At 40.0% G+C, this 251,088-nt stretch overlaps 2 protein-coding genes, 1 non-coding gene and 1 pseudogene across 4 annotated transcripts; 2 read left to right on the top strand and 2 right to left on the bottom strand.

Moving 5' to 3' along the window:
• Positions 1–10,150: 10,150 nt before the first annotated feature.
• Positions 10,151–25,306, bottom strand: RGS20 (regulator of G protein signaling 20). Its single transcript, XM_035011153.1, has 4 exons — positions 24,221–25,306; positions 16,808–16,894; positions 13,706–13,940; positions 10,151–10,505 (listed from the first exon to the last, which is right to left on the bottom strand). Exons 1-4 carry the CDS (start codon positions 24,364–24,366, stop codon positions 10,317–10,319), a joined length of 657 nt encoding a protein of 218 aa, XP_034867044.1. The 5' UTR covers positions 24,367–25,306; the 3' UTR covers positions 10,151–10,316.
• A 71,670-nt stretch (positions 25,307–96,976) lies between these two features.
• On the top strand, positions 96,977–235,232 carry ATP6V1H (ATPase H+ transporting V1 subunit H). 2 transcript variants are annotated; one of them, XM_035011152.1, is made up of 14 exons: positions 96,977–97,294; positions 98,626–98,781; positions 109,993–110,095; positions 111,084–111,173; positions 123,383–123,496; positions 126,229–126,333; positions 129,646–129,699; positions 142,628–142,725; positions 152,567–152,759; positions 173,318–173,496; positions 176,105–176,230; positions 184,313–184,414; positions 201,904–202,017; positions 234,869–235,232. In XM_035011152.1, exons 2-14 carry the CDS (start codon positions 98,669–98,671, stop codon positions 234,927–234,929), a joined length of 1,452 nt encoding a protein of 483 aa, XP_034867043.1. In that variant the 5' UTR covers positions 96,977–97,294; positions 98,626–98,668; the 3' UTR covers positions 234,930–235,232. The 2 variants fall into 2 exon arrangements, with proteins under 2 accessions (XP_034867043.1, XP_034867042.1); XM_035011151.1 differs by lacking the exon at positions 234,869–235,232 and having other exon boundaries at positions 96,982–97,294; positions 201,904–202,507.
• LOC118015348 lies at positions 113,710–114,161 on the bottom strand (annotated as a pseudogene).
• Positions 147,307–147,410, top strand: LOC118015458. Its single transcript, XR_004680629.1, has one exon. It is a non-coding gene; the product is annotated as a U6 spliceosomal RNA (small nuclear RNA).
• Positions 235,233–251,088: the final 15,856 nt, after the last annotated feature.

Raw genomic sequence — 251,088 nt, 5'->3', positions numbered from 1 at the left:
TTCTCTTTTCCTGGACTCCTGGTGAGGGAGGCAGGAGTGGTTCTCAGTAGAGCATCAAGCACATCCTGTGTGTGCACATAACATTAATATGAGAGACCACATAGTCTTAGTAGTGAAAAATACCAGCCAGTTGTCAACTAATGGGAAATAAAAATAACTGTGTTAAATGAATATACGTATATGATTATACATTAAATGAATATACAGAAGAATTAAATGAGACATATGTAGTGGGAATTAATTAAGAACCATCCTGGGAAAGCAGAAAATAACGATCTTGGTTTTCTAGCTCAGAGGTGATGAGCACTGGCTTACAAGTTTTGCTAAGGCATGGCAAAACTTCTGAAATACTTTTTTTTAAAGATTTATTTAGTAGAGAGAGAGAGAGTGAGTGGGGGGCGCACAGGGGGAGAATCCTCAAGCAGACTCCCCACTGAGCGCAGAGCCCGATGCGGGGCTTGATCCCACGACCCATGAGATCATGATCTGAGCTGAAACCAAGAGTCGGACACTTAACTGACTGAGCCATCCAGGCACTCCTGAAGTATTTATATATACCCAAACATATGGAGAATAACTTTAAAGTATTAACAAGATACCAAGAGAAATAACAGGCTATACTTTGAAGTTTTATAGGTACACAGTGATTGTTCTTAGAGGTCAAAGTGTAATTCAGGGATTTGAATTGAATTTACTTCTCAAAATAAAAACTGCAATTAGAGTGTTGTGGTTTAAAGAGTTTTAATCAGCAATTACTCTTCTCCCTCCAGCCCCACTCACACACACACACATTTAGCTATAGAAAATTAGCCATTTAAGAAGAGTTGAATATTCCACTGGGAAATATGATGTTAATAGTCACTGACATAAAAGTCACATATTTTCGTCAGTTTCAAAAATAAGAAAAGTACCAACATTGAAGATGCTGCTTCACAGTAAACAGAACAGAATTACTGATTGACAAGTTCCTAGGCAGTAATGGAAGAATTATGTTGCAGGAAGGTTAAGTTAACTGAAGTCAGTCAAAAGTAGTAAGAGTCGTGTATTGGAAGAATCTCATCGTGGCTTTACTAGATAACCAATAGCTGTAACTTAGTAAAGATGGAGTCGGTAAGTTTTTATGGGAAACTTATTCACTGCTGTATTTTTAACACCTACAAGCATACTTGTCACATAGTAGATACTCATGAGGTAGTTTTTCCTGGTTATCTTTGTGTTTGTGCATTACATTTGTTCTTGACCATATAGGAGCTGAGATGTAAAGAATATTCCACGTGTTGAGGACCAGCAGAAGCAGGATAGATAACTACTGGTTGTCAATGTTTTATTTTATTTATTTTTAAAGATTTTATTTATTTGACAGAGAAAGAGTGAGAGAGGGAACACAAGCAGGGGAAGTGGGAGAGGGAGAAGCAGGCTCCCCACAGAGCAGGGAGCCCGATGCGGGGCTTGATCCCAGGACCCTGGGATCATGACCTGAACCAAAGACAGACGCTTAATGACTGAGCCACCCAGGCGCCCCAGGTTGTCAATGTTTTAGACTCCTAACCTTAAAGGAAGAAATGTAATGAGCTAGAGTCTTGGGAGATCTCTTTGACACCTTAATTCTGCAAAGTGAAGCAACAGTTTTATTTATTTTTTTTAAGATTTTATTTATTTATTTGACAGAAACACAGCGAGAGAGGGAACACAAGCAGGGGGAGTGGGAGAGGGAGAAGCAGGTTTCCTGCGGAGCAGGGAGCCCGATGCGGGGCTCGACCCCAGGACCCTGGGACCATGACCCGGGCCGAAGGCAGACGCCCAACGATTGAGCCACCCAGGTGCCCCAGCAACAGTTTTATTATTAACTGAAAAAAGGTTTTTTGTTTTTTGTTTTTCTTTTTCCCTCCAAATGGACCTGTGTACTCTTATACTTGTTTACCCAACTGGTGGATGGAAAATGAAAGCACAGATGACTACCTCAAATGACTTGTTCCGATTCCTCTCCCTAGGTGCCATAAAAAGAGCTTATTATTACTATTTTTTTCCCTTAATGCATGACTGCAAAGATAGCAACATTTCATATGTGACCTGCCATATAATCCAGCTAAATTAGCCCAAGTGTTTCCAAAATTGGAGGACTGAGCTGTTTTGAAATAAAAGTTTTTTTAATTTTTATTTATTTATTTATTTATTTTAAAGATTTTATTTATTTATTTGAGACAGAATGAGAGAGAGAGAGCACATGAGAGGGGGGAGGGTCAGAGGGAGAAGCAGGCTCCCTGCCAAGCAGGGAGCCCGATGCGGGACTCGATCCAGGGACTCCAGGATCATGACCTGAGCCGAAAGCAGTCGCTTAACCAACTGAGCCACCCAGGCGCCCTAAAAGTTTTTTTTAAACTCTTAAATATGGTTTACAGTATGTATCCAAATTATTTTTGTAATAATTCCATTTGAAAGTATAGCTGATGTACAATACAAAAGCAAAAACCATGAGAGCATTGACCGGAATGGCTTAGCTCTACCTTTCGTCTTTTTGGCAGTCATTTCCAAACATCTTGTCAGATTCATTTAGGGGATGCCTTCTCACTTCTGTATGACCTTGGGGGTCTGTCACTGACTGTCCCACTCCATATCATGCCCCTTCCCTGGGATTGCTCTCTGAAAGATGAGAAACACTGTCTCTACCGGAATAGCTAAATTAGCAGGAGGCTGCATCTGGGCCTTGCTGTACCATTTTTTTTTTTTTTAATACTTTATTTATTTGACACAGAGAGAGAGACAGCGAGAGAGGGGATACAAGCAGGGGGAGTGGGAGAGAGAGAAGCAGGCTTCCCGCCGAGCAGGGAGCCTGATGTGGGGCTCGATCCCAGAACCCTGGGATCATGACCTGAGCTGAAGGCAGACGCTTAACGACTGAGCCACCCAGGTGCCACCCCTTGCTGTACCATTTTGCCGACAATTTGCGGAATCCCTCTGTGTGTGAAGCAGCCAAAGGCGGTAGAAATGGAGAGAAGGTCTGGATCCGATCTTGCTGCAGCTGGGACTACTCTGGACTTCCTGCTTATGACAGCCAATCCGTTTCCTTTGTGTTTAAGCTAGTTTGAGATAGACTCCTGTAACAAACAGCTGAAAAAAAATTTTTAAATCCTAAATTGTTTTGGATGAATATTTGAACTGGGTAAATGTAAAATGATTCTAAATAAAAGTACTGCTATCAGAATATCAAAACCTTTGAGAGTACTACTAAGATTTCCAAGATATTGCAGAAGTAGCATAAGTGATCTAGAAGGGCAATTAAAGTCACAGGTTCTTTATCAGCCTGATTTATCTCAGGATTGTTTCGCTAATCTGTCCATTATTTCTCTTCTTAATGATTGCAGTCCTAGTCCTGTTTTAAAATTGATCAGAACATGTCCATAAGACCAAATGCTCAAGCCTCTCCCTGTTAAAAACTTTATTTATTTATTTATAATTTCTTTGGGGGGGGTGGGAGGGTCAAAGAGAGAGGGAGAGAGAATTATCTTAAGCAGGCTCCATGCCCGTTATGGAACCCGACGCAGGGCTTGATCTCATGACCCTGAGATCATGACCTGAGCGAAAATCAAGAGTCGGACACCTAACTGACTGAGCTGCCCAGGTATCCCACTCCTCATTAAATACTTAAAAATTTGAAATATAATGGACATATAATATTGTATTAATTTTAGGTGTACAACATAATGACTCAATATATATATATTTTGCAAAATGATTGTCACAATAAGTAGTTAATATCTCTCACCACACATAATTACAGTATTTTTTTTCTTCTGATGAGAACTTTTAAGATCTTAACAACTTTCCAAATATACAATACAGCATTGGTAACTATAGTCACCATACTGTTAATTTTTAAAATTTTTATGCTTAAGTAGATAATTCTCTTTTACTCAGACTTCTCATTCTTAGGCTAATCAAGTTTTAACTTTTCCTTTTCTTATAGTTAATATTTTGATTATTTGCTTTTCCAGTGTATTCCACTGGGACAGTTAATTCAAGTCGATAGTTTATAATGCCAAGGCCACAACTTCATCTCCCATGAAATTAAGTTGACATTACTCAGGAAAAATCCTGTTTGGTGACTGTTGTACTTTAGATGACTCAAAACAGAAGTTTTTGCTTATGCACCTGCCAGGAAAGAAAGCTTAGATGGTTTAGCTCCAAATTCAGTAACCAGTGGAGAAAAAAAAAAACCTGACTTGTCTAAGACAGTAGTAGTATTTTTATATATGAAGGCTGATTTTTATTTTTTTAAAAAAATTTTTTATGAAGGCTGATTTTTAATAAATGTTTGTCATGTTATGTTTAATAAAAACTCCAGAGCCTTCATGAGTTATCAGGGCAGAGGAGATAGGTCAAGGCTACTTTTAACTACCACCTATGAAACTGGTTTTATTACCTTTGTCTTTTAGGTCAAAATCATGAACTAAAGAAAATGATCTCCCTGGCTCTGTAATTTTCTCTATGTCTCTGTGTTTGTGTGTACGGGCTCATACTAGGCTTTCTAGTCCTCTTTCCTAGGGAATCGGCATTGCATAGTGGTTAAGAGCTGTGAGACTTGGAACAAGGAACTTAACCTCTGTAAAGGGGAACACCATCCTACCTTAGAATTGTGAGTAAGAAGGGCCAAACAATAATTTGTAAATACCTTGAAACAGTACCCAGCTAGGTCAATGAGGGAATTTTTTTAGGATGGCCATTTAAAAAAAAAAAAAATATATATATATATATATTTTTTTTTAAAGATTTTATTTAGTTGAAAGAGAGCACATGAGAGGGGGAAGGGTCAGAGGGAGAAGCAGACTCCCTGCCGAGCAGGGAGCCCGATGCGGGACTCGATCCCGGGACTCCAGGATCATGACCTGAGCCGAAGGCAGTCGCTTAACCAACTGAGCCACCCAGGCGCCCAAAAAAAATATATTTTTTCATTAAGTAGTCTCTGTGCCCAGCATGGAACTCGAACTCATGACCCCAAGATCAGGAGTTGAATGCTCCACTGACTGAGACAGCCAGGTGCCTCTCAAATGGCCATAATGTTAACATAAATAGGCACACATACATATCCTACAATTTGTTTTTTTCCTTTAACAGTTGACCTGAGAACACTCCTTGTGAGTGCATATAGATGTATGGGATTCATTTTCACCAGAGAGGGGCGCCTGGGTGGCTCAGTCGTTAAGCGTCTGCCTTTGGCTCAGGTCCTGATCCCAGGACCCTGGGATCGAGCCCCACATCGGGCTCCCTGCTCTGCGGGGAAGCCTGCTTCTCCCTCTCCTACTCCCCCTGCTTGTTTTCCTTCTCTCGCTGTGTCTCTCTCTGTCAAATAAATAAAATCTTTAAAAAAAAAAACAACAACATTTTCACCAGAGAGCAGTCTATGCGCATATATAACATTTCCTTTAAAGACTGTTTCCCTGTAGGTAGTTTTTGTTTTGATGTTTTGTAGGATAGATTCTTAAAAGTTTAGCTGGCTAGCTAATGGATATGTACATTCAGAATAATAGATATTGCCAGATAGCTTTCCAAAAAGTCAAACTAGTTTACCAGGATATAACAGATATAAACAGGATATAAAGGCCCATTTCTTGACACTTTTGCTAATACTAGATATTATCAAACCTTTTGGTTTGGGCAAATCTAGGGAGCAAATAGTAACCAGTATCCTCTCATTTTAATTCAAGTTCGTATGATTATCTTTTTGTATTTATTATGCTCATCTTTGTTTATAGCCAGTTGATCTTCTGTTAATTGTTTTTATTGTCTTTCCTTTTTAGTCTATAGAGTTGTTAGTTTGTAGGCACTCCTAATGCATGCTGCATAGTAATTTTTAGTGTGTTTTATAGCCTGATATTTGTGTTTTAATTGTTTTTATGTTGTCTTTGTGGCACAGAATTTAAATTTTTTTCATATAATCCAGTCTATTAGTATTTTATAGTTTCTGGGTTTTATGTTTTGCTTAGGAAGACCTTTTCCATCTGAAGTTATAAAAATATTGCCTACGTTTTCTTCCAATATTCTTACAATGTTCTCTTTTTTAAAAGCTTTTAAATGGTTTGGAACTTATATTTGTTTATATATCCATTTTTTTTTTTCCCCAAAAGGAGCGCCGTCCATCCCAACAAAATAAGCTTTTCAAAGTTTACTTAAGAATTCTTAAAAACCTTAGAATTGCATTGAATTTGTAGGATCCTTTTGGGGCTGCTTCAGGATTCTTTCATATACGTAGAAGTCACTAGCGATTTACCCACTGGACTGATATGTAGTGGTAGTGAGCTCTATAGCCACGTGGGCTGTAATGATCTCTTTCTGAGATGTGACATATTGTGAAACAAATTTTGAATGGAATTTTTGTTCCATAATTACATCTATATATTTATATAATGAGGGATGAGGTATATTTTCAATGACTCTGGAGCTTATAGTCTAATGGGAAAGACAGGTATGTCAATATAATTTGTAAACTCAGATGATAAGTATTCTACTGGAAAATCCTGGAATACCTGAGAATGGCACCCAGTGCAATGGAAGTATGAATCAGGAGGTCAGGTAAGATTTCTTGGAGGCAGTGATGTGTGAGGTAAATCTTATAGGAATGACAGGAGTTCGCTGAGTGAAGGGTGACATTGTAGAGAGGGGTAGGGGTAGCAGAAAGTATGAACAGTATGAGCAGTATGAAAGGATGAATATATACTTGTCTATATATATTCTAGAGTCTAAACCCTGTGTGGGGTTGGCTAGGAAGCCAGTAGCCTGACTATGTATCCCATACCAAGAATTTGGTATTTGTACTCTGGGCAGTCAGGAATTACTGAAGATTCTAAGGAGCGGATGGAGGGTGACGAGCAGATTTGCGGTGAGAAAGGTCACCTTGTGGCATTTTGAAAGGTGGATTTGAAATGCTGAGATGGGGGCAGGGAGACCAGTTAGGAGGCTCTTGGCAATGATACTGGCAGGTGTGAGGTAATGGGGATCAGAAGGAAAGACACATGAGAAATATTTCAGAGTTAAGATCAGCAGGGCTCGGTGACTGTGTCTGCAAGGAGAAAGAAGGGAGAAGTTAGCACCTAGAGAAGAGCTTAGGTGACTGGCTGAGTGATTGGGGACTTAGGCAGGGGTGGGGCTTGGAGGGAAGGGGGCAGTGGGATGACAAGTCAGAATTTAGATGAATCCCACTCCTCTATGGGATATGCAAGGGGAGATGTCGACCTGGCAGCTGATTATGAAAAGCGACAGGAAGTGTACCCCAGGTCCTGATCTGGGAGCCATGAGCGTGTTGGCTCCATCCCAGGACCCCGAGATCATGACCTGAGCCAAAGGCAGACACTTAACTGGCTGAGCCACCCAGGCGCCCCTAAAGATTTCATTTTTAAATAATCTCTCCACCCAACACGTGGCTCAAACGCACACCCCTGAGATCACGAATAGCATACCCTGCTGACTGAGCCAGCCAGGTGCCCCCATGTGCGTTAGTTTGAATCTGCACAGCAAGCCAGCAGTCTCTCCTTGGCTGTCCTGCCCGCCACTCCCTTTCACTGTACTCTCTGAACTTCTGCCTCCTTTGGGGGGACAAATCTGCACAGCAATGCTAGGGATAAGGTACCATTATTATCCCCGTTTGTATAGACGAGGAAATAGGCCCACGAAGACTACGTACCCACCATCAGGCCGTGAGCAGGAGTCAGTCTGGCTCCACAGCCCAAACCCTTAGCTGCTGTGCCCCACTGGCTGGGAAGGGAGCGGAGGGAGAGGAGGAGGACACGGAGAACAGCGAGAGCAGCATGGAAGACAAGGAAGTGGTGTTTCCGGTGAGGCAGGGTCAGTGTCAGGGAGCTGGGCCTTCAACCCTGAACACGGTGGTGTCAGGCTTGGGCTCGTGGAGACCCCGCCATGGGGGGTGGGTGCGCTGCCGAGGTTCAAGGAGTGCCTGCGGAGATGAGCAAATAGAGACAGCAGGAGTGCCGAGTCTGCTGAGAGAGGAAGGGGAGTCAGCAATTCATGTGACACAGGCTTGTTTTTAGTTGGGGAATCCGAGGATGCACATGGTATGGGAAAAACCCAAGGTGAAGTTGAGGACACAGGAGCGTGGGGGTATAGAGGGAACGGAGTTCCAGGTAAGAGCGTTTAACTGACCACTATGTGCCCCCGACACGTTCATTTGCTGCCATATCCCCACTTTCTTACCAGAACCGAGAAGGCAAATCCTTCTAAATTTTCTTTGGAAACTCTTTGTTTCTTGGTCCATTGATGCCAGGATTTACCTTCAGCTCTTTTCATGCTAGAACTCGCCTGGCAATCTTACTCATCTGTGCTGGAAAAATCCCAAATACTCCAGCCTAAAATCTTGGCCACCCAGGTCCCTCCGTCCAACTGAGGTCTTGACATCTTCTGTCTTACAGACACTTCATACGCTGCATGTCTGCAACTAGACTCATCTGGGGTTGCTTCAATTACAAATGCCTTCCCTACACCCCCACCCCCCACCGCCCCCCACCCCCACCCCCTGTCACACCCTCTGCCAAAATCCATAGCCCCTCAAGACTTCTCTGGCTCAGTTCCTCCCTGTTACAGTACTTGCTAAGTATACTGTAGCAGCCATGGACACCTGTCATCCTTACTTAAATGTAAACCAGAGGGCAGAGTTTATAACCTCAATCACAATTATGTCCTCTGTCTAGTGAAAAAATGAGCTGTAGACTATGGCATTAAAAGCACATGTAAGGGGTTGATGCCTTGAAAAGGAGGAAAGAGCACATTATTCCCTGGGACTGGACTGATGGAGGTGAGAACAGATGCCCATCCAGACATATTTGTAGTTTACATGGGAAGATGAAGCTGGTGGGGACCCATTTTCACCATAAAGTAGGAAGTAAGATGTTTCACTGAGAATGAGGGCAAGGGGCTTAGTCTGGGGCTTGAAGAGAGTAATGAAGTAATCGTCAGGCCAGGTGAGGGTAACCAGGAGGAAAGAGGGCCCCCTCCCAATAGGGTGAAGCCTGCTGTGGACCCCTTGCATGTAATTTCTAACCCACTACTCAAACCGTTCCAGATTTTGGATGTCTTTCCCATTCACTGCAGTGATGGGTTTCTTCAGGATGACTCAGGGATACAAACCACTAGTTTTACCTGGAAGTTGTTAAAGTTATTCCATTTGCCTACAATTAAAAATAGTGGGATCTAGGGACGCCTGGGTGGCTTAGTCGGTTGGGCGTCTGCCTTCGGCTCTGGTCATGATCCTGGGGTTCTGGGATTGAGTCCCACATCAGGCTCATTGCTTGCGGGGAGCCTGCTTCTCCCTCTGCCTGTGCGTGTGTTCTCTTTCTTTCTCTCTGACGAATGAATAAAATCTTTAAAAAAAAATAGTGGGATCTAAAATCAGAATCCTAGTCTGGGAGCTAAAATGATACCTTGCATATCTCCCTACTTACTTCATCTTATAGTCCCCAATATTTAACATGTGGAATAAAAATGGAGCTAAAACTCTTGTGCTTTATTTTTTTAGACTGAAAATGCCTGTATTTCTTTGAATAATAAAAATGGAAATATGCTCATTTCAAAGTTCTGTTACGAACGCGACTAAGTTGTGAATTAAAAATTCATTCTTTAGGTTGGCAGATTCTGATAATAAAATCATGCTAACTTTTCAACAAAAGAATTTTCTAAACACTACTTCTCTTACCAAACAGGTGCGACCGATCCACTTAAGAGCACAGGACTTTCATTAACCGTTACAGACACACGTGCACATACATACACGGATTCTAAGATAAAAGTGAAATTCCATTTTTATGAGTAGTGGTGACACATCTTTATAAAATGGGAATTTGGGTCCTGTGGTGGCACTGAGAAGCAAAATACTCAAAACAGCTGGACGGAAGGAAGGAGTAGCTAAGAAACACTTGAACGCCTTTTCCTTGGGAGGAGAGTCATCAGATAACTGCACTCATGCAAAACAAAGGCGGTCTGGTTGGCTCCAGAGGACGTGCACGCCCCAGGCAGTAGAGAGTCTTCTAGAGTGTCCTTTGCCATTGACAACATGCTGCGGTGACCGTAAATGTAAATATCCTATCTTTTTCTAAGATAGCCATACCCCGTTTTTTTTTTTCAAAAGTATCACTACAGGTGGCCACTGTTTACACTGTGAATATATAGTCTTCTGTAAAAGCAAGCATCTGTTTATTAAAACAGCCCAAGTATTACTCTAGCAGAAGGTACTACTACCTCTAAGTTCCCTGTACTAGATGTAGTCCATCAGTTTTTTTATTATTTTATTAATAATAAATATATTTGATAACATCCTATGCTTCAACCGATTTCTCAGCTAAGGACTGAAGCAGATCTTTGTAGAGGGCAGAGTTCATGAACCGGGGATAGGAGTCTCTGTGCATTAAGGTATAGATCTGGAGTTGTGCATCATCAAATATGTGTTGGGATGGCTCCACCATGTTCCTGTTGATGACTTCTCTTACTCGGGAGTCCAAGCTGACCTGTCAGTAGACACATAAGAGTGGTATTAGACATACTTCTCTTTGGAAATCCACCCTCAACGCACCATGGCTTGTTCTGTTTTTTAAAAATCCCAAACCAAACAGAGTCATCCAAAAATCTAAATCGCTGAAAAAGAAACTGAACACATAATGAGCAGGGAGTTCTCAAATTTCAGCAGTGTCAGAAGGCCCTGGAATGGGCGCCTGGGTGGCTCAGTCGTTAAGCGTCTGCCTTCGGCTCAGGTCATGATCTCAGGGTCCTGGGATCGAGCCCCACATCGGGCTCCCTGCTTGGCAGGAAGCCTGCTTCTCCCTCTCCCACCCCCCTGCTTGTGTTCCTGCTCTCGCTATCTCTCTCTGTGTCAAATAAATAAAATCTTTAAAAAAAAAAAAAAAAGAAGGCCCTGGAATGCCTGTTGAACAGATTGCTGGCCCCCACCTGCAGAGTTTCCTACTCAGTGGGTCTGGGGAGGGGCCTGAAAATGTGTATTTGTCACAAGTTCTGGGTAGCGCTGGTGGGGATCACACTGCTTTAGAAAACCACAACATTGTTTTCCCTCTTTAAAGTGATTGTACTGTGTCCTTTGAAGAAAAAAGTAGCGTGCACAGACTTACCCCTTGCTAATTTCCTAATAGCATTAGGGCTAAACCCTAGAGGTCCCAGGCTGTAGCCAGCTAGAACACAGTCGCAGATTTCTGGGAATGAGCGTCAGGTTGGCTGGTGAGCGGACGCTAACTGTGGCGCCGTGGAAGAGTTAAGAGCACAGGGCCCGTGTTTTTCTTTTTTTTTTATTCTTATGTTAATCCCCATACATTACATCATTAGTTTTAGATGTAGTGTTCCATGATTCATTGTTTGTGCATAACACCCAGTGCTCCATGCGGAATGTCAGGGCCCGTGTTTAAGTCCCAGCTATGTCACTGCTTAGTTGTGGGGCTTGGGGCAAAAAGTAAGCTGCACCCTAATGAACTCCTCCATAAAGGGGATAATGGAGATGGTAGTTGGTGGGGATTTAATGAGAATTAATTTAAGGTCCTTGGAGTTCATTAAGTTCCTTAAGAAGAAGTTGGGTTTTTTTTTCTCTGATGCTTTGCTCATCCTAGAAAAGGCTGTCTCAGACCAGAGCAAGCTCCTGGGCTCAGACTCTCCCCGTAGGATGCCAGATAAACAAGACTACAGGCTGCAGAGATGCACACATAGACATCTTCTCTTCTGTGCGAAGAACCTTAGCCGGACCAGCTCGGCCCCAGGAGGCCATGACAGTGTTGATGCTCTACGACGCACACACTCTTCTTTCGTATAAACCTGAAAATAGGACTAGCTAGATCAGTAAATATTGACTTCAGTGATCTATCTTTCCAGATGCATACACCCACTTTCCTCCTGGAAAGCCCCTTGTGCCCACACACAGGTAATTCAATACAGTTGACCTTGAACAACATGCTTTTGTATTGCATGGGTCCATTTATAGCGGATTTTTTTTTTTTTTTTTGATAAATACTGTAAGTGCATTTTTCTCTTACGATTTCTGAGTAAACATTCTTTTCTGTAACTTTATTGTAAGAATACAGTACAGAATACATATACAAAGCACGTGTTAATTGACGGTTGATGTTGTCAGTAAGGCTTCTGGTCAAGAGTAAGCTCTTTTTTTTTTTTTTTTAAGATTTTATTTATTTTTTGACAGAGACACAGTGAGAGAGGGAACACAAGCAGGGGGAGTGGGAGAGGGAGAAGCAGGCTTCCCGCTGAGCAGGGAGCCCGATGCGGGGCTCGATCCCAGGACTCTGGGATCATGACCTGAGCCGAAGGCAGACGCTTAACGACTGAGCCACCCACCCAGGCGCCTCAACAGTAAGCTCTTAGTAGTTAAGTTTTCGGGGAGTCAAAGTTATTAGTAGACTATCGACTGTGTGGGGTCAGTGCCCACAACCCCGTGCTGTTCAAAGGCTAACTCTACATTCAACACAGATTGCATCTCCAGATCTCTTTCTTGTGTAGCTTGTGAAGGAAGAGAACTATTTATGTCCATCCAATTCCAAGTCCTTCTCATCCTTCCTTTTCCCTCTGGCTCTGTAGTCAGTCACAAAGTCTCGGGGACCCTGCCTCTTTAACCCCTCTCAGGTCTCTCCACCTCGTCCCTCTTCTCTGCCAAGCCCATTGGGGAGGTCACTCACCATTTCCTGCTGGATTGGTTCACTGGCCTCCTAACTGGTCTCCTGCCTCCTGAGTGCCCCTCAAAATCACCCCACTGGTTGGTCAGAGGGCTTTTTCTAAAGTACAAACCCCATTCTGGCTCTCCAACTTCAGACCTGGCACTGACTTGGCCATGCACTCAGGGTAAGTCCAAAGTTTAAACTTAGGAGGTCTTTATGATCTGCTTCCATGAATAACCCTGGTCTACCTTACTATTCCACTCAAGAATGTAAAGAATTTGGAATTCTACTTGGAATTTAAAGAAAGAAGGAGCTAGGGTTGCCTGGATGGCGCAGTCAGTTGAGCTTCTGACTCTTGGTTTTGGCTCAGGTCATGATCTCAGGGTCGTGAGATCGAGCCCCGTGTCGGGCTCCATGCTTAGCAGGGAGTCTGCTGGAGATTCTCTCTCTCTCTCTCCCTCTGCCCCTCCCCCCACTCACTCGCACCATTGCTCTCACATAAATAAATCTCCAAAAAATGTAAGAAAATCACCCTGACCCCATAGATTTTAGATTTGAAGGAACAAAAACTGGGGGATGGAAGCTTGACTGATGTCCCCCGACAGTCTCTCTGCTCTAAGGGAAGGACAACCCAGGTAAAACCTCTGTGTCATATTAGCGAGGCTATTTCTATTCAAATAAAAATACCTGTAAAAAATATTGGTGCTCAGAATAAAAGGATAATTTTGTTTAAAGAAATGCTTACAGGGTATAATGTTTTTAAACAGTGTTTACAATAAAATGCATAGACTCCCCCTTCTGGAGAATCTGGTGAAAGTCAGGAATACTTTCTCCAGAAAGAGGCACAAAAGCTTTCACAGATTTCAGGGGCCACTGAGAGCCCGCTTGTGGGACCACGATCCCTGGCATCTGGATACTACGAGTGCGGGCGGAGTGGTCATCTCTGTTTTGGAATAGCTGTCACTGTGCCTGGGTGACCCAACACTGACAGGGTTCACTTTACCAATGGCCTCCCGGGAGGAAGCCCCTTGTGGGGTACGTACCTCTTTAGGAGAAAGAATAGAAATGTAGTCTTCATAGATTATCCTTGCTTTCTCTTCAATGATGGTTTTATTAGCTTCTTTTTTCAGTTCCTCACATGCCATCCAGAAAAGCATATTTTCTTCACTGAATTCTGTCCGGAGGAATTCCCGGAAAGCATTCCTTCCCGCTGGAGTAAGCATTACCTTGTCGAAGGACTGAGCCCAGGCGTTGACCTCCTCCAGAGTGGGACTTGGGCTGAGTGGAGACGGAAAGGAAGGGGCGAGAGGGAGCTAGGTTATCGGTAGTTACTTTGCATTTCCTCACTAGAAACAAACCTTTTTCCCTTCTGAGGATGAAAATGTGCACCTCGGCCCTTTTAGGAAGGGAGAGGGCTGTGCTCATTTCCATCGGCCTTTGGCAAAAACACACGAGTGGGATCCCTTCAGGTTGTTTAGCTGGAGTGCATGGCTGCTGGCCAAATGCTCGCAGGCCGATCTCTAGAAGAACTGCCAAGAGCGTACTTGTTCACATCTCAATGAGTCCTGGCAAAGCTTACAACTGTAACAGTGAAGAAAAATCCCAGAAGCATCTGACCAAGATTTCCCAGTCACTTGTGACAGAAGTACGTCAGACCTCAGCATACCACCTTCCAGAGCAGCCACACGGCTGTGTCTCTTTTCGTGGTTTTTTAAAACTTGAAAGAGAATTTTAGAGAGAAAGGGGAAAGATTATGTTATATAACTGCAAGCTATAAAGGGTGATAATAAACACACACTATAGTTCAGCACTCACCGTGAGAACCAGCTGGTCACCACCAGCCGCACCTACCGCGGTCCCATGGCCGCACCCTGCTCTCCTGACTCCCCCACCCTGAGGGACTGCTAGGCTTGACTTTGGACTCACCCTGGTTTAGTTTATTTTTACTTATATTGTAATTATATTGAGGTCAGAAAGCTTCGTCTGTTCAACAATGATCGCTATTAAATGATTTCCTTCCCCCTACCTTTCTTTTCATTGTTTTTATGTAGGTAGATATCCCTGAAGAATATCTATCCTTCAGTGTTTTTTTTTTCTTCACTTTTAAAATGGCTGACTCCATGTTGTCTTCTGCCACTTGCTTTCATCACCCAACACTGTCTAAGATTCGCCAACGTGGCTGTATGTGGCCAGAGTTCCTGAGCACGCAGGATTTATCTCCAACTCTCCATTCTTGTACTGTCCTCATCTGGTTTTGGTATCCCTACTGAATTGATTTCTGAGACGTTTCGGTAGTTATACACGACCTATATAACCTTGGAATGATTAATTCCAGAATTGCTTTGTGGAACCAAACTGTAAAATCCATTGGATCTAGTGTTTATTTTGTAGGAGGGTGTTGTGAGTTGAATAATGTCCCCCCAAAAGATATGCTGATGTCCTAACTCTAGTACCTCAGAATGTGACTAGATTTGGAAATAGAGTCTTTGTAGATTTAACTAAGTTAAGATGAGGTGATTAAGATGAGCCCTGATCCAGCAGGACTGATATTCTTTTTTTTTTAAGATTTTATTTATTTATTTGACACAGAGAGATAGTGAGAGAGGGAACACAAGCAGGGCGAGTGGGAGAGGGACAAACAGACTCCCCGCTGAGCAGGGAGCCCAATGCGGGGCTCGATCCCAGGACCCTGAGATCATGACCTGAGCAGAAGGCAGAAGCTTAACGAATGAGCCACCCAGGCGCCCCTAGGACTGATAATCTTATACAAAGGGGAATCTGGGGGGCACCTGAGTGGCTCAGTCGGTTAAGCGTCTGCCGTGGGCTCAGGTCATGATCCCGGGGTGCCCAAGGTCCCACTGGCAGGATGGTTAGCGTCAGGCCTCAATGAGGCGTTCTCGTTTTAGATACTAGAGCCTCAAAGCTTTAGTACAGAATACAATATACCGGAATATATAAGATAAAAGCCATTTTTAAAAAATTTTATTTATTTTTTTTAGTAATCTCTACACCCAACATAGGGCTTGAACTCACAACCTTGAGATCAAGAGTTGCATGCTCTTCCAATTGAGCCAGCCAGGTGCCTCAAGATAAAAGCTATTTAAAAAATATTTTTTTTAATTTTTAATTTTATTTGAGATTTATTTATTTGAGAGAGAAAGAAAGAGTGAGCCACAAGTTAGGGGAGGAGCAGAGGGAGAAGCAGACTCCCCACCATGACCTGAGCCTAAGGCAGACGCTTAACCCACTGAGCCACCTAGATGCCCCTTGATAAAAGCTATTTTTAAACAAGCTCAGAAATTGTGGAAGATTTTTTAAAAGTTTTTATTTTTTTTAGAAATCTCTACACCCAACATGGGGCTTGAACTCATGACCCTGAGGATCAAGAGTCTCATGCTCCTCCAATGGAGCATGCCAGGCGTCCCAAATTGTGGAAGATTTTAATATGCTTCCCAGACTTTGAAAAATCTGGGTAAGGATCAATAAGATAAAGAATGAAAAAGAAACACTTAAGTAACCTTTTCGGCTACTTGTTTTTTTCCCCTCAAAAATTAGCAGTTTAATACAAGGCCTATTTGAACAATGTTTTTAGGATATTTGTCCAGTATCTGTAATTATATAGATATAATACCAAGAAAAGATATTAGAATAGGTAAGTGAAAGTAAGCCAACTGATAATACAGGAACAAAAAGAGATTAATTTTAAAATCTGACATTATGGAAAGCAATTTATGTGTTTTCTTCCCAACTTTTTTTTCCAAAAATACTTAAATTAAGACAATACTACATTAGCTAGAGTATATAGTTAAGAAAAAAAATGGACTTTTAAAACTTTCTGAAAACCAAACATGTATGTTTTATTATGGTCTTTTATTTTAAAAAGTCTATCATACGAAAATAGGATAACACCATATTTTGTCAGGAAGCATCAATTTATGTTTGTGATTAGCAGGGATGAAATTAATAATGAGACTAATTTTTCTCCCTGTCACACAGTGAACTCTACAGAGTGGAAAGGGGGTGCCACATTATGATTTGATATTATTAAACTGCACTGCAGTTAGAGAAACTGTTACAATGATGAAAAATCAAAACAATAAGGCTGGCATTTCTGTCAATTTAGTGAGCTAAACAACGAGATTTACCTTTCTTCACAGGTTGGAAGCTCTTCTCGTCTGAGTTCATGGGAGGGCCTCCTGGGTCTCTGTTCTTTTTGGTTTCTAACAGTAAGACTGCATGAAACAAAACATTTATATGTCAGTTGAGATCATTCTGCATCAAGGAATATTTTAAAGGGAACTCCAGCTTACCAAGTAGAATTTCTTTCTTTTCTTGAAAAACATTGACCCTGACTGGTTTTCTTAAGGAAACCAAAATTAGGGGCGCCTGGGTGGCTCAGTTGGTTAAGCATCTGCCTTGAGCTCAGGTCATGATCTCGGGGTCCTGGGATGGAGCCCCACTGGGCTGCCTACTCAGCGGGGAGCCTGCTTCTCCCTCTCTCTCTGCCTCTGCCCCCAACTCGTGCTCACTCACTCTCAAATAAATAAAAGTATCTTAAAAAGAAAACTAAAAGTATGATGCTAAAATATTAGCAAAACAAATTATAATATTGTGGTCTACACTAGTTGAGGGAGAGTTTACATTTAGATTAATAGTTTTTTTTTTTTTTAAGATTTTATTTATTTGACAGAGAGAGCGGGAGAGCACAAGCAGGGGGTGTGGCAGGCAGAGGGAGAAGCAGGCTCCCCCCTGAGCAGGGAGCCCGACGCAGGGCTCGATCCCAGCGTCCTGGGATCATGACCTGAGCTGAAGGCAGACGCTTAACCATCTGAGCCACCCAGGTGCCCTAAGTTATTTGCACTTTTTGGCTATTACAATTCTGCAGTGCATGTTCATGTACAGGTTTTGTCTGTGGATGTTTGTTTTTATTTCTCTTGGGTAGACACTTAGGAGTGGAAATGCCTTCCTATGGTAACTCTATTTTTAACATTTTGAGGAAGTCGCAAACTGTTTTCCAAAGCAGCCACACCGTTTTATACTCCTACCAGCGATGCTGGAGGGACTCACGTTTCTCCACATCCTTGCCAACACTTGTTAGTGTCTGTCTTTTTTATTCTCACCATCTCGGGGGGTAGGAAGTACTACCTCATTGTGGTTTTGACTTGCATTTTGCTAATGGCTGATGAGATGGAGTATTTTTTCATGTATTTATTAGCTCTTTGTATGTCTTCTTTGGAGACCTGTCTACTCAGATATTTCGCCTACTTTATTTTTTATTTAATGATTTTTATTTATTTGACAGAGAGAGCGAGCACAAGCACAAGCAGTGGGAGCGGTAGGCAGAGTGAAGGAGAAGCAGGCTCCGTGGGACCATGACCTGAGCCGAAAGCAGATGCTTAACCGACAGAGCCACCCAGGTGCCCCCCTACTTTTACTTTTTAATTTGACTTATTTTATTTTTATTTAAATATCTTTTTAAAAAATTTTTTAAAGATTTTATTTGAGAGAAAGAGAGAGACAGAGATAGCAAGAGAGAACACAGGCAGGGAGGAGAGGGAGAAGCAGGTTCTCCACTGAGCAGGGAGCCCAATGCGGGACTCTACCCCAGGACCCTGGGATCATGACCTGCGCCAAAGGCAGACGCTTAACGACTGAGCCACCCAGGTGCCCCTAAATGTGTGTGTGTTTTTTTAAAGATATATCTATTTATTTTAGAGAGAGAGAGTGGGGGCGGGGGACAGAGGGAGAGGGAGAGAGGATCTTAAGCAGACTCCCTGCTGAGCGCAGAGCCCAACTTGGGGCTCGATCTCACAACCCTGAGATCATGACCTGAGCCAGAATCAAGAGTTGGATCCTCCACTGACTAAGCCACCCAGGCGTCCCTCTTTGGCCTACTTATAAATTGGTTTGTCTTTTTATTTTTGAATTGTAAGAGTTCTTTATATTCTGAAGGCTATTCTTTTTTTACACTAATTCTGTATCTTTCTTCCTATTGAATTATTTTGTTTGCATTAGTTTAGCAACCATTCTCTTGGGATTTCCAGGTATACTCTCATATCTTCTGCAGATAGGGAGAGTCTTAACACTTCTCTTCTGATTCTTAGGCCTCACATTGTTTTCTCTTGTCCAACTGCATCAACTGATAGCTAAAATACAATGTTAGACAGGAGGGGAAAGCACAGACATCCTTGCCTTGTTCTTGCTTTCAGGAGGAATGCTTTTAGTTCCCCACTGATTTCAAAATGGATTTTTTATATTGGTTATTTGAGTTTGCTTTATCTATTGCTCCTGTACTCTTCTATTTCTTTTATTATAGCTTTCCTTTCCACTCTTTCCACCATTTTAGAAGAGTAATTCAGCCTAGTTTTATAGCACGTTTGCTTTATGGATTTTCATAATTGTGCGTGTGTGCAGCTCTGTTTTTCGTTAATGCAAAGTCATTAGAAATGCAGGAACTCTTCTGACTTGTTGCTTTCATGATGCCAGTTTCAGTAAATAATGGTTTCTTGAAACAAAAATAACTTAAGAGGCATCTGGAGGGTGTTCTCGCTGCAGGAGCATTAATACTGCCTGACTTCTTAGGCTTCTTTTGTAAGCAGAAAACATCAGTACACAATGGGTAAGAAAAATCAAAGAGAAAAAGAAAGGATGAATTTGACACAAGATTCTAAGAGAACTGGAAATTACATTGTGAATTAAATAATACAATCTTTATTTAAGCTTTGACATTTTTCCATGTCTTATTTTTTAAAAGTAAGAATATTTCTCAGTGAGGTAATGTGTTCTTAAAAAAGTGAAAAATATATTTTGTGTCAATTTTTTAACCTGAGTGTATTGTTATTGTTATAGTAGAACAAGAAAAGGTTGCTGGAAGCTAAAATAGTTGCTCATCATGTTTAAGAGCTAGTCAGTAAAAGGAGCCCCATGGTTAGACATATTTTGGTAAATTTTTGAGCTACAAAGAGGAAAAAGTTCTTCAATCTTTTACAAAGGAAAAAAAGTTTATTTTTAAGAAATTCAGCATCAGCATGACTTCTTTGATAAAACAAAATGCCAGAAGACCATGAAGCAGAATTTTGAGAAAGATAATACAAGGGCTTAGAAAACATATTTCCTTTTTCTTTTCTTAAAAATTGCCTCTACTATGTATTATTGACACGGATAAGTCTCAAAAGCATACTGAGAAAAAAAATCAAAGAAGTTAAACATTGAAACAGTTAAAGTTTGCTGTGTACCTTTTCTTTTTTTTAAAGATTTTATTTATTTATTCATGAGAGACAGACAGAGAGACAGAAAGAGAGGCAGAGGGAGAAGTAGGCTCACTGCGGAGCAAGGAGCCCAAGCGAGACTCGATCCCAGGACCCTTGGGATGATGACCTGAGCTGAAAGCAGACGCTTAACCGACTGAACCACCCAGGTGCCCTGTGTATCTTTTTTTTTTTTTTTTTTAAGATTTTATTTATTTGAGACAGAGGGACGGGGAGGGGGAGAAGGGAGAGAGAATTCCAAGCAGACTCCACGCTGAGCATGGAGCCCGACTTGGGGCTTGATCCCACAATCCTGAGATCATGACCGGAACCCAAATCAACAGTTAGATGCTTCACCAACTGAGCCACCCAAGTGCCCCACATTTTTTTTTCCCTCCAGCACATGCATTTAAATGCTGTGTGGTACTGCATTGTATAACTACACTGCAATATATTTATCCATTCTCTGTTCATGAACTTTAGAGATATTTCAATTTTTCTCAATCAGATTAATGCTTCAATGAATCCTCTCATACAGGTCTCTTTTTGCCTATGTGCAAGAGGTTTTTTTAGGGTAGAGTATTATATTTAGAAGGCTATATATTTAGCTTTCACATATCCGATCCTTGTTGGTAGGAGCACAAGTGGATTATGTTTTGTTTCATTTCATTTGTTTATTTTTCTTTTGGTTATTATATTCTTATAAGTTCTTTTTTATATGTTCTAGGTTTATGTTCTTTGTTTGCTAAATGCCTTGTAACTATCTTCTCCCAGTATGTTCTATCTGTTCATTTTACTTCTGATCTTTTGTTAAACACATTTTAAAAAGTTTTATTCAGATATAATTTGCACACCATAAACTCACAAATTAAATGGTACAAGTCAACGGTTTTAGTTTATTCATACAACTGTGCAACCATCACCATGATTTTAGAACAGTTTATCACTGCAAAATGAAACTGTACACATCTGCACCCATTTCCCCTAGGCCCAGGGAACTGCTGCTAATCTACTTTCTGTCTCTGTGAATTTATCTGTTCTAGACATTTCACATAAATGGAATCATACAGTATATGTTCTTTGGTGTCTGTCTCCTTTCACTTAGCATCATCTTTTTTTTTTTTTTTTAAAGATTTTTTTTATTTATTTGTTTGAGACAGAGAGAATGAGAGACAGAGAGCATGAGAGGGAGGAGGGTCAGAGGGAGAAGCAGACTCCCTGCCGGGCAGGGAGCCCGATGCGGGACTTGATCCCGGGACTCCAGGATCATGACCTGAGCCGAAGGCAGTCGCCCAACCAACTGAGCCACCCAGGCGCCCAGCATCATCTTTTCAAAGTTCATCTATGTTTTAGCAGTTTCAATACTTCACACCTTTTATGGTCAAATCATATTCCACTGTATGGATATACCACATTTTGTTTTTCCATTCATTAGCTGATAGACATTTGGGTTGCTTCTACTTTTTGGCTAGTATTAATCACACTGCTATACATATTCATGTATAAGTCTTTATGTAGAATATGTTTCTATCTCTCGTTAGACACATTTTTATATTTTAATGTAGTCAGATTTATGGATCTTTTTAAAAAGTAGTTCTTCCCAATACCAAGATCAGAAAGATATATCCTGTATTTTATTCTTGGCTACCCACATTTAGGGCTTTAAACCATCTGGAATTGATCTTGTTTTTTTTTGGTTTTTTTGGGGTTTTTTTTGTAGGGAGAGATTGGGTTTTGCATGAGCTGCAATATAGGAATAGAAGTATTTTTGTGGATTTGGATACCAGGTAGGGTGACCAATTTTCCTGGTTTGCCCGGAACTCATGGGCTTTCTGGGGCATAGGACTTTTCAGTGCTAAAACCAAGACAGTCCCAGGCAGCTGGGATGAGCTGGTCACCCTAATACCAAGTATCTTGGTATTTATAAAATAGTTCATTCTCTTTTGTTAAAATCACTTTTGTCCTATATTGATAGTTCTCTATATTTCTTTCTTTCTTTTTTTTAGTTCTCTATATTTTACTGTCTTCCATCGATGTGGAAACTGTCTGTTATACTTCTAAGTAATCAAGAATACCATTAATTTGGAAAGAAAATGTAATTTTTTTTCCTAAGGAAGTCTGAAGTTACCTCATTTGTCTACCATGAACATGAGATTATTTGCTTACAATGTTGGATTCTTTTTTAAATTAAATATGTTTTATATTTGATCAGTTTGTGTCCATGATTGTTACTTGCTTCCCATGACGTGTCCTCTGGGTTCACTTTTTCTTCCTGAAGTACACCCTTTCTTGTTCTTTTAGGGTAGGTCTGAAGACCGTTAGCTCTCTTGGCCTTTGTATGTCTGAAAATGTCTTGTTTTACCCCCCACTCTTGAATTATAGTTTGACTAAGTTTTCCATTACTTTTCTCCAGTTCTTTGAAGACATTTCTCTATTGTATTCTTTTAATTGAAGCACGATGAACATACAGTGTTGTATGAGTTTCAGTGTACAATGTAACAATTCAACACTGTTTCTCATTGCTCTATTGTCTGTTAAGTACACACACAGTATGTGCTGCAGGAGTGTTGGCTATGATGATGATGATGTCTAAGCACAGCTCCGTCATTTATTCACCCTAGCTGGTGCCAAGAGAAGGAGCCTGCTCTGGAAACGGCAGCCACCATCTGCTATGCTCACTCACACCGTGAGTGCTGTACATTGTTCAGGCCACCATCTCGGCCTCCTGTGTCCCTCTGAGGCAACAGAGAAGGGAGGGGGACGGGGTCAACAGGAGTCTCCCCGCACCAGGATATCTCTGCCCAACTCTCACACAATCATCTCTAATTACCTCACTGAAACTGATGAGTGGAGTGAAAGACTGGAAGAGGGGCTGAAATGAAACCCCGTCACCGCTGGGGAGTATCCTCCCGGTCTAGGGAGGGTCCTGGACACCCACGTGTGTATGGTGTGCAAACATGGGCCTCTCCTCCGGTTTCCTGCCGAGTCCTTTAGATGCCTACTCGGGGCTGAAGCCTTGCGGGAGCGCCAGACTGCTTGGCTCCCACGTCCCTCATATTCCCACTTTCCGTCTGGGGTTTTGCTTTGAACAGGCCAAGCACCCACCATCATGACTCCAGCAGGCCTCAGAGTGTGGTATTGCTGGACCCCATCCACCGGATGGGGACTTCTTGGAAGTTAACACTAGCTCAAATCAAGCAAGAGACCAAATTTTCCTGGACATTTAATATCAGCCTCCACCTGCTTCGCCCCAATTCTAACAGTCCCGCCACTGTTTTTGATAGCTGTGCTATCACTTGGTCATGTTCTCTTCTGGGGAGTGAGGGCTTGGTCCAACTTGTGGTCAAGACTACATAAACATACAATAATTTAGTTGCCTAAAGTTAGGCACACATTTAGTGGGCATAAGCACTTCTTGTAGCCAAGATTTCAGAAATGCCACTTAACGTTCCTATGATTTCTAGGTGTAAACTCTATACAATTTCTCCAGACCTTTGACAGTGACTCAAATGGTCAAGGATACTTTCCATTCAAGTTGTGTATCTCTCTTTTGAAGCAAAGATTGTGTATCTTACTGTACCAGTAAGTTAGCCTACATTTTTATATTCTTCTGTTAAGCATATATTTTGACATTTCTCTTTATGAAAACATGACATTCATGAAAGAAAAGCAGAAGATAAAATCCAGGCACCCTCTACTTAACCTTAACCTTTAAGACCCACCTTAAATTCTAACTCCTCTACAAAGCCTTTATTACCAAGTAGACTGCCTTGAGTTCACTCCTTTCTAACCATCTAGTTATTGTTTCTGCCCAAATATTAATATTTGATCACCAGCGGCCTTAGACTATTCTTTAGTTGTTTAACACACTAACCTGATTTCAGGGATTTGAATAGAAATCCCTTGAGCTGGAATACAGAGCCCCTTTGTGTGTGTGTGTGTGTGTGTGTGTGTGTGTTTGTTGTCCTTCAGATCCCAAATCAGTGTCAGGCATATAGTAGTTGTTTAAAAACATGTATGGGGGCACCTGGGTGGCTCAGTCAGTTAAGCGTCCAACTGGTGCTTTCAGCTCAGGTCATGATCTCAGGGTCGTGAGTCTGAGCCCCACATTGGACTCCACACTTAGTATGGAGTCTGCTTGAGATTCTCTCTCCCTCTCCCTCTGCCCCTCCCACTCGTGCTCGCTCCCTCTCTCAAATAAATATTAAAAAAAAACACCAAAAATGCCTAGAGAGTTAATCATAAGCTGGCACTACTCAGGGACACGCATGTGCCCGTCAGGAGGGCAAGACGGAAAAGGCCCGACCTTACCAGGAACAGCTGCAGCAGCAGCACCAGCAGAAGCAGCAGGTGTTGGACCCGCGGTCCCCCGCCCCGGGCTGGTCTGGCGTGGAGTCCGTGGTCTCCTGGGCTGCAGGCATCTGCCGTTTCCGCATCTCCGTCCACTCAGATCGCATGGGCTGCAACCGTGCAAGCAAAAGGGGGGCCAGTTACCACCACACAAGGCCAAAGAGTCAGTTGTCTGGACCGCTGAACAGATGCAATTATGACTCTCTCCAGGTCATTTCTGAGAATTCTGGCAAAATTTGGTGCTTATCATCCCTTTCTAGAGCCAACGTTTCCTGTCTAGCATCTGCCAATCACTGTGAATAAAAGGACGAATGGCGGAGTCCCTGCTCTAAGGCGCTTCCAGGTCAGGAGAGGACTCAGACAAACACTGACATCACCTATGGGAAGCCATGGCGGTGACAGCTACGATGAGGGCATTTTGCAGGCCTGATGTCCCCTCTGGGCTGAACTGCCAGGGAGCAGTCCCGGGTGACAGTTGAGTTAGGGATGCCCACAAGGCATGATTGTGTGAGCACTGTGGGCCAGAGCATACATGTGGGAGGAAGCCAGGCCAGCATGGCAGGCATGTTAACAAGGCAGTAAGAGGAAACGTCCCAAGAGGGAGGACAGAAGTCCTGGGAGGCCGTCGGGTTCTGAGACCCCACTAACTAACAGGTCCAAGTCTTAACTAGCTGTGAAACCTTGAAGAAGTTATGCCGCTCCAATATGTGCAAAGCACCCAGACCCCCACCTGCTACTTAGTGTTGCTCAATTATTCCCAGGAAGCAAGGGAGGGCTGGGGACCCTGGCCTGCTCTGACCTGTCCTGCCATCTGCAGAGACAGTCCCCTTGGCCTGTCCCAGTGGACCGCAAGCCATTGCAAACAAGGTCTACGCCCTTCAACCTCCCCTTTTTCTGAAGACCATGAGAATGGCTAAAGGAGAGAAGCATAAAAGCAACGTAAGAACAAGAAATTGCCGAGTGCACTTTTCTATTTGATGCTGTGATTCAAATGTCGATGAAGTAAAAGCAAAAAATACCAAAGCTACATTAAAGAACCTTTAATAGGACTTTGGGATTAAATTCTGGATGTGTTCTTCTATTCCAGCAGTAGATTTAGCTCTTCCTACTATTACCAATTCTTATATTCTATTGGACTTTTTGAAAGATTTTATTTGTCAGAGGGAGAGATAGCACGAGCAGGGGCGGGGGTGGGGGGGAGCGGCAGGCAGAGGGAGAAGCAGGCTCCTTGTTGAGCAGGGAGCCCGATGCGGGAGTTGATCCCAGGACCCTAGGATCATGACCTGAGCCGAAGGCAGACATGTAACTGACTGAGCCACCCAGGTGCCCCTGGACTTTGTTTTAATGATTATAGTTTTAGTATATGTTTTTATATTGGGTAGGTGAAGTTCTCTTCACAAGTTTAAAAAAGAATTGTTTTTGGCTGTTCATGTCTGTTTTCTCCTCCAGTTAAATTTTGGAATCAGCTTTTCTAGGTCCAGAAATACCATGCTGGGATTTCGGGTAGGACCACATTGAATTTATATGTCTGTTTATGAGAAATGACATCCGTTTGAGTACCTGCCAAATCAGGATGAATCCTCTGGAGTAGCCCTTTATCCAGGATGTAGCTCCAAGAGTGCAAGAGAGATGCAGTCAAGTGTTTAGCGTCCTTTCCTCCACAGCCGGAACAACGCTCACAACTCCCGTCCACAGTGCCCAGCCGGAGCAGTCCAGGATGCCCGCACTGAGGCGGCTCACTTGTTCAAAGGGTGGAGACAGACATCTGTCCAGCTCACGTCGTGGGGAGACAAGCCCCCTTTAATGCCCCTAGGGTGGAAACCTGGGGCTCCTCCAGGCATCTGCGCCATTGCAGCAGAGACACGATGGTTTCCCTTCATTCAGGACACTGAGGGGCAAGGATGAGCCAGCACAGCCTCCAAACAAAGGTGCCGGGAGCAGGAGATGCCCCAAGCAATTATTTTCTACGAGCTACTGATGCAACTGGTCTCTTTAACAAGAAAAAAAATCCCAATAGCTTCCCAGAAGGAAGGACTGTGACGTGGTAACATCTGCGGGTTTCAAGGGACTACTTTTCCAACATCTTTGCAACATTGGGTCTTCCCAATCAGTACATGAAATACGTGTTCATTGAGAGCCTCTCTTCGGTAGATTTTGAAGACTTTCCTCAAACAGGTCCTGCACATTTTTGATAGGTTTATTTCTGAGTATTTTATGGATCCGTTTTTGCATTGTAAATACTTCCCCACTTCAAGTTTCTAAGTAGTTATTTTGGTGCATAGGAAGGCTAAGGGTACTCTATCTGGCCTCCCCGCTGACTTCTCTCGTTAATTCTAGTAGTCTTTCTACTGATCCTCTTGGGTTTTCTAGGCGGATGATCATATGGTCTATAAATAGTCACACTTGTCGGTTTACTTTCTGTACCTTTCCAAGTCCAAGATGCTTCCTTGCCTTGGTCTTATTTCATTGGCCAGGAAGATCTGTAAGTACTGAAAAGTAGCAGTACTTGTAGGTACCTTTGACTTCTTCATGACTTTAATGAGAAGACTGATGGCACTTTGCCCATATGTGTAATGTGTGCTGGAGGTTTCTGGAAGAAGACAGTTTTACGGAGTTAAGCATATTTTCTTCTATTAGTTACATAGTACAAAATAAGTTGTGCCTGCTTATCTTATTATTTATTTATTTTACTAAGAGATAGTGTGAGTGGGGGGGGAGGGGCAAGAGGAGCAGGAGAAAGACTCTCAAGCTGACTCGAGCTCAGCGTGGCGTCCACTGCGGGGCTCAATCCCAGGACACTGAGATCATGACCTGAGCGAAACCAAGAGTCAGCTGCCCAACTGACTGAGCCACCCAGGCGCCACCTGCCCCCTCCTGCGTATCTTATTAGTTAACACATTTTATTTGCTTGTACACACCTCATGTTTGTAAATCCTGGGAAGACTTAATGATTTAGTGAGCAAACTCCTCTGAGAGAACATCGTAGGGCTGCTCATGACTAAAGACAGCCTTCAGAAATCAAAGGCAAATGACATCCAAGTCTCTTCTTACACATTTTAAAACAGCTCTATTAAGGTGGAACAAACATACAGTCTGCACATACTGTTTAGAGGGCATAATTTGATAAGTTTTGGCACGCACAGACCTGTGAAACTACCACTACAATCATGACCGCATTATCCACCGCAAGCGTCCTCACACCCCTGAGGACTCCCTCCCACAGGCCCCCCTCATCCGCTCCTGCCTGTTCTCAACAATCACTGATCTACTTTCTCCCACCATCTGTTAATTTGCATTTTTTAAGGATTTTATACAAACGGAATCTTCTTTGGCTGGCTTCCTTTACTCAGCCTGATTACTTCACGATGGTTATGTATATCAATCATTCATTCCTTTTTTAAAAATTTCTGAGTATTCCATTGTCTAGATGTACACAATTTGCTTATCCATGCACCTATTGCAGGCCTTACACCTTACTGATGGTTCCTGAAAGGATTATATATATATATAAGGCATTGTCTTCTTTTGAACACGGAAGTCTTTTATCAGACAAGATGAGAGGTGCACGTGACTGACATTGTATTAAAATTTACAGCACTGTATACAGTTGTAATGTTTCTAGTTTGTTCTTCCACATTGAATAATGCTGGATGATTATGTTCTTTTCATATTTCTTGGACTAGTCATGGTTGTTAAGTATTTTCCTCACTTACAATTCTTCCTTTCTTTTCTCAGTGTTCCATGTTTCAGTTCATCTTCATAGAGTTTCAACTCAGCTTCATAATCTATTTAATTTTTCCTCTAACATTAGAATTTCTTGTATGGTTTCTTGGAAACCTGACACGTGGTTCAGTAACGCTGACATCTTCAATCATTTAGAACTTTGGATAAACAAGAAATGTATGCTATTCCTATAAAATCTCCGAGCAACCTATCTCCTCTCAGTGCTAAAATCTCTAAATGAATAACAATGGTTTTCACTCAATTACTAGGTGCTGGAATGTTCAGTGGAGGGTAGTTAGTCTTGATGATTTATGCCCTGCTGAGCCATGGTGGAATAGGAAAGTGTGAGAAAAGGCAAAAAGTGATAATAAAATCTGAATATTAAATATTAGCAAAATATTGATATTGTTGGATTGTGTCATTAACACATGGACTTTGTTATACCTTCCTCTCTACAAAAAAAAATTTTTTTGATAGCAAGGATGCAAGCTGGGGGGAGGGAGAGGGAGAGAGAATCTTAAGCCCAACCCTGGGCTCCATCTCACAACCCTGAAATCATGACCTGAGCTGAAATCAAGAGTTAGATGTTTAACTGATTGAGCCACCCAGGCGTCCCCTTCCTCTGTACACTTAAGTATGTTTGAAAATTTTCTTTAAGTTTTTAAAATGTTAAATTCTATCAGTTAAAAAATCTATTGAGAATATGAATCTATTAAGAATATGAATTTTCCCCTTTGAATAGTGAATGAAGTAAATGAGATTAATGAATGTCTTGATTTTGAATCAACTTTACCTTACTAAGTAAACTCTTCTTGGGTCTAAAAGATGGTTATTCTTTTATTATACCGCTGAGATTGATAAGGAGTTTTAAAAAACCAATCAATCTTTTTTTAAGATTAAAGACTTAATTAATTTATGTGCACGAGGTTGGGGGGGGAGGGGCAGGGAAGGAGAAGGAGGGAGAGAATCTGAAGCAGACTCCATGGCGCCGACGTGGGGCTTGATCTCATGACCCGGAGATCACGACTTGAGCAGAAACCAAGAGCTGGATGCCCAACTGACTAAGCCACCCAGGCACCCCTATCTATCTTTATTAGGAAATTATTTTTGTCTGTCGTGAAGATTTGCAGAATTTGCCGGTAAAATTACTGAAATCTCTCAAGAGTGGCTTGTTGACTATATTTTCAGTTTCTTCTTTCATTTGTTTTTTCATTTTCTTCCTTTCTTTGAGTCAATATATTTTTCATCTCCTGTAAAAAATCCATCCATTTCATCTAGTTTGCAAATTTACTGAAACTCATTATTAATAGTCATCTTACCACTGTCAGAATGCGATGCTTTAAGTTACTGCCTGCTTGTTTGAAAGACAAAAGTGTAATTGCTTCTGGGAGAGTTGTATATTTAGGGTCATAAAATATTTGTAGAGACTTAATTTTTCAACGTGATAGCTGATTAATATGAGGCCTAAAAACATGTATTATAAAGACTTTATTTATTTGTCAGAGAGAGAGCAAGTGCACAAGCAGGGGGAGCTGCAGAGGGAGGGGGAGAAGCAGATTCCCTGCTGAGCAAGGAGCCCGATGTGGGGCTTAATTCCAGGACCCTGGGATCATGACCTGAGCCGAAGGCAGACGCTTAACCGACTGAGCCACCCAGGCGTCCCTAAAAACATATACTGAATGAATGCTACCTATTTACAAGATTTTTTAAATATACCATTGGTATGTATTAGCTTAGCTAGTCCTTTCAGACACTGGCATATGATCTGATTAGCCGAACTAGCTTCATGTATCTTTTTTCCTTTGCCTTTACTGTATCTGTGGGAGAACTCTGTACACATTTCATTTCCATTAATTCTCTCTAAATACCATGGAGTTAGTGCTCCTTTATCTTTGCTATTGTTTTCCTCTTTAGGCATGTATATGGCATGGACTGCTGGGCATCATTTCAGTGCGTGTTGGGATGTCACAGGCATAATGCCCCAGTGACTGCCTGCCTTTGTTTGAGAAGTTCTATGAATACAAAACCAATGTCAGTGACCTCAGAGGCTTTATTCTATAATTTATGGCATTTAAAGAGCAGCCTGAGGAAATGGGAATAATCTAGGTTGACAATTTATTAAATAGTCAGATTTTAACCAAAAGATAATTCTACTCAAACATGGCTTTTCCCAATTCCTAGGAACCTGGCATTTAAGAGAATTCTTTCAAAGTTCAAGCAAAAGCCAAGGCAAACTCTTACTCTTGATCATACGCTTTTAGTAATTTGGAATCAAAAGTAGTATCTTGTTAGAAAAAAATATAACCTGACCTTAATTAGCACAGAAAAGTTATTTCTGGTAAACTTAAACTTGGTGCTTGGATGATCATCAACAGCTGTTTATTTTCATTATAGTTTCCAACTTCTGAAAACAGTCATTTTTGAATTACACATTGGGAATATGATGACACATCAACTACTGTATGAAAAAAAACCTTCCTTCTTAAGGCCTAAGACCTGTTAGAATCATAGACAAGGGTACAGACTCATAGACAAGATGCCAATGAAGGAGAACCAAGAACCTTAGAGGGCATAAATTCAGAACCATCCTCAGCAATTCTTAGAAGATGATCCTACCATCAGGGGACAGTTCAGGGCCCTGAAAGTTAAACCAATGTATAAGGAAACTAGAGAGGCCAACTTCCCATGAAGGCAACCCAAATTTCAACTCCATCTATACAGCCTCTGAGTTCCTTTTTCTTTAACACACCTTGGCTTTCGAAGTATTTTCCCATTGGGCAGTTCTCCATTGTGGATCATGAGTGTATGAAAATTAATAAAGGGAAACCTCACTAAAATGGAGTCGGGAGACCAGAAGGAGGAGCTCTCACCCCTTACCAGTTGATGTCAGTTACAGGAAGAATTGCCAATTACACACTCCAACTGAAGAATCCCCAACAGGAAAGCATCATCAATTACAGGCCACAACAGGAAAAGATACACATTGCATCTCCTCCAAGAAATCAACTACCCCAGCAACCCAGCCAATGAGAAACCCTCATCACCCTGACTGAACTCTTGCTTTTCTCAAATGGACATTTTTTTCCAAAACAGCCCCTCCCTTAGCTTCCTCCTTCTCCATACAACAACATTCCTGTCCTTTGTTGGGGACTAGCCTACAGTTTTTTTTGCCATGGCTTGCCTGTCCTAAATTGTAATTCTCTGCTATTCTTGAATAAACCTGTTTTTGCTGGTAAAATAACTTATTTTTATCACTGTAAATTTCATGAACTTCTGTTTTCATTTCCATTATTCTTTATTTATCTAACTTTCTCGAAAACTACTTTGTTAGCTTTCTCCCTCACCTCTGGCACTAAATTCTTAGTTGATTTATTTTCCATCATTGCTGTTTTCTCATTAATGCATTTTGGGCTACACATTTTAATCCAATTACTGCTTTGATCATAACTATGAGTTCTGATATGTGGCACTACTGTTTAATCCAAAGAACTCAGATCAAATGTAAGCTCAGATTTCTTTTTATCCAAGGTTTTTCAGAAGTTTATTTTTAACTTCTTGACTAGCCTGTCATTAGCTTATATATATTTTTGCACTGATTAGAAAATGTGGCCCCTATGACTTTCCCACTTTTGAATATATTGAGATTTGGGGGTAACTTTCAAGGTTTAAAAGGATGTAGCTTTGCTTACCTTTAGTTTTATGTTTTCCAGAATGTCGTATAAATGAAATCCTACAGTAGGTAGCCACCTCTAGAATTTTCCATTCATTTTCTGGGATCATGATGTCATTGGAATGCAAGAACCCATTAGCCTGGTCACTTGCCTCACAGTGGAATCATTACCTCCCGGACCAGTGGGGTCTCTCTGATTCTTTAAATATTTTGGAAAGATTCTTTAAATTGTAATACAGATAAGAAGGCTGTCGACACATTTAAAACATCAAATGTTTCACAAGAAAGATGGTTTATGAGTGGGAGGAATTGTTATGCAGCCCTCTCATCTGAGATAAGGAAGAGTGGGAATGGGGTGGGCACAGAGCACAGGACATCTTGCATCCTCACTACCCAGGAGCTCAGTCATTCCCACACCTTCCTTACCAGATGTTGCAGAAGTAACCGATTTGTGTTTTGCCCTTCCTCGGCTTTCACAATGAAGGAGTTACAAATGAAGTCCAGCCGGGGTGGGAGGTGAAGGCCGAAAACTATTTCTGGTACTCTGTAGCTTTAGCAACTCCAAATATACCGACTCTCTAGGCTGACTACAAATTGAGCGTGAGACCCTGAGCGTGAAGCTTCCTCTTGCACTACAATGGCGCACGCAAATTGTCCCTTCTTTCCCGTCATGCCCTGTAGCTCTCTCACCCTGTTCAAATGATTGGGTCTGTACCAGGAACAATGCTCCCTTCCTCGGAGCCACTTCTGTTCATCTGCCTTGCACTGCTTGCTGACCTCTCACTGCCAGTGGCGCCGAGCCCCCATCAAAAGAGCGGTGGTGATACTCCAGGAATATTCTCTGTGCTGCAGCCTCAAGAGACGCTCTCGTTTCCTTGTTCTGCAGTAACACTGCTGAGTATTTCACAGCATTTCTCCTAATTTTACCCTGATTTGGATCTTCCTGCCATTTAAGTTTCCCCAGCCTGGAAAAGCTTTTTCTAACATTATTTTGCCCTGGATGCACGATGAGTTTTCACAGATGCCACCTGCAGGTCTATATTCTACATTCTCCTCCACACTGCCACAGGGCAAGCACACCCAGGGTGTGCTCAGCAGCCACGTGGCAGACGGCTGAGTGTGAGCCTCCTGTAGGTGCTGCACACGTTTGTTCTTCAAGTTGGGCGCTCACTGGCCCGGGGCAGTGGAGGAAGCTAGGATCCAGGTCCCTCTCAGAGGGCGCCTAACTTCCGAAGAACTGGAAGAATTCAAGTGACCAGGCTGGGGAAATGGAAGTGTTCAAAGTCCTTACACAAGTTAGAGGGAGGTGCAAATTGGGTGTGATCAGCACTGGGCTTCCAGGACCTGAAGGGGGTTGCTTCTGAGGGTGTTTGGCTTTGAGGCTGGTTAACCCACAGGACGTCTCTCTCATTCAAGAATCTATGCCATGAAGCTTGAAAAACAGACCAACTGAAATCAGCAGGGCCCATCCCTTCACTCCTGAACGCTCCCTGGGTTCAGCTACTTAGTCTGAAGACACCAACATGTGAACGAAGCTTTCTCTGAGTCACAGAGTCCAAGCGTTAATACCAGATCACCTGATGCTAATTAAGTCACAACCAAGCCCACTGCCTGCCCAAGGCTTCCGCCTGTTACTCTTAGCTGCTGGGAAATAAGCTGAACCCAGGTCAACAGTGATGTTTCCATTTTGTTTAGCTGGATCCTGAAATAAAACCATTTCAAGTTTGAGGGAATGTTGGCACATTACCCTGTGGTACAGTCACCACCAGAAAGAAGTCCAACTCACTCCAGCTCATGAAATATTAATGAGGAACTGGAAGTTACTTGCACTGACTTCTACATAGTCAAATGGACCAAAACTCCAATCAGAGCTGTATCTTCCACTTTATGTGACACAGAGAGCTAACAGTTCTTAGGAGCTCATGGGTTAGTGGGAGATCTTAGCTCTTCCTCTGTGCAAAACTATGAGTCTTCAAAAATTTTTGTCTTTTTATTGTCTGAATAATTTGGGGGCTATTTTAAGAAAAAGCTAGTTCATTGTTCTAGGAGGGGAAGTCAACTGAAAGCTTACTAATAACAATAGACATTTTAGAGTTAGAATTACTTCCAGATGGATGCTTACACATGTCCTCACCTCTTAAAAAAATACGTATGTTACCATCTGTTTTGCAGTGTCTCTGAATGGAAATCTTTACTCTCCTGTTTAAATAGCTGCCACCAAGTTTAAGACTATAATAGTAATGTCTTTCTCTTCTTTTCTGCTGTTATTAAATGGATGTATTGTATAACTCAACTTTTATGATGGCTGATGGGAAATATTAGAAATAATAAGAGTATGATCTGAAGGGAATTAATCAATTATGCATGTTTTAACTTGTTTTCTTAATATCAACCAACAATTAAAGAACATTTTGCGAGTACTGACTGAAATCTTTATCCCGGGCTTTCCTTATCCCAAGAGACCACGGGGAATTTCTCAAGGAGAATGGAAATGGGTGCATTCCCAATGATAACCTAGGTCAGGGGCACCTTTGTAAGTACTAACTGCGTATTAAAATCTTTTGTCTGTGGGGCTGCTTTAGGAAATCTTCAGATCATGAAGGAATGTGTCAGGCAGTCATTAACGGTTTGCTTGAGAATTTCTGCCAGCTTTTTTACTGTTTCTCAGCAAGGAACAGGCTCTCTCACAGGAATATATGAGTGAATTGCTGCAAATTACAGAATTTAGCTTTTTCATTTTCATGGCAATCCATAACCTAACTATTAAAACAGGGAATGGCACACACATACCCCCAGAAGAGATACAATAATGAAGAAAATGCCAAGTGTGGTGATCATATGGCGCAACCTACATTGTTGATGGGAGTTCACACTGGTACGACCCTTTGGAACACTCACACAATCCACGAAAGCTGACCATATGCACACCCTCTGACCCAGCCATTTCAGTCCCTAGTATCCACTCCCCAGAGAGGTTGCACCAAAAGCATGCATTAGGATATTCTTGGATGTACTACACATAATCGCCTAAAACTACTCAAATGTTCCTCAACAGTAGAATGGATAAATTGTGGTATATTCATACAACGGACTATGATTCAGCAATGACTGATCTACAATTACCTCAAGATGTGGACGAATCTCACCAACAACGTTGAGTAAGAGAAGCCAGGCAAAACAGACTACCTACCGCATGGCTCCATTAAAAGAAAAATACAAGCCCTGGCAAAACCGTTGTCCACTGTTAGGAGTCAGAGCAGCGCTTCACCTCAGTGAGGAGGTTTCTGGGAACCTATAATGTACTGCTGCCATGGTGCGGGTGTGGGTGCGGGTTACAGGGCTGTGCTGAGGTGGTGAAGACGGATGAAATCCTATGTGCCCTTTTCTGTTTGTATGGCGTGGTCTTAAAGAAAGCTAAAATGAAGACAAGGCAGGCTAGAGACATGATAATGACAGACGGGTGGAAGAGAGGTTTCTAATTATCTGGATGACTGTCACCTGCCAGGGCATCTGACGTCATGAGCCTTCCAGGGACCATGAGGCAGGGGAACAACGCGCCTGGGAAGATTTGGCAGCACCAACAACCTGCACGCCAGCCTCCACGTGCTGGCTTGCCTCCTCTCTCCTCTTCCAGCGCCCCTTTTTGGTTTACTCTTACTGCAAGGTGTTTGCCTTGTGCTTTCAATGTTTTTGACCCTTCTGTCAGAGGGCCAGAAAGCATTATGGAGGAGGAACTTTTCAAAATGTGTAATGGTGATTGAGATGGTGTCCATTTCATACAGAAATCCTACCAAGTTCTTGGCATTAATCTGGAGCCCAATAAGCACAATCACGGCCTTGCGAAAGATTTTTGTGTGCTCTGGCATTGTTGGATATTGTCCACAAGACACTGGGAAATGGTGGCAGGGATATGCTCTTCACATCCTTCCTGGGTGCTTCGTTTCACCGTTTCTCAAATGTGGAAAATATGCCGAGTCTTTGATGATGTTGCAGGAGGATCAGGCAAAGAATGACCTGATTAGGGGGGCGCCTGGGTGGCTCAGTGGGTTAAGCGTCTGCCTTCAGCTCAGGTCATGATCCCAGGGTCCTAGGATCAAGCCCCACGTGGGGCTCCCTGCTCAGCAGGGAGCCTGCTTCTCCCTCTGCCTGCTGCTCCCCCTGCTTGTGCTCTCTCTCTCTCAAATAAATAAATAGAATCTTAAAAAAAAAAAAAAAAGAATGACCGGATTATAAATCTAGGGAAAAAGATTAAAAATATGACCACGTTGTTTGTTTTCAAAGGGTTTTCCTGCTCAACTGGTCACACATGTGTTGAGCTCCAGCCGAAGCAGTCTGTGTTGCAGGTGGGGGGTGGGTGGGGGAGCTGCGGGGTGAGCCTGCCTGTCTCTGCCAAGGGCTTATGTTCTAGGCAGAGAAGCACAAAACCATGACAACAAATAGGTGAGATGCTAAAATCGTTGATACCCTATAGCATGATGAGGGGTTGTGGCCAGGGAGGGTCTCTGAGCAGGGGACACCTGAAGTGAGACCAACGATGTGGAGGCGGGTGCATACAAATGTTGAGGGGGGGATGTTTCTAAGAAGGAACTGCAAATACAAATGATACTGGCCCGTCCCCGGAACATGCAGGAAGGGTGGTGAATGATGGAAGGGATGGAGGGCGCTGAGGACACATGAGTCAGGGAGATGAGAATGGGCTGGAGGCCTCAGAGACCAGAGAATTTCTGGAGGGGAGCACCAGAGTGAGCCAATGGATGGGTCACAGGCATGGGTTTCAGGACGAGGTTTCTGAGGAGGTGCAGTGGGTCATGGCTGACCCCACGGATGGTCACATGAGTGAGGGCAGAGGTGTGGGAGGGGAAAAGCCTTCTGGAACTGAGAAATCAAGAAGCTGAGAGACCAGAGGGGAGCACAGATCATTTACAGGGATGTTGAAGAAACAGGGAATGAAGACAGGGCCAATGCTGGAGAGGAGATGATGCCCACGTGCTAGAGTCTTCTACCTGAGGGCAGGGGCCAGAGGGTGAGCAGATGACGGAAAGGAGCAGAAGCAGAGGTTCACTCTAAGGACATGCATTTGAAAGAAGTATTTTCTTTTTTTTTAGTTGTGGTAAATTTACATAACATAAAATTTATCATTTTAACCATTTTTAAGGGTACAGTTCAGTGACGCTAAACACACTCACACTGCTCTCCAATCATCACTACCATCTGTCTCCAGAACGTTTTCATCTCCAACTGAAACTCTGAATTCATGAAACACCAACTTCCCATCCCCACCTCCCCCCAGCCCCTGACAACCACCATTCATTCTACTTTGTCTCTAAAATTATGAGTCGTCTAGGTACCTTGAATAAGTGGGACCATACAGTATTTGTCGTTTCACGTCTGATTTATTTCACGTAGCATCATGTCTTCAAGGTTCATTCATTTTGTAGCTCGTGTCGGAACTTAAGAGTAGGGTGTTGGAGGGAAGAATGTTTTGGAAGTGGCCACAGAGACACCCACCTAACTTCTAAGAATGGAACTAAGTGGTAGAACTTCAGTGGAAAAACGTCTGCAATTACCAGGGCCATGGGGGAAAGTGCTGTCTTCCGAGAGTAGCCAGATTTCAGTGAGAGAAGGAAGGGATGGTGAGACACTTATGAAAAACTGGGGCATTCATTCTGCTGGCAGACTGAGTTCCAGAGAGCACTGTGGGCAGGAGGCAGAGGGGCGTGTGATGGAGCCAGATCACGGAGGTGCGCATCCCTGTATTGACCAGGATCAGAAGCCAAGTGGGAATATCAGGTTTATTTGGAGAAGTCCTGCAAGTCTTGGGCTGGCACTTAAAGAATAATCATTGAACAATAATGAGCAATTGAGGGGCGCCTGGGTGGCTCAGTCGGTTAAACATCTGCCTTCGGTTCAGGTCATGATCCCAGGGTCCTGGGTTGGAGTCCCACATCGGGCTCCCTGCTCAGTGGGGAGTCTGATTCTCCCTCTGTGCTCCCCCCCACCCTTTCAAATAAATAAAATCTTAAAGAATAAATTAATAAAAAAATAATGGGCAATTGATCCAGAATTTCTACAATGGTGTGTGGCGACCTGTGTCATGTAGGGAAGAGATCACGGGGCTTCAAGTTAGAGGGTCTACTTCTACTCTGACCTTTGCCATTCGTGTGACGTGGACCAAACTACTTCATCCTCCTAAGCCTCCACCTCCTCATCCAGATATCAGCCACCTGGAGACCGGCTGAAAGTCGTAAATGAGAGAATGCCTGTGAGAGGTCTCTGAAAACTAGTTAAGTGCTACTCTAATGCCGTTATTATTATTAGTTGAACTTAGTACTCACTGATGATATGTCATGTAGAAGACAGAATGACAAATATGGGAAGTCCTTAAATTGTGTGTGTATATGTGTTTTTGTTTTTTTTTTTAAAGTAGGCTCCACGCTGGGCATGGAGCCCAACCCCGGTGGAGCCTGAACTTTCGACCTTTGATCAAGACCTGAGCTGAGATCAAGAGTCAGACGCCCAACCAACTGTGCCACCCAGGTGTTCCTAAATTGTGTGTTTTTAAAAAAGGATTTTATTTATTTATTTTCAGAGAGAGAGCATGAGCAGGGGGAGGGGTAGGAGGAAGGAGGTGGATGGGGAGGGGCAGAAGGAGAAGGAGAAGCAGACTCCCTACTGAGCAGGGAGCTCCACTTGGGACTCGATCCCAGGACCCTGAGACCATGACCTGGGCTGAAGGCCAATGCTCAACCGACTGAGCCACCCAGGTGCCCCCCCCCAAATTGTGTTTTAAGATCATAAGCAAATCCATCTTATACCTTTGTATCTATATTTAGCAGAGAGTGAAACAGCAGGGTCCCCACTTATCCACCCTCAGACATCTGGCCCCTGGACCATTCACAAACCTAGAAGAAACCTAAAATGCCTCCTCCTGCTTGCAAGTGGTAACAAAATAGCTGAGAAGAGGAAGAATGGGGAGACCTTCAAAGAGGAGTGTCGTTGTGTTAGCTTGCCAACCAGAGCTAAGGAGCTTTTGCACATTCACCGGGGAAGCCTGGGGAGAAAACCTGCTTGAGCCCTGGGCAGGAAGAGGTCCGAATCCAGCCCTGACTTTTCCACTGTCAGGCTTTGTGACTTCAGCAATGGGCCACCTTCCCAGGCCTCAGTTTTCCTGTCTGCCAATTGAAGGATGATCACTAGCTTTTCTTCTTATTCTAAGATGCTATTAGACAGGTGAAGCATGCAAACATTGCTGAGTGAAAAAAGCCAGATATAAAAGGCCACATACTGTAGGGCTCCTTTTACATGAAATATCTAAAAGAGGCGAAGCTGTAGAAATAGAAGGTAGGTCAGTGGTTGCTAGGGGCTGCAGGACACAGGGGCTTGGTGGGTGACAGCTGGGGGTGTTGGGTTTCTTCTCAATGATGAAATCATCTAATGTTCTAAAATGGATTATGGTGATTGCTACACACTCTGAATATATTAAAAGCCATTGAACTGTACACTTTAAATGGGTGAATTGTATGGTATTGTAAATTATCTTCCAATAAAATATTATTAAAATGCTGTTACTTTATATAGACTTGTCACCTGAAATGAATGTAACACTGTGTCAACTACAATTAAAGCAATTTTTTTTAGATGCCATTTTTCAATTTACTTTAAAGGCAGCATGTCCAAAAGAGCAGGGATACTGGTTGTAAGCTCAGCTCTGGCCCTAACGGGGTGACTCTACATAAGTCATTCGCCCGTGCTGGGCTTCTGGTGGCGGAGTCTTTCCCACTTGCTGTTTCGACAAGTTAACGGTCACTGGGCATGGTATTTAACTGGGCATTGTTAATTATGTTAGGTATGACAAAGGAATTCCATGACTTAGAGCCAAGACACATGAGGACAAGGAAAGAAAAATACGGAGGGAAGAAGAATAGGGAGAGAGAACGCGGGGCGGGGAGGAGCAGGTGTGCTGTATAGTGCGCTGGGAACAGCGACGCACCAGTAACACAGGCTCACAAGCGGCGACGGGGACAGGGCTGTGGGCGCATCGTAGGGCGCTGGGGTGTAGTCGGAGCGTGGACAAGCTGCCCGACTCCCGAAGGAAATGCTACACCATGGCCCAGAACTGTGTACAGTGCCTAATATTTAGAGTTTTTCAAGTCTGTATTTGAAAAAGGAAGTGTCATGAAAATAGTTCCCCAGGGGCACCTGGGTGGGTCAGTCGGTTAAGCATCTGCCTTCAGTTCAGGTCATGATCCCGGGGTCCTGGGATGGAGTCCCGCATCGGGCTCCCTGCTCAGCGGGGAGTCTGCTTCTCCCTCTGCCTCTGTCCCTCCCCCTGCTTGCATTCTCTCTCGCTCTAACAAATAAATAAAATCTTAAAAAAAAAAGAAAATACTTCCCCAAACATCATGTTACAGTGGGAAATTCAGATGAACATGCCAGTCACCTTACATAGCATTTCAGTGCTCTCTTGTATATGGAAGTTGGTTGGTACAAAGATCCAGAATGCAAGCTCTTTCCCTGGTTAAAAGCACAACAAGTGCTCTTTCGGCCAGAGAATGATCGCGTTTATAGTCTTTCCTACCAACAGTGGAGAAGTGGTTCCCAAAGTGCATGTGGAGAAACAGAAATGCGGGAAGCTTAACTAATTACATTTCAAATTTTATTTGATAGAGAAGATAGTGAATAAGTGCAATTAATGTTGCATTGGCCCTCACTGTGTTCAATCTTGTGCATATTTCATCTCTCTCTCTGGTGTTGAAATCTAAATAAATCTAGGGCCCAGAGGGTATCATGTATTATGCATGCTTCAATATAACCCTAAAAATGTGAACTGAAATTTGATGTGATTTTAAATCCTCTACAAACTCACACTTATGGAAGTGTCTAAAGTAAGGATGAAACATTAAGAGTGAAGCCAGTTTCTTCTTTGGTTCTGAGTGATACAAGGAATATACCCTCCCAACAAGAAAAGGGATAAAGCCCCTCTGTGCTCTCCTAATTGCCCCCCCCCCCCATTCTCAGGTACACTCTGGATACCTTTCCATACTAGGACAAGGGTCTGGAAACATCTGATATCCTCAGATGCATTTCTGGAGGTGATACAGTGTCCTCAACCCAGAGAGTTCTCCAAATTAACAATGTGGAGGGGAAATGCAACATTATCACCATCATCCTTGCTCAAGGCCAGCCAGGGAAGCTGCAGCCAGGAGGAGGCTGTGAAAGGGCAGGGATGGGAGGGGTAGGAGGGGTGGAGGAAGTAGGGGTGCGGGGGGTGTGGAGGACTGCAGATCAAGGAGGCCTTCCAGCCCTGCTGAGGGACAGGACATCAAAGGGCCGGCCTGGAGCACACACAGTCAAGATCCTTTGGCAAACAGAGGCTCCTGTTACCCTTGCTGCATATGCCCAGACATACCTTGTGCCTGTTAGCCACTCTGCAAATGTTGAACTGACCTACCAAGCTTTCGAAAGGCCCTTAGGAAATAATGTTCTTAGTATGACTAAAAGGGGCTGGTCATACAGACACGGTGCCCTTCTGATGCCATGCAGTAGGAAGTTCAAGCACCACCCAGGAAGTCACTGAACTAAGTCACTGAACCTAAGTCTATTCCAGGCTTTGGATCTGACATCTAGTTTGCAGAAATTTAGGAAGCAGAGGAACAAGTTCAGCATCATGAGGAAGAAGTAAATAAATTCATGATATAGGACAATCCACGGGGCAGTGGCTCCAGTTTCTTCCCCAGGTTAGTGTGTGAAAAAGAAGATGGAGAGTAGACGAAGCAGACAGAGACTACGGAGAAACAATGTGATATGGCTAGTGTTAGGGACTGAATTGGGTCCCCCTCATTTTTATGTTGAAGTCCTGATCCCTAGTACTTCAGAATGTGACTGTATTTGGGCACAGGGTCTTTAAAAGCGGTGATTACAGTAAAATAAGGCCAATGAGGTGGGGCCACGATCATAACTGACTGGTGTCCTTATAAGAAGCAGAAATTTGGACACGAGAAAGACACGGAGGATGCACGTGCACATACAGGAGGAACGTGTGAGGACAAAGAAGTGTATGTGCCAAGCCAAGGAGAGAGTCATCAGGAGGAACCAAACAGGCTGACACCTTGATCTTGAACTTGTAGCCTTCAAACTGTGAGCAAATAAATTTCTGTTGTTTAAGCCACCCAGGTGGTGGTATTTTGTTATGGCAGCTCTAGCAAATGAATACAGATGTTAAGTGATGCTAAAATAGTGTTAATTTTGTTGGGTATGACAAAGGCATTGCTATTATTATATGGACATTATATTTTTAAATGCGCTTATTATAAGATTATTAGGTTTCTTAAAAGTAACATTTTTATTTTAACTGTCTTTTAATGAGTAACATTTGTAATGAAGCTTCCTATCATTGTCCCAAAGCAATTAGCTAGAACTATGGAAACTCTTACGGACAAGGCCTCCTTCTTTGAGCACAAGCAAGAGTTAAGTCCTCACCCAGGGCTGCAGAAGCCCCCCACCACTCTGGTCCAGTCTGCTGGGGTTTTCCTAACCCATTCTGTTTATGCTGGCCACAGATCTTACAGACATTAGGCCTGGATGACTATTTGCTAGTTGAAGAACGAATTTTTCACCAATTACAGCAGATGGGTTGTGAAATGTGTTAATGTACATGCAAATTAAGGATAATGAAAGTGTACAAAAATCTGTGTTCCTAAGTAAGTAACTAGCCTTCTGGACTCCTTACAGGTCTGTCTGGGCAAATTTTTCTGCCGTGTCTCTTTTTCCACAAATTCTACCTTCTCCATGATCCCTCAGGGGATAGAAGCATTGGATCCTCAAACTTTGCCTCATGTCCATTATTAGGTGTTTTCATCTTGTGATGAGAGCAAGCTCCCATCCTATTTAAAGCTTTTAGACTGTAAGTGATTTGAATCTCTGAAAGCCTCTAGCATCTGAGTTATACACACAGACTTTGTGCATATTATTTCCCTCGGGCCCTTCTTCCTTAGTACTTTTGGGGCTTGTTAAATGCCCTTAAGTTTTCCTGTTCACATGAAAATGCTGAATGTTAAAGTGGTGGATACCAAAAGGAACCTTAAGTTAGATCCTCTGACTTCATTTCCTATAGGAGATTGTCTTTAACTGAATTTTTGGTCTTGTTTTTTCTTAAAAGTGCACAGTTTTTCTTTTCTTTTTTTTAAAGATTTTATTTATTTATTTGAGAGAGAGAATGAGAGATAGAGAGCACGAGAGGGGAGAGGGTCAGAGGGAGAAGCAGACCCCCCGCTGAGCAGGGAGCCCGATGTGGGACTTGATCCCTGGACTCCAGGATCATGACCTGAGCCGAAGGCAGTCGCTTAACCAACTGAGCCACCCAGGCGCCCGAGTGCACAGTTTTTCTAAGAAATAACACTGCTAGTGGTTGAATGTCAGATTTACTTTCATACAGACGGTTTCCTACAAAAATGTAGTAATACTTCACACCTACGTTTAGGTTATAGATGAGAGGGAGGCAAACCTTTCCTGTAAAGGACCAGAGAGTCAATACTATAGCCCTTTCGGGGGCCTTATGGTCCCTATAGCAACATCTCAGCTCGGCCTCTGTTGGCACAAAAGCAGTCACAGACATCATGTCACTGAATGAATGTGGCGGGGTTCCAATAAAACCTATGGACATTGAAATTCAAATTTCATAACATTTTTCATATGTCATGAAATATTCTTCTTTTGCTTTTTTCCCCCAGCAATTAAAAAATGTAAACATTGAGCTTCCTAACACATCTAGATGCTGGGAGGGTGGTGTTCCCACAGAGGGCATGGAAGCTCCACACACCTCCCCCCATGCCTGTCCTTGGTATCTCTTCCCTGGGCTGTTGCTGGGTTACTGACTTCCTCCATGCAAGAAGGAATGCTGCTAGCAGATTGCCTTTGGATTTGAACTATGATTCTTCCCTGAGTCCCCAACCTGCCAGCCTTAGCCCATCAAGATTTTGGATGTGCCAAGTTTCCACAATCATGTGCGCCAATTCCTCAAAATAAATCTCTCTCTCTCTCTCTCTCCATACACACACACACACATATAATTTTTAAAAAATGTAATAACCATTTTTAGTGTGCAGGTCATACAAAAACAGGCAGCAGTCTGGATTTGGCCCATGCACCCTAGTTTGCTGACCTCTGTAGTAAATATATAGAAACTCTCAGTAGATTGTTCACAGTTTTAGACAAGGAAGTGCAGATTCTAGGGCAGTAATATCCCATTGATTATGCCAAAGAATTTCCCACTATAACCTCATGAGAATGTAGTGTACCACAGCACAGCAAGCTACATATCATTAAGAGTCTAACAAATGCTCATTTCTGCCTCCAGCCCAGGCCAATCCCTTCATTTCAAAACACATCAAACCAACTGCCTACTCACCGCCACGGATGGAGGTTTTGTGGACATCTAAGACTTTAGGGTTTAGAGGAGACTCTTGAGTCTCTCTTCTGTCCCCTGTTTCCTCTCCAATCTTCTCCAAGTCCATACATGGTGCCGCCATCCACCCACATGCGAGCAATCACCTTGATTCTTCTCTCTGCTGCTCAGTCATTGGCAAGCTTGCCATTCCAGATTGGACACAGGGTCTACTCACTTCCCTCCAGTTCCACTGTCCACCCAGCCCAGGTGGGCACCATCTCTTGCATGGACCACTATAGAGAGCCCCAATACCCCTTGTACTTTATTGCCTGCAGATTTTCCACTACAGTGGCAAGAGTTGAGTAGTTGCAATAGAGACCACATGGCCCATAAAGTCTAAAATATTTACTGATTACAATAGAGTCCACATTTTGTGAGTCCCCTCCTGTGGCCTTCAGTGGCAATCGATGACACTGGAAGAAAATCTAAACTCTTTATCAGAGCCTACTTTTTCCACATATGGTTTCCAAATAACGCAATTTCTCCTTTATCTATATAAGCAAAGGTAGTAGTAATCACACCTTACATTTAATTCGTGAAATGACTCCGTGGAGCAGATTTCAAGATCCCATTTTATTAGTGGGGAATTCACACTCACAGAGCTTGTGTGATATGCCCAATTTCCCAAAGTCAGTCCCCAAACAGACTTAAATCTAGATCATTTGGCTCTAGGCTCAGGTCCATCCCACCACCCCATAGTGCCTTGCTCTTCACACCACAGCTGTGCATGGGCCACAGTTAGACAGGTTTGGGTTATTTTTGGATGCCCATCCGTAAATGCCTCTGGAGTCGTTTTTCTAGCAGGGCTGTTTCTCATTAGAATGGAAACTCCAATGTACCACCAGTTCCATAGTGTTCCCAAGACAGTCTCTGGGGGCTGAGCTGATGTAATGTTTTTGTCTGCTCTTCCCAGCGTATGTGTGGGAGAATCTCTGGTCCTCAAGGTTCTGGTTTTCTACAATTTGTGCCAAAATAGCTACTGAATTTTAGGTTCCCATCCCCCCTCGGCATGAAGTGTTAAATAGAAATGTAAAACAAACATCTAAAACTGAAAAAAATTCAAAGAACTGAAATGGTTAATGGTTATGCATTTTGGCCTATCTGTAGTACCATAGTTATTTGATAATATTTTTGTGAGACAATATAAGGCAGTTAGATACAGAGATCCAGAAATAAAACCCCTATCCTAAGGGATACATAAAAAGGCTCAGAGAGTGTCTGACTCTTGATTTTGGCTCAGGTCATGATCTCAGGGTCCTGGGATAGAGCCCTGTGTCGTTGGGCTCCATACTCAGTGGGGAGTCTGCTTGAGGATTTCTCTCTCTCCCTCTGCCCCTCCCCCCAGCTCGTGCTTTCTGTCTCTCTCTCTAAAATAAGTAAATCTTAAAAAAAAAAAGGCTCAGAGACCAGTTTTTTTTTTTTTCATTTATTTATTTATTTGAGATAAAGAGAAAGAGCAGGATCAGGGGAGCAGAGGGAGAGGGAGAAGCAGTCTTCCCACCGAGGAGGGAGCCAGACACAGGGCTCGATCCCAGGACCCCGGGATCATGACCTAAGCCTAAGGCAGATGCTTAACCGACTGAGCCACCCAGGCACCCTGATGACCAGTTTCCATTAAGAAAATATAATCTAGGGGCACCTGGGTGGCTCAGTTGGTTAAGTGACTGCCTTCAGCTCAGGTCATGATCCTGGAGTCCCAGGATCGAGTCCTCAGGGAGCCCACTTCTCCCTCTGATGCTCCCCCTTCTCATGCTCTCTCAAATAAATAAAATCTTCAAAAAAAAAAAGAAAATATAATCTATATGTAGCTCCTGATTCTCAGAATACATATGATATATTTTAAATAAATAAATGTTCTATCTAAATTAGTATTTATAGTTTTTTTAGGGGGGTAGAGGAAGAGAGGGAGAGAATTTTAAGCGGGACGTGGGGCTCGATCTCATGACCCTGAGATCATGACCTGAGCCAAAATCAAGAGTTGGACGCTGAACTGACTGAGCCACCCAGGGGCTCCATAAATTAGTATTTATAATTTTAATACATTCATGATTCTGAACACATCACGGAAAGATAAGGAAAAGAAATAAAGCCTTTTCTTTCATTTATGACATTTGTTTAATATGCCCAGGTGAGTTTTTCACTTTATTAGATTTTGCAGAATTTTACCTTTTTCATACCTTTTTGCACCCCTTCATTCACCCACTGTTAACCCAAATTTATTCAACATTGTCTGGTCATGATGTTCAGATGTTTTTGTTAGGAAGTACTTGATTTCACCGAAACAATAGCACAATCTAACTAGTCATTTAAAGGGCCAGAAGTGACTTAACTTCAACAAAGCCTTAGCTCTAGTAGGAATTTGATAAATTCCAGTTTGTTGCATAACCAGATCCTATAATTCTTATGCTTTGACTTAAATCTGCCCACAAAACTGAATTTGGAGGTCAGACCAGCGAAGCCCACTCTCACTGTGCTGAGGAACTAAAGACATTGTGGCCTTGGGGACACAGACCTGAGGTGCTGTCGTGCTCTCTCGGGTTAGGAGATGCCTGTGTATCCCAGAAACACCCATCTGCCTCTAAGACTACTATTTTCACCTTCTATTTCACCTTCTATGTTTCCATATACTAATGTAGTCTTTTTTTTTTTTTTTTTAAGATTTTATTTATTTGAGAGAGAGAGAGAGAGAGAGCATGTAAATGAGTGGGGGTGGGGGGTGGGCAGAGGGAGAAGCAAACTCCCCACTGAGCAGGGAGCCCAATGCTGGGCTTGATCCCAGGACCCTGAGGTCATGACCTGAGCTGAAGGCAGACGCTTAATCGCTTAATCAATTGAGCCACCCAGGGGCCTCTAATGCAATCTTTTTTTTTAAAGAAACAAATGCGTAAGTCAAAATAAAAGTGTGGCTTGTAACAGAAAATTTAATATGAAGATTAATTATATTTGAATCATTCATGGAGATAATGTTAAAATTACTCCTAGCCCCCACACAGACTCTCCTCTCAAAAATGAACCAGCTGTCCTTTCCAGAGAATACTGGCAGACTTTTTAAAGTATTTCTTAATACTGTTTTCTTATTGGCAACATCTTATAATAAACCATATTGATATGACACCAAGTAGTCAGTTGTGGATTTACAGAGAGCAAACTATTTTGAATATAATTCTTTGTTACTAAATTTTATTTATTTTGTGGTCTTATAAAACACAAAAATTTTGGCAAAATATGAATTCATAAACTTATTAAGTAATATTTTCATAGATATTAAGTCATAAGTATAGGCTTTTTATATATTAAAAAAAACTTTTTCAGAACCTTGTTTGAATGGTAAAAATCTTAAAATCTGTACCAGATAGAAATACATCAGTATAAGTGTTTAAAATAAAATTATACATGTTCAGGGGCCTAAAATAATGATGGATAAATATTAGAGGAATAATGATAACAGGTTCCACTTACTGAATGCTCTCCTGAACCTTCTGCTGCACATTTTTTACTATAAAGTAAGTGTAATTGTTCCTATTATACATATTCAGAATTGGAGGTTCAGAAAACTAAGTGAGCAAATCAGAATTCAAACTTGGCTTTCTTTCATACCAGAGCTCATGCTTTTTACACTATGTACCTGCAATGTGAAGCATAAAGAGTTGCAGGGATCATACCATACTTCTTTTCCTTCTAGCATTTTTAAACTCATAAAACATATAGTACACTTTATAGTTGTAAATGGCAAGATTTTTTTAAAAGAGCAAGATTTTTAATGTTAATTTTTTGAGTTATATTGGAAACAAATGACGTTATAGAAAGATAAAAATATGATCCAAAGATAGAAAGAAGGAAAAGAAAGAAAAAAGAAAGAAAGAAAAAAAAGAAACTTAATTCAGGAAAAATATCGTCAAGAAAAAAGACAATAGGTCAGGGCAGACCACAGTTTCTTTGCACCAACCAAAAGGTCATATAAATAGAATCACATTTCTAAAGACATCAAAGAGCTGTGGAAGCAAAAAGATTAAATTAACTGAAATTTCTGAGAGACGGAGCTCTTCAAAAGCGAGCAGTCTGTCATCAGGTGTTTTTTCCCCTGAGGGCACTTGCTGACTCTAGGCTTGGGTTGAGAATATAAAGGAACTCCATAGTCTCATGTGGGAGAGCCAGTCCCCATGTGTAACAAGGCCATCCTCAAAACACATGCCTGGCCTCCTCAAGACATTTACCAGATATGGAAGCCACCTGGGGAAGGTGGGCACAGAAAGCAAGCTCAAAACCTCTGAAGGGGATATTAAGTTTCTCAGTCTTTCAAGACTGAGGAGTTAGAAACCCACTAGGCTCTAACTCTGAAGCCCAGGAGAAAACGCTTGAAAAATGGGAAAAAGCCAGAGGCTACCTATGTCTTATTAAATTTGCAACTGGCCCAAAGTCATTCCAATACCTGTTAGTACTGAAGTGGTTAGCCCCTCATCCTCACACAGGAAACCCCTCCAAGGGAGAGTCCTTGCTGGTGGATGATATTATCTGAATCAACACAGTTTCTTTGTATATGATGTGTACATATAGTAAACATTAGGAGGTATGTGAAGAGACAGAAAAATATGACAGAAGAAACAAATAATAGATATAGACTCACAAAAAATATCAATATTGGATTTAGTAGATGAGAATTCGTTGGACAAAACTGATGAAAAGATGGGAGAATTTCATCAGAGAATTTAAATGTATTAAAAAGAATGAAATAGACTAATAAATTGTGAACAAAACACTTTCTGAAACTAACAACTCCCTGGATAGCTTGACAGAAGCCTGGGCACAGCAGAAGACAGGTTAAATAAAATAATGCATAGGTCAAAAGAAAGTATTCAAATGGAAGAAAAGAGAGAAAGACCAAAAAAAAAAAAAAAAAAAAAAAGGATAAAACAGAGCACAGAATAAGAAACACAGGGGAAGAAAAGGAAAGTCTAACATATGTAGAATTTGAGTCCCAGAAGCAGGAGAGAAAGAGAGAAAACAGGGCGCCTGGGTGGCTCAGTCGTTAAGCGTCTGCCTTCGGCTCAGGTCATGATCCCAGGGTCCTGGGATCGAGTCCCACATCGGGCTCCCTGCTCAGCGGGAGGCCTGCTTCTCCCTCTCCCACTCCCCCTGCTTGTGTTCCTGCTCTCGCTGTGTCTCTCTCTGTCAAATAAATAAATAAAATCTTTAAAAAAAAAAAAAAAAAAGAAAGAGAGAAAACAGGCAAGAAGATGTTGAGTGAACATTTCCCAAAATTGATGAATGATATCAATCTACAGATAAAAAATCTCAGCGCTTTGAAAGCAGGACAGATACAAAATCACACCACATTTATTCTAACTGTGGCAAGTTAAAAACAAAGAAAAGAATTTTAAATCAGTTGGAGGAAGAGCCATGTTACCTTCAGAGAAGCAGGACTTTTCAACAGAAACTACAGAAGTCAAAAATAATGGTTTGAAAAGTAAAGGCAAGGCACAGCCTGGGATGTGCAATACACACAGACACATGCACATTTTTGACAATAACTTATACCCAGAATATATAAAGAACTCTTCTGAATGAAAAAAAGACAAACAACACAATGGAAAAATAGGCCAAAGACTAGCAGAGCCAGTTTATAATAGAAGATATACAAATGGCCAACAAAAAGATGCTCAACATCATTAGCAATCAGAGAAATAAAAATTTTAAAAAGATTTTATTTATTTGACAGGGGGAGAGAGTGCACACAGGGGGAACAGGAGAGGGAGAAGCAGACTCCCCAGTGAACAGGGGGCCCGATGCGGGGCTCTATCGCAGGACCCTGAGATCAGGACCTGAGCCAAAGGCAGATACTTAACTGACTGAGCTACCCAGGAACCCCAAGAAATACAAACTAAAACCATAATGCATTACCACTACACTGCCACCAGAATGACTAAAATTAAATGGGTGGACAATGCTAAGTGTTGGTGAGGACATGAAACAATACATTGCTGGTAGGGTTGTAAATTAGTTTGGAGAGCAAAAACAGTTTGAAAAACGGACAGTATCTAGTAAAGCTAAACATACACTGGATCTATTATCCAGCAATTCCACTCCTGGGCATCCAATGGAAATAGGGCTTATGTTTGTCAAAAGACATGAATAAGAATATTAATATTAGCATTATTCATAATAGCCCCATACTAGAAACAACTCAAACGTCCTTCAATAGTGAAATCGATAAATGAACTGTATTGTGTTAGCACAAAGGAACACTGGACAGCACTGAAACATCACAATATGTGCAACAATGAGAGAATGTCAAAAAAATAATGCTGAGCTAAAGAACCAGATGTAAAGAATATGTACTATAAAATTCTATCTGAAGTTCAGAAAAGGCCCAGCTAATACAGTTGACCCTTGAACAACATGGGGGTTGGGGCGCTGACTGCCCCCATGCAGCTGAAAATTTGCCTATAAATTTTGACTGTCCCCAAACTTAACTATACAGTCTACTGTATAGCGAATACTGTTCAGTTAGTGTTAGAGGTGACAGGCACAAACCAAGCCAAACCACAGAACAAGGTGTACCCCTCTACTTCACTGTTGTGCTGACCTGCTGTTGTACAGCCCAGGACCCCAGGAAGTCAAACTGCTAAGTAACTGCATGAGATGCGGTTGTCTAAATTCCAAATACTAACATGTATTTTTTAAAGGATTTTACAGTTTAGAGAGTAAAATGAAGTAATAAGTAGAAATCGAGCACATCCCAAACCAGAACAGTTAACTGGCTTTAAAAATCACTGAGGTAACTGAAGTAAAATATCACTGCTAGGCAACAGAGCATATTACTACTATTTCACAAATGATTCCCCATGCAAATAGCTAGAATCTAATCATTGGGATTAGAATCAGGGCAATTTATTCTATGAATCCATCATCCTGTAATATTCCCTTGTGCTTTCAGTCACATCAAACTTTATTGTGAATGGCTGCCACAAAAGCCCATTCGATTGTACTATGAACTGACTCATCCCATGCAGCATTGTCCAGATTCTTGAGCTGCTCAAGGTAAAATTCAGGGACCATCTCAGATAGGTGCCAGGTAGTCAGTGACTCACACTTATTGTACTAAATGCTAAGCTCTGACTCAGAGTGAACCCTGTTAGTTGCTGACTGATACTATACGTATTTGACTAGAAGAAGCTCACACGGTGACTCACCTGGTGGTACACTGAAAACCAATCTGAAATATTCCCAACTGGACAGTGATTCACATTCTAATCCTACTGGGACTTGACTTAACACATGTGGTTTCAAAACTCGGTTCTGCTGAACTGGCTTGGGACATTGCTACAAAGTTACTCCCTACTTAATGCCCTGTATTTCTGTCTAAAAACACCTGGTAAGTATGCAGAGGTGCAAAGTCAAGGGTAAGATACCCAGTTCATGCACTGGAGAGAACCATGGTTTCCTTTTTCAAGGATGCAAGCACAGTTCCTAGAAGTGCTTCCTCTGGAGGACACATCATTCCTATAATCCTAAATAACTTTGTAAGGCCAAATGCTCACTTGAAAGGCTCTGCCATTGTCTACAATTCCTAAACTGCTCGTGTGAGGGCCGGACCTTGAAACTACCTGTTGTACCTGTCTGTGGAAGGTGAATGTCATTATACTGCCGCATGCAGATATGAAAGAACTGTAGGATTTTAGGAACTGATATTCAAGTGCTTGGAATGGAAACCATTATTTACCAAGCCACTGTGTTAAAATAAGAAAGCTCCCTTCCCCCTGCTCCCGTTCACTCTTGCTTGTCCACAAAATCTGGCTTAATAAAATCTCCTTCTATGTAATTTTGAAGGCCTTTCCAAAAAAGCTCTCTTAAGTCAGCAGGAAGGAGATTTTAAGAATTTAAGAAAAGCTCAAAAGTCATTTTTAAGGAAAAACTGCTACAAGGGATTAAGAGAATATGCAACCAAAATGTGTACTTCAGCGGGACCCTGAATTCCAGTGCTGGCTCAGCCTCTAGCTTAATCTGTAATCTTAGCCTACTTTACCTGTTATGCAGTCCTACCTTCTACGGTGCGGGACCATGATGAAGCTGTGGGATAGTAGCCAAATTACTGTCTGGTCTTTCTTGTGTTGTATATAACACATGCTTGTATATTTTCCCTCATGTAATGACTTCTAGTTTCCTATTTGTTAAAGGTTCATAAATCTGTAGTAAACAGGAACACATCAGTGTGGTGTATAACAGCCTTGGGGGTCGAGTCAGAAGACCTAACTCTAATCCTATTTGGGGCCCTATTTAGCTGGAGATCTCCAGTAGGGACCTCTACCCTCTCTGAATGTTTCCTCAGCTGTAAAATGAAGGAATCTGACTTTTATCATTCTATGTATTTCTTTATTTTTAAAGTGGTCTCTGTGCCCATTGTGGGGCTCGAACTCACAACCTGGAGATCAAGCATCTGAACCTGCCAGGCACCCCTATCTTTCTATATTCTTGATATTATGAGTATTTTGGCTGAAATGTTTACAATCATTTTAGAGAAGTTAGCATTTCTAGCTTCCAAGGTAAGTTTCCAGATTCTGTTAAATATAACTGACCTGGTGCAGTATTTTAATGTAAACCTTGGATTTTCTGTATATACCATGACCTACTGTGTATTTTTTATGCACATCTGTTTTACAAAGTGAAACATTTTTTGAAGGTTAGAGTAATTTTAACAAATGCTGTTTGAAATGTGTATATAAGTATTTCATAATTATTTGAAATAAAAAGGGTCCAGATGGTGTAGAAATGCACTGTATTTAAAATTTACTTATCAACATAGAAAGTATTTACTGTTTTTCTAATTTTGGTGATGGACATCTTCTACTTTATTATATATACTCTTTATATTTACCCCCAAAATACATTTTGTTCCTGATCTTATACAGTATTTTGAAGACTACTTAGCCAATTTTGCATAAATACAGTAATAGTAATACCAGCTTTTGTTTGGTATGTAACAGAGCTCTTCATTTTACCGATGATAAAACAAAGGCACCAAAACGTTAAGTTTTGCCTGAGGTCACACAGCTAGGCTGGGATTTGAATCCAGACAGTTACAGAACCCAGAGCTCTGACCTATCAGGCAATACTGCCTCTCAAATGACGAGCCATGGGCCTCCGCCAGGTTCACAGAAGGAAAAGAAGGGAGGAGAGAGTTTCCCTCTAGCGCTCTCCTCCTCCTGGATAGAAACTGCATTCACTTTCACTCCTCTAACTGTCCGCTGCTGGCCGCGAGGGTGCTGCACTAGCACCCAGGGGTCCCAGCCCGCGCCCGCGTCGCCGGCTCCGAGCACTATCCACCGCCGCGTCCCGCCCGCCGCTGGGGTCGCGCAGGGCCCTGGCTGCTTGCCCGGATTTTCCTCCGAAACTGGCGAGTCGGGGAAACCCATTCCTGTCTTGGAGCGCCGCCTCCCGCAGGGCCCTTTCCCGCCCACTCTCCACCCACGCTGGGTGGGCAGGTCGCAGAGCCGAGACTCCCCAGTGCCCACCGCTTCCCGCCCACTCCCCCGAACGTGGAGCACACAGACCCCTCCCGCAAAGGCCCACCCGCTCCGGCTAGCTCCTAGGCCCCTCCCCCCGCCCACTCCCCACAGCTAGGGGAGGGGAGTCGCCACGCACAGCCACCCTAAAAGGTCCCCCGATCCCTTCCCGCTGGCGCGACGCCCCTCTTAGGTCCCCCGCGCGCCCACGCCCCCTTCCAGTCTCCGCAGCCTGGCCGCCGCGACACGTTCCAACTTACCGAGCGCAGCTCCGAGAGTGCGGAAGACTCAATCGCCCGGGTTTGTTCAAGAAAAACACCCGCGGCGCCTGCACCTTAACCAACTTGGCGCGGGCCAAGGGTGGGCAACAGTTCAGTCCATTAGGTTTTCAAGAGCGTAAATGCGGGCACCGAGTCAGATCCTCCAGGGCGCGTGTGCAGGCACTTCCCGGGTCCCCCGCCTGAGTTGCGCTTTTCTTAAAGGGAGGTTCTGCGATTCAGGGAGTGTCTCCTCTTCCTACCTGCGCTCAAACTGCCCGCCTCCGGCGCTCGGCCCGGTGAGAACGCCGACGTTTCCACCTCCTGGAGTTCCCCCGATCTACTTCGGGGGTCAGTACGCATTTTAGACTTTAAAGTCTAGGCTCTCGCGTCCCCTACCCACTCACTGACCCCAGGCCACAGAGGTTGAATCCTGCGGACGCCCTGCTGGACCCGGCAGAAACTGATCCTGGTGGTTGGACGCCCCCCTTCAGACCCAATCACACCCTAAGCCCAATCAGCCCCACAATACGCACTGACTGACCTCCGGGGCTGAACCGGCGGATGAGGAGACCGACCTACACCCGCTCCCCCCATCGCGCCGACGACCAGAGCTCCAAGTGCTGCCCTGCGTGCGCGCCCCGCTTCGCCCCGGCCACCTCCCAGCCCGAGGCCTTAGAGTGAGTCCGAGAGGGGGAAAGGAGGATTGAAGATGCTGGGTACTCACGATTTCACCGTCCGCCGGGCGAGCAGCTCCGGCCAGCTCGCCTCCGTCGACCGTGCGCATGCGTCCCGCGTGTGCCTTATTATTATTATTTTTTTATTACAATACCAACTGGTGGCCTTACTACGCCCGCGATTGCTTTCCCCGGTTTTCCTCTTCTTCTGGCTCTCGGTCTTTCCTCTCACCTTCTCCCTCTCTCACGCTCCCTCAGCTCTGCCTCCTCCCCGCCCCCTCACTCCCGCCTCCCCGGCCGGGCTATCCCGGTCTCGCCTCCCTCTGGCGGCCGCGCGCTCCACTGCGGCGGAGGCTGAGGGGGTCGCTCCGAGCTCCAAACTGGACCCAAGCCGCTGCGGGACTGTAGCCCCTTCCTCCAGCCCGGAATTAGGCAGAATCCAGAGGGTGGGCCCTAAACCAGGCGAGCGCAGAGAGAGTCTGCAAGACCCCCTCTGCGCTCCCTCCCTTCGGCGCGCGGGGGCTGAGCGAGACTCGGCTGTGCTGGAATGCGTGCTCAGACCTTGTGAATGAAGGGGGGCGGAGGGAGGTGCAAGTGTGAGTGTACCGGGGCGGGGGGGGGGGCGCCGCGCGCGGAGGGCGTGCTCTATCCCTGGAGAGTCACGCCGTGGACTACCCCGCCTCCGGAGGGGAGCCCCCTACCTTCTCTCTTTCCCCGGGTGCTTCTCCGAGCTCGGCACCCGTCCCACCCCGGTACTGCCTCTGCTGGTCCCTCACTGGAAAGGAGTTCCACGCCCTCTTCCTGCCGCCGGAGCCGGAGGCCCCACTAGGTTGGGGGTAGGGGTGGGGGTGGGTGGCTAACTCCGGATTCCGGATCCCGCTGAGACCCTTGGCAGCTGCCTTTCGTCCCAGGGGCTCCGAGGTCCAGGGCTAGGGAGAGACCTGGGGGTGGAGCGGAAAAACGCTGCCGCCCAGCTCCGCGGGCCCAGAGCACCGCGTATCCCTATAGATCCCGCCGTGTGCCCTCGGGAGCGAGACGCCGACCGACCGCCCGAGCCCGGCGCGGGAGCTTGGAGGGCTAAACTGAAGCTGGAAGCTGACCTGACACAAAAATAACATCACGTCATTTCCTCCCCGGCCTCCAGAGCCTGCAGACGCCGAGAGGGCAGGGGAGTGGGAGCGCGAGGAGGGGGCGGAGGCGCGTCGGGGGGAGGCTTGGTAGGAAGGGGGTTGAGCGACACGTTGAGAACGAGAATTTGAGAAGAGACTCAGAAAGGGCGAGGACTCCCTCCCGCTTCCACAGTTTCCATTGACAGTGGAAGGAAATGGTCCGGGAAAAAGTAGCTTCGAGGGCCTACTACGGAAAGGGGGTGTCAGGCTAGGCGCCGGCTCCTTTTCCTTGAACTAGCAAAACTCTCTGCCCCTCCCCCGACCCCTCCCGCCCTAGCCCCTTGACGGCGGGAGCCCCGCCTAGCCCGGGGCTCAGGTCAGTCGAGGTTAGGAAGGAGCAGGGGATGCTGGTGTCTGGGTGAGGGTGGCGGTGGGGCGTGGTGGAGACAACTGTACTCACGGGCATGGGCGAGCTCTGCCCAGCGCAGGCGTCCTCTTCCCTGGGCAGGCGTCCCACTGGGGGTCGGCTGGGCAGTGCCAGGGCTGCCCCCAGCAGGAGCGAGAGACGGCCTGGCCGCTCCCCGTGCCCCCGCGAGAGCCCAGCCGCTGGCAGGGAGCGAGCGGGAAGCAGGAGGGACAAGTCCGGGCGCCGCTGGGGAGCCCCAGAAGGGGGTCGCCGGAGAAGGTGAGAGAAGAATCGCGCGAGGCCAGAGAGCGTGCTAGAAAGGAGGCTGAGCAGCTTCAGGGCAGCGGGCGAGTCTGGGAGCTGTGCAGAGCCGGCGGCAGGAAGGGCAAGAGGTAGGGGGAGAGAAATAAAACAAACACACCATTACTGTTGGGTCTAGCTACAGACCGAAGAAAATGTGCATTTAGTATCATTTACTACAGCATTTTGAGGCTGTACTTTGGAGTTGCAAGAGAAGGTAGGTGAGAGCAAAAGGAAAGGCCTTTGGTTGGATTCTCCTTCCCCTTTCTTTCCTTTCCCGCTCTTTTCCCTCCTCCTCCCCTCCTCTCTTTCTAATTCTGTGCTTCTCATTGTGGTTCTTGGACCAGCAGCTTTAATAACAACCAGGAGCTTGTCAGAAATACAGAATCTGGGACCCTATCCTGAGCTACGGCACCAGAATCTGAATGTTAACATTCCCAGGGGGTTCACATGCACCTTAAATGTGAGATACAGTATATAGAAGCATCTTTATTCATACTTCTTGGTTCTTTAGGATTTCCTAGTGAATGAACATCTTCTAGTTCATTTTTGCAACTCTTGCTCTTCTCCTGCTTTCCTTCTGACATTTCCCACCTCCTAACGTGCCTAGAGCTCTCCCTGCTGAGACACTGAAGTTGGACTTGGTTACTAGGTTCTGTTGTGAGAGGTGTCTGGGGGAAGAATTGATTAGTGTCAGAAGACTGAGCAATCCCAGACCCAGGCTGGGTCGAAGAAGGGACTGGCTGATTTGACTTGGGTTGTACTGGTTGGCATAGTGGGATACCAGGACTGTGTTGGGTCTCATGAGTGCACACTATGCAGGACCCTTTTCTGCACTCTATGTGTCCATCTTATTCTCAGGAACACAGGTCCTTCCACCTTCCACTTGTTGCTTAGGATATCTAAACGGCCAGTAGAAGGGTAAGATTATTGTTATTATTTTCTTTGAAAGTAGAGGGAAGCATTACTTTAGAAGTCAGAAGCCCAAGATTCTAAACTGAGCCTTGCAACTAACTCCACGGCTAACCTTGGGAAAGTCTCTTTATTCTTTGAATTTATCTGCTTCATTTATAGAGTAAAGGGATTGAACTCAGTGGCTTCTTAAGATCACCTGCCTCCTCAGGCTCTCATTTTTGAGCTCTTAGAGCTTCTTGGTCCACTAACATTTAGAGAAGCTACAATCCAGAACCTAACTCAGCCAATCCAAACAGCTCCCTCAAGCAAAACAAAAAGACAATTTAATCTGTTTGTGAAAAACAAGAGTGGTGGTTGCCAAGAAAATTGAAGGTGGAGGCGGGAAGCAGCGAATACAAGTGACAGGGTGGCGAGGCGCGGGAGGAGTTTAGGCGAGCGGGGTGGGACGCGAGTCCCAAGGGCGCGGCGGCCGCTCTCCAGGGTCCTGAAGGCGGGAGCGGCCGCTGGCGGCTTCCACGGGCTTGGCTAGGTTTCCCCGCGCTGCAGTTGCCAGGCCCAGCTTGTTTTCTTTGGGCGGTGAAGTCTTCTGGGAAGCGATTGTCGGGAGACAGGGAGGAAACCTAGCAACCCATTCTCATTCATGAGGCCCTTTCTGGGAAGTCGCTGAGCGTGTTGGCTGATTTGTCTTTCGGTCGTTTGTATGCGCTCAGGAAAGAGTGGAGCTTGGTTTGCATTTCCGAGTGAGTTCACACTGTTTCGCTTCCCCTTATTACCTTTTCCTGGAGAATTGGGTCTTTCTCCTAGTATTTTGATTCTCCCCGTTCATATGCTTCTCTCCCCTCCCCCGCTTTCTGGCACCGTGAGTTTATTTTAGGAATTGGAGCTGAGAGCCGGGGAGGCTTCTGGAGAAGTGCCAACAGCTCACTCGAGGCGGGGGGAAATGAGAGATTCAGAAAACGCTCGGAGCGGGCTTTGGCGCCGGGGAGGAGGACAGGGGACCAGGCCCTCGGTCTGGGGTTGGGTGGGTGCTCCGCCGGCGCCAATAGAATTCGGATGCTGCGGGAAGCTGGGCTGGGGCGGTTCACAGCTAACTTCGTGCGCACCTGCCGGTGATGGTGGGCCGCGGCCGCGTCTGTCCGGAGCGCGCTGCTCGATGGCAGCAGAAACCTAAGGGGATGCGAGCCCCGGGGCCTTGAAGGACCCCATGCAAAGGAAGTCAGGAAAGAACCGGTTCAGCCCCTGGCGACCCAGAGCTTGACTAAGACCACCCGCGACCTTTCCCGACCAGCCTTCATTCGAGGGCTTGAGCAAAGCTTAAATCGCTGAAAATGAGCTGCAGGCACACTTCGGCGTCGCATGCCCCACTCCTAGGGGCCCGAGGGAAGCTTCATGGGACTTTCGTGGGTCCCAGAATTTGCCTCTCCAGCTCATATTTTCAAATGGTTTTGTGTGAATGTGTGAACCGGTAACCTGACCCTTCTCTCTTTTCCCCTCACAAGTCCTTCTTCCCAAGTCACTTGCAGCCCCTTCCCCCCCATCACGCTTCATTAGGCATTTTGCTTCGGTCCTTTGCCTCAAGACAGAGACGCTTGTGAGGAAAATAGTGGAAATGTTCAGGCAGAATAAAAGTCTCAAACTCAGCCCCAGAAACACAAAGCTCTGGCTCCACTGCTCCTTTGGATACATTCAGCTTTTACCCTTCCCTACATTGGTCTTTTTCTCTCAGGATCAGCAGCCTGCTCTCCAATTCTGGCTGGTGTCTGGACACACTCTACAGTCAGAGCAAGTCTGGGCAGGGACCACAGGCTTCCCTAACAAGCAGGGGTGTGAAGCATGATAGGTGCAGTGTGCTGAAATCTGATTTCCTCTGTTCCTCCTGGTAAGGACAGAGCCCTGGGAGTATCAGTGTAGTCACAAAATTCGATCTGAGAAGGTTATCTGAGGAAAGACCTTCAGCTGCCTGCAGTGCTCCAGAGATCCCTGTCTTCCTTTTAGGCCAGATTCTAGATGACAGTCTTGAGGGTTTCATTAATACTAGCCACAAAACAGAATCATCTTGGAATCTGTATTCCTAAAAGCACCACTCCTTAGGGATCTAGAAGACTTAGGCAATACTTATAAAGATCGAATATCCACTTCCCTAATGAATCATATTGGCTATTGAACCATGCAGAGGAAAAACAATCACCACACCCAAATAAATATACACAAAATCTCATCTCTTTAAAAGGCAAATTGAAAATTTTCATTCACCCCTAAATAGTATCATTTCCATGACAGAAACATCCATGACAGAATTAAACTACTTTTAACCAAAAATTTCTCAGAGCTTTTAGAATTAAAATCACAGTTAGAATGGAATTTGAAATTAGATTTAATTTTATGAGATGACCTATTTTTTTCTGGACTCTTTTTTATTTTTATTTTTTTAATAATTTTTTTATTATGTTATGTTTCCTGGACTCTCTTTTTTAAAATTCTGTTTGGTTTGGTTTAGCTATATTATACATTTTATTTTCCATTATTTGGAGAAGCAATTCCTCCACTTGGATCTAAGAACCTAATTGGCAGTGATTTAAAACTCTAATGGCAAGTCTTTGCTTGTGCTGACTATAAAGCATGCAGATTGGGAAATGGCAAGATATAAAATAGACCGATCATGGATATTAGAGTCACAGGTTAATATTAATTTGAGGCCAACCAAACTATTAATAACTTGTTTCTATTAGGGTTCACTTCAAATCTTGATGTTCTTAGTGAAAATACAACTGTTAAAAAGAATATCTCTGTAGCTCATAATTAGTTCTGACTTCATTCTTTTAATAACTTTTTAAGTGGATCTATGCCTAGGACCTATATGGAGGTGTTATAAGTAGATGTTACATAATGAAACATTGATACTGAGGAAGGTGGGGCTAGGAACAGAAGTGGAGGGGACCAGAAATAAGGGCTACTTAGGTGACATGTATGTCTGGGGAAGGGAAACACTGCAGGTTCTCTCTGCTCAGTTCTTTCAGAGATAACAGGTTCTTTGCCCTCCTGCTGGTGTTGTTAACTGAGTGAGGAGTTTAAGATAGGAGGTGGGTCTTTATTTGAATATATATATACATACATTTATTTGAATTATATGCAACACTGAACTCTTAATTTTACCCTCCAGACTTTCTCCTCCATCTCAGTGAATGGCAACTTGATCATTTTTGTTCAGGTCAAAAACACTGGAGTATCCCTGCTTCTTATATTCACAGCTATCACTCTAAATAGTGATATAGGCTGAAGTGGGTCTCTCCCAAAATCATATGGTGAAGTCCTAACCCCCAGTACTTCAGAATATGGCCTTATTTAAAAATAGGATAGTAGCAGATATAATTAGTTAAGATGAGTCATGTTAGAATAGCATGAGCCCCTAATCCCATATGACTGGTGTCCTTATACAAAGGAGAAATTTGGACACAGACACATGCACCAGAAGAACGTCATATGAAAATGAAAACAGAGATGGAGGTGATGCATCCACAAGCCCGGAATGCCAAAGATTGCCAACAAATCATCAGAAATGAGGAAGAGGCATAACAGATTCTCCCTCTGCAGAAATCCGGCTACAAGACTGAAACATAGAAACCCTGCCTCAGTTTCCAGACTGTTGACCTACCCTGCAGATTTTAGATCAAGACTGAAACATCAATTCTAACCTGAATTTCCAACCTGCTGACTTGCCCTACAGATTTGAGACTTGCCAGCCAACACAATCGAATGAGTCAATTCCCTAAAATAAATCTCCCTCTCCATCTTCCCACCCCTCCTTCTCTCCCCTCCCCAATTCTTTCTCTCTCTCATCATCATCTACCTATCACATATATATCCTATAGGTTCTGGTTCTCTAGAAAACCTTGGCTAATTCTCTCTGGTACAGGTCTTTTTTTTTTTTTAAGATTTTTTTATTTGACAGAGAAAGGCACAGCGAGAGAGGGAACACAAGCAGGGGGGTGGGAGAGGGAGAAGCAGGCTTCCCGCCGAGCAGGGAGCTCAATGTGGGGCTCGATCCCAGGACCCTGAGATCATGACCTGAGCCGAAGGCAGACGCTTAACGACTGAGCCACCCAGGCGCCCCTCTGGTACAGGTCTTATCATCATTCACCTGGACTATTGGATTATCCTCCTAGCTGGTATTTCTACTTCCCTTTTGCCTCATTTTCCCTTCATATTGAAGCTAGGATATTTCTTTAAAATGTAGGTCAGGCTATGTCACTCTGAAACCCCAAACTTTCTATTGGCTTCTTGTTTCAGAGTAAAATCCAAAGTCCTTACATTAGCCCTCAAGGCACAACATGAATGGTCCGATCCTACCGCGAAGATCTCTTCCTATACAGCTATTCTTGCAATACTGGTTTTACATAGCACTTTTTACTACTTGGCATGCTATGTATTTACTTCTTTGTTTGTATGATGAAAGTGGTAACTTTTTCTCTTTTGTTCATTGCTATGTCAGTAGTGTCTAGAACACTGCTTGGCCCTTAACAATGTGCTCGATAAATATTTGTGGGACAAATGAATGCAAAATCAAGCTCAAATATTAATCATTCATAAAAAGGAATAGAATTCTGGTACATGCTACAACATGGATGAACCTTGAAAACATGTTAAGTGAAAGAAGCTGGACGCAAAAGGTCAAATATTATGTGATTCCACTTACATGAGGTACCTAAAATAGGCAAATTCATGCAGATAGAAAGTAGAATAGTGGTTACCAGGGGCTGGTGGGAGAAAAGAATGGAATTTACTATTTAATGGATGCAGAGTGTATGGGTTGATGGAAGAGTTCAGGAAATAGACAGTGGTGATGGTTCTACAACCTTATGAATGTATTTATTGTCACTGAATGATACACTTAAAAATGGTTAAAATGATAATTTATTTTGTGTTATTTATATTTTCCCACAGTTTAAAAAAACATTAAAAACTCTTCAAGGTGTGAGCTCAGAAGAGCCTGAGAATGTCCACCCAGTGGGGAAAAACAGCTGAGTAAATCACTCCTAATTCTGCCAGAATCTCTTGGGGTTCCCTCAGTTTGATTTTTGCTGCCACCAGCTAAAAGTGTTTGCAAGATAGACATTGTCAAATCCCATTCTATTCTAGAACGTAGTAGGACATACATTGTGGTATGTAGAAGTAGAAAGAGAAGAGCTGAAGCGGGATCCAAGAAAGGTCTTGTAGGTCACTCATTTCTTCATTCTTTCAACAAACATTTATTGCATGTCTCTTAAGTATCAGGCACTGCTCTAGATGCTCTGGATTCAAAGTGAGTGAGGAAGAAAATGATCTGCTTTTATGGTGTGGTGAAGGAGGGGGTAGTAAGACTCTATGTAGACTGAATAGGGCAAGTAAGTCATGGCAAGGATTTTGTATTTTATTTTGAAAGCAATCAGAAGTCACTGGAAGGTTTTAAGCAAGAAAGTGACATGATCTGATTTATATTTTTAAAAGACTACTTTGGTGCTTTGTATTGGAGTGAATTGGAAGGGGGCACGCATGGGAATAGTGAAAACAAGAGGCTTTGTAATGGTCCAAGTGAGAGAAGATGATGACTTGGACAGTAATGGGCATAAAATATAGAGAAATGGATAGACTGAGATATGTTTTAGAGAGAATTAATGGCACTTCAGGTGGATTGGATGTGCAGGCTGAGAAAAAGGGAATCAAAGATAATACCCAGGTGTTCTGAGATGAGCACTTGGGTGGCTTGCTGAAATGAAGAAGATGAAGAGGGAAATCAAGAATCCTGGTAAACACATTTCGCAGATGCCTATGAGTCATTCAAATGGAGCTCCTAAGTAGGCTGTTGTAAAAGAGCCTTGAGCTTAAGGTAGAGGTCTGGGTGGGAGTCTAGGAGATGTACATTTAGGAGTTATTAGCATAAAATGGTATTTAAAGCTATTGGAATTGGGTAAGATTCCTAGAAAGAGATGAAAAGATAGAAATAGATTGAATCAATTTAAGGAGTTTGAACCACATCCAGATGGAAATGGGAACCACTGACAAAACTTAATCAGGGAATTAACAGGATCAGGTTTGTCCTTTAGAAAGATCTCTCTGTCCTCTGGTGTTACTTAAAGGCAGGCATGACTGGAAAGAGGGACCAGGGAATAGGCTGTTGCAATAATTTTTGGGGAGATGACTTGATCTAGAAAAGTATTAAATGGAATGGCAATAACTAAATGAACAGATCAAGAAATATTTTTGAATAGTGTGAACAAAATGTGGGGATTGATTAGAGGTGTGAAATGAGGACAAGAGCAAGGTCAAGGGTTATGCCTCCCAAATTGCTAGTTCAAAACCAGGTGGATGATGGTACCCATTTTTAGTGAGATAGAGAACTTAGGAGAAGAAGAGTGGGCAAAGGTAAAGACAATTGCTGATTTTGAAGTGCCTGTTAGACACATAAATCTAGATGGTCAGTAGACTTTTGTAAATTCATGTGTGGACTGCAGGAGACGGAGCCTGAGTGGAGTCATCAGTCCATAAGCTGTCTCAGAGCCCTTGACACTGCCCAGATTAGCCAGGGAGAATGAGTCCAGTGAGAAGAGAAAAGGACCAAGGATGAAAACTTAGAGAACTTCCAGTATTTCAGAGTCAGTAAAGGGAGAGGAATTTTTAAATGAGGCTGAAAGGGAGCAGCCAGAGAAGTAGAAGCAAATAAGGCAAAAGGGACATCATCTGTTATGTTCCAGACTCTGATTAGACGTTATGTCATTTATTTCTTTTTGCAATCCTGCAAGCAGATATTGACCTCTCCATTTTACAGAAGACTGTATTGAGACTCAAGTGAAATAATTTGGTCAAAGACACTTATCCAGAAAATAACAGAACAAGTCTGAAGGAATTTAAAAAAACTTGGGACTATAAAGTTTCTACCCTTGGATTTTTAGCAAAAGGAATGGATTGTGTGTGTGTGTGTGCGGGCAGGCCTGTGTACATATATTTGTATATACATAGACTATCTCTAAGGAGGATACAAAGAAGCTGGTAAGACTGAAGAGTGGTTGCCTTGGGTGGATCAGGGAGTGGAGATTGGCAACTGGCCAGATGGAGACTTACTATATTGTATACACTGTTATGCTCTGTATTACTGTAATAGAGTCTGTAATAAAGAGTTGGCTCCTTTATTTTTTTTTAATGCTTGACTGCTGACAGCTTTCGGTCCCCACTAGTCTCCTTTCCCTTCTGCCCCACATCCGGGCAAACTGATAGGACAGCCTAGATGCTTTCTCCTTTGGCACCTGCAGGAAGTTCAAGCCATGCAAGTCTTGGCTCTTGCAGAGGAGAACCCTCAATTCCAGCCCCACCATAAAATCCCAAACCACTCTCCTTCTTCTGTTCTCTCCAGCCATTTTTGGACCTGTTAGCAAGCATCTTGCCTTGCTCTCCTCAGAGGGCCTCATTATGGGAGTGATACACCTCTCTATGCTCTCTTGGTATTTGTGTGGCCTCATTGGTCTGGACAACTGAACCAAACTGGGGTGTGTGTGGGAAGGTCTATTCTGCCTTTGTAAGGGTGACCACAAGAATTGTATTAGGTCACAACTGTAAGGCTGGACTAATCTAATTTTGAATATTCCAATTCAAAAATAAAATAAACTAGAACATTTTTAAATGGTAAGAATAAAAAAAAGGTCCACGTACCAAAATCCTAAGATTTCAAGATCCATATGGGCCTTCTCCTCCATATTTCTTATCTGCTAGCTCATTAAAAAGGCTGAAAACACAAGGCTAAACTAAAATGAACTAAAATCTGTTCTCTTTCTTCCATACTATTCTATATCTCCAGAGATTAGGAAGGGACTTATTATTATGTAAAATATCAGAAAATTGAAAAGGAAATTTCAAAATGAATTTTTGAAGCCTTATTGATGTTTTTCTGGAATCTCCAGCTCTATAAAAATTGCATTTGTCCAGACTACCATATTTTTAAAAATCATGGATTCTTACAATTAAAAAATATTTATGTATGTATGTGTGTGTGTGTGTGTGTGTGTGTGTGTGTGTATATATATATATATATATACATCTCCAAGCAAGCTATTCTTGGGTTATGGTAAGCAGTACTCTAACAAAATCCCCACTATATTTTGCATACTTATTTTTATCATATTTTTGACATTGTTTTACCCTGATGTGTAAACACAAAATGTTCTTGTACATGGATCTCACTACTCACCACCCCCTTCCTTACCACTATTTGGTGAGGAAGCTATGGACCAGTGAGCTCAGATAATTTTTGTTAGTCTGGCAAGGAGCAGAACCGGGCCACTGACCAGTGCTTCCTGACTGTGGTGCTTCTTGACCCACATCCAGGGGATGTGGTCATTATTTACTGATATCAGTAATGAGGATTGACAGTGACAGTAATCAAGGACAACGATATTGTTGATCCATATCTCTGAATGCCTCTGATGGCTGCTAAATGTAGTTAAGTGCATTAGACCACATTATTTCTCTTAGACCAAAATTCCAATTTCCCTTCCTTCTTACACACAGCAAGTAATGAGAATTCCATGACTAGCTTGCTTCCAAACTGCCACTGGAGATTGAATTTCTGACTTCAACTCTGTAGGCGCTGGGTCAGTTAATCACATGGCTGCTCATTCTCTACTTTCCTTGGTAATACAGTTACTTCTCTGAGGTCCTAAAAGGACAATACAGCTTTTATAATAGCCTGATTTACCTAAAACTAAAGAACAGTATTTTAAGCACTAACAGAGAAGCCCCTAACATTTTAGATAGTAAAGAATACACACCAAAGTGAAGGCTCTAGGAGAATCTACCTCACATGGTGTCAGACACCATGTTATATCCATGGAGTGCAGAATATTATTATTCTAAATGAAATACAATATAGTGGAAACTCTGTATAATTTATGAAGTTCCTATTTAATTAATTATTTTTTTTCAAGAAAGCTTCTAGTCTTAGCACAGCCAAGCTTTGCACAGTGACTGACAGGGTCTAATATAATTGTAAATCATATATTTATTTTTCAGTTCATATGCAGCTTCTCTTAAGAAGATAGGGAACAGGTCAACAAGGGTTCATATCATAATGTTTCATCCTAAGGCTTTTCAAGGATTGATGATTGCTGAGAAATGAAAAACGCTGTCATCAAAATCCTAAGGGCCAGTGAAAGCAAACAGAAGCTTGAACAATGCAAGTGTGAGAAATGCAGGGGACAGGGCTGCTCACATAATCAGAAGCCTTCTTTTTCTTAAGTTGGCTGTCTATAAAAGTTTCTAGCACTGCTGTCATTTGAATCCCAACATTTTCCGGGGACTCTTGCTCCCCTGGGGTGCCTAGCGGGAAGAAGGGAGAAGGTTGGCAAAAGCACAGAGCAGTGGAAAAGCCGCAGATGGAGGAAGGGGTGGCAGAGTCAGGAGGTGGAGGCCCTACCAGCCACATTCCTTGTGACTTTGGGTAAGCGTGTACTCACCTGGGCTGCAGTTTCCTTTTCTGCACAGAGGGATTTAGTGAAGATGGTCTCTAGGGCTTCCAAAGAGCTGATTTCTGGGTTCATTGTGGGGCCCATTCTCTGATACATAATCACTTTCCATTGTCCTCTCTTGGGACTCCCTCCCCAACACATGGAAACGTGTGCGCGTGCACACACACACACACACACACACGCGCTAACCCTGTACCTTAGAGCAGAGAAGCAGAGCAGAATCCAGAGGGAGTTGTGCGGCCCAGCATGCCTCCCCAGGCAAGCACTTATCAACAGCCCCACTGTGACTTCCCCAGCTCTTCCCCAGCTCGCTTAATTAAATTACAGCATCCTCCTAAACAATTTCCACCTTGGAGCTTGCACAGCGTGTCAGTCCACTCTAACCTGTTCCTCACCCTGCAGAAGGAGGGATCTTTCCAAAAGGCAAATGTGATCATGTTACCCACCTTCCTCTAACCATTCACTGGCTCTTCATTCCTCTATGGGCCCTAATATAGCATGTAGATCTTTTTGCGATTTGATCTGTATTCTTACTCACTTATCTTTCTAACTATTACTTTGTACTTAAAGCTCTAATCATTGGGACGCCTGGGTGGCTCAGTCGGTTGAGTGTCTGCCTTCAGCTCAGGTCATGATCCCAGGGTCCTGGGGTCGAGTCCCACACTGGGCTCTTTGCTCAGCAAGGAGCCTGCTTCTCCCTCTGCCTGACTCTCTCTCTCTCTGACAAATAAATAAATAAAATCTTAAAAAAAAAAGCTCCAATCATATTAAGGTTCCTCAGTTCCTAAAATCCCCTTGTTCATGTTCACAAGCAGGGGGAGTGTGAGAGGGAGAGGCAGGCTCCCCACAGAGCAGGGAGCCCGATGTGGGGCTCAATCCCAGGACCCTGGGATCATGAACTGAGCCGAAGGCAGATGCTGAATGACTGAGCCACCCGGGCGCCCCTAGAAAGATTTTTTTAAAAAGATCTTATTTATTTATTTGGGAGGGGGAGAGAGAGAGAGACAGAGAGAGCACAAGCGGGGAGAGGGACAGAGGAAGAAGCAGGCTCCCCGGGATCATGACCTGACCTGAAGGCAGACGCTCAACTGACTGAGCCACCCCGGCGCCCCATAATAAAAAGATTTTTTTAAAGACATGATTTTTAACTTCTAAACAGCATATCTCAAATCTTCTTAAATTGCAATAGACAAGAGAGACAGCAGGGTAGAACCTGCCACAATTCCATGCACAAGCCTCCTGGGCATGAGGTTTATCAAAATGGCTGTTCAGAGAAGGTGTGATGTGAAAGGGAACACAGGCAGGTCTTCCTAGAGGAGCCTGCCCTCCATTTGGCCCCATGGTCCCAGCCAGATCCACCAATTTCACACTGGTGGAGCTCAAAAATCAACAAGCAAGATGGCAAGAACAAGGGAAGACGTTGTTCCATCCAAAGTGGAAATTTGTGACAGGGCTCAGGAAGGCTGTATGAGCTTTGTAGCTTTTCCAGTTGTTCCTAATAAGCCAGGCTTTGTGTGAGTCTCACTCAGACTGCACAGGGCCCTGGCCCAAGGCTTTCTCTCTCTTCTGGCTTCGCTGCCAGGAGAACTTGTTAGCCCTCATTGGTTTCTTTGAGTTGGACTCCACTGAATTGGATTGTTTCTTTGCATTTTAAAAGGGGTATTTTTCTTGAGGAAGCTGGAATTTGGCACGGACTTGAAATTTCATATTTTGAGACCATTCAGGATCCATAACTATCATTAATGTCCTTCATGGCACTTGGGACATTTGGCTGAAGAAAGACTCTAACAACGGCCTTAGCTTGAAGAGGTAGAGAAAACTCAGTATTTCACCCAAGTGGTAGGAACAAAGTAGGAAAATAATACATTTCTATCTACTAATCAATTGGCAAATCAGTATTGACTGGGCTCTTGGCATGTGCCCGATACATGTAAGGTTCTACCTGTAGATGGGAATAATTAGATTAACTGTTGTGGGGGGCGGGAAACTGGGTACAAATCAAGCAGGGGTTCCCCAGGATAGCGGCGCAGGACCAATGGGAAGCCTGCACCTATGGGTGCAGATTGTTTTTTAAAAGTCAAAGTATCTGATTAAAAAAAAACCTAATAAAATTACATGCGCGAGGTATGATTGTCTTGATTTTATAGATGATAAAACCAAGACAAAGAGAATTAAACCCGACTTAGACCTGAATTCAAAAACCAGTTCTTGCCAGTACAAAGACATTGCTTTTATGCCATCCTATTGCCTGGTTTGTACACCAAAAAGATTCACATAACTGAACTTCTTCAGCTGGGATAAAGGATGTCTTCAAGGAATCAGACTTCCATCAGTTACAACTGAGCCTCAAGTTTTACTAGTTTGAGATCCTGCAATGCTGTGATGTCCACCAGATGTCAGCATTTACCTGTTCTTTCACTCCCTTGGGTCTTGTTACAAAGTTAAAAAGTATTAGGACCGAAGAGCCCGTCTTGCTATTGGGTTCTTCAAAATGGTCTTTGCATCTGGGCATGAGGTGAAGGGCTGTGTGCCCTGAGGTGAGGGTGCTGCTGATCACTGAATCTTGACTCAGTGAGAAGGAATTTGAAAATGTCACGAGCTCTTTTTTCTCCTCTCCTTTGTGTTTTCCTCTATCTAAAAACCAGCTCATTTGTGATGGATGAGCCAAGCAAAGTTATAACCTGGCCTTTGGCCAAGACTGCACAGAAAAAGAGGAGGTTTTGAAAGTGCCAGCAGGACGCCCGGAATGCCACGGCTTCTCTGTAATCAGCAGCAGAAATCAGTGCCAGATGCGTCTGGGATTTGGACCAGGCTGGAGTGTGGCTTCTGAGAAGGGGCCAGAAATAGCCCCAAACACCAGGTCTCTCTTCTGCTCAGCTTCTACATGCCTCAGATTACACTACTGCAAGTTCATCCTTGTGGATCTAATATTACCATTCCCCGTAGATTTCGTGACTACGAACAATCTGAGAATTCATTCACATCTAAGTGCAAATGAATTTGAACTTTGTTTTTTTCTAATGGGAGAGACCAGGCCAGAACGAGACAGTGAGGTGCCTCAGGGATGCCTGGAAATGTGGGGGAAGGGTCTAAGGTGAGGGGTAGGGGAAGAGTGAGGGTGGCAAACTTCTGTGATCTCCCCGGGCTGGCCCAGGTTAATGGACATGGTGCCTGGGAGACCTTCTTCTGCTTTCTGTCCCTCATATCCTCCACATCTTCACCTTGCCCATCTCAAAGGTTGCAAAGAATGCACAGAAGACAATGATTGGTCCCCCAAAGCCTGGGACCCCTTAGGGGCCAACAAATGATGGAAGATGCCTGCCTTTCTTTTCCCAAATTGCCACTTTGGCAAAGGGAAAGCTTACTGACCTTAATGACACCAGCAAGTTGTTAAAAATAGTTAGTTTGCAGCTATTTTTAAAGAGAAGACAAACATGGAAAAAAAGAAGCGATAGTAGCTGGCTTTTATTTGCTAATCATATGCTTATTTTTCAATCTAGCAAACTTGTTCTGTAACAGAAGTGTCTCTATAATTAAGTACATGTCCTCCTTAGATGATGCTGATGGTAGTAAAGCTCTCTCCTCAAGCAAAAACTTCAAAAAATATACCCTTCAGAACATGTGACATTCTGGGCAAATGGTCACAGATGAAAGTCTTAAATTAATGGGGCTCAGTCAAACTTGCAGAAGCAGAGAGAGCAGATTTATTACAGAATGCAGAAATGTGCAAAATTGGTAATATCAAATGCTTTGATCATTTCTTTCTAGTAATGTTTTATTCATTCCATTTGGTCATTTCTGCTCAACTATTCTTACACAACCTCGGGCAACCACTAATGATAGTTCATAGGTAAAAATATTCATGTAGCAGTGTGTCTGGGTTACTGGATGACCCGCACTGACTCGAGGGAGCACAGAGGATCACACGAAAACCTCACAGTCCCTCATGTCTGGTGAAGGCGGGGGTTTGTCTGGTGACTCTAGACTTCAGTTGCTGTGGGGCCTGCCCACAGATCTTTGCTAAATTGGGGATAAATGGAGGAGATGTGTGGATTTTATAAAGCCTGCAAGTGATAGATACAAAAATGCCAGATCTCAAACGTCTAAATTAGCACAGTCTCCTTCGAGTGTCAAGGTTACTTTGGGAGGCCATACGCTGGTTCAAAGTTGCAGTCACTCGAAACGTGCTGGTCAGCTCCTCTAAGATTGTCTCTCAGCCTATGGAAGGGCCAGAACAAACTCATCCAGGGGTAGATACCAGACCCATCCTGGGCCAGATTCTCTCTTGGGAATTGGAAATGAGAACATGGAGATGCAATGATGGGAATCTGCTTTTTGGTGCTGAGCTGTCTTTCTAGCACCTTCCAAAGACTCCTAGGCTCAGGTGCCTGAGCTGCCAGGCTCCTGCCTTCCTGCTGTTTCCTTTTATCTTCTGGTCATACACAGTTTGAACAGGCAGTTACCAAAATGTGTTGAGATTATGCTTATGATATTTTACTCTTATTTCAAAGAAAAGTCCTTAGAATGGTCTATCACTGGAAAATGAATCCTTAGAATTTTTAGTGCTGACAATTCAAAATTATGCAAGCACAATATATTCTTATGGAAAAACATACTTGGTTCCATCATTGATGTCAAATTTAATTACTTATGTAGTCTGCAATTTGGGTTTAATTCTTGACTATTTGAAATATATTCTAATAGACACTGCAGGGTTTAAACTAAATATTATCTGTCAGCGTATGTGCTTCATTTTAAAATTTAGTTTTTCAGTCATTTTATATGCAATAATTATGAAACCAGTCTATGGACATTTCTAAAATAAACTCCCACATGACACAAGCCTAATCTGAATTGCTTTTACCCACAGAATGGAAGTACATGTTTCATACAGAACCTATGACACAACAAGTTTACTATAAGAGGTTCCTAGTAAAATTCATCTACATCTTTGCCTTCCAAGAAGGCAAAACTTTAATGTAAATTTCTAAGATATTTGCAGTGATTTTATGGTTTTGTGAAGGCTGGCTTGATTTCTTTTTTAAGTTTATTTATTTTTTTAGTAATCTCTACACCTAATGTGGGGCTCAAACTCACAACCCTGAGATCCAGAGTGGCATGCTCTTTTGACTGAGCCAGCCAGGAGCCCCAAGGCTGGCTTGATTTTGACAGGAAAGCCGAATAACATGGTTCTGTGAGATCTTTTGAGTGGGGAAATGAGACTTAGATATATTTTTTCCTAACCATTAATTTAAAATCTGAGCATTATAAGATTTATGAAAAAAAGCCCAAACCGTATAATGAGGCCAACCAGGACTTTTACAGTATGTTTTTAATACTTCCAGACAGGATCTTTTGCCATTTTTATTTTTATTTTATTTTTAACTTTTACTTATTTATTATTATTATCTTTTAGGATCTTTTGCCCTTTTTAAAGGTTTTTCTGAAAGGTCAAGATCAGTTGTGCTATCCAGTGAATGTGTGAAGTGCGTGTTAACAGCTCCCACTGTGGCCTAGATATATGGGAAGTCGCATTTATGTATTTATGTGTCTATTTATTGTTTAATTTCAAAAGATAAATTCTAAGCTCCAGTCTTTGAGATTAAAAAAAAAAATCTTTTCAAATAAAAAAAACCCCAGAGCAAATATACTCATGAACTCTCATATCCATCACTCAGTATCAACATATTGCCAATTCTGCTTCATCTCTTACTCCTCCTTACTCCCCACTTCCCCTGTTATTTTAAAGGAAGTTGAAGGTCATATGTCATTTCTTCTGAAAACATTTCCGCTTGCCTCTTTGGGACTTAAAAAAAAAAAAAAAGCATAACCACAGTCTCTTCTGACTTCCTTTTACCGGACATGAGGAGTAGGACCGTTGTTTCTTTTCTTCTCCCTTCCTCTCTTTGTATCTGCGAATTTAATTTGGAGTTGTAAGCCTCTTCCCTCATTCATTTCTCCTTTCTTTTTATAATATAACCAAACTTTTAAAGAATAATCACATTTTGCAGTTACTTTTTACGTCTAATATCTCCATCTGAGCGGCTGTTTCAATAATTACCATCAATCCTTCCCAACTGTGACTTCCATATTTTTCATGGTTCTGAAACATATTTTCACGTGACTTATACAGGAAGTATGGCTGTGTCATAATCTGTATATTTCCATATCTTAAAATGTCTTTCTCTTGAGTTAGGGCATGAATGATACTTGCTTATGAATAATTCTTGGGACGTAAAGTTTTTTTCTTCAAAGCTCTCTTGCTATAATTCAGTTGTCTTCAGTTGTTTAGTCAGAGAATTATAAGGTGAAGGTCCTTCTTGTTTCCTTATAGGCAATCTTATTTTTTTCCCCTCTGGATATATACTGGAATGTTGTCTTAATTTTGAAATTTGAACATTCTATGAGGATAGTTCTAGGGTTAGTTCTATTTTCATTAAATTTGTTTGTAAGACAGTATGTCTTCTTAGATTATTGTCTGAAATCTTTATTACATCAGGAATATAAAATTATGTTTAAAGAAAACTTGATTATTGCTGTTTCATCTACTGAGATCCCACTTTTATCTGTTCCCTTTATCTGTCCTTAAAGTGAATTTCCAAGATATGACCTCCCTATCTATTATGTCTTCATAATTTTAATTTCTTCATCTTTCTCCTCTGTGTTGTGACCGACTTTCTCAAATATATTTTCCTATTTTGATGATCTTAATTTTTGTGGTATCCAGTCGGCTGTTAAATCTCCCTCCCTTTTTAATTAATGACTGAATGTCTTATCTCCATTAAAACTTACTTTTCTTTTTTTGTGACGCCTCAGTAGCTTCAGAAATGCAACATCTGCTTGAATATTATAATGAATATAACATAGGTATATATTATTAAAATACTTTCTCTGTTTTCTACAGGAGTATGCCATGGTGATGCAGTCAACACCAGCCTACAGCCAAAGCCACCACTAGCAGCAGAAAACATGCTGGCTCAGGAGGCAGACTCTCCTGGCAATGATACAGACATGGGGCTGCAGTGACGCTTGGCTATGAATAATTCTTGGGACATAACGTTCTTTTTCTTCAAAGCTCTCTTGCTATAAATCAATTGTCTTCAGTTATTTAGTGCTTCAGAAAATTGTAAGGTAAGAAGAGAAGCACTATGTGGGTTTTCCACTGAAGTGGTAGCATTCTGCCCTTGCATAATTAGGACTCTCTGTGGCCACACCACAGTACCCGGGAAGTTAAGAAGTATAATGCTAAGCGAAATAAGTCAGTCAGAGAAAGTCAGAGAAAGAAAGATACCGTATGATTTCACTCATAGGTGGAACTTAAGAAAGAACAACAAAAAAATGAACAACAATAATAATATTAATAATAATAAAAAATAGCTATACTCCTTTTGCGTCATCTAGAACACCCTACAGCAGGTACTGGAGGATTGCCAATTAACATTTGCATGCTAACTGTGGAAGATATAATCACAATGAACTTCCAAATGAACCTTTTTCTGAAGAGGTTTTTGAGCATCTCAGGTGTTAAACTAATTACTACAGAATTCTTTTCAGAGGGCCTTCAAAAAAAAATAAGAACCAATTTTTTTTTAAAGATTTTATTTATTTATTTGAGAAAGAGAATGAGAGACAGAGAGCACGAGAGGGAAGCGGGTCAGAGGGAGAAGCAGACCCCCCACTGAGCAGGGAGCCCGATGCGGGACTCGATCCAGGGACTCGATCCAGGGACTCCAGGATCATGACCTGAGCCGAAAGCAGTTGCTTAACCAACTGAGCCACCCAGGCGCCCCAATAAGAACAAATTTTATCCTTCTTATTGAACTTACTCTTTCACAGATAGAGGCAGGACAAACTAATTTTCTCTTCTGAATACATTAATGTTAAGGTATTGGATAGCAGAGGCATAATTCCTTTTTACTAAGATTTTTTTTCTTCTTTTCTGTATTCTTTTCATCCACAAGCGCCATTGTCTTTGTAGCTACCTTTTGGGTGGGGTCTTGACATTTATTTTTCTCCTTTTAGTGCATAACATCTCAAAATAAGTGCTTTGATCAGCTGCTCAAGAGATCACACGTCTGGAATGGTGGGCACTTAGAAGCCTGTGTTCTTAGACGTGCATTGATGTTGGAATGATATGAAAAATAATGTTGTGGAGGGGCGCCTGCCTGGCTTAGTCCATAAAGCATGAGACTCTTAATCTCTGGGTTAAAAAAAATGATTCTGTGGAAACAACTTTCTTGCCTAAGCTCTGACCATGTTTATTACTGAAGAAGAATGCATTGACACATATACATATAAATCTATATCGGTAGATAGATTTGACTCCTTGCCAGTGTGGCTTTAATGCTTTCTTTCTTTCTCATGTCTGTTACTTAGGAAGAGTGATTAGCCCAGGAGATACCCTGCCTCCCACTTGCACTCCTTGCCCTAAAAGAAAGGAAGCAAAACTCCTGATGGAGAAAAAAAATTCTGCTGGAGACAGGTGTGTGATTATGTGGGAGGGGGTATGAATTTATTTTGTAGTAAATTAGTGGCCCATGTTGGGGTACTTTGGGCTGAATGCACAGAGAAAACACTATTAAGAAGTCTGGCTTCAAGCCTATGAAATTATAGTCTACTTTCTAAATCACTATCAAAAGTTATTGAATTAGTAATAAAATCAGTGCCACCCCCCCCCAGGTTCAAATCACCACTTAGATGACTTCACACATGTGACCAACGGTATTTTCAAACTTGTTTTCTCATCTCTGAAACAGATCTAATGACAGCAGTGCTCCTGACCCAGTGAAATTGGCTAAGGATCCAAATGAAAGAACTAGGAGAACCACAACGATAAATGTAGGCAGTAGTGTGTTGGTATCATCAGTCTAACTACCCTTGTTTTCTTTTAACTTTTTATTTTGAGGTGATTAGAGACTCATAGTAAATTCCAAAAGAGAATGTGCAAAGTGGTCCCAGGCACTTTTGGCTCAGTTTTCCTAATGGAACCTGCATGACTCTTATACGGTGTCAGAGCCAGGAAACTGACATGGGTGCAATTCATAGAGCTTGTTTAGATTTCCTAAGTTTACAAGCACTCGTGTGTGCGTGTGCGTGTGTGTGTGTGTAGTTCTAAGGACTTTTATCACATCTGTAGGTTTGTGTAGCCACCGCTGAAATCAAGATTAAGAACTGTCCCAGCACCACAAAGTTCCCCCATTCTACCCCTTTGCATTTACATCCACCACCTTCTCTGCATCTTGATCTTTGGCAACCACAAATCTGTTCTCGATCTCTATAATTTTATCTCAAGAATGTTATATAAATGGAATCACACAGTATTTGACTTTCTGGGATTATTATTTTTTCACTCGGCATCATTCCCCTGAGATTTATCCAAGGGACATGTGTCAATAGTTCATTCCTTTTGTATATCAACAATTGATTCTTTTTTGTTACTTCGTAGTATTCCATAGTATGGATGTACCACAGTCCTTCATTCATCCCTTGAAGGACTTTGGGTTGTTTCTGTTTTTGGTTGTTGTGAATGAAGCTGCTGTGGACATTGGTGTACAGATTTTGTGTGAATGTGGGTTTTCATTTCTATTTTTTTAAAGATTTTATTTATTTATTTGACAGAGAGAGAGAGACAGTGAGAGAGGGAACACAAGCAGGGGGAGTGTGAGAGGGAGAAGCCGGCTTCCCGCTGAGCAGGGAGCCCGATGGGATCATGACCTGAGCCGAAGTCACATGCTTAATGACTGAGCCACTCAGGAGCCCCATGAACGTGGGTTTTCATTCCTCTGGGATAAATGCCCAATGGTTAAATAGCTGGGCCATAGGATCCTTGCATGTTTGATTTTGTAAGACACTGCCAAATTGTTTTCCTGACAGGTTGTACCATTGTGCATTCTTACTAGGAACGTATGGGTGATCTAATTTCTCTATAGACTTGCCAGCACAAGGTTTTTGTCAAAATTTTTTTAAGTGGAGCCCAGTGCAGGGTTCAAACTCATGACCCTGAGATCAAGACCTGAGCTGGGATCAAGAGTTTGACACTTAACCGAATGAGTCACCCAGACACCCCTCACTGTTTTTCATTATAGCCATTCTGATAGGTGTGTAGTGATATTTTATTGTTTTTAGTTTGCGTTTTCCTAATGGCTTTGATGTTGATGATCTTTCATGTATTTATTTGCCATCTGTGTATGCTCTTTGATAGAAGGCTTGTTCATTTTCTTTGCCCATATTCTAGTTGGATTGTTTGTTATTTTATTCTTGAGTCTTGTGACTTCTTGATATATTCTAATACAAGGTCTTTGTCAGATACAGGGTTTGCAAATATTTTCTCAAACTCTGTAGTTTGTCTTTTTAGCCTCTTAATAGGGTTTTGGCAAAGCAAAAGTTTATTTTTGATATTCTGAGGTTCAAATTATTAATTTTTCCTTTATGGACTATACTTTTGGTGTCTAAGAACTCTGCTTAGCCTTGTCACAAAGATTTAAATTTTTTTTTCCTAAAAGTTTTATAGTTTTACTTACAGTTGTACATTTTATAAGTCCATGATGCATTTTGAGTAAATTTCTGTATAATGTGTGAAGCTCAGGTTGAGGATTTTTGAAGGTTTTTATAACTGGCCTCTGGACATGCTCTCCCTGTCCACTTTTCTATATTTCTAGACATTATTTCATGTCTACCTTAAATTTCATCTCTTTCACTCTTTCATTAGGCCATTTTTAGTTGTTTTACTCCATAGCAGTCATATACCACCCCTAACTTCTTACCACCTTCCTGATCAAAGAATGTAATTACATAGATATCCTCTACTATTGACATAAGTCATGCTGATAATATGATAATTTGATAATATGTTGATAGGTTTGTCTTTCCCAGTATATTGTAAGTCTGCAAAGAGGAAGGAGCATATCTTTCTCTTTCTCAAAACTTAGCCCAGATTTTGCAGATAGTAAGGATGCTGTGCTATTTGTAGAATTAAAACGAGTTGAGTTCTACCATCCTTACATATGTTCGCAGAGGGACATGTTCACCTATATGTGTATCTACATTCAGATGCGACATAAAAAGATTTTTTTGAGGGCGCCTGGGTGGCTCAGTTGGTTAAGCGACTGCCTTCGGCCCAGGTTATGGTCCCGGAATCCTGGGATCAAGTCCCACATCGGGCTCCCGGCTCAGCAGGGAGCCTGCTTCTCCCTCTGACCCTATCCCCTCTCATGCTGTTTCTCTCTCTCTGTCAAATAAATAAATAAATCTTTAAAAAAAAAAAAGATTTTTTTGAGGAGGCACAACTGAGTGGAGAGGCCAGTAGCAACCCAGCTGGATCACTCCTGACTGCTAGAACCTGACTGCACCGGCTGGAGCTTGTTTACTTGGGTGAATGAGGTCAGGATCGCAGGTAGGATTGCCCAGTGCTGGCTGTGCATTTGATTCCAGGATGCTGTGGGAAGATGTACTTCTGTTTCATAAATACCTTTCCAATGGATTTGCCCATGATTCTGCTTAAAGCATACCCCTCGATACAGTTAGAACTTTGAAATTACATGTGTGTGCACATAATATATATATGCACACATAAAACATACCTATGTTGTTGTTGCTGTCTGTTTCCCCAGAGTAGCCTCCAAATTCTACCTTTCAGAAATCTCTTTTGCATGGGTTCCCTACATTTAGGTTTAGATGCCTGTTAATTAAGGACTTCCGGCCTGTATATCCATTTCATTTTAGTTTCCCAAAGACCTAGTGCTCAGGTGATAATAGGAGCTGTGGAATAACCCTTATTATTTGTTCACATCTGTCTCAAAAGTGAAGGTCATTACATTCCTACATTTTTCCTCTTCCTGTGCCAATTAGTTAAAATAAGATGTCTGACAATAAATCATGATTATTATCAGGATATGAGCCATGGCACAAGGATAGATCAATCTTTTGGTGTTAAAGTATTTGGATAGGTTTGCTGCAATATGATTGCAACGTTTAATTCTGAGCTCTAATTATTGGTAGGAATTAACACAAGCCCATCCCCCTCCACTCCAAATAACCTTTTAAGAGATGATTCTATTCATAGTTAAGAGGATTTACAGACTTAAACTGCAAAGATACAACACTGAGCAGGGACACTGTCACTCTTCAGGGAAATAATGTTATCTACTGGTAGAAATTCATGCTTAGAAAATTCACCATAGGAAACTATGAATTTAGGAAAAATATCCCTTAGCTTCTTAATGTTCTTATGTTCCTGTATTATTTTATCAGTTTTTTTCTTGAGCAATTTTTGTAGAAAACAGTCTATAATTTTTCTTTCATTACTATATGGGATATAATTTTTATTTCAGAGAAAAATATCCAAGCCACAACAGCTACAAAACATCAAAGTCAGAAAAATCTATGGCTATGTTTCCTGCTTTTTAAAGCATTACCTCCTGAAACAAACAAACGATAAGTAAATAAGCATTTGCCTTGGCAAGGGGAAGCTGTTTAGATTGGAGAAAACTGGACAGATCTGGTAATTATTATCAAGGTTCTAATTTTTCTCTTGGGGTTGGCTTGAAAATATTTTGATAAATCCTCAATAAGATAAAGTTAACAATACTATGAAAGCTTGCTAAGGTTTTATATTCTTTCCAGACAAACCTTTTCTTTGTCAAGAAAGGATCATGGATTGTGGAGATCATCTTACCTTGACATCATGCACAGCCTTGCTGCTGCCTTCATTTTCCATGGTTTGGTGAATGTTTGCTTTATATCCCTGAGCCCTGGGCAGGGGCAGAAATTGCTTCCACATAGATGGCCTGGAGAAATGTTTCTGGAGGCATTCTTGGTTGTCTTGAGAAGGACTGGGCATGTTTTTACAATAAAGTTCCAAATGAGTCCTGCAGCCTGATTTTAACAATACTAGCCCAGGATCCACTCTATTTCTCTTTGTTTGGCCGATGCTGGGCCATCTGTCAGTCAGCTGGGGACCTCCCTGGAAAGTTATGCTATCTGAAGCAAAAGGATTATTTGTTTTGTGGATCAGCAGCTTATCCACTAGTGTTCTATTCCAGGGAGAGCCTCCTGTTTTGAATGTTTAGGTATGTTATGACTGCCCCCTACAGGCAGCAATGAGCTCCTAATTCAAATTTAATCCTAAATCAAAATCGAAAGAAATGGTGTAAGTGATATTCCTTAGGATATAATGACGAAGGGAATAGATTGTTTTGCAAGATTCTGCATTAGTCGTGTGCGACAGGGACTAGTACTTTATAAGGTTACGCAATCCAGAGGCAGGTGGTCTGCTTAATCTATGTAGGTTTCTTAGAAGGTCATTTTAGCAGCAGTCAGGTTTGTGGCTAGAAATGTGTGCTGAACTCATACCCAAACTTAAACCCAAGGATTGTTACACCTAAATTGATATCATGTAGGATTAAATTGATTTTTCTTATGAAGTAATTAGTCATCTAATGATTAAACCAAGAGTTGGGTTCTAACATTGTGCTTCACATTTGTAAATGCCTTATAAATAAAGATTACTAAACAGAATGCAAAAAAGTAGAACATAATACCTTTCTCTCAAGGGATACCTAATGCTCAAGTAACCTTGCTGGGTCTGGTGGTGCACAGAGGTAAAAACGTCAGGCATGTATTACTGGGGATTATGAACTGGAGAAGTTTCCTTTTGTAAAATGACCCCAGGCCTCCACAATTGGTATACAAAACAGACACAATTCCTATCAACATCTCAGCTTCCTTTTTTCTTTTCTTTCAGCTTCTTTTTTTTTTTTTCAGAAATTGATAGGTTGATTCTAAAATTCATATAAGATTGTAAGGGACCCAGAATATCCAAAACAGTCTCATAAAAGGAAGAACAAAGTTGGAAGATTCACATTTCTCAATTTTAAAACTTATTATAAAGCCACAGTAATTAATATTGTGGTATTGGCATAAGGATAGACATATAGATCAACAGGCTAGAATTGAGAGTCCATAAATAAATCCATACATTTATGGTCAGTTGATTTTTGACAAGGTGCCAGAATAATTCAACAGAGGAAAGAATTGTCTTTTCAACAAATGGTGCTGGAACAACTGGATAACTACAGGCAGAAAAATTAAGCTGAACTTCTACCTCACACCATGTAAAAAAATTAACTAAAAATGAATGATAGACTTATATGTAAGAGCTGAAACTATAAAAATGTTATAAGACAATGTAGGGGTAAATCTTTGTGACCTTGGATTAGGCAAAGCCTTCTTACATACAACACCAAAAGCACAAGGGACAATAGAAAAAACAGGTAAACTGGACTTCAGCAAAATGAAAAACTTTGATTTTCAAAAAACCTCATCAAGAAAGTGAAAAGATAACCCACAAAATAGGAGAAAATATTGTAAATCATATATACACAGTAAGAGAATTGTATCCAGAATACATAAAAAGTTCTTACAACTAACAAAACAAAGCAAAATTTAACTGAAAATGAGTGATGTGTCTAAATAGACATTTCTCCAAAGAAGATATACAAATAGCCAATAAGCCCATGAAAATGTGCTCAACATCATTAGCCATTAGGGGAAAGCAAGTCAAAATCACAGTGATTTTACACTCAATAGGTTGGCTTTAATCAAAAAGACAGACAATGAAAAATATTAGTGAGTATGTGGAGAAACTGGGACTCTCATTCATTGCCGGTGGAAATATAAAATGTTGCAACCACTTGGAAAACAGTTTGGCAGTTCCTCAAAATGTTCAACATAGTTACTGTAAGATCCAGCAATTTCCTCCTAGATGTCTACTGAAGCAAGAGAAGTGAAATATGTGTTCACATCTAAAGGCTTGCACACAAATGTCCATAACTGGAACCAACCCACATGCCCATCAACTGGTAAACAAAGTGAAGTGTATTTGTACAATGGAATATTATTCAGCCATAAAAAGGAATGAAGTGCTGATACATACAACAACATGGATGAACCTTAAAAACATGCTGAGAGAAGCCAGTCACAAAAGACCACATACTGTGTGTTTCCATTTATAAGAAAATGTCCAGAATAGGCAAATCTTGAGATACAGAAAGTAGATTAGTGGTTGCCTAGGGCAGGAGGGTTTGAGAAGAGATGGGGAGCAACTACCAATGAATAAGAGGTTTCTTTTTGGGGTGACGAAAATGTTATAAAACTGATTGCAGTGATGGTTTCAGAACCTGGTGAATATACTAAAAACCATTAAGTTGTGTATGTTAAGTGGGTGGATTGTATGGCATGTGAATTATATCTCAATAATGCTGTTGAACTTTCTATAAAAAAGAGGCGACTTCTTCAAGTGACCAAATGTTTTAGGGCGGGGCCATAAATAAATCCCTTGACAGTTAAAAATGTTCCTTGGGGTCAGCTGAGTGAAGATATGGTTGAACTATCATTGGTCTGAGGGTCCCAGGACCTGGTTCTGGACTCTGAGAATGAAAATGGAATAGGTGGTATTGGTATTCTCAAATTGGCCTGTGCAATCTTTGGAGCTGGAAGATTATTTTGTCCTCCTGCCCACTTTGTCTCTGTGCATTTTGTGAATGGGGAAACTTGCATGAGATATTAGGTGATATGTTCAAAGGCTGTATATAATAGTACAGTTGAGACCAGCCTCTGTGACTTCATATCCCAGGGTCAGAGCACACTGTTCTGAGCCACTCTACAAACCAAATCATTCGTGTTTCTTTTTTTATTTAATGATGTCGTTTAGGTCCACCAGCCTCTTGCTTTCATTTTTGCGCCCTCTCTTGTGGTGTCAAACCGTGGAGGAAACATTTCATTCAAACATTTGTTAAGTTCTCTCTAGCACTTTCCCCATGCTTGCAAAAATTCTCGTGTTTGGAAACTTCTTTCTAGTTAACAATCATTTCTAGATGAAAATTCTTTCATCATCTTAAATTTAATTTGTTGATAACTTTATCTAGATCTGCTAATAAAACATGGCACACTCAGTTCTTGAGAGATCCTAGTAAAAATTATTTTTTTTGTATTTGAAGGGTGTATGTGCATAGTGGCACAGTAGCATTGATTGGCCTTCCCTGGCATCCTGTGTAAACCAAGTTTTCTAGAGATTACAGTACGAGGAATCTGCATGAAAAAAGAATTTTACAATCTGTCAAAGTTGAGTAAAGTACTTATTGGCAAACATGTGCTTGTTTTGCATTATATCAAGTAAAAGGACATCTCCTAAAGGGTCAGTGTAACAGGCAAGACTGAGGGACTTGTGTCTAGGAAGCATAAACAGCTCAGAGTGTGGTGGGAGGAGGGAGGTTAGTGGACTATTAATCTATAAAACCCTGACTTGTTTGCTACTTCTGAGAGTGGCAGAAAGCTGGTGGATTGACAGCCAATTGAGTAAGTGTTAATGGAGATGAACAGACAAACCCTAAGCCTGGAGGATCCCAGCCAACACTCTTCCCTCATGCAAATGAGGCTGATGGTATGCAGATCCAGGGAGGCAAATCCTTACAGGGGCCCATCTCCGACAGTCATGGAAGAGCAAGACAAGGGAGCTCTCCAAGACTGCCCAACTGGTCATGGCTCACATTGTGGATCACCACATTTGCTCTCCTGGTAGGATAGGCAGTCTTTGCTGTATGTCATGTCATGGATCCAAACAGTTACCTTGTTTTTCCTTCATCACTGTGTGTTGAAAGTGTTTGTGGTAGAAGCATCACTTAACCATAGATTGATAGCTTTGAGGACCCACGCATGGACCAGACTGAAAGGAATGCAAATCACCAAATGACCCTTGACTTTCAGCTGGATGCATTAACTAGAAAAGATTCTGGGTTATTTTCCTTTGGAATGAGTGAATACATTTTTAAAAAAGATTTTATTTGTTTATTTGAGAAAGAGAGCACTAGAGAGAGAGAGAGAATGGGAACACAAGCAGGGGGAGCAGCAGAGGCAGAGGGAGAAGCAGGCTCCCTGCTGAGCAGGGAGCCCGACGTGGGACTCGATCCCAGGATGCTGGGATCATGACCTGAGCCGAAGGCAGATGCTTAACTGATTGAGCCACCCAGGTGCCCTGAGTGAATACATTTTAAATGCCATTTAGAATATGTTCAGTGGGAACGTTTCTGCAAGTGTATATATGGAAAAAAGGGAATTGTGCATGCGTGCGTGTGTATGTGTGTGAATGCTGGGCCGACAAGAGGCAGCATGGAGTGGACTTCTGTTTTTTGTTTTTTGTTTTTTTTCTTGTCCACCTTTTATGTCCTTATTTCTAATAATACAACTCCAGTTTTCTTTGGGAAAATACATCTATCCCATCCTCAATCCCTGCGATTTGCATAGGGCTCACTCTGCATCTAGCTCCAGGTCTGTGAACAGCCTGGCCAGTTAGTGAATTCCATCCTTCTGCCCACACACAGTAACTGCTCAAGGTCAAGTGTGTGACTAGTTCAATTAGGGTCCGCCCTAGGACTTTTGCTAAAACTATCAGAAAAGCAGTACGGCTTGTTTTCCACTGGGGTTACTAACTAGTAGAATATAAGTCTGGTGCTGTTGGTGTATATCTTTGCCAATACTTGCACAGAACCGGCTGAAGAATGAAATCAGCTCACTGAGAACCAGAATAGAGAGGCAGGCAGAGAGAAAGACGGATTCCTGACATCATTTGAGCAATTCACTGTCCCTGAAGATCTAATCCTAGACTCTTCACTTACATGATTCAATAACTTCCTTAGAAGTAAAAAAAGTTATTTTGATAATATTATTACTATTTGCTTAAGTTAGCTTGATCTGTTTCCTTTTACCTGCAGAATAGATGAAGGGCTTATTGGAGTGCTCAATACAGAATAAACTCTTGCTACATGCTAGCTATTATTATTATTATTTTGGCTTCTGTGACTGTATTAGTTATTTATTGTTGCATAACAAGTGTTCCACAACTTAGCGGTTTAAGGTAATATTTATTGTCTGAAAGTAACAGGAGTTGGCTGCAGTTTTGCTACATCCTCTGGCTCAAGGTCTCTGCTGAGTCAAGGTGTCTGCTGGGGCTGCAGTCATCTCAAGGCTCCACTGGGGAAGGCTCCACTTCTAGGCTCACTCACAGGGCTGTTGCCAGGATTTAGTTCCTCCAATGCAGGTGGACTAAGAGCCCCAGTTCCTTGCTGGTTGCTGACTGGAGTTCGCCCTCAGTTTCTGCCACATCAGGCTCTGCATGTGTCAGTTTAACACCTGGTAGCTTGATTCCCCGGTGTGAAGAAGTGAGAACAACCCAAAAGAATGCAAGCAAGATGGAAGTCAGAGTCTTTCTTTTTTTTTTTTTAAGATTTTATTTATTTATTTGACAGAGAGGGAACACAAGCGGGGGGAGTGGAAGAGGGAGAAGCAGGCTTCTGGCCGAGCAGGGAGCCCAATGTGGGACTTGACCCCAGGACCCTGGGATCATGACCTGAGCGGAAGGCAGATGCTTAACAACTGAGTCACCCAGGCGCTCCATGAAGTCACAGTCTTTTGTAACCTGATGTCAGAAGTGATATCCCCTTCCCTTTGCCATATTATTTTCCTTCGAAGAAAGTCAGTAAGTCTAGCCTGTACTCAAGGAGAGAGGATCGAAGAATGGGGGGGGGGGGCGGGGAGATGGGGAGGGGTATCGTTGGGAGGCGGGATTACTTGAGTCACTTTAGAAGCTATTTTAAAAATTTTTCCAGTTATGGGAGATTGGAATTATGGGGCCAATAGAGCAGTATAATAAAATTGACATACCTGGAAAATCCTCAAGCTCAGTTGTTGTAAGAATTTAGGTACTGGTATCACAAATAAGTGAAATCCTGTGTGATTGACATTAGATTTGCTTTGGTAATACCAACGCAGAGGCTTTTGGGATAGTTAGGTAGAGGACTTTGTAAAGGTGTCGTGGTGTCAACACTCAGAGTTACTGTTAGGCCAAAGTAGGTCAGCTCCTTGCAAATGCCTATTGTATGAAAGACAATGGAAAAACCAGTCTTCCATTAAACTAATAGTTTATTCACTGAGCTGAAAAAAAAAAAATCATGAGGGCGTTCCTGCTTCTTCTCTCGTCCCTAATGCGGGATAGATCCCTGGTGATGTTTGGAGAAGACCAGGTGACCGGAGTACCAGCCTCTCTCCTCTCAGCGCCTTGTTCCTGATCTTTATTCACACCTTTGTGCCTCTCCGAAAAGAGGAGTGCTCATGGAACCTGCTTCAACCTGCTGCGTCATGATGGGTCTGGGGTAGTGCAGGGAAGATGCTGCGCAGAGCAGACCTGCTCACCAGCTTTGCTCCGTGATGCAGAGAAACATGCTCTGCATCTTGCCAGGAAGTGAACAGCTTCATCTTAAAAATGACATTTTCAATTGGGTCAAGACTAGAAAGAAGGAAAGGGATTCATTCAGAATCTATGAATCATTCTTTCTCTTTTGCCTCGAATGCCCTATGCCTGTTTCTTAATGTGCCTGCCTTGCTTAGGACCGGCGCCAAGCGTCGTGACGTTCTAAGTCGGAGCTCCAGGACCTCTCTCTCTCCTCTCTGTGAGCGGCAGCATCAGCTTCCTCTTCTAGGTGCCCGGGGCAGTTTGAGATGTACCGTTGTTATTGCACTGATTGAGATCATCTGACTGTATCTGTGCTCCTCAACTTGACTCTGAGCAACTCCGAAGAACACACCCCCGCCCCCCAAAATTGGAGTGCCTGGCAAACTGGGGACACTAAGTAAATGTGTCTCCAAGAGAACAAGGGAGAGAGGAATTAAACATGCTTGCCCTTGTGTTTTGTCTGTTCACAGGAATTTTAGTCTCTGTTGTCAATGATGTTTAATCATATTTTGTTTTGGCGGTGGGATTAAGCGGCTTCATTTGTATTGTGTGTTAGTCAGCTTGGGCTCCCATAACAAAATACCATAGACTGTGTGGCTTAACCAACAGAAATTTATTTTCTCACCCTTCTGGAGGCTAGATGTCTGAGAACAGGGTGCCACCATGGTCGGGTTCTGAGGAGAGCCCTCTCTCTGGCTTGTAGACAGCCACCTTCTTGCTGTGTCCTCAGATGACTTTCCTTGGTGTCTGGTGTCTCTTCTTATGGAGACACTAATCCCATGATGAGGGCATCCCGATGACCTCATCTAACCCTAATTACCTCCTGAAGGCCCCATTTCCAAATACCATCACATTGAGGTTCACGACTTCAACACATAGATTTTGAGGGAAACACAAACTTTCAGTTCATAATGTTCAAAGATAAACTGAGGCACATTAACCTTTTCAAGAGTTTACTTGAGTTACTATCGCTTTCAACCAGGCAGCACCAAACTGAAAGTGCTTGACAGGAGCTTGGGAAAAGGCTTGTATAGAACAGATGTGGAAGCAGAGCAAGGAAATGATTTGATTGGCTACAGCTTAGGTGGTTGACTAATTTGGGGAAGTCGAGGTGGCTGTTTGTGATTGTTTGGTGTCATTGTGGTGCAAGTGCATTTACAGGAACTGACTCTGGGTTACACGGACTACCAAGGCATTAGAAGCAGCTCAGTCCAATGGCCTCCTAGGTTAATTACTTTAACAATTTCCCCCTTTGGCCATCTTCTTGTACATGGTGGATTGACCAAAAAATTGGTATTAGCACCACCCTCAGTTACTATCAGGGTTAAGTTGTTTCGCTGTACAACTCGTAGGTTATGATGTCAGTTTGTGAAACGTTTTTGCTATTCATCTCCTTGTTCATCTTGTTTCTCTTTTTCCCAGCTCAGGTGAGACCATCTGATGTACAAGCATGTATTTAAGACTTTATTTATTCACTTATTTATTTGACAGAGAGAGAGAGAGAGAGAGCACATAAGTAGGCAGAGCGGCAGGCAGAGGGAGAGGGAGAAGCAGGCTCCCTGCTGAGCAGAGGGCCCAATGTGGGACTCGATCCCAGAACAGTGGGATCATGACCTGAGCCGAAGGCGGACACTTAACCAACTGAGCCACCCAGGGCCCCTTGTATTTAAGACTCTTGAGAGATACTACCTTTAAGTAGATGTAACATAAAACATAATTATTGTTGAAAAGTCCATTTATAAACTTTTACTTACATCTATTCAGTGCACTTGTTCTTAACCATGATGTTGAGATTACTCCTGAAAATTTCACAAGATATTAAACAGCTATCCATCATCTCAAGTTATTTTTCTTGCTGAAATATTTTGTAACAGCCATAATACCAGCTTATTTGACTAATAAACCTAGGTAGAATTGAAGTTGTATGTATGCATTATATTTACTGTTGATAACTCTGAAGACATGAATGTTTTAATTAAACCAACCAAATTTAGACTAGCTTTTATGCAGCCATCAAAAGGAATGAGATCTTGCCATTTGCAATGACGTGGATGGAACTGGAGGGTATTATGTTGAGTGAAATAAGTCAATCAGAGAAAAACATGTATCATATGATCTCACTGATACGAGGAACTCTTAATCGCAGGAAACAAACTGAGGGTGGTGGGTATTGAGGAGGGCACATTCTGCATGGAGCACTGGGTTATGTACAAACAACGAATCATGGAACAATACATCTAAAACTAATGATGTAATGTATGGGGATTAACATAAGAATAAAAAAAATTTCTATCTTCTCTCAGCTTTACAATGAAGAAAACCAGTGTTTTCAACTATTTGTAAAAATGACAGCTTAGTATATCCTTTGTTTATATGTGTTAACCAAAGATATTTTATTATAATCAAAATACTTGAAATTGAATTACTTGATTTTTATCAAGTTTAATTTTTGGTTAATTCATTGAAATATGAAAATTACTGTGGTGAGAGTTCTGTTTATTATTTTCTCTACTCTGACCAAAAATATATATACAGTATATGCTGCAGTTTGAATAATTCCTAGGTCTACCAATGACGTTCAACTCCTTTTTGTAAAATGGCATTAAGCATTCATTTTTGTGATATCTTGAAGTATGATATTTAAAAAGTATTTTGAAGACGAAGACATACATTTGGCCTTGAGCCCTGGACCCCTTTCCACCATCAGAGCTAACAGGATAATGAGGAGACGTGTGTTAGGGTGGGTGAATGCAAACCCTGTTTATCTGAGTGCCTCAGGAAAAAAATTCTGCATGAATAAAATGAAAACTTTCTGATTTCTCCACTTGGTTTACTTTGAAACCTGTCCTGTGAATAAGTAAGTTTTTTTTTATTATGTTTAGTTAGCCACTGTATAGTACATCATTAGTTTTTGATGTAGTGTTCAATGATTCATTAGTTGCGTATAACACCCAGGGCTCATCACAACACATGCCCTCCTTAATACAGATCACCCTGTTACCCCATCCCCTCCCCCGCTCCCCTCTGAAACCCTCCGTTTGTTTCCCTGGGGTCCATAGTCTCTCATGGTTCATCTTCCCCTCTGATTCCCCCCCTTCAGATTTCCCTCTCTTCCCTGATGGTCCTCCATGCTATTGCTTATGTTCCACATATGAGTGAAACCATATGATAATTGTCTTTCTTGATAAGAAATAATAATTTCTTGATAATTGACTTACTTCACTTAGCATAATCCCCTCCAGTTTCATCAATGTGAATAAGTTAAGTGTAATTTGTAGTAGTGAGAAGTCATCTTCATAAAATTTTAGGGAGATAATAGTCCAGATAGCTCCTTGAAATATAAAAGAGAAGTTAAAAGATTGGTTATTGGAATTTAATCATACCAGACAAGTTAAATGAGTGGCTCTTTGATCATGTTAACTTCAACTTTTATTTATTTTTTTAAAGATTTTATTTATTTATTTTAGAGAGAGAGAGAGTGAGAAAGAGCATGAGAGGGGAGAGGGTCCGAGGGTGAAGCAGATTCCCCGTTGACCAGGGAGCCCAGTGCGGGACTTGATCCCGGGACTCCAGGATCATGACCTGAGTCGAAGGCAGTCGCTTAACCAACTGAGCCACCCAGGCGCTCAACATCAACTTTTTAAAAAGTTCTATAAAACTTGGGGCGCCTGGGTGGCTCAGTCAGTTAAGCATCCTGGGATCAAGCCCGGTATCCTGCTCCCTGCTCCGTGGGGAGCCTGCTTCTCTCCTCCTCCTCCCCCTGCTCTCTCTCTCTCTCAAATGAATGAAATCTTAAAAAAGAAAGTTCTATAAAACTGTAATCATCCTTAAGTCTGCCCTGAAACTTCTGTCACCAATGCCAGGAGTCACCTCCTAGTAACGGAATATTTTGGTCCCTTTTCTGTCCTCCTTCATGTGACCTGCCTATAGCATCTGACACAGTAAGCCAGTTCCTCTGCTTTGAAACTTTCTCTCCCCTTAATATTGTCAGTCTTCCGTAGATATTTTTCCCCTACCTATCTGGAAACTTCTTTTCATTTCTTTTCTCTTCCTGATCCGTAAATCCTGTCCTCAGGATTCTGTCCTTAGCCTCCTTCACTTCCTACTCTTGGCTGACTGCATCCATTCTTGAGACTGGAACTTTGTCTTCCACACTGATGATACATACCTACATCGTAACTCCAGTCCAGACTCTATCCTGAACTCTAGAAAGATTGGTTTAACTGATCCCTTGTCATTTCCACCTGGGTATTCCGTATGAATTTCAAATTTAACATGTCCATGTGCCCGGCACCAACAGGTCTATTGTATCTAGACTTGCAGGATTGCCTTCAGAAAATAGAGATCCGTTTTGCTCAAATATATTTTGCTGTAGGCATTAAGAGGGAATAGGTGAATAGGTTATGTCCTGCTTTCAAACTGACTTACCAAAAGAAACTTTACCTGGATATCATATATGAAACTCTGGGCATAGTATAAAATACATTCCAATTTTATCCTAGTTCATCTTTATTCACATAGCAATCCATATCCCATAACTAAGTTATTAACAAAAGTGATAAGAAGGGAGGATTTTGATATTTGTTTTTTTCAGATGTATAGTTCAAATCCTTGTTTTTCTCAGAAATTCTTGACATCTTATGACTTATAATATTACATTGCTTAAATTCCAGAATTCCACATCCAATCTTTGTCCTTTAGGCACCCACCATGACATGAATTGCAAGAAGATTTCTTCCAATATCAGAGGCACTGAGATCTATATTTTATATCTCAATAGTGGAAACTAGTTCCCCTATAAGTGAGGAATAAAGATAATGATGACATGAGAAAACTGAGGATATTGGGAGACCAAAGGAGGGACATATATTTATTGGTATTTAGCTATTTAAAATTTTTATCTATCTATCTATCATCTATCTATCTATCTATCTATCTATCTATCTATCTATCTATCTATCATTATCTATCTTCATCTATCTATCTAAATTCCAGTATAGCTAACATACAGTGTTATATTAGTTTCAGGTGTAAAATATAGTGATGCAACACTTCCATACATCACCCAGTGCTCATTAGACAAGTGCACTCCTTAATCCCCATCACGTATTTCACACACCCCCCTGCCCACCTCCCCTCTGGCAACCATCAGTTTATCCTCTAGAGTTAAGAGCCTGCTTCTCGGTTTGTCTCTCTCTCACTCTTTTTTCTTTTCTACCTTTGCTCATTTGTTTTGTTTCTTAAATTCCACATATGAGGAAAATCATATGGTATTTATCTTCCTCTGACTTAACTTTGTTTAGCATTATACTTTCTGGCTCCACGAATGCTGTTGTAAATGGCAAGATTTCATTTTTTATGGCTGAATAATATTCCTCTGTGTGTGTGTGTGTGTGTGTGTGTGTGTATCTCACATCATCTTTATCCATTCATCTATGGATGGACACTTGGGTTCCTTCCATCTCTTGGGCATTGTAAATAATGCTGCTATAAACATTCAGGTGCATGTATCCCTTTGAATTAGTGTTTTTGTATTTTTGGGTAAATATCCAGTAGTATGATTGCTGGAGGGTAGTTCTATTTTTAACTTTTTGAGGAAACTCCATATTGTTTTCCACAGTGGCTGCACCAGTTTGCATTCCCACCAACAGTGTAAGAGGGTTCCCCTTTCTCCACATCCTCACCAACACCTGTTATCTCTTGTGTTGTTGATTTTAGCAATTCTGACAGATATGAAGTGATATCTCATTGTAGTTTTGATTTTCATTTCCCTGATGATGAGTGATGTTGAGCATCTTTTCATGTGTCTGTTGGCCATCTGAATGTCTTCTTTGGAGAAATATCTGTTCAACTTTTAATTGGATTATTTGTTTTTTGGGTGTTGAGTTTGAGGAGTTCTTTATAGATTTTGGATACTAACCCTTTATTGGATATGTCATTTGCAAATATCTTCTCCTGTTCCATGGGTTGCCTTTTAGTTTTGTTTATTTCCTTTGCTGTGCAGAAGGTTTTTATTTTGAGGTAGTCCCAATAGTTTATTTTTGCTTTTATTTCCCTTGCCTCGGGAGACATATCTAGAAAAATGTTATTACAGCTGATGTCAAAGGAATTACTGTTTGTGTTCTCTTCTACGATTTTTATGGTTTAAGGTCTTTAATCTGTTTTGAGGTTATTTTTGTGTGCAGGGTAAGAAAGTGGTCTAGTTTCATTCTTTTGCTTGTTACTGTCCAGTTTTTCCAACACGATTTGGTGAAAAGATTGTCTTTTTTCCCATTGGATTGTCTTTCCTGCTTTGTTGAAGATTAATTGACCATATGATTGTGGGTTTATTTCTGGGTTTTCTATTTTGTTCCATGGATCTGTGTGTCTGTTTTTGTGCCAGTACCATATTGTTTCGATTACTACAGCTTTATAATATAACTTGAAGTCTGGAATTGTGATGCCTCTAGCTTTGCTTTACTTTTTCAAGACTTCTTTGGTTATTTGGGGTCTTTTGTGGTTCCATACAAATTTTAGGATTGTTCATTTTAGCTCTGTGAAAAATGCTGTTGGTATTTTAATACGGATTTCATTAAATGTGTAGATTGCTTTGGGAGTATGGACATTTTAACAATATTTGTTCTTCCAATTCATGAATGTTTCCTTGTGTCATCTTCAATTTCTTTTATCAGTGTTTTATAATTTTCAGAGTACAGGTCTTTCACCTCTTTGGTTAGGTTTATTTCTAGATATCTTATTATTTTTGGTACAATTGTAAATGGGATTGTTTTCTTAATTTCTCTTTCTGCTGCTTCATTATTAGCATATAGAAATGTAACAGATTTCTGTACATTGATTTTGAATCTTGCAACTTTAGGAACTTATCACTTCTAGCAGTTTTTTGGTGGAGTCTTTTGGGTGTTCTACATAGAGTATCATGTCATCTGTAAATAGTGAAAGTTTGACTTCTTCCTTACTGATTTGGATGCCTTTTATTTCTTTTTGTTGTCTGACTGCTATGGCCAGGACTTCCAGTACTATGTTGAATGAAAGTGGTGAGAGTGGACATCCTTGTCTTATTCCTGACCTTAGGGGGGAAAGTTCTCAGTTTTTCCCCATTGTGAGTATGATGTTTACTGTGAATTTTTCATATATGGCCTTTATTATTTTGAGATATGTTCTGTCTAGGCTTACTGTGTTGAGGGATTTTATTATGAATGGATGTTGTACTTTGTCAAATGCTTTTCAAAGGAGGGACATTTTAAGAAGAAAGAAACAATACATTTTGATGAAAGCTTAATTTATCATTTACCTCTTGGGCTGGAAATAAAGCAGGAAATATTTTGCTGATTTAAGAAAATAGCATTATCTCTGTTTCAGCTTTTGGGAATTTATTAGTACATGATTACTTTATGCTTCTCCTCTCTCTAGGAAAGCTTTTTCTCCTATATTTGCTTTCAAAAGAAAACACCCAGACTTTTGCTTCTGGCCAAGGCAGAATGACTGGATGAATTTACCCTTTCAATTAAAGCAACTAAAAACTTGACTAAGTATATGAAAACAACAACAACAACAACAACCCAGTACTCAAGACATTGGATGTCAGCAATGAAGGGCACCAATCCCCAAAAGACAGGAAACAAATGAAGTGAGCCTTATGGATGCCCTGGCTTACTGTTTTGAGAAAGTTTTCAGGCTCCGGCTTGGGGACGAGGACCCAAGTATGGAATGGTGGTCTCCCTGAAGTGAGGAGAGGAAGCAGGGGGTTTGGAGAGGCCCTGGTAGGTAGAGTTCCTAGGGCAGAGTACTGGTGAGGAAGAGCTGCATAGAGTGAGACTTTGGGGAATCTTCACAGGGTCCCTCTTGATTTTTCAGCTGACTACTGATCGTTGTACTTGTGTAAGGAGACTAGTCGCGGCTGGGGAAAGAACCACCCAAAGGATAGAAGAAACAATCCTTGTAGCTTATAAAAGGCTGGGCTTAGCACCTGTTCTCAAAGTGGGAACACTTAAAACTCACAAGGTGTTAGGTATTCAGAACTCAGAGGATTTTGCTTCAGTATTGGGGGAAATTAATCCTAGATGACACATTGCTTTAGTTCTGCCTAACAAAGCTTAAAAGCAAGACCCCAAGCGATTAAGTATGTTCTGAAACAAAGCCCAAGAATATTTATAGGAATAAAAAAATTATCCCTGCACCCAAGAAGGTAAAGTTCACAGTTCTGGCATTTAATAAAAAAATAACCAATACCTTGTGAATTATAAGTGTGTGTACTCTTTCTCTCTCTCTCTCCCTCCACCATGTGAGGACACAGTGAGAAGGTGGCTATCTACAAGCCAGGAGGAGACCTCATCACTAACTAAAATGGCCAGTACCTTGATCTTGGACTTCCAAGCTCTAGAACTGAGAGAAATAAAGTCCTGTTGTTTAAGCCACTCAATCTGTGGCATTTTGTTATGGCAACCTGACCTGACAAATAAAGTTTTCTTTTTTTTCCCCTTTTTTCTTATTTTTTAAAAGATTTTATTTATTTGACAGAAAGAGACACAGCGAGAGAGGGAACGCAGCAGGGGGGAGTGGGGGAGGGAGAAGTAGGCCTCCCGCGGAGCAGGGAGCCTGACTCGGGTCTCAATCCCAAGGACTCCAGGATCATGACCTGAGCTGAAGGCAGACGCTTAATGATTGAGCCATCCAGGCACCCTCTATTTTTTTTCTATTATAATAAAATTTTGCACTGAAAATCCTTGTATAGTTATCTTTACACACTCTTGCTGAGAGTTGCCTAGCAGAGATTCCTGAAAGTTTGATTGCTTGGTTATGGTGTGTGCACATGTAACATTTGAGTAGATGCTTATGCTGTTCTTTCTGGCAGTGCCTCTTAGTGTTCAGATGTGCCACAATGATGTCATTCTGTAATGGTAAGGGAGTGTATTCCCACCACAGCCTAGAATATGCCTTCATATTTTGAATGACAGATTGATCAGATAGAGGTAATCATCATCCTGCTTTCTCCATAGGAGCACTACTGACATTTTTGGCCAGAAAATGCTTTGTGTGTGGTACTGTGATGGTATCCCTCCCCAACACTTATCATCCCCAGTCCCTATGCACCAAATGCCAGCAACACTCCATCGCTAGTCATTGCTGTAAGCCCAAAGTCCCACTCCTGAGGGGGTTACTTTTCCACTCCCCAAAACGCTGAAACACAGATCAAGTTTAAAATATTATAGTTAAAAGAAACAGTTTTGTGACCTATAATTTTGTTAACAATGAATTTTTTTTACTAGCTATTATTGTGGTTAGTATTTGCGATCTTTTTTTGGTTCTAATTCCACAATTTTCTTAGTTAAGCAAGTCCTACGTTAATTTAGGCTACAATTTCACATGTAAATGTACTCAATCCATAGCATCAAATTTATTAAAAGAAAATTTCAAATAAAAAGAACAACATAAAGAATATCCATGTACATTATTTAGATTTAAAAAGGTTAACATTTTGAGATGCCTGGGGGGTTCAGTTGGTAAGGTGTCTGCCTTCAGCTCAGGTCATGATCCCAGGGTCCTGGGATGGAGCCCAGCATTGGGCTCCTTGCTCAGTGGGGAGCCTGCTTTTCCCTCTGCCTGCCGCTCCCCCACTTGTGCTCTCTCTGACAAATAATTAAATAAAATCTTAAAAAAAAAAAAGGTTAACATTTTGCAGTATTAGGTCAAGTTTTTAAAAAATTTTACTTTAGAAATACAATGTAGATATCATGTAGGGCCCCTCTGTATGTTTCCTCAACCAGTTACACTAGTGTGGATCCTTCCCTCTATATTTGTGATAGGCAGAATAATGTTCCCCTAAAGATGTCTATGTTCTAACCTCTGGAACCTGTGTATATGTTAACTTACATGGCAAAAGGGAAACAAGGTTATGTATGTGGTTAAGGTTAAGGACCTTGAGATGGGGAGAGTTGCTTGCATTATCCAGGTGGACCCAATCTAATCACATGAGCTCATAAAATCAGAGAACCCTTCTGTGTCCAGAGAGACGGAAAGAAAGAAAGAAAAAGGGAAAGGGAAAGGGAAAGGGAAAGGGTGTGTACTCTCACTGTGATGTTGCTGACTTTGAAGATGGAGGAAGGGGGGACATGAGCCAAGGAATGCAGGCAGCTTCTAGAAACTGGAAAATATAGGGAAATGGATTGAGACCCATGTCAGGCTTCTGACCCAAAGAACTGTAAAAAAATTAATTTGTGTTGGTTTAAGCCAATAAATTTGTGGTAATTTGTTAAAACAGCAATAGGAGAAAAATTATATACTATGTGTTTACTCATAGTCTTTAAAACTTGACTGAAATGTAGCATTTTTAGTAGAAATGTGTTGGTTCTACTTATAAATCCCTTTCAGTGCTGATTAACAAAAATATGCTATTACATATACCTGACATATAGTTGTAATATGGAGTAGTATTACTCATTATTATCTTAAGACAAGGAGGATAGCTGAGGCCTGGACTGGGGCATTCTCGGGCTCAAGTCAGGGTTGCAAATTTGCATTTTCGGTAAACACGAAAACTTTAAAAAATGTAATGCAAATACTACATGAAACATAATTTGCTAAACCTGCAACCGAGGGCAAGCTAACTTTTGTAGTCTACGTTTCAGGATCAATTTCATACTTAAAATCCGAGGAAGAACGCCTATTTCATTGAGGTGTTAAATCCACGTGGAAGTCAATCTATTTAAAAACATGAAATCAAACATTTCAAAAGAATGACGGTTAAGAGAAACAAATTTTGGCCTGACTCGGCCTTGCGCTGGGGACGTCGGCTGCCCCCAAGCGGGGCTCTGGGTTTCGGGGTGGTGGTCCCCACGTGCCCATCCTGCTCCCCTCCTTCCCGACGGGCCAGCCTGGGCTTAATTTCTGCGTGCCTCCGGGGTCTCTGTCGGGGTCGCCTGAACTCCAGCTCCCGGCTGTGCGCAAGGCCCTTCTAAGGGCAAGGGGGCTCCGCGAGCGGTTTTGGATCTTCCCGGCTTCCGGCTTCCGGGATGTCACGTGCCTCTGGTCACGTGACCCACACTGCTGGCCTCCTACTGCGGCCGCTCGGGCTTCCTTCTGCCTGTGCCGCCCTCAACGTCTCCTGCGTGCGGGAATCTCTGCACTTCCCGGGATCTGTGGCTCACTCCGCCTCTCAGGCCTCTGTACCGGGTAGGAGACGCCGACTCGACGCTGACTCGGCGCCCCAGCCGGTCTGCGGCCCCGACAGCCTGGACCGCTGCATCCTCCCTGCCGCCTTTGGGTGAGTTGTGGGGTCCCCAGGGTTCGCAAGTAAGGCCGCACTCGCGTTGTTTTGTCCCCTACCCCAGCCCGAGGGAGGCGACCCTGCGGCTTCCCCAGCTTCCCTGGTGCGTGCTCGTTTCTCCCCGCGCAGGCCCCTCCAGCCCTCCTCCCGCCCGGGTCTCCAGCTCTCTTTTCCTTCCAGGCCTCAAGTAGGTTTACGGAACTGGAGCTCCTCCCCAGCAGGAGCAGGGAAGGTGAGGGGTGGGCAGGGGAGAGGGGGGCACTTTCCCCAGGATTGGGCCACGGCCCTGGCCTGCTGAAGATTCGAGTTGTTCAGGGATTTAGGTGACGGTGATGAGGCACCTTCACCTACCCCAGGAGAGGCCGCTGGGCCTGAGTCCGCTCGGTGTACCAGGGTTCCAGCCTGACCCGGACAGAGCCAGTTTTTTCTCTGCCATACCTGTGTGTATTGCTTTTGCTTGTTTAGGCAGCAAACCCTCAGATGTAGAGATTAAGTTCCAAACTGACTAAGGTCATTGGGATTGCAGAACAGAACTTTGGGTATGGTTTTAGTTTCTTTGTGGCTCTGGCAGTGAACTTATATTTTGTGAACCAGAACCTATATATTTTGTATTGAGATAAAATCAGGCTTAAGCGTTTTACCAGTAAATTTAGAAGTGAGAATTTCATAAAAGCTCATTATTGTAGGTTCTTGTCATTACACTAGACTCCCGTTGTCGGTTGTACCTAAATTGTAATTGGTATTTGTTCCGAAACTTTCTCCCAAAATTCATTATGAAAATACTGTGAACTTTGGTTGAAAAAAGAAAGCCTTTTCTTTGAAGAAATGCCATTCCCACTTTAGGATTTTTAATTTGAATGAGTCATTTTAAAAGGCCCTTGTAGGTTTTTTGTATATGTCACTTGAAAATGATGCTTAGTAAATGTAAGTAAAATAATTGGTCTTATCTTTACTCTACAAGTTATTTTTTCTGTCAGAAGAAAGTTGGTCCCAGTTGTATACGTTTAAACTGTATGCCTATTTTATTAAAGCATGACTTCTGATGTCAGTATCTTAAAGAGTTACTTTAAAAATCTTGCTGCAAGATTAGTGCCAATAATTAAAAAGCTTTTCCTGGAAATGAAAAAACCTTTAGGGAACACTTTTATGGGGTGGTGTGTAATTGGGCAAGATCTGAAAAATAATATTAATATTTAATATCTAGAATATTCAATATTTGAATGTCTGGGGAGAGTAAGGAGATGATGATATTAATTATAACAGCAATGATAGTAGTAGTTGTTAAAAAAAATGATAACATCTGGTATTCTGGTTTCACCTTGCATCAGAATTGAAGATCTGTTGAAAAACATCCAAGATCATAAAATTTAGATGACCAAAATGGATATCCGAGGTGCTGTAGATGCTGCTGTTCCAACGAACATCATTGCTGCCAAGGCTGCAGAGGTTCGTGCAAACAAAGTGAACTGGCAGTCCTATCTTCAGTAAGTACCACTTTGCTGTGAATCATGGATAATCATGTGCTTTTGCATCAGACTTTTTCATGATCATGCTTCTATGAGAGAAATACTGGAAAAATACTAATAAATGTGGAAGAAAACAGTTCCTCCTTAGAATGCTTACCTGACATAGGAACTGCTGGAAACATCCTGAGGCTCTAGCAGGGGAGCAGAGCCGCTCAGAGCAGTTTTGATCTTTTCTGTCTGGAAAGTTGTACTTTTTGAATGAGTGGGAAATGTTCATGGGATCTGTAGCAAGGGAAGGGGATAATGGGCAAAGCCTTCCAAGACTGGCTCGTTGTGCCTTGGTGATCAGTGGGGGGACAGAGGTGTTGCAGAATGGCTCATACAACTAGTAAAAAGTGTAAATGTTTGAATTTCAAGATCTGGGTTTGAATTCCAGGTCTTCTGTCTACTTGAGTGGTAATTTTAAGTGAATCTGTTAACTTCTCTGAGGTTCATTGAAGTAAATGTGAAATGGGATAGATAATCTCAGAGTTGGTGCTCAAATAGTGTACTAAGTATTAACACAGTTGAATACAAGCATTAGTATGTTGAATACACTCTTAAATTTTGGTTCTTTCCCCTTCTTTCTTGTATGCATTAAGATTTAGCATGCTGGTGTTCTGTATTTATCTGTAAAATAAGGGTTTATTTATTTTTGACCGTATTTTATCATATTGACTTTACTTCATACCTGTTTATTTTGGTATATTTATGAGTGACTTATTAAGGAAAGTCAGTTGATATTTGCATATACATTTTGAAAAGCAAATCGAGGAATCTTTAGTTTTATATTTAGCAGTTTGCTTTGCTGTAAGAAGGTCATGCAGTGTACAAAAATGATGGATTTATTTCTGTTAATTTAGTCACTCATCAGACATTTATTGCCTGCCTTTCAAGTGTGAGGCATTTTTCTAGGCTTTGAGGCTTCGAAAGATAAACTTATGATTTGGTAGGAAGTCAAATATATAAACAGATCATTTAAATTTAGTATGCTAACGGAGATAGTAGAAAGGTGCACAGGGAATGATGGGTGGACAGAAAAATGACAGTTAATCCTGCCTCCTGGAGGTTTTCCTGGAGGGGATGTTCAAAGGTAGGGAATTAAAAACAGCATGTTGGGTGGGGAATAATACATGTTTTGGAGGCAGGCAGTGGGGAGGGCTGAGGCTGGGGAGGCAGCCAGGAGCCAGTTGTGAAGACTCCTCCAGGGAACACAGTTTTAAAATTGCTGTTGTAGGTATTGGGAACAACCAGTATTTGTAAGTGTGGGTTACATGTCAGATTGCCTTTTGGTTGGATTGTTCTACTGACAATGTAGAGGGTGGATTTGTGGAAACAAACCTAGAGCTAGGGTTGAGACTGTAGCAGTATTCAGATTGTTGGAATGGATAGAACTGGATAGATTTGAGAAAGTCTTAGTGATCGATTTAATGTATGAGGGTGAGAAAGAATCTAGGATGACTCTGGATTCCTTCTTTAAGGGACTGGATTGTTATGGGGCCATGGACTCAAGGGCAAGAGGAGGAGGGAATTTCTGATGTTTTCTCTGTTCATCTATGTCTCTGTATTTGTTTAAAGCCCCTGTGAAATTAGGATTTTGAGCTTTATTTCCTAATTTTAGTCCAGAGTGTGTTTAGACTAGAGGATAAGGAGTTTCAAGTTTATAAAGCTTGACTCTGTTTATAACCTAAATAGAATGATACTGTTATTGATCATAAGGCATTGGCCGACTGCAGAAGTTCCCTAGCATGGGCATTTGGAACATTTTTCATTCCATGGAGATTTTTAATTGCTTTCTCTTCTGTTCCTCCTTTTATAAGGCCTCTGTACTACTAAGCTGTAGTCTCATTCCTATTTCTGTCCTTTAATTTGCTGTCCATCTCATGCATTTCTTTATAAAACCTTTCTACTCTATATCTGGACACAAATGTTCACCAGATGTTAGTGTGTGCCTGCTGTTGAGCCAACTGTGTGGGGACACTGGTGGGTGTGAAATGTACTTGCCCTAAAAGAGCTTACAAATCTTTGGGGCCGGCCATGACACATGAATTCTCAGGGAATCTTGTATCACATCTTATTCTGATAAAAATAAAACCCTTGGAAAAGTCCTCCAATGTCAAAAGGCCAATATGCTCTATCCCTTACAAACTAACATGTTACAAAATATACAGTGTTTTAAAAATGTATGTGTGTTTGATTAAACTTTTTCTTGGTAATTGAACTAGACAGTACATAAATGAATGGGCGTGGCTATATTTCAGTCAAGCTGGAATCTATTAAAACTCTACAAGAATCTTCCTCTCGAGTTTAAGGTCTAATGAGGAAACAGACCTTTAAATAAAAATTTCAATAATAAAATGTGGGAAGCATTAAAGTGGAGATATATGTGACGTTTTCTCAAATAACAAAAGCAGGGAACAAATAATTATTTGGGAGCATTGGGAATGCCTTCACAGAATACATGAGAGATACTCGTGGGAGTTGTCCAAGCAGAGGAGATGTGGGCTGTGGTGAAGGAAACTGCAGGGGTGGGGTTGGGGGAGCTGGGATGTGGAAGAAAATGCAGCGCTGGGGGAGCTTCAGGTAGTTGGGTGGGGCTCCCTCCGGGCTGCTGCAGGCCACTCTGTGGCACCTTCTTTCACTGGCTTTGGAGGCCCAAACCTAGCAGCCATTTAAAAAAAATTTTTTATTGTTATGTTAATCACCATACATTACATCATTAGTTTTTGATGTAGTGTTCCATGATTCATTGTTTGCATATAACACCCAGTGCTCCACGCAGAACGTGCCCTCTTTAATACCCATCACCAGGCTAACCCATCCTCCCACCCCCCTCCCCTCTAGAACCCTCAGTTTGTTTTTCAGAGTCCATCATCTCAGTTTGTCTCCTCCTCCGATTCCCCCCCCCCATCATTCTTCCCCTCCTGCTATCTTCTTTTTTTTTTTCTTAACATATATTGCATTATTTGTTTCAGAGGTACAGATCTGTGGTTCAACAGTCTTGCACAATTCATAGCACTCACCATAGCACATACCCTCCCAAGTGTCTATCACCCAGCCACCCCTACCCTCCCACCCGCCCCCCACTCCATCAACCCTCAGTTTGTTTCCTGAGATTAAGAATTCCTCATATCAGTGAGGTCATATGATACATGTCTTTCTCTGATTGACTTATTTCGCTCAGCATAACACCCTTCAGTTCCATCCACGTCGCTGCAAATGGCAAGATCTCATTCCTTTTGATGGCTGCATAATATGCCATTGTATATATATACCACATCTTTATCCATTCATCTGTCGATGGACATCTTGGCTCTTTCCACAGTTTGGCTGTTGTGGACATTGCTGCTATAAACATTGGGGTGCACGTACCCCTTCGGATCCCTACATTTGTATCTTTGGGGTAAATACCCAGTAGTGCAATTGCTGGGTCGTAGGGTAGCTCTATTTTCAACTTTTTGAGGAACCTCCTTACTGTTTTCCAGAGTGGTTGCACCAGCTTGCATTCCCACCAACAGTGTAGGAGGGTTCCCCTTTCTCCGCATCCCTGCCAACATCTGTCGTTTCCTGACTTTGTTAATTTTAGCCATTCTGATTGGTGTGAGGTGGTATCTCATTGAGGTTTTGATTTGGATTTCCCTGATGCCGAGTGATGTTGAGCACTTTTTCATGTGTCTGTTGGCCATCTGGATGTCTTCTTTGGAAAAATGTCTGTTCATGTCTTCTGCACCTTCTTGATTGGATCATTTGTTCTTCGGGTGTTGAGTTTGATAAGTTCTTTATAGATTTTGGATACTAGCCCTTTATCTGATATGTCATTTGCAAATATCTTCTCCCATTCTGTCGGTTGTCTTTTGGTTTTGTTGACTGTTTCCTTTGCTTTGCAAAAGCTTCTTATCTTGATGAAGTCCCAATAGTTCATTTTTGCCCTTGCTTCCCTTGCCTTTGGCGATGTTTCTAGGAAGAAGTTGCTGCGGCTGAGGTCAAAGAGGTTGCTGCCTGTGTTCTCCTTTAGGATTTTGATGGACTCCTGTCTCACATTGAGGTCTTTCAACCATTTGGAGTCTATTTTTGTGTGTGGTGTAAGGAAATGGTCCAGTTTCATTCTTCTGCATGTGGCTGTCCAATTTTCCCAACACCATTTGTTGAAGAGACTGTCTTTTTTCCACCGGACATTCTTTCCTGCTTTGTCAAAGATTAGTTGACCACAGAGTTGAGGGTCCATTTCTGGGCTCTCTATTCTGTTCCATTGATCCATGTGTCTGTTTTTGTGCCAGTACCATACTGTCTTGATGATGACAGCTTTGTAATAGAGCTGGAAGTCCAGAATTGTGATGCCGCCAGCTTTGCTTTTCTTTTTCAACATTCCTCTGCCTATGCGGGATCTTTTCTGGTTCCATACAAATTTTAGGATGATTTGTTCCATTTCTTTGAAAAAAGTGGATGGTATTTTGATGGGGATTGCATTGAATGTGTAGATTGCTCAAGGTAGCATGGACATCTTCACAATATTTGTTCTTCCAGTCCATGAGCATGGAACGTTTTTCCATTTCTTTGTGTCTTCCTCAATTTCTTTCATGAGTATATAGTTTTCTGAGAACAGATTCTTTACCTCTTTGGTTAGATTTATTCCTAGGTATCTTATGGTTTTGGGTGCAATTGTAAATGGGATCGACTCCTTAATTTCTCTTTCTTCTGTCTTGTTGGTGTATAGGGATGCCACTGATTTCTGTGCATTGATTTTATATCCTGCCACTTTACTGAATTCCTGTATGAGTCCTAGCAGTTTTGGGGTGGGGTCTTTTGGGTTTTCCATATAAAATATCATATCATCTGCAAAGAGTGAGAGTTTGACTTCTTCTTTGCCAATTTGGATGCCTTTGATTTCTTTTTGTTGTCTGATTGCTGTGGCTAGGACTTCTAATACTATGTTGAATAGCAATGGTGATAGTGGACATCCCTGCCGCATTCCTGACCTTAGGGGGAAAGCTCTCAATTTTTCCCAATTGAGAATGATATTCGCTGTGGGTTTTTCATAGATGGCTTTTATGATATTGAGGTATGTATCCTCTATCCCTGTACTCTAAAGAGTTTTGATCAAAAAGGGTTCTGTACTTTGTCAAATGCTTTTTCTGCATCTGTTGAGAGGATCATATGATTCTTGTTCTTTCTTTTGTTAATGTATCACGTTGATCGATTTGCAGATGTTGAACCAACCTTGCAGCCCAGGGATAAATCCCACTTGGTCGTGGTGAATAATCCTTTTAATGTACTGTTGGATCCTATTGGCTAGTATTTTAGTGACAATTTTTGCATCCATATTCATCAAGGATATTGGTTTGTAATTCTCCTTTTTGATGGGGTCTTTGTGTGGTTTTGGGATCAAGGTAATGGTGGCCTCATAAAACGAGTTTGAAAGTTTTCCTTCCATTTCTATTTTTTGGAACAGTTTCAGAAGAATAGGTATTAATTCTTCTTGAAATGTTTGGTAGAATTCCCCTGGGAAGCCATCTGGCCCTGGGGTTTTTGTTTTTTGGGAGATTTTTGATGACTGCTTCAATTTCCTTAGTGGTTATAGGTCTGTTCAGGTTTTCAATTTCTTCCTGGTTCAGTTTTCGTAGTTGATACATCTCTAGGAATGCATCCATTTCTTCCAGGTTCTTCTCTAATTTGCTGGCTCATAATAGCTTCACATTTTCACTTATGTGGGGAATTGAAAAAACAAAAACAAAACAGAAACACATTCACAGATACAGAGAACAAGTGGTGATTATGAGAAGGGAGGGCTGTGTGGGGAAGGGCAAAAGAGGTGAAGGGGATTAAGAGCAACAGAAAGTTGCTCATAATATGTTCTTATAATTGTTTGTATTTCTTTGGTGTTGTGATCTTGCCTCTTTCATTCATGATTTTGTTGATTTGGGTCATTTCTCTTTTCTTTTTGATAAGTCTGGCCAGGGGTTTATCAATCTTGTTAATTCTTTCAAAGAACCAGCTCCTAGTTTCGTTGATCTGTTCTACTGTTCTTTTAGTTTGTATTTCATTGATTTCTGCTCTGATCTTTATTATTTCTCTTCTCCTGCTGGGTTTAGGCTTTATTTGCTGTTTTTTCTCTAGTTCCTTTCCTAGTAGCCATTGTGACACTTCTCTTCCCTTACTAACCATATCCAGACAAACTCTTTTAGCCCTGCATCAGAACCCATCTCACATCTGACCTCTTGTACTCTAGCTCCACTGTCACTGCCCTCTGTAAGCGCTCATTATCTCCCACATGCTCTCTTCTTAACAGTCCCTTGCCTGCTGTCCCGGCTTTCACTATCCCCCGTAGGAGCAACTCTCGTTTTTTTTTTTTTTAATTAAAAAATTGATTTAATTGACTACACTGTTATGTTAGTTTCTCAGGTGTACAACATAGTGATTGGATATTTTTATACATTATGGAATGATCTTCTTGGTGGATCTAGCTACCATCTGTCACCACACAAAATTAGTACGATATGATTGACTGTATTCCCTATGCTGTACTTTTCATCCCCATGACTTATTTATTTTGTAACTGGAGGTTTGTACCTCTTAATCCCCTTCACCTCTTTTGCCCTTCCCCACACAGCCCTTCCTTCTCATAATCACCACTTGTTCTCTGTATCTGTGAATGTGTTTCTGTTTTTTCAATTCCCCACATAAGTGAAAATGTGAAGTATTTTGTCTCTCTGTCTGACTTATTTCCCTTAGCATATTACTCTGTAGGTCCATCCATGTTGTCCCAAATGGCAAGATGTTATCCTTTTTTATGGCTGCATGATATTCCATTGTGTATATACCACATTTTCCTTATCCATTTGTCTGTTGGTGGACACTTAAGTTGCTTCCATATCTTGGCTATTGTAAATCATGCAGCAGTAAACATTGGGGTGCACATATCTTTTTGAATTAGTGTTTGTTTTCCTGAGATAAATATCCAGAAGTGGAATTGAAGAGCAATTCTTTACAGTGCTGTGACACTCATTTTGAAAATACAGATCAGATTATGCCATCCTGCTCACAAACATCCAGCAACTCTGCTTTTCTTGCTCTTTCAAGCTACTGCTGCACCAATGTCCTTGGACTTACACTTCCGTCTGGAAGTTCCTCCCTAGATCACTTGGCTCATTAACTCACTTCATGCAGGTGTCTGCACAGGTGGCTTCGAAAGGCCTTCACTGTGGGGCACCTGGGTGGCTCAGTTGGTTAAGCCTCTCTTGGTTTTGGCTCAGGTCATGACCTCAGGGTCTTGAGATCAAGCCCTGCATTGGGCTCCCTGCTCAGCGGGGAGACTGCTTCCCCTCCGCCCCTCCCCCTGCCCATGCACCCTCTGTCTCTAAAATAAAGAAATAAATCTTAATTAAAAAAAAAAAAAGAAGAAAAAGGCCGTCATTGTAATCCACCTAGAATATATGCTTTCCTCTGTTGGCACCTTCTAGCTCCTTACCCAGCTTCAGTTTTTTTCAAGCATTTAGTGTCCTGGCATTATGATGTGCATGTGTGTGTTTAGACAATTATTTATTTTTGTGTTTGTATGTTGTTTTCCCCACTGCATTGCAAGCTCAAAGAGGGATGTTTAACTCACTGCTGTGTCACCTGTTCTTAAAGGTGCCTGACACACAAGCTGACAGTTAATCTTGGCTGACAAGATCGTGAATGGGTAGAGTGGATGTTGGGTAGTGGTGGAGACAGTGTTTGGGAAAGGAGTAATGTACTTGGTAAGTCATGTACTGTTTCATGTTACTTTCATGGCAACACTATGATCTATTTTTCTATCCTTATTTTAAAGAAGAGTAAATAGCTGTGCAGATAGATTAAGTAACACGTAGATGCTGATAAATAGGTTTTAATTAGTCAGTTGATTAAAAAGATTTTTTCTGAATGCCTCTACCTAGGTGTTAGGTAGAACTGCCATTCAAATTCACAGTCTGACTGATGTAAAAGGAGTAATGCGGCCAGATGTGTGCTTGAGAAAGCTGGTTGGTAGTAGGTAAGAGGGATGTGGAAGAGGGGTGGATCGGAAGCAGGGAAACCCTTTGATGGATTGTTACCTTAGGCCTGAGCTACTCCAGAGGCAGGGAAGTCAGGAGGAGACTGATGCTAGTGGAAGGATTGTTAGGACTGGTGCCCGAGTGTTTGTAGATCATTAGAAAAGAGACCAGAGTCCCTAACTTGCTAAGTTATGGAACTGTCAAAGGAACGTTCAGAGACAAAAGAATTTAAGCAAGAAAAGAAAAAGGTTACTTACAACAAATGCAAGAAAGTCAGACTTCAGGACTGACTTAACAAATAAAAACCAGTTATTTAAATGGGAAAGAAAGCTGTAAAATGCAAAAGTTACAGGTTTAACCTTCATTGTACACTTTAGTCATGGTAGAAAAACCAGCTTTTTCACATGATTATTCTATCTACAAAGGTTATGATATGCTTTTATATATCAGCATAGCAAAATTTGGAACTGAAATTGTTTTAGCTAGAAGTTCAGGTTTATGAAAAAGACTGTATTTATTTTGGGGCCAGAGCTGGACAGGATGACCTTGTTGGTCTATCCCAGGGTACAGAGTGCATTTTTTCCCAAGAAAACAGGGCAAAGTGTCTTTTTTTTTTTTTTTTTTTTTTTTGCTTTCATTATTCCATTAGCCAGGCTGCGGTGGAGTGTGTATAGGGATATATGTTAGTGATCTCAGTTCTGCCCCTGGTGGGTCTGGAGTGCCTGTGTGCTTGCTCTGTAGGAGGAGAGGTCCCCATGTGTGAGTGGGGACTGCAAGAGGGCAGCCTGGGTTGGAGCTCAGACTGTGAGCTACCTATGCAGAGACTAGTGGGGAGCACTCAGGGAGGATTCAGGGAGTGCAAATGGAGAGAGCCTTCCACAGAACCTGAGGCACAGGGTAGGAGATAAGGAGTCTGTGAAGAGCACTAATGAGTGACCTGAGGAGGACAAGAGGAATCTGGAAGTTTAGGAAGAGAGTGTCAAGAAATGGTCATGTTGTCACTTGCCTTAGAGTTCTAGAAAGATAAGGACTCGAAATTCCCCTTTGGGTTGGTAAGGAAAGGATTGTTGAAAAAATCCAATGCATGAGAATAGTTAAAAAAAAAAAAAGCCATGTTAAAAAAAAAAGGAGCATATGTGAAAACAAAGTTACAGTGCTTAAAACTGTAGAACTGATATAAGAATGACCCCAGTAGATTACAAAATCCAGAAGCATGTTAACAGGATGTAAAATAGTTTAGTATGTAGTAATAGTATATAGAAAACTCAGAAGGGATAAAGTAAAACACTGAGATGTTGAATACCTGAAAGTCAAGATCTTTGGAGGAAGGTGGGGTTGTGGGAGGAGTGTCAGGAAGTATGGACGTCTTGGGGAGGGCACAGCTCTGAGGACCTCACTTTCCCAGACTCTCCTGTGTGCTCAGGAACCTTTTCTCTTCAGGACTTTGCCTGACTCCAGGCTGGGCTCTTTACCTTCCATGTCCTGTGTTCCCCACTCCATCCCTGGTCTCTCCTGGGAGCACTGCCTACGTAGATCGCCCATACACCAATCTCCATGTCAAGGCCTGCCGCCAGGAACCCAATCCAACACAGATCTGGAAAAGGACTACATTTCTGTAACTATGCATATGGGGAAACCTGCTTCAAATTCATTGTTTCCACGGTTGGGCTTTTGTGGAATGCTAGTCTCTCAACGTACTTGGGGGTAAGGGGTGGGGAAGGGCAGTTTTTAAAACTACTGAGTTAAAAAAAATATATTGATGCTATTTGAATGACAAAGCATATTATAAGACATTTTTGATTTAATTTAATTTTTTAAAAAGATTTTATTTATTTATTTGACAGAGAGATAGCGAGAGCAGGAACCCAAGCAGGGGGAGAGGGAGAAGCAGGCTTCCTTTGAGCAGGGAGCCTGATGCGGGGCTCGATCCCAGGACCCTGGGATCATGACCTGAGCCGAAGGCAGACTCCTAACGACTGAGCCACCCAGGCGCCCCAAGACATTTTTAATTTTAAACTTGTATTTACTTCATGCTTATATCCATCGAGTGCTTTTTCTTGTATTTTTTTCACAAATGCTCAGTGGAGTAGGGCAGGTAGTATTGTAATTGCCATTTTACTGGTGTCACAAACATTGCTCAGAGGGGTGGGGACTTACCAAAGTTTCACATCTGGAGTTGGAACTCTTCCTCAGATTGATGCAAATTCTATACTTTCCCCACTATTCTGATAATCTGAAAAGATTGGTGTATGTCCCGAAGTGTCCAGTGTCACAGAGACTAGCAAGGCTGTTTTGCTGACAGGTCTTTTTATAAGGAAGCGTCAGACAGGGTTTGAATTGTTGATGAGTGGAGCCAAGTCAGTTGTGAGGTCAAGCTGGGTTGGAAAGGAAGGTGATGATGGTTCAGTTGTGATGATGCTGAATTTGTGAAAATGGTAAGGGGTGGAAGATAGTCGGAGATGGTTTGGCAGAGAGAGAAGACTAGACTCTCTTGGTTTGAATCTCACTGAAGGAAAGAATTTGGGAGAGAAAAGTAAGGTAACAAGGATTGAGCTCGGAGAGAAGCCTTGAGGAGCAAAGAACCATGGAGGAAGGGACCCCTGAAAGAAGTAAGAGGAAAACAGGATAGTGTGGGATGATTGGTGGGAGGACAGGGGTCAGGATGGAAAGGTTATTTTTTCAGACAGGAGGAGGATCACATTTTTCTGAGTCTGGAGAGAATATGAGAATACGCTGGAGGTAATGATTGTAGAAGTTCATATGAATTGGCTTTGGTCTTGATGGAGTAGAAAACCAAGTGAATTGTTTGGCTGGGAGGGGGATACGGTGAGACTTTGGACAGTGCTAAGAGGTGTCAGTTAATGAGTGCTTCCTCTGGGCTAGGCACTGCCCTAGCCACCTTATATGAATTATTTAATGTCATCGTGAAGTCAGCTCCTAATGGCAATGTGGATATTATTCCCATCTTGCAGATAAATTAACTCAGGTCCAGAGAGGTTGCATGATTAGTACATGGTGGAGCTAAGCTTGCACTCAGGTCTGTCTGATGCCAGGGTCTGTGTGCCCACCCTAGTGGTTAACTACTGGGGAGAGAGGAGAAAGATGGGGAATTCCTGTAGCCGTGGCTCACAGTGGTGCTTCAACTCTTATTGAAAAAACCCAACTTCCTCTTACTTTCTAGGGGGCAGATGATTTCTGCTGAAGATTGTGAATTCATTCAAAGGTTTGAAATGAAAAGAAGTCCTGAAGAGAAGCAAGAGATGCTCCAAACTGAAGGCAGTCAGGTGATGGCTATAAACATTATGTCACCAACACCTCCTTGTGTCATTAAAAATTCTAGAAAAAATTTTTAATGACTGTGATATTCCATTGTAGGTATGCATCATAATTTAGCTAAAAATCCTTTTTTATTAGAAGACATTTGAAGGATTTCCAGTTCTCTTTGTTCATTTTGGAAAAATGTTATGTTGGGTATGTTTATTCCTCTATCCTTTTCTGCATTTCTGAAAATCTTCCTAGAATAGATTGCTAGAAGGGAAATTAAGTTTCAAAGTATATGTTGTTTTTAAAGTTGCTTAACTTTTTTTTTTTTTTTTTTTAGAAATTTTTCCCACTTTGTATTTTCACTAGAATATGATGCAATCCTACTGTCCATCAGATTTTCTGGTGTGGGGTCCTGATGGCCTGAAAGAGCCTGTATGCAACTCACTCTGATTCTCACAGCAATCCTGGGAAATCTGTGAGGAAACATACTATTGGCTCCAGTTTTTACTGAATTCCAGAGATTATCACACAGTTGATACATTGTAGGATGGAGACAGGTCATGGCCTTCTGATTCTAATTCCTAGTCCCTTTGTTGCTGTAGTGTTCTTCCCAGCAAATGCAAAAACAAAACAAAACAAAGCCAAAAAACCAAAAAAACCAAAATAAAACCCTAAATCAAAATCAGTGATAATTTTTGGTTGTCTATGTAACTTAATCTTTCTGTTATCGTGGGCAGTCAAGAGTTATAGTTACTAGGTCTATTTAAAAGTAGTAAACACTTTGAAATTTATCACTAAAAATGATCAAAAATTGAATGCAAATCATAGTACATTCCTCCCATACTTCATCACGGTATTTGTAAAAGGTATACATTTTTTGTAATTGAGATCTGTTGGCAATAGCATTTGTATTAGAATTTGTGCAAGAGAAATAATATTTTACTGAAATTCCATTAAATAAATGTTGTTTGTAGTTGAAAAGTTAACATTACTTTCATTCTTTTCTAGTGTGCTAAAACGTTTATAAATTTGATGACTCATATCTCCAAAGAACAGACAGTTCAGTATATACTAACTATGGTGGATGATATGCTGCAGGTAGGTATACTCTTTACTTAATACATTTGCTGATGTCATTGTTTTGTATTCTGCACAGTAACAGTATTTTTGTATGGTTTCACTTATACCATGGGTTCTTTTAGAGTTGTAATTGCTAATAGTGTTAAAGATGGGAATGCCCACACACAGGCTTCTTTTGTTTTTCAGAATGTCTAGTAATCAATCTGTATTTTTTTTCCATAATACCTCAAGAGTTCTGTGTCGAATACTGGGGATGTTGGGGGAATCACTTGAGGCTTTCTGGATACTCTTTGTACTTACAGGCAATGTGGCTTTTTCTCTTTCAGTCATTCAACAGATTTCAATGCCCCTGCTATGTTCCAGGCCAGTGCCAAGCACTGGGGCTTCAGAGTTGAATGTAGGCAAGGTGCTTGCTCTCAAAAGTCTTGTCTCTTTGGAGAACATTTTGCTTATCATCTGAGACTTTTCCAGTTCCATAAAGTTTCTATTTACTGTTTTACTGTCCCTGAACACAGAGGGGCTTCCCTTACTCACAGTTTTTATTTTACACCAGAGTATAATCTCTGTTTAAATTGTTGGTGTACAGAGCGGTTCTCTTTGAGACAGGGCACCTGGTGCTAATCCAGTACCCGACTGCATGTCTCAGGACTTGAAGAACAGTGTCAGTCTGGTTGCTTATGTGGAGTATTGTTCTGTTAGTTTACAAGGAAAAACATTTATTGATGGCCTACTATGTGCCAGTTATTGTACTGATTGTTATTGAAGGTACAGAGGTTAAGTAAGAAGTATGGTGCGGTCTACCTAGGGGCCCTCATGTCATTTATAGGAATGTAGTGATTTTATAATATGAATAAGGATCAGTATCCAGCCTGGGCTGATACAGGCCTGTCTGAGAATGACCGTGGTATCTCTCAGCATTTTTTTCTTTAGTAAAGTTAAGAAAAATGGGGAATGTTGTGGTCTGCCATGGTTATCCTGATTACTGTATAGGATTGCACCTAGAATGAGCAGGCTTGAATTGGCATGCAGACTTTGGTTTTATTTATATGTATGTACATACACACAACACACACATGCATGCACACACAATTATCCTCATTTTTTTTTTTTTTTAAGATTTTATTTATTTGAGAGACAGAGATAGTGAGAGAGAGCAGGAGCGGGGAGGAGAGGGAGAAGCAGGCTCCCCTCTGAGCAAGGAGCCTGATGAGGGACTTGATCCCAGGGTGGGATCATGACCTGAGCCGAAGGCAGATGCTTAACTGACTGAGCCACCCAGGCGCCCCACAAATACCCTCACTTTTTATACGTATATCTGTAAGTTAGAAACCATGAGTTCACACTATCTCGTTTCATTTCAGCTCAACACCAGAGTTCATTCTACTCTCCCTTTTCCATATCTGTAACTCTTCTGTGATAGTGAGATCGTGAGTTCCTCTTATCCTTTGTATATTTACTTGTCTGCTCCACCCTATAGCACAAGGAAAGGAGTTTCAGAATGGCTGACCCATACATCTGTGAAAAATGAGCCCTTTACCTAGAGTTCAGGATTTGTTTGCGGTACTTTTTCTTTAAGCTGAGAGTATGTAGTCAGTGTATTGTGTTCAAGTTTCTTACAGAGTGGTTATATTATTTTTCTTGAAATACAGTTGTATTCATTTGTGATTTTTTTGGTATTCTATTTTTTTCTCATTCTTATAGATTTTATTTTATTATTTTTGATTATGTAAAACACGAACATGCTTCCAGAAGTCAAAACTATACAGAAAGATATACTCAGAGAAATGTCACCAAACCCTCACCCCCATTCCTTGCATTCCCACCTAACTCTTGTTAGGTAACCAGTATCACCGATTTCTGGTTTATCCTTCCTGGTTTTTTTTCCTGCATAAATAGGGAGATACGTAGTAAGAAAATATATATATTTTCTTATTTCCTTCTCTTTCTTATAAAAAACATGTACTAAATATAATCTCTTATATTTTGCTCATCTCACCTAACAAAATATGCCAGAAATCATTCCATATCCATTCGGAGAGAACTCCCATATTCTTTTTGATAGCAACAAAGTACTTTTTTTTTTTTTTAGATTCTATTTTTAAGTAATCTCTACACCCAACATGGGGCTCGAACTTCCTGCCCTAAGGTCAGGAATTGCACACTCCACTGACTGAGCCAGCCAGGCTCCTCACAACAAAGTACTCTTTTAGTGGATGTATTATAGTTTACTTAACCAGTCTCTGATGTGATGGACATTGAGGTTGGCTCATATACATATTTATTTTGGTTTAATAAAGTTTTCTTTTTCTTTTCTTTTTTTTTTTTAAGATTTTATTTATTTATTTGACAGAGAGAGACACAGTGAGAGAGGGAACACAAGCAGGGGGAGAGGGAAAGGGAGAAGCACGCTTCTTGCGGAGCAGGGAGCCCGATGTGGGGCTCGTTCCCAGGACCCTGGGATCATGACCTGAGCCGAAGGCAGGCACTTAATGACTCAGCCACCCAGGCGCCCCTAAAGTTTTATTTTTCAAAATGTTCATTGGGTTGGGCCTGATCATGCATCTTCACCAGCAGCTGGAACATCTCCACCTTTGGTGCTTCTAATGTAAATTACTTGAGCTCTCTTTTGAAACCAGTTCATAAGTCCTTTATATAAGGAGCTCCTGAAGGACTTCCCTGGCCAGGGAACCACGAATTTCAGTCTCAGGCAACAATTGGGGTTATAACCTTTATAGTTGGGAACATCTTTACAGAGTTCATCATATGTGGCTTTGTCAGACAAGACAAGCATATTGAGCATGTGCTAAACTTTGCCTTTGGACCACTTTTTCTTTCTGGCTTTGCCTTCACATTTGCTCACTGGGTCTTTGCCTTTCTTGGCCGATTCTGGCATCTTTTCTTCTTCTCATTGTCCTTGGGTGGTTCTGATATTTTGTAATTAGAAATAACGAAGCCAAGAATAACCTTGTGCAAACGTATTTTCATATGGCCGGGAGTGTACTTCATGGTAAATGCCTAGAAATAGGATTGCTGGGTAAAGGAGAACTACATACATAGTTTTGTTAAGATACTGCCATATAATCCCATTTTGCAGTCCCACCAGCATATGAGAATGCCTGTCTCTGCAGCCTTGCCAACAGAGGGCATGATCAGACTTTCACATTTTTGCCAGTCAGGATGGATCTAAAGTTGAACATGTTCAAATATAGTTTTATTTCTTCTCCTTGTTGACCTATTTTTTATGCAGGATCTGTGGAGGGATTCAGATTTAGGTAGCTGACATTATCCTCAGCTATTGATTAAATACATTTTAACAATTGATTTTATTGGTAAAATTTTAGTTACACTGAGAAATTTGCACATACCTTACCATATGATTTCTTGTTTAAAAAATACCGTAATTACTCAGTCATTTCATTCTTTTTTTTTTTTTAAGATTTTATTTATTTATTTGAGACAGAATGAGAGAGAGAGAGAGCTCATGAGAGGGGGGAGGGCCAGAGGGAGAAGCAGGCTCCCTGCTGAGCAGGGAGCCCGATGCGGGACTCGATCCTGGGACTCCAGGATCATAACCTGAGCCGAAGGCAGTCGCTTAACCGACTGAGCCACCCAGGCGCCCCCAGTCATTTCATTCTTAACACTTCTGGATAGAATAGTTTTGGACATAATTGCTTGTTTTTTCTCACCTGTTCAGGTTTGGGTACATAGTTTTGAAGATTGAGATTTTTTTGGTGCTCAGATATCAACAGCAATAGTTAAATGCCTTTGAGAAGAAGGGCTTTTTATCCTTACTCTCTTAAAGGTTTGTAACTTGAGTACCTGAACAGTGATGGGTGGAAGATAAGTTTTTTTTTTGTTTGTTTCTTTGTTTTATTCAAGTTAACATATAGTGTAGCATTGGTTTCAGGAGTAGGACTTAGTGACTCATTATATAACATATATGCTCATACATAAAACATCCAGTGCTCATCCCAACAAGTGCCCTCCTTAATGCCCATCACCCATCTAGCCCATCTCCCTATCCACCTCCCCGCCAGCAACCCTCAGTTTGTTCTCTATAGTTAAGAGTCTCTTATGGTTTGTCTCCTTCTCTCTTTTTATCTTACTTTTCCTTCCCTTTCCCCAAGTTCATCTGTTTTGTTTCTTAAATTCCACATATGAGTGAAGTCATGTGATATTTGTCTTTCTCTGACGTATTTCACTTAGCATAATACAATCTAATTCCATCCACACTGTTGCAAATGGCAAGATTTCATTCTTTTCGATGGCTGAGTAATAGTCCGTTACATGTATTTATCACATCTTCTTTATCCATTCATCAGTTGATAGACAGTTGGGCTCTCTCCATAATTTGGCTATTGTTACTAACGCTGCTATAAATATTGGGGTGCATGTGCCCTTTCGAGTCAGCATTTTTGTATCCTGTGGATAAAAACCTGGTAGTGCAATTGCTGGGTTATAAGGTAGTTCTATTTTTAACTTTTTGAGCAAACTTCATACTGTTTTCCAGAGTGGCTGCACCAGTTTGTATCCCCACCAACAGTGCAAAAGGGTTCCCCTTTCTCCACATCCTCACCAACATCTGTTGTTACCTGAGTTGTTAATTTTAGCGGTTCTGACAGATGTGAGATGGTATCTCATTGTGGTTTTGATTCGTGTTTCCCTGATGATGAGTGATGTTGAGCACTTTTTTTTTTTAATGTGTCTGTTAGCCATTTGTATGTCTTCTTTGGAGAAATGCCTGGTTCATGTCGTCTGTCCATTTCTTAATTGGATTATTTGTTTTCTTGGGTGTTGATTTTGATGAGTTTTATAGATGCTGGATACTGGCCCTTTAACTGATATGTCATTTGCAAATATCTTTTCCCATTCTGTAGGTTGTCTTTTAGTTTTGTTGACTGTTTCCTTTGCTGTGCAGAAGTTTTTTATCTTGACGAGGTCCCAATAGTTCATTTTTGCTTTTGCTTCCTTTGCCTTTGGAGACGTGTCTAGTAAGAAGTTGCTGCAGCCAAGGTCAAAGAGGTTTCTGCCTGTTTTCTTCTCTAGGATGTTGATGGTTTCCTGTCTCACATTTAGGTCTTTCATCCATTTTGAATTTATTTTTGTGTATGGTGTAAGAAAGTGGTCCAGACTCATTCTTCTGCAGGTCACTGTCCAGTTTTCCTAACACCATTTATTGAAGAGACTGTCTTTTTTCCATTGGATATTCTTTCCTCTTTTTCAAGATTAGTTGACCATATAGTTGTGGGTCCATTTCTGGGCTCTCTGTTCTGTTCCATTGATCTATGTGTCTGTTTTTGTGCCAGTGCCATACTGTCTTGATGGTTACAGCTTTGTAATACAGCTTGAAGTCTGGGATTGTGATGTCTCCTGCTTTGCTTTTATTTTTCAACATTACTTTGGCTATTTGGGGTCTTCTGTGGTTCCACACAAATTTTAGGGTTATTCTAGTTCTGTGAAAAATGGTGGTGTTATTTTGATCAGGATTGCATTGAATTGGTAGATTGTTTGGGTAGTATGGACATTTTAATGGTATTTGTTCTTCTAATCCATAAGCATGGAATGTTTTTCCATTTCTTTGTATCTTCTTCAGTTTCTTTCATAAGTATCCTATAGTTTTCAGCATACAGATCTTTAACCTCTTTGGTTAGGTTTATTTCTAGGTATATTATGGTTTTTGGTGCAATTGTAAATGGGATTGATTCCTTGATTTCTCTTTCTTCTGCTTCATTATTGGTGTATAGAAATGTAACAGATTTCTGTATGTTGATTTTATATCCTGCAACTTTGCTGAAATCATGCATCAGTTCTATCAGTTTTTTGGTGGAGTCTTTTTGGTTGTCTGTGAAGAGTGACACTGATTTGGATGCCTTTTATTTCTTTTTGTTGTCTGATTGCTGTGGCTAGGACTTCAGTACTATGTTGAACAACAGTGATGAGAGTGGACATCCCTGTCGTGTTCCTGACCTTAGGGGAAAACTCTCAGATTTTCCCCATTGAGGATGATATTCACTGTGGGTCTTTTGTATATGGCCTTTATGATGTTGAGGTATGCTCCTTCTATCTCTACTTTCTTGAGGGTTTGTTTTTAAGAAAGGATGTTGTAGTTTGTCAGATGCTTTTTCTGTATCTATTGAGGGTGTCATATGGTTCTTATCCTTTCTTTTATTAATGTGGTGTATCACGTTGATTGATTTGCAAATACTGAACCACCCTGCAGCCTAGGAATAAATCCCACTTGATCCTTGTGAGTAATTCTTTCAATGTACTGTTGGAGTCAATTAACTAGTCTCTTGTTGAGAATTTTTGCATCCATGTTCATCAGGGATATTGGTCTGTAATTCTCTTTCTTAGTGGGGTCTTTGGTTTTGGAATCAAGGTAATGATGGCCTCATAGAAGGAGTTTGGAAGTTTTCCTTCCGTTTCTATTTTTTGGAATAGCTTAAGAAGAATAGGTATTAATTCTTCTTTAATTGTTTGATAGAATTTCCTTGGGAAGCCGTACGGTCCTGGACTCTTGTTGTTTGGGAGAATTTTGATTACCGATTCAATTTCTTCGTTGGGTATGGGTCTGTTCAAGTTTTCTATTTCTTCCTGTTTCAGTTTTGGTAGTTTATATGTTTCTAGGAATTTATCCATTTTTTTCCAGATTGCCTAATTTGTTCGCATATAATTGCTCATAAGATTCTCTTATAATTGTTTGCATTTCTGTTCTGTTGGTTGTGATCTCTCCTCTCTCATTTGTGATTTTATTTATTTGGGTCCTTTCTCTTTTCTTTTGGGTAAGTCTGGCTTAGGGGTTTATCAATATTGTTAATTTTTTCAAAGAACCAGCTCCTGGTTTCATTGATCTGTTCTACTGTTTTTTTGATTTCTATATCATTGATTTCTGCTTTCATCTTAATTATTTCCCTTCGTCTGCTGGTTTTAGGCTTTATTTCCTGTTCTTTTTCCAGCTCCTTTAGGTGTAAGGTTAGGTTGTATATTTGAGACTTTTCTTGCTTCTTGAGGAAGGCCTATATTGCTATATACTTTCCTCTTAGGACTGCCTTTGCTGCGTCCCAAAGGTTTTGGACTGTTGTGTTTTCATTTTCATTTGCTTCCATGTGTTTTTTTTTTTTTTTAATTTCTTCTTTAATTTTCTGGCTAACCCATTCATTCTTTAGTAGGTTATTCTTTAACCTCCATGTATTTGTACTCTTTCTAAATTTTTTCTTGTGGTTGACTTCAAGTTTCACAGTGTTGTGGTCTGAAAATATGCATGGGATGATCTCAGTCTTTTTTTTTGATCTCATTCTTTTTGTACTTGTTGAGGCCTGATATGAGACCCAGTATGTAATCTGTCCTGGAGAATGTTCCATGTGCACTCAAGAGGTATGTATTCTGCTGCTTTAGAATGAAATGCCCTGAATATATCTGTTAAGTCTATCTGGTCCAGTGTGTCATTGAAAGCCATTGATTCCTTGTTGATTTTCTGCTTAGATGATCTGTCCATTGCTGTGAGTGGTGTTAAAGTCCCCTACTATTATTACATTGTTATCAATGAGTTTATGTTTGTTATTAATTGATTTATATACTTGGCTGCTCCCAAGTTGGGGGCAGAAATATTTACAGTTGTTAGATCTTGATGGATAGAACCCTTTATTATGATATAGTGCTCTTCTTCATCTCTTGGTATAGTCTTTGATTTAAAATCTAGTTTGTTACAAGTATGGCTAGCCCAGCTTTCTCTTGATGTCCATTAGCATGATAGATTGTTCTTCACCCTCTCACTTTCACCTAGAGGTGTCTTTGGGTCTAAAATGAGTCTCTTGTAAGCAGCATTTCGATGGGTCTTTTTTTTTTATCCATTCTGATACCCTGTGTGTCTTTTTTTTTTTTTTTTTTAAGGATTTTATTTATTTATTTGTGAGAGAGAGAATGAGAGAGAGCACATGAGAGGGGTTAGGGTCAGAGGGAGAAGCAGACTCCCTGCCGAGCAGGGAGCCCGATGCAGGACTCGATCCAGGGACTCCAGGATCTTGACCTGAGCCGAAGGCAGTTGCTTAACCAACTGAGCCACCGAGGCGCCCCACTGTGTGTCTTTTGATTGGAGCATTGAGTCAGTTTACATTCAGAGTAGCTATTGATAGATATGAATTTAGTGCCACCTGTAAAGTTGCTATTCCTGTGGATTGTCTCTGTTCCTTTCTAGTCTTTGTTGCTTTTGGTCTCTCTTGCTCACTCAAAGGGCCCCCTTTAATATTTCTTGCAGAGCCGGTTTAGTGTTCATGAACTCCTTAGTTTTTGCTTGTCTTGGAAACTCTTTATCTCTCCTATTCTGAATGACAACCTTGCTGGATAAAATATTCTTGGCTGCATACTTTTCCCATTTAGTACATTGAATATATCATGCCACTGCTTTCTGGCCTGCCAGATTTCTGTAGATAGGTCTCTGCTAACCTTGTGTGTCTAACCTTGTAGGTTAAGGACCTTTTGTCCCTAACTGCTTTCAGAATTCTCTCTTTATCTTTGTATTTTGCAAGTTTCACTATGATATGTCTTGGTGTTGACCTGTTTTTGTTGATTTTGAGGGGAGTTCTCTGTGCCTCTTGGACTTGCATGCCTGTTTCCTTCCCCAGATTAGGGAAGTTCTCAGCCATAATTTGTTCAAATAAACCTTTGTCCCTTTTTCCTGCTCTTCTTCTGGGACTCCTGTGATACAGATATTATTGTGCTTTGAGGAATCTCTGAGTTTCCTAAGTCTGTATTTGTGATCTAATAGTTTTCTTTCCCTCTTCTTTTCAGTTTCATTATTTTCTGTAATTTTATCTTCTGTATTACCTGTTCGATCCTCTGCTTCTTCCATCCTCATTGTGATTACATCCAGTTGGTTTTGCATCTCAGTTCTAGCATTTTTTATTTCTGCCTACTTGTTTTTAGGTCTTTTATCTCTGCAGCCAGGGTTTCTCTGGTGTTTTCTGTGCTTCTTTCAAACCCTCTTAGTATCCTTATGACTGTTGTTCTAAATTCTTGTTCGGGTATATTGCTTATATCTGTTTTGAGCAAATCCCTGGCTGTTATTTCTTCCTGATCTTTCTTCTAGGGAGAATTCCTCCATCTTGTCATTATGTCTAGGTTTCTGTCTTTTGCATATTATGAAAGCTTGTTATGTTTCCTGCTCCTGAGAATAATACTATATTAAAAAGGGGTCATACACTGCCTAGGGCCTGGCACTTCAGGAGGTGATTCTGGTATATTCTGTGTGTACTCTGCTGTTGTGTTTTGGCAGCTCTGTACCACAGGTTGGTACTCTGTAGAGTTCCTCCTTGCTTGGGGAGTGTTTGGACCTTTAACTGTGTGTGCTTTGATTTGTTTGTTAAGATAAGCCTGATTAAAAAAAAAAAGGGATCCTGATCCAAGAAAAGAGAAAAGGAAAAGGAACAAAAAAACAGACAATAAAAACTATAAGCCTGATTCCAAAGAATAAGAACGAAAGAAGGAAAAAAGAAAAGAAAAAGAAAAAAAAAGAAGCCTGATCCAAAAAATGAGAAGGAAAGAAACCAACAAATGAAAAAAAACTAAACCTGATATCAAAGAAAAAAGAAAAAAAAGAAGTAAAATAAGTAAAAATTAATAATAATAAAAAAGAAAGCCTCATCCTATTTCCACCAGAACTGAAGCTGATGCTTTGGAGCACTCTGATTGGTAGACTTGGCACACACGGAGGCCTGTGTTGGTCTTCTGAGGGAGAGGCCTGCTGGGCCGGCTCATAGTCAGACTTGCCCTTGTAAGGATGCCTTTGGTGGGCGCAGGGAGGTGGGGTTTGGTGTAGGGGACTCAAGCCTCCACTGGAGGCACTGTGTTTCTCTCTGAAGTCCTATGGTGCTGGTGGGCGGTGTGTGCCTGTGTGTGTTTGTGTGTGTGTTTGTGTGTATATATGTGTACACGTGGAAGATGGTGCTACCCTGCCCTCTTGTCCCCCAAAAGGGGTACTCGCAGCTACCATTGTTCAGGAAGTCCTCACAGTATAGTGAACAATCCCCCCTCTTGTGTCCCAGGCTTTCATCAGACCCCTGCCTTCCTGGCATCACAGTTCTCCTGTGTTTTATCTCTGGCAAGGGGCTGGGATTCAAAACTCCAAATCTTAAAGGGCTGGGTAGGGCTCGGACCCTCTGCCTTCCCCCCGGTGGAGAGCCTCCTGGTGCCTTGTTCCGTTCTGTCCCAGAAAAGCAGTTACATGGCTTATGCAAGATGGCTGGAGTCTGTTGTGCACCAGGAAAAGCTGCAGACCAGGTTATCTGTCCTCTGTGTACACGTCTGTCCCTGGCTATTGAACGACTGCTGAGTGGTGCCCGGTGGGCCTTTTCTCCTTGGAGAGGCAATGCATTCCCCTTTCCAAGTGTACTCCAGGAAGGGGAGTGTTCTCTCCTGGTGCAACCCAGGGGATCCCCACACTGAAGCATCTTGTGTGAACCCTGCACAGTGCTCTCTCCCCTGCTCTCTCCTTCTCCCTGACTTGCCTCCACTAAAAGGGCTCCCTCCCCTTCAGGGCACCGTGGCTTTTCTTTCCCCCATTCATGTCTCTGAACTTCGCATCTGTCACGTTCTGTCCCTTCAGTTGTGCAGATTGTTTTCTTAATCCTCAGATCAAAATGATTTGGTTGACCCAGCTGTGTTTGAGCTATGAGGCTAGCTCAGGGTCCCCCTGCTACTCCACCATCTTAATTCCTCCTCTGGAAGATACGTTTTTAAGCAGGAATTGAAACCACAAAGGACTAGTCAAGGAAGATGAATTTTTTTTTTTTTTAAGATTTTATTTAGTTATTTGAGAATGAGAGAGTGAGCAAGAGAGAGCGGGGGAAGGGGCAGAGGGAGAGGGAGAGAGAGAATCTCAAGCAGACACCCTGCTGAGCGGGGAGCCCCATGTGGGGCTGGATCTCATGACCCTGAAATCATGACCTGAGCCAAAATAAAGAGTCAGAGACTTAACTGACTGAGCCACTCAGGCACTCCAAGGAAGATGAATTTTAAACTTATGTAAAATGTGAAAATATTTTCTGTTCTTTCTGTATTTAGTGTACTTTGTTCCGAAATAAAGAGTCAGAGACTTAACTGACTGAGCCACCCAGGCACCCCAAGGAAGATGAATTTTAAACTTACATAAAATGTAAAAATATTTTCTGTTCTTTCTGTATTTAGTGTACTTTGTTCATTTATGTGCAATGATAATTACAGTTTTAACTTGGGAAATAACCCACCAATGGAGTAAATGATGACTTATCCAAATTTTGAGTCCTTTGATAAAATCATCATAACTTGCAGTTGTTATTCTGAACTATAATGATTCATTACTTAAGGAGATGTTAGTCTCTTCCTCAAATAGGTAACTGTTAGCAAAGACCAAGATTAAAAACAATATATTTAAAAAGAATTAAATGTTGATCTGAAAATTATTGTTTATGTTTTTTTTGTGTTTTACCAAGTACTGCTACTTAGAATTATACTCATTTAATTAATCAGAAAGTGTATTTTGAGCCAGTGAAATGCAGGTAAAATTTAGGTGAGAGGTAGAGTATGCATGTTTTGAGCTAAGAATTGTTCCTCAAATCCTGTGTCTTTCTGCTACTGTTATATGCTGTTTTTTGCTATCTTTTTCTGCCCTGATTTTTCTGTCACAATATTCTAGGAGTAACCTGATTTTGTGTGGAAAAAACATTGGGAAGGGCAGGTCAGAGGTGCAGGCTCAGATGAAATGTAACAGATTGCTACTCCCTGCAGGGTTGGGATCTGCTAGCTTGGCTCATAAAGCTAATCATAATAATTAAAGGTGATTTTATTTTACATTTTTAAATATTTATTTATTTATTTATTTGAGAGAGAGCATGCTCCTGTGCATGTGTGTGTGCTGGGGGAGGGGAGAGGGGCAAAGGGAGAGGGAGAGAGAATCTCAAGCAGACTCCCCACTGAGTGTGGAGCCCAATGCAGGGCTCAGTCTCACAACCCTGAGATCATGACCTGAGCCGAAATCAAGAGTCGGGTGTTTAACCGCTTTACTGACTGAGCCACCTAGGCACCTCCCAAAAGTGATTTTATTTTTAAAGTATCTATGCCTGCCCCCCTTACCACCCCTGACCCATAATAACAACTGGAGGAAGAAAACACACTGACTGATGGGACACAGAATAAAGGTTGAGAAGCAGTACACAGTAGTAAAAAGCAGTGATATAATTTCTTTTCTTTTTTAGGAAAATCACCAGCGGGTTAGCATTTTCTTTGACTATGCTAAACGCAGCAAGAACACTGCCTGGTCCTACTTTCTACCAATGTTGAATCGCCAGGATCTCTTTACTGTTCATATGGTAAATTTTGAATTGATCAAATTTCTGATTTGGGGAAGAAACACACTTGGGCTATTTATGATTTAGTAACCTTCCAGTTCCCAGAGGAGCAAAGGCTGTGATGTTAAAATTTCCAATTTTCCTTATTAATGGTTAGTAATGTGGGGATATTGGGAAGACAAAGGAGATGGAGTTGCTTTGATACAGTTAAAGTTTTGTAGAGTATTTGTTGAGTTCATTAGCATAAAAGCCTTTGCTAGATTGCATTCCAAAAGAGCTTTAGATTGTCTGTGACAGGATTAACCACATTTTACTACAGAAATTAAATTTTATTTAGAAGTAGCTGTGGTGCTTAATTTTTATTTTATTTTAGTAATCACTTGTTTTTTAATGTCTTAAACACACTCCTATTTTAAACTTACCCTGAAAGGCTATCTTTGGAAGCCTTAACACTGAACAGTCTTTTATGGAGTATAGAGAAGGTATGAGAGGAGAGTTGAGAGAATAAATCTTTGTACAAGCCTTTTCTATTCCCAGCATGGAGTGGGCTGCAGTGGGGAGCTCCTGAGACTATTCATTTCAGTAGATGTCTTTCAACTTTTCAAATCAAGAACTACTGTTAGTAGTTTTTTTTTTTTTTTTTTTTGAGCATGTCTTCTTTCTTTCTCTCCATATATATCTATATTCATTTATGTATGAGTTTATTCATATATTGTACATATTATAAAATCTTAAGAGAAATCAAGGAGGACTCATGAAATAAACTATATTTTATTTTATTTTTTTTTAAAGATTTTTTATTTATTTATTTGACAGAGAGAGACACACTGAGAGAGGGAACACAAGCAGAGGGAGTGGGAGAGGGAGAAGCAGGCTTCCCGCTGAGCAGGGAGCCTGATGTGGGGCTCAATCCCAGGACCCTGGGATCACGACCTGAGCCGAAGGCAGATGCCCAATGACTGAGCCACCCAGGCGCCCCTGAAATAAACTATATTTTAAAGAATACTTTTTAAAAAACCAATAATACGGGCGCCTGGGTGGCTCAGTCGGTTAAGCGACTGCCTTCAGCTCGGGTCATGATCCCGGGGTCCTGGGATCGAGTCCCGCATCGGGCTCCCTGCTCTGCGGGGAGCCTGCTTCTCCCTCTCCCACTCCCCCTGCTTGTGTTCCCTCTCTCGCTGTGTCTCTCTCTGTCAAATAAATAAATAAAATCTTTAAAAAAAAAAAAAAACAATAATACATTTTCTTCTTTTTAAATTGTAGAGACTTGTTTTTATTGTCTGGATACATGGCTTAAATGACTTCCTAATTTTGATGGTGACTTTCTTTCAGAAAGTACTGGAAGAATATTAAATTGGGTTTGTGTGTGGAGAAGTTAGTGTTTTATACTGCCTGTATTTTTGTGTGTGTGTGTGTATGTATTTCCCAGGTTTATTGAGGTATAATTGACACATTGTAAGGTATTTAAAATGTACATGATGATTTGTTATATGTATTCTTATACTGCCTATTTAATAAAGAATTCATGGTTTTATAGCTTAAAGAAACCTGAGAAATCTTTAGATGAGGAGAAACGGTTTATAGCGAGGAGAGATGGCTATTTAATATGCAGGATGTATTTTATACTAAGATAGAGATTTTTTTTAACATTTTTAAATAAGATTTTATTTATTTATTTGACAGAGAGAGACACAGTGCGAAAGGGAACACAAGCAGGGGGAGTGGGAGAGGGAGAAGCAGGCCTCCTGCTGAGCAGGGAGCCCGATGTGGGGCTCGATTCCAGGACTCTGGGATCATGACCTGAGCCGAAGGCAGATGCCTAACAACTGAGCCACCCAGGCGCCCCACTAAGATAGGGATTTTTAAGCGTGAGGACTCACGGGGATTTGGAATGAATGAAGGCCACAGCTGGCAATTTGTTGTAGACATTGCTCTGAACTCTGGCAAGCAATTTGATGGAAGTCTGCAGATTTTTGAATATCAACATCTACAAATTCATTAAAAATACTTATTATTGTCTCCAAAAAAAAGATTCTTTTGATTTTTGCTGGCCTTATAATGAATCCCAATCTTACTTTTGGAACTCAGAATAATATAAGGAATGTCATGAAATTCTTAAAATATAACTAATTTTGTTTCACCTGAAAGGAGCTTTTTTTTTTTTTTTTTAAAGATTTTATTTATTTATTTGAGACAGAGAGAATGAGAGAGAGAGAGCACATGAGAGGGGGGAGGGTCAGAGGCAGAAGCAGGCTCCCTGCCGAGCAGGGAGCCCGATGCGGGACTCGATCCTGGGATTCCAGGATCATGCATGACCTGAGCCGAAGGCAGTGGCTTAACCAACTGAGCCACCCAGGCGCCCCTGAAAGGAGCTTTTTTTTTTTTAAAGATTTTATTTATTTATTCATGAGAGACAGAGAGAGAGAGAGAGACAGAGGCAGAGGGAGAAGCAGGCTCCCCGCGGAGCAGGGAGCCCGATGCGGGACTCGATCCCAGGACCCTGGGATCATGACCTGAGCCGAAGGCAGACGCTTAACCGACTGAGCCACCCAGGCGTCCCTGAAAGGAGCTTTTTAAAAATACATTTTGACTATATTGCAAGATGTATTTTAAAAAATGAAATAATACAAACTTATTTTGGAGGAGTTGAGGATTGAAAAAAATCACAGCAAAGTGGTTGTGAGTCCTGCTTTTTAAGGTATATGATGTGATTTTAGAATCAACATAATATTCAAATACATTTTTTTTTTCAGGCAGCAAGAATTATTGCGAAGTTAGCAGCTTGGGGGAAAGAACTAATGGAAGGCAGTGACTTAAATTACTATTTCAATTGGATAAAAACTCAGCTGAGTTCACAGGTAAAAGACACTTTTTTTTTTAGTATCTTTGAAAGGAATGTGACACCCATATTAACCTATTAGTGAAATTACAAAAAAAGTTACATTAAAATAATGCCACTTTGAGCTTGATAAGGAAGTCAAACTACTCTTAGGTATGGTAGTATGCTTTACTTTTTCTTTCTTTGACTAGCTTCAACTCAAACCTTTCTGTCTTTGCCACTTGGGATTTTCCATTCATGCTTTTTAGTGGGCAGGGAGTCTCTTCCTTCTGGGTGGCTACCAAGATCACACAGGTGGGAGAACTGAGAGGAGTTGCACGATTCCAGACAGCATACTCATGTAAGGCTTGTAAGAAGGGAAAAGGAACGGTATAGCAGGAGACAGAGTGCAGGCAAGCTTCAGGCTGAGAGACTTCAACTGCAGCTCCCATGCCTTGGGGACCTTGATTCTCCAAGATTTGTGCAGGAAGTTTTGGGTTTGGGGAGAGCTCTTCGTAAGTTTCTAGCAGGATCGTTTATGTCCTTCTGGTCACAGAACGAGGCCAAGCTGTCTGACTCATTACACCAATAAACAAACTGGCTCTGGGTGCTACCAGGGGAGTTTTAAACTACAGACAGCACATTACAGATCATTGGTCAATCCAGTTATTCTGGTCTTGCTCAAGAGTCCATACAAGGCTTCCGGGTGCCCCCGGGTAGGCCTGGAGCTGCTGGGCCCAGCTGCAAGGTAACCATTGCACAATGGCACCTTCCCAGGATTTACTGTGTCACTGTGGGATAGAACATTTGGGCCTAGGGTTAGTGAAGGCAGCTTAATGGTCATCTTGGTTGCTTTCAGACCTCTCTAGCTCTACTTCATGAAGGAAATAGCTTGCTGGTTAAATGATGGGGAAAATGACAGGTTTTCTGTTTTTGTCTTCATGGTTCTCTAGAACAGGCAAAAGATAGGACACTTACGGTGGCTCAGTGGTTCTTTCCTTTCGGCTTCCAGTGACTAATATTAGTGGTAAGGGGGAGACTGGGAATGATCCTTAGGAAAGGAGTGAAATGAAGGTGGGTGGGGAAGGAGTAGTCTGGGGAAGAAAGGGTAGAAGAGAATGAGACTTTGGTGTGGGGATGGCTTACATGAGGAATGGGACCAGTAAAATAATATTGGTAGTTAGTGTGTTGTCAGTGTTAGATTACAAATAAATGTCTATTTGAAATAAATTTTTAGAAAGTTGTAATTCAGATTTCAGTGACATTTTAATAGATTTTAATTTGAGGCATAAGAGAGACACCATGACATTTACTTGGGTTTACTTTTTGTCTTACCATTGCTTGCCTTTTTGGGGAAGTCTCATTGTCTTTTATATTTGGATAGGGATATTTTGGAGTGTATTGAACATAATTAAGTGTTTTTTATATCAGTAGCATAAATTTTTATATATCTGTTTGGCTTAGTTTTTTTTTTTTTTTAAGATTTATTTATTTTAGAGAAAGAGAAAGAGAGAACTTGCGAGCAGGGGGAGCGGCAGAGGGAGAGGGAGAAGGAGAGGAGAAGCAGACTCTCTTTTGAGCGTGGAGCCCAACACGGGGTTCGATCCCACAACCTGAGCTGAAACCAAGAGTTGGACGCGTAACTGACTGAGACACCCAGGCGCCCCTGGCTTAGTTTTTAAAAGTATTTTTACTAGAGCCACAAATTTGCAGATTTTACAGAAATTGTGAGGTATTTAAAAAACATAATATTTAGAACATGAAAAATAGGTGTATGAAGATGAGATTTTAAATTTCTAGGTGTGTATCATTTAGGATCAGAATGCTTAACCTTCCCCTCACCCCTCCTTTTCTTTTTTCTTTTTTGAAATTAGTTCTTCCTTTGAACAAACTTCAGTTTGCTTTAGCATTAGCTTTATGGTAATGGTAGTGAGACTCTATCGTAACTAGATTCATAAAATGAAAATTGGTAGGATAGAATATATACTGTAGTTTGCCACTAACATTTTGGGTTGTTTTCTCACAAGAATAACATTTGTATTGTGCCTTGCAGATGATTTGTTACTTTTGAAATGATTAACTGTGGTTATAACTGTGTCCAAGAATTGGGGGAAATATCTTTATCATCACTAGTGGAAGCAAAATATTCAGTGTCTAGAACAATTTTCATTAGAACTGAGCTCCTTGGTATTAGATAAATGCTTTAAAAGACCTTTTCTTTATCTTTCTGGTGTGTTCTTTTTATCACAAAGTCTTTGGCTTTCTGTAGTTATGATAACGGTGTTTCTGCTTTGTAAGTCCTGCTACAAAGTGACTCTTCAGGGTGCCCAGGCCCCTTCTGGCTTTGCTCCTCAGAGTCTGGTCTCTGCTTCTGCTAGGTTCTGAACTGCACTGTCTCTCTTGCTGTGGGCAGACACTTCTTGCAAAGCTTTCTCTCAGGATCAAATTATAGACTTCTTGTTTAAAGAATGAAACATAGGATTATTTGGGATTTTCTTTGCTACTTTGCTTAAATGTCATGTGATGGTGCTGTATCTGGAAGTTCTCTTTCTCTATTGTTAGTGTTTTCTCCCTCATAAAAGGACCACAACTTCATAATTTTAATAGAAATAAACTTTCAGAAGTCCAAATTAGTTGCAAGTTTGGATATTTTGTTGACTTTATATAAGTGACATTTAGGAGCTTTTTCCTTTTTGGTAGTTTAAGCACTGTATATGGGTTGCGGGGGGCCTCATGCCTGGCACTTAGTAGATAATAAAAAAAATTAGTTTGAATAAAATGAAATAAAAATTTCCTTTCAGAAATTCATTACTACTTTTCTCTTGCACATTCAACCTTTGACTTTCTACCTTAACTTTTTTTAGTCATTTCTATGTCATTTAGACATTATATAACATGTGAAATTCTGATTGTCATTATAACTTGCTAGCATTGCTGTCAATAATCTAATTTTAAGTTCTGTGTAGAATCTTCCCATTACTAGGCACCTATTTTGAAAGCTTTGCCACAGAATATAATGTAGATAGTTCAGCTTAAGATAGTCATCTTACTTGAAAAACAATTCAGTAAGTAAATTCTGAGACTTGGAGATTTGCACCAGCATCATTTATGAAATTTAGCTGGAGCTTAGTATTCAGTTTATTATTGTTCCATTTTTAATTAAGTTATCTGAAAAAGTGTAATATTTAGAATATTTTGTGTCATCCCCATGCTTTTTATTAGTTGATGATACTCCATTAAGTAGGATTAGGAAAAAAATTTATAAAATTGGCTTAGCTCCCTTTCATTAGCTGATAAATTAGGATAAAAATTAAAAACAAAACTAAGTAATAAGTTATTTATTTTGTAATAGAAACTGCGTGGTAGCGGTGTCGCTGTTGAAACAGGAACAGTCTCTTCAAGTGATGTAAGTATATTCCTTCTTAATTCACTGGCCTCCTAACACCATGAATATAATTTATTTTGAGTCATTTAAAATTTTAAAGATGTTTACTAGTTCCCCAAATGTAAATCCATATTAATCTTCAGTTAGGTTAAATAGCATTGTAAAAACTATATATTTATGTATATATAAATATTTATGGTCTATTGGTAGATAGGAGACTTGCTCTTCCCTGTTGCTCTTCTTTTCAGGTCCTTTATCTTAGACCTGAGAATCAAGGCAAGAGTCTGAATTCAGATGTACAGCTGGAGTGAATAATCACGAAGTTACTCTCTTTCAGGCTTCAGTTATATGATAACCTATGCAAGACCTGTTTAACAGATACGTGAATAGTGTGTCAAGGAGTTGAAAACAGTTCAGGTACCTGATGGCATTAAAACTCATTACTTGCATTGTGTTGCTCAAGGCTTTACGTGGGGCTGTATGCTGGCCAGAACCTCCACCTGCCCGTTTTTTTTTGGCCATACTCTCCCCACATTTTTTAGAGCCAGAAGGGTAAAGGTTAAAATTAATCACGTCTCCCCAAGTTCCCTTCTTGGTTGGACTTATCTTCCCCATTTGGGAACAGTTTATCTTTGTTATATTCTGAATACTTCAAGAACTGGCAGTAAGTTTGGACAAGAAAGGGTTGGCGTGCTCGCTTCGGCAGCACATATACTAAAATTGGACAAGTAAGGGTTGGTATGATTAGAGCCAATTGAGAATAAGATAGGGAAAAAGAAAGTTAGAAATGTAGGTGAGGTGCATCTATCTTCATTAGTGGGAAATATCTCTGGGAAACTGGAAGGCATCTTCAGAGGGCAGTGTCTACCACCTGCCAGTAGTAGACCTAAATGAAGCTGTGTAGGAGTCATGTAATATCCGTATTAATTACCAGTACTTCCATAATCAGCTTGGAATATATCTGTTTGTGTGCTCTGAGACTGTAGATGGCAGCAGCACCCATTTTCACAGCCAAGAGCAAGGCTTCTTTTGGGGCAGGGGTTGAAGGATTTGACAAATAGTGTGTTAGGTCAGAATATGGCTATTAACCTTCCGAAGAGGAACCAGAACAAGGTGCAGAACTAGAAGAGCGATCTTGGGGTCAGAGTGGGGTAAGGCGGTGATAGGTTGGAAGTCTAGATATTCAGTCATAAGCACGTGTTTAAGTTGAGAATCTTTATTTTTGTGACTTGAATTTTTACGGGTTTGAAATTTTGAAAAATTATTTAATTCATGTATTAGACTTATTGATAAATTTTTAAAAAGGTATTTTCAGAATTATATATCTTATAAACTTATTTGAGTGATTGTTAATGTGTTTGTAAGTTAATAAAGCTTACATAATGAGTTGCAAGCTCTGGTGACATGACGTTCTTATCTTGTTCTTTTCTGTTCAGTGTATTGGAAAAACAAAACTAACTAATTGAATTGGCAGTACATTAGTCAGAGTGGTTTACTTGGTAGACTCCTACACATACCTCCCAAACAGAATTAGCATCAGAGGTAATTGTGAGTAAGGAAAAGATGGCCTTTGATTTTTGACCTTCCCTCTCATACCCTTCAAACTTAAACATACTTGCTGTCTCTTCCTGAAGGTTCTTACTTTTTCTACTGGCTATCAACTTGGAATGCAGACTTTAATAAGTTGAGCATAAGGTGGTAGCTTCTCTGATATGATTTAAGAGGGGAATCTGAATTGGTAACTAATACTTATTGAGCTCTTACTATGTGCCCAGCACTTCTTTCTTCAGTTTACATTTACATCTCCTTGAATATTCACACTCCCTCTTTGACTTAGGTCTTACTTACTGTAAGCCACATTGTATAGATGTGAGCAGTGAGGCTGCACAGAATTGCAACACCAGTTTGCCTAAAGTCATTCAGGTAATGAGTGGCAAAAACCCCAAAGAAAGGAATTGCTTGCCAAGAGAATTCCTTTTGAGGCAACTTAATGCAGTTGGGTCTTTTTTTTTTTTTTAAAGATTTTATTTATTTGACAGAGAGAGACAAAGTGAGAGAGGGAACACAAGCAGGGGGAGTGAGAGAGAGAGAAGCAGGCTTCCCACTGAGCAGGGAGCCCGATGCGGGGCTCGATCCCAGGACTCCGGGATCATGACCTGAGCCGAAGGCAGACGCTTAACGACTGAGCCACCCAGGTGTCCCTGCAGTTGGGTCTTTAGGCATTCCCCAAGTCGCAGAGCCTGCTCAGCCTTGTACAGATATTGGTATTACATCTTAAAGTCCCTTTAGGTTTTCCCAGAGCATGGAAAAGCAGTTTGGGAAATTGCATTACACAATATTGCCGCTTGATGTCAGTAGAAAACACACAAGTTTTATACCGCAAAATGTGAATTAAGAATGATTCAACAGTCTTTAAAATGGTCACAGAAGCATCATTGTAAGTTATGAGTGGATCATTACAAACATTTTTATTTAAATGTCCTTACATAAGTAGACTTTCCTTAACATGCATTCTGTTGTCTTTGCCTGAAGATGAAAATAATACATGACACCAAATCTAATGCACTTACCATAAACTGTTCAGTTCTTTACTGGGTCTCGAATGTGAGTACTCAAGTCTTCTGTTCTGAGGAAGCTGCACAGCTGTGGACATTGATTAGTGCTGATGCCCTGATAAAAAGGTGAATACTGTGATCTCTCACAGGCTTTGCAGGATTTAGAAAGAATCTGGGAATTTCTTGTTTGTTTGTTTTCTTTTTCTTCTGTCCAGCTTCACTTATACTTGTATAGGAGGGAGCAAGGTGACTCCCCATCTGACTATGTCTTGATCTCTGGCTATTTTGTTGCTGATCCAGTTTGGCATTAGTTACTGCAAGATAAACATTGTTTCATTGATAGTAAGTAACTTGATGAAGTTGCTGGGTTCTCCTTATTATTTCATCTTGTCTTTTAATGTTCTGGAGCAGTTCTGTCCATCAGAACTTCCCATGATGTTGGAACTGTCCATTATGGTAGCCCCTTGTGGCTATTAAGGACTTGGAAAGGTGGTAAATGCAAGTGAGGAAATAAATTTTCAATTTTATTTAGTTTTTAAAATTTTTAAGTTTTTTAAAATCAAAATATATGTCACACACCATAAAATCCATCCATTTGCAGTTCAGTAGGTTTTAGTATATTTACAGAGTTGTACAGCCATTACCACATCTAGTTTTATAACATTTTTAACACCTCAGAAAGAAAACCCTGTACACATTAACAGTCCTTCCTCATTCCTACTCCCCACTCCCAACCTCTGGCAACCATTTATCTACTGTCTCTCTTTCTGTCTCTTCTGGCCATTTCATAAAAATAAAGCACATAGCATGTGGCTAGTTGTCTATAACTGGCTTCTTTCACTTAGCATAATGTTTTTAAGATTCATGCATGTTTTAGCACATAGTAACAGCATTTTAGAATGAGAGAAATGAAACTTAAATTGTTTTCTGTGGCAGTTCTAATATCCTTGTTAATATGAAGATAGTTTTACTGTTTTGGCTTTGTTTTTAATTTAATGCTGTGCTGATGTGGCACTTTTCAGTCTTCCAGAAGAGGTAGAAAAAAAAAGAAGAGGTAGAGTATTTTAATGATTTAATTCTTTTCCACTTGGTTGTTAAGTGCACCCAAAAGTGCTGCCCAAGTAGCAGAAATAAGTGGCTGTGTCAGGAATTCATACAGTTCAGGCCTGTTATTTAACTGTAGTCTTCTCTGGCTGGTGAACTGTGAAGTCTGTGAGGACTCAAAGGAATTCACAATCAGTTATGTGACTGTGTAAGTTTCAAGAGTATTGTTACTTACTTAAAGCAATTCTTGGAGGATTTTCATTATTTAATTGCCTTTTATCTTCTTGCCACAAAATTAATACATTTTAAACATTGGGGATCATTAAAATACATGCACGGAATGAACATTAAGGAGGGAAGATAAGAATCTGTGAGTTTTGTTTTTCTGATCAGATTTTTGGAAGGACTGTCTGGAAGTATATTCTGGCAATACAAAAGAAAGTAAAGTGATAAGGTATTTCAGTATAAGATTTTCTTTTACAAATCATTGTCAAAGCATAGCACTGATAATAATAATAATAAGTAATCTAATATGGTACATTAGATGTGTTCTTGGAAGTTGTATATAAAGCAATAATTTATAAAGTAAATAATATTTTCTCAAGTTCACAATTTTTCTATATAGTAAAGAATCTCATTACATGACTGAGCCAATTAGGTTGAAAGCAATGCTTTAAGAAGAGTTAGAAATTTGTAAATTAATAATGAAATTACGGGTTTTTTTGGTAAAAGTCTAAGACTAAATTATCTTAATTTAGGCATTAATTTAATCTTGGTATTTTATGAGTATTGACTAGACGATCTCTTTGAGTAAGCCAAACTTCAAGAGAATTCTTGAGCTTATATATATTTTAGTTCCTGCATATGAGGTAATACACCTTATGGTTGTTTTGTGCTTTGTAGAACTGATTTGAGTTCAGATTTGAGGAGGTTTTTTCCCTTTAATTTGTTAGGGCTGGTATTTCCCTTTATTGATGATAGAACAGTTGAAGATTTTAATTGATTTGCCAAAGATAATTTGGCAAAACTCCTGATAGGCAGAGCCTCTCCTCTTTTCCCTTCCTTCCTTTGTCTTTTTTCTTTTTCTTTTCTTTATTGTTTTTTTAATTTTTTTAATTTAGTTTAATTTTTTATGTTCATTAGCCACTGTATAGTGTTTTTTTTTTCTTTTTTTATTATGTCTTAACCCACACAAAGTAAAATGCACAGATTTTAAATGTTCAGCTAAATAAATTTATATATCCTGTGTCCTCCTGCTCAATACCTTCCTTTGGCTAAACTCTCAGCAAGTTTATTGTTTTCATGGTATCTGTTACTAGTGATTAGTTTTGCCTACTCTTGAGCTCCATTGTAGTGGAATCATATATATGAACTCTTACGTGTCTGAATTCTCTTGCCAGTATTGTGCCAGTGAGATTCATTCATGTTGCATTTAACAGAAATTCATTCTTTTTATTGCCATGTAGTAATCCATTGAACGAATATTTTCTATTATCTTATTAATGGATATTTTGGGTTACTTCTAGTTTTTGGCTATTGTGAATAAGCTTGCTATGAGCATTCTTGTACCTGGCTTTTGTAGATGTGATCACTGTAATCACTTACGTCTGGAGCACTTAATTCTAGAATGGAGTTGCTGCGTTGTAAGGTATATGTAAATTTAGTAGATACTGCAAATCAGTGTTCTAAATCAATTTATGTGTCCCTCAACAAAATGTGAGAATTCCAGTTGTTTCAGTCCTTACTGACACTTAAATTTGTCTTGTGTTATTTTTTATGTCTTGTGTTATTTTTTAAAGCGAATGTCTGTTATAGAATTAAAAATGACATACATATATGCATACACTCACTTTTTAGTTCTACAAGAAAAGATTCATATAATTGTCATGAAACAAATACTTTGGGGTCTATTCAAATCAGCAGTCCTCCATTTCATGTAAAACTGGCTTCTGGAATCTATTTTTTTAGTCACTTATGTGTTTGAAAAGTTTGACTTGGTGCTTCACCAATTCCACTGTACTGTGCATTTTTACTGTCTGGGGGAGCGGTGCTTTTTACTGCAATGCAGACATGTTATTTCAAGTGCGCACGATTCCAAAATTTTAGTGAATATTATTTTTGCTCTTTCTCATTTAGTTTGTACTTAAACCCCAGCATTATGAGGAGAATATTGAAAATATGTCTATAAATGTTTTTATAACAGTTTTACTTTGGTACAGTATCACTAGTTTTTATCTTTATCTTTTGCCTGCTTGTTTTCTAATCCCTTAGTTCTTGAATTACTTTGTAATTCTGCAGAATATAGATTTCTGAGATCATATTTGCCACGAAGGTAAATTTTACCAGTTGCTATTTTCCCTATGGTCTGATTATTCCACCATAACATAACGAGAGTTTGCATTTCAGCAACACTGGAAAATTTCTTTTAAATGTGTTGAGAAGTAAAAATAGTTTAGCAGTGAGGTTTGCTGCAGTGAGAGGGCATGTTGTGGCCAATTCTCAGCCCAGGATGTCTGGTGCAGCACAGACAACTGTAGTTCAACCACGAAGAGAGTGGATTCCTAGGGCCAATCCAAGATTAACTCACTATTTTAATTTCAACAAATTATATCTCCTTTTTAAGACTCATCTGAAAAATTGGGTATCATAATATTTCCCTTTTATTTTTAATTTTAATTTTTTAAAAGTGCTTTGAAAAATATGTGTTAGTAAATTATTTTTATAAAACATTTTTAATTTCTTTTTTGACAGTTTTTTGATTAGTTGTGAAGGTTAGAAGATAACATTTTGATTCCTGAAAAAACAAAACCTTTACCTTAAGGAAGAACTCTGGTTGGATGACATTTAAACAAATAGTATTTAGGAAACAATGCATTGAGTATCTAAAATATCTTTATTGTATGTATGTATTTTGTTGTTGTTATTAAGTCAGTCCAAATACAGGTGATTTTTTGTTAATGGAGAAGTGAATTGCTTAAGCAATTTATTTATTATTTATTTATTTATTTATTTATTTATTTATTTATTTATTTATAAAAAAGATTTTATTTATTTCACAGAGAGAGAGGGAGAGCACGAGTACGGGGGTGGGGAGTTGGGAGGAGCAGAGAGAGAGGGAGAAGCAGACTCCCTGCTGAGCAGGGAACCTGATGCAGGGCTCTACCCCAGGATCTCAGGATCATGACCTGAGCCGAAGGCAGTTGCTCAACCGACTGAGCCACCCAGGGACCCCTACTTTAGTAATTTAAATGAAAATTATCATCTGGTGTAAGTGAGCTCTTTTAACATAAATATTTTCTAGTAAAATAGGATGATATAAGTAAGGTACAGCCAGAATTGACTAGCAATTTATATTAGTTTTCAAATTGAGATTAATTAAAAGAAAATACTAGACAATCAGATAAGATCCATACTACCAAACAGATTTAATTTTGGCTCCTAAAAGAAATAGGATAATGGTGCTATGTTGTATATATTTCTGCAGTATGGATTGTTATTAGGATAAAGATTTTGGCCAAACTTTTAATTATGGAACCGTATCTGTTAGAGCCCCATTCATTTGGAATTTGTGTAAGATAAGAAGTTTGTCTTTATTTTGTTTGTTCATTCAATCAAGAAATATGTATTGAGTACTAACCAGGTACAGTTCATGGTGGTGAAAGCGTAGCACTGAACGGGATGGGCAGGACTCCTGCCTACATAGGGCTTCGTCTAAGGGAGGACAGCATTAGACAAGTAATTACACGCTGTGATTATTTTAGTACCCTTCTGGCAATGCTTGTAAGAGAGAAGCACAGGTTCTTTTAGAGTGTGCAGTGAGGGGTCTCATCTGGGGTCAGTTTGCTTAGGCTTCCTGAGGAAGCGGAGGGATGAGGACTGTGCCTGCATTGGAGGGAAGTGTGTGGAGAACCTGGGCGGACAAGGGAGAGACAGTGGTGCTGTAGGGGTGCAGGCGTAGGGAGAATGGGGAGGTAAGGCAGGCCGGCCCAGGTTATTCAGGGCCTTAGCTATCACATAGGGTTTTAGGACTTTTCCTCGGCAGGGGGAAGCCATTGAAGAATATTAAGATAGGGAGTCCCATGGCATAGGGCAGCCCCGGGAAGGAGGGCCGCATTTGTCAGTGCATGGCGCCGGATCTGCCATCCTGCAGCGTTAACGCTGTTCCCCTTGATTGCTGTATGGCTTACTTTTTTCCTTTCCTGGCATTCTGTCACTTGTCTCCTCAGCAGTGAGTCCCTCTCCAGGGAGCCTACTTAAACGAGCACCCATGTCTCCCTCTCTGCATTTCCTATTTCCCTTTCTTAATGGCATTTTTGTTGTATTGAACTTGTAACTCCAGTACGCTCTGTAATTTAGCTGTTTTTGTGTGCTTTTCCTCTTTCTCCATTAGACTGTAAGCTCCCTGATGGAAGGGATTGAGGTCTGTTTGTTCATGGTTGTGTGTCCAGTGCAAGAACAGCGTCTTACACATAGCAGTCACTCAGTAAACATTTGTTGAATGAATATTGAATACAGACTTGTAGAACCTTTCTGGGACCAGTTGAGAACTTAAAATGATGGAGGCCTTATGTCCCTTACTAGTTTCTGACAGTCCAGGCAGTCTGGAGTTGTAGTTGTCAAACAGTGTACTAGAACTGGAGGGGCAAATGGGCTTCTTCATCTTTGGTTGGATTCTAGCTACAGATATATTTGAAAATAAAGTGAAGTCCCTTCTGCATACCAGATAATATAAGCAACCCAATAAATGTTGAATGGAGTATAAGATTTCTTAAATGGAAAAAGAAAATTGCAAATGAAAGTTACAGTATAATCTTATTTGTATTTTTTTAAAAAAGATATACATATAACGTATAGAATCTGCAGTTTCCACAGATCTACTAATAGCGATTGTATCTTAGCAGTGGTACTGAGGGGTGATAAGGAGGTTTTATTTTATGCCATTCTATATTGATTGGCTATTTTTTAAAAAGATTTTTATTTTTACTTATTTTAAAATATTTATTTATTAGAGAGAGAAAGCGGGAGGAGGGGCAGAGGGAGAGGGAGAGAAAATCTCAAGCAGACTCCCTGCTGAGCGCGGAGCCTGACATGGGGCTTGATCTCACAACCCTGAGATCATGACCTGAGCCGAAAGCAAGAGTCAGATGCTTAACTGACTGTGCCACCCAGGTGCCCGTTGATTGGATATTTTATCATAAATACGTACAAAGAATTTCATGTAAAATTAAGGTCAATAAACGTCATGTATACAAATATTAATGAAGTTCCATACTACTTGTCAAGTCTAGGACCCAGAAGCTGGATCATATAGGCAATGTCCTTCAGAGTTCTGAGCATAGGAGTCAGGGAGAGGTCAGCTGGAAAAGGTGAGGCTCCGGTATACAGCTTCAAGGGAAGGCACAGAGATGTTCTTCCTTATTTTATTCTTTCTTGTGACATTTCTGTTTGGAAGGAGCAATGTTTGATTACCTCAAATACTACTTCATCAGTTTGTCAGTTTTTGATATTGTCATGTAAGATAGACTATTTCTCTGTCAGTCTCTTCTTGTTCAGTTTGTCTTAGAAATCTTGTGAGATTTCAGGATTTTCTATTAGCAATTACAGCTATTTCAAGAATAATTTCCTATTTCAAGAATAGGACATTCTAGCAAAAAGAGAAATATTTACAGCAGGAAAAGATCAAGATTGTGTTTACATTGAACAGTGTGGAGGATAGTAGTACATTTTTATATTATTCTCATGGAAGTGGAAATGAGCTTAAGGGAAAGGATAAGGGGGCTTCTATATTTTGTCTTTTTTTTTTTTAAATAGTATCTTATTAGGCAGAAAACAAAAATCACTTCACTTGGACAAAATATATCTTAAAACTTTAGGTTTTACTTTTTTCCTCATAAAGCCAAATGGCATGATAAAAAAAATCCAAGTGGAGCAAATAAATAAATAAAATCTTAAAAAAAAAAAATCCAAGTGGAATGAATATTTATTCATTTAGCAAACAAACATTTTTAAAGTCCTGGGTTGTTGTTTTTTTTTTTTTCTTTTTTCAGGGACTATGCGCAAATAGTCCTGAGCATCTGACTCTTGCTTTCGGCTCAGGTCATGATCTCAGGGTTGTGAGATCAAGCCCCATGTCAGGCTCCGCGCTCAGCAGGGAGTCTGCTTGAGATTTTCTCTCCCTCTCCCTCTGCCCCTCCTCCCGCTTTCTCTCTCTAATAAATAAATATTTTAAAATAAGTAAAAATAACATACTTTTCTTTTTTCAGGGACTATGCTCAAATGCTGAGATTAAGAAAGACTCCTCTTTTGCTCTCTGGTCGAATGGGGATGACTGAGACACAAACACACACACACACACACACACACAAAGGGATTTACAAATAGAGATTTATATGTGGCACATGGAAATGATTAATTCCATTTGGGGAAATCAGAATACAGTAGTAGTTGCAGCAGCAAACATTTCTTGACTATTGTATGACAGGTACCTTTAAAACTCTTTCATACATTAACTGATGAAATTATACCGACATTCCATGGGATTTGTCCTGTTATCCCCATTTTATAGATAGGAAGCTCATTCAAGGTCACATAGTTTGTAAGTGCCTGAGTGTGGCAGGCTGGTTCCAGAACCTTTGTTCCTAATGGTTATATACTATGTACTACTATACTACTACCATACTATATACAGCTGCCTTTCTTTCATGGTGGAGGAGTTAACAATTGATCTAACAATTTACCTAACAATTGATCTAGGTTAACCTGGCAGCAGGTGAGTCAATTCAGATGGCAAAGAGAATCAGGGGAGAGCTGTTCAGTTAGTAGTTGGAGGTACAGGTCTGGTTCTCAGGTGAAAGTAACTGTTGGAACTGGCATTTTAAAGTCAGTGGTGATCCTAGAATTTGCCATACTAATGGCGTGATAAGATACAAAAGAGGTAAAAGTTTGGTGATAATTCCTTCAAGAAACCTTCATGTATTGGGAGGAAGAAAGATGCAGAGATTGGTACAGGGCTTAGGGTCAGCTTTAAGGTGGGAAAGGATTGAATATATATAGAGGCTGTGGAGAGGAAGCCTATCAAACAGAGACTGCGGATGTAGAGAGGGGTCTGGTAGACGGTACATCATGCGGGAGGAATGGGATGTAGACTTTGCTGGAGCTGAGGGTTGTGGACGGGAATAAGTCTGCTGGTCTCCTAGGTGAGAGAGAGGCAAGAATGGCTACAAGCGTAGATCAGTTTTGGGTGGGGGGGTGAGATGTTTGCAGCTGGCCAATCTCTGACTAGTGGTATGTATATTTTCTCATACTGCTGAGAGTGAGGGAAGAGAGTAGGACAGGAGGGTAGTGGTGAGTGTGGGTGACTGGGGAATGGCAGAGAGGACAGACCAGAGTTGCTTGATGGCTTTGCAGGATTGTATGATTTTCTCCAGCAGTACTGAATTACCCTTCTCTGGGAGTAGAGATGGTGACTTGTTGGCTTGATTGAAGACTGTGTATTTAGAAAAAAAATTGTTGAGTAATTTCACATATGAGAGTAATAGGACACATGTGAGTGAAAGATAATAAAGTGATATAATTTACTTTGTTTAATTGAAGGCAGTAATTCAATCATTTGCCAGTGTTGCTGTCACTATATACTTTGAAAGTGATTTCTGGAATGGTGTTTGGGACTGCTTCATTATGTATTGTATAATAGGTGCAAGTGCAATTTTAGAACCAGGATCTTTAATAAGCACATTTATAATGTGAATCCAGAAGCTCTATGACCGTGAAGAATCCATATTTGGAATGTATCCAGTATTTCAACATAGTATAGTAAAATGGACACAGAAAAGAAAGGCTTCCAGTGAACCAAGACATTTTTGCGTTGAGAGGAAATTGATGATAAATGGAAGAGGAGAGAGTGCCCTAGGTTGCATTTTTATTCATTATATGTAGAAATCTTGCTTAAGCTTTCTCTCTAAACAAGAAAAATGGAATTCATCTTTCACAAAGGATTGCTACCTGCTGACTTAATTGGAAAAAATAACATACTTTTTTTTTCCATTATGGAAGATTGTTTTAGAGCTGAAAATTCACTTTTTTCTTTTTTCCTTTGGTCATTTCTGCTAATGTTTTGAGTTTCCAGGCAAATTTTATTACTGGATACATAGCGCTTTTGGGAAACTATGTTTACTACTTTCTAGGTAAAATCTAAGATAACCTTTTCTTGATAACTTTTGATAATTCCACCAAATGTACTTATATCATTGTGTTTTTGTAGTTGAAAGCCTAGAATTTCCTTGAAGTGTTAGGTTTTAACGAACTTTGAGTTAAAACACAGAGCCTAGTAGCATCGTATATATTAGGTGTTGTGAATTTTTATAACATTCTTGATTCTCTCTCTCTTTCTTTCTTTCCTTCTTTTTATTTTATTTTATTTTTTAATTTAATTTTATTTTATTTTATTAGCATGTTCTTTAAGGCTAGAGTCTGAAAATCCCTCTTGTCTCTCTGTTCTTATATATCTTAGGCTCATGGTAAATATTTAGAGAAGAGCCCAGGTTAGGTGTTGCTATTAGCTTTGCTAAAATGGAGGTGCCTGCATTATTCCTGGGGATATTATTCCTGTTTATTTCAGGTTCCAGATTTAACCACAGTTTCCCTAGAACGGTACTATTGAACTGATAGTTGTTAAAAATTATAGAGCAAAGGTCTTTTTCAAATGTTTAATTAGACTTCTTGTACACTATATATATATATATATATATTTATGTACACATTTCTAAATTCCCATTTATTGAATTTCTACAAAATGGCTAGCTGTATGCTAAATGAATTACTTTACTTAATCCTAACAGTACCCCTTTGGGATGCTTGGAGGCGTCATCCATCTTAAGGACAAAGAAATTGAGTATTGGAAAGGTTCAGTGACTCACCTCAGACCATTTAAATATAGGCTCGTCTCAAAGCATACAGTTTTATCTTTTTAATTTTATTGTCATTCTTTGATATTTCTGCAGTTATGAAGAGCAGTATTATCTCTGTAGTGCCTGTCTTCAGGACTAAATGAAACATTGCAAGATAACATTTATCAAGGCATTATCAAAGATATAGTTACTTTGTTCCTTGATTTCCCTGTGTGTTAAGTAGTCTTCAACTATGTAGGTTTAATTTGGCAGAGAAAATCAACTGCATTTCTAAAAGGTAGAGAGAAAAATAAAAATGGAGATTGATTTTGAAAAAATAGTAGGGACTTTTGGATGTTCTGATGATAAGAAACTCAGTAAAAAAATCCAGACTTTTTGTATGTGCATGATCTCATGTCTTTAAATGCTTTACAGTTTTAAAACCTTGTACTTCTTCTTGCATAGAGTTCTCAGTATGTGCAGTGTGTTGCTGGGTGTCTGCAGCTGATGCTTCGGGTCAATGAGTACCGCTTTGCCTGGGTAGAAGCAGATGGGGTAAACTGGTGAGTGCCCTTTTGCTTTTAATGTAGAATAACATTTGAAAGCATCTCTCCTTGACATTTTCAAAGAAATTAATACATTTAATCATCTAAAAGAAATTTTTTTTTTCATGTCTAGATTATGCTAACCTTCATGGAAATCAGTAACTACTAAATGGAATGTTTCTCCTCTCCCTCACTTGGCCTGTGCTACTTAAGAGGTTAAGAACTCCGAAAAGCCTAATACTTGATAGAACAAATTTTAGGTATTCAGAATAGAAGAACAATTATAAAAGTATCTTGTGGTAAATGTAGACAAAAATCAACAGGAAAAGATCTTTTTTTTTTTATTATGTTACGTTAATCACCATATATTACATCATTAGTTTTTGATGTAGTGTTCCATGATTCATTGTTTGCGTATAACACCCAGTGCTCCATGCAGAACATGCCCTCTTTAATACCCATCACCAGGCTAACCCATCCCCCAACCCCCGTCCCCTCTAGAACCCTCAGTTTGTTTCTCTGAGTCCATAGTCTCATGGTTCGTCTCCCCCTCCGATTCCCCCCCTTCATTTTTCCCTTCCTGCTATCTTCTTTTTTTTTTTTAACCTATAATGCATTACTTGTTTCAGAGGTACAGGTCTGTGATTCATCAGTCTTACACAATTCACAGCGCTCACCATAGCACATACCGTCCCCAATGTCTATCACTCAGCCACCCCATCCCTCCCACCCCTGCACCACTCCAGCAACCCTCAGTTTCTTTCCTGAGATTAAGAATTCCTCATATCAGTGAGGTCATATGATACATGTCTTTCTCTGATTGACTTATTTTGCTCAGCATAATACCCTCCAGTTCCATCCACGTTGTTGCAAATGGCAAGATTTCATTCCTTTTGATGGCTGCATAATATTCCATTGTATATATATACCACATCTTCTTTATCCATTCATCTGTTGATGGACATCTTGGCTCTTTCCACAGTTTGGCTATTGTGGACATTGCTGCTATAAACATCGGGGTGCAGGTGCCCCTTCAGATCACTACATTTGTATCTTTGGGGTAAATACCCAGTAGTGCAATTGCTGGGTCATAGGGTAGCTCTATTTTCAACTTTTTCAGGAACCTCCATACAGTTTTCCAGAGTGGCTGCACCAGCTTGCATTCCCACCAACAGTGTAGGAGGGTTCCCCTTTCTCCGCATCCCCGCCAACATCTGTTGTTTCCTGACTTGTTAATTTTCGCCATTCTGCATGGTGTGAGGTGGTATCTCAATGAGGTTTTGATTTGGATTTCCCTGATGCCGAGGGATGTTGAGCACTTTTTCATGTGTCTGTTGGCCATTTGGATGTCTTCTTTGGAAAAATGTCTGTTCATGTCTTCTGCCCATTTCTTGATTGGATCATTTTTTCTTCGGGTGTTGAGTTTGATAAGTTCTTTATAGATTTTGGATACTAGCCCTTTATCTGATACGTCATTTGCAAATATCTTCTCCCATTCTGTCAGTTGTCTTTTGGTTTTGTTGACTGTTTCTTTTGCTGTGCAAAAGCTTCTTATCTTGATGAAGTCCCAGTAGTTCATTTTTGCCCTTGCTTCCCTTGCCTTTGGTGATGTTTCTAGGAAGAAGTTGCTGTGGCTGAGGTCAAAGAGGTTGCTGCCTGTGTTCTCCTTTAGGATTTTGATGGACTCCTGTCTCACATTTAGATCTTCCAACCATTTTGAGTCTATTTTTGTGTGTAGTGTAAGGAAATGGTCCAGTTTCATTCTTCTGCATGTGGCTGTCCAATTTTCCCAACACCGTTTGTTGAAGAGTCTTTTATCCACTGGACATTCTTTCCTGCTTTGTCGAAGATTAGTTGACCATAGAATTGAGGGTCCATTTCTGGGCTATTTTGTTCCATTGATCTATGTTTCTGTTATTGTGCCAGTACCATACTGTCTTCATGATTAATTACAGTTTTGTAATAGAGCTTGAAGTCCAGAATTGTGATGCCACCAGCTTTGCTTTTCTTTTTCAACATTCCTCTGGCTATGCGGGGTCTTTTCTGGTTCCATACAAATTTTAGGATTATTTGTTCCATTTCTTTGAAAAAAGTGGATGGTATTTTGATGGGGATTGCATTGAATGTGTAGATTGCTCTAGGTAGCATAGACATTTTCACAATATTTGTTCTTCCAATCCATGAGCATGGAACGTTTTTCCATTTCTTTGTGTCTTCCTTAGTTTCTTTCATGAGTATTTTATAGTTTTCTGAGTACAGATCCTTTGTCTCTTTGGTTAGATTTATTCCTAGGTATCTTATGGTTTTGGGTGCAATTGTAAATGGGATCGACTCCTTAATTTCTCTTTCTTCTGTCTTGTTGTTGGTGTATAGGAATGCCACTGATTTCTGTGCATTGATTTTATATCCTGCCACTTTACTGAATTCCTGTATGAGTCTTAGCAGTTTTGGGGTGGAGTCTTTTGGGTTTTCCACATAAAGTATCATATCATCTGCAAAGAGTGAGAGTTTGACTTCTTCTTTGCCGATTTGGATGCCTTTGATTTCTTTTTGTTGTCTGATTGCTGTGGCTAGGACTTCTAATACTATGTTAATAGCAGTGGTGGTAGTGGACATCCCTGCCGCGTTCCTGACCTTAGGGGAAAAGCTCTCAGTTTTCCCCAATTGAGAATGATATTCGCTGTAGGTTTTTCCTAGATGGCTTTTATGATATTGAGGTATGTACCCTCTATCCCTCTACTCTGAAGAGTTTTGATCAAGAAAGGATGCTGTACTTTGTCAAATTTTTTTTCTGCATCGATTGAGAGGGTCATATGGTTCTTGTTCTTTCTTTTATTAATGTATTGTATCACATTGATTGATTTGCAGATGTTGAACCAAAAAGCCAACTTATTTATTCATAATGAGAGATATCACTGCTCTTAAACCAAATACTCTTTTTGTTTAGTGAAGACATTGTTTATCTGTTGGAGAACCTATACAGAAACTAGCAAGAAGAGTCGATTGAAGACTCCTGATGCAATGTCATTGGACTCTGCTGGACCGATGTCTCCATCTCCAGTGTAGGGATACACCTGCCAGAGGGATCTCCTCAGCCAGTATTTGCATGCAACTGCCTCAGCTGGGTTGCTTCTGCAAATGGCTCTTCTTAGGACTTGCATAGAATTGTAATGAAATACTCAATTACTGTTGACTCAGTAAATTAGTAGTCTTATATGTTTTATGCAAAATTTCGATCTTTTTATACTTATTTAACCTTCAGTATGTCAGGAAAAATAGCCATGACAGTTTGCCACATGGACCTTTTGGAAAACATACATTTGGCCCTTTTATGTATAATTAATAGAATTATGAATAAAGAAATAGTGAAAAACAACCATTAGAAATCCTAATAAGAATTTTTTCATGGTTAGAGCGCCTGGGTGGCTCAGCTGGTTAAGCGTCTGACTCTTGATTTCGGCTCAGGTCATTATTTCAGGGTCGTGAGATTGAGCCCTGTGTCAGGCTCCGTGTTCAGCAGGGAGTCTGCTTGAGATTCTCTCCCACTCCCTCTGCCTCTCCCCCGCTCGCGTGCTCCCTCTCTCCCAAAGAAAAAAAAAATTTTTTTCATGGTAAATCTTTCTGTAGTAAGTGAATTTTGATGCACAAACTTCATGAAAGATGAAAGAAAACCATCACATGTCCTTTTGGCAAAATGGAATGGTCTGGGTTCTTGTTACAAAATACTGTGTTTAAGGCTTTCGTGTTGAACAACTAAATAAGTGAAAAGACTGTATTTCCTTTTTTTTGTCCTTAGAGATATATTTTCACTTACTGATTCTTGAGTTTGACAAAATGCAATTATGATAGTCATCTGAAGACCCACAGTTTGAGATTTCACTTACATGACCAATTTCATCATCATTGTTAGAGAACAGAATGCTGTCTCTGCTTTCAGCTTCTGATTCATCTCATAATTATGAAATGCCTTCCTCAAGTAATTGCCATTATGGATGGAAAATAAAAAGTTCTGAATTCTTTGAATTTCAGTGTTCACACAGTGTCAGGAGACTCAGCAGAAGGACTCAAGGGACTCAGCATGTAGTCATTCTCATGGCTGGGATTTATTTCAGAGACACAATAGATCTGGAGGAATCCATGTTAGGCTTCCTATGTTCTATCCCTCCTGTGGGGGTCACACAGCATACTTTTTCCCCAGCAGCAAAAATGTGGCAACATTTGTGTGATTTTTCTGCTCAGGCATCCCCCTAGAGACTCTGCACCCATGGTTTTTATTGGAAATTTGTCAGGTAGGCACCCTTTGCCTAGCATGCAGGAAAATTCCAGACTCCAGAAGGACAGCACATGTTCAGTATAAACAGAAGCATATTGTTTGAGCATACAATATAGGAAGAGTGAGCCACCTTTATCATTTACGGAAAGTTTTGTATCAGTGTAGGGAACTGTTTACCACTCAGGTACCCAGAAGCCAGCCAAAGGTCACTTTGTAGGCAGACTTTTCTATGAATAGCGGTTTCAGGATTGACTATGATGTTAATTTTTTATTGCACAGAAATCTAAAGGTAGACTACAGAGATGGTGTTTCCAGCCTTTTTACCTTCGCTTCAGCAGCACATATTCTACAAATGGAACAATACAGAGAAAAATAGCATGGCCCCTGAGCAAAGATGACATGCAAGTTTGTAAAAATGATGCAATATTTTGGGCAATACAATAAGAAAGGATAATTATTTATTTCATTATTATATCGTCTTCCTAGGCAATTTCATCATTCTCCAGTTTTCTTATAATTTTAGTCTTTCATTTTTTTAACATAGTTGGGAATAATGAATGTATAATGATGAAATAATATCTCAGATAATAAAATGGTATAATTCTTCAAATTATGGGTAATATAAAATCACTGAAATTCCATAATATATCTTAGGTTTATGAGCAGATCCAATAGACCTGTATAGTACTTGCAAAATAAATTGAATTTCATTCTATTACACACACAAAAAAATTTCCTTTTTGTTTTTTGGAAGATCTGGAAAAGAGAATAAAAGTCATGAATCAGCAATTTCTACAAATAGAATTGCTCAAAAAATAAACTCAAATACTAAAATTTGGTCCAGTGGACCCTAAGGTATACTGAAGTTAACCAAATGCGGCTCTTCTAGTTACTGGCACTTAGTATTTTGGAGGACAGGAAGCAGTATTAACTGTTCAATTTAGCAACAAGAGCAGGGACAAATATAGTTTAGAATACTCCGTGTTTGGGCGCCTGGGTGGCTCAGTCGGTTAAGCGACTGCCTTCGGCTCAGGTCATGATCCTGGAGTCCCGGGATCGAGTCTCACATCGGGCTCCCTGCTCTGCGGGGAGCCTGCTTCCCCCTCTCCCCCTCCTCCTGCTTGTGTTCCCTCTCTCGCTGTGTCTCTCTCTGTCAAATAAATAAATAAAATCTTAAAAAAAAAAAAAATAGAATACTCCGTGTTCAACCTATATGTTTCGATATACTAATGACTGCTAATTAGATTAACAGTAATAAAAAAATAGAGACCTTTAGATTGAGAGCAGGTATAAATAAAGGTATAGTATGTTAACTTGTTGATAGTATCACAATCAAAAAACTCATTTAATCTTTTCATTTTTGAAGAAACAAAACGTGTACATTTCTTTTGTTTAGGATTGAAAATATCCTTTGTTTCTTTCTTTTTGGTATTCCTCAACTCACAAGCAGGAATTATGTGAGGAGGAAGAAACTCAAGTATAGCCTTTTTGAAGGGAATAAAACTGCTATTTTAAAAACTCGAGAACATTTTTAGCTATATAATTTTTTTTTTGTTAAAAAGTCTGTTATGTGGGGGCACCTAGGTGGCTCAGTCGGATGAGCGTCTGACTCTTGATTTCAGCCTAGGTCGTGATCTCAGGGTCCTGGGATCGAGCGGGGAGTCTGCTTGAGATCCTCTCTCTTCTTCTCCCTCTTCCCCTCCCCTCCCACTTGTGCTTTCTCTCTCTCTCTTTCTTTCTAAATAATAAAATCTTAAGAAAAGGCCTTTTATGTGAATGATACAATACTATTTCTAAATGTTTATATCCTATGTAAGACCAAAAATATACTTCACATTGTCTTGCATATTGACTTCACTAGAAAGTCTGATAGCATTGATTCATTAAATACTGAAGCAAAGGAAGCTTTTCTGGGATAATTGCCTCCACAGATTCAATTGGCATTGAAGTCTTTTGAAGGTATGAAGTAGTATATAATGAAAGTAGTATGTAAATGAAAGGTAAGATTTATCTTAAGCATCAAAACATTACATTATTGGGTGACGTTGTGTGATGAGGTGCAAGGTGCTCATGGGTTTGAAGAGCAGCAGTTAGCTAGAAGTGTGTCAATCAGCCAGTAAATCAGCTGTTTTGTCTCCCTATGCCCTTCATTGGCTTGATTTTTTTTAAAACCTTAATTAAAAACAAAATAGAACACTAAATAATTATTTTGGCTCATGAACCTTAAGGCCTTCTAATTTTGGATTTGACCATTTGTATTTTTTGAGCTCTCTGCATAATGTTGTACTATATATTATAGGGAATACATGAAGCGTATGGTCCTTTTCCTTTAAAAAAATTATAATCTAGTTGGAAAGTATTAAATAGCTAACAAAGGTAGCACTCAGGATTCTATAGCATCATTTAGTAACTTTTTCAATGATTAAAAATAACACTAAACTCATCAGTTTGAGAAGGACACTTAAATGGGGCTCGATACTGACTCATTCTTCAGGTCTCAGCTCAAGGGTCACTTCCTTTGAGAATCCTTCCCTCCCACTGCGCTGCATTCTGAGTTCCTTGAGAACATGGGCAGTGTCTGTTTTTGCCCACCATTTGCCCCCCGCAATCCCCCGGGCCTTGCAGTGTACCTGCCATATAGATCTTCAATAAATATTTGTTAAATTGCTGTATTTAGGTTTATCTTGGGCCTTTGTGTCCTTTGTAACCCCTTAGCATGTTTTCATGCTCCACTCTCTTCAGAGTTAGGGTTCCTGCCTCTAGGGGAAACCCTTCCTTTTTCTGTTAAATAGGAACTTTATTAGAGTTTTTCTTGTAGTTAATATTTGGATATAGAAGACTTCGTTATTTTTTCAACAGAATCATATATATTGTAGACAGATTTTGAACGCTCTGAGATTTCTCTGCAGTGTTCATCATTGTTGACTGCTACTTCCTTTGAAATCTTTCTATCTTGGTTTCAGCAATAGCATATTGGTCCAGCGCTCTGTATAACCCCTCTGGACATTTACAGATTTGTTAACAGAGATCATTTAATATAAAGAACTGTTAACTGGATTTCTGAAAACAAAACTCCCAAGTGTCAAGAGAGGTAGCAGGTGGAGACGCTTCCCCTGAAGTTGGGGAGCAAAGGTAAGAGATTGGAATTACGAACGTTTACATGCTTCAAGGAATGTGTATTCAACTGAGATTTAATCCAGGGCTTGTGTTCCTGAGCTCAGAGGAAGGGCCTCGTAGGTCAAGGACCCAGATAGCTGGTGCTGCTCTCTCCGAACGTGTGCAGGGAGGCTGCTCGGCCAGCACGTTGCAGACTGAATTCAGCCGCTGCCACGGCAAAGCCCAGTCGCTGCTGTGGAGGTGAAGGAAGGTTGCTGGAGTGATACTCATGGGGCAGGAAGCCGACAGGACAAAGCCTCTTCTTCCTTCATCTTGGCAGTCAGCCTTTGGCTGCTCCTGTTGGCAGAGCTGGCTGGCAGAGCAGAACTGTGGCTTAAAGTCTCAGCCACGGCGTCACAAAGCAGAGTGTAGAAGGCTTACCTTAATAAGTGGAGCAATCAGAGAGCAAAAGGAAACCAGGTACTAGGGTATTAATAGCATAGAATGACTTGATTTTACAGTTTTTGAAACACTGACATCAATATTAAATAAAAGCAAGTCTTAAATAACAACCCCAAGTAGAAAAGAGGTAAGGGAGAAATCAAGCATGAGAAAATGAAGGGCAGTTCAGCAAATTTATAACTGTATACAAATCACAAAAATGGAGAAATGGCACAAATATAAGCCTTCCACTAAATTAGTAGTTGTAGATTATAAAATTGGATTTAAAAATCTTATTTATTTTTATTAATAGACTTTTTATTATTTTTAAAAATTGTTTTTTTTTTTAAAGATTTTATTTATTTGACAGAGACCGCGAAAGAGAGAACACAAGCAGGGGGAGTGGGAGAGGGAGAAGCAGGCTTCCCACTGAGCAGGGAGCCCGATGCGGGGCTCGATCCCAGGAGCCTGGGATCATGAGCTGAGCCGAAGGCAGACGTTTAATGACTGAGCCACCCAGGTGCCCCTAAAAATTAGTTTTATTGACATATAATGTATTACTTGTTTCAGGGTTACAGGTCTGTGATTCATCAGTCTTACACAATACACAGCGCTCACCATGGCACATACCCTCCCCGATGTCCATCACCCAGTTACCCCATCCCCCCACCCCCCTCCCCTGCAGCAACCTTCAGTTTGTTTTCTAAGATTAAGAGTCTCTTATGGTTTGTATCCCTCTCTGGTTTCATGTTGTTTCATTTTTTCCTTTCTTCCCCTATGATCCTCTGCCTTGTTTCTTAAATTCCACATCTCGGTAAGATCGTATAGTAATTGTCTTTCTCTGATTGACTTATTTTGCGTAGCATAATACCCTCTAGTTCCATCCATGTTGTTGCAAATGGCAAGATTTCAGTTTTTGATGGCTGTATAATATTCTATTGTGTGTGTGTGTGTGTGTGTGTGTATATATATATACACACACCACATCTTCTTTATCCATTCATCTGTTGTTGGACATGTGGGCTCTTTTCATAATTTGGCTATTGTGGACATTGCTGCTATAAACATTGGGGTGCAGGTGCCCCTTTGGATCACTACATTTGTATCTTTGGGGTTAATATCCAGTAGTGCAATTGCTGGGTTGTAGGGTAGCTCTATTAATAGACTTTTTAAAGAGCAGTTTTATGTTTACAGAAAAATCAGAAGTCAGAATTCCCATATATACTTGTCCCATAGTTTTCCCGTATTAACGTCTTACATTAGTATGGTACCTTTCTTTCACTGGATGAACCAATATTGATATATTCTTATTAACTAAGGTCCATATTTACATTACGGTTCACTCTTTGTGTTGTGTTTTGAGTTACCCATAATGCCTCTGGTCATTTTTTATCTTCTTTTTTGTTTGAATGTAGGCATTCCCCAGGGATATTTCCTTAGTCTTCTTAGTTGACGTAACCTCTTTCATTTCCATATGGCTTTCCCAGTTTCCGTATCAGTAAAGTGGGAGGTTCACCTAGAAGCTTCTGAGGTTTTAACCCCCAAAGTTAAAGATTGGCTGTGTCCAATTCAGACTCATGATGGGTTTTTTCCAAATTCATCCCCTTCTCTCTGTGTGAGGTTCCTAAATATCTTTAAAGGTATAAATGATCCTCTTGGTTATCCAGACTCAAAAATCTTGATATACCTTCTGACTTCATCAAGCTGTACATCTATTTGTGTTACCAAGTCCTTTTGATTTTAGCTTCTTTATGTCTGTCTTACCATTTCTTCTGCCGTATTGCAAGTCTGTGTTTCCTTTCTCATTGCTTTTCGGCAGCAGGTGCTGCTGAATGCTGAAGTCCTGTGACTTTTGGAGAGAGACTTAAGTAAGGCTGTGCTGGAAATGGCCCTCTATAAGTAGGGGCCTACCTTGTTATTTCTGGCAGAAAAGAAACTGAGGACATAATTCAGAGAGACTTGTTCCATTAGTGCAAAAAGAGAATAAGTAATTATTTTTTCTTATTGCACTGTTTAGTAAATGTTTTCTTAATGTGTGTTCCTTTTCAGCATCATGGGAGTTTTGAGTAACAAGTGTGGCTTTCAACTCCAGTATCAAATGATTTTTTCAATATGGCTCCTGGCATTCAGTCCTCAAATGTGTGAACACCTGCGACGCTATAATATCATTCCTGTCCTGTCCGATATCCTTCAAGAATCTGTCAAAGAGAAAGTGACAAGAATCATTCTTGCAGCATTCCGTGTAAGTGTTTTGTGGTGTTTTTTTAATGGTGTATGTGCGTGCATGCGCGCGCGTGTGTGTGTGAGGCATTTTCCCTGTGAAGTATATTTGGGAGCTTTTAGCAGTTGGGAAAAAATTGCTTGTTCTCCATGTAGATATGAAACTACTGAGCTTTGGTGAACATAGAGTAAAATCTCACTAATTTGTATTGTGGCATGGGGGAGTGGGTTTGGGGAAAAACCATTTAAGTGGGTAAAATATATGAGTTATAGACTTACAGGAGATGTAATTGTATGATGTTCATGTAGAGGAAATCCCTTTTTGTTGCATTGTGTTCCAAGACACTTTTAGGGAAGTTTTTCTCTTAAGGGGCCCTTGTTTTAGTATAGAGTTGTATTTCAGATTCTGGATCTGCTGATGAGCAGTGTATTTCTGGGGCAACTCCAAAGATCTATAATCATTGTTTAGTAAAGTTGTCCTATTAGGATATTAGAATTTGGGTGATATTTAAGTCAGCTTCCTCCCTTGAACAGATGAGGGAGTTGAGGACAAGAGTTAGAATCAGAATCCTAGGTCTTCTGGCTGCCAGGCAGCTGTAACACAGCTGTACCAGGCAGCTGGTAGAAATAAAGTATTGTTAATCGGTTGCCCAGACCCAGTGTATTTGCTGTAGCAGTTGTGTGTTGATCATTTTGTTGGTTACCTTAGGATTTAATTGGGCTTCTGAGGGATGACTTGGCTGACCTAGTGTCTTTTTTTTTTTTTTTTTGTCTTTTCACTTTTTAAAAAAAAAATTTTATGATGTTATGTTAATCACCGTTAATTTTTGATGTAGTGTTCCATGATTCATTGTTTGCGTATAACACCCATTGCTCCATTCAGTACATGCTCTCTTTTAATACCTATCACCAGGCTAACCCATTCCCTCAAGCCCCTCCCCTCTAGAACTCTCAGTTTGTTTCTCAGAGTCCATAGTCTCTCATGGTTCATCTCCCCCTCTGGTTTCCACCCCCTTCATTTTTCCCTTCCTGCTATCTTCTTCTTTTTTTCTTTAACATATAATGTATTATTTGTTTCAGAGGTACAGGTCTGTGATTCAACATCTTACACAATTCACAGCTCTCACCATAGCACATACTCTCCCAATGTCTATCACCCAGCCACCCCATCCTTCCCACCCCCCACCACTCCAGCAACCCTCAGTTTGTTTTCTGAGATTAAGAATTCCTCATATCAAAACCTCAGTGAGATACCACCTCACACCAGTCAGAATGGCTAAAATTAACAAGTCAGGAAATGACAGATATTGGCGAGGATGCAGAGAAAGGGGAACCCTCCTACACTGTTGGTGGGAATGCAAGCTGGTGCAGCCACTCTGGAAAACTTTATGGAGGTTCCTCAAAAAGTTGAAAATAGAGCTACCCTATGACCCAGCAATTGCACTACTGGGTATTTACCCCAAAGATACAAATGTAGTGATCCGAAGGGGCACCTGCACCCCAGTGTTTATAGCAGCAGTGCCCACAATAGCCAGCCCACAATAGCCAAACTATGGAAAGAGCCAAGGTATCCATCGACAGATGAATGGGTAAAGGAGATGTGGTATATATATACAATGGAATATTATGCAGCCATCAAAAGGAATGAAATCTTGCCATTTGCAATGACGTGGATGGAACTGACCTAGGGTCTTTTAAGGATGCTACCCAAGAGTAATAATAGTGGGCAGTTCAGAGAGTGCTTATTCTGTGCTATGCATTGTTCTAAGGCTTTCCATTTGTTAATTCATTTAATGCTTACCACTGCCCTATAACATGGTAATTATTGTTGTTATTGTTAGTGTATTGGTATCATTAGTATTAGTATTGGTCTTCTCATTTTATGAATGGGGATACTGAGACAGAGAAGGCATATTGCTGGTAGACATACAAATCCACGTTATTGGCTTCACAGTCTGTTTTTAACTATTATTTACTCTTATGCTTTCTTTAAATAAACAACGGCAAATCAAAACTAAAAAGTAGTATAGATGTATTGCAGAAATTTAAATAGCATAGACCTCGCATTTGCCAAACATAGTCACTAACATCTTTCAGATTTTTCTAAGCACATAGAGATAAATATATAAATAGGTATGTAATCTTGTTTTGTATTTAAAAATAAAATGACATCATGTTATAAATACTGTTCCATAACTTTATTCTTAACAATCTATAATGAATATGTGTTCATTTTCATATATGTGGGTCTTCAGTAGTTTTTTAAATGTCTGTATTCTACTGTGTTGATGTGAAGTGGTTTCTTTAACCAGTGTCCTATTGATGGGCATGTGGGATGTTTCCAGTTTTTTCTAAATGTCTGCCCACTTTGATGAATATTTCTGTTGGGATATAGTTCTATAGGTGGAATTGCTGAATCAAGTAATAAACTTTTACAGTTTTGATAGGTAACATCAAATCACCTTTCATAAATGTGCAAGTTTACATTTCCATCAGCTACATGTTGAAAGTACATGCTTTCCTTTCCTTCCACTTGCATTTCTTTAATTGTTGCAAAAGATGAGCTGAAAAGTGAAATCATTATTTTAAATTTTTATTCTTTTAATAATGGATGAAGCTGAGCATTGTTTAATATCTTTATCAGCTATTTCTATTTTACCTATAAATTGCTTACTCATAGCATTTGTCACCTTTAAAATTTTAAAATTTGGTGTGTAGGAACTCTTTTCTAGATGTTTGTAGTTAATAGTATTAATAACTAATGTTTATTGAGGGCTTATTCAGTGTCAGGCACTGTTCTAATTGCTTTAAATGTGTTACTCATTTAATCTCCCAAGAACTCCATGTAATGGGCATTAGGCCACAAGAGGTTAAGTGATTTGCCAAAATAGTTAGGAAGTGGCAGAGCAGGAATTCAGTCTCAGGCATTATGACTCATGCTCTTAACCATCATGCTAACCTGTCTTTGATGCTGAGAATAATAACTGTTGTAATTTATTGAATGATTTTCATGCATTGCCTTATTTAATTTTCATGATCATCCAATAGGTTCTACCATTATTTTTATTTTATAGATGAGGAAACCAAGACTTGTAGATTGATTCCTCAGTCATCTTCTTTGTTTCTTTTCTTGGTGCATTTTCTCAGGAATCTTAAGAGTGGCATTAAAAAGGAGGGAAACCATGAAAAGAACCATAGGTCCTGTGAGAAAGGAATTCAGATTCCTTACTTGAAAATACATTCTTTTTCATTTAGAAATTGTTCTGTGGTCCTTGAGAAGTTTACTCTTAAGAAACAGGTAAATGTGGTACCTCCTATGCCTCACCATATTGGCTCTGCCATTAGGTTTTCTAGCAAACTGTCTATGTGAATTGTCAAGGTAAATTTCGGTTTAGTCCAGATAAGGTAATAATCAGAGTAGATTGTATTAATGAGACTCTACACTGAAGTATTTTAGGAGCTAAGTTGAATGTACTTTTTTTTCTACTTGAATGTTTTATTATCCATATTCTTTTTTTTGTTTTTTAAGATTTTTTATTTATTTATTTGAGAGAGAGACAGCAAGAGAGGGAACACAAGCAGGGGGAGTGGGAGAGGGAGAAGCAGGCTTCCCACCGAGCAGGGAGCCTGATGCGGGGCTTGATCCCAGGACCCTGAGATCATGACCTGAGCTGAAGGCAGTCGCTTAACTAACTGAGCCACCCATGCTCCCCTCATTATCCATATTCTTATTTATTTAGTAAAGATGAACAATTCTAGAATTAGGATCTCCCAACAGTCTCCTTTCAGTGCTAGAGCTCGTTTAATTCACAAAAACCAAGTTTTGAGTCCCTTTTATATTCCAGCCATTATGCTAATCAGTAGGGAACACAAATGCCTGACATACAGCTTGACACTGAAAGTTTTATAGTTTAGTGAAGACAGAATATGTAAGTAAATAATGTCACTTCAATGGAGCATTAAGTAATGTACAAGAGGAAAAATAATATAAAAGAGGTGGAGGGTAAGAATGGGGGGTTAAGGAGAAGCTGCGGAGACAAGGCTCCAAGAGATTTGGAAGGATGCCTAGGAGTGTTTAATACAAAGGTGGAGAGAGGTTGATAAATGTTAACAAATAAAGATGCTGACTTCTGGAATTGTCAGTAATTTGTTCTTGTAGATTGATTATTGCCCCCTGCTCAAGGGAGTAAATGGAGCACATAAGTCTGGTGCTTGAAGGTACAATCCTGATTTGTGGCCATTTGCTTTCTGAAGGAACAGACGTGCTCTGTAAAACGGAGCTTTGCTTTGCTGATCTGTATTACCCTTCTGGGCATTGAACTGGTGCGCCAACACAAATCCTTCAGCCATCCTGTCACTGAGTCACCCTAAGGTGTATTCATACTCTGGGGCATTACGCACTGAAGCCCAGTGCGTCTGAACAAGACTCTGTCAGATCTGTTCGTGCTACTTTATTGTATGCTGTGCCTACTGTGATGGACATGAGGCAGAGCTGATTGCATTTTTAAACTCTATTCATTATGATTGAATATGGATTATATCTTTTATTTATTTATTTATTTATTTATTTATTTATTTATTTATTATTTTTTAATTTTATTATGTTATGTTAGTCACCATACAGTACATCATTAGTTTTTGATGTGGTGATCCATGATCCATTATTTTCGTATAACACCCAGTGCTCCATGCAGTACGTGCCCTCCTTAATACCCATCACCGGGCTAACCCATCCCCCCACCGTCCTCCCCTCTAAAACCCGGTTTGTTTCTCAAGAGTCCATAGTCTCTCATGGTTCATCTCTCCCTCCGATTTCCCCCCCTTCATTTTTCCCTTCCTTCTCCTAGTGTCCTCCATGCAATTCCTTATGTTCCACAAATAAGTGAAACCATGTGATAATTGACTTTCTCTGCTTGACTTATTTCACTTTGCATAATCTTCTCTAGTCCCATTGGTGTTGATGTAAAAGTTGGGTATTCATCCTTTCTGATGGCTGAGTAATATTCCATTGTATATGGACCAAATATTCTTTATCCACTCATCTGTTGAAGGGCATCTTGGCTCTTTCCACAGTTTGGCTATTGCGGACATTGCTGCTATGAACATTGGGGTACATATGGCCTTTCTTTTCACTACATCTGTGTCTTTGGGGTAAATACCCAGGAGTGCAATTGCTGGGTCATAAGGTAGCTCTATTTTTCATTTTTTGAGGCACCTCCACACTGTTTTCCAAAGTGGTTGTACCAACTTGCATTCCTACCAACAGTGTAAGAGAGTTCCCCTTTCTCCACAATCTCTCCAACATTTGTTGTTTCTTTCCCTGTCTATTTTTGCCATTCTAACTGGTGTAAGGTGGTATTTCAATGTGGTTTTGATTTGAATTTCCCTGATGGCTAATGATGATGAGCATTTTTTCATGTGTCTGTTAGCCATTTGTATGTCTTCTTCAGAGAAGTGTCTGTTCATGTCTTCTGCCCACTTTTTGACTTGATTATTTGTTGTTTGGGTATGAAGAACTTCTCAAACTCAACACCCAAACAACGGATTATATCTTTTCAACTTAGTGTTTTTATTTTCTGAAGGCTTAAAGCTCCTATTTGATTTGTCTTTGTTTTGAGTTTCTCCCTTGTTTCTCTTCCTTTCTGTCCTATGGTAGTTACAGGAGCCTTTATTTTATTAAAACTTCCTGTTCCAAATTAAGCACCTGTCATTAAGAAAATGGAAAAAAATTTGATCTTTTTCCTGTTTATGAGAATAATATGGTCTTATGGTTAAAAAAAAGATACTGTAGAAGAATATTAAGAAAAAGTATGAAAATTAAATATAGTCTCACTCCTAGATATGGAAGCCTATTGATACTTTAATACCTGTAATTTATGATCTTTGTTCTCTTTCTACATTGGGTATCAACTCTGGATGAATTGTAGTGGGCACTGAAAACCTGAATGGTTAAGAGGGAGTCTGTATTATCATTTCTTCACAATTTGGGCAGATCATGCTTGGTGTCAATTTCTACAAAGAATGTGCACTGAGGTTGGTGGTAGTGTGTGTGCCCAGCATGCACAGTGAAGGTCATTTTCATTGGGTTCTTGGGCTGGCTTCTGTGCCTTTGGCAAGTTGGCTTAGCCTCTCTATGCTTCAGGTTTGTTTATGTGTCTGGTGAGAGTAATATCAACTATCTTAAGTCTCTCATTCGGCTTTATGCTCATATGATATTGCCCTTTGAAAAAATAAATGTGGGCTAAATGAATACTTGGCACATAGTAGGCCCTCAATAAGTATACGTATCTGTGACTGAGTAGAAAGAGTAGGGTAGTGGTATTGAATTTACTGATATTTTTATTGGTTTCTTTATTGACTGAGTTAAATTCCTTTTTAAATTTTTGGCTGCTTTGGTTGGTTCCCATATTTTAAAGTATGATAATAAAATTCTATGATAGAATATCTGTTTGCAGATACTTCTGCATTGAGAATGAACTTACCCGAGAGTCTCCTACTCTAGTTTTCATGAGTATCTTAAGGTTACTGATATGTTAGAATTTTATTAAAATAATCCTCTTAACAAAACTTAATATGGAAAGCAAGGCTACAAGGAGAGAGTCCCTATTTTCTGTTAGTGCATGGACTTTTGTCTAAATTGGAAAGTGTTCCTAACTTGTCATGAAAACTCTCTTTAGAAAATGAGATATATTTGGTAATTGCTAAATTGCTTGGAAAGTTGGTTACCCTCAGCTCAATGTCTTTGCAGTTAGATTATCCTAGAAAGATGACTTGGATCATTATTATTTTTTTTCTTTGTATGACTTTCAACAGTTGTCTAAGTAATTAACTTGCAAGTTAATAGTATTTTTCAGTTTATATCTACTTATCCTTTTTTGTGTGTTATATTTTTTAAGTTAAAATGTTTATTGTTCTAAATGTTGATGATTGTAAACATTTACCAGAAGTTATTTCTTCCAATAATTTGATAATAAGGTAACTTGTTTTTTTAAGGTAAGGTATAGGTGTGGGAGAGAGAGCTGCTGTAACAGTTAGGGTCTTATTTTAGCCCTTCTGTTGTTTGAAAGAACAGATCTCTACACTTTTAACTTTTTTCCTTCAGTTTTCATAAATTTACACTTTTTAAAAAAGATTTTATTTATTTTAGAGAGAGAGAGAGAGAGCATGAGCGGAGGGAGGGGCAGAGGGAGAGGGAGAAGCAGACTCCCCACTGAGCAGGGAGCCCGATGTCAGGCTTGATTCCAGGACCCTGAGAATGTGATCTGAGCCAAAGGCAGATGCTTAACCCACTGAGCCACCCGGGTGCCCCAGTAAACTTACATTTTCTAATAAGTATTATTTAGATAATATAGTAAGTTCTGTGAGTTTCTAGTAAGAAATCAGTTACTAGTAATTTATAGTAATGGGCTGAGATTTAATCTAAAGCTTAGTATAAGCTGCCTTAAATATAATATATATGGTCACTTTTGGTATCTGAGCTTCCCACAAACCCTGCTTAGTATTTTGCTCCTGCCTAGTTCCTCTTCCCTCTCATTGGTTTTCATTTTAGATCATTATTATTGTAAAATAAAAGGGTCATTGGAAGCAGGTATCTCTAATATTGCTATATCATAGAAGAGAGGTGTTAGTTGATATTAATTGAATCCTACCTTTGAGATCCTCCCTCTGTCTCCTTATCCCTTTCCTTCTCCCATCTACTCTCCCTGTCTCTTTCATGGATTATCTGTTCATCTGTCAGATGTTTGCTAAAGACCAATTATGTAACAGCCAATGTGTTAGTTACTGAGCAAATGGAAGAATGAATAAGAAAAGATACTTTTTCTCAGGATTTTGTATTGTGTTTAAATGCTTGTCTCTAGGGGCCCCTGGGTGGCTCAGGTGGTTAAGTGGCTGCCTTCAGCTCAGGTCATGATCCCCAGGTTTTGGGATTGAGCATTGGGTTTCCCTGCTCAGCGAGAACACTGCTTCTCCCTCTGCCCCTCCCCACTGCTCATGCATGCGTGCTCTCTCTCTCATATAAATAAAATCTCCCCCCAAAAATGCTTGTCTTCATGCAGTGACTTCATGAAGTCACCATGAAGAAGGTTTACAATATAAAAAGCTCATAAAGTCCCAAAGTACTATGGAGCCAGACTGAGGTTCTTAAGGTTTTTTTCTTTTTGTTTTTCTTTTTTTTTTTTTGACCTGATTTGGAAGTTCTCTAGTTGATTATTTACTTTTTATGGAAATTTGAGAAGTACAGTAGTATAGCTCTTTTCTGATTTTCCTTTCAGTATGGTATATTAGAAAGAGTGTAGGCTTTGGAGTGGGTAAGATGTAGGTGTGAATTCGGCGTTAGATTGTTGGGAGAGTGGCCTGAACTCTTAGAGTGAATTTCTCCATCTGTGAAAGGTGGTTAGTAATACTTAAATCACTTCAAGATTAGGTAAGGATTCATTGAGATAGCAGGAGCCTGGCAATAGTAAATATGCAATCTGTGCCTTTTCTCTCCAGAAAAGCAGAGAATGATAGCAGTTTGCCTCTTTAAATCCCGTATATCTGTAAATTGCATTCTTGCTTGGTGTTGAACATAGGCAAAGATCCAATGCTGACCTGTTTTGATTTAGAAGAGGTGGCATGAATATTTTACTAATATTTAACAAGATTTAAAAACCTTATTTAAACTTTATTTATAGTTTCAATTTTGTACCCACAGCACATAGAACTAATTATTAGGCTTATTTCTGGGCATCTGTTATCTAATTTGGATTTCAGATTATGTAAATAGACTCAATCTCTTGGCAGGAATATTAGTTTTTTAGACCCTGCTGTGCTAAATTTGGGACAGTACAATCATTAGGGGAATATTCTAAGGGCTGAAAATCAGAAGAATGTCTTTAGACATCCACAACTTTAATGTACACAACTGAGTTAAAATTAAGTCATTAGTAATGACATAGTAATTTGACTTAGACCATCAATAGGTGAAAAAATGATGTGTCCTTTTTTTTCTTTATCCTTCTCAAATTCCTATAACTGTTAAAGAAGATTCACTGATGAGGTTGTTTAAGGATGGTCTAGTCATATATTTTTTCCTACATCTTGAAACTCAGGAAGGAAATTTTTGTGCTGAAGACTTTAGGAAGCTTGCTGAGCTGCTGTGAGCTGAAAAAATTGCTAATTTTTTTTTTTTCCATTTGGCTTGGTGAATTTTATTTTTGAAAATGTCAATCTCACTTATTCATAGCAGGTGCTGGACTCCAGATCTCTGCAGATGTTATTCTATTGGTTAAATTGATTTGTCAGTCTTTAGTTCCTAAAATAAATTAGCATGTTTTGAGCCTGTGACTGAGAAAGACATTGAAGATCATATTTGTTGTCTAGAGTTTTACATCTGTTGTGAGTTTTATTTCTCTTTTTGGCTCTGCTTAGTCAAGAGCCTACGTAATATGTCAGATAATAAGCTAAATTATATTTTTACAACTCAGTGTTTTCAAAAGAAATACCACCAAATTGGACTTGGATTTTTATTGGCTGTATTAGTCATGATGTTTAATTTACACCCCCACACAGGAACACATAGACACAGACCTGCACATACCCACATCTTCCTGTGCAGGCGGTTTGTAGTCACCCTTTCAGAGAGGTCCACCCTCGTTTGAATGTGTAGGTGCTGTTTTGCCTACTGCTTTGGCATGGAAGTATTGCTATCAAGAAATTTTATTCCCAAGTCTATACCTTATTCCTTGTTTCAGAGATTTATCTGTCTTGCTTATTAAGTACCAGGTTTGAGTGAGACCATTTTTAATCTTGGGGTAAGTGTTTATACAGTGATACTTCAAGTGTGGTGTGCATGTCAGTGCAGTGCTGTGAACTGTTGGTTAGCAGCCTGCAACGGTAAGTATAGAAAGTAAGAATAAGCAGTTAGAAGCTTACAGTAACTTGACAGAATAGTTGCATACCTGTCAAATTTAATAATATAAAATTTGAGCTTATATTTGCATGTGTTTTAAAATGCATTTTTCTAGAAATTCATTGTATTTTATAAAAGTATTTGTTCATGACTGATTGGAAGTTAAAAAACAAACACAACTGGTCTTCACCACAGATGGTTTGAGAAGCCCTGTTTTAACGTATAATTTCACAAGGCTAGCAGTTCTGGTGAAGGAAAGAGCTGAATTGTCATGTGATTCCTCTGTGCTTTTAGGGAAGTCAAGATTTCTGCACCGTTACTTGGACAAAGACAAAAATGATATTTAGACTTTTGATTTTGTTGAGGTGAAGATGCCATTGAGTTTTAGGGCCTTTAAAGAGTACACTGCTGCTGGATTATCTAGGTTTGTTTTTGGCAAATTCAGTTTCTTAAGTACTTTTCATAATCCATTCAATCCTTTTCATTCTTTATAATGAAATGGAAAGATGAAATTGAAACGTGTTTTGAAGGGAAAATTATAAGGCTCATTGACTGATTTGATATAGGGTTGAAGAAAAGGGGAGAATCAAGTATGACTAAGTTCTAGAGTACTATTATTTTGGAGAATTAAGAGGTGAGGTGGTTTTAGAAGAATATAATAGTGGTGTTCTATGTTAGTTATTACATTGATTGTGTTGAGGTTAGAGTTGAAATCACTAGTTATGATAATACCTCAAATATGAAGTTTAATTCTCTCGTCAGCAAATATATAGTGAAAATAACAAAGGATCATATGAGCAAAAGAGTTTTGATATGTTTCTAAAGTTAGAAGAGAGTAGTAAGAAAAATAACTTGAAAAAGTAATAGTAAATTTAGTAAAATAATAGGTAAAGACTTAAAAGAAAGGAAGAAGGGAAGAGTATCAGAAAGGGAGAGGGTATCGGAATTTAGGGCTCCCCACAGCATAAGGTCTTTAATTGAATTGCGTTATGGTCAGGGAACATATTCTAAGTGTCAATTCTTGGAAATTTGAGACTTGTTTTATGGCTAATCATATGCTCTGTCATGGTGAATGTACCATGTGTGCTTTAAAAGAATGTGTAAAAAAAAATAAAAAAATGTGTGTTTTGCGGATGTATAGTGTTCTATAAAATATCAATTAAATCAGGGTGGTTGATAATGCTTTTTAGATCCTCAGTGATACTGATTTTTTGTTTAGTAAGGTTCTATCAATTGCTGAGAGCGGGGGTTGTTAAAATCTCTGGCTGTTATTTATGGATTTGTCTGTTTCTCCTTTGAGTTCTGCCAATTTTTGCTTTATGTATTTTGAAGCTCTGTTATTAATGCATTCCTATATGTTACATTTCCCTGGTGAACTGACCTTTGAATCTTTGTGAGATGTCTGTTATTATTGGTGGTGTTTTTTGCCTTGATACCTACTTAATTTGAAATTAATATAGACATGCCAGCTTTCTTTTCTTTTCTTCTTTTTTTTGGACATGCCAGCTTTCTTAAGCTTATGGTTTTCAACCTATCTATGTCTTATGTCTTATATTTAAAGTTTGTCTCTTTTAGACAACATATATTTGAGTCTTGAATTTTTATCCTAATAATCTCTGCCTTTTAACTGGAGTGTTCAGTCTATTGGCATTTAAGGTAATTATTGGTATAGTTGAATTTAGGTCAAGCATTTTATTTTTTGTTTTCTGTTCATCTTATTTTTTGTTCTTCCATTCTTGCCTTCTCTTGAGTTAATTGAATCCTTTTTAGAATTTCATTTTAATTTTTCTGTAGACCTTTTAACTGTTCTTTGTGGTGCTTTATTTCTCAGAGCTAGTTCTGGTGTCACAATATATACATCCTTAACTTTTCCCATTAAAGTGAGTATTTTACTCTTTAATGTAAAATGTAAGAGCTTGTAATCACACAGGTCTCTTCTCTCTTTTTTAACTCTGTAGCTGTCATGTAAATATATGTACATATGTAAAAAAACCCTATAATACAGTGTTTTAACTTTTCCTTTTAACAGTCTTATTTGTATTATGAAAGTGAAGAGGGAAAAATTGTCTTTTATATTTATTCGACTGTTTACCATATCTGCAGTTCTTTCTTTCCTGAAGATTGATCTTTCCTTTTGGTGGTGTCATTTTCTGCCACCTGCAAAATTTCCTTTAGCTCAGGGCTCATCAGTCCGTAATAGCTCATGAGGCAGATCTGGCCCACCACTGGTTTTTATAAGTAAAGCTTTGTTGGAACACAGCTGTGCTTATTTGTTTTTGTTTTTTATTTTGTATGCCTGCTTTTGCACTGTAATGGCAGAATTGAATAGCTGTGATAGAGACCTCAACACCTAAAATATTTACTGTTTGGCTCTTAGAAAGTTTGCCCACCCATGCTTTAGCATGTCTTCTACCACAGGTCCGCTGGTGACCAGTTATCTTAATTTTATTATCTAAAAATGGTTTGTTTACCTTTATTTTTTTTTAAATTGAGATATAATTGACATATAACATTTTATTAGTTTCAGGTGTGCAACATAATGATTTGATATTTGTATATATTGTGAAATGATCACCACAATAAGTCTCATTAATAATTAACATCCATCACCACATATAGTTTCAGTTTTCTTTCTTGTGATGAGAACTTTTAAGATCTACTTTCTTATCACCTTTCAGGAATACATGTGGTATTATTAACTATAGTCATCATCATGCTGTATATTATATCCCCAGACTTATCTACTTTATTTTATCTTTTTACAGATTTTATTTATTTATTTGACAGAGAGAGAGAGAGAGAGCACACGCAGAAGCGGGGGAGTGGCAGGCAGAGGGAGAGGGAGAAGTAGGCTCTCCGCCAAGCAGAGAGTCCGACGTGGGGTAGATGCCCAACTGACTAAGCCACCCAGGCGCTCCAGGACTTACTTATTTTATTTTTATTTTTTTTTATTCTTACGTTAATCCCCATACATTACATCATTAGTTTTAGATGAAGTGTTCCATGATTCATTGTTTGTGCATAACACCCAGTGCTCCATGCAGAATGTGCCCTCCTCAATACCCACCACCAGGCTAACCCATCCTCCCACCCCCCTCCCCTCTAGAACCCTCAGTTTGTTTTTCAGAGTCCATCGTCTCTCATGATTCCTCAACCCCTCCGATTTCCCCCGCTTCATTCTTCCCCTCCCGCTACCTTCTTCTTCTTTTTTTTTCTTAACATATATTGCATTATTTGTTTCAGAGGTACAGACCTGAGATTGAACAGTCTTGCACAATTCACAGCGCTTACCAGAGCACATACCCTCCCCAGCGTCTATCACCCAGTCACCCCATCTCTCCCACCCCACCCCCCACTCCAGCAACCCTCAGTTTGTTTCCTGCAATTAAGAATTCCTCATATCAGTGAGATCATATGATACATGTCTTTCTCTGTTTGACTTATTTCACTCAACATAATACCCTCCAGTTCCATCCACGTCGTTGCAAATGGCAAGATCTCATTCCTTTTGATGGCTGCATAATATTCCATTGTATATATATACCATGTCTTCTTTATCCATTCATCTGTCAGTGGACATCTTGGCTCTTTCCACAGTTTGGCTATTGTGGACATTGCTGCTATAAACATCGGGGTGCACGTACCCCTTCGGATCCCTACTTTTGTATCTTTGGGGTAAGTACCCAGTAGTGCAATTGCTGGATCATATGGTAGCTCTATTTTCAACTTTTTGAGGAACCTCCATACAGTTTTCCAGAGTGGCTGCACCAGCTTGCATTCCCACCAATAGTGTAGGAGGGTTCCCCTTTCCCCGCATCCCCGCCAACATCTGTCGTTTCCTGACTTGTTAATTTTAGCCATTCTGACTGGTGTGAGGTGGTATCTCATTGAGGTTTTGATTTGGATTTCCCTGATGCTGAGGGATATTGAGCACTTTTTCATGTGTCTGTTGGCCATTTGGATATCTTCTTTGGAAAAATGTCTGTTCATGTCTTCTGCCCATTTCTTGATTGGATTCTTTGTTCTTTGGGTGTTGAGTTTGAGGAGTTCTTTATAGATTTTGGATACTAGCCCTTTATCTGATACGTCATTTGCAAATATCTTCTCCCCCTCTGTCGGTTGTCTTTTGGTTTTGTTGACTGTTTCCTTTGCTTTGCAAAAGCTTTTTATCTTGATGAAGTCCCAATAGTTCATTTTTGCCCTTGCTTCCCTTGCCTTTGGCGATGTTTCTAGGAAGAAGTTGCTGTGGCTGAGGTCAAAGAGGTTGCTGCCTGTGTTCTCCTTTAGGATTTTGATGGACTCCTGTCTCACATTGAGGTCTTTCAACCATTTGGAGTCTATTTTTGTGTGTGGTGTAAGGAAATGGTCCAGTTTCATTCTTCTGCATGTGGCTATCCAATTTTCCCAACACCATTTGTTGAAGAGACTGTCTTTGTTCCACTGTACATTCTTTCCTGCTTTGTCAAAGATGAGTTGACCATAGAGTTGAGGGTCCATTTCTGGGCTCTCTCTTCTGTTCCATTGATACCATGTGTCTGTTTTTGTGCCAGTACCATGCTGTCTTGATGATGACAGCTTTGTAATAGAGCGGGAAGTCCGGAATTGTGATGCCGCCGGCTTTGCTTTTCTTTTTCAACATTCCTCTGGCTATGCGGGGTCTTTTCTGGTTCCATACAAATTTTAGGATTATTTGTTCCATTTCTTTGAAAAAAGTGGATGGTATTTTGATGGGGATTGCATTGAATGGGTAGATTGCTCTAGGTAGCATTGACATCTTCACAATATTTGTTCTTCCAATCCATGAGCATGGAATGTTTTTCCATTTCTTTGTGTCTTCCTCAATTTCTTTTGTGAGTATTTTATAGTTTTCTGAGTACAGATCCTTTGTCTCTTTGGTTAGATTTATTCCTAGGTATCTTATGGTTTTGGGTGCAATTGTAAATGGGATCGACTCCTTAATTTCTTTTTCTTCTGTCTTGTTGTTGGTGTATAGGAATGCCACTGATTTCTGTGCATTGATTTTATATCCTGCCAGTTTACTGAATTCCTGTATGAGTTCTAGCAGTTTTGGGGTGGAGTCTTTTGGGTTTTCCACATAAAGTATCATATCATCTGCAAAGAGTGAGAGTTTGACTTCTTCTTTGCCGATTTGGATGCCTTTGATTTCTTTTTGTTGTCTGATTGCTGTGGCTAGGACTTCCAATACTATATTGAATAGCAGTGGTGATAGTGGATATCCCTGCCACGTTCCTGACCTTAGGGGGAAAGCTCTCAGTTTTCCCCAATTGAGAATGATATTCGCTGTAGGTTTTTCCTAGATGGCTTTTATGATATTGAGGTATGTACCCTCTATCCCTCTACTCTGAAGAGTTTTGATCAAGAAAGGATGCTGTACTTTGTCAAAAGCTTTTTCTGCATCTATTGAGAGGATCATATGATTCTTGTTCTTTCTTTTGTTAATGTATTGTATCACATTGATTGATTTGCTGATGTTGAACCAACCTTGCAGCCCAGGGATAAATCCCACTTGGTCGTGGTGAATAATCCTTTTATTGTACTGTTGGATCCTATTGGCTAGTATTTTGGTGAGAATTTTTGCATCCATGTTCATCAGGGATATTGGTCTATAATTCTCCTTTTTGATGGGGTCTTTGTCTGGTTTTGGGATCAAGGTAATGCTGGCCTCATAAAATGAGTTTGGAAGTTTTCCTTCCATTTCTATTTTTTGGAAGAGTTTCAGAAGAATAGGTATTAATTCTTCTTGAAATGTTTGGTAGAATTCCCCTGGGAAGCCATCTGGCCCTGGGCTTTTGTTTTTTGGGAGATTTTGGATGACTGCTTCAATTTCCTTAGTGGTTATAGGTCTGTTCAGGTTTTCTATTTCATCCTGGTTCAGTTTTGGTAGTGATACATCTCTAGGAATGCACCCATTTCTTCCAGATTATCTAATTTGCTGGCATAGAGTTGGTCATAATATGTTCTTATAATTGTTTGTATTTCTTTGGTGTTGGTTGTGATCTCTCCTCTTTCATTCATGATTTTGTTGATTTGGGTCATTTCTCTTCTCTTTTTGATAAGTCTGGCCAGGGGTTTATCAATCTTGTTAATTCTTTCAAAGAACCAGCTCCTAGTTTTGTTGATCTGTTCTAATGTTCTTTTAGTTTCTATTTCATTGATTTCTGCTCTGATCTTTATTATTTCTCTTCTCCTGCTGGGTTTAGGCTTTATTTGCTGTTCTTTCTCCAGCTCCTTGAGGTGTAGGGTTAGGTTGTGTACTTGAGACCTTCCTTGTTTCTTGAGAAAGGCTTGTATTGCTATATACTTTCCTCTTAGGACTGCCTTTGCTGCATCCCAAAGATTTTGAATAGTTGTGTTTTCATTTTCATTTGTTTCCATGTATTTTTTTAATTCTTCTTTAATTTCCTGGTTGACCCATTCATTCTTCAGTAGGATGCTCTTTAGCCTCCATGTATTTGAGTTCTTTCCGACTTTCCTCTTGTGATTGAGTTCTAGTTTCAAAGCACTGTGGTCTGAAAATAGGCAGGGAATGATCCCAATCTTTTGGTACCGGTTGAGACCTGATTTATGACCTAGGATGTGATCTATTCTGGAGAATGTTCCATGGGCACTAGAGAAGAATGTGTATTCCGTTGCTTTGGGATGGAATGTTCTGAATATGTCTGTGAAGTCCATTTGGTACAGTGTGTCATTTAAAGTCTTTATTTCCTTGTTGATCTTTTGCTTAGACGATCTGTCCATTTCAGTGAGGGGGGTGTTAAAGTCCCCCACTATTATTGTATTGTTGTTGATGTGTTTCTTTGCTTTTGTTATTAATTGCCTTATATAATTGGCTGCTCCCATGTTAGGGGCATAGATATTTACAATTGTTAGATCTTCTTGTTGGATAGACCCTTTAAGTAGGATATAATGTCCTTGCTCATCTCTTAATTACAGTCTTTGGTTTAATATCTAATTTGTCTGCTATAAGTATTGCCACCCCAGCTTTCTTTTGGTGTCCATTAGCATGGTAAATGGTTTTCCACCCCCTCACTTTCAATCTGGGGGTGTCTTTGGTTCTAAAATGAGTCTCCTGCAGACAGCATATCGATGGGTCTTGTTTTTTAATCCAGTCTGATAGCCTGTGTCTTTTGATTGAGGCATTTAGCCCATTTACATTCAGGGTAACTATTGAAAGGTAGGAACTTAGTGCCATTGTATTGCCTGTAAGGTGACTGTTACCGTATATTGTCTGTGTTCCTTTCTGATCTATGTTGCTTTTAGGCTCTCTCTTTGCTTAGAGGACCCCTTTCAAGATTTCCTGTAGAGCCGGTTTTGTGTTTGCAAATTCCTTTAGTTTTTGTTTGTCCTGGAAACTTTTTATCTCTCCTTCAATTTTCAATGACAGCCTAGCTGGATATAGTATTCTTGGCTGCATATTTTTCTCATTTAGTGCTCTGAATATATCCTGCCAGTCCTTTCTGGCCTGCCAGGTCTCTGTGGATAGGTCTTTGCCAATCTAATGTTTCTACCATTGTAGGTTACATATCTCTTCTCCCGAGCTGCTTTCAGGATTTTCTCTTTGTCTATGAGACTTGTAAGTTTTACTATTAGATGTCAGGGTGTTGACCTATTTTTATTGATTTTGAGAGGGGTTCTCTGTGCTTCCTGGATTTTCATGCCTGTTTCCTTCCCCAAATTAGGGAAGTTTTCTGCTATAATTTGCTCCATTATACCTTCTGCCCCTCTCTCTCTTTCTTCTTCTTCTGGGATCCCAATTATTCTAATGTTGTTTCGTCTTATGGTATCGCTTATCTCTCGAATTCTGCCCTCGTGATCCAGTAGTTGTTTATCTCAGACTTACTTATTTTATAACTGGAAATTAGTACCTTTTAATCCTCTTCATTTAGTTTGCTTCCCCTCCCCCCCCACTGCATCTGGCAGATACCCAACTGACTAAGCCACCCAGGTGCCCCAGGACATACTTACTTTATAACTGGAAATTTGTACCTTTTAATCCCCTTCACTTAGTTTGCTTCCCCTCCCCCTCCTCCCCCCCACTGCATCTGGCAACCGCCAATCTGTTTTCTATGTCTTTGAGTTTGGGGTTTCTAAATTTTAGTTTTTTTTAAGCTTCCACATATAAGGGAGATCATACAGTGTTTGTCTTTCTCTGACATTTCACTTAGCATAATGCCGTGAAAGTCTATCCATTTTGTCACAAATGGCAGTATTTTCTTTTTTTTTTAATGGCTGGATAATATTTCATTGTGTATAAATACTCATATACCCCATTTTCTTTATCCAGTCATCCTTCGATGGGCAGTTAGATTATTCCCATACCTTGGCTATTGTGAATAATGTTATAATAAACATGGGAATGCAGATAATCTCTTTATACTCTGTTTTCATTTTCTTTGGGTAAATGTCTAGAAGTGGAATGGCTGGAGCATATGGTAGCTCTATTTTTAAAGTTTTGAGGAATCTTCATAGTGTTTTCCAGAGTGGCTGTACCAGTTTGCATTCTCAACAATGCACAAGTGTGCACTTTTCTCCATAACCTTGACAACACCTGTTATCTTTTGTTTTTTGATAATAGCCATCCTAACATATGTGGGGTGATATTGTAGTTTTGATTTGTATTTCTTAGATGACTAGTGATATTCTTATTTACCTGTTGGTCATTTGTATGTCTTCTTTGAAAAAATGTTCAGATACTCTGCCCATTTTTAAATCATTTTGTTGTTGCTATTATTGAGTTGTATGAATTCTTCATATATTAACCCCTTGTCAGATACATGCTTTGTAAATATTTTCTCCTATCCCATAGGATACCTTTTCATTTTGTTTATTGTTTTTTTTTTTTCCTGTGCAGAAGCTTTTAAATGTAGTGGATCTAGGAGACTGTGTAGAAGCTTTTTAGTTTGATGTTGCCCCACTTGTTAATTTTTGCTCCAGTTGCCTGTGCTTCAGTGTCATATATAAAAGATCGTGGCCAAGACCAAGGTCAGGGAGCTTTTTCCCTGTTTTCTTTTAGGAATTTGACAGCTTCAAATCTTATGGTTAAGTCTTTAATCCATTTGAGTTAATTTTTGTGTGTAGTGTAAGATAGGGCTCCAATTTCATTTTTCTGCATGTGGTTATCCTGTTTTCCTAACACTGTTGAAAAGACTATCCTTTCTACATTGAGTATCCTTGGCTCCCTTGTCAAATATTAGTTGACTGTATATGTGGGGTTTTTTACTTGGGTTCTCTATTCTGTTCACTTAGTCTGTGTGTCTATTTTATGCCACTGCCATACTGTTTTGATTAATATGGCTTTGTAGTTTAGTTAAATCAGGAAGTGTCATGCCTCCAGCTTTGTTGTTCTTTCTCAAGACTGCTTTGGCTATTCAGGGTCTTTTGTGGTGCCGCACAAATTTTAGGATTGTTTTTTCTACTCCTGTGAAAAATGCCATTGGAATTTTAGTGTAGGGATTGATCTCACTGATTTCCATATGGTAAGTTAAATCTCTTTCTGTGGTTATTTAGTATAATCATTAGAAATATAATTTGCTTACAAAAATAAATTTAAAAATTTCATATTTTGGTATAGTTGACTTGGAATTGTTATTATAGGATTTTTTTGGTGCGGTTGAGGGTAGGCATTTGACAGGTCTTTACCATCTTGGTGAAAGTAGCTTTCTTGAGAGCTTGTTTTTGTCCCTAAGCCTGAGTATGGTCTTTGCTTAGAAATACTGGTCAATTCAATGAAGAGTTTATTTGTATAAATACAGTTGTACAATGTAGGGGTAAGAGTGCTGACCCCCTATGCTGTTGAAAAATCCATGTATAACTTTGGACTCGCCCAAAACTTAGCTATGAATAGCCTCCTGTTTACTGGAAGCCTACGGATAAAATAAATGGTGGAGTAATACATATTTTTATGTTATATATATTATATATTCTTACAGTAAAGTAAGCTAGAAAGAAGAAAATGTTAAGAAAATCATAAGGAAGAGAAAATACATTTCCAGTACTATACTGTAATTATTGAAAACATCCTCATATAAGTGGACCTGCACAGGACAAACCCGTGTTGTTTAGGGTCAAGTGTATTTAGGATTCCTTTGCTCTTTTCATTAAGTACTCTTATAAATAGAAAAATCACAGAAGAAAACTAGGGTATTTTCCAGGATGTCACAAAACTTTTCTGATAATTGTTCAAGCAAGAGAGTTTTTTTTTTATTACTGCCCTTTGTGCCTTTTAGGTTGATTGGAAGGGAGAAAAGGATGACTGACTCAGAGCCTCTAGTAGAGATACTTTAAGAAACACTCTTGGTATCCTAAGTACTCTCGGTGGCTAATGAATGAACGGAGAGTTCACTGGGAACTCTCAGGAGCTCAGGAGCAGGGCTGTGAGAAAGGTTTTGATGGATTTAGTTGTAAACATGTTCAGTGTTTTGAGGCTTGTCTGGGTAATTTAAAACGTTTGGTGAAGCCAGGAAGTAAGCAAGGAATCAGAAGTACGCTTCTGTTACGGGACAGGTGTGCAGGAAAGAAGTAAGGGTCTGCGATATAGTCATTGTGTAAAGGGGATAGTTAACTTGAGAACAGAGGAGGAGGAAAGAGGGTGCAAGAGAAAGTTCAGGGGTCTGAGAATATCACATATAAGAAATTACACAGTTTCTTCTTGTCTTTTTCTAACTCAGAACTTTTTAGAAAAATCGACTGAAAGAGAAACTCGCCAGGAATATGCTCTGGCTATGATTCAATGCAAAGTTCTGAAACAGTTGGAGAACTTGGAACAGCAGAAGTACGATGATGAAGATATCAGTGAAGATATAAAATTTCTTCTGGAAAAACTTGGTGAGAGTGTCCAAGATCTTAGGTATGTAATTTTTTAAAATTCTCACAGGCTGGATGATATATTGGGCCTTGTTTGACTTTCCTAGTCTTTTAAGAAAGTCTAAATTTGTTACTTAACCATAAACTCAAAAGATTTCACTAAAACATTATGTCTTCTGTTAAGAATTAGGGGATATGGGGAAAAAAAACCCACGACAGAACTGGCTCATCATTATGGCAACAGTTGGTTATAGCTGTGTGTTATCTCTTCTCTTTTGGGGAGATTCCCACCATTCTCTTACCCGAAATCTGACTGGTTGTACTCCCACAGGATGTTGGTGTCATCCTAGAACCCCTTAAGAATCTCTCTCTAATTTAGAATCTTTTTAAGCAGTACTGGTTGTTAATTTGTGGAGGAGGTTTGGCCATAGATGGAAAGAGTATTTTTATCCTGCTTTTGTGAAGTTCCTATTGGTATAATTTATTTTTTATTTTTTAGAGAGAGACAAGGCACACAATGGGGGTGTGTGTGTGTCGGGGGGTGGGTGGGTGGGAGGGGCAGATGGAGAGGGAGAGAAAGAACCTCAAGCAGGCTCCGTGCTCAGTGCAAGCCCAGTGTGGCGCTTGATCTCATGACCCTGAGATCGTGACCTGAGCGGAAATCAAGAGTTGGACGCCTAACCAACTGAGCCACCCAGGTGCTCCTATTTATTTTTTATATTAAAAATGATGCAAATGATGTACGATGCAGTAAGAAAAAAAAGAAACCTTACATAGTTCAGAAGGGACTTCATGCCTCTTCCATATAGTTGTCCCCAACCTCATTTCCTGTGTTTGCTTCCAAAAAAACCTAGCGCTGCTCCTCCAGCATGTGTGTGTGCATGCACCCACACATCAACACACACACAAATGGGGTTCTATGTATTCTCTGGACCTTGTTCTATTTCATAATATATTGGTGGTCTTTCCCATAAACCCATGTATTCTTAGATTTTAAACTATTGATACATCTTTAGAGGAGAATTACTATCTAGAAGTAGGTCTTTCTGTGTAGGTAGTTTGGGTTTGGGAGCCAGGCTGAGCCCAGTTTGAGTTGTTTGGCTACTTTCTCCACATGTGGCCGTGACAAGCTTCTTGATTTTTTAAAGTCTCAGTTTTCCTTTTAATAAAATAGCAATAAAAATTCTAGCCTTGTAGGATTTGTTGTGAGTTTTCAAGTGTCCAGCAAATGCCTTCAGTGTAGTATGTGTTTCAGAAATGTAAATTTACCAGATTATTCAATGCAGCTCATAATCCCAAGGCCCAAATGCTTTTATGGAGAGAGATGTATCACTCACATCAGTGGTTTGTAATGGAGTTTTGTGGAGGGAGGCAAATGATTTTTGTCTTTCTATAATTTTAAATATGAATAGTTGATTGTAATAAAGTAGTCCGGCCAGCAGTAGACTTGCAGTTTTTCTGTTTTATAAGTTCATTTTAAAAAAATTATTATCAGTTTTCCTGTAATAATGATTTAAGATCTCTTTTAAAAATAAATAAGATTAGTGATACTTAGCTTTCTAAATTATTTAATCCATGTTAGGCGATTATTATTACTTACTGATTTTTCATGTTGAATTTGGTAATTTGAAAAATACTGCTATTTACATTAAAGCTAATAGGGTGATGGGAGCAGGTGAAAGAGCTTTGTCTCTGTTTTTGCTGTTATAGGTTTAGGATATTAATGTTAAATGATATTTAGCTTACTTCTTACACAGACTGGCCTTCCATTAAAGTAAATTACTACTTTATTCAGCAGGACACTCTGTTCAACTTAACCAGCAAAATCCTGGTTATTCTGAATTACTAATCAGTATTGAAATGGCTAATTCTTTTTTAAGTTTTCACTTGAAAGGATGTCCAAGCATGTCCTGTCACTGTATTTGTCCATTGGATAACAACATTAAACATTTTTTATATTATGAAACTTTGAATAATTGTTACTTGATACATTGTGAATGATTTTTGAATTAAATTGCATTGCTGTTTGCTAAATGCACAGAGGTGTTTTTGTTTTTAATTAGTCTGTAATGTGTTAATTTAGTGAATTACCTCTGCAGTATATGTAATCACATTATGCAATATTATATCCATATGTGTATTTTTATTTGCCTAATGTATAGTGGTTTATAATATGGCATTTAATGCTATTTTATTTTTTATTTAGGTAACATACTTTTATATAAATTTACATTAATATATCTAGCGGGCTGGCAAATACAGTATTTTAAGTGGCATGGTGGAAACTTCTAGATTATCAGATATTTTGCTGGTATACATTTATTTACTAGGATAAAGATTTGAAAGCAAGTACTCCTTTTAATATCTCATGGTGAGCATTCAAATTGACAGGAGTATTGGACATTAGGACCTTGAATAAATTTCACATGATTTATTAAAAAAAAAAGATTATTTAAGCTGTTTAAACTTTGTTTAGTGGTAGTTTGTTAATGTACAAAGGTTTGTCAGTCTTTGCAGTTAAATTATCAGTGAAGATTTTGTTTTTTATTCTACTGAGGTATAATTGACAAGGTAAAAATGTTTTATATTGCTTAATTTTTGAGTAACTCTTAAATTCTCCTAAACTTTGAACTCTTTAAAAATTTTTATAGCTCATTTGATGAATACAGTTCAGAACTTAAATCTGGAAGATTGGAGTGGAGTCCTGTGCACAAATCTGAGAAATTTTGGAGAGAAAATGCTGTGAGGTTAAATGAGAAGAATTATGAGCTCTTAAAGTAAGTTTTAAATTCTAGTTTACATTACTAATACCTGTTCCACATCCTTGCCAACATGTTTTTGTTACTCTTTAAAAAATTTTAGCCATTTCATGATTTTAATTTGTACTTTCTTGCTTCCTTATGCGGTTGGATACCTTGTCATATTCTTATTGGTTATTTGGATATCTGTTTTTCCAGAATCGCCTGTTCAAGCATTTAAAAAAATTTGTTAGGGGCAGCTGGGTGGCTCAGTGGGTTAAGTGTCTGCCTTGGGCTCAGGGCATGATCCAAGCATCCTGGGATCCAGCTGCATCCGCGTCTGGCTCCCTGCTGAGTGGGGAGCCTGCTTCTCCCTCTCCCATTTGTTCTTTCTCTCTCTCTCTCTCTCTCTCTCTCAAACAAATAAAGTCTTAAATTTTTTTTAAAAAAAGATTTATTTATTTCTTTGAAAGAGAGAGTGAGAGAGAGAGTGCTCCTACGGGGGGCGGGGGGGCTGAGAAGAGCAGAGGGGGAGGGAGAGTGAGGGGAAAGAATCTTAAGCCCACTCCACACTGAGCTTGGAGCCTGATGCAGGGCTCAATCTCAACACCCTGAGATCATGACCTGAGTCAAAACCAAGAGTCAGACACTTAACCAACCGACTGAGCCAGCCAGGCACCCCTAAGGCCTTTCAAAATAAGCATTCTCTCCCCTGGAATGAAAGAAAAACTTGAAAAAAAAAAAAAGAAAAAAATTCTTTTACTGTCATTTTAACAAGGTATCAGAAGGAGGAGAAGAGGTATATATACACCTGTACAGTGAGCAGTTTTAAGCAGACCTATCTCTGTTGTTTATACTTACTTTCCATGTATTACCAAAAAGGATACATTATGTTTATTTAAACATTTGGCAAACCAAAGTGAGTGGTTGATAGATGTTGGCTGGACTGATGGAGAATATATAGGGGGAAAAGTGGATTATCTTTTCAGCATTGTTGTGCTACTTTGAGTTTTTAACAACAACAAAATGAGCTTGAATAATGCCTTTTAAATCTAGTTTTTGGAAAACTTGAATATAACAGGGGAGCTTTTTTTTTTTTTAACAAATTATTACTAAAGCATTACATGTATTTTTATTATGATACACTTAAAGAGCCTTTTGAAGTGCATGTTCTGTTTTCTGTCATTAGGTTTTAAATTTTATGGTTCCTTCAAATTGTTCTTTACCTTCTTATGAGCTTTTGTGATTTTTTTAAATAACCAGAAGCAATGACATGTAGCACTTCAGTTTTAGAGAAATTTGTAGTCATTGTTTGTTCTTAGTTTCCATTCTTTTTTTAAGATTTTGTTTATTTATTTTACAGAAAGAAAGAGTGAGTGCATGTATGTGAGCAAGGTGCGGGGAGGAGCACAAGAAGAGGGACAAGCAGACTCCATGTTGAGTGTGGAGCCTGATGTGGGGCTCGATCTCATGACCGTCGTATCATGACCTGAGCTGAAATCAGGCACCCCCTTAGTTTCCATTCTTATAAGTTACCTGTATGGGGATGATTGGCAAGAAGGGGCATGCTAGTACTGCCCTTCAAACTAGCTGATAAAATAGATAGAGAAGAAATCTTTATTCTGTTATTAAAAAAACAGTGAATACTAGCCTTCTTTTTATCTGAGGAGAACTGTACTTACATCAGACTCTGACCTGTTTTTCCAGGTAATTCCAAACTTAGCAAGTATACAATGTAAGTTCATTTTTCCTTTATCAACTTTAGTCTGATAGTATACAGAAAGTACTTTGCAATCTTGTATGTTATAATTTTGAAATAAGTATGTATTTTTTTTTTCTCATTTAACTTTTGTTTTAATGGGTCTCAAAATTCTGTGACAGATTTTTGGTCAAGTTGTTTCCATTAAAAAGTACTGATTTTAAAAACTAATAACTTAAAACTAACACACACACACACACACACACACACACACACACACACACCCCCCCCCCCCCAAATGGTCCACAAAACATTCTCCTTCCTTCTGAAGGTTTTATGATGTATTGTTATAATTAACCAGTCTTTTACTATTAAACTTAAGTGGCCAGTTGACACAAACAGTTCTGAGTAGTTTGAATAAGGAAATATTCTGAAATATAAGAAACCCCATGCAGATGATAATTCAGAGAAAAGCAAAAGCTGAGGGAGCAAACAAGTTTTTAAAACAGAGGAGGAACATTGTGAAAGAGAACAAGAGCAAAGTAGTGGAGTGATCAGTCAGAATAATAATATAAATTCTATTTTGGATTTGAATAGACACTTTCCAAGATTATATTTCTAGCAAATGTCAGAGTCAGATTTCACATTTGGTCTAACTCCAAAGCTGTGATGTGTTGCTGTCTTGATCTCATTGGAGTGTCTGGCGGAATCTCAGCTTGTGGTTAATGTGGTGATAGAGATTTGGCTTTTGATTGATGAATCTATTGTTGACTTAACAACTATATTCAAAGATGAGTTGGAGGGAGCTCTTCTTTGCTTACCACAGAATCTCTTGTTTTGAACCTATTCTTTTGAAAATTTTCATTGATGACTTGAATATAGAAATGGAAAGCATGCTCAATTTACAGATAATAATACAAAAATATTTTCATTGTTGATGAACATATTCAGTAGGCTAAATGGCCCTAAGGGATAGCCATTAAAATCATTTCTGTATTTTCTAGATTTGATTAGAAACTCTCTGTAATTCCTTCACCATTTTTTTGAGTCTAAGCCTATATTTTTCAGATGTTAATGGAGATCTTGTTAAAATGCATATTCTAGCTCAGGTCCAGGGTTGGGTCTGTGATTCAGCATTTCTAAGCTGATACCAATGCTGCAGGTTTGCAGAGCATATTTTGAGTATCAAGGGTCTCAGCCATATGGAGAATGGCTCAGGTCATTGAATGTGGTTTAAAGCAGGCATTGGCAAACTTTTTCTGTAAAGGCCCAGAAAGTAAACAGTGGAGGCTTTGTGAGCCATTCGGTCTCTGTCACAGTTACTGAACTTGGTACTGTAGTGCTAAGGCAACTGTAGACAGTGTGTAAACTAATGAGTGTGATTGTGTTCCAATAAAACTTTATGTACAAAAACAGGAAGTTGCTGGGTTTGGACTTCAGCTATAATTTGCTGGCTTCTGGTTTCAGGTATTCAGAACAAATATTCTGTTATGCTTTTAAGGAAACTTATGTCAATATTTTCTTATTTCCTAAAATGATATCGTAATAAAATTTCAAAATAATAAAAATAACATCAAAGTACTTTAATCTTTTGAAATTATTAAAATGTTTCAGTTGAATTAAACATAATTTTAGAATACTTTGCAAGTTGGCTTTTTAAAAAGAGCAAGTTTGAAATAAAAAAAAAATGTATGGGAGATTGAATATATGTCTTGCTTTTTCTTTGTGGATTTTCATGTGCTTGAGTTGAATGAATTGCCATCATGGTGCAGTTGTGCTTAGCGTGGACTAGAGTCAACAGGTATTGATTCAAATCTGTTTCAATATTTGTTGTGTCTGTAGGCAGATGATGTAACTTCTCTGGGTCTCATTTCCTCATTTATGGGTTCTTGTTGTGAGGTATGTATTTACACCAAGTTTGGAACCTTTATGTGTATACTAAATCCTCATCTTTTCAATTATTTGCAAGTGCAGGTATCTCAGTTAGTCTGGAAGATAAAAGGCATGTAATTACTTCCTAATGAAATAAATTCCCTGATTAACAGTTAGGTTTTTTATCAGTGTTTCCTGTTGTTTATATAGAGTTAGATATTTGACATGCTGAGATGATGATAGAAAAAGGTAGGCAGAGAAATGTTGAACCACACTCTTAGGAGATGTTACCAAATAAATGGGCTACAGAAACTAAAGTACACAAGCTTCATAGACTTGCACAGATTTTGAACAAAGTAGAGTTTTATTTATTTTTAGTATTTTAAGTATTTAAGTATTTGTTTTAATGCAAATGATATGAGCAAAGATCATTGTGATTCAAGTTGTTTTCCAGTATAGATCTTAAGAAATAAGATTTGTATTTTGTAATTGAATAGTTTGTATGCAAATAGATAATTAAATGGTTTCAAAAATTTTTTTATGTTAAATATTTTAAATTTAAATTTTAAACTTTAAATTTGCAATTCTGTAGTTTGGCTGTTGTGGACATTGGGGTACAGGTGCCCCTTTGGATCAATACATTTGTATCTTTGGGGTAAATACCTAGTAGTGCAATTGCTGGGTCATAGGGTAGCTCTATTTTTAACTTCTTGAGGAACCTCCATACTGTTTTCCAGAGTGGCTGTGCCAGCTCGCATTCCCAGTTCCCTCCACATCCTCGACAACACTTGTTTCCTGACTTGTCAATTTTAGCCATTCTGACTGAGTGAGGTGGTATCTCATTGTGGTTTTGATTTGTATTTCCCTGATGCCAAGTGATATCCATCCACAGATGAATGGATAAAGAAGATGTCATGTATGTATACACACACACACACACACAATGGAATATTACTCAGCCATCAGAAAGGATGAATACTTAACCATTTACATCGATGTGGATGGAGCTGGAGGGTATTATGCTGAACAAAATAAGTCAATGAGAGAAAGAATGGTTTCTTTCACTCATATGGTTTCACTCACACATGGAATATAAGAAACATCACAGAGGATCATAGGGGAAGGGAGGGAAAACTGAATGGGAAGTCATCAGAGAGGGAGACAAACCATGAGAGACTCTTAACTATAGGAAACAAACTGAGGGTTGCTGGAGGGGAGGGGAGATGGGGTAATTGGGTGATGGGCATTAAGGAGGGCATGTGATGTGATGAGCACTGGGTGTTATGTGCAACTGATGAATTATTGAACACTACATGCGAAACTAATGATGTACTTTATGTTGGCTAATTGAATTTAAATAAACAAATAAATAAAATTAGCAATTCTAAGGGATAGTAACCTCTTGAGCATCTTAGTAAAATTAAGTAACTTTAAAAAAAATATGTGTGCTGAATTTTTGAATTCTAAGTTATATCGAATAGCCTGGGCCAAGCATTCAAGTACTCTTGAAGGCATACAGAAGTAAAGTGAAAAGGTTTCTTCACTGCTGTTCTCTCTCAAAGTCTTCCTGAGTGGTAACCAGAGTTAGGTGATATACTCTCCAGTGTTCTTTCATTCCTAGACATACCCGTACCTACATCTATATAGAGTTATTTATACATGTCCCATCTAAATATGTTAGTCTGTGACTTGTCTTTTTCACTTACTATGGCTTGGGGTCTGTTAAAATGACTTAGTTTTATTATTTTTTAAAATCTGAATTCTATTTTTTTTTTTTTGTATTGGGCCACTTTGTTTCACTGGGCCTCTGGTGTTACCTGTCTGTAAAATAGGAAGAACCAATAATCCTAGTTGTAGGGGTTCGATAAAATGGTGAATGTGATACTGCTTTGTACATGATGTAGTTGGTGTTATAGAGGACAAAGCAGGTGCCACCAGCATGGAAGAAGAAATGGAGGGAAAAGCCTAACTCTTGCACGTGGCCTCCACCCTCTAACCTTTTCTCTTAGTCATTTTTTTAAGCTAATGTACATAGATATTTTTGTGGAAATCTGAAGATATTTCTGTAGGTTAGATTCTTAGAAGTAGAATTGCTGGATCAAAGGGTCTGTGCATTTTAAATTCCATTAGGAGCTGTCACATTGTTTTTCCCAATTGGCGACATCACCATTTTATACTTAAATTGTGTATTCATTTTTTCCAGCAAGTGTTTATTGAGCATCGGTTGTATGGTCAGTACTGTTCTAGGTGTTGCAGACACAATGGCAAATAAAATTAAGTTCTTATTATCATTAAGCTTACATTGTATTTGGGAGAGACAGACTAAACAGTCAAGAAACTACATAATACTGTGGCTGGTGGTGATGAGTCATGTGAAGAAAAATGAATCAGGAAATGGGCATAGAAAATGATGAGGGGGGAGGGTATTATCTTGGGATCAGAGGCTCTTAAGCAAGAGGTGATATTTGAGCTGAGAACTGAAAAGATATTCTCTCAGTATTCTACTGGTTCAATTAGATAATTCTGTAAGGTTTTCATATATCTGTGTCTAAGTGAGTGGCTATTGCTGGCATATTAGAAAGCAGTTTTTTTTTAGTATGTTAGTCTTCTGCCTGGCCATTAAAATAATTACTCATTCTGATTGGTTATCCCAGTTATGTTCTGTTTGTGGAATGAGTTGAGTTTTCTTTCTGTTTCTGTGCTCTTGAGCAGTTTAAATAACACAGGAATGATCTGTTCCTTGAGTGATCTCCCCTCACACTCATGCTGAAGGCACTCTCTCCCAGGGGATTGGATTCTAGGTATTGCAGTCTCCCCTTTTCCTTCACTCCTGAGGACACATGCGTCACTGGGTGAGATGAGCCCTCTCCCTGGAGGTCCTTGAGGAGGCAGAAATCTGTGGTCAAGGCTCCAGCTCCCAGCTGAGGGGAGCCTTCTCTGTGTCTGGTTGGCTCCTGTTCTCAGAAGCACCATCCAACTCCTGCAGTAGTTTCACTTGGCCTGTGTGGTTGCCGTGGAGAAAGGACAGCAGGGAGGCAGGATTGTGAATTTGGGCACCCATCTTCTCAGAAACAGATCTATAAAGAACTTCTCAAACTCAACACCCAAAAAACAAATAATCAAGTCAAAAAATGGGCAGAAGACATGAACAGACACTTCTTCAAAGAAGACATACAAATGGCTAACAGACATATGAAAAAATGTTCATCATCATTACCCATCAGGGAAATCCAAATCGAAACCACACTGAGATACCACCTTCCACCAGTTAGAATGGCCAAAATTGACAAGGCAAGAAGCAACAAATGTTGGATAGGTTGTGGAGAAAGGGGAATCCTTTTACACTGTTGGTGGGAATGTACGTTGGTACAGCCACTTTGGAAAAGTGTGGAGGTTCCTCAAAAAATTAAAAATAGAGCTACCCCATGACCCAGCAATTGCACTACTAGGTATTTACCCCAAAGACACAGATGTAGTGAAAAGAAAGGCCATATGCACCCCAATGTTCATAGCTGCAATGTCCGCAATAGCCAAACTGTGGAAAGAGCCAAGATGCCCTTCGACAGATGAATGGATAAAGAAGATTTGGTCCATATATACAATGGAATATTACTCAGCCATCAGAAAGGATGAATACCCAACTTTTACATCAACATGGATGGAACTGGAGGAGATTATGCGAAGTGAAATAAGTTAAGCAGAAAAAGTCAATTATCATATGGTTTCACTTATTTGCAGAACATAAGGAATAGCATGGAGGACATTAGGAGAAGGAAGGGAAAAATGAAGGGGGGGGAGTCAGAGGGAGAGATGAACCATGAGAGACTATGGACTCTGAGAAACAAACAGGGTTTTAGAGGGGAGGGGGGTGGGGGGATGGGTTAGCCGGTGATGGATATTAAGGAGGGCACATACTGCATGGAGCACTGGGTGTTATACGGACACAATGAATCGTGGATCACTACATCAAAAACTAATGATGTATGGTGACTAACATAACATAATAAAATAAAAAAAAAAGAAAAGAAACATTCACTTGCTGTTTTGCATTGTTTTACTTGTGAAGTTCAGGTTCAAGTTCTTCCTGAGACTTGGAGTGGCGGGGGGGAGAGGGGGTGGGGAATGTGTGTGCTCAGGGCTCATGGTCCATATTGATCACAGCTTAAAGTAACTTCTTTTTAATACTGACAAAAGGCTTACAAATGATTAATCTTCAAAATATAATTCGCAAGGATTCATTGGTAATTGTATATTAAAATAACATTAACTCCCACCCTAGCTGTCTTTTTTGAGAGAGCAGGAAAGGGAGTTACTGATATTTTGGGAATTGTTTGTGGTATACATTATGAATCTGAAAATAACCTGGTATATATATGTAAAGATTTGAAAACCGCTAAGTCATATGTAATATATTATGTGTAATAGTAATATCTATAGAAAATATATTTGTAACTGTCTATTTTCAGGAGATACCTGCAAATATGCTGTGCTCTGTTGTGCCCTGTAGAACAACTAGAAATCAGTCTCTCTTTGGATTAAATTTATTTCAGAATTTTGACAAAACTTCTGGAGGTGTCGGATGATCCACAAGTCTTAGCTGTTGCTGCTCATGATGTTGGAGAATATGTGCGGCATTATCCACGAGGCAAACGGTAAGGGAAAAGTAGTTTAGCAGAGGAACTAATGGAGTAAGTGAAATCAAGATGCCCATAATATAGGGAATTATAATAAACCTAATTAAAAATGGGCAGTATAAAAGTATCAGTATAATACTATGGTGTAGTGGCCAGCAGAGACCACATTAGAAATTTCACGTTCAGGATTTTCTTTGGTTTGTATGATTTTAATTCAGTAGCCATTTTGTGAGTGCTGGTTATTTTTTGACTACTAGTAGTTACAGAGATGATGAAACATTATTATTATTATTTTTAATTTTTTAAAAAGATTTTATTGAGAGAGAGAGAGAGAGAGAGAGAGAGAAATCGAGTACAAGCTGGTGGGGGGCAGAGGGAGAGGGAGAAGCAGGCTCCCTGCTTGAGATGATGATCCCTGGAGACCACAACGTGAGCCAAAGGCAGACGCCCAACTGACAGAGCCACCCAGGCGCCCCGTTGTTATTATTTTTTAAAGATTTACTTATTAATTTCAGAGAGAGAGAGAGCAAGTGGACATGTGCGCATGGGGGGAGAAGGGGCAGAGAGAGAGGGATCTTAGATTCACAGTATTAAAGAAAATATAATACCTGTAAAGTAAAGTTATACTAGATGTATAGTAATAGAATTATGTATTTCAGAGTATTGAAAAGAGAGGAATTCCTTGTGGGATGAGACAGATAAGACTTTACAGACATGGTGATGCTAGCCACATAGTTTAAAATCATTTAAATACATTAACAATGAAAAGTTAGGCTTTTTTTGGGAAAAATAAGAAATCAGGGTACCAATATTGTATCAAGAGAGAAAACATTAAATGGTATAAGAGGGCTGTTTTTTGTTATTTGGAAAAGCAGAAATGCATAGTGCCTTGGTGTGAATTGTTGCTATTTCACTTGCTAGTTGGTTTTCTAATCTATAAAATTGGGACAGTAGTCATATTTCTTTCTCATGAGGCTGATGTGAGGATTAAATTAACCTAGTACAATGATCAGAGTAGTGCCAGGAGGTACATAGCAAGTACTCAATAAGTATTAGCTACTTTTATTATTACTAATGTGGATATTTTATATTCATCAAAGTATAAGGAAGACATGACAGTATTTATCTTACTTATCATAAAATAGTGTCAAGTAAGCCCAGAACATCTTAGAATGTGAGCAAAAATTGGCAGAGCCACAGAAGTAATTGGAAACTTTAACATTCCACAATTACTTCATAACTTCCTCTTCTTCTTATAGGGTATAAATATTTAAACATTATAAAACATCATGTCAGTGACTGGATGGAGATGCATCTCTTCAAGCAGTTTATCTTTTCTCTCCAAGTGTCTATGGACTATATTATTTTTGATCTTCACCTTGTTTGTTCTAGATCTGATTTATTTATAGCAACTCAGACTGCTTTTTATTGGTGGACCTTGGTAAACTTCACTTCCAAAATTATGACAGTTTCATCTGAGCAGAATTTGCCAGGGCTGTGGCATATCGCATGGATTACATACTGAGTTGTCAGGGTTGACACTGCTATATGGAGTAGGCTTGGGGTGGGTAAGGGGCAGCCTACCTTTGGTCTCAGAGATGAGAAGAGGTTGTCATTCATGTCCCTTTGGAGAGTTTCTCTTGCACTTCTTTTGGGTGAGAATAATGAGCATGAACATCTCTGAACTCCATATGATGGGTAAATGTGGAAAATGCATCTCTTCTGGAAGGTAAATGAGAGAACATTAGGCAAATGCCATATGGGAAACTACTCAGTTTCCATATTGGTACCTACTTCAGGAAAAACAGAAAATCCTTGAGTGTAGCTCCTGAATCACTCAGTGTTTGAACTGCAGGATGTTTTCATTCTGACCCAGCAAACCTTCGTTACTGGTCTCACATAGAACTTTATTCTGGGTGCACTTCAGAAGCAGATGGCACAGATACAGCAGGTACATAACATAAGTCTGTGTGTTCAAGCTCTCTATTGCATTTTTTAGTTCTGTCATTGTATTCTTCAGCTCCAAGATTTCTGTTTGGTTCTATTTATTTATCTTTCTTGTCATTTTGTTCATGTGTTGTTTTTCTAATTTAGTTCAGTTGTCTCTCTGTGTTCTCTTTCATTTCCTTAAGTTTCTGTAAAGGATCAATTTTGATCCTTTGTTAGGGAAATTTTAGATATATGTTTTTTTGGGATTGGTTCCTGGAGCTTTATTAATTTTCCTTTGGTAGTATTATATTTACCTGATTCTTTGGGGTCTGTGTAACCTTGCATCGACGTCTGTGCCTTTGAAGAAGTAAATACCTTTTCCAGTCTTTAAGGCCATTTTCAGCAGATAATGACCTCTTCTCTGTCGCCTGGGCTAATGGATGACATTACCTCTGGAATTACATTCATGCCAGGTTGGAGTGGGTTATGCACAGTTACGAGTCTGCAGTGGTGTCCATAGTTGGCAGGTTTGTTACTGCGGTCTTAGGTAGGCATGTTTCCTGTCTGGTCTTCAGATGGCCGGGACTGCCTCCAGTACCTTGTTCAGCAGGGTGATGCTGGGACAAGGGTCTGTATCAGGCTCCACAGTTGTGTCCTTAGCTGTCCCCTTACCAGGTGTATGGGTGGGTGTAGCTCCTACCAGGTCCCAGGGAGGACTGCTGCTTGGTCACTGATGGATCCCTGGGTGGGCAGGATAGGCCCTGGGCCATGGCGGAGAGGAGCTGGAACCAAGTTCCAGGGCTGTTTCAGGTATCCCGGCCACAACTGAAGTCTGCATATTTGGAGGCACAGATGGGTATTTGTGCCACAGGTCCCTGGGTGGGTAGAACTGCTCCCTGACTTTGGCTGGAGGAACTGAAGCCGAGTATAGGATCATTTCAAGATCTCCTGAGGCACAGATGTGAATGTCCCCCACCAAATCCCTATGTTGGAGGACTGCTTGTGACTACAGCTTGGGAGGGAATTGAACCAAATATAGGACCCTTTCAGGATCTCTGGGGTGCAGATGGGAGTGTCTCCCACTGGTTTTCTGGGTCAGCAGTACTGCTCATGGACTGGCTGGGAAGGGATGGAGCTGAGTATAGGGCCATTTCTAGCATCTCTGGGAGTATTGTCAGAGTGTCTCCTGCTGGGTCCCTGAAGCTGGTTGGCCTGCTGGCAGGCCTTCTGTGATGGAGCTAGAGCCACACATAGGACCCTTCAGAATGTATAAGGGTGCAACCAGAAGTCTCCTGCTGGGTCTCTTTGCCAGCAAGAATGTGTGAGGACTGGCCAGAATGAGCTGGAGACCAGTTACAGGGCCCTTTCAGAATCTGCAGTTTGACAGCATTTGTCAGGCTTACCTCCTGGGTAAGGGTGGGACTCCCAGACCTCAGCAGAGAGAGGCTGGAGCCTGTTCAAGGGCTATTTCAGGGTCCACACAACTGGGACCGAGGTCTGTGTGCCTATTAGCTGATGGATGGGTAGGTGTGACTCCTCCAAGGTCCCTTGGCTTATTTTGTTGGTGGTAGAACCAAAACCAATGGGATGGTAGCAGAATTCTCAGCGTTCTAGAGCTGTGTCCGGGTCTGTAGCCAGGACCACAGTCAGTGAATCAGCTGCCTGGGTGTGATTCTGCCATCTCAAAATGTCTTTCCTCAGTTGGAGAGTGCACCAGGGTTTCACAGTCCCCTACCTGGATCTCAGAGTTCCCAGGAAGGCACTTTTCCATGGATGGATACTAAATTATTGCTGTTGAAGAGGGGAGATACGTGTGAAGGATGTCTTATTCCGCCATCTTGCAAGCATCACTCCCATAGCCCATCTCTGCAAGTTTTATAGCATTGCTCTTGCCCTTCTTGTCAACTGACCCTTCTAGACCAAAGGTCTGGATACATTTAGTCAATGACTATAAAATAGGTGAAGTTATAGCTGCTGGACTGGGACATACTGATTTTGTAGCAGTGGAAGGGTTACAACTTTAGCACCTACAAAGACAAAAATAGAGACACAAGAGAGGGAGAATATTAATGATCTTTGTTTTTCAATGAATTGTCCCTATAGCTTTCCTCATGAAGGAAAACACGGAGATCTCTCAACTGTTGGACACTTAATGTTTAATTGACTGCTGTCGTCTACCTCCAGAGAGTGCTGCCACAATTTGATGGCCATTCCCTTTAACCTATTGAAAAATCTATTGGAAACAGAAGGGATAACAATAGCTTTTGCACCTCCCAAGCAAAATACCTGTCAATAGGTTTTATGTCTGCCCCACCCTCCATCCTGGAGCTCTCTTAGCCATTCCATGGGGCAGCAAATATCACCTATCTGGTACTATAGACAAATAGGTCATTCTTTCCTAAAACCAGGACTAGACTCAGGGATTTGACCTGAACTGAAACCGCTTAAGGTTCACCATCCATCTGGGAAGCCACAGTGAGGGCACCGTCAACTGGTGTGCCCTACCCCCTGCCCCCCCACCACCACTGATGAAGATTTCATTTGGGTGGCCCAACAGTTGTGAACACTTTCTTTCCAGAGGCCACGAGCATCCTTGGTATTGTACTTCCTGTATGAAGGCCAGGCACGAACTTACTTCCCTCCCCAAACCATAGTAACTTACACATTAGGAGTAGTCGTAAGAAGCCTGTTGAGTGTTTAAGGAAACACTACCAGTAGACCATATTGTCCTCAGGTGAACGTGGAGATCTCTATGAAAGGAACTACCTTTGCTGATTTAGTGGCGTTCCCAAAAAGAAGTGATCAGTGATACTACCTTAACCCTGGAAGACATTCAAGTTAACCTCAACTCACTAGCCAGCATTTGTTATAGATGACAGAATTGCCCTAGACTTCCTTCTTGGGGCAAGGAAGAATCTCCGCATTCTTTATGTATCCATCTGTACTTGGATTAATGCCAAGTGTAAAGGTCACTACACTATGGCATTTTTTCAGCTGGTTAGATCCAGGACCTTGGGGCACATGGATAAGATCATGGTGCTTTATTGCTATGGATTTGATTCCAGCCTGCATCAGCCAGATTAATCACAGTGACCAGTGGAGTGATATATTCATAGATAAACTTGCCAGAAAGCAAAATAATGTAGAAATGAAGGTTTTATTTGTGGGGAGATATCTCTCAGCTTTCTGTCCTTCTTGCACATTGAATGTCCTTTTCAAATAGATGTCTTCCTGGGAGCAAAGGGCAGGATGCTTACTGTCCATTAGGAGAGATTTGGGTTCCTTAAGTTCCGGGTTCCTCTTTTTCACATTGTGTGTGCAGGGCTCATTGAACTCTCTTCATGTTTTCCTCTGGAAATTGTGGCTTGGGGAACCAGCACAAAGTTCTAATATTCTTGCTATTGCAATTACCTTGACAAACTATCATTTGTCTTTGGCCCAGGAGTCTCAGTGTCTTCTACAGGCATCCATGAAACTATGGCAGCTTTGGGCACCTGGGTGGCTCAGTTGGTTAAGCGACTGCCTTCGGCTCAGGTCATGATCCCAGAGTCCTGGGATCGAGTCCCACATCAGGCTCCCGGCTCAGCGGGGAGCCTGCTTCTCCCTCTGACCCTATCCCCTCTCATGCTGTTTCTCTCTCTCTCAAATAAAAAATAAATAAAATCTTAAAAAAAAAAAAAAACTATGGCAGCTTTATTTGCTAGCTTGCAAGTGGGATAAAAGCTAAGACCTTTTGTAGTTCTTGACACTTTGATATTAAGAACTAACATTAATACCATTTAAAAATAGCCTATTTTATTATGAAAAATTGAAGCTCTTTAGATAAGACAAAGACAGACTTTGCTTTTATATAAATATAGCTAATAACCAAGGTCCCTAGCCCATCTAAGATGTGTTTGACATGAAAAACAGATAGATGATAGGTGAGTCCTTCATAGTTACATAATGGCTTATTTATAGTACTTTTGGAAAGGGAAAAAGCAAATCTAGACAAAATGTCCTCATTCTAGAATCATAAAAGTGGTGAAAAGCTTAAGAACTTACCTTCCTACTGTACTGACTTGTTACCAACATCAAGAACCAGCTAGTGCTTCAAACACCATATCTCCTGCTAATCAGAAGCCTGTTACGCCTTCACATCATCCAGTTCTGCCACATCCCTTCTTTTCTCCCTTCCCAACTGTCTCCCACAGTTAAGGATTATCTTGGAAACCATGCTTAACTTCTCCAGACTACACATCGCTGGTATCATACACTGCATCAATCCTCAGTGCTAAAATACTTCCTAAAACTGTTATTCATTCGTTCGTTCGTTCGTTCATTCATTCATTCATTCAGCCTGCCTGCCTGCCTGCCTGAAACTCTGGCGAAGCTACTGTTTTTCTTTGTCCTTCCAGTGGCTTACGCGGATCCATGGACCAGTATATTCATTCTTTTTTGAAGCCACTCACCAGTATTATCTCAGAGTAACTTAATTTCTGTACAGTCTTCTGCTCCTTCTTTGAAATATATTTTCAAATTATTTTCTCCTTATCACATAGCCCTTTGAAGACTCTCATTCTCTCTGTAAAGTCATTCCCACATTTTCCTACACAGGAGTGTTTGAAACTTAATAGATTGTTGGTGGGTTTGCAGACCCACAATTTGAAATAAATATTAATAAAATTAATTAATACTCAAATTTAATTACAGTTTAAAGTACTGATAACTCTTTCATGTCAGTTATCGGAATTATTTTGTTTGTGATCTTTTACCAAGGTATCAAGAACAGAATGCTTGAGTCATGCATAAGTCAAGTTCTCTATTCACTGTCTTTTTAAATTTTTTATTGCTACTAAATTTTAAAAAATGTTAACTCACTACAATAAGTTGGCAGGAATGGCAACAGCAGTTTAAAACCTCTTGTAGATAGTTCTGGATATTCAGATCAATTTGGACTTGAAGGATTTCTCCCTGAAACCTGCTTTAACAGTTCATCATATACTAAGTTGACTAGCCCATTCCATGTAAAAGCAGGGAAATTGAATGTTGCTACTTGTGAGACAGAGGCAAAACAATTCCCAGTCTACTTTGTGGTTGCATTTGGCCATATAAAAGTATTTCTTTAAATTCAGTTGTAGCTTTTGGATGTGGTTTTTTTTTTTTTTTTAATATTTAATTTTATTTTTTTTAAATTTTATTACGTTAATCACCATACATTACATCATTAGTTTTTGATGTAGTGTTCCATGATTATTTATTTATTTGAGAGAGAGAGAGAGAGAGAATGCGAGTGGGGGAAGAGCAGAGGGAGAGGGACAAGCAGACTCTGAGCTGAGCGCAGAGCCCGATGTGGGGCTTGATCTCACGATCCTGAGCTGAAATCAAAAGTCAGACGCTTAACTGTCCGAGCCACCCTGGTGCCCCAATGTCGATGTTTTTGTTGATATTTTGTAACCTACTCAAGATGATGACTACATTGCTACGTTGCTTAGAATAATGGAAAGGATCTTTACTGCTATTATCACTGAAAATGCTGTCTTATGCATCACATACTGAGGAAACCAATAATTATCCTTTCCTACTACTCGAGGAAAAATAATGCCAGCAAAGAAATTGAGTAAGTTCCTTCCCCCTGCCAAAAGAATGGCATGTTTCTACTGTCTGGAAAGGCAGTCTTATGCTCCCCCATGTTTTCCTTCACTCAGTTCTTATAACTTGATCAAATTCACACTTGCATTTCTTTAACACTAACAAGATTAGTAGGCAGGCACATTGTTGTTCCAATTGAGTTAGTAAAATCTTTTTATCCATGTAGCACTAACTCTCCCGGCTGCACATAACTAGTCCTCTGTCAGTACCAAATCCAACAACTTCTTGTCAACATTATGCCCTCCAGAGATACCAGGAGTATCTCCTCCATATGTGCACAGTACCTGTGCTAATAGCTAATGGGCACCACAGTCATCAGTACAGAATTATACAGTGGTTAAGTGCACAGACTGAACTTGCCTGCTTAGGTTCATCTCCCAGCCCTGCCACCTGGTAACTGTGCGACCTTGGCATATAGCCTCTCCGTGCCTCAGTTTCCTCCTCTGTAAATGTGAGGACTAAGTGAATTCATATGTAATACACTTAGCACTCAACACATAGTAATTACTGTTTAGGTATTTGATAAGCCAGTTAAATGAGTAATTTTGTCCATTTGTTAAGTGTCTGCTATCCTGCATGATAGCAATTTAAGTTGATCCTTGAACAACACTGGTTTGAACTGTGTCGGTCCTCTTATATGTGGATTTTTTATAATACAGGACTGTAAATGTATTTTGTCTTATGATTTTCTTAATAACATTTCCTTTTTTTTGCTTACTTTATTGTAAGAATATAGTATATGATGTAACATACAAAATATGTGCTAATTGACTATGTTACTGGTAAGACTTCTGGTCAATAGTAGGCTATTAGTAGTTAAGTTATGGGGGAGTCCGAAGTTATATGTGGATTTTAACTGTGTGGGGGATTGGTGCCCCTCACCTCCTCCACCCTCATGTTGTTCAAGGCTCAACTGTACTCTTCTCCACTGTATGTTTTTGATATCATGTGTTTTAAACATAATTAGGAAGTTTGGCTTTCTCTAAAAACATAGTGTTCTTGTGGTGGACTTTTTTCTTTTTACAGGTTTCTTGGGAATGATTTGTACTCCTCATCACACAGTAGGAGTGTCAGAATGTGGTCTCCTTTTGAATTTTGTGCCTTTCTCCATCTGAAACAGTAAAATTGATCAGTTGACAAAGTTTCATATCAGAAATGTTTTGGAGACTCCAGGTGAATGTATTGCTGGTGATAAATCCTTAGGTAGCAATACTGTATTTCCTATCATTCTCTTTCATCACACTCAGATTTGTCTTGGCATGCGGATTTACATATGATATTCAAAATGAAGTCCTGTTCACTGTTGTTTTACATATTTGTTGTTATTTTCATGACTCCTTTTGTAGTTGAAAGAAACCCTTTTTGATTCAGTAACTTGTTTTTGTAAATTCAGGTGGAGAGCATAACAGAATGGTAACTTCCCCCTAAACTGCAAGTTTAATAATTGTCCTCAATAAATGCAAATAAGATGAAAGTAAGCTATCCAAATGAATTTTATCCTGTCAACTGTACTTGCCAGTTCAGTTCTTGTGAAGGACCCACAGCCTTTAGGACTGTGATATGATTCCAGGAAACAAATACCACTCATTAATCTTATTTTTCACATGTGTATGATGGGATGTGAATAAAACTGTTCCATTGCTTTGTCCTCGGAAAGCACAAGACCACTTGTGGCCCTGCAGAACACCCAGAAATCACACTTTGGTGACTAGTGCCTGAGAGTTGTCCCGAAGAGAGTGTGCCCCCTTTGCATGCATAACTCACTGCTGCAGATGGTGTAGTGAAGATCATTCCAAGCAGCAGAACATTGCAGCAGCAACCTCAGAACCACATCAAACCCTTCTAGGGCTTGTGCAGGTGCACAACCCTCTCTGCCTGGAATACCATAGTGAATGTTTATCTTTTTTTTTCTTTTAAGGAGTACAACATCTAAACAGTCTTCCTATATTCAGGGAATTCCCACGGCATGTGCTCCCTTTCAGTGTAGAGGATAAAAATGCCAGCAGCGTGCTTTCCTAAATTCCTCTGCTTCCAGCCACATGCTTATGGCCTCGCTCAGCAAATCAGATCTCTCTGCCCCAGACTTCCCGCAGGAATGAGGGTGGAGAGAAGTGGGTATGGCAGGCATTCCCTTCAGGCAGCAGCTGTAGCTGGGCTCCCGTGAGGAGGGGAAGCGGTAGTACCTGGTGTCTGGGCACGAGCAGAGGGAACTTCAGGTTCTGTGCCTCGCCCAAGTAGCATGCTTGCTGGACTGCTCATTTGGTCGCTTGCTTGTGATTCAGTCGTTCAATCTGGACAGCCTTCACGCTTGGCTCCCCGGCCTTTCAGGAAATTCTTACCCTTTTTTAAATAGGTAGTCAAGTTTCTATCTCTTCAAGTAAAAATACTGACTGATACAAAAATTCTTCTCTTTTTAATCTGGCAAATCAGTATATTGCCATTAAAACAAAACACAGTATCTGTCCAATTTTCTGTACTTCTAGTGTTTGGTGTGTGTGTGTATATATATATGTATATACACACACATATATATACATACATGTATACACACATAGCCCTTTTCAGCTTGTACATATGATAACCTCGTTATGTCCCTTCTTCCCCCCAAAACTGGACTATGAGCTCTCAAAAAGAGGAACTGTATCTAACTAGGCATATCGTTTACCACAGTAGGGCATAATAAATGTTGAGAGAAAGAACTATCAAAAGAATTCCTGCTGCTTCTCTTAAAATGAACACTTTTATATGAGGTAAATATCTGTTTCCCTTTGTACAAAGCCTAGCATAGCACATACAAATAAAAATTAATAACTTGTTTTGATAGTGGCATTAACTCTCTTTTTTTTTTTAAGATTTTATTTATTTATTTGACAGAGAGATAGAGCCAGAGAGCACAAGTGGAGGGAATGGCAGAGGCAAAGGGAGAAGCAGGCTCTGCACCGAGCAGGGAGCCCAATGTGGGGCTCGATCCCAGGACCCCGGGATTATGACCTGAGCTGAAGGCAGACGCTTAACTGACTGAGCTATCCAGGCGCCCCTGGCATTAACTTTTTATCAATCAAACCGAATTCATTTATCTTTTCTAAGTTAGAGTTATCATGAAAAATAACATGCTTACTATAGAAAACTTGAAAAATACAGAAAAGAATAATAAAAAACAAGACTGTAGTTTTGAGGTAAAAGTAATGGTTTATTTATTTTCAGGTTTTTTTCCTCTATACATACATTTTTTTTCCTTCCAAAATATTGATCATATAATATCTCCTATCTTATCTCCTGTTTTTATTCATTTTTCATGGGAATTTCCCATCTACAAATTTTAAAAAATAGACATTAATGCTGCCTATAGATAAATGTATTCCATTGTGCTCAAATCTTATTAGTGGCCATTTGGTATGTTTCCAGTTTTTCATTATTATAAAAAACAGAGTGAACGTCTTTGCAAACATTTCTGATTATTTTCTTTTTTCCTGGTCCCTTAAATATATTCAATGAGAGAAAGTATGTAAGTACTTCTGAGATTTTAAAAACATTATTAAATAGAGAGGACTTCAGGCTCCAAGCATCAGTATGTGAGAATAGCATCTTCACCACCTTCTTAGCAGCAATGGGTGTTACCATTTCTTTTTAAACTGTCACAGGGGAAACTGGTATCTGGTGCTTTTAATTTGTACTTTGATAACTTACATGACTTATTGGGAATTTAGCTGCTACATTTGAGACAGACATTTTTAAAGTTTGCTGCTTATATCATTCATAAAATTTTTATCATGTAAGTTTCAGTTACCATATGGTGAAATTCATTAATTCACTAGGCATTAATGTTTTGTTTTGTTTTTTTTTTAAAGATTTTATTTATTTATTTGAGACAGAGAGAATGAGATACAGAGGGCATGAGAGGGAGGAGGGTCAGAGGGAGAAGCAGACTCCCTGCCGAGCAGGGAGCCCGATGCGGGACTCGATCCCGGGACTCCAGGATCATGACCTGAGCCGAAGGCAGTCGCTTAACCAACTGAGCCACCCAGGCGCCCTAGGCATTAATGTTTTATTTGATATCTGCTGTGTGCTGGGCACCATTCTGAGTATTGTCTCATGGAACTTCCATTCCAGCGAAAACCTTTGTGTTTTCTTCCACTACTTTTATGCTTTGAAAGAACTTTCCCATTTAGAAGCCTGGTAAATATTCTCCTGAATTAGTTTTGTTTTTAAAAATGTTAATGACCTTTTTTTTTTAAAGATTTTATTTATTTATTTGACAGAGAGAGACACAGCGAGAGAGGGAACACAAGCGGTGGGGGGGGGGGGGGGGGGGAGAGGGAGAGGCAGGCTTCCAGCAGAGCTGGGACCCCGACGCAGGGCTCGATCCCAGGACCCTGAGATCATGACCTGAGCCGAAGGCAGACGCTTAACAGTCTACTGAGCCACCCAGGCGCCCCATGTTCATTGTTTCATAGATACGCAAGTATCTACTTGCATGTAAATGGAATCATTTATGCAACCTAACCATTTTTAGCAATATGTTGTGGAATCATAATATGTTATAGTGTGATATAATTTCATTAGCCATGAATAGAATGCTAAACAGTAGAATCCTTATCAAGATATTTTATGTAACTATATTCTATACTGTAGAGCTACATTAAGAAGGATAAAGACCTTTAGAACAAACAAAAATAGTGCTGTGCCTTTTAGGGTATTTAAAATTCACTCTAAAATTACATTTCTCTGTTTCACCAGCTGCTACATTCCTTAAAAGTTCTTGCCAGTAATGAGCTTGTTAATCATGTATTATAATACTGCAGGTCTCTAAAACCTAACATGCTATCGACTCAGCTTGTTTTGGTATACAGTTAGCAAGTTTTTCCCTGTTAGACAATAGCTTATGAACAAAGTACTCGGATCTAGTTCTAAATTAAATCATCCAAATACCTTGTCTTTTTAATGATGTCTTGTGTTAATGATGTTTTGTATTAATATACTAACTGGGAAGATTCTTTTCTCACTGTTTTTTCAAGCATCAGTGATTTTGGACATCTGTATAATCTGAAAGTAATTGGTGTTTCAATTAAATTTAGAAGACAGGAAATGTCTGTTCATTTTAGAGCATTGAGTTTCAGTGGAGTGGAGATTGTCCATCCCTCTATGAGATCTGTTGGAATCTCTGGAGTTTGAAAATGACGGCTTAATGAATAAATATAATAATGTAAATTATTAAAAGCAAAATTCTTTAAAATTTACATGCTGCTGGTATGAGAAGATAGTATAAGGGTCAAGAGTTTAAAATGTCAAAAGCACCACTGTATAGAGGGGTAGGCAACACATTTGTTGTGAGGATTACATGAGGTAAAAAATATGAAGTGTTTAGCATTGTGCCTGGCATGTATAAAATGCTGTTATTGTTGTTGTTATAAATGATATGTGATCTCTGATTTTTAAATCCATCATATTTTATACATATGATGGTGGCTTTCTGAGATTATATTTATTCATGTACAGTTAATCCTCATTTTTTATGGATTCTGTATTTGTGAATTTACCTGTTTGTTAAAATTTATAATCCCCAAATTAATATTAACACTTTGGAGATCATTTGTTGACACATGCAGGGCAGAGGAAAGTTTGAGTTGCTGGATACACAACTAAAGTCAAACAAGGCGATGCTCTGCCTTCTTGTCTTAGTTCTTGTACTATAAACTGGTGCCCTTTTTGAGATTTGTTTAGTGCCATGTTTTTTGCATTTTTGTGCTTTTTCTTGGTGATTTCGCTGTGTAAAATGGCCCCTCAGCATAGTGCTGAAGTGCTGTCTGGTGTTTCTGAGCACAAGAAGGCTAGGATGTACCTTATGGAGGCAGTGCATGTGTTAGATAAAAGCCTCATTCGGTCATGAGTTATAGTGCTGTTGGCTGTGAGTTCATTGTTGATAAATCAACAACAGACATTAAGTTGTCTTTGAACAGAAACATGTAAAACAGGGCTGTCTATCCTCGGGTTGATGGGAATGTCACGACTAGAGGCTTGCAGGAATATAATCCTGTATTTCCCCTAGGAGTCTCAGTATTCACTAAATCAGTGTTCCTGGTGACTTTATAGAACACAGCTACCATAAATAATGAGAATCAGCTGTATTTTCCGTGTGTTGGAGGATCCAGATGGGGCCCAATAAATAATTCCCTTCCTACTTGCCTGAATTCCAGACTATTGAGAAACTTGACAAAGGCGGTAACAGTTGGAGGCCAAAATAGAATCTTCCCTGAGAAATTCAATAATAGACAGATGGCCTTCCTATTACTGAACCTGTTAGCCCCAGGTGGCACTGAACCAGTGTGGAAGAGGAAAGAGAGAGTGGATGTGTGTGTGTCATGGATTCCTGCTTGCAGACGCGCCACGCATAGAAGTCCCCTCTCAGGGGAATAGGCACGGGCAGGGGGAGACAGGGGCATTACCTTAACCAGCAGGAGTAGGAAGCCAGCTGTGCCAAACCCCCTAAAGTAACTCATACATACTAATACCAGATTGGTTGGTTGAATAAGAGGTTGTGGTGAAATAAGAATGTCTTTAGATTTGCCACCCCCCCCAACCCATTTAAAACTTATTCAGGGATGATAATCTTTTCATGCCTTTGGATGAAAACCTAGGTGGGTTACGTTACTTTTCCCCTCACAGCCCTATGGTCATTTTAAATCAGACATTTGGTAGCCCTTCATGCTACTTATTCAAAAGTAGAACTTCTCTCTTCTTTCTGTGATGCTGTCAGTAGGTGCAGGGCCATAGTCCTTTCTCTTCCTGGCTCCTTTTCCCTGAGCTTACCTACTGTTACCTTAAGTCTTCCTGAGGCTGGTGAATGGAGAAGGAGGAGGTGACAGGGAGAAGCAGGGATTTTCTTACTTACTGTTATTGATGGCTGCTTTATGTTCTCCCACCTTGGTAGATGTCTGAAGCTGATAATTTCTCTTGGGAGTACCTTTTTGGGTTCATTAGAAGGACCTCTTCTGGGCCATTCACTGCAGCTCCCCTAGGCTGGGGTGAGCCATTGTGGTGTTTCATCTGGCTCATGGTGCCACTCAAACTTCTGTGCACCCCTAGGTTCTGGGAATGTCCGCTGATCCTGACACAGCTCCCTCTACTTTACCGCTCTGGATTACCATGACCTCTCAGGCTTGGGCCACCGTTAGGCACCAGGCTGCTGTCCTCCCAACTGCAGGAAATGCATGCCTGTCTGTGTGTGTGGTTTCCTTGACATGCCATCACCACCTTTTTCTTTTCTGTAGGGCAGGGACCTACCGTGTGGTCCATCACATTCTACAGAGTACACACGAATCATCCTTCCCCTCCCTGGATCCTTTAATATTTGACATAGAATTCCCCAAGGGGATTAAAAGTTGTTAGAGTTCTTTATAAATTCTGTATATGATGTTCTCTCACAGATCCACTTTAGTGTCTGATATCTATTGAATTGGCATCTCAGTGATACTGACACAGAAGGAGATTTCCATATTATTGTCATCATTCCGTATGTACATGTATACCTATGAGTTTCAGCAGCTCCACAAAATTAACATGATTATGAAGATGTTAGGTAAACTGATATCTAGTTAAATCACCCGCTTAGGCAGATCGATATTTTCTAGTGTGGCAATGGATGATTCTAAGCACATGTGAGAAGGCGGCACATTATACCTGAATGTTACTCCTGATTTGTATATTTTTCTTTTAAAATTTCTATTCTCCATCATTAATCCCGATTGCCATCCTAGACTACTTAAAACTCTTGAAAGAGTTGATAATGCAAAGTGCAAAGGTGAACAACTGGCAGATAGTGAGTGTTGTGTAAATGTTTGCAATTCTAATTATTTGGGATTCTAGTAATAGTATGCTATAGCAGTTGAGGGAGGGTTATCATTAGGCAGTTTTGCTACAATAAAGGCCTATCTTTTTTGAAGGCTTACTTGTCCTTTAATGATGTCATTTTGACAAAAACTGGATGATAATAGATATTGCTATTAATGTGGTGTATATTAAGAAAATATAATAATCTAGTTAATAGATATTTGATGAGGACTTTCTGTCTTGAGCCCTGGGAACATAGGGTAAGCAACACCATGCATAGTTTGGCCTTCATGGATCTTCTTGTATAATGAGGAAGACAAACTTAATAGTTTAGAAAGTCATTCAGGTGTAAAATTATAACTCAGATGAGTACAAGGAAGGAAAGAGACAGAGTGCCGTGAAAAGGGCATATTTGAGGAATTACTATGGGCAGAGAGAAGACTTCTCTGAGGAAGTGACAATTGAGGCAAGATCTGAAAGATGAATAGAAGTTATCTGCTATATAAAGTGGGATGTTATATGAAGTGGGAAAGCCTCTGGGAGAGAAAATGGCATGTGCCAAGAGCCTGTGGCTGAAGGACCTGAAAGAAGGCCGGGGGAGTCAGAGTGCAGAGAGCACAGGTATATGACTGTGGCTCAGGTCAGACTGGGAAGGACCCAGTCAGCCATTGTTTTAAGCAGGGAAATTGATAATTCAGATTTTTGGAAAGTTCGCTTTGAGGAGAATGGATTGAAGGGGAGCGGCCCCTTGTGTCCTCATTACCACCATCACTAGCACCAATGTCATCATTATAGCAGCAGACATGGGCTTGCTGTATTGTAGGGACTTGGGTTTTATGGCCTTTGGTCTTCACGGCAATGCCATAAAGAAGGTGTCCTTGTTCCCCTCATTTGCCAGGAAGGAATTTACTAGGTTAAATGACTTAATGTAACCTATCCGATAAAGAGCAGAGCTGGTGTTAAAATAATGCCTGGCACATGACAGGCACTCAACTGATGTTTGATTATAATTATACTGTACTTTTCCCCCTCAATCCAATACATTTTTTTTTTTTAAAGATGCTTTAAAAATTAAGTATCATCAAAAACTAATGATGTATTTGTATGGTGACTAACATAACATAATAAAATAAAATTAAATTAAACAAATAAAAAAATAAAGTGTAAAAAGGTATACAGATAAAAGCCTCTCTCTCGCTCTTGACCCCCATCCACCCATCCTCGAGACCGCTGCAACCGCCACAGGCCCTACTGCATTATCGCTGATCGTGTGGCGGGAGTGGTGGTGCTCACCAGACAGTGTGGCCTAGAGACTCCACACTGTTGGGCTGGAGTTAAGAGCCTCCACAGCTCTAGCCACAGCCATACCCTTGCAAGGGAACAGAGAACCTCTTTCTATTCATGAAGCAAATCAGTATTTTTGCTTTGCTTTCGCATCTATAACAACTGGATTTTTCAGGGCGTTAGGGGACACAGTGATAGAAAGAAGTGTCAGTTGTCAGTCATCTTGGTGCTCTTGACAGTAGGAATTTTCTCCTCTGTTTCACTGGCCAGGAGGTCATGTGGCATATTGCATCATTATGACGAAGGGCAGGTATCTTATAAATCGTCTTTTTCAGGATGTTAACATGACTTCTACTAGGTGTTTTTAACCGTGTTCCCTGCTGTCTGCATCTGAGCCTCGCTCACAGCACGGCAACTGGTGGATTTAATACCGATCTGACATTGTTACAGACATTAGGTGGTGTTTAGTATATTGCTTTTAAGCAAGCCAGAAATACTGGTAATAAAGTTTTAATACTCAACAACTTAGAAAACTGTACTCTAGAGTACTACAACAGTCTGTGAGGTATCCAGGTAGATGATACTTGCCTGGATTAGGAAATGAGAATAGCAGCTGGATTCCCCAGTAGGAATTCAAAAGAGAAAATACTTGAATATGTTAAATCTATGATTCAGGAAAAATGATACAAAAAAAGACATGTGTTGGTTTACTCACCTATATTGTAACTTTTCTTTTTAAAACCCCTTGGCACTTTGGTATATGGGCTCTCTGCTGACTAACAGCGTGAGTTAGCAAGGAATTGCAGCATCTTCACAAAGTGGCTTCTGTTCCACAGGGTCATTGAACAGCTTGGTGGGAAGCAGCTGGTCATGAACCACATGCACCACGAGGACCAGCAGGTTCGCTACAACGCTCTTCTGGCTGTGCAGAAACTCATGGTGCACAACTGGTATGTGCTGGCTTTTTCTTTCCTCTCCCACACTGATCTGCAAGCTCTCACTTGCCCCTTCCAAAAGTTCTCTGATAAATGCACTGATGAATGATAGTTTTTTAAATCACCAATTTTGATGAAATATCTAGAAATATATTGTAGTAATCGAGAGCAGTGATACCAACTGCATTGATGTTCTCAAAAAATGTATATTCAAAGTACTCATATCAAAAACAATTCCAGAAGTAACTAAAAGGACATTTGTGGCTTAAGGGAATCGTCTTTTTTGGAGTTGAATGGAATCCAGTCGGATTATTGATCAGAGGCTTTACAATTTTGCATGGTTTAACTATTCAGCATATTGTTAACCTGAACAGTTTTTTACCGGTTCATGTGAAAACACTAAAAACTGATTGATCAACTAAGATTCAGCTCTCACATTTCATTCATTATAGCCTTTTGCCTTTGAAGTAACGGAGGTCATGTTTTTCTCTCATTTGTTTTTATTTTTTGAATAAAAATAATTTGACTTTTTGTACGCACTTAAAACAAGATAAATTGAAGAGTGACTGTTTAGATGTAACGGTGAGCCTTTTGTGTCCGTGATGGAACAAACCAGAATTCCCTTTGCTGTGGCTGTTTTTCACTGTGGGTTGGTTGTTGAGTGCTTCCAGTGCTCTACTGAACAGTTCACATACCTCTCTGTTCTTCACCATTTGGAAGGATGCTTTGGGGTTGGGCTGTTTTGTTAAGGCGCAGTGAACAAATACACACATTCCTTGTAACTGACAATAACGCCACCAGTACTTCCAAAGGAAAGAAATAATGGTGCCTTGGAAGGCGTGCGTTTGAAAGATGCAGGCAGTATGGTATAGGGAACTATCCAGGAGTGCTGCTTTGGCATCATATATGAAATATTATGATGTTGCCACTTAAACACTTTTGTTCATAAATACTGACATTTATGCATTCTTTCAGTAACCACCTTTTGAGCACTTTGTACCCTGTGTGAAATGCTGGGCTGTAGATCTGATGGAAGTAGGTGCAGCTTCACATAGGATGAGTAGAGAAGGCCTCTCTGAGTAGGCCAAAACAGCTGACACTAATGATAAGGAGCTAGCCATACAACCCAGGTATTAGGGGTAAGCATTTCAGGTAAAGGGCATGAGAGGGGAAGGGCCATGAAGCTCGGCTTCTTGAAAAGCAATGTCTGGGGACATATTTGGTTGTCCAGAGACCGTGGGGGGTGCTGGTGCTCCTGGTACAAGTGGGTAGAGGCCAGGGATGCTGCTAAACATCGTGCAATGCATGGACAGCCCCCCACCACAAAGAAGTGTCCTGCCCAATATGTCGATAGTGCCTGGCTTGAGAGACTCTAATTTGAGGGTGGTATGAGGGCCAGCGTGGAACAAGATGCGCAAGGAGAGATTGTCAGGGAACCGATGATGTAGGGTCTTGAGGGCTACCATTTGACTCTTCCTTTTACAAAATGAGTTGAAAGCCATTGAAAAATTTTAAAATGGGAGAGTAAGAAGATTTGATACATGTTTTAAAAAGATCTCTGAGGCTGCTCTCTGGTGAATGGAATGTACACGGGTAAGTGTGAAAGCAAAGGACCATTTTAGTAGGTTCTCATTGTGGTTGAGAGAAGAGATGGCTAGTGGCTTGGATTAGAACACTGAAAGTTGAGATAAGTAGTAGATGAACTTGGATAGATTTCAGAGCTAGTGCTAGCCATACTTCATGGACTGAAAGTGTTTTTTACATGTTTTCGTATACTCAGTGCAAGAAGAAAGGGATCAAAGCAGAGGGCACTCAGAAATGGTTTTTATCTCTTTGCAGGAGAAAAAAGCTTTTCAAGGCTGTCAGTAAAAACAGAATACTTGACTCGATTTCTCTCCCTGTTTCATTTTACCATGGGCCACATTTTCAACACAAATGAATTATTTAGTAATTTTGTATCTCTTGGTTTGTTTATGCCTCTTTCTTGAAATTAGTTTAAAGAATATTGGCATTTAGTAGAGTTTGAGGCTGTTGCAGCCAGCAAACTTCTATTTGCCTTCTGTGAAACACAATTTTATTTTCCCTTTTTGTTGCAATTAAGGTTGCTGAAGTATAAATCCTGTTCTGTTAATAAGAAAAATTCATTTTAATAGTTCTTTCTCATGAAGGATTTATTGTTGGGTTTAGCTTTTTTTAAAATGTGTATTTCTGATGTGGAAGAAAAGATGGGTAAGATGTTAACCTTTTTTCTTTGCTAGTGGAGAAAGTTTTTTGGTTGAGAATTTTTCTTGTCTAAATGATCATGCATTGAAGATGACACATTTGCAATTGGAATATTTTCCTTGAATTTAGGAACTTGATTTAGTTTCTTGGTACATTTTTCAGTGTATGATTACAGAAGAGAAAGTAAATGTCTTTATAGCCAGAAACTGGTTTCTTTGCTCTCTATCACTGACTAGCTGATGAGAGAATATCCTTTTTCCACCTTTCTAATTATGTGCTAGGCTCTTTTAACTTTGTTTTAATTATGATAAATCTCTGTTGATGGAGAAGCTTAATGTCAGTAGTTTCCTATGCTTTCTTTTTAAAAATATTTTCATATGAAGAAAAATTCTGTTGTGACATGTTTGTTTTGACATATACATTTCCATGTCTCTTTGTGCCAGAGAATGAAAATTGCTCAAGTAAAGCAATTTATTTAAATGTCAGATTAACATGAGATCGAATAGAATGCAATTCGGAAAGTAAATCTTCTGCAAAGTATATCCCCAAATGTAAAAAGGATTTTGAATCCATGTCTTTATGCAGGTATCTAATTTGTCTTCATCAAATCATGCTGGTGGAGACTGCCTTTCTACTTGCCTAAAGTAGACGCTTTCCCCCCGCCCCTGAAAATATGGCACTGGTGTCCTAAAGATGTTTATTGATTGAATCTTACAAAATTCTCTTGGAATTGTTTATTTTCACACCAAATACAAACATGAAAACAGAGTTGATTTTGTTTCCTTTTAGCATTTTGTTTGTTTTAATTAAAATGAGTTTTCATAAATGATTTATGTTAGTACTATGTGGTGAAATAAATCAGTTGAACATAATTGAAATATAATCATGGATAAAAGTAGAATGAAAGTCTGCCTGAATGGCAGTAGCAGCTTTTCATGACATTTTTGCATGTTTATCTGTACTCACTGTTTTGCTCGTAGGCCACACTTTCAGATTTCCTGCACACTCTGGATTTTCTTTCACTTTTCTACCCTACGTGATTTTTAGATTTTTTTGATGTTGCATTCCTCCTAAAGCTTCTGTTTATGAGACTAAATAATAATTTTGGATATGGTAAAGTAATATTTATTTTTTACTGCAGGGAATTTTTTTGTTTTAAATATAAGTTTAAAATTACATTTTAAGTATAAATTGGATACTTATGAAATTATAGAACTGAGCTGTCTACGTATTTTGATTTTGATTCTTTAAGGAGCTAAATATTAAATTTTTGGTAATGTAGAGATGGATTTGAGTTTATGTAACAGGGAGTATAGAGTTGTATATCATGTGAAAATACTTAATTCTTTTTCACAATTTTATGGTTGATTTCAAAATTATCAAGAATTGCCGGTCTTAGCATAGCTAGTGTTTCTCCCCTTCTCGGCATCATGTTTACATGGAATGGTGGGATACAAAAAATCTTCACTGATGGTGGGGAGTGGATAGGGGCTGAAATCGAGTTGCAAGGGAGGGAGGGGATGGTCGGCACACACCCATGTTTCCTCAGTTCAGGAAGTCTTGAGCAGGTCAGTCCTACTTACAGCCCTCCTTCTAAATGCTCTTCCCACACCCGCTGTGCATTCGTGCTGTGCCCCTTGTTCTTTGATTAGTGCTGGATTTTTATATTAATAAATTTGCCAAAATATATAAACATTGACAACCTACTCTAGAGAACTTTTATATATACCCTCAGTTTATACTTTATAATTCAACATCATAAAATGTCATCATTTTTCTCCTACAGAATGATTTTAAATGTAATCAGCCTCTAATTCAGAAGCAACAGTATGTGCATATGGACAGCTCAGGACTTCAGGAAAGAAACACTGAATTTTGTAGGTAGAGGATCTTGTGTAGAATTTTCTGTTTGTTTCTAGATTATCTTTCAGTCTTTTTTTTAAAGCAGAATAATAAGCTATAAGAGTGTTGTTCTCTCCAGTTATTTTATGTGTAGGTAAATAATATAACAGAGAACTCACCAAGCCAAGTAGATGAGCGATACTACTTTGTTCTCTGATGTTTATGTCTGCTTAGAATATTAGTTATTCTGTAAGTACATAGCTGTAAATACAGTGATTAAAAGTTACTTATGAACTGAACTGAAGGAAAAAAAAACAACGTGCATTAATAATCATGTTACTAAATATTCCATGTGATTTTTAATAAGCATATAACATTTCCAGATTTAACATTTTCCAGAATTAATTTAGAAAATTGTGGCCACCCTTTGGGTGCCTGGAATTTTCCACATTATTCATACAACATTTTTAGTGGAAGAATCTTTGAAAATGTCTTTAGTATCATGTTTATGTATTTTTCAAAAACAAATTAACTCGATTAAAAAATATATCAAAACCAATTGCAAGTAAAGAATTCTTGGTAGACTGTTGTCTCACCATCAAGTTGGTGGCTAAAGTTGCTCCTACTTTGCTAGTTAGAGATGTTTTGAGGCTGTACTAATTTGTCTGGACACTATGTACCACTTAATTACAATTCATTTGGAGATGCCAGCATAACATAAATCTTAAATTGTTGCAAAGTACCAGCCTAAATAAACATTTGGAAGAGGTAGATAATGAGCATTTAGGCAGTAAAGAATATAAAACCACTGATGGATAATGGAGTTTCTGTATTTTATAATTAAGTATAAAACCAAATGCAGATTTCACACATAAGTGCATGTGACTAGGTTATCTGTGGATTAAATTCATGTTGTGGTTTTGTTTGATTAGGATTGGCTTTTTAGACACACAGACACCTGATGGGGGTTTTGAAGGATCAGTTAAGCATGGACAAAAGAAAAGCCTTGTCTAGTAAGGGGAGTCAGAGAAAAATGAACTAATTTGCTTTGCTTTTAATTGCTTTTTCTCCTTTCTCTTTCAGTGGGTGGGACAGTTACATTTGTGGTCACATGAATATTTCATTTCATGGGCTGTGTGTGTGTGTGTGTGTGTGTGTGAAATAATCAAATAAAGCTCAATAGAATAGAGTATGCTAAAAATTAATTAGATAAAGATTAAGCAAACTTTATATTTATTCATCTTAGAGATTTAATTAAATTTTTGAATTATTTTCTTAGTTTCGATTTAAATATATCATCCAGATGTTGCCTCTTGATGGGGAACAAAATCTCATGGGTAACAAATGGATTGATAAGTTTTCATCACCACTGAAATTTTGAGGTATAGATGAAAAAAATGGTGATAAGCCTGTCATCTTATCAAAGACAGCTTTTGATGTAAATATCCTTTAATTACATTTTTATTAAATTTACTTTTTAAAAGAATTATGCAGTGATGCATTAGGTACCTACTATATATCTAACCCTCACCGTGAATTAAATAATGTTCCTCACCAGTCCTCACTTGTTATTTTTAAAAATGAATCCAGTAAAAAGCTACCAAAGAGTTAGTATAGGGGCCAGAGGTGTTTAAAAGATCAGGTTTCTTACACATACACAGTATCAGAGTTCTAGAACATTTCCCTGTAATTCTCTGTACCTTCATAAGCTTCTTGCCCCACTTTCCTTAACGGCAGGTATTTGCAGATGCCTGAACAAAAATAATGTCTTGGATGACAGTTTCCCCTGCCTTGCTAAAGAGCCCAGAAATATCTTATGAGAAAACATTTTAGCATTTGGTTAAACACTGTGCTGTTCTATTTGTATCCAGTTACTTTCCCAATTGAGGGAGTGTTTACTGTTATCTCTGTAATTAATACTCTTGTCTCCAATTTAGGCATGGACAGGCATACTTACTAGATGATTGAATATGTGCTAAAATAGATAGGAAGAAGAAAATAAGGGCATAGCACACAGGTTCAGTGCAGTGTCATGAGGGCTGTGGCAGAAGTATGAGTAGGTGTCATAGGAGCTTGGGAACTATGCCTCATCCTTCCTGGGCCTTCAAAAGGGAAGTTTTCCTGAGGAGGCGATGCACGGGCTAAGTCTTAAGGATCAAGAAGGAGTTAGTTGGTGAAGATGAGGGTAGAGTGTCCTCCCTAGGACTTCTGGACTTCTAGAGTCCTCCCTAGGACTTCTGGGCAGAGTCACTGTGTCAGCATGCTGCATGTGGGAAGCCCCAGAGATGTCACCAGAACGAAATCGGGAGCCTGGGAGTGGCTGAACTGTCGCTAAAGGGTCACCTTTGATGTCATGTGCCGTGCCTTAGTATTTCAGGAAGATTTAACAACCACACTGATCTGAAGACCAATTTTATTTCTTCTATGATATATTTTTTTTTATTATGTCAGGGACTTATCTTTCTCCTGTAATGTGAACTGTACTTGTTGGCAAGTCCAGAGCTGATACAGCTGCTCAGCGAGCGAGCGAGCGAGGTCATAGAAGAGCCAGGATTGTTCAGCTTCCTGCTCCCCTATCCCTTGGATGTAGTTTTCACCCTCCTGGTTGCAAAGGAGAAGGGAAAGATGAAAAAAAAGTTAAACGTTTTAATTAGAATTTAAACTAATGAAAGTTTGCAGGAACAGTACAATGGACCGGTGCTTGTTTCCTCTGGATTCGCCACTTGTTGACATTGTGCTGCATCTGTGTGTTCTCTTTCTTTCTCTGTCTCTGTCTCCCTGTCTCTCTGAAGTATTTGAGACTTAAGTGGCAGCCATTATGACCTTTAGCCCTAAATGCTTCACACATAAGTCCTGGGACCTGGGTTTCTTATATCACCATAGCACAATGATGTGCTCCTGTAATCTATAGCTCATATTCACATTTCCTTGTCTATTGTTTGTACTGTTGTTTGTAGCAAATACGTTTTGTCCAGTCCAGGAGCATACATTGCATTTAGTTATCCTGTCTCTTTAGTCTCATTTAAATAGAACAGTTCTTTGGTGTTTGTCTTTTTTAGCATCGATATTTTTAAAGACTACAGGCCAGTTGTTTTATAGAATGTCCCTCAATTTCAGTTTGCCTGATGTTTCTTCCTGACTACCTTTAGGGTATGCATTTTTGGCAGGAACACCACAGAGGTGATATTATGTTCTTCTTAGTGTTTTTATCAGGAAGCCCTTGAGTCAGTTTACCCTATTATTGGTACTGTTAACTTCCACCTGCTTAAAGGGGTATAAGGTTTCTCTACTGTAATGAGCTTCTTTCCCCTTTGTAATTAGTAAGTAATCTTTGGGGAAGTACTTGCAGACTGTAAATACTGGTTGTGTTTCCCAACAAACTTTCACTCATTTTTTAGCATCCAATGGTGCTTCTTGCAAGAGTCAGTTATTACTGTCATAATTGCAAAATGCCTTTTGGGATTTTATTTTTTATAGGTGTAATGTAATGCCTTTGGAGTCAGCAGTCTGTATTCATCAGTGTGTAGGACACTGAACCTGGAGAAGAGATAATATAACAATCAGTGAAGGATCTTGTACGGGTTGTGCTGGGACACTGGAGGAGCTGGAGAGAATGACCAGGCACTTGACATTCCAGAACTTAGCTCTCCTGAGCCAGGAATTATTTTGTCTTCTATCTAGTGCTTCTTTCCTTCTAGCACCTGAGTACTTGAGAAGTTTCCCTTCAGGTAGTGATCTTGAGAGAAATGTGACTCGATATCGGCTTCCTTTCTTAGTTATTATTTTCTGAAAATGACATTATATCTCTGATCTCTTCAGGAGTGTTTTTATGATAGACTTTATAAAGCTATTCAAAAAACATTTCCTAACCATGCCTTTCATCAGACATTAGTAGTAGAGGTTTTATTTGGCACACCAACGTGATGTGTTGTTTTAATGTATTAAAACATTTACACAGTTTTAAGAAAGTTTAATCCTAAGGTATTTAGATGACAGCAGACATCTCTTTTCTTCAGACATATTAGACCTATAAATGAATGAGATGTCTTATTTGGTAAGGTGGTTATATGTTGATGGTTAGTGTGTTAGTAATGTTTTGAGATGTAATGTTTCGAGCATAATTTTGAGACTGCTTTTTCATTTGTCTGATTTTGTTTTGCCTACATAAGAGAATTGTGTGTGTAGATGTATTACATATACCTATTTTGTAAGATATTTTTTGTATATTCTGCATGTTCAGAATCAAGTGTATCCAGTTTATGTTTTGACATCCTACAGCAATTTTGCTATTTTTCTTGTTATTTTAAGTAAGAATATGTGTTCTAATTTGTTAACTTACATTTCTGATAAAATTGAAGGGTGGTAAACATTTATTCTTAGATGACAATAAAAAATCTTTGCGGTGTTTTTGTAGATTGCCAATAGAAGCCACATGTTTAAATAGAAGCTGCACAAGAAATAATATAAATGATAAAATTATAGAAACAAATTAGCCACTGGAAGGTTCTGCAAGAGTAAAACAGGAATGTGATTGGTTCTAGTATACTAGTGAAAGAGTACCTTTGGAAACTACAATCTGAACTTCTGTGTATGTGTGCTTTACTTCACCAGGAATGGTTTGTTTGCAAGAAACAAAAACCTATGCAAGTTAGCTTAAATATAAGAAACTCTATTAGATGGATGTCAGAGTAGCTCACAGAATCCAACAGTAGGTGAAGTCACACAGTTTCACTGAAACTGGGAACCAGAAGCCCATGGGAAGCAAGGCAGCAACTTTTTCCACCTCCCTTTCCTTCTGGCCACATGGGTTCTAGCATCTGTAGCCCATCTGCTTTGTTATTTTCTGTAAGCTGGCTTTTCTGCCCAAGGTCCTGTCAGGCTTTCTCCACGGTTGCAGGCTAACCCTCAGTATCTTCATGATTGTCTACTTGAGCTTTCTACAGTGCACTGACTCAGTTTGGGTATGCCCTTCCCGATTCCCTGCTTCCTGGGGCCTGTTCCTTGGTCATTTGTCTCCTGTACCTGATGAAGCGGGGGAATAGGATTTGAATGGCAGTGAGGAGCTGATTTTTTTGGGTCCACGAATTTGATGTGCCTGTATTATATCCAAGGAGAAATCCATAGGTTTGGAGTTCCAGAGCAAGATGTGAGCTAGAGTTTATAGAGCTAAAGCAGTCATTAGAGGATGGAAGTCATGGCAGTAGATGAGATTACCCCAAAACATGTGTAGAGCGGGCCTCTTCCTCCAGGAGGTGTTTGGATTAACTCCCTGAAATTGTATGCAAAAGCCTGTGTATAAATATTTTCTGTGGTCAGGGTCCATGCTTTTCCTCAGATTTGCAAAGGGGTCTGGCATCAAAAGGAGCCTAAGAACCACTGCTAGAGACTGAGACAAAAGTATTAAGGGGTCGACAGAAGAGGAATAGATTTTACACAAGGAGGGTGGGGGTGGGTGAAAGACTGACTGATGCTAATGAGAAATGGCTACAAAATTAGGAGAAAACCAGGAACATATGCTGCTAGGGAAGCAGAAGAAAGAGTATAATATTTCAAGCAGGATTGAGTTCAGTGGTAGGCAGTGTAAAACACTGCCAAGGGGACCAGGAAAAGGGGGAATGAACATGCACCTTGGATATGGCAGCAAGAACACCATTGGTGCCCTGGGCCAGAGCGCTTGGTGGCCATGAGCAGGCAGATTGCCTGAGAGATGGTGAAGAAGTAAAGCAAGTCACTGTGGTCATTCCTTCTAGAAGCTTCATTAGGAGATGGAGGAGGAAGGACAGTGCTTTGTGGGGGGCCTGAGGTAGACAATGGATGTTTGCTGTCATCACCTGTTTGTTTTAGTATAAGAAATGTTTAAATGTAATCAGGGGGAGTTAGAGTGGGAGAAACTGATAAAGGGAAGGCCCTGAAGAGGCAGAATGGGGTTGTTACTTGGAAAGGTAATTCAGTGGGGATTGTCTACTATTAACTGTGTAGACAAACCTCCCTGCCAGTACCTCTTCTCTTGGTGAGATTAAAACTCTTGTCTGAACCAATTTAGCAAATAAATATTTACTGAAATGAATTGGTAAATTGGGGAGGGTAGGTGTCAAATTTGTGCCAAGTACATGTTTTCCTCATAGCTAAAGATTTAACTTTTTATGTTCCAGACTTTTTATTTGAAGGTGGGGTTAGGTAGTGATTAGGAAGCAACACAGTTCTTTAAAAGCATTCAGAGTATTTCCCACTCTTACCAGTTATTGGGTGTGCTATATAGATAATGGAGGTGGAGTGGAACAGTCCTATTCCAAACTGTGAGAGAGAAGAGACTTAACATTCTTGAGGCAGTAGCCAGGGACATACATGGTCTTTTTTAGTCTTCACACATCTCTGCAAGATGGACATTCCTGTTCTCAGTTTTACAGATATGAAGTCCAGTGCATAAGGATGGTTTAAGTGATTGCCCAGGTTCTCTCATTTATGGAGTTAGATTTGCACATGCATCCGTATAATTCCAGCTTCCAAGTTTGTTATCACTGTCGTGCTACTGAATAAAGCATACTTGGGGGCCTAATGAGTGTACACTTTCCCATTACACCTACACAGTAAGACACTTCTTAACAAGACACTTAACAGGGCTTTGCTTTGGTGTTCAGGTGACATTGCTGTACCACTAGCCCACCTTCTGTCTCCTCTCTCCCTGTTTTCATTGTCAGTGGCAGTGACAATCAACATTGTCAGTATCGATCATCCTCTCCCCCCGCCCCAACCGCGCTCCAAGTCCTTGCTCTGTATCCACTGCCGCAACCAGGTCTGTTCGCTGACTGATTTAATTACAGCAATTTCTTCATTCCTTTTGTTCCTTCCACACCCTGGCTTTTGTGCAGAAAGGCTGGCAGTGTGTAGATCTTGCCCAGAAATCAGACCCTCCTTTCCTACACACAGGAACTCATGGATCGGCCCCAGTAGGTTGATTGCCTGGCCTTCCTTCTTTTTGCTTCATTTGATCACTATCTGCGGCTCCTGGCTCTTTGTTGATGAAGAGATGGCTTGTCATGCTCATTTCCTGACTTGGTTTGGGTTTAGGGTGATGATTCTGTTGCCACTTCAAGGGAAAGTGACTTACCTCCTAGGTTGAAGAAAGTGACTTCTAAGGAAGACTTAACTCTGCCTGACTCCTAAGCCCCAAGTCAAGCATCTTCCCAGATCTTTGTAGGAGTAGACCGAATATGGGTTATAAATATTTTAATAAGGTAAATATAGCTCTTATCACAGCCTTCAAATTTTAGAGCTTAAATTAATACTGTTTGCTTCTTTTTGGGTATCTTGGCTTTTTAAGTCATATGGGTTTTCTCTTTTGGTTAATCATTTTGCTTCTTATGCCCATTTAATGGTAAAGTCAAGAAAATTACATAACTTAAATAGAGTAGTTAAAAAACCTATATTAGGGGTGCCTGGGTGGCTCAGTCGTTAAGCGTCCGCCTTCCGCTCAGGTCATGATCCCAGGGTCCTGGGATTGAGCCCCGCATTGGGCTCCCTCCTTGGCGGGAAGCCTGCTTCTCCCTCTCCCACTCCCCCTGCTTGTGTTCCCTCTTTCGCTGTGTCTCTCTGTCAAATAAATAAATAAAATCATAAAAAAAACCCCCAAAACCTGTATTAAACCTATATTTTAAATATCCATTAAAAGTTTTTTTTTTTTTTTTTTTTTTTTTTTTTTTTACAAATAGTTATTTTTAACCTGGCCATTTCAAGACCTGCTTTTTCTTCCCCCAAGTAACTGTATGTGTTTTATTATTTATCAGCGTACGTCTTCCTTCCTTCCTTCCTTCCTAGAGAGTGTGCACATAAGCAGGGGGAGAAGGGCAGAGGGAGAGTGAGAGAATCCCAAGGAAGCTTCATGTCTAGCGTGGAGCCCGACACGGGGCTCGATCTCATGACCCTGAGATCATGACCTTAGCCGAAATCAAGAGTCAGATGCCCAACCAGCTGAGCTGCCTAGGCGCCCCTATTAGCATACATTTTTGAAGCACCTTTTTATCATTTATAGTCTCTTTGAAGTAATGTTTCTCATTCTTGTTATTTTTTTAATGCTTGAGGATTTCAAGAATACAGAAATTATTTGTTGGGTAATAGCAGAACATGTTAGTTGTTTGGGCCTTTGTTCCCTAAATAATATTCTGAAGTTCCTCTAGGTATCGTGGTAGAATAGTATCTATTTACTATTTGGTAGCCATGATTTACTTTAACCTTGTTGATTTGTTAGCTCTGTAGAAATAAAAAAATTTAAGTACCTTGGATTTAAAATATTAAATATATTAAATATATATTTACTTTTAAAAATTGGGACTGTAAGAATAGACATTTTATATTGTGACAAATAGAGACCAGTTAGTGTCCTGAAATAAATTTTTAAGTTGAAGCTTGAGAACAAAAAAATGGAGCTCCCAATTTGGAGAAAATTGCTAGGAGAAATTATTTTACCTTAATATCATGTTAAGTTAGGGTAAGTATAATAAATTATAGGCATATAGGTTGATTATTAAATATAAAAGCAAATGTAGGGATGCCTGGGAGGCTCAGTCAAAGCATCTGACTCTTGATTTCAACTCAGGTCATGATCTCAGGGTCATTAGATCGAGCCCCGAGTTAGGCTCTGCACTCAGCGGGGGGTCTGCTTGAGATTCTCTCTCTCTCTCTCTCCTTCTCCCTCTGCCCCTTCCCACTGCGCCCCTCCCTCTCAGATCTTTAAAATCAACTAATAAATAAAAGCAAATGTATAGGTTTGTCCGTAGAACAGAATAATTACTACCAAAAGTATTCTCATTTGTGGCATAGCACTAGAAAATAGTTTGCTATTAGAGTAGCTGCTGTTTTTTTACTTGAATGATTTTTGGCACAGTCTTAAATATAAGTTGTGGTCTAAAATGTTTAAAACAAAGAATTTTGATTTCCTGTACATTTTACTAATGAAAAGTTTCACTTTGTGTTTTCTCCACTAAATGATTTCTTATCAGTGGTTAATGCTCTTCAGACCAAGTTGTTCATAATGTCATGTTTTTAGAAACATCATTAATATTCAACTTGAAACCTAGAGCTCTTCCCAAAGAATAATATAAAAGCAAGTCATCACATTCTGGCATTTTTTTCCAGCTATTTTTGCTTGATTTCTGCTCTCCTGTCTCTTTGCTTAACTAGTCTTGAATAATGTGCTAGTTTCTCAGTTGGGATAGATGATAGTATTATATGGTCATAATTTGCCGACTATTTTCTGTGATGCTTAAGGTTCTCTATCTTGTTTGTTGTTGTACCTTATTTTGTTAGTTCTGGCTTGACATCTCAGTCAGCCTTTGTGCTCATCTCTGCATGGGTGAGAATTAGAACAGGCAACACATAAATGATGAGCTAACAGGTGGAAATGGTGTCAAAGACTGCCACATATTGAAGCAGAACCCTGAGGAAAATGTCAGAATTCAGTATTTGGAAAAAATCTGAGTTCTGCCATCTGTCTGGATTTATTTAAGTTTGCAGGCAAACTGTTATCTTAGCATATTTTACATGCCAGGTTAATTGACCTAGTCACATACACTTGTGTTAAAGCCAATGTATGTCTAGTATAGATACTCATATTTTAATTCGAGAGGAGAAATAATGGGAAGGATAAGTTAAGCTAATGATATAACAGAGAGCCCAAAATAACAGTAGTTGAAACACGACAGATGTTTGTTCTAAACTGTCTCTCATGAAATGATGGGGCTAGGCAGTCCAGAACTGTTAGTGCAGAGGGATCTGGGCTTCTTCCAGCCCAGCATGCTGCCATTCCTGGGGTATGGCCCTCATCTTCATGGCTGTGGGTGATGGTGGATGGGCCTGGCAACTGGGAGACTCCTAGAATTTGCCCCCCAACACTTCTCCTTATACCTGTTGGCCAGTACTCAGTCATGTGGCTGCAAAGGAATTGGAAAATGCAGGCTTCACTAAAGTAACGTGTCCTACAAGTTCATTGGTTCTATTTTTAAGAAGGAGAGAAAAAGGATACTGGAGAACAAGAAGTTTAACTCCCAGAAGTTAAATCTGCTTATATAATCTTATGTATTAAAATGATAAATATGTGCTTTGATTTTGATTATTAGGTTTTGGGACCCATATGACCTCCCTCCATTGGCATAGATAATTGAGGAAGCTGTGATTATGTTTGGGGTTCATGTTCTTTTAAAATCCCTTCTTCCTTTTAAGAGTTTTAGAAAAATTATTTGTAATGCCTTGAAAGTTAATATTTGGTAATCCTTACAGTAATAGGCATTGCCAAAACTTATGATTTGATGTTTGAAATGTTTATGAAATTAAAGGGTGGTTCAACATTCGCAAATCAATCAATGTGATAGAACACATTAATAAGAGGAGGGAGAAGAACCATATGGTCCTCTCAACTGATGCAGAAAAAGCATTTGACAAAATACAACATCCTTTCCTGATTAAAACTCTCCAGAGTATAGGGATAGAGGGAACATTCCTCAAGCTCATAAAATCCATCCATGAAAAACCCACAGCGAATATCCTCCTCAATGGGGAAAAGCTGAGAGCCTTTCCCTTAAGATCAGGAACACGTCAAGGGTGCCCACTCTCACCACTGTTGTTCAACATAGTACTAGAAGTCCTAGCAACAGCAATCAGACAACAAAAAGAAATAAAAGGTATTCAAATTGGCAAAGAAGAAGTCAAACTCTCTCTTTTCGCAGACGACATGATACTTTATGTGGAAAACCCAAAAGACTCCACCCCCAAATTACTAGAACTCATACAGCAATTCAGTAATGTGGCAGGATATAAAATCAATGCACAGAAATCATTTGCTTTCTTATACACTAACAACGCAACTGTAGGAAAGAGAAATTAAAGAAACGATTCCATTTACAATAGCACCAAAAACCGTAAGATACCTCAGAATAAACCTAACAAAAGAGGTAAAGGATCCATACTCTAGGAACTACAGACCACTCATGAAAGAAATTGAAGAAGACACAAAAAGATGGAAAAATATTCCATGCTCATGGATCTGAAGAATAAACATTGTTAAAATGTCTATGCTACCCAGAGCAATCTATACCTTCAGTGCCATCCCGATCAAAATTCCAATGACATTTTTCAAAGTGCTGGAACAAACAATCCTAAAATTTGTATGGAATCAGAAAAGACCCCGAATCGCCAAGGAAATGTTGAAAAAGAAAAAGCTGGGGGCATCACGTTGCCCGATTTCAAGCTATATTACAAAGCTAGGATCACCAAGACAGCATGGTACTGGCACAAAAACAGACATACAGACCAATGGAACAGAATAGAGAACCCAGATATGGACCCTCAACTCTATGGTCAAATAATCTTTGACAAAGCAGGAAAAAACATGCAATGGAAAAAAGACAGTCTCTTCAATAAATGGTGCTGGGAAAATTGGACAGCCACATGCAGAAGAATGAAACTCGACCATTCTCTAACACCACTCACAAAGATAAACTCAAAGTGGATGAAAGACCTCAATGTGAGACAGGAATCCATCGAAATCCTAGAGGAGAACATAGGCAGTAGCCTCTTTGACATCAGCCACAGCAACTTCTTTCAAGATACATCTCCAAAAGCTAGTGAAACAAAAGCAAAAATGAACTTTTGGGACTTCATCAAGATAAAAAGCTTCTGCACAGCAAAGGAAACAGTGAGCAAAACAAAGAGGCAACCCACAGAATGGGAGAAGATATTTGCAAATGACACTAGATAAAGGGCTGGTATCCAAGATCTATAAAGAACTTCTCAGACTCAACACCCAAAAAACAAATAAGTCAAAAAGTGGGCAGAAGAGATGAACAGACACTTCTCTGAAGAAGACATACAAATGGCTAACAGACATATGAAAAAATGTCATCATCATTACCCGTCAGGGAAATCCAAATCGAAACCATACTGAGATACCACCTTACACCAGTTAGAATGGCAAAAATGGACAGGGAGAGAAACAACAAATGTTGGAGAGGTTGTGGAGAAAGGGGAACCCTCTTAAACTGTTGGTGGGAATGCAAGTTGGTACAGCCACTTTGGAAAACAGTGTGGAGGTTCCTCAAAAATTTAAAAATAGAGCTACCCTATGACCCAGCAATTGCACTACTGGGTATTTACCCCAAAGACACAGATGTAGTGAAAAGAAGGGCCATATGCACCCCAATGTTCATAGCGGCAACATCTGCAATAGCCAAGCTGTGGAAAGAGCCGAGATGCCCTTCAACAGATGAATGGATAAAGAAGATTTGGTCCATATATACAATGGAATATTACTCAGCCATCAGAAAAGATGAATACCCAACTTTTCCATCAACATGGATGGGACTGGAGGAGATTATGCTAAGCGAAATAAGTCAAGCAGAGAAAGTCAAGTATCATATGGTTTCACTTATTTGTGGAACATAAGGAATAACATAGAGGACATTAGGAGAAGGAAGGGAAAAATGGGGGGGGGGAATTGGAGGGAGAGATGAACCATGAGAGATTATGGACCTGAGAAACAAATGGGGTTCTAGAGGGGAGGGGGGATTGGTTACCCCGGTGATGGGTATTAAGGAGGGCACGTATTGCATGGAGCACTGGGTGTTATACGAAACAATGGATCGTGGATCACTACATCAAAAACTAATGATGTATGGTGACTAACATAATATAATAAAATTAAAATCTACAAAAAAAAAGAGAAATGTTTATGAAATTAAAACCACTTAAGTAGTTATACTACTACTACTGATTTATTAGCTGAAAAAATAGCTAGTTCTAGATTTTATTTAAATGAAATTCATTTTACTTTAATTCGAAAGCTAGTTTTTGACAGAGAAGGTTGATGATGATAATTGGTAGCTCCATTAATCTTGTACTTAAAAAATTTATATTGGACTTCTGAATTTGAAGAAGCCTAACTTTACTGGTTATTTTTCAGGGGAAAGTTAGACTGTTCATTGAACAGTAATATAATGCCACTCCTGTGGGGAGTGTGACAAGCACATGCTTCATTGTGGGGAAAGGCTGTGTGGCCATGTGGAGAGTGGGCCTAGTCCAGGCCTGGGAGGGTCCTGGGCAGAAGGGATATAGAAGCTCTTGGTAGATTAGGAGGTGGTAGCTAGTGAAGGGGGAGGGGGAGAGCAGGGTGTGTGTGGGGGGGATTCCAGGGAGAGAGTTATGTATGTACATACATTGAGGTCAGAGAGATGCTGACCCATTTGGGGGAATTTCCACTGGTTCCAGACAGCTGGAGTCTCGTTATGAAGCTGAAAATACAGTTGGAGATACAGTAGTGGCCAGATCATGAAAAACCATCTTTGCTGTGCTAGGTTTGAACTCTTCTCTGAAGATTGTGGAAAACTACAGAGGTTAGTAAAAATAATCACAGTGTCATTTTAGAAAGACCGTTTTAGAGACAGTGTGGGGCTGGTGGAATTGGAGGAGTAAGGCTGGAGGGAAAAACACCAGTAAGGAGACTACAGTTTCAAGCCAGGCAGTGGATAATGAGGATGTTCATTTAGTAAGGCAGGTCAGGCGTTGGAGAGAATAGACTCTATAAAACCTGGAGATAAGTTGGATGTGGGGGAAAAAGTGGGAGTTGACCAGTGACTCTCAAGGTTTATAGTTGATATTCTTAATTATGAAACAGAATCAGACAAGCAACAAAAAACCTCTTTATCTCCATGCATGTTCTATTCCAAATTTGCATAATCTACTTTATTCTCTAAATAGCTCTGAGATTCATTTCAGGTGATTATAAATTCATATTGGAGGAACAACTGGCCCACATGTTTTGGTTTATTTTAGTTTTTGCATATATTGCGGGGAAATGCTTCTCTAAAGAATAATTCTGTAGGCTTAGAGGCTCTTTTAAGCTTAATTATAAAGCTAATTTAATACACTATCCACTACGTATCATTAAAACGTTGAACTTGCCTCCTAAAATATTGTTTCTTTACTGTGGATTTAGTTGAGCCTTCTTAAGTTATAAGCAGACTCTTAAAATAATTTCAAATTTTGTTTGAGCATTCTGCTAGTAATGAACTGGTTTAGATTATGAAGTATTTGGTAGATTTAATTGCTGGCATCTTTGTCTCAGCTGGTGTTTTAGAACATTTTCTTGTTAGGAGAAAAAGGCATTCTTTTTCAGGTTCTAACTTCCCTGTAGGATTCGTCAGCTGTTTTCACTCAACAGTTACTGACCTCTTAGAGTATGCCAGGCATTGACCTAATACTCAAAGAAGATAAATTGACACTCTCTCTACTGTCATGTACTTAAAAGTCTTAACATTCTAAATATAATTCAAGAAAAAAAATCTATAATAAGTCTAAAAATGGACTTTGCTTACATACTATTTTGATAGCTAATATAAAATAAACTTTCTTCTTAAAAGTCCTTGTAACAACACAGACATTTCTCCCATATTGCATGGTGCATAACTAGATTTGTATGTACTAGGGTCATTTAGGGTGTATAGTCTGCATTGCACAGATTACTTTTGGTTATAACCACGTGCTAATTAGGAACCAGCATTTAAAAGGAAAAGGAAGGACTTCTGGTTTCTGGTTCTGCATGTAGGGAGCTTGGCAGTTGCCACTCCATCCTAACAAGTAAAAAGCTGAACAGACTGAAAAATCAACAACTCTTCTTGGATACATAAGAGAGGGGAAGACGTAGGGCTAGCAGCAGCTGTCAAGATTGGAGAGACAGATGGGTAACATACAGAGAGTTTAGGCATACTGGAGCAGACCTATAAGCAGAAACCAGTGAGGGAACCAGTACCTGGGTTGAAAAGCCTGAACTGTGCTGAATTTCAGGAGGCTCACTGTGGGCAGGTCTGAGAGTTAAAAACTCCAGGGGGACCCAATCATAGTGGGTCCTTACCATACAGTGAGATTATCTCCAGAAGTTAGACCAAGTTCCCACGGTAAATATCTGAGAAAAATCCCCTCAGCCTTCTGGCAGGAGCAGGGGAAAGGGAACCATCTTGAAATATGCCAGAGTACCCCATTTTTCTTAACAAAGCCTATTCTAAGGGGAAACTGGCTAACTAGAGCCTTACCTGCTGGGATATTATCAGAGTCTGTCTGGCCTGGGGAAGGGAAATAACCAGCTTTTGCTCACTCTAGCCATCCTGTCCCACCCAAGTGGAGAGGAAACCCCCCCGAGAAACCCTTGTGAAATTCACAGTCCAGAGGCCATGGCTCACTGAAAGACCAAGACCTAATCACAGGATGATAGAATGCTTCCCCTCCCTCCATCTCACCACCACATTACTGAAGGTTTATTTATAGCAGTTCTTTTTACCTAGTACATCATGTTCAACTATCAAGAAAATATTACAAGGCATACCAAAAGGCAAGAAGCACAATTTGGAGAGACAAATAAGTATCAGAACCAGCTATGGTGGTGATGTTGGAATTATCAGACGGGGGATTTTAAACAACTATGATTACTATGCTAAGAACTCTAATGGATAAAGTAAACACCATGCAAGAACAGGTGAACAATGTAAGCAGGGAGATAGAAGTCCTAAGAAAGAACCACAAAGAAATGCTGTAGTTAAAAAACACTGTAATAGAAGTGAAGAATGCCTTTCATGGGCTTATTAATGTACCGGACATAGCTGAGGAGAGAATCTCTGAGCTAGAAGAAATATCAGTAGAAACCTCCAAAACCCAAAAGCAAAGAAAACAAAGACTGAAAGAACCAGAATAACCAAGGGCTGTGTGACATCTACAAAGGTATAAAATACATGTAATGGGAATGCCAGAAGGGGAAGAAAGAGAGAAAGGAACAGAAGAAATACTTGAAACAGTAATGACTGAGAAGCTCCCCCAAATTAATCGCAGACACCAAACCATGGATCCAGGAAGCTCAGAGAACACTAGGCAGAATAAATGCCAAAAGCCTACACTGAGGCATATAATTGTCAAAGTACAGAAAATCAAAGTCAAAGAAAATAATCCTGAAAGAAGCCAGAGCAAAACAAAACAACAACAAAAAACCCCCCAAACCAACACCTTACCTATAGAGGAACAAAAGTAATCACATCCGACTTCTCAGAAACCATGCAAGCAAGAAGAGAGTCGAGTGTAATATTTGAAGTGTTGAGAGAAAAACCCCACCACCTTAGAATTCTGTATTCTGGGGGCGCCTGGGTGGCTCAGTAGGTTAAGCGGCTGCCTTCGGCCCAGGTCATGATCCCAGGGTCCTGGAATCGAGTCCCACATCAGCCTCCCTGCTCAGTGGAAAGTCTGCTTCTCCCTCTCCGTCTGCCTGCCTCTCTGCTTACTTGTGCTCTCTCTCTATCTCTCTGTCAAATAAATAAATAAAATCTAAAAAATAAAATAGGGGGAAAAGTTTAAAAAAAAAAAGAATTCTGTATTCTGCAAAATTATCCTTCAGAAGTAAAGGAGAAATAAAGATTTTCTCAGACAGACAAAAATTGACGGTATTTCTTGCTAGTAGATCTTCCCTGCAAGGAATATGGAAAGAAGTTTTTTAGAGAGAAGGAAAATATTAGAGGTCAGAAACTCAAATCTACATAGAGAAAGGAAGAACATCAAAGAAGGAATAACTAAAGGTAAAATAAAAACTTTTCTTCTTAATTGATGTAACAGCAGTTTGTTCAGAATACTAATAGTAACGCTGTATTTGATTATGCTTGTGTGTGTATGCTTATGTACCCTTATACATAAGTGAAATAGATGACAGCAATGTTCTCACACTACCCATTAAGTGGTATAGTGTTATTTGAAAGTAGACATGGAAGAATTGTAAATGTATGTTTCCTAACTCTAGGGTAGCCATTAAAAAAATAAAAAAAGAAATATAACTGATATGCTAAGAAAGGAAAGTGGAACCATACAAAATGTTCAGTTAAAGCCACAAAAGGCAAAAAAAAAAAAAAAAAAAAAAAGTGGAAAAAAAAAAAAAGAGAAAAAAAAAAAAAAATTAAAATAAAAACCAAAAAAAAAAAAAAAAAAAAAAAAAAAAAAAAAGTGGAAGACAAAACTAGGAGCAAAAAACCAAGGCCAACAAATAGAAAACATTAATGAATATGGTAGATACTAATCCAGCTATCTCAGTGGAGATACTTTGAATGAGCACTTTGAATGTCAGTGGTCTAACTGTACAAATTGAAAGAGATCGTCAGAGTGGATCAAAAAATATGACACAACTATGTATTGTCTATAAGAAATCCACTTTAAATATAAAGGCATATAGATTAAAAGTAAATAGATGGAGAAAAATATACAATGCTAACAGTAATCAAAGGAAAGTAGGAGCAGGGATATTGGTTGCAGACAAAGCAGACTTCAAATTAAGGGAAGTTTATCAGGGATGAAGGGCTTTGATAAAGGGGTCAGTTCTCCAAGAAGATATTGTAATTGTTAACATGTATACACCTAACAACAGCATCAAACTATGCGAGACAAAAACTGATAGAGCTATAAGGAAAAATAAATGAGTTTTACATTTATAGTTGGAGACTTCAACATCCCTCTCTCAGAAAGTGGACAGATCCAGCAGGCAGAAAATAAGTAAGGAAATAGTTAAACTCAACAACACTGTCAGTCAACTGGATATAATGGATATCTGTAGACTACTTCAACCACCACCAACAGAATACACATTTCTCTCAAGTTCATGGAACATTCATCAAGACCACATTCTGGGACATAAAACCCACCTTAACAAATTGAAAAGACTAGAAATCATTCAGTGTTTGTTTTCAGACTACAGTGGAGTTAAACTAGAAATCAGTAAAAGAAAGATAACTGGAAAATCCCCAAATATGTGGGGATTAAACAACATACTTCTACAATACTGCATGGTCAAAGAAGAAATCACAAGAGAAATTAAAAAAATATTTTCAACTAAATGAAAATGAAAATTGTGGGATATAGTGAAAGCAGAGCTTAGAGGGAAATTTATAGCATTGAATGCATATATTAGGAAAGAAGAAAAGTTTCCAACTTAGGAATTGAGAAAAAGAAAAGAAAATTAAATCCAGAATAAGTAGAAGAAAAGAAATAATAAGAATAAATCAAAGAAATTATAAACAGAAAATAGAAAAAACCCAATGAAACTAAAAGCTGGTTCTTTGAAAAAAGCAATAATACTGGTAAGTCTCTAGCTAGGCTATCTAAGGAAAAAAAGAGAAAGCACAAATTAATATCAGAGACAAAAGAGGGACATCACAACAAATCTCATGGAAATTAAAAGGATAATAAATGAATACTGTGAATAAATCTATGCACACAAATTTGATAACCTAGATGAAATTTCAAATTCCTTGAAAGACACAATCTGCCAAAACTCACAGAAGAAGAAACAGATGATCTGAATAGGCCTTTATTAAAGAAATTGAATCAACAATTAATAATCTTTAAAAACACGAAAGCACCAGGCCCAGATGGGTTCACTGTTGAATTCTACCAAACATTTAAGGAAGAAATTAGACCAGTTCTCCACAGTCTCTTTCAGAGGATAGAAGTAGAGCAAATTCTTCGTAACTCATTTTGTGAGGCCAGCATTACCCAAATATCAAAACCAAAGACAAAGACATTATAAGAAAACTATAGACCAATATCTTTCATGAACACAGATGCAAAAAATCCTCAACAAAAATTTAATCCAACAATTTGTGTAAAAAGAATTCTGTACCACAACCAAGTGAGATTTATCCCAGATATATAAGGTTGGTTCAACATTCAAAAATCAATTAATGTAATCCATCACATCAACAAACTAAAAAAGAAAAATCACATTATCTTACCAATAGATGCAGAAAAAACATTCACCAAAATCCACTACCTGTTCATGATAAAAACTCTCAGTAGACTAGGAATAGAGATGAACTTTCTCAACTTAATAAAGAATATCTATTTAAAAAAAAAAACCTGTAGGGGCGCCTGGGTGGCTCAGATGGTTAAGCCTCTGCCTTTGGCTCAGGTCATGATCTCCAGGTCCTGGGATTGAGCCCCATGTCGGGCTCCCAGCTCAGTGGGGAGTCTGCTTCTCCCTCTCCCTCTGCTTCTCCCCCTGCTTATGCTCTTTCTCTCTCAAATGAATAAATAACCCTAGAGCTAACATCTTAATATTGAGAGAGCTTTCCGACTAAGATCAGGTACAAAGAAGGCTATCCCCTCTCACATGTGACTCTTTTTGACATCAAACGAAGTTCTTGCTTAATGCAATTAGGCAAGAAAAGGAAATGAAAGGTATACAGATTGGGAAGGGAGACGTAAAACTGTCTTTGTTTGTAGATGACATGATTATCTATGTAGGAAATCCTAAAGATTTGACAGAAAAACTTTTCTGGAACTAATAAGTGTTTACAACAAGATTGCAGGGTACAAGGTTAATACACAGAAGTAAATCGCTTTGCTATATACAAGCAATGAAAAAGTGGAATTTGAAATTTAAAACAAAGCCATTTACCCCCCAAAATGAAATACTTCGGTACAAATCTAACAAAATATGTGTAAGATCTATATGAAGAAAACTAATAAACTCTGTGAATGAAATCCAAGAACTAAATAAATGGAGAGAGATCCCATGTTCATGAATAGGAAGATGCAGTATTATCAAGATGCTAATTCTTCTCAACTATCTATAGATTCAGTGCAGTTCCAATTAAAATCCCAGCAAGTTATTTTGTGGATATCAACAAAGTGATAGCAAAGTTTATGTGCAGAGCAAAACATCCAAATAGCCAACACAGTATTGAAGGAGAAGGACAAAGTTAAAAGGATTGACATTACTTGACTTCAAGACTTACAAACCTACAGTACTCAAGACAGTGTGGTATTGGTGAAAGAACAGACAAGTAGGGCAATGGAACAGAATAGAGAACCTACAAATAGACCCCCACCAATATAGTTAACTGATCTTTGACAAAGAAGCAAAGCAATACAGTAGAGCAAAAATAGTCTCTTCAACATATGGTACTGGAACAACTGGACGTTCACATGCAAAAATGAATCTGGCATAGACCTTACACCTTTCACAAAAATTAACTCAAAATGGATTATAGACCTAAGTATAGAATGCAAAACTATAAAACTCCTAGAACATGATATGGGAGAAAGCCTAGATGACCTTGGGTATGGTGGTGCCTTTTTAGATACAACGTTAAAGGCATGCATGACCTGTGAAAGAAATAATTGAGAAGTTGGGCCTCATGAAAATTAAAAACTTCTGCTTTGTGAAAAATAGTGTCACGAGAATTAGAAGACAAGCCATATACTGGGAGAAAATATTTGCAAAAGACACCTTTGATAAAGGATTGTTATCTGTAATATCTAAAGAACTCCTAAAACTCAGTGATAAGAAAACAACCTCATTAAGAAATGAGCCAAGGACCTTAACAGACACCTCACTAAAGAAGATACACTGGGGCGCCTGGGTGGCTCAGTTGGTTAAGCGACTTCCTTCGACTCAGGTCATGATCCTGGAGTTCCGGGATCGAGTCCCGCATCAGGCTCCCTGCTCAGCGGGGAGTCTGCTTCTCCCTCTGACCCTCCTCCCTCTCATGCTCTCTGTCTCTCATCCTCTGTCTCTCAAATAAATAAATAAAATCTTAAAAAAAAAAAAAGAAGATACACTGATGGTAAATAAATATATGAAAAGATGCTGCATGTCATATGTCATCAGGGAAAGGCAAATTAAAACAAAAATGAGATACCACTGCATACCTATTAGATTAGCCAAAATTCTATTATTCATAATTGCCAAAATTTGGACACTACCCAGCTGTCCTTTAGTAGGTGAGTTCATAAACAAACTTTGGTATATCCAGACAGTGGAATATTATTCAGCACGAAAAAGAAATGAGCTATCAGGCCATGAAAAGGCATGAGGGAACCTGAAATGCATATTACTGAGTAGAAGAAGCCAATCTGAAAAGGCTACATGTTATATGAATCAACCATATGACATCTAAAAAAGGCAAAACTGTGGAGACTATAAAAGATCAATTGTGTGGGGAAGGAGGAAGGGATGAATAGCTGGAGTACAGAGGGTTTTGGGGCAGTAAAAATACTGTTTGATATTATGATATATGTCATTATACATTCATCCAAGGGCATAAAATGGACAGCACCAGGAATGGACCCTATGGTAAACTGTGGACTTTGGATGATTATAGTGTGTCAATGCAGGTTCATGCTTGGTAAATAAATGTGCCACCGTGGTGTGGGATGTTGGTAGTGGGGGAGGCTGTGCGTGCGTTGGGGCTGGGTGTATATGGGACATCTCTGTCCCTTCCTCTCAATTTTGTTGTGAACCTAAAACTGCTCTATTAAAACAGGTCTTTAAAAAAAAGATAAAAGGAAAAGGAGTGTCAGCTGGCAGCTCTGATGTTTGAGTGGCTCAGTGCATTGCATAGCATGGCCATATGTTGCAAAATGATAAAGTATGAAAGACATTGCTGATTTAATGATAAAGTTGGTGGTAATAGGTAAAGAGGGACTATTCTTGAAAATAAGCTAGAGCTAAAACTGGATATTTAGATTTTATCGCTAGTTTAAAATGATTTGATTATTGGAATTCCTGTGTGAAAAATTACTTTGTTATTGCAAACTTTGCCTAAATTGCTTTTATAATAGACTCTAATGCAGTTGATTTTAAAATATACATCTTTGTTTCTTAGGACCAGAATTCACATAAATAGATTCTACTTTTAGAATCACTGATCTCTTTAGAGATACTGCAAATCTATTAATTTTTGAATTTAGATGCTGTTAGGAAATGAAATGGCTGGTGGTTATGAAAATGTATTTGAGAAATAGATTTGAGGACTCACATTGTGATGTTCTTAAGCTCTGCTCTCACACCTACCCAATAATATGTCCTCAGTCAGTGGGAGGTAGAATTAGTGTACCATGAGGCAGTATTATATAGTGATTAAGACTCTGAGTTTAAATCAGACAGACTTGGGTACAAATATCCTCCTACCACTAACTAGTTATCCAAACATTACAGCATATCATTTTCATTGCTGAACTCCAGTTCTTTATCTATAAAAACGGGGCTCATCGTAGCTTTTATGAATATTATGGTGGAGAGTAAATAAGAAAATGTACATCAAGCCATTAGCGCAGTGCTAAATAAATAGTAGGCACTAGGAAATGGTACACATTGTGGTGGTCACTATTCCTAGGTTAAGATTTTTTAAAGTATTGTGGAAACAGTTTAACTCTATGTCCTTACATTTGGAATTTAATTATGTCTCTAACTATGTAAATCAGATGAAGATGGGAGAGGGCACTGTGATTTTTACATAATAGTTCAGTAGTTATGTAGGAAAATCAATTCATAAAAACAAAATTTGCTTTGTGTATGATGCGGAAAATCATGATAAAAGCTGGAGGAATAACTTATAACTATAGTGAACTAGCATTAAAAAAATACCAGGCCTGTACAGAATATTTAAATTTTATTTACTCTTTACCTAATACAAATCTGTGTTGTAGCCAATATAAAGTTCATATTTAAAAAAATTGTTTTCATACATTCCGAGAAGGATATTTTGTTTTTGATTTATATTATACCCATTTGTTTTCCGACAGGATAGGCAAAGGTTAAGAGAAATACAATTATGACTCAGTTGTAGTTTTAATAATTATTCTAATAAATTCAACAGAAAGATGTGGGATATAAAATTGTAGTTCCTTCATAATTTTAGTTATGAAAATTTACATATCAAAAGGAGACTAAAGGAAATAATATAAAAATGGTAGTAACCATGGAATTTCTACTGAGCTTTTTGGCAACCAAGGGAAAAAGGGAAATAAGGGAGATTGTAGTTTTCACAGATTAATATGTTCATCAGGAGAAAATTCTCTTTCTTCCTGGCACTGAATTATAGGTGAAGTCACCATGTGTTTAAATTATATATAGGTGAAGTGTGTTGAATGATATCATGGTGTCTTCAACTGTGGGTTTTTTTTGTTTTTCAACTACAGTTTTAAAGAAAGAATAAAAATGTTTGACTACTTAAACAGCCCTAAGTATAGTGAAGGTTTGACACTTAATTGTAATATGGTGAAAGCCTTTCTCTTCTAACAGTTAATATATGCCAGGTAAAGACTTCCTGGCGCTCTAGGTGCTAACAGCTTGGAACCTAGGTACCTAATGTCATCTTCAGACTGCCTCTTTCAAGCCCTGTGTAGCTTTCTCAGGAACTGGAAAGCAGTTTTTCAGTGTTATGGTTGGTGCCAAAGTATAGCTTTCATGGTCATTGACAAGAGAATAAAATAAGTATTCCTTTTTTTTTTTAATTTAATCTAATTTTATTATGTTATGTTAGTCACCATATAGTACATCATTAGTTTTTGATGTAGTGTTCCATGATTCATTGTTTGCGCATAACACCCAGTGCTCCATTCAGTACTTGCCCTCTTTAATACCCATCACCAGGCTAACTCATCCCCCGACCCCCTCCCCTCTAAAACCCTCAGTTTGTTTCTCAGAGTCCATAGTCTCTCATGGTTCATCTCTCCCTCCGATTTCCCCCCCTTCATTTTTCCCTTCCGTCTTCTAATGTCCTCCATGCTATTCCTTATGTTCCGCAAATAAGTGAAACCATATGATAATTGACTTTCTCTGCCTGACTTATTTCACTTTGCATAATCTCCTCCAGTCCCATCCATGTTGATGTAAAAGTTGGGTATTTATCTTTTCTGATGGCTGAGTAATATTCCATTGTATTTATGGATCACATCTTCTTTATCCATTAGTCTGTTGAAGGGCATCTCGGCTCTTTCCACAGTTTGGCTATTGCAGATGTTGCCACTATGAACATTGGGGTGCATATGGCCCTTCTTTTCACTACATCTGTGTCTTTGGGGTAAATACCCAGTAGTGCAATTGCTGGGTCATAGTGAAGCTCTATTTTTAATTTTTTGAGGAACCTCCACACTGTTTTCCAAAGTGGCTGTAACCAACTTGCATTCCCACCACATGAAAAGATGTTCATCATCATTAGCCATCAGGGAAATTTAAATCTTTTTTTTTTTAAGAGATTTTATTTATTTATTTTAGAGACAGCCTGCATTTGATCAAGTGGGTGGGGGGAGGCACAGAGGGAGAGGGAGAGAGAGCCTGAAGCAGACACCCTGCTGAGCATGGAGCCCCACACTGGCTCAATCTCACAACCCCGAGATTATGACCTGAGCTGAAATCACGAGTTGGACACTTAACTGACTTGAGCTACCCAGGCACCCCTCTTTTTTTTTTTTTTTTTTAAGATTTATTTATTTTAGAAGAACGCGTGTGCGTGTGCACCCATGAGAAGAAGGGCAGAGGGAGAGAGTCTCAAGCAGACTCCCCAATGAGCATGGAGCCTCACCCAGGACTCAACCCCACCATCCTGAGATTATGACCTGAGCTGAAACCAAGGGTCAGATGCTTAACTGACTGAGCCACCCAGGTGCCCCTTAAAATAGGTATTTCTTAATCAGATGTCAATGCTTTCTCAGCATGCAACATGGTCGCTTTTGTGAGCTATTTTGTACTTGGATTTTTTAAAAGGGGAGTAGGTCTTTGGACTTTCTTTTTTCAGTTTCAGAGATTTAGAATCCCAAATGATTTAAATTGTGGATGAAGTTAAAGAGAAAATATACTTCTCAAATTTTGCTTCGTAGTAGAAGTAAAGATTTAATGTCAAACTCCTGCGGATTGCTGGTACAAATTGGGCACTTTCTCAGCAAATTATAAGTTGAATTTTATTCTTGTATTGATCTTCAGGGACAGAGAACAAGACCGACTCAATACTTAGATTAATTCACTTAAAATAACTCTTCTTGAGTCCTTTGTTATGGATACATTATAATCCCTTGAAGTAAAATCCATAATTATTTTACCTTTTGCCTGACAGTAATGTTACCTTAACCTGAAGAAATTATTCAGACCCTCTTACTATTTTCTAATGTATAATATTAGGAACAGTGGCTGCTTTTCACACCTTTTAGGGGCCAGGCAGCTTCACAGTATTAAAGAGAATAAGATCTGAGCCCTGTCCAGGCCATTTGCTCACTTTGTCCTTGAGCATGTTATTGGAAGTTTTCTGAGGCTCCATTCGATCCGCTGTAAATGGAGATAACGCTCACCTCACATGGATGCTGTAAACATAGGTAATGTGTGGGCATACCTACAAGTATGTTTCCGCGATGGCTGTAATAATGTGTGGAATGTGGCAACCGTCCTGTGTTCCCAGCCCCAGGCACTTGGTGCCAGGACTTCCCTATGGCTGGGGGTCACAGGGAATTCACAGGCAGGCTTGCGTGAATCTTGGGAATATGTTAATTGACTACATGTTGCCATTTGACATGAGGGAACCAGACTGTATGTAACATTTTATAAGCCAAGTTCAAAGGAGTAGATGTTTGCCAAAGCTTTTTGTAAGGCTAGGTCCTTTTTCTACAGTTAGTATCTTTTTCAGTTGGGCCTCAGGTCAGCTCTCTCTGATATTTTAACAACTCATATGCCATTGCAAACATAGTAATTTCAGGAAAGCCTGAAGAGGAGACTTGATTCTTCTTTCCATGTGTCCCATTTGGGCTCTTCTCCTATTAGACTTTTGGCACTTGTAGAATATTTTAAAAAGTCCCTGCTATGAAAAGGAAAGAGCCTACAAGACCTACAGGTTAGGCTCACAAAGTTCCATCTGGGGCTCTTGATGTACACATCCTCAGTTGAACCCCTTATGTGTGCTCTTGTCCTTTGTCTGAATCTTAAATTGCATAAACTTTACTTAGCAGACACAAAGGAAGCCCTGTGTTTTCTGCATTCCAGGCACTAAGGTTGTGAAGAAGCGGATGCCTCAGGGCCACTTTGTATGTGGGAAAAGATGAGAATATAGTAGGGTGTGCCATCCGTAATAAAGACCTTTGAGCAGGAAAAACAAAGGAGCGGAAAACCAGTGGGCAGGAAGCCATGGTTGGACATGTTTTTAAATTTTCTGCCAGGACAACTCATCTTTGCTCTGTTTTAATATTCCTTCTACTTTGGCCCTTACTTCAACGATGTCTTTTTTTGTGAAGAAATCAGTTATCTTTTTCATCTCCAAGTATTCACTCTCATACTCTAAATCAGTTAAACCTGGTATGGGAAGTGAACCACCCTTCATGTCTCTGTAAGGGGTGGAGCAGATGGGAGCCTTTGTGTGTGACCAGATCCAACCAGACCCTTTTCCATCCTTGGCAGTTCAGAGCACTGAGCTCTGGAAGGCTTTGCTCTGTTCTCTTGTGATTTGTCTTGAAAACTTATGTTTAGAACATGATCCTTCCCATTGGTCCTTTATTGAAAGGGATCACAGCTTTTTATAATTGAAGGGTGGCATGGTGTCTTTAGGTACACTTTTTAAATGTTTTTTAAAAAATCACTCTCAGAGGGGAGGAAAAATAATTTCCCTTCTACCCTTCTGAGTTCTTAGCTGAGACCCTGTAATAAATGCAGATTAACATGAAAAAAAGTGTTGATTAACATGTATACCTCATACACATGGGAGATACCCAGGAAAAAATGGGTAACTTAAAGATGTAGCTGTAGAATTTAGGATTATATTCCATCTTAACAGGGAAAAAGGAGTGGGGGTGTAGGCCTCTTACAGAGAATAAGTGATTTTTAGGAATGATGGATGGGCCCATAGAAGAATAGTTGAGAGATAATGAGATTGTGACACGGTCTGTCTAGTCGGACTGGGTGTGGTGTGGACTTCAAGACTTCTTTTGTGATAAGAGTCCGTCCTCCCTGGTTGATGAAACTCCCAGGGAGGGGACTTAGATAATTGAGTTCCTTTTGGAGGACCTGTCTTTTTTTAGGTAGATAAGGGAAGTTCAGAGAAAGCCTCTCCTTGCACTTGACTATTTTCAGGTGTCTACAGCTCAAAATAGTACTTTTGAAAGTGGCATATTTTGGGGTGGCATATTCTGCTGATCCTTTACACTAAACAATCTGACTTTTAAAATTAGAATATTTGAAGGCCCTCTTGGAATGAAGCATGTCTAATTTCAGGCTTAATTTCTTAGACATATATAGGAAAAAAAATATATATATATAAAAAATCTGGAAATTTTATAGTAAGTGTTATACTCTACCCCTCATCTCTCCCTCCCCCCACCACAACAACAGCACAACACAACACATCAAACTTATGCAGTCACACATACTCCCTAGTTGCCGGCCTCCCCAGAGTGGTGGCATTTATAGTGACCATAAACTCTTCTTTTTTTCCTAATAAAATTTATAGATGGTTTCCCTTTTTTGCCCTTGCATGAGTTAGACAGAACTACTTCCTTACTGTTGGTTGAAAATAAGATCCCCATCCATTGTCCAGATTACATTAGGGTAGCTCCTAGTTGACACAGAAATATATTACGTGTTTTAATATGACACCCATAATTAATAAGTCAGTGATAAGAACTTTCGTGTAAGGGTAAAAAAAGCACATAAATCATTTTCATGCTATAGGAGGTTTCAGTCAGTCCCATAGTATTTTCAGTCCTAGTTTATCTTCTTGAGACTTCTGGGGGTCTCTGACCCCTCACTTACACTAGTCCACAGAACTCCCTCTGGTTCCTGTTCCAAATGCTTCTTCCTTTTCTCAGTCTTCCTTCATATCTTTGATAGCTTTGGACTAAGTCCATGTTAGTGGAGGTAGAGCAACACAGTAAAATCCTTGGACCACCTCTCTCCCCTTTCTCTGGACCTCTGCGGGGAAAGGTAGGGTCACATTACTGGTCGATGCTTGTGGCCCACAGGTCATTTCCTGGAGGTACTTAGGGAGAGGTTGGATGTCAGCTGATGAGAGGAGATGACACTGGGCCTGTGTGTGCCCGCTGCTCGTCCCCGGCAGGTGCCCTCATCCCACAGCCTCTGGAACCAGCATGTCCATGAGGGCGTGCAGCCAGAATGTAAATCCAAGTCTCTATCCAAAACTCATGCTCTTTCCTTTTCACAGCAGGGACTTTTAAAAATATTCTTTACAAAATCTCTTCTTCTTTTGTTCAAAAACAAAAGTTTGGGCAAGTCATTCACAGGAAAATAGGAAAGAGATGATTTTTTCCCCCTGGAATTAACAGTGAAACCTGTATGTAATTTAGAGCTAAGTATACACATATTCTGGGTGGGTGTTCATTTCCTAAAGGAGAATGTGATCTAAAAGGTTTGGAGACCACTGCTCTAAGCCCCAGTTGCCCCACCTGTACAACGAGAATACTACTTCTCTGCTCTTGGAGTTGTTTGTGGATTCAGTATGACCATCTTTGTGAAGGTTTTAGACTGTGTTGGTGCAGAGAAAGTGCTCAGTAACAAGAAGCTTCGTTACATGTTGTGAATCTTGATGGTATTTTCAGTGATTTATTTTCATCCTGAGGTAGAGATATTTAATATTCACTAGTATCAGGAAATGTGTTTTTCATGTATCAGTCCACTTACTTGGAATCCTACTTCAGTTGGTTTTGAACCTCTTAGATTGGGAAAGTGTCACTGCAGTAAACAAAACTTGTACCCAGACAGGGAGGTAGACACTGCCTTGTAATGAGAATCACCTATGTGTGTGTAATGACTTACGTATATGGTAAAGAGAGTGCTTAAAATTCATACAGTACAGGTACTTTTCAAATCTGGAAAAGATTAGTTTTATGGAGCTATTTTACTAATTTTTAGATGTTAAAGTAAGTATAGATGACATGGTATATCGTGCTTTGATTTTGAAAGAGAATCTTTGTTGTTTAAATTCTAATATACCTTGTTATTTTATTCCTGCTGTTTTAGGGAATACCTTGGTAAACAGCTCCAATCTGAGCAGCCCCAGACCGCTGCTGCCCGAAGCTGAACGTGCCCTCCAGCCTCAGAATCTCCACTCTTCACGTTTTACCTGGGACAGAGTACCTGGAGTATGAATCTCAGTAGTTAGGGTCAGGAGCAAATAATTGTCCATTTTACTTAAAGTTTTCTTCTGTTGTGTCGCTTTTCCCTATGCTGATTTTCGTTGAACGTGTTTGCCCACTAAGCTGTATAAAAGTAGGTGTTTTCTGTTGCTAAGGAAATGATTAACTGTTAAATACACCGCTTGTAATTTCTATATTTATTGTTCTCTGGAAATGAGTATAGTTATTAAAGGATTCTCACTTCAAAAGGTTTTGCTCTTGTTCCTCACTCGAACTTTAACAAAAATCATCTATTTTCCTAGCCTAATTGAGAGAATTATTGCAAAGTAGTGAATGGTAAGTAAATGTTTTCAAATTCTACGTATCTGTATACATCCATCTACCCATCCATCCACCCATCCGTTCATGCACATGTACACATTGTAGCGATCCTCTGCTAATATTTAAAGAACTTTAACATTTTAAAGAAATTTTTAATGTAATGCTGTCGTCCAAAAGATTTGCCTGTGGAGCTCAGTAAAGAATTTTAGCTTTAGATTATTTTATTTCATTGATTTCCTTTACTTTCCTTCTTGGATTTTAGGAGCTCAAGTCTGTTTTCTTTTAATACTTTTTGGTTTCAATATTGCCAGTAGGTATTTATTTCTGTCCCCTTTCCTCTTTACTCTGGAACTACAGGCCTCGGCAGGCCATGCGTGGCATGCACAGCCCCCCTCCCCCCGCCCCCAAATCTGAGCCTTTTGTCTTTATTTATTTATTTGTTTATTCTTTTGTGTTTATTCTTTTTTATTATTATGTTCAGTTAGCCAACATATAGTACATCATTAGTTTTTGATGTGTAGTGTTCAACGATTGAATATTGTTTTATTTTCAGCATAGAGATCCTATGGGAAAAGTTATTTGAGATAATGGATGTTTTTCTTTGTTAGTGACTTCATGTTACTGAATGGTTTCTTTTAAAGACTTGACTTCATATTTGCCAAGAAAATAGGAAATCTGGGGGTGCCTGGATGGCTCTGTCAGTTGAGCGGCTGCCTTCGGCTCAGGTCATGATCCCAGGGTACTGGGATCGAGCCCTGCATCGGGCTCCCTGCTCAGCGGAGAGCCTGCTTCTCCTTCTCCCTCTGTCTGCCGCTCTGCCTACCTGTGCTCTCTATCGCTGTTAAATAAATAAAAATCTTAAAAAAAAAAAAAATAGGAAGTCTGATCAAACCAGTTTTCTTTCTTTCTTTCTCTTTCTTTCTTTCTTTCTCTTTCTTTCTTTCTCTTTCTTTCTTTCTTTCTTTCTTTCTTTCTTTCTTTCTTTCTTTCTTTCTTTCTTTCTCTTTCTTTCTTTTTCTCTTTCTTTTTCTTTCTTTCCTTCTTTCTTTTTCTTCTTTCTTTCTTTCTCTCTCTCTTCTTTCCTTCCTTCCTTTCTTTCTCTCTCTCCCTCCCTCCCTCTCTTTCTTTCTTTTAACATTTTATTCATTTATGTGAGAGAGAGAGAGAACATGAGCAGGAGGAGAGGGGCAGAGGGAGAAGAAGAAGAAGCAGACTCCCTGTTGAGCAGGGAGCCCGATGCAGGGCTCAATCCCAGGACCATGAGATCATGACCTGAGCCGAAGGCAGACGCTTAACCAATTGAGTCACTCAGGTGTCCCAAGCCAATTTTTTCTTGACTAAAAGTTTTCTAAATTGCTTAGATCTAGATATTTTTACTTCTCAAAACAGAAAAACAAGAGACAGAACTTTTCTCTGTGGTAATTACAGATTCTGCATTAGCAGAGGATCAGTTTTCATGTTAATGTAATGCTCTGTAAGGTTATTAGGTTGTCTAAGATACTCAATTTCAAGTTGAGAGTGCAGTTTTCTGAATTTCATAAGAGCACAGTGTTCGATGTCATTCTGATTTTAGTTTCATTTTGCATAAATTCTAAAGTAAATTTGAATGACATTCTGATGGAAATTATTAATGCTTTAATTCCTGAGAAATGCTTTTGGACATGGGAAGTAGTACTCCCATGTCCTCATATTTTAATTATTATCCTGTATATTAAAATTATCTCTAGGTACCTTTTTCTCCTTCAAATCTTTCCATTCAGCTTATAGAACTTATTTCTAAGAATTACAAAAACAATTTTTTTCTTTGCTTAATGCTTTTTTTTTTTTTTTTAAAGATTTTATTTATTTACTTGAGAGAGAGAGAATGAGAGAGAACACATGAGAGGGGATAGGGTCAGAGGACGAAGCAGACTCCCCGCCGAGCAGGGAGCCCAATGCGGGACTCGATCCCGGGACTTCAGGATCATGACCTGAGCTGAAGGCAGTTGCTTAACCAACTGAGCCACCCAGGCGCCCTGCTTAATGCTTTTAACATTCAATGACTAAATCCGCCTAAAATTTTAATACCACTTGATGTTCAACTAAACTGCAATCACCTGACAGAGTAGACTTATACATTTGACAAACAGATAGTAGTTAAAGCTTATAAATCTAATCAGGCATACATTTAGTAGAGACAATTTTGTTAAGCATTTTAAAAACATCTTTAAAAGCCTAAACAAAGAGCACAATGATTACAAAATTTGTTAATCCATCTAAATAAACAGAATTTATACAGTGTCATCAACTACAGGATTAAATAATTTCATCAGTTTCGCTGTACTTATTTATATGTATTTTTTTAAATTTTATTTTATTATGTTATGTTAATCACCATACATTACATCATTAGTTTTTGATGTAGTGTTCCATGATTCATTGTTTGCATATAGCACCCAGTGCTCCATTCAGTACGTGCCCTCTTTAATACCCATCACCAGGCTAACCCCTCCCCCCAACCCTCTCCCCACTAGAACCCTCAGTTTGTTTCTCAGAGTTCATAGTCTCTCAGGTTCATCTCACCCTCCGATTCCCGCCCCCTTCATTTATCCCTTCCTACTTTTTTTTTTTAACATATAATGTATTATTTGTTTCAGAGGTACAGGTCTGTGATTCAACAGTCTTACACAATTCACAGTGCTCACCATAGCACATACTCTCCCCAGTGTCTTATCACCCAGCCACCTCATCCCTCCCACCCCCCACCACTCCAGCAACCCAGTTTGTTTCCTGACATTAGGAATTCCTCATATCAGTGAGATCATACGATACATGTCTCTGATTGACTTATTTCACTTCGCATAATACCCTCCAGTTCTATCCACGTCGTTGCAAATGGCAAGATCTCATTCCTTTTGATGGCTGCATAATATTCCATTGTATATATATACCACATCTTCTTTATCCATTCATCTGTCGATGGACATCTTGGCTCTTTCCACAGTTTGGCTATTGTGGACATCGCTGCTATAAACATCGGGGTGCACGTACCCTTTCAGATCCCTACTTTTGTATCTTTGGGGTAAATACCCAGTAGTGCAGTTGCTGGATTATATGGTAGCTCTATTTTCAACTTTTTGAGGAACCTCCATACTGTTTTCCAGAGTGGTTGCACCAGCTTGCATTCCCACAAACACTGTAGGAGGGTTCCCCTTTCTCCGCATCCTTGCCAACATCTGTTGTTTCCTGACTTGTTAATTTTAGCCATTCTGCATGGTGTGAGGTGGTATCTCATTGAGGTTTTGATTTGGATTTCCCTGATGCCGAGTGATGTTGAGCACTTTTTCATGTGTCTATTGGCCATTTGGATGTTTTCTTTGGAAAAATGTCTGTTCATGTCTTCTGCCCATTTCCTGATTGGATTCTTTGTTCTTTGGGTGTTGAGTTTGATAAGTTCTTTATAGATTTTGGATACTAGTCCTTTATCTGATATGTCATTTGCAAATATCTTCTGCCATTCTGTCGGTTGTCTTTTGGTTTTCTTGATGGTTTCCTTTGTGTGCAAAAGGTTTTTATCTTGATGAAGTCCCAATAGTTCATTTTTGCCCTTGCTTCCTTTGCCTTTGGTGATGTTTCTAGGAAGAAGTTGCTGCGGCTGGGATCGAAGATGTTGCTGCCTGTGTCCTCCTTTAGGATTTTGATGGATTCCTATCTCACATTTAGGTCTTTCAACCATTTTGAGTCTATTTTTGTGTGTGGTGTAAGGAAATGGTCCAGTTTCATTCTTCTGCATGTGGCTATCCAATTTTCCCAACACCATTTGTTGAAGAGACTGTCTTTTTTTCCATTGGATATTTTTCCTGCTTTGTCGAAGATTAGTTGACCATAGAATTGAGGGTCCATTTCTGGGCTCTCTATTCTGTTCCACTGATCTATGTGTCTGTGTTTGTGCCAGTACCATACTGTCTTGATGATGACAGCTTTGTAATAGAGCTGGAAGTCCGGAATTGTGATGCCACCGCTTTGCTCTTCTTTTTCAACATTACTCTGGCTATGCGGGGTCTTTTCTGGTTCCATACAAATTTTAGGATTATTTGTTCCATTTCTTTGAAAAAAGTGGATGGTATTTTGGTAGGGATTGCATTAAATGTGTAGACTGCTCTAGGTAGCATTGACATTTTCGCAATATTTATTCTTCCAATCTATTGGTGAGCATGGGTTGTTTTTCCATTTCTTTGTGTCTTCTTCAGTTTCTTTCATGAGTATTTTATACTTTTCTGAGTACAGATTCTTTGCCTCTTTGGTTAGATTTATTCCTAGGTATCTTATGGTTTTGGGTACAATTGTAAATGGGATTGACTCCTTAATTTCTCTTCTGTCTTGTTGGTGTATAGAAATGCCACTGATTTCTTTGCATTGATTTTATATAATGCCACTTTACTGAATTCCTTTGTGAGTTCTAGCAGTTTTAGGGTGGAGTCTTTTGGGTTTTCCACATAAAGTATATCATCTGCAAAAAGTGAGAGTTTGACTTCCTCTTTGCCGATTCAGATGCCATTTATTTCTTTTTGTTGTCTGATTGCTGTGGCTAGGACTTCTAGTACTATGTTGAATAACAGTGGTGATAGTGGACATCCCTACCATATTCCTGACCTTAAGGGGAAAACTCTGTTTTTCCCCATTGAGAATGATATTCTCTGTGGGTTTTTCATAGATGGCTTTTATGGTATTGAGCTATGTACCCTCTATCCCTATACTCTGAAGAGTTTTGATCAAGAAAGTATGCTGTACTTTGTCAAATGCTTTTTCTGCATCTATTGAGAGGATCATGTGGTTCTTGTTCTTTCTTTTATTAATGTATTGTATCACATTGATTTGCGGATGTTGAACCAACCTTGCAGCCTAGGAATAAATCCCACTTGGTTGTGGTGAATAATCCTTTTAATGTATGTTGGATCCTCTTGGCTAGTATTTTGGTGAGAATTTTTGCATCCATTTTCATCAAGGATATTGGTCTGTAATTCTCCTTTTTGATGGGGTCTTTGTGTGGTTTTGGGATCAAGGTAATTGTGGCCTCATAAAACGAGTTTGGAAGTTTTCCTTCCATTTCTATTTTTTGGAACAGTTTGAGAAGAATAGGTATTAATTCTTCTTGAAATGTTTGGTAGAATTCCCCTGGGAAGCCATCTGGCCCTGGGCTCTTGTTTGTTGGGAGATTTTTGATGACTGCTTGAATTTCCTTAGTGGTTATAGGTCTGTTCAGGTTTTCTATTTCTTCCTGGTTCAGTTTTGGTAGTTGATACATCTCTAGAAATGCATCCATTTCTTCCAGGTTATCTAATTTGCTGGCATAGAGTTGCTCATAATATGTTCTTATAATTGTTTGTATTTCTTTGGTTTTGGTTGTGATCTCTCCTCTTTCGTTCATGATTTTGTTGATTTGGGTCATTTCTCTTTTTGGTAAGTCTGGCTAGGGGTTTATCAATTTTGTTAATTCTTTCAACAAACTAGCTCCTAGTTTCGTTGATCTGTTCTACTGTTCTTTTGGTTTCTATTTCATTGATTTCTGGTCTGATCTTTATTATTTCTCTTCTCCTGCTGGGCTTAGGCTTTATTTGCTGTTCTTCCTCCAGCTCCTTTAGGTGTAGGGTTATGTTGTGTATTTGACACCTTTCTTGTTTCTTGAGAAAGGCTTGTATTGCTCTGTACTTTCCTCTTAGGACCGCCTTTGCTGTATCCCTAAGATTTTGAACTGTTGTGTTTTCATTTTCATTTGTTTCCATGCACTTTTTAAGTTCTTCTTTAATTTCCTGGTTGACCCATTCATTCTTTAGTAGGATGCTCTTTAGCCTCCATGTATTTTAGTTCTTTCCAACTTTCCTCTTATGATTGAATTCTAGTTTCAAAGCGTCAATGCAGGGAATGAAAGCAATCTTTTGGTACCGGTTGAGACCTCATTTGTGGCCTAGGATGTGATCTATTCTGGAGAATGTTCCATGGGCACTAGAGAGGAATGTGTATTCTGTTGCTTTGGAATGGAATGTTCTGAATTTATCTGTGAAGTCCATTTGGTCCAGTGTGTCATTTAAAGTCTTTATTTCTTTGCTGATCTTTTGCTTAGGTGATCTGTCCATTTCAGTGAGGGGGGTAATGTCCCCACTACTATTGTATTGTTGTCGATGTGTTTCTTTGCTTTTGTTATTAATTGGCTTATATAATTGGCTGCTCCCATGTTAGGGGCATAGATATTTACAATTGTTAGATCTTCTTGTTGGATAGACCCTTTTAAGTAGGATATAATGTCCTTCCTCATCTCTTATTGTAGTCTTTCGTTTAGAATCTACTTTGTCTGGTATAAGGATTGCCACCCCAGCTTTCTTTTGGTGTCCATTAACATGGTAAATGGTTTTCCACCCCCTCACTTTCAATCTGGGCGTGTCATTGGGTCTAAAATGAGTCTCTTGCAGACAGCATATCGATGGGTCTTGTTTTTTTATCCAATCTGATAGCCTGTGTCTTTTGATTGGGGCATTTAGCCCATTTACATTCAGGGTAACTATTGAAAGATAGGAATTTAGTGCCATTGTATTGCCTGTAAGGTGACTGTTACCGTATATTGTCTGTGTTCCTTTCTGGTCTATGTTGCTTTTAGGGTGTCTCTTTGCTTAGAGGACCTCTTTCAAGATTTCCTGTAGGGCTGGTTTTGTGTTTGCAAATTCCTTTAGTTTTTGTTTGTCCTGGAAGCTTTTTATCTCTCCTTCAATTTTCAATGACAGCCTAGCTGGATATAGTATTCTTGGCTGCATATTTTTCTCATTTAGTGCTCTGAATATATCCTGCCAGTCCTTTCTGGCCTGCCAGGTCTCTGTGGATAGGTCTTTGCCAATCTAATGTTTCTACCCTTGTAGGTTACATATCTCTTCTCCCGAGCTGCTTTCAGGATTTTCTCTTTGTCTATGAGACTCGTCAGTTTTACTATTAGATGTCGGGGTGTTGATCTATTTTTATTGATTTTGAGAGGGGTTCTCTGTGCTTCCTGGATTTTGATGCCTGTTTCCTTCCCCAAATTAGGGAAGTTCTCTGCTATAATTTGCTCCAGTATACGTTCTGCCCCCCTCTCTCTCTCTTCTTCTGGAATCCCAATTATGCTAATACTGTTTTGTCTTATCACTTATCTCTTGAATTCTGCCCTCGTGATCCAGTAGTTGTTTATCTTTCTTTTTCTCAGCTTATTTATTTTCCATCATTTGGTCTTCTCTATCACTAATTCTCTCTTCTGCCTCATTTATCCTAGCAGTTAGAGCCTCCATTTTTTATTGTACCTCATTAATAGCCTTTTTGATTTCAACTTGGTTAGATTTTAGTTCTTTTAGTTCTCCAGATAAGGTTTCTCTAGTATCTTCCATGCTTTTTTCAAGCCCAGCTAGTATCTTTATAATCGTCATTCTGAACTCTAGTTCCAGCATCTTACTAATGTCCCTATTGATTAGGTCCTTGGCAGTCGGTCCTGCCACTGTTTTTTTTGAGTGAGTGTTTCCACCTTGTCATTTTGTCCAGAGTAGAATAGATGAATGAGAGAATAAAATGCTAACAGGGTAACAGTGACCCCAGAAAAATATACACTAAAGAAATTAGAAGAGACCTAAAACTGGGGGAAAAGAAAGGGAAAGAAAGAAAAAAGATTAAAAATATATGATCAAATATGATCAGGCTGGTGAATAGATTAGTGCCACACACATTTTGGGCATATTTTGGTCTGTTAGAAGAAACTGCCTCCCAAAATTTTAAAGAAAGAAAAACTTATATATATACAAAAATAAGGGTAAAATATGATGAAGGGATGGAATATGATTGTAAAGATGAAAATTATGAAAGATTTTATAAAAGGAATTGATAAGTTGTTAAAACAAGAAAGAAGAGAAATTAAAAAAAAAAATTTTGATCAGGCGGGAGACTAGTACAAAGCCATACACGAGAGATTTAGGGTGTATTTTGGTCTGTTAGAAGCAACTGTATTTCAAAATTTTAAAGAGAGAACAACTTATATATATATCAAAAATAAGGTTAACTACTATGGACAGATAGAATATGACTCTAAAAATGAAAAATGAAAAAGGTTTTTAAAAAAGGAATTGATAAGATGTTGGTTGAAAATGGGAAAAAAAATTAAAAAGAAGAAAAGAAAAAAATTAAAAAAAATTAACTTTCAAAGACTAGAGAATCATGGGAAAAAGGCCATGAATTCTATGTGCAGTATTCCCCTAGCGCTGGAGTTCTACCATTCTCATTGATCAGTAAACTTGGTCTTGGCTGGCTGTTCTTGCTGATCTTCTGGGTGTGGGGCCTGTTGCAGTGATTCCTAAATGTCTTTGCCGGAGGCGGAATTGCCCGCCCTTGCTGGTGCCGGGCTAAGTAATCTGCTCGGGTTTGCTCTCATGAGCTTGTGTTCCCTGCAAGCTTTCCGTAGGGCTTTGGACAGTGAGAGTGAAATGGCGGCCTTCCAATCTCTGGTCTGGAGGGGCCGAGAGTTCGGGTCCCCACTCCTCAGTGAGCCCCCAGAGAAAAGCAGTCAGTCACTCCCTTCTCCCCGTTGTCTGGCCACACTCTGTGCTCACCCAGTCTATGACCAAGCATTTCTATCTCTGGCACCGACCCGGTGGGGAGTCTCCAAACCCAGCAGATCCCTGTGGTCCGCTCCCGTGCTGCTCCTCCCAGGGGAGGAAGAGGAGTCTCCCCGGATCTGCTGCTTGTTGGGTCCCTGCTGGAGGAACAGGGGCCTGACTGTGCCGCGGATCACAGTTTATGGCAAACCCGAGCTGAGAGCCCGCGCCTTGGCTCCGTCTTTGCAGCCGGCGTCCCCACTCAGATACCTGGGAGCTCTGCCACACTCAGGCACCCTCGGTCTTTCTGTGACTCCAAGGGCCCTGAGACCACACTGTCCCAGTGAGGGTTCCTCCCCCCGCTTAGCCACTGGAGTGACGTCCCTCAGCAGAGCCGACTTCTAAAAGTTCTGATTTTGTGCTCTGCTGCTCTATCACTTGCTGGCAGTGGCTGATGGAGGCCCCCTCCCCCACCGTCTATCTCCCGAATATCGCCTCGGATTCACTTCGCACGTCCTACCTTCCAGAAAGTGGTCGCTTTTCTGTTCAGAGAGTTGCTGCTATTCTTTTCTTTGATCTCCTGTTGAGTTCGTGTGTGTTCTGAATGGTTTGATCCCTATCCAGCTGAATTCCCGGGACCAGATGAAATTTAGGTCTCCTATGCCTCTGCCATCTTGCTCCTCCCCTATTTCTATGTCTTTTTAAGAATCCTTTTGTGTTTCATTGGCTATCCGTCTGTTCTCAATTTGTGAAAAATAATTTCACTAAAAGTTGAAATATATTAGAAAAAGTTGGTATAAGATTCAGGTATTATTGGATTTCTTGTTGAGGGCACAGTAGATTTTATAAAGTTTGAGAGAAAACTCAAGTAAACCAATTTTTAAAGTATCATGCATTAATCATTTATAATAAAATTAACCTGAGTAGGTATGCACAGTAATTTTACAAAAAAACCCCCCAAAACCTGAATTTCAGATCTTGAGAGATATATACACAATCACATTAAAAGGAGAATGAAATAATATCTTGCTCCTCTGGAAAACTCCTCTTGTGGGGATCTTGTTGACCCTTATATTTTAAAATTTCAGCAAGACCTTCCCATTGACAGGTGAAGCCTGGTCCCTCACATTGCACCAGGCCAGTCACAAGTATCAGATTGATAGAATATATCCAATTAAAAAAAGACTCCTTTACTTCCTATTTAGCAGGGTAGAGTAATTGAGGTTAATTTCCATATAATTAAAATTTAAATAATTTTGTAACCTCTAGCTGTCAAATCTTGGAAAGCTCAGAGCCAAGTTTTGATGCTTTTGATTTATTTGATAATTACTTAAAAGGTTCTCTGTTCTCATTCTTTGCCTTTGAAAATAGAGAATATTTGAGACTAGATTTTGAAACCACTCAATGTTAGTAGGTGTCAAAGTTATTTCCAAATCTGAACCTTATGATGAAATCACTTTTAAGTTTGAAATTTCTCTCTTGTTTTGCTGTACAAAATGTTCTGTTCTGATTAAGAGATGTGGCTCCTTTAACGTTCCAAACAAGGTCCCAGTGGAAAAGTCAGAAAGACGAATGAGCTACAAATAATGTTACTTCATTTATGCAAAGCTGACCCCGAGTTCACATTCTCTTTCAGTTTTTAGCTTCTACTGATTCTAAATAGTTTACCTTCCAGTATCCATCTATGTCATTGTCTTTTTTCCCTCCTAAACGAAGAAAGAAAGTATCAGGGAACTTGGTTGAAAGAACCAATGTACAAAGATTACTGAATAACAGGTAGAAAGAAAATATTTGTAAGAATAGCACAGAGGTTGAAGGGGGTGGAAATGGAATTACACTCTTGTAAGGTTCTTACATTATGCATGAAATGGTGTAACATGAATATAGACTATGATGAATTTAAAGGATGCATATATAATTCCCCAGAACAGCCACTGAAACAATAAGCTAAGAGGAGGCTAAGGAGCCATTAGTGAAGATAAAATGAAATACTCAAAATACATGACTAACCCAAAAGATGGCAGAAGAAGAAGAACAAGGAGGGGGCACAGAGAGTAAATAGCAAGAAAACGGATTTAACCCAACAAGAACTACATTCACGGAAGGGGTATGGGACTCCCGCCCTTCTGTGTACATCCGGAACTTTAACTCTTCAGTGCTACCACATCCAGGAAGCCCATTGCATCCGGTTCCAAGATTTGGGAAGAGGGTGTGTTCTGGAGAGTTGAGTGGCTGGTTGATATCACCTCCTCTCATCTGCCCCTTTGTGGGCTATTAGTGGAGGAGAAAAGCAGACATTGAAGTTAGTTACCATTTGTCCAGCTTCCGAAATTTTCATGATTGCATTGGCTGGGATCTCTTTGGTTGTCTCTGCCTTTGTGGGTTTATTCCTTTTGATTTATTTTTGTTCGTTTGTTTATTCCTTTTTTAATCCTTTGTAGCCTTTTGCATGGGGTTGGGAAAAAAGCAAAGATAAATGTTTGTGTTTATTTATTTTTTAAAGATTTCATTTATTTATTTGAGAGAGAGAGTGAGAGAGAGCACAAGGTAGGGGGGCAGCGGCAGGCAGAGGGAGAGAGAGAAGCAGTCTCCCCGCTGAGCAGGGCGCTGATGCTGGGCTTGATCCTACGACTCTGGGATCATGACCTGAGCGGAAGACACTTACCCCTGACTGAGCCACCCAGGCACCCAAATGTGTGTGTTTAGAACATTCACTATATTTAACCTAAAGTCCCCAAAGTGGTATTTTTAATCAAAGTTGACATGTAAAGTTCATTTGAGAATGGACTGGGATTAAATTTGGGAGTAAGAGGACAGATATGCCAGAGTATAGACTCAGAGCTAGAAGGATTTTAGAGTCTGTTCTAACAATGCTTACCATCTGAAGTGAGAATTCAAATTTGTATTAGTGTAAAGGATTGAAAACAGATTGTAATCATTACATGGGATTATTTTAGCTGGCATCATAGACAGATGGATATCCTGCCTCTTCTTGATTAATACCAGCAACAGGCAACCTGCTTTATTGCAAAGAGCTCTAGTTAGAATGTTTTCTCCCTCTGAGCCAGTATCAGTTTGTAGTAATTTTCAGCATTTGAGCCAAATATTTGGAATAACAGAACAAGTCTGATCCTTCAGGTTCAACTTTCTTTTAAAAATGTTCATTCTAAAATAATAACTCTTTGTCATTTGAAGTGTTTCTGTTTGAATGCTAAACATCCTGGATCACATTTTGACCTAGAAAGTTGAAGCAGACAGGTGTCACGTGGCCCTCCCCCTGGGCAGCCTAGACATCAGGAGTAACTGTCTGGAGAAACGATTGCAGAAGTGAAGTCTTGCGTTGGTTGGTTGGTTGTCCCAAAACCACTTTAAAGGAAGGCATTTGCAAGTGTTAGAGGTGGCCCTCTAGAGAGAGCAGCTGTGCTGTGCCCTTGGTCACCACAAAAGGAGTGGTCTTGATAGGGGCTTTGTGCAGGGATGTTGCCTTGGTGGTTCCCTGGGACCCTGTGCACCAGCACAGTTGACTGAACCCATAGGCAGCAAATAGGGAGATGGTCCAGATGTGGGGCCCAGGAGGACAGTCACTGCTCACCCAGACCTCTCTTTTGAGCCGATGGCATGTAGGATGGATAGAAGTAACAGGCAGTGAGATGACACAGATGGAAGAGTTACCTAGTGAGAGGAAGAGAGGAGAGGAGCGGACAGGTGAGTTGGGTGATAGCTGGGTGGGAGCATCAGGGAGACAGAGAGGTGGCCGTTTGTCAGGCCAGCAGAAAACCGGTGGCCCTGGGGATCTGGGGCGCTGCTGTCGCCAGGCCCTTCCTGTGCGCTGGTGGGGCTTCTGCCTCCCTTGCTTCCCAGAGTGTACTTACCTGTTCTCATTGGCTGGTTAACCTGAGCATTCCTTCTGAAGGAGCTGGAAGCACACACTGCAGGATGCCCTCAGAGTGTGTTGTGTGGGACTTAATCCACATTAGCTGGACGAGAGGTTGGTTCAGTCAGGTTTGCATGATGGTGTGAGCTTGCCTGGACAAACAGGTTTTTGTCACTTGCAAGTGCAAGGGTCAGGATGATTTTGAAGGAAAGAGAACTTGGCAGGGCCATGGTAGAAAGTTCACAACTCCTCCTAGCCATCAAGGGGGGTTTATTCCCGTGTCAACCCATCTTTCTGTCTACATGTCCGTCCGTCTACCTATTCACCCATCCTTCACTTGAATCATCTTAGTGAGGTTTTGTTTCCACTGAGACCTAAGTGCTTCCAGGACTTGGCGGTAATTATGAAGATGGACATGTTGGTCTCCATTCTCCGCAGGAATGGAGAAGGTAGAAGTTTCTGCAGATGCTGAAACTCCTGTATACAGAGCTCTATCCCAGTGAGTGTTCAGTCTGCTCGCCTCCTCAAATACGCTGTTGCAATGACTTCCAGCTCCATCCCCCGAGGAACAGTCTCCCACCCGACCCAGCAAAGGACCTCGGGCCTCCGAGTGGGCACCCTACATTCATATTCCGTCCCAGAGGTGGCCTGGCTCCGATGGTGACCCCTGCCAGGGACCGTGGAGTTGGAATGCACGCAGAGATAGCCAAATAGTCTCAGCAGCATAACAGGCTCAGGCGCTGATTTACTTTGACATAATACTATTCATTATTTTGATGTAATTTCACACATACAGAAAAGTAGCAAGAATAGTACAAAGAGCTCCCTTATGTCTCAGCTCCAGTTCATGCTGGCTTGATTATTGATATTTTAAAATACACTGTAATGTCTGGTACTGGCAGGTGAGTGATGCTCTCCTCCCCTCAGACACTTTGTAGGTTTTTCTTTTCCCTCCCAGTGTATTTCTCTAGGTGAGATTTAAATCACTTCTTCAGGTTTCAAAGGAGTCCACTGAGATTTTTATGTGATTTATTTTTAATTTACATATTAATTTGGGAAGGCTCTTAGAGCACTAACTTTTCCATCCAAAAAAAATAGACTCTCCATTTAGTCAGTGTGTCTAAAGTTATTGTAGCTTCAACATACAGAGCCTACAAATTCTATTTCCACCTATTTTTTTATGTAGTTTTTGTGAAAAGTGTTTTTCTCCCGTTATCTTTTCTAAGCACTATTGCTAGTATTTAGGGACATTATTTATAAATGTATATCATTATCCTGTGTTTAGTCACTTCACTGTATTGTTATGAACTTTAACAATCTTTCAGTCCTATAGTTTTTCTGGGTATAATCACATGTAATGACAATTTTATCCTTTTCAGTAGCTGTGCAGACCCTTCCTGTTCCATGTCTGTAATGGGGAGATCAAGGTTAAAAATAAGCTCTGCTTCATACTCTCAATTAAATACTATCAAACTTCTTTAGACTTCAGTTTTGTTACCTGTAAAATAGAAAAATGGTAGTATCTGCTTGATGGAGTTGCAAGGGTTAAAGGAGTGAGTGCGTGAGCCTATATATACTAAGCACTTAAAAATGCTCCTTTTTAGTTACTGTGTTGGTCTGAACTTACAGGACAGTACTACATAATAGGGTATTCTTGGCGGGTCTTAATTTTTAAGGTGATGTGTTTCTATCTCATGCAACATTGATTTGTTGGCCTGAGAGGATTGGCATGTTCAGAAGAGACGTGTTGTTGGCCTGCTTCAGGATTTCCCCAATCAGCGGTAGATGTTGAATTTTGTCCATGCCCTCATGTCAGCTCTTGGAATCATCCCATGGAAGTTTGTATTTGACCTATGGATGTGATCTCCTAAGGTCACACTCAAATCAATCTATGGATTTCTCCAAGCTAAAATGTCTTTATAGTTCAGGAATAAATAAAGTCCTTTTGGTCATGGCAAATTATTCTTTAATATACAAGTAAATGCTGTTCATATTTTCAAATCCTTCATCTGTTATTTAGTTTATTAGCAATTCCTCTTGGCTTTGGCCACCTGAGCATTTCATAACTATAACTTTATGTCTTCATGCTAGTGTTTGATGAAAGTGCTGGCCAGGCCATGATCAGGTTGAAAGCCTGGAAATGGATTGAAGGAACCCCAAATTCCGATCGGAACCTCAGCTCTACAGTTGATTGATTACTTCATGTTGCACACTCTAGTAACTGAAAGGCCATAGTGAGCAGACTTGGAACTTTGGTTTGTTTGAACAACTTTGGCCTGTGAAGTGTTCAGTGTTGAGTAATGAAGGTTAATCATACAGAGACCTTACATAGATGTATCCTTTAAGATGCTTCTGGCTGCAAGGAAAAGAAAACTTGTCTCATCCTAGCTTAAAATCGGTGACCATGTCCCATGTGAGAAGCCCAGGGAGATCCCATTCCCTGGCTCTCTCAGTTCTAGCCTCCACTGTGTATCTGCTTGCCCTGAGCAGGACTCCCCAGGCATCACACCAGACTCGCTCTCCACACATCTTTCTTTTTCTAGAAGTCCCTAGCAGGGGGACTCTCACTTCTCATGGCCAAAAGCAGTGCACAGCCAAGGGCTGGGCAGTGGGGTCAACTGGCATGACCTTGCTTGCTTTACAACCAGCGTCTTCTCCTGAAGAGGAAGGAGGATTCTGAACACAATGGGGCTTCCCCTGGCAAAGGAGAGTTGGGGGAATGGGTGTGGAGTGAGCTAGCACTGTTGTCTACTGTGCCATGAATGGTAAAGCAGGACTGCTGATTGTGAGAGGTCAGGGAGAGGGATCCCCACAGAGCCCTCAGAGAATAGCAAGGAATCAGGGCCCTTGTTGGGGTTCTGCTCAAAGGCCTGGAATTTTAGTTTATACCATTGCTGGTGTAAGGAACAACCCATCGGCCTGGTGCCTTGGGCTTTCCCACAGCTACTTTCCATTACGAGTTTCTCTATCAGGAAGAGTTACATGGAACCAGTGCTTGAATAAGCCAAGTGCCCTGAGAAGTTAGAGCCTTGAATGGAAGTTGATCCAGCCATAGAGAAAGCTTATGCTAAAAGTGACTGTAGGCCACAGCCAGGCTGGCCTGGGGATACTGAGTCTCCTCCTCACCAGAGTCAGAACATGATGCCACAGCCCTAGAAGCATGGGCCCTGCTGTTCTTGGCCAAATGCATCTTCCCACAGTAGGCAGCTCCGGAGAAGGATGGTCCATGAGTCTGGTCTTTGAGGGGTGGCTGTGCATTCCCAAGCCTAGAGGCTTTGCATTGTAAACAGTAGTCTGAACTTTTGGTCTTTGACATACTGCATATCCACT

Source organism: Mirounga leonina, unplaced genomic scaffold, assembly GCF_011800145.1.
Source record: "Mirounga leonina isolate KUSES-001 unplaced genomic scaffold, KU_Mleo_1.0 Mir_165, whole genome shotgun sequence".
NCBI classification, from domain to species: Eukaryota; Metazoa; Chordata; class Mammalia; order Carnivora; family Phocidae; genus Mirounga; species Mirounga leonina.
The sequence above is the reverse complement of the archived record's forward strand: the minus strand, read 5'-3'. Positions and strand labels throughout refer to the sequence as shown.

Bases quoted from the DNA above. Each gene is read 5' to 3' on its own strand.
- RGS20 (XM_035011153.1), bottom strand. From the start codon at position 24,366: ATGCGATCTGAGTGGACGGAGATGCGGAAACGGCAGATGCCTGCAGCC. The intron at 16,895-24,220 runs GTAAGGTCGGGC...TGTTTCATGCAG, and splicing joins TGCTGCTGCAGCTGTTCCTG to TCTTACTGTTAGAAACCAAA. The intron at 10,506-13,705 runs GTACGTACCCCA...GTCTACTGACAG, and splicing joins CTATTCTTTCTCCTAAAGAG to GTCAGCTTGGACTCCCGAGT.
- ATP6V1H (XM_035011151.1), top strand. From the start codon at position 98,669: ATGACCAAAATGGATATCCGAGGTGCTGTAGATGCTGCTGTTCCAACG. The intron at 111,174-123,382 runs GTAGGTATACTC...TTTCTTTTTTAG, and splicing joins TGGTGGATGATATGCTGCAG to GAAAATCACCAGCGGGTTAG. The intron at 123,497-126,228 runs GTAAATTTTGAA...TTTTTTTTTCAG, and splicing joins ATCTCTTTACTGTTCATATG to GCAGCAAGAATTATTGCGAA.